Here is a 271,049-nt window from a genome sequence, read left to right as displayed (position 1 = left end):
TGCCCCAACTTGCAAGTTCATGTGCCAATCCTAGAAGGGTGTCATGGGACTCACTCAATGGAATGGCTATACTAGATCATTGGTGGTCGCAAGCTTCAATCCCCCTCTGGCTAATTTGGATTTTGCCACTACTAAGAGGTTAAACAAAAAGGCCCTTAAATGTTTTGGTAACTTATGGGATGGACCCTTACTAGGATGGATGGATGATGCCCAAGTTGGTTGTAAGTATTATATCTCTAACAAGGATTCGTGGGTGGTCAAGCAAGTATTGGCTAATTTGGATGGTATATGGGTGTCAAAAATACTTACAATCCTCTCACGTGGTTGAAGGATTGGCAATGGAAAAATGGGGTGGCATTAGACAAAGGCAATACTAGTTTCTTCTACAAGGAGCTAGTGGTCACAGACATTAACGCCCTGTACTATAATAGGGTATGGAGACTCAATTGGGGGCTTGCTAGCTAGAAGTTTAAATGGAGTCTTCTTTGGAAAGTGGACATCCTAATGAGGATGAAGATGCTTTTATTGGGAATAATTAGCCTCTAACCTTTCTTAGACAAGAGTTATCGTTGATTTTAAATGATCCTCCTACAAACTTCTTAAGTGCGTGCTTCTCATGGATGCTTACTAAGTTACTAATGCATACTCAGTAAAGTTTCTACATGCACGCATTCATTTTATTGTGATTGTCTTTGAGTTTGAATTAATTGTGAATAGATGAGTAGGCATTGAGTGTGCTTTCTTTGCTTGTCCATTGTGATAGCTTCTACTTCTACCTTGGCTTAATGTGTTTTTAATGGGTGCCTATATCTTTTTGCTCTACTTTGCAATCACAAATGGCCGTGCCGCCCTCTAAAATCCTTGTTGAATACCTAAATGAAGCTCAATTCAAAGCCCCAACTAGTTTTGTTGGATACAACATGGTGGCTTATGTGCATGAATTGGGGGAGGGTGACCCCTATCGCATAAGGTAGGAAACTCTTAAGAGTATGAACTGGGCATCTCGTAGCCTTAAAATGAGCATTCTTGAAAATTGGTATGATTCATCCTTGGATTTAAACTGGGTGGCCTTAGAGCATGAAAGATTAGGTTTTTAAAAGTCAAAATAGTAAGTATCCTTTCCATGGATCCCTTCCATGACATTAATTACTTTCTTGTAATTGAGACAATTCCTCCTTGGTAAAATGGGTGAACGATCATGTTTTTGAAAGTCAAAATGGCAAGTATCCCTTCCATAGTATTAATTTCTTCCTTGTGAGCGATCTCAAGTACTCATGGGCATGGAAGATGCCTTAAATGGATAACTTTGAATTGGATGAGTTTGATGCATCCTTGAATACCACATTGCTTATAGTTATTCACTCCATTTTGCCATGTTCATGTTGTAGAACCCTTTACCCTTGGTCACCTCTTCATCCTTGTTCCTTTGTCTACCTTTGTTGCTTGTAGTTGTACCACCCTTTTACTCCTATCTCCATTGAGATCACAACTTCCAATCTTCTACCCTTACCTTTGTAATGTAACTAGCTAGAACCAAGCTTGATGGGGTTTGGATCCAATTGTAAATTTTAGACATGGCAACAGTTCATTGTTCTCTACTTCTAACCTTGTCTCCTTAATGATTGATTCTCCTGCAAGTATGTGGCTTTGGGTAAAAGTTGTTGTGGGGCTAAATTTTGCAGCCTTCATTGTTTGTTGGCAACTCCACTTAAGTTTCATGAGCTTCAAAAATCACCTCCCTTTGCCTCATTTGCCTTTCCCTTAGCACCTCAATGTTCTTCACATTTGATGGATATTGGTGCGCTAGCCTGGACTCTTAACTTCATTGTGGCACTTTTTAGGCATCTTGGGAAAAAAATCTAACACCATCTCTTGGTATTAAAAAGCTATGCCACCATCTCTTGGTATTTGGGCTTCAAGCATGGCTTCAATACCCATTTTTTCATAATCTTTGGCTCCAAGGATGCCTCTTTCTTGAAGGATTGGCCTTGTCGTCTCCTAGGCAACTCCATGCTTGATCACTGTGACTGACTTCCTCCCAAGGCTCTTGCATTTTGAGCTCTATCTTTAGCTTGATTTGTGGTGCAATGGGAACTCCAAAATGATTTTGAGGAATTCTTATCACACTTTCCCATTTTCATGGTTTCTGACTGCGGAGGAACCTTGAGGAATACAAAGTCACTTTCTGCAAAGGTCACCTTTCTACGTCCTTTATCCGCATAAGTTTTAGCGCGATCCTGAGCGCTACGAATGCTCTCACGTGCGGCTCTGAGCATATCATTCATATCTTCAAGGAAATCCTTGACAGATTGAATCTTCTCCTTTTCTAGGCCTACAGCCATCAGAGATCTCGGCTGGAATCCATACATTAACATGAACGGCGTAAATCCAGTTGTTTGCTGAGTGTTTGGAGTTGTTATAGGCAAACTCCAATAAGGGCAAGTACTCTTCCCAATTAGATTGCTTCTTACTAACATAAGAACGCAACATATCCTCTAGAATTTGGTTAACTCTTTCAGTTTGACCATCAGACTCCGGATGATCTGTCGTACTCATACTCAGAGTAGTATCCAAATTTTTGAAGACTTCCCTCCAAAAATGACTGTTGAACTTTCTATCTCTATCTGACACTATATCTGCGGGCAGGCCATATAGCTTGTAGAGATGTTCAATAAAGAGTTTTCCCAACTCTGGCGTTTTAACAGTTTTCTTCGTGGCAATAAACTTTGCCATTTTAGTTAACATGTCCACTACCACCCACACCGAGTCATTCCCTCGACTCGTCTTGGGTAAAACACCATATTGGGGAATATGGGAATTTCCTATAAGTTTGGGACACGTGGTCAAAACTTTGGATTTGCCATAACTTGAACACCATTACTCCAAATTGTGCGCTTTAAAGCTTAATAGATCCCTCTTTTCAAGCGCTTTCCAATGATAGGTCACATGATAGGGTTTTGAGAAACTTATAGACATGTTAATTAGGTCCCACCTTTTTAGTATTACAAAAATGGGACTTGGGAGATTCCCAAACTCACGAATATGGTGTTGTAAACCGGTAATGAAATCCATGGAAATGCTTTCCCATTTTCCTTGAGGAATCTCCAGTGGCCGGATGGAGTAGTCCTCCAACCTTAAGACGTTCATGTTTATTGACCTGGCACTTATTGCATTTCAGCACATAAGTTTGGACATCCTTAAACAAACTAGGCCAATAAAATTGTCTTTTTACTAGTGCATAGGTCTTCTGAATCCCGGGATGACCCACACTTGGACTATCATGACTTTCTTTAAGAATTTGGGCCCGAAAGTCACCAATAGTTGGTACACATACTCTACCCTTGTAGAATAAGTACCCGTTGTCAATGGAGTAATTAGCATATTTCTCCCCCCGACAAAGTTTATCACCCCCCTTTGAAGCCGTTGCAGTCAAAGGTGATGAAGGGCCTACGTCAAAGCTCTCCGACCTCCAAACTATACCCAGAAGACACGGCTAGTCTCTCCGGACTAACTCTCGCTTCCCTTCCTGTTGCACCTTCGGCCAGTCTCTCCGGACTAGCAATCCGTGCCAACGAGGGAGGTGGTCGCGTCTGTGAAGAAGTGCGTACGCGTACAGCGCGCCCCAGACCTCTGTAAAAGATGGATCGTGTTCACATAAACCACGTAGTGACTCTAAGAAATCATTCTTAAAGACTGTGAAACTAAGTTCATTAATCTGTGGCATGCGACTAAGTGCATCTGCCACCATGTTATACTTACCTTTCTGGTAACGTATCTGAAGGTCAAACTCCTGTAAAATCTCCGCCCACCGAGCTTTTCTACCCTTCAGTTCACTTTGACTGGAAAGCCATTTCACACTTTCATGGTCCGTCCGGACCTCAAAAGAAGCACCATATAAATAGTGTCTCCACTTTTTCAGTGCATGAACTATCGCTCGTAAGCCGAGTAGTTACGCTGCGCACGATCTAACTTTTTACTCTCAAATGCAATTGGGCATCCCCTTTGCATAAGTACGGTCCCAATGGCCTCATTACTAGCGTCTGTTTCCAAGACAAACGGCTCATTTGGATAGACAATAGTCAAAATAGGTGTAGCTACTACGGTCACCTTGAGCTTATCAAAGCTCTTCTGTTGGGCCAACTAATGTTTTTAGTTTTTGACCGTAAATAACTGGTCAGTCAACGGGACTGCGATCTTGGCGTAGTCCTTCACATACTATCGGTAGAACCCCAACATGCCAAGAAAAATTTGCAGTTCCTCGAGATTCTTCGGCGCTAGCCATTTAAGAATAGCCTCTACTTTTTCTGGCTCCATCCGCGTACCATCGGCGGATATAATATGGCCAAGGTAGTGAATTTCTGTTTCAAAAAATTCACATTTGCTCTTCTTTGCAAATAGTTTGTGCTCTCGCAACAACTCGAACACTAGACGCAAATGCTCTATGTGTTCTTTCTGTGTCTTACTGTACACAAGAATATCATCTAGGAAAACTACTACAAATTTTCCTAGATATGGACGTAAAATGCTGTCCAACAACGTCATAAACGTCGCTGGAGCATTGGTTAGCCCAAATGGCATAACTAATAACTTAAAATGTCCGAAACGGGTCCTAAATGCTGTCTTCGCAACATCTTCTGCTTTAATTCTAACCTGATGATACCCTGATCTCAGGTCTACTTTTGTAAAGTATCTCGATCCATAGAGTTGATTACCTCCGGGATTATCCCTCCACTGCCGGGAGAGAGGTGTTGGTTTGATTTTTTTATTTTTTTATTTTTATTTTTTTATTTTTTTAAAAAAAATAAAAAATAAAAAATAAAAAATAAAAAACTGGCTGGCCGTCGACTGCGCTGGCCTGGCTGGCCGCTTGTGGGCTGGCCGCCGGCGCTGGCTTGACTGTGGCCGCCTGTGGGTTGGCCGCCGCCCGCGACTGTGGCCTAGCTGGCCGTCGGTTGTGCCGGCCTAGCTGGCCGCTTGTGGGCCGACCGCTGGCGCTGGCCTGGCTGGCGGACCACCTGTGGGCTGGCCGTCGCCGGCTGTGGTCTAGCTGGCCGCCGGTTGCGCTGGCCTGGCCGGCTGTGGCCTCAGCCTTCCACAGCTCCAGACAGCTCCAGACACATAGTCAACCCTCAGCTCCAAACACACAATCGACGCTCAACTCCCCACAGCTCCAAACAGCACCGCCTCTCTCTCTTCACAGTCGACTTCTCTCTCTACACCATACGAAAAGCTCCAGCCGCCGCCTCTCTCTCTTCACAACCGACTTCTCCTTTACACCAGACAAAAAACTCTTGTTTCGCATACAAGCTCCAAGGCCAAAAAAACAAAATTGCTTACCTGCAATGGAGCTCTTGGGTGTGTTCAATGGAGAGAGAGAGAGAGAGAGAGAGAGAGGGAGAGAGAGAGAGAGAGAGAGAGAGAGAGAGAGAGAGAGAGAGAGAGAGAGAAGAACCCTTCCTTCCAGCTATGGCCGCCTCCCTCCACACACTCGATTGTGGAGATAAGGATAAGATTTTATTCAATGGTTGAAAACCATTGAGTGGGCTCTGGTCCCCGGTCACGCACGGACCCTGACCCGTTGCTTTGATACCAATGTTAGATCACCGTAACACCACTACTACGGGCGTTACCACAGGAGAGGACGGCCTCTGGCTCACCACCCAGCCATAGAGGAAGAATGAGGATTGCCCCTCATCCCCCAGGCTATATAGTGTGTGGCTTGCTGTCCACACTAGCCTGGCCGCCTATGACTCCGCATGGGCGTCCTCTCTCACTGAACCCCGGATGGCCACGTCCTTGGCGCTCCGGCCAAGGCGTTGACACTAAAGCCCCGTCTGCCATTGGTCACAGGCGTTAGAGCCTACGTGACAGATTGCCTACCCCACTTAGTGTAAAGGGCTTCAGTAAACCCCTATCTAAGATTTTTGAAATGAGAGGGACTCTAGTGAAAGTATTGTGTTGGTGGTATCGCTTTCCACAATCTAAGATAGTTGGCAACACCCCCAATGGAGTGTTCATGCGGGTAAGTTAAATCAAAGAAAGTAGGGATGCTATGTTCTTATTTTCCCTCTTGGCATGGGGCTTATTGGGGTTGGTTTGAAATCACTAGGGATTGTATTGCCTTCTACCCGCTTACATGGAATTTCTTCCATCTTTGGAATTGGTCCTTTGGGTGGGGTTTTGATGTTCACTTCCTTCAAAATTTGATATTTTATTTTCAACATTTGGTTTTGGTTTTTGTGCTTAGGATCTCCTCAAATTGTTAAGGATGGCTTGGAGTTGGGCCTTGAGTGCTCTTCTAGCATGCCTTTTCTAGCATGTGCTACTACCTTCTCTTTGGATGAGGTTTGTGATTTGTCTTCATTGACCTGGTCCTCATCTTCTTCATGAGATTTATCTACACTTGACTCTTGAAGCTACACCTCAAGTACCACTAAGCTTCTTGATTGGGCTTTTGTTATTCTTCTTGGGATCTTACATCACTTTCAAGGCTTCCAAGTGGGCTCTTGCATCACTTCCAAGGGGTACTGGCAGTCTTGGTGTGCACTCCCAACAAGTTCAATAAGAAGGTAGAAGAGCTAGGCTTGCATGCATAGATGGTGTGACATTGCTAGCTACACTTGTCCTCAAGTGACTATCTTTGTATATGTGAGCAATCCAACAATCTTGGCATAAGGAGGGAAAATGGCCTTGTGTAATCTTGTCTGGACATTTTGTAACATGACGGTTGCCTCCACATCCAAAGAATTCTCCATAGGTTCCTAGGCACATATTAGGTTGCTGATGCTTGTATTGAGAAACATCCACCTCTTTCATCTTCCATGTTATACAAGATGTTAGACTATTGCTCCTACCCTTCATAGCCTTCTCCTTTTAGCACATTGGCTATTGGAGTTGCATTTGGTTGCTACGGGAAAATGGGGTTCTTTATGGAGCTTCTAACACTCCCCTTGGAAAGGCTTCACTAGTCCTTGGCAAGGGATCTTGGAAATGCACCCGAGGGTATTGTAACCCTTGTACTATTAGGGCTATGGGATACCTCCTTGTTTCATACCAACAATCTTGGGTATTGTGGATACCCACTTTATAATAGATTTAATAATAATACCTCATATTTTCGAATTGGGGAAACTCATTTGTGATACGGTTCTTTACTATAAAATGGCACACCAAAATAGCACCATGTTGTGGCTAAAATTAAAAGGGTTGGCACATGCATTTGCTCTTGCATCATGGTACCAGCTCCTACTACAAAATGGCACACCAAATAGCATCATGTTATGGTTGAAATTAGAAGGGTTGGCACATTCATTTGCTCTTACATCATGGTACCAGCTCCTTGTCATTTAAGACACTACATCTTGTGGCTCCTCTTTCTACTACTTGGAATCTTAAAATTTCAAGTCCCAATTTGAAATCTACGCATGATTTTACCATAATATAGGATTTTATAACACTCAAAAAAACGAACACCGGAATAAGCCTCTACGTATTAAATTATGGTAAACTTATGACCTTAATAAATGCCTGTTCATGTGTCTGATTAACGAATGGACTACACTCCTACAGCTAGGCAAACACCCTAGACAATTTTACCAAAAAACTTTTAGCCCGTTGGACGCATTGGCACGTATATCGAGACTGGTGTCCCAAAAAGGGATCCCTACCCCAAAAAGGGATCCCTACCCCAAAAGATGCCTCCTTGGGAAAAGTGCATCAAAGGACCTTACCTTGGACCGTACACATACCAAGGTGCCCACATAGGGACCAAAAACTAGTCGCCCTAGTGTATGGTCTCCACTGGCTGCCCCATGTGGACACCCATGTGACCACTGCCCTGGAAGGTACATGCGTACCCCACCTTTATCCTAGTTACAGACACCACTCTTTCTACAGGCCCATGCAACCACAACCCGGTGTACTTTCATGTATACCTTCCTTTCCACCCCTCTTGTTTCTCCTTACTTGTACCCATACCCGTACCATGCCCTATATAAACCCCCCTAGCCCTTATGTCCATGAGCCAACCCTTTGAGTGGAGACTCTCACCGATAGCCCTCTACAACCAACCTCCCAACAAGTCCTTCAGCTAAGCTCCCAGCATCCTCCCACCCATTGTGTTGTGGGGAGGGAGTGTGTGCGAATAGACTTAAGGGGAGAACCCTTGTCCTCCTCCTAGCCCTCAGGTTCTGTTTCTAGCCTTGCTCTCAACTTAAGGACACGACTTAAGCAAGAAGTCTTTTAGCTATGAGAGGTGGTTTCCCATGGGTCAGTCTTTTGCTCATAAAGTGAGTAAACGGACTAAGAATTGCAATCTGTTTGGAGCGTTGAGTTCATGATTACGCGAGCTAAGAGAGAGTGCACTGTATGGCTCCTCTTCGAAGACGCCAAAATGCTTCCTCGGGAAGTGTACACGATAATGACACAAGAGAGAATGCTCCGAACGTGGCCCTAACTCTTCCCTTGAGAGTCCCTCATGGAGGCAATGGCCAGATTGTTACCATATTATAGTAGTGATGTGTGTGAACACACTTAGGACCGCCGGGGCACTTTTTCCCTCACTAGGAGGTTTTTTCCCCCGTGCATTGTATATACGCCCATTATCTTTTAGGGTTGGTTATCTTTCATTTTTGGCACTCATAATACACTACAGTGTTGTGCTCAAGCTTCCTCATCTTCTTGAAGTTGTGTGTGCATTCCTGCAACCCTAATTCCAACAATTGGTATCAGAGCAGGCTTCCTCCTCCCGGGCAGCATCACCGGCACCTGCCGCTTCATCTCCTCCGATTGCAACGAGGTTTCACGAGCGTCTGCAGGTTAGTATATGCCGTGGGTTAGCCCGTAGGCCTTGTTCGTTTCAGAATTTTGATCTGAAGTCATTTCGTCCTCCGTTTTTGCATTCCAAGTACTGCGCAGGCAAAATCGTCCTACTGTGCAGATTTTCTGTCAAGATTAAAATCTGCAGGACAGGTGCCCATTCGTCTGTTTTGGGCTGTGCTACATAGCACAGGTCGATTTTATACAGGTTTACCTCTTACAGACAGCATTTACATCTAGTAGTACAGTCATTGGCCATGGCTGACAACAATGATGTATTCCGCATGTTGGCTGCTGAGGATAAGTTGGATGGCACCAACTATCCATTGTGGGCATATATGATGCGACATGTATTGGTAGCAAAGGGGTTATGGAACATTGTGCAGGGTATTGATGCACGTCCTATTGTGGCTGGGAATGCTGCAAACACATCAGAAACAGGTACTGTTGATGATGGTGCAGGCACAAGTGCTGTAGCAGCTGTTCGAGAACCACCACTTTCAGCAGAGCAAATTCGTTGGGATGGTAGAGATGCGCAGGCTCATGCCTTGATTGCGCTGTCTGTCAAATGTACCATTATCCCACATATTCGCTCCTGCAAGACTTCTAAGGATGCTTGGGATGTACTTGCCACATTGTATCAGGCAAGAAATGAGGCTCGTGTTGCTTATCTCCGAAAACAGTTGGAGAGTGAGCATATGAACGAAGGTGATTCTATGGATAGCTTTTTGACAAAGATCAAGGATTTCAAAGAGCAGCTCATTTCTGCAGATGAAATCCTGTCAGACAGTTCACTTGTGCAGACTGTTTTGAATGGTCTACCAGATTCTTATCAGGGTTTTGCTTCCACTCTTCGCTTGATGATGAAAGGCAATCCCAATGCCTTATCATTTGAGGAGTTAGTTTCTGTTTTGCTGCAAGAAGACCAGTCAAGGCAAAACAGGAATATTATGCGTGTCGCAGATCAAGCTTTCGTTGCTAGTCAGAGAAGCGGGAAAGGTAAAGCTGGCTTTTCTTCTAGTAAGCAGAAATCTGCAAATGCTGCGCAACCAAAGAAGGAAGACAAAGATGAGAAGAAGGGTGACAAACAGAAGACATTTTGCAAGTACTGTAAGGGAAATGATCATGTCATCAAAGCGTGTCCTAAGCTGGCTGCGAAAGAGGCTAAGAAGAAAGAGGCTGGTATGGCTGTTGCAGATGCCTCTCCTTCTAACAATGAATTTGCTAATGTTGTGCTAGATACAGAATGGGCATTCAATGCGCAGTGCAGTTATGACCCATCTTTGCATGACACATGTATGTCTGCAGTAGATTCAGATGTATGGTACTTTGATAGTGGTGCCACTAAGCATATCACCTCGCAGCGCAGTTTATTCACTTTCCTTGAGTCTGCTCCCACAGGGAATACTGTCACTTGTGCCAATAACTCCTCTTATCCCGTTGAAGGAGTTGGACAGATTGTGCTAAATGTTGCAAATGGCAACACCTTTACACTTTTTGATGCATTGTATGTGCCAGGGATCAAAAAGAATCTGCTGTTAGTCTCCGCATTTGCCAAAACAGGTTTGGTTGTAAAATTTGTGGATGACAGATGTACTGTTCATGATCTCTCTTGTGGTGACATCATTGTAGCATCTGGTTCACTATGTCGAGGGCTGTATAAGCTCAATATGGATGGCAAATGTGTAGAGGATTCAGCATGTGCTATTATGGATACGCAGGCTATTTCAGACGCAAAACTGTGGCATGCACGTTTTGGTCATCTGAATTTTGCAAGTTTGCTGCGCCTGCAGAAATCTGAAATGGTGTCTTCTTTGCCTAAGCTTGAGGCACCTGTCAAGCATGTTTGTGAGGGCTGCATATTGGGTAAAATGCAGCGTGCTTCCTTTCCCAAAGATGGATCAGTGAGAGCTGAACGCAGATTGCAGCTTGTTCACAGTGATGTTTGTGGTCCCATGCAAACTCCATCATTTGGAAACTACCTTTACTTCGTGACTTTCATTGATGATTTTACCAGGCATGCATGGGTATATCCTTTGAAGGCAAAGTCCGAAGTGTTTTTGTGCTTCAAACAGTTTTTGGTTATGGCTGAAAATGTGTCAGAAAGTAAGATGGGCACCCTCCGTTCAGATCGAGGGGGGGAGTATATGTCTTCAGAATTTAATGCATTTCTGGCTGAGCGTGGGATAAAACACCAATGTACAGTGCCGTATACACCACAGCAAAATGGTGTGGCTGAGAGAAAAAACAGGTCTCTCATGGAAATGGCAAGATGTATGGTTAAGAGTCAAAGTCTACCACATGGTTTTTGGCTTGAGGCTGTCATGTGTGCCACTTATGTACTAAACAGGTGTCCCACCAAAGCATTACAGGTTGTCACTCCATATGAGGCTTGGCATAGCCGCAAGCCATCTGTTGGCCATTTACGTGTTTTTGGTTGCCTGGCATATGCATTAGTGCCTGTGCAACATCGCAGAAAATTGGATGACAAAGCTGTCAAATGTATTTTTGTTGGATATAGTGCTGAGAGCAAAGGCTATCGTTTGTATCATCCACAGACAAAGCGCATTTTGGTTAGCCGTGATGTTGTATTTGTGGAAGATGCAGTTCAGCCCTTGGTTTCATGTACTAAGGAGACAGATATCAGCTCACGTGATGTCTATGATACATTGTTGCCTCTTTTCAGTGGTGCACAGTCAAGTGCAATACCTCATGAGGCAGTTTTTCAGCCTATGCAGGTTTTAAATGATGGCACAGATCAGCCTATATCTGATGCAGATGTGCATGATGCACTTGAGGATGAGAGACAAGAGATTGAGGGCTCTAGGAATATGCCTAGATGGCTGGTGCAGACTTTGCGTGACAGCAAGTTGGATGCCCCTTTGTCTAGTCGCACTCGTTCTGGCTCTCATGGTGCCTCTTATGCGTCAGATTGTTATGCATTGGCTGTTTCTAGTATGTGCGATGAAAGTGAGCCTGTTTCATTTGATGAGGCACAAAGTTCAGAAAATTGGATGGTTGCTATGCAAGCAGAATACGATGCTATTATGAAGAATGGTACATGGTCTTTATGTGACTTGCCCCCTGGCAAGAAGGCCATTGGCACTAAGTGGGTATACAAATTGAAGCGTAAGCCTGATGGCACAGTGGATCGCCATAAGGCTAGGCTTGTTGCAAAAGGTTATGCTCAAGAGAAGGGCATTGATTTTGATGAGACTTTTGCTCCCACATGTCGTATGACCACTGTTCGTAGCATCTGTGCATTAGCAGCTCATAATGGTTGGAATGTACATCAGCTGGACATAAAGACTGCGTTCTTAAATGGAGATTTGCATGAGGAGGTGTATGTATCGCAGCCTCGTGGTTTTGTTCAAAGAGGGCAGGAAAACAAAGTGTGCAGGTTAAAAAAGGCTTTATATGGTTTAAAGCAAGCTCCATGAGCTTGGTATGAAAAAATACATGCATATTTGACTGCACATGGGTTTCAGAATAGTCCAACAGAAAGCACTTTGTATGTTAAACGTGTGGATGGTGTACATCTAATCATTGCTCTCTATGTCGATGACATGCTGCTCACAGGACCAAATGAGAGTCATATTGCTGATTTTAAGGCTGATTTGAATGCCTCTTTTGAGATGTCAGATTTGGGGCATTTGCATCATTATTTGGGGATACAATTTAAGCAGTGTGATGGAGGTATTGCTTTGTGTCAGACAAAGTATATTGAAACATTGTTGCGGAGATTTGGCCTTGAAGACTGCAAGCCTATTGCTACTCCAATGGAGACAGGTTTGAAGTTGAGTCTTCATGATGCTGGAGATCACTTTGATGTCACACTCTATCAGACAGCTGTTGGTTGCCTCATTTATGTATGCATTACGAGGCCAGACATTCAGTTTGCAGTCTCACAGGTGAGCAGATTTATGCATAGCCCAGGCATTAAGCATTGGCAGGCAGTGAAGCGTATCTTTCGCTATTTGAGTGGTACTCGGCATCTTGGGTTGTTTTATCCCAAGGGGGGATCATTGCCGCCAGATTTACATGTTTTTTCAGATTCTGACTAGGCTGGTTGTTATGACACACGCGTGTCCACGAGTGGTTTTTGCTTCATGCTTGGAAGCTCATGCATATCATGGTTGAGCAAGAAGCAGCCTACTGTGGCCACTTCTAGTTGTGAAGCTGAGTACAGGGCAGCTTTCACAGCTACGGTTGAGTGTGTGTGGCTCAGACGCCTTATGGCTGATTTGGGTGTTGGGCAGCCATCTGCCACCACCATCTTCACTGACAGTCAGAGCGCATTGGCAGTTGCGCGGAACCCAGTGTTCCATGCTCGTACGAAGCACATTGAGGTGCACTACCATTATGTCAGGGAGAGACTCTCTGCAGGAGAGATCAGTTTGGCTTATGTGCCAACACAGGATAACCTTGCAGACCTTTTCACAAAGGCTCTGCCTCGTGAAAAGTTCGAAGCTTTTCGCAAAGCTTTGAGCTTACTCCCTTTTGTGGATTCGTCCACATAGCTAGACACTTCCATATACATGAGTGCTAGCTCTTGTTCACCGCATCACTCCAGGGGGGATTTGTTACCATATTATAGTAGTGATGTGTGTGAACACACTTAGGACCGTCGGGGCACTTTTTCCCTCACTAGGAGGTTTTTTCCCCCGTGCATTGTATATACGCCCATTATCTTTTAGGGTTGGTTATCTTTCATTTTTGGCACTCATAATACACTACAGTGTTGTGCTCAAGCTTCCTCATCTTCTTGAAGTTGTGTGTGCATTCCTGCAACCCTAATTCCAACACAGATTAGCTTGATAATCATCTAAAAAGAGGTTTTTGGATTAATCCGTCCATAATGTTAGCATGAATTAAGAAAGATAAGGAGTGCTACTTCTCTTTATTTTGAAAATATCAAATTTCTTGTAGAATTGTTACTTTCTTGAAAATATAATGCGGTTTCTTGTATCTTATGAGATTGGGTTAAATTATTGTGTTGCTATCTTGCTTGAATTAAAGGGTATGTACATATTCTCCCCGCCTTGATGCTAAACCTTTTCATGTGCTTGTGTAGCTGGGAGAGGTGATGTTATCGAGGCCTAGAGTCAGCCTAAGGTATCCCTCTTACCATTGGGAAGTTGGACCTTGTCGGTTTGGCGAGAGTAATGGATACTGCCTTGTTATGCGGGCCCATGCTAGTGCGGTGAATAAGCCTATCCTAACGCATAAACATCCCTCCGAGGAGGAGGATCAAGCGACGGAGCCTAAGAGGGAAACAGGATGGCTTGAGTGAACGGAGCCTAATCCTCCCCCGCTGAGGAGCAAGAGGATCAAGCGATAAAGCTTGAGAGGGAAACAGGCCGACTTGAAGGCCAAACTCTAGATTATTGGCAAAATAAAACATGGAATAAGAGAGCTTGGATCTGGCTATAGTTGGATTTGAACCTTTGTAATTTTATTAAGTCCTTTGTTTTCCAGTATTGTTGTATCATTGTTTTAAGTTGTGTATGTTTTAATGAACACCGTGTAAGATCCCTAATTAATGAACTTGTCCATATATGTCACAGAGTGTGGTAGGATTAATTAGAAAACAAAATGACGGGTAAGTTGGGTGGAAAGTGGGAGGGTGGATCGTCCTAATGGCACCATCCTATGGTGGACGGGTGGACCCGATTAGTCGGGTAGCTTTCCAACGAATCTAATCAATCACACTATGCTAGGTAAATAAGTCCTTGGGTAATCCTAGAGGACTAGGTCAATGTGGCCGTGCCTCGCATAAATGGGAAAAAAGACGTTGCTTCTATGAATCAAGAATAGAGGTTGCCCAAGATAGGTCGATCAATCACTCTATGGGTGATTCAATTTTTAGAACCATTTAGGAGACCACGCTCCCCTGCAAGATAGAGCAAGGTCTTTCCTGGTAGTTGTATCCTCGTATCTCTACATGGTTGGGGTGTCGATGACTAGGAAATTCTTTCAAAGACTTAGTAGACTATCTCAAGGATTCCCCTTTTTAGGCTAGGGACCTTACAATTGGTATCAAAGCAGAGTTAGTTCTTAGGATTTGTTATTTAGGGTTGTTTTGAAGTATATCTTTTACCTCAATTAGATGTTTCTTGATAAAATACCTTACTAGTATAACTTGATTTAGTGAATGAATGATTGTAGGAGGAGAAAGACGCTTACTCCTCCAGATTCCTAGTCTTCCAATGCATCTTCAAGACATCTCTCAAATTTCAAACTCCACGATACGATGATGCAAATTATCGAGAAGTTGTCCCTCCCTCATCCTTCTCATATCTAAAGAGGGTGGGGTAGAGACCACTTTTGGAATCGTGGGCCAAGGTACTTCATCATGCGAGTAGATCGAATTGGGAATCTCACCTTTGATTTGAAGTGGGTTCGTTGGATCGAGAAGTTGAAGATAATCCGCTTATTTTGGTTCATGGGTACCCCTAGACTAGATAGTTTTACGTGACCATAGAAGGGAACCACATACCAGGGAACGGTTGGGTGTACAACCAAGTAATGCAAGTCTTACCCGCCAAGTAGCTATTATGGAACGCAATACAATCCATAATCTACCTTCCCTATAGTTTTTTGTATCCTAGAAACCACGGCGGAACCCCCATATTTCACCTACATGAACCACTTGAGTCTTATGTCCTAGTTAAGCCTAGAAGTCTCTTTTTATGATGAATAAGACTAAATACATTAGTCTAAAATCCTTGTAAATATTTGAATTGAGAAATAAAATGATTTTAAGGTTTAACTTTATATCATGAGCGTAGTCTAAAGTATAAGTCTCGTAATCCTAAGTTTAATCTTGCAATGATGGCCAGGATGATCAGTCTTCTCCCAATGTGTTATACACAAAAATACATGAGAAGAAGCTCATACTTAAATAGATGCAACCTCCCTTCTTTAAAGGGGAAGGTTCAAAAATTGAGAAGGATGCCGAGGTATGGATTGAAGGAATGGATAATTACTTCTCAGTGCTGGTACTGGAGCTGCGAGCTAATCCATGATTGCACGGTTTCGCCTCACTCTAGGGACGCTAAGCTTTGGTGGAAGCAATGGTGCTGTGATAAGGAAGTTATCGAACACTCCTAAACCTAGGATGACATCAAACAAGTGGTGAGAAGGAGCGGTATTTGCCCCCATCTCATGAGTGTATCAAGGAGTTCTTTAGCCTCAAGCAGCTCAGCTTAACTCTGGAGGAGTACTACTCTAAGTTCATCACTCTCCAGAAATATGCCCCACCTATGACTACCTCCCAGCAGGTAGCCCTTCTTCCAAGGCTTGAATGAACCTTTGGATTCCTGCCTCAAAGCAATGAGACCAAGTACATTGTTGCAAGATGCTCTCATACAAGCCAAACCTCTTGTGAATAAGCTAAAGTATGGCAAAGCTAGGCCCTAGAAGAGATCTCACCCTGAATCAAACCCTAAGGAACAATCTTATAAGAAGCCCCAGTCAAATGCTCCCAAATACAATCGAGATCGGCCAACCAACCTCTTTGTTCCGTGTAAATATACTGTTTCTACTAGTAGACAGGCCCTTGTGTGTTTCCATTGCAATGAGCCTAGACACTTTAAAGCCAATTGTTCCAAGCTTTCAACATCCTTTCCTCAAAGTGGTCGAGTAAATCAGGGCCGTGGAGCCCCCATCCGCCAAGGTGCAAGAGGTGGTGGATGTGGCAGATGTCGTGAAGCAATTGCCCGCGCCTATGCTATAAATGAAGAACCAACTAGAAATCTCCGAAGAAGAGTGTGCCACCATCCATGAGGTGGTATAACATCAAGCCTAACGAGCAATTTGGTGTTATTCAAACCCAGCTCCTCATCATGGTAAGCCATTCCAGCTTTTGATTGATTGTTGCAGCAGTACCCATTAATTTCTTTCTCCAAGGTGTTTTTATGGAAATTAAACCTAGATCAAAAACCAACTAGGAAAATGGTTACAGAGCTAGTGGGAAGGAGGTAGTATCTCACCATTATGTAGGAAACCTTGATTTTGAATTGGGTTAGTGAACAAACTCATGGCCATTTTAGAGTCCTACCATTAGGCATTTACGATGGGATCCTTGGGATGGACTAGTTAGCCACAAAAACAATGCTAGTATTCACTGCAACCATGGGAGTATCATTTTTAAAAATAAGCACGGGCAAGTAGTATTAGTTCAGGGGAAGATATGCAAACCCAAGTCTAGGGTAGTCAAAGCAAAACATCTTCTCAAGGGAGCAGTAAGGGAGAACAAGTTTTCCTTGTCAAGCTCAACAAAGCTGCTAACCCAGTAAAGAATCATAACCCTCTTGGCTCCAAGATTTTTCTGACATCTTTCCTGATGAGCTTACAAGACTACCACCCCCTTGAGAAGTTGACCATGAGCTTACAGGACTACCAACCCCTCGAGAAGTCGACCATGAGATCGAACTAATTCATGGTGCTCAACCTATCTCCAAAAAGACCCTATAAGATGTCTCTCCTTGAAGCCATTGAGCTCAAGCAACTTTGCCAACTTATTGAGCAAGGATATATACGCCCCAGTAGCTCTCCTTGGGGAGCACCCATTCTTTTCCAAAAGAAGAAGGACGGCACTCTTCGTCTCTACATAGATTATCGGGGGCTAAATCAAGTCACTGTCAAGAACAAGTATCCTATCCCTTGCATCGAGATGAGCTTCTTGACAGGCTTCATGGGGCCAAGGTTTTCTCTAAGATAGATTTAAGGTCTTGCAACTATCAGATCAAAGTCAAGGAAGTAGATATACCCAAGACAACTTTCAAAACTTGTTATGGCCACTATGAGTTTACTGTGATGTCATTCGGGTTAACCAATGCTCCTGCAACTTTCAACCACGTAATGCAAGATATATTCCGTCCCTACTTAGATGAATTTATTCGTCTTTTTTGATGACATTTAGTCTACTCCAAGCAGGTGGAAGAGCATGAGGAGCATGTGCATAGAGTTCTGCAATTGCTGCGGAGACATAAACTCTATGCTAAGAAAAGTAAATGTACCTTCTTTCTTTACTCACCAAATTGAGTATCTTGGATTCATAGTCTACCAAGATGGTAACTCAGTAGATCCCACCAAGGTCAAAGATATATTGGAATGGCCACTCCCTAATTCAGTCTGTGAAGTTCGTGGATTTTTGGGAATCACAGGATAGTATAGGATTTTCATCAAAGAGTACTCCATGGTAGCTACACCCTTAACCGATCTTCTTAATAAGGATTGCAAAATAGTGTGGTTATTAATCCATCAAGTCAGCTTTGATCAGAAAGCCATCATCACCTCAGCACTAGTCTTAGAACTTCCCAATTTCACCAGGGAATTTGAGGTAGTTACTGATGCCAGTAGCACTTGGTGGTGTCTTAGCCCAAGAAGGAAGATCGGTAGCTTATACTTCTCGCAAGTTGAAGCAATATGAGGCCAACTATGCCACCCATGATTTGGAACTCTTGTCAGTTGTTCATTGGCTCAAGTTATGGAGACATTATCTCTTGGGACACAAGTTCTAGCTTTTAACACCGACCACCACAAGAGTCTAAAGTGGATCTTCACCCAGCCTAACCTCAATATGAGGAAGAGAAGATAGGTTGAAATCCCACAAGAATATGACTTTGACATCAAATTCTGACTTGGGAAGGATAATATGGTAGAGCAGATGCACTTAGCCACAAATCTTTCTTGAGTGCAATTTCTATGCCAAATGACTCCATATTGGTCAAGGTGAAGGAAGTCTCATTTCATGATCCTAACTATACCAAAGGATGGTGAGCTTAGTTGAAGAAGGGATAATCTCAGAGAATAAGAAAAATCTAATCAAGGGTTACTTCACCCATGATGGGTGCCTTTACTTCAATCACATGCTATGTATTCCTAAGGACCCTTCCCTAAGGAATACATAGCATGAAGCTCATGATAGCCTCGCCTGCAGGGCACCCATGCTATGCAAAGACCTTAAAGGCTCTAAGGAGGATCTATCATTGAGCATGCTTGAAAAATGATGTCCTTCGATACTTGAAGCAATGTCTCTCATGTCAATGAAAGAGTCAAGATGCTTAGAAAGCTTCAACCCTTGGATATTCGTCAAAGGAAGTGGGAATGTATTAGTATGGATTTTGTCATAAGTCCCCCCACTGTACAAGGAGGATATGATTCCATTTTTGTAGTGGTGCACTTGCTCACCAAAGTAGCTCATCTTATACCAGGGCAAAGAAAACCTTCAAAGCTTCTGATGCTACTCGATTATTCATCAAGGAGGTCTTCAAGCTTCATGGTTTACCGAAAATCAACGCGATCGGCACTCTAACTTCACTTTAAAGTTATGGAAGTCCTTACTTCAGGCATTGGGTACTCAACTTTGCTTCAATATAGCTTACAATCCATAAATTGACGGCCAGACTTAGAGAGTCAACCGAGCAAGGTGGACAGATCTTGCATTTTTTTCTCAGAAATTCTGCTGGTCGCTTGCCTCTTCCAGGCATTTCTTCTCAGCAGCCCGTGGTCTTTCTTCATCAGTTTGACCTCTGAGAACCCCTTTCACACCTATTTTTTGCACTGTTTTCAGGGTAGCAGCACCTAGTTTGCTGCGTTTTTCTACAGGTGGTTATCATCAACAGATTGCAGTAGTTCTTAATATTCATACCCCCCCTATAGTGCTGGCTGCCTAATTTGTACAGGCCACCAGTAGCATATTTGCTGTGTTTTTTTCTTCTACAAGTTTCTGATGCTGTTTGCTAATCTGAGGACTTGATGGTACCATATATCTCCTGCTTTTCCAAATTCAGCCTTATCTACTGCCCCTGAATACCTCTGCGTTTTCAAATTTGCAGCCATAGTTACTACGTGATCTTGCTGGTAGCTCTACCTTCAGTTGGGCTTCATTTGTTGGACTCGAAGGTACCTTCTCTTCAGTGTTTTTCCTCATAGGAGGTGTGGACACTAGTTGGCCTAAATTTTTAGGTTTATAGCCCTTGTTTGGCTGCGTTTTCTTCTCTGGACACAAATCACTTGTAGAGGGGGCTTCTTGTTTGGATTGTGGCTTTGGAGGCAGTTTGGTACTTGAGGAGGATATTGAATTTCTGATTTTAGTCAGCGTTTTACTGATTTTTGGAACATCTATACCTGTGTTTTGTTCCTGGCCTTCATAGTTACCCGGTTTCTTCATGTTCCTTGCCTTCTGTTGGCGGTGGAGTGTTGTTTTTTGTTGGACAACAATGTTTTGGCTGCTTTTTTCTTCCCAAAGGAGTTTTCTACACTCAGAGGGGGCCCATCTCCAGCTACTTCACTTAAGGATCAATTTCAGGAGTTGTTTTGTTTCTGTGGAGACTTTCTTCTGTGAGACAGGAGTTTATAGAGTTTGGAGGAGAGTAGTGATCTTTTTAGAGATCCTGAGCAGAGTTTATTTTTGTTCAAGCTTGTGTTCTTTGCAGTGTTTGCAGAACACGGAGCATGTTTTGCCCTTGAGGTGTGATCCTTTCACATTGATCATTTATTTGTTGGTGATTCTTGGGATCTGATTCTACTTATGGAATAGTCTTCTACTATCAGTGATGCTTTTGAGGACTTTGTTACCACTGTAGTTTATATTCTTGCTTCCCTTTCTCATTGTGAAAAGATCCACTCTTAAGAGATTACCTCGAAATCATGGATTCTTTAAGGGGAGAAGGATGTAACATGCCCATCTTCAATAATAATATATATCCATTTAATAGATGAAATTATGGTCCTTTTTATAGTGTAAAAATTAATATTTTAATAATTGAGCCATTTCTAATTGGAATCTTAAAATTTTGAGTCTAAATTTGAAATCTACACACGATTTTACCCTTATATAAGATTTTACAGCACTCAAAATAGACACTGGAATAAGCCTCTATGTAAATGTTTAGTTAAATTACGGTAAACTTCCAACAACACCTGTCTGGGTGTCTGATTGATGAACGGATTGCACCTTTGCCAACCAAGAAAACATCCCGGATAATTTCACCAAAAAAATTTGGTAGCCGTCGGACGTGTCGCCATGCATATTGACGCTGTCGCCTCAAAAAAGGGATCCCCGCCAAAAGATGCATCAAAGGACCTTACCCTAGACTAAACACATACCAGGGCACCCACACACGGAACAAAAATTGGCTGCCCTAGCGTATGGTCTCCACTAGCTACCATGTGGACACCCATGTGACCAATGCCCTGGAAGTTACATGTGTATCCCACCTTTAGCCCGCTTACAAACACCACTCTTTCAACAAGCCCATGCAACCATAGGCCGGCGTACTTTCATGTGCACCATCCTTTCCACCCCTCTTTTCTCTCTCCTTACCCATACGAGACCCTATATGAACCCCCAGCCGCCCCATCACCCCCCTTCTACGCCCAACAGCTAACCCTTTGAGTGGAAACTCTCACCGACAGCCCTTTATGACCAACCTCCCAACAAGCTCCCAGTAGCCTCCCACCCCTTGTGTTGTGGAGAGAGTGCCCTACACTGCTAAAACCCTGATTTCATTAGCAATTGGCATGATTTTGGAGCCCAAAAATAGACTTAAATTTCATTACATTGAGCCAAGAAATAACATAGTAATTGTGATTAAGAGTGGAATCCACTCCAAAAAACACAAGAATTAACATCCATTAGTGTGGATTAGAGTGGGATAGCTAATTTTGTTCATGCAATTCATAAATTTTTCATGCATTGTTGAATTTGTAGCTTAAAAGCATGGAAATCCAATAAATAATAATAAGAAACACTTAACAACCATTAACTAGGATTAGGATCCTTAATCACACACCATTAAGTCTAGAAAATCTCAAAAAACTTCAAAAACCATGCAAAACCGGCTCTATGGTTGGGGACATGAGTCCATAGTCCATGCAAAAAGATCTGAGCTTAGACACATGAGCCTATAGAAGTGACCCTAGACATGTGAGATGTAAGCCTACATATGTGAAAGATATGTAAACCTATAGACATGAGCATGGAGATGTGAGTCTAGAGGTAACATTGTACCAACCACTTATTATTGCTTTAAAGACTTGTAGGACATACCTACTCATATCCTTTGAGGATTTTACTGTCATACAATCCATACAATGATAAATTCTAAGGAATATTCTTATTCTTTGTAATTATTAGGAGAATTAACATACAATTCTAAGGAATATTCTTATTCTTTGTAATTATTAGGAGAATTAACATACAATTATCTAATAAGTGCACAATAAGCGTGTCATAGGCCAAGTCCATGCCCAAAGCAGACTTATTTCATAAAAGGGAAGTATATGAGCCTAGTTCATACAAAAAATATGTGAACTTGTAGACATGAGTCTCAACATGTGAATCTAGAGGAGTGAACCTACAAACGTAAACCTAGATACGTGAGCCCACATACACATGAATCTACAGAATTGAATCTAGAGGTATGAACCTAGACACATGAGCTTGTAGACGTGAACCTGGACACGTGAGCCTAGAAAAAAAATAAAGACACGTATGAAACTATTTTTAAACTTACTTCTAAAAGCACTAGAGACCTTTGATGCAAACCCTTGATCTAGATTAATTATTACAAATGACAATATATAGTTAACTGTAGTGCATCAAATCACACTTTCTTAAACCCACCAAGCCTTTGATCCTCCCAAACAATAAACAACCAACACACTCATCAAAGTACTTTCTTGTTAAGAAGGCTAGACTCCTTCGGATCCACCTTAAGGTGATGAGCTTTGGGAGGAAATGAGCCAACAAAATACAAATTTGAGTAGAGGAACAATGGAACACTTGGAAATAGGAGCTGCTTCTACCACCAGATTTACCACAATTGGCTTTGTACCCAAAACCATAAATTTTATAAAAAGGGTATTAAACTACCCTATCTTTGGGCAAAGCTCCAGTGAAGGAGTAGGACTTCATGATTCTCTCCCTCAAGAAGTGGTCAAACCTTTTAGGTACTCAAACTAGACTCAAGGGGCTACAAGCATCTCAAAGGAATTGAAGCGAATCAGCGCACAACGCCGACGGCAGTACGTTTTACAGGCGTCGTTTTTCATAAGGGGATTTGAGATTTCTTCCAGCTCAGTTGCAATGGCTCTAATTCCTCTTAGCCCAAGGTGTTTTCAAGCATGCTCTACAAGCTGGTGAAGACAGAATTCAATTTCATCAAGTCTACAGTGAGATCCAAGCTCTTCATTAAATCTGCAGGTGACTTTAGTAAAACAGAGATTAAGCTTTCAATATTTGGTCAAATCTTGTGTTTCTTGGCTTAATCCTCTACTAGACTCATTGCTATTGATGGCTTTGAAAGCATTTGAGCTCATTTGAAGTCTAAGGCACCAGATCTGGACTCCTCGCATACTCTGTTTTTTGCACACAAAACAATGGATTAATTTGCTAATCAGTGATTAATCAGTACTAATCACTATATTTTGGTACAATTGAGGGTTCAAATTAACCATTAGGTATCTGATACAAATCCCTATAACTTCATATTGCAATTTGGAGTTGGTTTGATACTACAACCATTCCGTACAAATTGGTTACCCTTGATTTAATGTAATTTCTGGTGATTTTATGCTGATAAATTTGTTGTAATCATCTCTTAAACACCAGATTGAGTTGTAAAAGGGTAGACACTGCCCTTGAATCTTGAAATTGGATCAAGAGGTAAGACCCCCTTCACATCACCATGAGTACAGCACAAGAAATAGCCAAGTTTAATGGGGAGCAGTTTTACACAGACAAAAACCATGTATTTGCTCATGAGGAAAAATCTGTGGGGGCTAGTTGAGGGAAGAGATGAATGCCCAGAGACGAGAGGGAAAAATGAGTGGAAGAGCAGGAATGAAAAAGCATTGGGACTTATTGCACTCAGTTTAAATGATGAAATCATTCATCACATCACGGGATACAATGGGCAAAAGATGCATGGGATGAACTCAATAAATTATTTGGCACACAAGCAAAAAATTCAAAGATAAATCTATTAATGCAATTCTACAAATTGGATATGAAGGAAAGTGAACCTTTAATCACACACTTAAACAAATATAAAAGCATTAAGCAGCTGGCAGCTATTGGCAAAAAGGTAGAAGATGATGACGCACTAGCAGTGCTTCTGAAGAGTGTGGACAAAGGTGAATATGAAAATATTGTAGCAACACTAAAGAATGTACCTGAATTGAAGCTACACGAGATAGAAGCAGCTCTACTAGAGCAAGAGAGCAGAGGCAAAGAGAAGAAATGGCTCGACTCAACAGTAGGAGAAGAAAAAGCATTCTTCACCCGAGGAGGATTCTCTCGAGGACGAGGACGAGGAAGAGGCAGAGTAGGAGGAAGGACCTTCACTTGCCACAACTGTAGAAAGCCACGACACATGGCAAGAGACTGCTACAGCAAACCCAGTGGAGAAGGAACGACATCGGCAAACTTCATGGAGGCTCCAAAGGAAGTGGAGTCGAATCATCTTTTCTGAGAGAGAGAGAGAGAGAGAGAGAGAGACCCCACAACCCAATGTAACCTGCCCCAACAAAGTAAAACCACCTCTGAGCCACCGATGATGTAGGCCACATGGTAGATAGATGTATGTGTGAGCACTTTAGTCAAGGTCGCGGGCACTTGTAGTAGCCTTGGACACATAGAGAGAGAGAGAGTGTCAAGGACTATGAGTTTAGGAACTTGAGGCACTGGTCGCGAGCTATCAAGTAAGAGGGAAACTTAGTATAGGGTCCAGGTGTGCTAGACAGTATTCACTTGAGGAGGGGAGGTGTTGAAATATACAAGTGAATAGGGTGTGAGCGGGAACAAGCCCTTGGTTAGAGGCTGTAAAAGAGAATGTGTAAATGTGAAAGAACTTGTGAAAAGGTGAGAAGAATCTACTAAGAGAGAATAAAGGGTAGCATGGGAAGATTTAGGAAGTGTGGAGATATTCTGGGAAAAGTGAAGAGCTGGAGAGAATCAAGCAAAAGAGGTGGAGATATTCTGGGAGAGGTGGAGTGAATCAAGGAGAAATCAGTGGGATTAGATGCTTGGATGTAAACTCTATAAATTGAGGCATTGGCCTAATGAGAATTTGCTAGTTTTTGATTATCCATGCCTACATTAAGCTATTTGCTAATTACTCACTAATTACGTCTTAATTTTTTGCTAATCACTTGTTAATGATGTTGATTCTAGTCTTTGATCCACCATAGCTCATCACATTGCTCTAATTTCAACAGTGAGGAAGGTAATGGTAGAGAAAAAGGTTGAGTATGAACCCAAGAGCTTGTAAGGAAGGTATAGACTAAGAACTAGAGCTGGTGATAGAGCAAGTGGTTGAGTATGAACCACTAACCCTACTTGAGCGTAACCCATACCCTATCCCAGAGCCAATTATAGCTCGAGTGAGGGAACCTCTGAGTTTTCCATAAGCCTCAGTAGACAAACTTAAAAGTATTCCTAAGTGGCCATAAAAAGAACCAATTCTGGGGCCCCTAATTTTGGAACCAATCTAACCAAGCCCCTCATAGCTTAATGGTGTACTGAGGAAGGAACTCAATGGGAGGTGAAAGTTGGCCTTCTTCGAGGTGATCGACAACAAATTTATCTTGTCCCCTTTTAGAGGCACCACCTCCTAGGGGAAGGATCATTGTAAAATTTTCTTTGAGGTGATTAGTGATAGATTTATCTCGTTCCCTTTTAGAGGCACCACCTCCTAGGGAAGGATTAGCATAAAATTTTCTTTGAGGTGGTCGGTGACATTTATCCTGTACCCTTTTAGAGGCACCACCTCCTAGGGAAGGATTAACGTAAAATTTTCTTCAAGGTGTTTGGTGACAAATTTATCTCGTACCCTTTTAGAGGCACCACCTTCTAGGGAAGGATCAATGCACATGGTCCTAGCCCATCACAGACTGACTATGAACCTTTAGAATAAGCTTCCACTACACATTTATGTTGATGAATTTTCAAAGAAGAAGAGGGCCATACATGCCTTGAGAGAAGCAAGGCTAGTTCATGATTGGAGAACCAACCACATTTATATATGCAAAGGCAACTAGTCCTTGAAGATAAACCTGAAGGCATGAAAGACTTATTCCTCCATGGGTTGAGGCATTATCGCTAATGAGTTTGACACATCTATCCAAACTGCTTTGGTTAATATGTGTAAATGTTATAAGTTGCTGGATAGTGTAGATGAGAACTAAGACTACGAGCCTCTTCTATTGACAATGGAAGACTTTGAGGATTAAGTCCATGTCTTGGAAAAACCATGTGTAAGTGTTATAACAAGTTGTTGGATAGTGAAGATGAGAACCAAGACTATGAGCCTCTCCCTACCATAGATAATGGATGACTTTGAGGATTGGGTTCATATCTTGGCAACCATGACACCCTTCCACAAAATCTTGGAACAAGGTTTGTAGCGACTTCAAGCCAAGAGTAGCTAGTAACTCATCTAGCAAAGACTCCATATAGAAGGCCCAACTTTTGCATTATCTGTAATGACCCAGCTAAGAAGGAGAGAACTATATAGAAAGCCTAAGAAGTATTTTCTCCCCATGGAGATGAATCTTCACTAGCGTTGCTATGTTGAGGCTATAGATTCATACAAAATTGACCTAAAAAAGGTCACCATTCAAATAAAGACAGTGACCTATATACTCTCACTTGGTTTAAATTTGAGTTTCATGATGTTTGTACACAAAGAAGATGGTAGTAGTCATCTTCAAATATTTTCTTAAAACATTTGGCCATTTAGCCAAATCTCAAGCATCCCATTGTGCTTTAGCTCATGTCAAAGGGTAGCCAAATTATTTTTTATTGGTTTTTGCAAAACTATATCTATAAAAAGGTGTCATGTATAGTGATCGAGGTAAAATATTCTACACTTTATACTTGATTTTACTCTTGGACACGCTTTTTTGACATTACAGACATGCGTTACAAGTTGAGAATTGTGTGATCTCACAAGTTAAGAACTATACGTTCCCATGTGGGTATGTGCATGAGTAAGTGATTTGGAAACATGCATATCTAGGTCCCAGATAGACTTATGAACATGTGTTCACATATGGAAACATGCATGGAGAGCAGTGAGAATATGTGTGGCTTGTAAAGATAGGAACGTGCATGGCTAGGTCTGATTTACAAACGTGCGTTCCAAGATGAGAACGTGCATAGCTAGTTCTTTGCGAAGTACATGGGCAGGTGTCTCTATGATTTAAGAATAGAATTCAAAAGTGAGAGCATGCATTCTCACTTTGGCACGCATGTATGTAATTTTGGTAGGTCTAGCACTTGTAGTGGTGGAAGTCTAGGCCACGTGATGGTCAATTTTCAATTGTTTTTATCATTATGGTTATTTATGGAAAAAAATAATAATGAGAATATTGTGTATATTTTCTTCATTAGTCTTAGGAGCGTGCATAGGCAAACCGGAGAGTAGTTTTCACAGTTTTGGTCAAAAAAATCCAGATTTTGCCCTCTAGTTCTTGCTTGATGGTGCATGTTTTGGGGTTTTTGATTTGAGAAGATGCTTTAGTTTTTCCTAGTCTATCTAATGATACACTCAATGCAACCTAATGGTATTTCTATAAGGATTATGAAAAGATTGGGGGAGAAGAGAGAGCTTGAGTCCTTGCAAGCACACACACACTTACAAAACAATGGATAAGACACACACAAATATAGAAGGAATGAAATCTTCTTCTTCTTGTTCTCAAAAGAGGTCTACAAAAGCAAAATGAAAACCAACATAAGTACTAGAGTACTATGTACAAGTAGTCCATAGTGTGAACATGCTAAGTAGGTGAGCTGGCAAGATAAGTATGCCATAACTCGGTTGGACTAGGTAGATGTAGTCTAACTATCATTGGCAAAGTTCCGTCATGTCAGTAGTAGCTACCAAACATGCCAGTGGTGTAAAGATGGAATGGTCACCGAGGTACGTCATAAGTGTCAGCTCGTGTTGAGCTTGATATCCCAACACTCCTCCTTAAGCTCAACTCCATCTCCAAGACTACAAGCATAGTGTAGAATATGCAAAGCTTCCTTGCTCCAAGGCATTAGTGAAAATGTCAACTACCTGCTCCTCTATGCTGACGTACACAAGATTAGCATCTCCTTCTCTCTGATAAAGTGATAATGGACCTCTTTGTGTTTGGTCCGTGCATGAAACACTGGGTTCCTTGCCAAATGAATGCTACTAAGATTGCCGTATGATAAATGACAACCTGCCTATCCACATGCAGCCCCAAATATCTAAGTAGCTTACATAACCAAGCTACCTCACATGCTACTATCGTAGCACCCCTATATTCTACCTCTTTGTCCTCGACAAGGCAACTGTCAAGTACATGTAACAGCACCACTCCTAAAGGAAAACATAAACCCGCTAGTAGATCTTCTATCTAAGATGCTACCAGCCCAATCTGCATCAATGTATCCATACACCTACAACTATATAGCAGCCTCATAGAAGAGGCCATAATCCACTGTGGACCTCACGTAACATAGTGTGCGTCTCACACTATCCAAAGGCGGCTTCTGAGGAACCTGCATAAATTAGATCCCCAACCCAATTGTGTAATTCATATCTAACCTGGTGATCATCATGTAAATCAAGGTATCCACTATCTTCCTGTACATAGTGGCATTCTTCAAAATCTCACCTGCATTTGCACTCGGCTTTTTGTTCTGATTCAACAATACAGAAATGGGCTTATAGATCCGCCTCCCTTGAGACTAGCCTCTTCCACCTATGTGTGTTTGCTTTGTTGTGCTACGAATCATTGGACTGCTGTTATCCATAATTTTTATTTCTAAAATGGCCACCATGGCTTCGACCGCTACCTTTACCTCTACCTGAATTTGAATAAAAGGCCTATTCTAAAGTGTTCTTAATTTGGGAGGAAGAGAACTTACCCAAATATTTCTCTTCTATGATTAACATAGACACTAAATTGTGAAAGTTGGGAACATTCTCTCTTACAATAATAGAGGTTTTGAATGGCTTGTATTCTTTACCAAGCCCACTCAAACAGATGTTCAGCAAGTTATCATCTTTCCATTGAGACATTAATAGATCTAAGGGATTCAACAAGTTTGTCTGGAACATCTTCTCCAGGTTTTGACATGCAACAACTGGAGTATTGGCATCTTGTAAATCCCCTAGCATAGTGTTTTGTCACACACTGACTGAAAGCTAATACATGGCTTTCCTTGCACCTTATCTCCAGTCTTTAAATGCCTTTATCTTTACTAGAGTAGCTTTCTTTTCAAGAAATTCCAAAGGTTCCTTATTGTCTCCTTCAACATAGTCCCAAAATCCTTTCTCATTAGGAAATTTGATATTCTAAACTTCCACACATGGAAGCTATTCTTTCAAGCTTCTCATTGACCATTCAGTTGATGATGTCATACATCTTTGTTTGCAACAATTTGAAATCTACAACATATTTTTTTTTTATGTAGCGTGCAACACAATAGTATCTGTTGTAACTCCTATAACGGTACTTCTACACAATTTATATGTCAAACACGTGACTAGAGTACATGTACATACACCCACAATCAAGAATACATGTGTATTCACTATTTAGATCCAAAATGCACTGCTGCACTACAATAACCAGAGTTCAAATATAAACAGTTCCAAACTGGAACTTCCCCAAAAGTGCCCGAAAACACCTTTTAATGGGCGAGCAAAGTGAGAGAGAGCTATGAAAATCTCAACCTTTACTTCAATTCCTCGGTGAGTGAGAGTATGAGGAAGAAGGGGAGAGAAAGGTGAAGGGGAAATGGAGAAGAGAACTTACATCAAGGCACCATCACTCACCTATACAATCCTTAAGCATGCATGCAACAAAGAAGAGAAAGCATATAAGCAAGAAGCCTAAACTCAATTGTGAGAATACGATTATGTGTTTTCTCATTAGTCAAATTGTCTTATATGCAAGACTCATATGTATAATACTTTGCTGCCCAAGTAATGTTCGAGAGTGTGAAAGCTAGTCTAGGTTAACTTCTTAGTCTAAGTATACATCACTCACATTATATAAGTCGTAAGCTCGATGATTTTCCATAATCATTTTATATGAAGCGCATTGCATGATTAAAAAAATATGGCTCGAAGGTGTGCATGTTCAGAGTAATGTTAGCCAATGTTGACATTTGACACTAGGGCTAGCCACAACATGTTGTCTTAGGAGACATGGACCTCATTAGGCCATCCACCCCTACCCCTTGCACCATCCGCCCGTAGGCAAACAATACCGTGGTAAATAATTCCTAATCCATGACCATCTCAATGTTTTAAAGCTGAATTTATATTAGAACCAATCACTAGGGCTAGCCACATGTTGTCTTAGGAGACATGGACCTCATTAGGCCATCCACCCCTACCCCTTGCACCATCCGCCCGTAGGCAAACAATACCGTGGTAAATAATTCCTAATCCATGACCATCTCAATGTTTTAAAGCTGAATTTATATTAGAACCAATCACGTTTGCATTCACATCAAGAGCTTACCTTAGCCTTGTGTCGAAGCATGTGTTGTTAGGAATTGCCTTGGAGTTGCAATTGTACCTTCCCGATGAGGATGCGCTAGCTCGTCCATCATTTCCTCATTATATTGTCACACACCGGAATTCTCCTTGCCGATGGTGTGAGAAGGGAGAGCTCTCTTTGTCTAAATGGAGGTTAATAGAGATAGTCCTTCATGATGGTTCTCTCTCACAAAATGTAGGGGAAGAAGAGGAAGCTAATGCAAGTAAAAAACTACAAACAATCCTACCTTAGTATCACATCTTGTGATGTGTTTATGAACACATTGATTTGTGCATGCTAAGTGTGGCATTATTCAAATTTGAACATAGTTGTGGACTGTGAAAAGTATTTGAAATCTTGTAAAAATGTCCATTTTTTAAAGTCAAGCTTACTACATTTTTGTGTGTGCATGTGTGATGAAACGGCCTTAATCAAATGGCTAATGAATTGGCAAGGATTAAATGACCAAAGGTTGGTATATGCAAGGAACCATGGAAGAGGGCCTAGAGATAAAGCAAAGTATTTGTGATGGTGTGAGGATACCTGTCACCATTTGTAAGCAAGGTGGTAGCAAGTCTAAAGCAAGTTGCCAAAGGAAGACTAGAACCAACAAGAAACCAAAGAGACATAAAAGTGTGTGGATAAAGCCAATTCATAATGGTAAACAAAGTAGTTGTGGATCATCAAATTTATTCAATGCTAGTGTAATTTCAGATTATCATTTTCCTTGACCCTCTCTTTCACATTTTTTGTGCATGGGTGTCAATTAGGCCCTAACATTGCATATCAAGGAAGGCTAATTCAGGCCAGTTGCTAACTACGGAGGTAATTATGTCACATTAAAGCAAGTCTAACATTGTGCATAAGCTTGCCAAAAGCGACGATTATGGTTTTGTTGCATCTAAGTTAGTAGAAGCAATATTTTACTTTTCTTGCTCTCTAGAAGCATTATGGATTTAGTTTGTATGGAGCGAAGATCTCTAGGAAAGCACTACTACAAACGTGGGCTATAGTATTGGACTCTCTTTGGTGCTAACACATGTCACGCTGTGGCTAAATCTTTGTGTTTGTGATTCACATTGAGTCGCCTCAAGACTTGATCTTTCCTGCTGATTGCTTGGAGTGGCAACTAGGTATCTTTGAAGGCTTGCATGGTTGTAATCAAGGCATTACAACATTCTTTCGTTTTTACTGATCTTTTTTTGCAAAACGCTTTGTTCTCTTACTTCACTATAGAAGGAAAGAAGCCCTTAAAAGTGAGGGAAACTTTTTCAAGATAAAAAATAGTGGAAAAACAGGTCTAATTGCAACTAGTCCATCACTTGTAGTTTATGGCAATCATAAAGAGATTGGTGCACAGATTGACAAAAATACAAGTATTTGCCAATCCATGTAGAGTGAGATCACATGATTGTGGCTAATCCAAAGTGTCCAAAATGCCCAAAAGCCTGTCCAAGCAAGGAAACATACATAATCAACCATTCTTTGGTGATACCTCCCAAAGATCCATAAATGCTTGGAGAAGGCAGTCTCATCGCACTTTGAGCATCTAAAACAAGAGGCAAAAGCTATCCTTCTTTTGGCCAGAGTTTCACCAATAGGCAACACTCCAACCAAGCATCAAAAAAGGAAAACTCTGCTGATCTTCACTTCATCCCTCCTAATCTTACTCAACATTTTGATTCTCCTACGACCACTTCACCTTTCAACTCACAATAAATTAACGAGCGTGGTGAAATATAACAAATTTTTAGTGTAATTTTTGATGGGCATTTTAAAATTTTGCAGGGATTTTACAATCAGAATGCTTAAAAACAGGCACGTGACACCTATCAAAAAACAACTATGGTGACACCTATCAAAAAGCAACTATGGTGATGGGCATTATAAGATTTCCCAATGCCCTCTCACCGTGCGGCCTTTCTACCAACACCACACATTATCCCCTCAAGGGCCTTCTTGAGGCTTGAACTCCTCACATTCGCTCATCCACCTACACATATAAACAGCACAATGGGCACTGATTCCTCGTTGCATTGCATAACGGTCTGTGCCTCTTCATATCACCATATAACATCAAGGTAAGGACATATATAGGTGGTAACATGTACGTTGCTTGTAGTGGCAATTTACCTCTTGCTATAAGAATAGTGTGAGAATGTTAAAGGTTCTTTTAAAACTAATATATGCTGGCATTTAGTTTACGTTTTTTTTTTCCAGGGAGGCACACTCTTTGACCCCTTTATGGAGTGAGGAGGAACGGGCCAGAATTGTACCTGAGTCTATATTGTTAATTGATTCTTTTTTGGGGGGAAAAACATTGCAAGCTGTTTGTTTGGGAGCACAACACCAATGGAGGAGAATTCATCAATAAAGATCCGCATATTAACATTCGTCTAAACCACTTGAGAATCTTTGTGAAGTAGACTATATTGTTACATGAATACCTTTCCTTATCATTGCAAAAACCTACACTGTATACACCACCATAAATGGTATACTGAAAGCACATACGTTTGGCACTGCACTAGAGCTGATAATTTGCCCTTCCCATATATGCAGCACACTTGTTTTTCAGAGGGATTCAGTAATCCGGGCAAATTCAACCATCCAAACTGTGTAAGAAGAATCAAAAACCTTGAAGCATGAGCTGCACCTCTTCATGTCACCATTTTGCCATGCTCACCCCTCCTTGAAACTCGTGCCTTTGACAATTGGGCGATTACGCGGAAAGGATCCAGCAAAGCGGCTACAAAGGATATAATTCTTCCTCATGATGCTGCCAAGGAGTTAACCAGTTTGGCACATGAAGCTCCACAGTGCTGGTACCATTAAGAATTTGAGTCATGACATTTGTAAGCATCTACATACATAGTAATAGAAGCAAGTGATTTCAAAACGTATAAGAGTAGCAATGTTCCGGTATTATGCACCAACATATCTCACAGAAGCATCAAAAAGGTGTACAGGACATTTTACCTGAAAGCTACGTCCTTCCACCCAGTAGTGCAATGGTGTAGCTGAGTTTGTGGAAATGAAAAAACCAATATTTTCTTCCCCACTGACTTCTCTACTATCCCTCTTACAGGAATTTTGAGCACGTGTCTCCAAGAAACCCATTGAAATCAAGGCGTGTCCAAAAGTAGCTCAAAGACAACTGGTTGTGGCTGTTGGATCTGATCTGATGAAGCTGTTGTATGGACGACTTGTAACAATTCCTTGCTTCAAGAATCTGCAAACAGATAAACATTAAAGCATTTCTAAAAGGAAGTGCCTGCGTTTGTGTAGGTATATGGGGTTTAGGACAGCACGTACAGCTGACTGGACTTTATCATTCTCTATATCGGGTTTCCCATCTTCCTCCCGTTTCCCAGAAAAATATAGGCAAGAGCTGAGATCGAGCAGACACTGCATGATGTCATCAACACAAGCTCTCACAGACTTCATCTCATCCGAAAGAAAACACCTGAAAACATGCACAAATAAATACTTCATCAGGTAGCCTTTTCACAATTTAGATGCATCTTATGTTACATCTAAGTTTGGCGAAGGTTAGAGATTCTTATAGGAAATCAAACTTCTGTACACCAACAGATGAGAAATCCTGATTTGAAATGGCAACCTGAGACTTACACATGTAAAGCATCCCCCAAATACACCTTATGGAGGATTTCGAGATCTTGTAGATCTTTTCCCTGCAAAAAGTTTCCATACAGAAAGATCAGCAATCAGTTCAAAAATGTTATTACAAAACCTTTGCATGTCTAAGTTCCTTGACCCCTAAACACATTCAAGGTTATGCACAACCTTCAGTTTGTAAACAATCAAAGCATGCCTCATCTACAACTTCTTTTTCTCTCCTCTGTCGGATCTACTTATCTCTCCCATGCTCAATATCCTGGAAGGGCTGCTCCCAATACCACAAGAGTGACTTATTCAATTGATGTTGAGAGAGGCTCATGGATATTGATAAATTGATGCTTTAGATCAGGATTGGATATACATCACAGTCTCCGGACATCACTGTATACATTTTATTGTTTGTTCTGTTTTTCTTTTTTTCCATGATGATGAGATTCCATGGACATCATTGTACACTTTTTGTTCTCATAGACCCTTTGGGTGTTTCGTAGACGATTAATACAACTATCTTTCTTTCTCTCTGTCTCTGCAGCATTATGACATGCTCCCATCACAGAGGCCTAACATTCCCTCTGACATCAGATCAGTTCTAGCCAAGGTGGGTATTGTCATTAGCTGATCGCAACATAGCTCACTCTATACAGGATCATCTACTGATTACACGTACATATACTAGTGTTAGATGTTTTCTTCTTTCAGTTTTCCATGGTATATCCATTGTATCACTTTTGATCTCATAAACCCTTGGGGTCTTTTGTAGACTTCATTGATAGATTTGAAGGGGTAGGAGTTGTGCTTCTTGATACTTTGGTGCTCATATTGTTAAATGCTGATGACATTGTGTTGATTTCAGAATCTAGGGAAGGCCTCTAGAGACACCTAGATGCACTACAGGCCTTTTGTGAGCAGCGGGATTTGACAGTTAACCTTGGAAAAACCAGGTCATGGTGTTTAACACTTCATCTGTGGGTATCAAAGGCACGAGTTTCCTATATGTTGGGGCCGAGGTGGAGATTGTGAGTTCCTATGTGTATCTTGGGGTCACCTTCACAGGGCCACTTTACAGCATGAGGCCAGCTGTAGATGCCAAACTAACCAAAGGGTATGCAACAACGGCTAGGTTGGAGAAAGTGTGTTTCCAGGTTCATTTCCAGGAACTCAACACGAAAAGCTCACTCTTTGACACTTTAGTGAATCCAGCAGCGATGTATGGTTTAGCCTTTTGAGGACCTGACCTAGGAGGGGATGACTAGAGGAGAGTAGAGAGGCTTTAGGTGATGATGCACTCACAAATGATTAGATGCAAACCATCAGTTCCCCGTTCCATTGTCTTGGCAGAGTTTGCAGCTACTCCCCTAGTGGTGGATGCCCTTTTTCAGACAGCTACATACATTCAGCAAGTGTACACATTGAGCAGAGACAGGCTCCCAAGGCTAGCACTTGAGTCCTCTTGACGATTAGCGGAGACCGTATTAAAGGCTATGGTGGCTTGAAGGTGAACACAGCCATGGCTATGGAGCATACAGAGATAGAGAGACAATTTAGAAACATGCACCTTTATGGGTTACAAAGGTTGCCCCAATGACATCACTGCTTATGTCAAGTGCACACATAATATCTAGATATTATTCTTACCCCTCTAAGAGTGGGTTCACACATAAACAAGACACTTACACACTGACACTTACACACTACCACTCTCTAGGAGGTGGTTCACATACACACACAAGCAATGCCTTGAGCCAACAAACCCTCCCTCAAAGGATTGCCTCATATTGTGTCAAGGATAAATCTAGGCTCATGGTTTCTCATGCCAGTTTTCCTGGTCAAGGATAAATTGCATGGCTCTAGTTTCACATACCACTTACGGGATCTTAAGGGTAAGGACATACAAGAGATCAGGTCACACAAAAGAAAACAACAAATAATGGACTTAAAGGCCCAATCATCAATACAATAGTTGGCGTTCTATGTGGAAAGCTCTTCAACAATATTAGCAATGTTTTTCTTTAGGATGATTGCTTTTCCCACAGATACCACAATGATTTAGGCTAAAACAATCCTTTTCTAAGTGATTGCTTTTCCCACATGATTTGCAAGCTTTACCTCTGGCTTGTCCTTTGAAAGATCCCTTGACCTTTTCCAACAAAGCCTTGTTTTGTGACAACTTCTGTTAACCATTGCTTCTTCTTTCTTTCTTCTTCATGTAAAGAACTAATGATTCACTCCAATGTAGGATTAGGAATGTTCTTCAAGGTGGTCACCAAGTTGTCATACTCCTCAAGCATGCTTTTGAGAAGCATTGCCATGGCATCATCTTCAATTATTGGAGACTAAACTGCACTCCTCATTTTGGTGACGTGCAGCAAGAGATTCTCAGCCAATGATTCTAGATTAGGATTTAGAAATGAGATGCAAATAGTTATCACCCAAGTCAAGAACAATGATGGCATATGCCCTCTCTACTCTAAATAGATCCTATTGTGTTTTGGAATCTTCTTCATTGGTTGCATCAACATCATAGAAATAGGTTGCCTCTTCTCCAAACCCCACAGATTTCCTTTCATTTGCCAGGTGTGGGAACTTTGGCCATTATTCTTGTCTATGAACATGTGAGAGCTCATGATTGCAAAGAAGATAAGATATTTTCATTTCATGCCTTGAAAAATTAGGGTTTCCCTAAAATTAGGGCTTTTTGGAAATGATGCTATAGGACGCTATAGCAGCACTCTAATGCTATAGGAGGCTATAGCAACACTCTAATGCTTGATTTATGCCCTCCATTTTGAAAAATGATGGGGGATTTAAGACTAATGCTCTAACAAAGTAGGATTTTCAGAAATTTATAAAAGCCTCAAATTGATCTTCGTCGTTCTGTTGATTTGTTGCGTCTCTCACGAGACTGGAGATACACACTACATGGGTGGCTCCTTAGCAGCTGGGTACCAAAATGCAGTTTTATTGGGATCATTTTCTCCATCTCATAGAGGATGCCTTCATCTAGAAACCCCAGTATGTGCTTAGACATGTCACATGCAATGAGGATTGCTATCGGCCAGATTGGATTTCCTCACATCGCTTGCGGGTGGAGACTGGGAGAGCTGTCGGGATTGATAGAGAAGAGAGGATTTGTCGGTTGTGCTCACTAGAGGTGGAGACAGGATCATTACATTTGCATATGCCCCGTATATTATGAGATCAAGGGGATATCTCATTGTCTTTTTAGAGATGGATTTGGGCCACTCACCCAGATAATGGGTTACCCAGATCAAAAATGCCCTGGACTAGACCTCATGGAGCTTTGCCGGCACAGAGAGCTAGATGCATGCATCACAGAGCAATGGACACGAAGCCCCCCAGATCTCTAACACGAGCTTCTTTGCCCCCTGTCAAGAGAGCAATCAAGGAGATCACAGAGAGGGCCTCATCCACCAGATAGGTCAGGCAATGTCTTCCATTAGCAACCCAGCCACCCACACTCGGGTTCCCAAGAGTATCCATCAAGAGAGCATTCCAAATGCCAAACGACCGAGATTGGCAAGATAGAGAGCACGCTACCATCATGAATCTCAAATCCGCAAGATACTCTAGAGACATCGCAATACTTTCCCATGAGAGGTGGATATTGAGGAGCTCTACATAGTTGTTGAGGAGGCTGGGTCTCCACTCTCCAGGATGCCACCACCCCATGTGCCTCAGTCTCTATAGTTGTACATGCCATACCTTAGTTAGCCACTACTTACTTGTATGCAGCTGATGCTGTTAGTTTTAGGTTCTTTTTCATTTATGTTATTTATGAGGATCATCGTAACCGTGGATATACTTTGTAACATATTTTTGGTCTCCTAGACCCTAGTTGGCTTTTTAAGATGACGAAGGGATCTCCGGCTTTGGCACACCTTCTCCCGGACTTCTCCATCCCGCCACCCCCCTTTGAAACTAACCATGCCTACCTCTCTTTCACTCTTACTTGCACACCACCCATCTCCCCGCCACCACCTTCCATCTCACATTCATAGTTTGAAAAGAAATGCGTTTCATTCATTTTTTATGATAAGAACCATTTCTTTCAAATGAAACGCGTTTCTTTCCCTCCCAACTATTATCAGTGAGATTTGTTTTCGAAAAAACGTCTACTTGCACCTGTGAAAACCAAGGAAGAAGCTACTGCATTGTAAAAATCAGCCCCTTCCAGCTCCTCCCGTAATTCTCAACTTCTATGCCTGCCATCTCTCGGGTTGGTTGTGTTGATTTGTGTCTTTTTTCTTCGATTTTGCTTTTTTTTTATTTTTAAGATTTTGAAATTTGGGGGTTTTCATGCCAGGGTGATAATCTTGCCCTGCCTTTGTCAAGATGCCTCGCACTAAGGATGCCACGTGGACCCATGTCACTCCTGTATCAAGATATGGTGGTTCAGGCACCCAAAAGTGGAAATGTAATTTTTGTGGGGTTTGCTCAAGAGGTACCATAATCTATGTTTGTTAAGGCCCATTTCTCAGGTTTAACTGGGGAAGACATTGATGCCTGCAAACAACAAAGTCGAGCCACAAGAATGGAAAAGACAACAATTGGCAAGACACAATTGAGAATATTGATGCTAGAGAACACGGTTGGGATCAGAGGAGAATGCACAAAGCCAAGCAGGATTTGGGGGTGCTGGTACTCCCACAGTAACATGAAGCCCTTTGCTTGCAGGACCTAGAGCCTCTCTAAAGAGAGCACGCATTCAAGCAAGCATGCAAAAGCAAACAATTAATGATGCAACTAGGGAGCTCACTAGGCTTTTCATCCAATGCGCTTTGTCTTTTCACATTGTGCGCAACCCATGATGGAAAAAGGCTATGAGAGCAATCAGCCACATTGGACGTGAGTGGGAGGGACCCTCCTATGAGACCTTGTGCACTAAAGAGCTCAAAAGAGAGCAACAACAAGTGGAGATGGAGATGGAGATGGAGATGGAGTCATTAAAAGCCACTTGGACCAAGTATAGTTGCACATTGTTATGTGATGGGTGGTCAGACGGACACATGGCACTCCTATGCACGCTCCCTGTATCATATCCCCCATCAGCCACCTCTACCCCCACCACCAGATCTCCGCCCCACCACCTCCACCTTCTTCACAAAGGGCATGGTTTTGTAGCTACGTAATGAGCGGGCCTAGGATCACGAGGGACTCACAGCCAAGTACATCTCACATGTCGATGATACCTTGGCACCCCTACTAGCCTACATGTTCAATAGAGCCCTTTGTGACCGATTTTCACCCTCTTGGTCCGGTAACACCATCGCCCCATTCTCAAAGGTGGAGATCCACTTGATCCTAATAATTACAGGATAGTCATGATTGGCCACACATTGGCCAAACTCTATGAATCGGTGCTAGAGGCGGAGCTCAGTTCATTTGCAGAGACACAGGGATGCAAAGCCGCAGGACTAGAAGGCTTTCGGAAGAGCTACTCTACCCTTGACCACATCTTCACCTTCCGTGCCATCATCGAGGAGGGTAGAGCATGACATTAGAGGATTTACTACTGCTTTGTGGATTTCCGCAAACCTTTTGATAGTGTACCCAAGGCCGCCTCCTAGAGCATCTACAAGAGATAAGAGTCCCATCTGACATGGTTCGGAGCATCATCGCCCACTATGAGTTTGTCACCGGACAAATGAGAAGCCACACGAGGTACATCACAGGAGATTTCCAGCACTATTGGGGTCAATCAGGGCTGCCCTCTATCACCCACTCTTTTTGGCCTCTACATTGATGAGATCTCCAGCTTCATTGTGACAGATTAGGCGGGGCTGGTCCCGCACTCACGCAGGCATATTGATCCCCCTGCTACTTTATGCAAATGACATCGTCCTCCTTTCAGATTCAGCCGAGGGGCTTCCAAGACATTTGGATGCCTTAAAGGACTTTTGCACTCAGCGGGGACCTCACTGTTAACCTTGGTAAAACCAAGGTAATGGTCTTCAATACCTCCTGTTCCTTCACGTCTAGATTGAGCTTCACATACAGGATCCTATGGATACCTTGGTGTCACTTTCAGTGGCCCACACTTCACCATGCCTCCTCCAGCACATGCCAAAGTGACACAGGGATATGCAGCCTCGAGCTTACATGCACATTTCTAGGAGCCCCGGATCACACTCAAACTGGGAATTGTGATCTGCTTGTATTGAGCATGCAAGAATGTAGCATGCTATGCATATCCATGACTAAGCTGAATATTTTGGGGGAACAATGATGCTCTGAAATTTATGCCTCAGCTGCAATGGAAACACAAGAACTACTATTTTTCTTCCCTGACTAGCCTTAGGCCCAAGATCCTCCCGTGGTTACCGTTTTTCACCGCCTGTAGGCGCTTTTTATTTGCCCGTAGGTGATGCCACGGAAGCATCTTGTGGGGTTTTGAATCGAGGACCTCCTAGTCCTAGGGCAAACACCCTCACCACTTGGGGCTATCACTAACACTTACAAAGAGGGAACTAATAACTCTATAGGCTGCCCCCTCCAACTCCTACATTTGAGGCTGAAAACAACGCTCAAATCTTAATTTGTAAACTTAAGTGTTTTGTGGCTGAAAATTGGCTGTCTATACCTACTTGGCCCCCTCTGATAACAATCTCAGACTGCACCATGTCAAAGCGTGGTTCTTAAACTACTTTAAAGCACAAAACTAAGAATACACAGGGAAAAGGAAGAAATATTGGAAGACTTAAAGAATCTCTCAACATTAACTACTATATATTGCAATTGAACAGAGCTTACAGACTTAAACAGAATTCTGCTATATCTTCTAACTACTGAGCTTCTTGTGCTCTCGGAGATCTAGCGCTGTGAACAGAGAAAATAAATCTGTGTAGCCCTCTCCTAATTGCTAGAATTTTCTGCAATAGGAAGCCTTGACTGTCAGTGTTGATTTTTGCTGTTTGGACTAATGCTCTTCAACACTCATCTTTTCTCTCCCTTGGTTGGCTTCTCCAAAGACTTGTAGAAGATTAGTCGAATGAGAAGAGGGTTCTAATTATAGAGACCTCAACAAGCCGGCCTGCTTGCGTTTGCATTTTTTTTTCCGAGAAAAGATCCTTTCATTAGTTATATAAAAATGCCCATAGGGCTACAAAAGAACCTCTCCTGCTCATAAGAAAAACAGAGCAGTGAACAAAGCAAGGCAGCCCGGGAGACTCTCCCTAGGTGCTGCAAAATACAAGCATCAGTACAAAGAACTGAAGGGCTAAATCATACAATAGGAGGGGGGAAAAGCCAAATAGGTGGCCTGTAGTGCCAACGGGGGCCGCGTGTAGGGTATAGAAGGGGCCGCTGCGCTAGGTGGTGTGAAAGGCCTAGCGCCGCAAGATCGCCTCATCCGAGTCGCCCCGGATGCGGTCATACTGTCCTCGCAGGGTGTGGATCAACTCCTACCAAATCCCCCGTACAGTCTCTGCTGGAGGCTCCAGTCTCCCCTCAAAGGCCCTGAAACACCGGACCCTCCAGGTGAACCAAATGGTGAGGCTGCTGAGGAGCTCCCATCGTAAATCCCTCTCCTGTGTCCAGCTGGCGGACGAGAAATCCGGTGACGGAACAAGGCGAGGCTGGCCCCTAATGAATCTGATGGCCTGACTGTCCTGCTCCATCTCATAACCCATAGCAGGCCCTGACGAAGTCGACCAAGCAGCGGCACCCCACGTAAACATACCCTCTGGAGAGAGGGGGGCCAGAATACGCAGCATCCGCAGCCAAATCTGATGCGCCTGAGGGCAATCCCATAGGCAATGTCTCTGTGTCTCCATAGGGTGGCCGCATCGGACGCAGGCCGCCGGAAGACCGCTGAAAACAAGCCAGGTGCCTGCTGAGCCCCTGTGGGCGACCAGCCACCACTGGAAAGTCGAGATCCTACGGGCCTGTCGACTAGCCCAGAGCCGGGCCCAAAAATCCTCCAGGAACTCCTGTGAGAGTCCCTGTAGCCGCCAGTGCCCTGCTGCAACTGGAGAGACCATCCTCCTCGCCGTCAAAATATGCCGCCCCAGCCGAACAGTATACTGGAAAAAGGTGATCTCTGTGGCCTCAAGGGATGCATAAGGATCATGCCACTCGTACTCCCCAGGGTCCCACTGTAGCCGGGCCAAGGGGCGCGCTGCATATGCCCATATGCGCCAATCTGGGAGCACATCTGTAGGGTCAGGGTCAATAAGCCACTTCCGAGAAGCGGCGGCCACTACCCGTATCCTCTGAAAGGTGCACTCTGCAACCAACGGCGACTCCACCTCCACTCTCTGAAGTCTGCCCTCGTCCTGAATCTCATAGTAGAGGCATTTGCCATCCTCAGTGCAAGCTCTGACAGCAATCAGGATCTCCAACTGTGTAAAGGCTCCCATCCACCGTGGGGCCACTGGCTCGATAGGCGTGAACCACTCCTCTGTGAGTGCCTCCTGAATATCATCCCTCATAATCAACCCCCCTCTGAAGTGACTCAGCCTCTCCACCTGGATCTCCTCTGGGAGACTGCAGAAGGCCTGCCAGTCTCCAAAGCTGCGTGCTGGGCCTGCCGCCAAAGGTCCCCAGGCTAGACGAGGCCGAGAACCCAGCATATGACCCTGCTCTGTGCGAACCGCTCGGCTCCAGATGAGCAGCTGTCTGGCCCACTCCTCCACACAAGGAGGAGGTCGCTGAGAGAGCCCCGGTCTCAGCAGCTCCCAAGCTCTCAGGATGCTCAAAGCAAATCTGTCCTCCCATCCTCTACTGAGGCCTGTCCTCCTCATCTCTATGAAGATCCATCGAATCTCTGGTGCCCAAGTGCCCCCTGCTGGGGGAGCCCGAGCCTGCAGCCGCTGCAAGAGAAGCTCTTTCCAAGGCTCAGCGCCTGGAAGCAGCCCCCGAACAATAAGCTTTCCCAATAAGGCTCTACTCTGATCGACTGGATCTATAATGCCCAAGCCTCCTTGAGCCAGCGGAAGTGTAATAACTGCCAAAGCAACCTTTGCCCGGGCTGGCTGACCGTCCCGTCCAGACCACAGAAAGTTCATGATCAACCTCTGTACCTGGCTGATACAAGAGCTTGAGAAGATCCAGCAAGACGTAATGGTCGCTGAAGGAACATGGAAGCTACTGCTAAGCTAGATTAGAAAGCAGGAAGAACTGAGCAAGGCTAAGCTAAGGCGGAAAGAACACAAAGACAAGCATGATGAAGAAGCTAACTACTCAGACATAGACTCAAGTTCAGTTAGGCCACAAGATTGAGACTTGTGTTCATAAAAAGACTTGAGAGCTTGCTGGATGATCTATTCATGATAGAGACCTCACTTATATAGAAGTGAAGTACAAGTGTTACAATGACACCCAACTATATGGGATAATAGAAAGAGTGCCACATGGCAACTCACACACAAAGACTAGTTCCTAGTACACACTAGGACACCTTGACTTCATGTTCCAACACCCCCCCATGAAGGAAAGGTGAGTGATATCATGAGTTTATAAAAGATGCAGTTCCTTGATATACCCAACAAATCCCCCCTCAAGGAAATGCCTCATACTGCAAGGATAAATCATAGGCTCATGGTCTCTCATGCCAGGGTCTCTGGTCAAGGATAAATCCACGGCTCTAGTCTCTCATGCAAGTTGGACATCCTTGGGTAGGTGCAGAATATGGGATATACCAGGACAAACACACAAAATATAATAGATACCTCTGAGAGGTTCAAACAGATAAGACAAGATACCCTTGCATACTCATAGCGGTTGCAACAGGTTTACAAAAATCCTTTTTGGAAACATGATCCAGGCAGGGAACCCTAGAAACAGAAATCTTTATCATCTACCATATATGCTTTTTCATCACTTGTGTCCTCCACCATATTTGCTGAATTTTTCTTTGAGAAACAGTTACTTTCAGAGTGGCCATTCTTGCCACAAATCCCACATGGCTTGATGCGAAAACAATCTTTCTCATCATGATTGTTTTTGCCACAATGTCTACAAGCTTTAAAAGAAATCCTTTTGAACTTGGTTGCCAAAGCTTGTTCTCCCTCCACTTGGTGATCCTTTCGCTTCTCCCGCTTCCTTTCTTCTTCCTGCAATGCACTTATGATCCCTTCAAATGAAGGATCGGGACCATATTTCAGTGTCGTGACCAAGTTGTCATAATCTTCAGGCATGCTTTTGAGAAGCACTGCCATAGCATCATCTTCTGTCACCGGAGAGTGAACGGAAGCCAATTGATTCATTAGGCTTCGCATTTTGTTGATATGAGCATCCAGAAGTGCTCCAGGTTTTAGATCTAACTCAAAGAATTCAATCTTGAGTGACAACTTTGAATGCTTGCTACTTGCACCAAATAAGTGGTCAAGCACATTCCAAGCGTCAGCAGGGTTTTCAAGATCAGAGATGTGATGCAGATAATTGTCTCCAAGACCCAATGCAATGATTGCGAATGCTTGCTCGAGACGTTGAGGTTCCTTTTCCTTCTCCTTCTCGTTTGATGAAGAAGTTCCCTTGACCAGATTCCACAGATTGTGCTTCATCAAGTGGAACTTGATCTTCATTTGCCAGGTGTGGAATCCTTGGCCATTGAACTTCTCAATGGCAGCGTGAGGATTCATCATGATGAATCAATCTGAGAGATATCTCAACTCGAAATGAAGATTAGCAATACGCAGCTCCCATACACGCAGACAGTGAACTGAAAATGGCGGGCTGATTCATGGGAAGATGCTGAGGCAGATGGCTGGAAATGTGGCGCAGATTTTGGGGCAGAAATAGAGGGCAGATCTCAGGCAATGTGGCACATATGTGGGGCAGACTTCTAGTGGAGAATGGCGCAGATCTGGAGAAGAAAATGGCGCAGATCTGGGGCAGCTTATGGCTGGTAGAATGCAGGCAATGGCGGGCAGATTTGAGGCAAAGATGACGAGGCTAATGACGAGGCAAGGAGAAGAGAATCAGGGCAGCATCAAGGCTAGAAGGAGGAAGACGAGGCAACGTGACGACGAGGGTAGCGTGGCTCTGATACCACATGAAGGAACATGGAAGCTACTGCTAAGCTAGATTAGAAAGCAGGAAGAACTGAGCAAGGCTAAGCTAAGGCGGAAAGAACACAAAGACAAGCATGATGAAGAAGCTAACTACTCAGACATAGACTCAAGTTCAGTTAGGCCACAAGATTGAGACTTGTGTTCATAAAAAGACTTGAGAGCTTGCTGGATGATCTATTCATGATAGAGACCTCACTTATATAGAAGTGAAGTACAAGTGTTACAATGACACCCAACTATATGGGATAATAGAAAGAGTGCCACATGGCAACTCACACACAAAGACTAGTTCCTAGTACACACTAGGACACCTTGACTTCATGTTCCAACAGTCGCTAACAGCACCTGATTTGCCACCACCACCCTCCCAGCCAAGGATAGTCGAGCTGTACTCCAATACAAAAGCTTCTTCCGAATGCTCAGAAGAAGCGGGGCAATCTGCTGCTCAGGTGACAAATCTAGTCCAATCTGGCATCCCAAATACCGCACTGTTGTGCCAGGAGGAATCCATCTAAAACCGGGGTCCGGGCTCCATGCCGGAGTGGGAGCGCTGCTGATCCAAAAGGCCACTGTCTTGCGCCAATTGATCAATGCTCCCGAAGCTGCACTAAAAACCTGGAGCGACTGCTCTGCCCGAAGAAGATTGGCCTCTTGGCCATGCAAAAATAAGCCCGTGTCATCAGCAAACTCAGCATCGAGCAGGTCCTCCCCCCGGACTGGGAGCTGGAGTCCTCTCAAACCAACCTCCTCTGCCGTCAAATACATGCTCATAGCCTCCGCAAAGAAGAGAAAAAGAAAAGGGGCGAGGGGACACCCCTGACGGACTGATCTGGTCAGCTCAAAACTCGGCCCCCGTCCTCCTGCAATCAACACCTGGCTACGAGCTGTGGAATACAGAGCCGCCACCCCTCTAATCCAACCTGGCTCAAAGCCCAGGCGAAGCATAGTGCCCTCTAAGAAACCCCAATCGACTCTATCGTATGCCTTCTCAAAATCGAGAAGCATCACAACCAAGTCCTCACCAAGAAATCTAGCTCGAGCCGTCGCCTCCCAGAAAGTGAAGATGTTGTCAAGGATACTGCGCTCCTTGACAAATCCTGTCTGGGTAGCATGAATCAACTCCCCTAGGAAGGGCTCGATCCTCAAACTCAAGGCCTTTGCTAAGACCTTGTAGACAGTATTGAGGATCGTAATAGGTCTCCAATGCCGAATATCATCTAATACTCCCTCCCCCTTGGGGATAAGAAAGATCAAGCCCTCTGAAAAGCTCTGTGGCATCACCCCAGTGTCCAAAACATACTGAAAGCCCCTGCGGAGGCCTGGCCCTAAAAGGTCCCAATAGCGCATAAAAAAGGCAGGCGTCAGTCCGTCCTCCCCTCGGCAACTATGTCGCGGCAGGACCCTCAAGGCCTCAGCAAGCTCAATCTCTGAAAGAGGCGCACCAAGAACTGTACGCATACGATCTGTGACCCTCCTCTGCACATGGGCCCACACAGTCTGTCTGCAAGCATCCCGATCCTCAGTGGCTGGCTCCGCTGAAAGCAGGTCTCTATAGAATCCAGTGGCAATGGCTCTGATCTCTCCAGGCTCAGTAGCTACCGATCCATCCGGCCTCCAAAGCTGACGGACTCCTGCTCGAGCATGGCGGGGTCCAGTAATCTCAAAGAACTCCCCAGTCACTCTATCACCAAGTTGCGTCCACTGAGAGGCCTAACGACGATAGTAAAACTCATGTCTCTGCTCCTCTGCCTCTCTAACCTCCTGGCGTGCCTGACTAAGCTGGGACGCCACCCACTCACATGCAGGCTGCTGCTCCTGAAGGCGCTGAAGCGAAGCAAGGCTGCATCTCAGCCGATGCTCCCGCTCGTGAATCTCTCCCAGCCGTGTCAAAGCTGCAGCGTGCAGAAAAGAGCTAAGCTCGATGAGTCCCTGGGCACACTGGCCTGCTGCATCCTGGTCAGAGCACTGACTATCATGCCAGATCCTCTCAATGTCCTTAGCGAGATTAGGATCTGTAAGTACCCTCTCCGGGATCCTCAACTGCAAGCTGGGCTCCCGTGTCCTCTCCTCCAATGTCAAGATAACTGGCGCATGATCTGAAAATGAGGTGCCAGCGAGAATGCCGACGGAGCCCCCTCGCTCCCCTAACTAGTCGCCCACATAAAAGCGATCAATCCGTGATAGATTAGTCCCTCCCTGTCGACGATCCGACCGAGAGAAACTAAGACTGTCTTGAGAGCGGGAGAAGGCCCCATGCTGCCATGCATCAGTGATCCTCAGTGACACGCAAAACCGGTCCCAAGCTGCAAGCTCCGTGCCGTGCACTGTAACATGACTGCCTCCCACCCTATCGGCCGGGTCTTCAAGCATGTTGAAGTCTCCCCCAACACACCAATGTGCGGCCTCTGGCAATGCATCCGTAACCTGGGTCCAGAACTCTGCTCTGGCACTAGCATGGTTGGGCGCATAGACGTTGAGCACGCCCAATAGCTCATCATGCATCCTCAGAATGACATACTGTGCTCTACCAGGCACAATGATCCCTCGATCCACAATGGCCTGCTGCCATACATCTGCAATGACCATGCATACTCCTCCCTGTCCACCCAAAGGACCAAACCCTGCAGACCAAAAGGTGTCCCATCTACCAGGCAACACCGAACCATATCTCCGGATCCTGCTCTCACCCAAGTGGTGCTCCTACATCAATGCTGCCACCAACCAGGCATCTCTGAAGCTCCTGCCTCAAGCAACCACGATAGCGTATAAAATGTGCTCTGCCAAGGCCCTGTACATTCCATGAGATGATCCTCATGGATGACCTGCTGAGGTGGATGTTGTCTCAGCCGTACGGCGGGCCTTCGCAAGCGGCTTGGATGGTGAGTAGTCCCCATCTGAGCGGCTGCGAATCTGCCCACCCGGTGTAGTGCAAGAATCACGGATCAGGCGCCAGTGGCTGTGACCCATGGCGACTGCCTCCTGCTCTGACAGAGGAACCTCGTGTGTACATACATATCCAGGGTCGCGTGCCAAGTCTGCCACTATGCGAACGACCAAATGACGAATCCCTGAGGCGTCCACACTCCCGGGATCCAAGAAAAAATGAGCCAACTCCCATAGTCGGCCTATCACATCAATCACCTCCAGATCGCTCACATGGTGAGAAAACTCAACTGCCTGAGTCTTCAAGGTGCTAAGAGCGAGCTCCAGAGTCCGCTCCCGGTCACATGGGCCACAGAGAGGGAACGAGAAGGCCACCGCTGAATCAAGTGCCTCCTCCCCGCGGGCCGGAGGTATCACTACATGAACTCGGATGGGTGCTCGCTCATGGGGGTCCTCTGCTCCAAAAAGCCGTGTGAAGGAGTAATCAAAAGCCTTCGAGCGCTGTCTAGTGCCGAGGCGACTCAGCCGACTGCGGATAGATGATATCCGTGAAGCCCGAATCGGCATGGTAAGTCTCCTCTGCGGTGCTCGATCAAGATCGGTGCTCAGAGCCCTCCTGACTGCCACGGCCCCCCGGGGAGCTGAGGCGGGCGGGGGGGGGGGGGGGAGGAGGAGGGGGCGAGGGAGGTGGAGAAGGAGCCGCTGCCGAAACCGGAGCGGGGACGGGAGGCGGCGAAGTGGAAGCGAGGTGGTATGGGGGGATGGGGTGGGGGGGGGGGGTGAAGGAGGGGGTGCTGGCATCTCCTGGTCCTCAGTCGTCGGAGTCTCCTCCTGGAGGGGAGCAAAGCTGTTCCTCACGGGAACCCAGTGATGCTGAGACTGTGGCTGCTGCTGCAACGGTCGCTGGGCGTGCTGCTGTGGCTGTCTCCCTCGACGGCGCCCCTATCCAGGCTGCCACTCCGAGGTCTCTGTGGCCTGAGCAGGTGTCCCGGAGGATGCCTGCCGAGTCGCATCTGTGGGCGGGCCATCAGGGGCCTGCTGCTACGGTGAAGGTCGGGGTCTCCTGCGAGGGCAAGCCTTGGCCAGATGACCGATCTGCCTGCAAAATAAAGCACTCGTTCGGGAGCCCCGAGAACTCCACTCTCTGATAAATCCATCCCCCCCCTATCCTAGGTAGCTGAATGACCTTCGGAAGGGAGGAGATGTCAGACACCAAAACTCTGACTGAAGGTAGCCCAGCTGCTCTGGCCACCACTGAAGCTGCTGTGGGGCCATTCTCTAGCACCGAACCCATCAATGCTCCTAGCCTAGGAAGGAGCGGAAGGTACTCCCGGCGGAGTCCAGGGAAACAGACTGTAACATGGAAGAGGCGCTCTCCCTGCTCGGCCGCTGCTGGGTCAAAGCCGTGCTGCCAAGGTCTAAAGAATGCCCGAGCTCCCCTGATGTCAAGGGGACTCATGGCGAGGACCTGGGCCACGCTCTGGGCTGTCTCGAACTCGATCTGGTAATGCCCACGGCCCAGTAGCTGAACGTCCAGGATCTTGTCCACATCTGCAAGAAGGCGGGGCCTGGAGAAGATCCCGGATCTCCCTCTGCTGGGGCGAGTGCCGACTATACGGCAGATGGTGGAATGAGCCTGGAGGCGTTCCACCTCTGCAGCGAGGCTCGCTTCCTCTTCTGGCGAAAGAGAAAGCCTGATGGGGGTATCCTCTGGGGCGGGCGAGGGGGCTGCAGAAGAGTCCCTCTGAGGTGGGGCGGGAGGAGCCTCCATCAGAGTTTGAAGCTATGGCGAAGGCGAGGCGAAAGCGGATATCCTGCAAGAACCGAGCTGCACACCGAGAGGCGGAAGACGAAGGCCAGAGAAAAAGGAAAAAATCCCCCTGGGGGCGGAAATCAGCAAGAAAGGGGGGGGGGGGGGGGGGGGGCGGCGAGGCGGCGAAGGAGTAGCCCTAGGGGGGGGGGGGGGGGCGGGAGCTGCGCACAAGAGGGTGGGGGGAGAAAACGCAGGCGGAGGGGGGGGGGGGGTCGGGGCGCTGCAGAGGTGAGGAAGGCGCGAAAAGAAGGGGGGGCACGAAGGAGAGGAGGGGCGGCGGGCAGAACAGCGAGGGAGGGGGGCGCAATGGCAGGCGGGGGCAGGGGGGGGGGGGGGGGGGCGCGAGGGGGCGAGCAGGCAGGTAGGCGGGGGGGCGCGAGGGGGCGAGCAGGCAGGTAGGCGGGGGGGCGCAGGTGTGCAGGTAGCGCGAGCAAGGAGGGGCGGGAGCTTCAGCCGCTTGCGTTTGCATTGATTTGCTTTAGTTTTTATTAATTGCATCCACACATGCATTGGTTTTGTAGGCAGCCTATTGTTGTCCATTCTCAAGCGCAAGAGCCCTAGCATGACACATGCATTTGAGTGTTGGAGCTGATTAATGTAACATTTTTTGTGACACATCAGAGCACAGAGAGAAGCTTGCCAGCTATGTTCTTTTGATCATGCTTGCTCTTCGTTATTCGGAAGGTTAAGTGTGCTAGATGAAAATGTGCTACTTTCCTCCTTGAGAATTCAGATTCTTGCCAGAGAAAGAAAGCAATCATAGTCAACTTATCATGTCAGGAAAGTATGGCCAAATTGTGGCTACTTCCCCTCCAGATGATCCCATTCTTGACATGAAAAGACAGCAGCAAAGATCAGTTTATCATGTGAGGCCACTATAACCAAATTAACAAGATTTTAAAAATGTCAAGTGCCTTCTCCCAGTTGGGAAAAGATCAATGTCATTTTCCCCAGTTGGGGGCCTGCAAAACACTCCCATCTCCAATGAGAAGGGGTGAGGCACCGTTTGTGACTGGCTGTCCTAGAGGAACCATGTGCGATCACATTGGGTGAATTGCAAACTTGTACTCCCAGGAGATAAACAAAAAGGAAGATTGAAAAGAAAATTCAACCACAAAGTAAGCCCTTCGAAGTTGACATAGCAACATCACCTCATCACGAAGTGCTTGCAGAAGTTTGCTCCATACATTATGTAGCAGTTGTGATTCTATGTAGCCTTGCAAAGTCATAATAAAATGAGCAATTTGTTGCCTGCCAAGATAAAACACCAAAAAACATTAGGATATCTCCTAATCATTGACAACATATAGTGAGCATATCTAGATATGGAAACACAACTAATTCTCCTAGCCTAACCTCTTGCTTGCCATTTTCATTTCATTTTTCTTATGTCTCTCTCCCTTCCTCTCAATTATCAACTCATGTATCTTCAACTTGTCTTCATTTATAGCTAATTCAATTGTGAAGAAGGGTGTTGGTGGGTTTGGATGGCTTATATTCGCATATATTCCATGCGTCAATTGAAGAGCATAAACATGGAAACAATTTAAAAAAAAAAATAGGCCCACGTACTACGTGGGTCCTACATATACAATGAATAGTGAGGCCAGTGATACCAATGGAGCACATCATGTGTCATCTTCCTCTACTACAGTTCGCTCTATGGCAATGGTGTATATGAGCTGACATAGGATGGCCTACATCTCGGAGAGCGAGGACGTCTCACTCCTTGGAAGGGACTGTGCCTGATCGATGATAACTCCACGTGTACAAGACACAAGCAGGGGGGGGGCACTCTCCTAGCCAGCTCAGGATCCCATCTGGTGTCAAAACTGGGATGCTATGCACCCGATTGCCCACATATGGCTGCTCCTCGTAAAAGAGGGGTCCTTACAAATTACACTGAATTTGGGACCCATGCACAATGATGACGAGGGCGGAGCATTGATTTCTAATAGGTACTATGTTCTAGAAACACAACAAATGGAAGGCAGTGGCTCCCATGGTTGTCTTTGCCCTCATCCATGCATTTAGCATCAGAAGAACTCCACCTTAGATTCCTAGTGGCATGTGAAGTGAAAGCTTTCTTATTGGAGTTTAGTTGTAACTTTACTGGTTAGCAACTTTGACAAGGCTTATAGCTTAAGCTGTCAGAATCACCTGCTGCCCCCAAAAATTGTGATGGATGTCTAAAGGGACTGCGTGCCATCCCTGATAACTCCACATGTATGGAACACTGGCAGGTCTCAAATCCCAGTCTCTATCCAACAGCAACGAGAGGCCAGTGACACCTTCACCTTACCAAAGGCAATGGAGATAGCTATGTTTCTAAATAAAACATTTCTTCCCGACTCTCAAGAAGTGCCTCGGTAAACTGGAGCTTCCTGAGAAGCTCTGTCAAAGAAACCCATGTCCGGCTCGTGTGGAGACCAGCCAAGTCTAGACCGCTTTGCATTTGATCTTTTGTTGAGAGAGATCCAAAAGAGGTGCATCAGGCAGAACTTGGAGGGAGTTGGGGGGCTTGTTACCACCCAATAATCAAAGCACTCAAAAGTGTTTCTGAAAAAAAAAAAGCACTCAAAAGTGTGGCTTAGCATATAAAGCATGAACGCTTTTCTGTACTGAAAAGGTTCTTAAGTGACAGTCATTATGCCTAGGGACTCAATGATGTGTATCATAGGGGAGTCGCAACCAGATGGACACAAGGGCACATGTGGTGTGGCTGATCAAGTGCACACTGGACAACCAGTGCCAATAGCATTTCTCTGTTCAAATCTAAGGGCGGCACTCTGAAGCTGTGTTAGACCCTGCTCAAAAAAACAAAAAAAAAACTGGATGCCTACAGGCCACTAGTATAAATATGGAAGCGTGATCAATCAATCTATGCCATGCTAGCCATTGCTAGGGTTTCATCTTTTGCAAACATTCATTATTTTTTTATTCTGCACATTTCTGAGGTCAAGTATCTAGGGTTAGGGTAGGCTGCTCATTTCAGGTCCTTACATTGGCGATCCATCTTGAGACCATGTGAATCAAACAGAAAACCTACATGTAATATGTCCCTTCTGTGCAAGCTGACTGGAAGACTCAGTGCCAACCGCAGAAGACGGTCTCTATCCAGTGTACACATGGTGTGACGTAAGTGATGGTCAGGAAAAGAGCATCAAGGACCGACCAACCTGCCCCAAACTCAACAAGCACAACCTCATGTGGCACAAACTCCTAATCATGCAAGAAAACATCATCACCTCTATCCACTTCCAATCTGCCTCTGACAAGTCTGGTCTCCAAATCAAGGCATCGTACATCACAGAAGGTGTCATCAATTTGTCAAACGACCAGCTCTTAATGCTCGGCGCTTGGAAGTAGGTTTGGAAGCACTGTTTTCTTTAATCGGGCCATGGTAGCATAACCTCTCGCAAGTGGACCTGGCTGGGCGGCTACATGGAGAAAACTGAATCCAAACAGTGTGGGAGATATGACGCAACCTTGTTTGATCTAAATTGTGCTATGGATCTTTCCAGATAATATATCCTGGTGCCCAAACCTAGTCAGTCACTGACTCAAACAATATTGCAGTTACATTGTGCAGGAAATTTTATATAAAGTTTAAATCCTTTTCATTATTGCCTTGCCAGCCTACGGGATCATTGTAAATGTGGTGAGCATGGACAAACAATGATAACAATAGCTTCAAGTAGATGTAGCGGGCTTGATTCACAACTTCCGTATACAAAATCATTTTTGCATTGCTTGTAGATAAACCAACCTGTAATCTCCCTTTTGTATACACTTCAGAAGAGACTGTGAGTTGGCTGAGGCATAAACCTTAGACTAGCAGATTGCAACGTCGCGCACACAAACACAAATAAACTCCCCAAATTACTTACGCGTGTCCAGCCCACCTAACACACCCAACAACAATAGAATAGGGGTGTTGATATGATTGGATACACTCATAAGAGCTCCCACACTAAACACAATCATCCGCGTGCATAAGTTCCAGTATTGACCATGCATGCGTTCGAAAGACTCTACTTTATGTCAAGCACAACTTTCTAGAGGACTCCAATGCATTTGATCTCAAGAAGGCCTTCGAAACATGCCATGAACATGTAATCAACACACAAACGACTTCCGAATTACGAGCTGTTGGAGTTGTGCCACTGCCACCAGGGAGCGCATTATTCAGTTCGAAAAATCAAGCTAGCAGTAAAATGAGAATGTTTAAAGCGTCCAGCCCCCCACACTGGCCTCGCCTCTACTTATTTTTCCTCTCACAACATCACACTTCACATCACCTCTAGCAGGAAATGGAGCTCCTGGAAGCAGCCCAAGAGCCATGATCAATGACTCAAATCAAGCCTTCCGGAAGTCCAGCCCCCCACACTGGCCTCGCCTCTACTTATTTTTCCTCTCACAACATCACACTCCACATCATCTCTAGCGGGAAATGGAGCTCCTGGAAGCAGCCCAAGAGCCATGATCACATGCCTGCAGCGACCTCATCCTGCTCACCATCGCCACCACTGTCCTCCTCGCATTCTCTTCTTGTGTGTGGCTCGAGCTTCTCTCAGCCTTGCCTTCTCCCAGCAGTGCCCCTTAAAAGAAATAGAGGCAAATGAATCATTGCTGCTGCAGCATCTGCAGACCTCAACTCTGCTGCTCACTCTGCCGCACTCGCGCTGCAGCCCACCGCTTCCCGACTGCCCAACTTTAAGTCTTAAAATAAGGCTTAACAAGGCTTCTTCATACAGCCCAACTGTAGTGCAAAGGAGGAACCCAACCAGATCGTGCACCTCTGCCCGACTGTTGCTACAGTTGCCGTCTCATCCCGTATAGCCCACAGCTGTTTACATGCTCCAAAGAGAACCCACACCTATATCAGAAGGGGGAAAACATCAAAGCTTAACCCTCAAGAAAGGTCGTTTCTCCATTTTTCAAAAATCAGAGAAAATTAGGGTTTTGGGCTGTTTTTTTCAAAATTGAAGTACATTTGTGACATTAGGCTCATGCTCTACCCTACTAAAGCTTTAAAATAAAAAAGGCCCTTAGTTGAAAACGCTACTTTTTTAGGGTTTCATAAGCTGTTTTTTTTGGGGGGGGATTTGGGGATTTAGCATCATCTTTGTTTTTTTTTGGTGAGTAAAACAGGGCTGATTATATTACCACAAAATCTCATACAAACACGTGCAAAGCGCCAAAAGATACAAGTGCAACCAACTGCACTCAAAGGCAAAATTTATGCCAAAAACAAAACCTATACAAAATCTCACGGAGGGAGATAATAGATGCAAGACATATATATATATATACCTTCATAAGGTCAAAAAGCTTTCAATTATAGTGATATTGGGAGAAACTTGAAAAAGCACAATAAATCAGCCATTCTTAGAACTGAATGTCCTTGTAGGAAGGTTTGTCTTCTCTTCGTTTGTGGAGGAATCTTAGGACATGCGGTCACTGCAGATTGCTCCATTCTTCCTTCTCATTCGCTCAAAGAGCTCTTTTCTAAAGGCACTAATTTAGACTTTCTTCAGTTGACTCTTGTCTTCTTAAAGCCATAGGAAAAGGGCATATCTAGTTTTGTAGTCAAGCTAGAAGAATCTTTAGGAGTTCAAGGCATTTTTTCTCATTGGAAAGCTACTATTTTGAGAAAGGCCTCTGAGAAACTCATGAAATTTTGTTCAAAGAGTACTCCCTCTGTTAGCAATTCTTTATCTTCTAGCGATTTAGTTGCTCTCAAGAAATTTCATCGAGATTTTGTTATTTCCTACGTAGACGAGCGTTCTAACAATTTTGTTTTTACTTGTAAAAAGTTTTACTTAGAATGTTTGTTAAGTGAAGTAAATTCTTCCTCTCAGACTTATTCTAGCTGTTCACTTTCTTCTCAAGACGTTATCTTGAACACCAAGATTTTGTAAATCGTTTGGTTTCAAGTGCAACCCTACTTTGTCTTTTTTGTATACAGTTTGGAAGTTTCATAAGAATCCTATAAAGCCCAGGTTCATAGCTGCTTCTTGCAATACATCTCTGACGGATGTTTCTAAATGGCTTAGTCATTGCTTTAAAGCCATTTTACCTAGTGTCCATGACCTTTGAAAAAATCTTCTTAAAGATGCTGATGTGCCTACAGACACGAGGTGGGTCTTAAAGACTCTGTAGGAGTAGTTCCCGTCTTGAAATTATGAAACTCCTCTCGGAGCCCTCGCTGAAAAGTCGTCTCCTTTAGCCTACAAACCTTCGACTTCACGACCTTATACACCAAACCTAGACTTAGCAGACTTACGTGTAAGGATTAGATCCCTTATGACGAAAGTTTTACCTATAGATTTAGAAAAGGATAGATGCAAGGCTTTATTAGTAGAAAAGTCAGCTTTGCATTTTGATTTTTCTTGGGTTAAAAAGTAAAAATCAAGATGTAGATAAGAGAAAGAAAAGATTCACCAAAATTGTAGACAAAGATGACATTTGTACTTGGTTAGATTTTCTCCTAGATAACCTTTATATATCCTTAGGCGGACTCTTTATTTAAGCAAGCAATTGGTATTCCCATGGGTACCAATTGTGCCGTCTTTCTTGCTAATTTTATCTTTTTACTTATGAGTTTGATTTTATGGAATGCCTTATTTCTGCTAATACTTGTCCTGTCTTTCTTTACAAACTTTGTAATGTGAGACGTTTTGTAGATGACCTCTTTGTTCCCGACATTCCTTCCTTTCAAGAGTTTTTGTATATCAGTCCAAATTCCTTCGGTGGAGGGATCTATCCCAAGGAATTTTGCGAACTTAACCGCACCTCGAATAGCGATAGCTGTGCTTTTTATCACTCAATCATCTTCAGGCTTCATAGTAGATATTTATGACAAACGCTTACAACCTGAATAGGCTAACTTAAAGATCATTCGGATGCCACACTTTTCTTCCAATATTTTTGATTCAGCTAAGTATGGTGTTATCTGCTCTCAACTTTTTAGATTCTCTCGTCTTTGCTCTACTAAATTTACCTTTATCTCTCAATCATGCCATCTTATTTTGCTGCTTATCGAAAAAGGTTATAGTTTCAATAAGATTTTGAAAAAGGTTCGTTCTTTCATGAATCGTAGTAAGTTTATCTTTGGTATTTCAGCTTTTGGAATGTCTAAAATGAAAAGGAGTAAGTTTTATAGAAGTGGGAAGCTGAAAGTCCACTTAATTCAGAATTCAATGCTCTTTTTTGTAAAAGTGGCTTGTTCTAGCTTAGAGTAGGGTTTGTTGTTTTAACTTAGAGTAGGCCTTGTTTAGTCTTTTCTTTCTCGCTCTAGCTAATATAGACTTAGTTTGTTCTTTCCTATGTTTTGTGATTGTTTGTTGTTATACCTTAGAGCAGACTTTGAGTGCTAGTCTCTATCACGGCTGAGTATAAACCACTGTGGAAGAATGTACTTCCACCACGGGGTACCACCTGCAAGTGAGAAAAACTGGTGATGACTCCAAGTCTCCAAGAAATGTTCTCTCCACAACCAAATATCTGCCAAAATCTGATGAGTCTCCTCCAACAGTGCGGCGATATTTGGCCCTCCAAATGCACCAGCCAATAATAGCGCCTATGATAGTGAAGGTCTCTAAACTATTCAATGATTCCTAAGAATGCAAAACATGACGAGGGATATCTGAAAACACATGCGAGCAGAGATTTCATGCTCGATCGACAATGTGGAAAACTAAATCATCCGAAGCAGTCTCTTATCCAGATGCTGGCCTTAGCATCATCTTTGTCAGGGTAGACATTGGCTCATCAAATAAGGGCTAAGACCCCCTATCTCCTATCATTGTGGGTTCACATTTGTTCATTGAAAAGTTTAACGGGGACAACTTTCACACCTGGCAGACCAAGCTGAAATTCAGCTTGATGTGTGAAGGCCTCTAGTCTTACATTGAGGTGGAAGAAAAGATGCTCAAAGAAGGCGAAGAAGCAGCATTAAAAGCCTAGACGCTCAAAAGCCTTTGGGTTAATAGCCCTAGGGTTTTCCAACAACTTCATACATCATGTAGCACATCTCCTAACTTCTAAGGAAGCTTATGAGATGTTGGGCAAGCTCTTCGGAGCTTAGGGGAAGAACTCCAAGGTTTCCTTGCAGATTGAGTTCTATGGACTCATGATGCAATCAGATGAGAGCTTCGATGCTCATGTGAATAAGATGAAGTCCCTGATGAACCAGCTTTGCAGCACTCAACACAAATGTGGAGGAAGATTTAACCATAGCTGTACTCATCAAGTCAATGCTTGAAGACTCCTACAGAAACCTCATAACCAAACCTCACGCTGAAGGAGTCATCAACTCCAAAAAAAGAAGAGAAGAGGGCCCCACAGACTTCGAACGCATGCTTCTCCTGACGGAGTAACAAAGGCGATGGGAACTTGCTAAGGAACGAAAGAACCTTACAGGCCAGTCTGATAGCGGATTAGAACAAAGTTCAAAGCCCCTAAGAGGGGTGCAACTAGTTGAGCTCCCAACCTTAGGTTCCATGCTTCGAACCACCCCCCAGCGAGGGGCTAAGGTCTAACTCCCAAAGATCCATGCAAGTCCTTCGGCAAGGTAATCCACGCTCTGCTACACACGTAGCTGGAGTTTTTGTCGAACTCTGACCAATAATGAGGTTATGACAACAATAATCCATGTTTCACTTATATAGTGCCCACTACCACTATAAATAACTAAGCTGTTATAATTAGCCAATACACATGGATTTATTAATTATAACCTTAGCCACCCATATTAGCTTGCTTCCTCCTAATCCTAGGACTCCCTTGACCTTGCCGAATTAGGCCACTAATCCCAAGGATTACGTACGTAACACCTCTCCTTAGTGCATCCCAGCCTACCGCCCTTTCCCTCATCGCACAGCCACGCCCCCCCCCCCCCCCCCCCCCCCCCCCCCTGTGAGTCCTCCTCGGCTTCTCTCTTTCCTCTTTCCACACCCTCCCACCCGTTTCTCCCTTCTCTAGCCGCCCCCTCTCTTATTGGCCTTCTTTCTCCTTTCCGTCCCTCCACCTTCCTATGCCATCCCTCCACCCCCCTACTTTTTGCGGCCTCTTCCTCCCACCTCTATCCTGTTCCCGGGACCCTCGTCATCTCATCATTCGATGTTGGATCGTTGTTTCTGGTTCCACGCCTTCGGAGGACTCCGTGGTAGCCGCTCCATCTTCCCTTACCGAGATTGCCTTCCATTGCTAGTTTCTGAAAGTAGGTCTCCAATTCTATTAACCAATGTTGCCTCTGTAACTCTACCAGTCGGCATGGAATGCTTGGTTGACACAATGCTAATCAACACACTTAAATACACCAAGATTTAATGGACAACAAGCACAAAACAAGATGTGATTTGCTGAATTGACAAGACACGCACAATGAGCCAAAACGGTCGGCCCCTCCCTCAAATAATGTTTATTGATCTTGAGAGAATCAAGTACATAGTGTCATGGGCATTTCTAACCAAATTTACATACCAATACATATGAATACAGCATTGCAAACAATATGGTTGTTAGTGAAGATTTGCAACTCACACTACCTCTAAAGTGTCCATGTTCCCTACCATCATTAGTGTGTGCGAACACAGGGCTGGTCATAATTTATAAGTGAGTTTTGGTACTTGGACAAGAATATCATAAATTGGTACAAATGTCCTTACATACACATGAATCCGGCCACACACTCAACCTCTAAGCTAGCCAATGGGTAGAAGCATGTCCATGTCACACCTCAAAAGAGTGTGCACGTGACATCCCCTCTTGCTTAACTTGGAGCACGGGTGCACATGATGTGCCTTTGCTCCAGACTGTTGATTTGACTGTGGGCTCAAGGTCCAACATGTTACCTACGAATATACCTTCATGCGAACTACAGCCCCTGAAACTCGGCCCTTAGCCTCTGGATGCTCTATTGGCAAGATAGACTCCACGAAAACCAGGTCAACATCTATCTCATGATGCTATATCAATGAAGAGAGAATCAAAATGTCATCCAAAGATATGAAGACACAATGACCAATTAGATCTCGAGAAATCCGGATCATCATTCGGTTGAACATGGCTAGAGCGTTGGTCAAACCAAAAAGCACGGCCACAAATTCGTAGTAAGCCAGCTCCATACGTAAAATTAGATCTCGAGAAATCCGGATCATCATTCGGTTGAACATGGCTAGAGCGTTGGTCAAACCAAAAAGCACGACCACAAATTCGTAGTAAGCCAGCTCCATACACGTAAAGTCGTCTTCAAAGTGTCCTCAGGCAATCTATACCTGATGGTACCCAATCTTAAGATCTATCTTGGAAAGTATCTTGGCCCCATTCAAACGCTTGAGAAGATACTCAATGTGCGGCAATGGAAAGCGACTCTTGATAGTTTGCTTGTTGAGTGCTGGATAGTCCATACCTGATGGTGCCCAATTTTAAGATCCATCTCTTGGCCCCATTAAAACGCTCGATAATATACTCAATGTGCAGCAACGGAAAGTGAATCTTGATAGTCTGCTTGTTGAGTGCCGGATAGTTTGACACAAAGTCGTGATGACCCATCCTTCTTCTTGACGAAAACGATCGGAGTTGCAAACGGTGAAACACTTGGTTGGATGAGGGAGCTCATCTAACATACGATCCAATTTCGCCTCCTTAGACTTAGCGCACTCAGCACCCTTCCTAACCTCTTGCTTCACTTAAATGTGGGAAATGAGAGGAAAGTTATGAATACCTGGCTCCCCTTTTAAAACGAAAGGATGGGAGATATTGCACTTGATTGAGAACTCATGAGTGGTATGGCCTGGTCTTGATCGGGACTTGTGGAACCATTTCATGCCTAAAATCACATCTGCACCTACCAGAGGGACGACCATGAATTCAAAAACAAACTCAACCTATTGTATGATGAGCTTCGGGGCCTTGAACTTGACTTGGGTACTCGTGCGTCCCCCAAACCCGACTACATGGCAGTCAATGGAAGTCAGTGGGAAACAGGCACGACGAACGGCTTCCTCTGTAATGACGTCCTCTTTTCTGCCATTCTCAAACAAGACAATAACACGCTCGCCCCCTACGAACCCACAACACTTAAAAAGCTCTCCACGTTCAAACTCGGATGCTGCCCCCTCCTGCTTAGCTTCCACCTGCTCCTGATGATCGTGCCGATGAGAGCCATTGTGATAGCCGTACGCTAAATCAAAGTCATCACAAAATCAGTGAAGCTAGTGATGATGGCGTACACAGCATACACCTTTCTTCATCTCCATACCTAAACAAGAACAAGATCTGGCGGAATTGTTTGTGTAGAGTCTACCGGATCCTAAATCGGACTCGACCTCACATCTATCCCAATACCCGTCTCCCACAACTCATAAGAATCCATAATGGACGTTATCTTGAACTTCCAAAGTGTAATTAGTTGGTTCCATCCAACTTCCCATCAGTGGCTACCCTTGTGGCTGCAGGCTGTGCCATTTCTCCAAATCTTCTCCCAAATAACCACTTGCCAACAAGCTTAGTCTAGAGTCTTAGCTCTGATATCATCATGTAAGAAATATAACCAGCAAAAGATCACAAGACAAAAGTACTTGATGCAAGAGAGACGCAAGAGAGAGAGAATAATGATGAATTATTGTTGCAAACCAAAGTTACAAACTGATGGCGTCTACCCACCCGTGCACTCCAGCCAATCTAGGTAGACTCTGGACGGAGGATATCATACACAACAAGGACGCATAATTGCACTGAAGATAGATCTAAGCTATTGATCTCAACATGACTAAGAAGACTGCCAAACAAATCTATATATAGTATCCACGGTTGGTCATATTGTAGGTCGACCTATGTCGCCCACCCTATGACTGGTCCAGATGGACCAAACCAGCCACATCGCCTGACTGGAACCATATTAGACTAAACAAAAGACCTACAGTTTTTGTGCAGCTTCCAGACCCATCCAAGGTCGTCATGGTGCCTGTTTGATCCCCGCCCGTCTTTCACGAGGACTAGCCCTTCAATAAATGCATATATTTTAGTGCAAAGACTATAAAACAAAGGCCAATCTGAAATCCATATGTTCCATCCTTGGGGGGCTTCTTTCAGCACGTGGGATTCTTTTTTGAGCCTGTGTACATTGCAAGCTTAATCAAAGACCGTGGAAGCTATCAACAAGATATACCTCCAGAGAGGAAAGCAAGCTTGAAGTCCATCTGATTACAATCCTCTTCTATTCAGCTGCCCAAGCCACAATCATGAGGATAGTAAACGATCTAGCTAGTGTCCTGAAAGTTGAATCCCTCAAATGATCTAGCTATTTGTATGGATAGTAAACAAAGAGAAGGGACTAACTGGTTTGGGCCTATTGGAATTGTGCTTGGAAGCATTGTCTCAAACAAGCATGCTAAAAATGTAAATCTTGACTTTGTTGGTTTTTTTTTGCAGGACCTTTACAACTCAAAACACCACCCAAATTTTAGGACCTTATATGTTTTGATAGTGGGGAAGCTATGCTTGTAAGCACCCAAAAAGCCACTATTTAAATGTTTGTAAATCTTGACTTTGTTGGTTTTATTTTGCAGGACCTTTACAACTCAAAACACCACCCAAATTTTAGGGCCTTATATGTTCTGATAGTGGGGAAGCTATGCTTGTAAGCACCCAAAAAAGCCACTATTTAAATGTTTGTCCTTGCAAGGAAGTATCAATCATGCATTTTGAGACATCCATTGCAAGGACTTGACTGAAAAATGGCTAACTCTTTTATGGTTGCCCCAAAATTCATTCTCTACAAAGTAAAAATGGAGACCAATAAGTCTTCTTTGACCTTGGTATAAGAGGTGTTAACTCTCAAACCAAAGCCTTAAACTTTTACATTGTCACAAAAGGAGTAATGAATCTCATTTGCAAGTATCGAAACATTCTTTCCTTTTTCCAAGACATGGCTGTTTCACTACCTTTCTTTCCCCTTCCCTATATCTACAACATATCCTTTTCCTTGGGAAAACTGCATTCAGTAAGACTTCAGTCAAGTGCGCTCCAGTAACCCCTTCTAGGACAGGCAACTCCTTGGAGTATAGAAACATTCTTTCTTTTCTCAAGACACGGCTGCTTCAATACCTTTCTTTCACCTTCCCTATCTCTACGACAAATCCTTTGCCTTGGGAAAAACTGTTATAAGCAACGCTTCACTCAAGTGTGCTCCAGTAACCCCTTTGACTGGCAACTCTTCTGAGGATATTAAGCTAAAACCCTGATGATTAAGGTGATTTGGAGGTTGACAGTAAAGAGGCAACCTGACCATTATGGAATCTCGATCACATCAATCAAAGGTGAAGAACTACAGGAAGACAGTCGTACACCAAAGGAAACCAACTGAATTAGCTTCATGTTCCACACTACAGATAGTTTATTTTTATAATAATCCCTTCTTCAATGACCCTTTTTAATCTGCAAAGCATTAAGAAACGTAAATAGTCATTTGTAAAACAAGGAATTTGACAGAATTGTCTCCTCTGAAGTTTATTATACCATGATACCAGAGGCAGAATCCACTGACCTGAACAGCATTAGCATGCGTATCCAATCTTGCTTGACTTGATTGTTTCCTTTTTTGGACACATGCGACAGATCCTGCTTGACATACAGATGTATAAGTACAGAAACAGGACGGTCACATCAGAGAAGAACATAGATCAAACTATAAATCTTCTTAGTTCATAAGAATAATGTGGCATAGTCCACAAACCCATGGATCCCCGTGAGCAAGAGAATCCACAAAACATAGGATCCTGTCTTCAATCACCACCATGGTCCATGGAGCACATGGTAATGTCGAGGAACAGGTAGCGGCCAAAATGTTGGAAATAAGTGCACACTAGGTGTACTATTTCTAGTCTAGTTTCACTTAAGTCTTTGTGTCTTGAGTCTAGTGCCATGTGGCACCTCTACATTTATCCCATAAGTCAGTCTACTCAATCTTGTACTTCTCACCTATATATTGTAGGTGTCACATCAATGAAAGCATCAATCTTGTGTCTTGTCTACACTCATCTCAAGGTAACTCTTTGTCTTTCATTTGTTTTTGTTTCATTTCTAGTTTTGCTCTTGCTTTCATATTTACAACATGGTATCAGAGCGGGCTGCTCCTGCCCTGTAATGCCAGCCATAGCTTCAAGCCACTATCTCCCTAGCTGCACTCCTCTTGTAGGACCAGCCTATTCACACTCTGCACAGGCTGCGCCGGCCTGAATCCTCTGTCCTGCGCCAGCCTGAACCCTCTGTCCTGCGCCAGCGTGAACCCTCTGCCCTGCGCCAACCTGTTTTCCCTGCGCCGACCTGTTTTTCAGTAGCAGCTACTGTTCTATTGCTTGGAGCTGCTGCTGCCCGCCATACTGTTGCAGTTTTCCTTTGCTTTCCTCAAGGTTGCGCATCATCTAAAAGGCTGCAGATCAACAAGAGGTTCTGCCACCGTCGCTTCCTCTTGAAGAGTCTACAAGGTAATTGTGCATTGTCTCCATCAGTTTGCTGATTAGTCCTTTTTTTATCTGCAAACTGCTAGTTCCTCATGCTTCGATAGGCTGTCAAATGCTATGGCCTTGACAAGTGGTGAGAGAGCCGGCTTCTAAAAACAGTTTGGATCTCTTCTTTCATTCATTTCTGCAATCTTGTAAGGGAATAGACACTGCCCTTGCATTTTAGCAAGAGGTAAGACCTTCCCACATGGCCTCTTCTACTCATTCTCTCATGTCTATCGACAAATTCAATGGCTCCAACTTTCATACTTGGCAAATCAAAATCAAGTGCCATCTTATGAAAGAAGGTCTCTGGGACATTGTTCACCATGCTGCTCCCGAAGATTCCGACATTGAGCAAGTTATCACTTATGCTCCCACTGCTAAGAATGACAAAGCCTATGCTATCATCCTGCTCGGTCTTGGAGATGATTACATTCATCACATCTCCGACATACAGTCTGCTTCTCGAGCATGGATCACTTTGGATACCCTCTTTGGACCTCGCTCTAAAAATTCTAAGATTGCACTTATGATCTCATTCTTTGATCTATATATGCAGGAGGGAGCTACTATAGCCTCTCATGTCAATTATTTTCGCAGTCTTATGGTTCAGCTTGCTTCAGTGAAGTCCCCCATCTCCGAAGATATTGCTATTGCTGTGCTTCTCAAAAGCTTACCTGATACCTATGCTACTCTTGTCACTACCTTCAAGTATCACAATAATCCTACTCTTGAAGGTATCATCAATGCTCTCCAAGAGGAGGAAAGAACAAAACAACAAAAGGTAACTGACACTGCATTTTTAGCAAAGAAAGGAGGATCTAAGGTAAGAAAGCCTTGCACCCATTGTGGAAAAACTAATCATTTGGAGAAGGACTGCTTCAAGGCTCATCCATGCACCATTTGTGGCCGTGATAATCACCGGGAAAAGGACTGCTACTCTAAAACCTCTACATCAGCCCCTGCATCTGCCTCAGCACATGTTGCTGCAGCATCTACAACAGCAGATCTTGCTGTTCATTCCTCACATGATGAGGACTGGGCTTTCTGATTACTTCACCTTTCTTGTCTACCACTTTGACCACCGATGATGTAGGTCAAGGGGTTCTAGTGTCTTACTCATTCTGCTTTTTGACCTCTCTCTTGTCCCTACCCAAGAGGCAGCGATTGCCCTTGAGGAGGGGTTGTCTTCAAGGTCCATCTGTTTGTCTACAGTCAGTCTTCTGTCTATCTAGTCTTGTCTGTCTATCTATCTGTTGTCTGTCTATCTATCTGTTGTCTGTCTATCTGTCTATCAATCTGACTGTGTCTTGTTTTAGATCCATCTTGTCCCTACCCTTGTGGACCCATATGAGGATATCACTTGAGGAGGGGTGTCTCAGGATCTTTTTGTCTCTCATGTCTTGTCTCTCAGTCTATCAGTCTTTATGTCTATCTTCTAGTCTTGTCTTTTTTGTCTTCCTCCTAGTGTCCACTTAAGGAGGGTGTTGGAAATAAGTGCACACTAGGTGTACTATTTCTAGTCTAGTTTCACTTAAGTCTTTGTGTCTTGAGTCTAGTGCCATGTGGCACCTCTACATTTATCCCATAAGTCAGTCTACTCAATCTTGTACTTCTCACCTATATATTGTAGGTGTCACATCAATGAAAGCATCAATCTTGTGTCTTGTCTACACTCATCTCAAGGTAACTCTTTGTCTTTCATTTGTTTTTGTTTCATTTCTAGTTTTGCTCTTGCTTTCATATTTACAACACAAAAGATAGGCAGCCAGGAACAATCTCCAAACTCCCACAAAGTTATGACGAGGCTCAGACGGTGGCCAAGCAATAGGGCTACCAAGAAGATAACCCAAACACCAAGAAAATTCGGGTATCAAAGATACAACCACTACAACAAGTATAATCAGCAGGGAGCAGCCATCAAGTATGGCCAGCAGGTACAGTACAGCAGGTTCAAGAATTACTCATGATATAGCCGGTACAAGAGGTGCTCATGGTACAAATCAGCTTCAACAGATATAACAGTGGTACGACAACAAGGCACAAAGATATGGAAGATAAAGCATGTACTAAGAATTCAGCAGTTACACAAGTATGGCAGGTACAGAACATACGACCAGCCGTACACGTGGGTACAGTTGAGGTTCAGCCAGTAGTAGGAACAGCCACCATTTCATCTGTATGGACATAAGTACAGCAGGAACAGCAGTAGATGTAGGACGGCTGCAGGGTACACTCCAACAGGTGTGGACAGGTGCTGCAGGTACGGGCAGCAGTACCATACATACAGTACAGCCAGCAACAAGAGAGCACCAAGTTGATGATGAGGGTCATAATCTCCTTGTGCACATCGACGAGCTTCGAAACATGTATGTTTGTGCTAAGCTTTTTGCGTTTTTTCTTTATGCTTTTTCTTCCCACATTTTTCCTTACATGCTTTTGTTTTTATTTGCTTCAAAAATACAAGGCTAAGGTCAAATCCATAATAAAGGTGCAATGTCCAAGATTTCCCAAGGTGCCCACAAAATAATGTGTGTGAAGGCTTTACAAAATGTGTAAATAATCTGTTTTAAGCATGTCTCCACACAAGGGGCCCTCCTATCATTCCAATGACCTATCAGACACACGCCAAACATGAGTTCTGTTCCCTCCGTGCCACACACAAAGATGTCCAAAGTGCTTGCAACCCAATCTTGCATAACCTCCCATTCTTAAAGCTTGTCCAAAAGTCAATAAATTCTCAAAAATATGTAGAGGGCTTCCAACCTGCAGTAGGAAGTGCCTCGTGAAGGACCAGCTCCATCCTGTTGTTACAGGTGAAACTATGGATGTGCTCTTGTTGCAGGAGCACAAATTGGATAGGCACCAGTGTGGTAAACTTGTTGTCATGCTTGGCACCACCAAGTCAGATCATTGCCCTTTTTTTTGTGCCTCAGAGAGCCAAGGACTCAAATGGAATCCCCCCATGTACGTATCCCTTATTCTCTATCTCAATGCAGAGATTTCACATGAGGTCATAGAGATTAGTAGGTCATGTGACAAACCTGACCCTCAACAAAGAGTTGCTTTGGCCCTGGAGAGGATCAGCCAGGATTATCACAGTGTTTCTTTGGCCTTGAAACATGAAGCCCTGGACAAGGAGAGAACTATCAGGTGAAAGATTGTTGCACTTCAGAGGGAACACGAGAAGCATCCACAGTCTCCTTGGATCCCGTATTTATTGTCCACAATCAGAGCAGAGCTGCAAATGGGCCATGGATAGACAGGCTGAGTTCTCGTTTCATGCTAACGAGCACAGATGGGTGGTAGATGCAACACACACTTCTTCTTCTTTTTTCCGGGAAAAAGATCCCTCTATTAGTTACCGAGGAAAACAACCAAAATGGCTAAGTACAAACTGGTCCTCAAATGGGAAACGAGAGTCAAGATGTACAAAAGGGGAGGATGCTCTTCTCCTCCAGCTGGCCGCTCTAGGAGGAGAAGGCTATCTCATACAATGGGGGGAGGGGGAAACAACCACACATGTGGTCTATAATGCCAAGTGGGCTCGCCACCACTATTTGTAAGAAAGGGATTGTGCTACCAAATCCTTAGTAAGGCCTCCCGGCACTTCTGCATGCAATCTGAGCCACCCTGAAGTTGCCCCCACTAACCACTAAGGGTATGAATGATATTCGAGCATGATGCTCCGGATAGACTCCGTTGGCAAGGTGAGGGTGCCTTCGACGGCTTTGCTGCATCGAGCTCTCCATATATGCCACACAGCTATACTGCTACAAATCTCCCTTTGGCTAGAACCTTGCGTCCAACAACCTGTAGGAGGAGCCAGAACTGGCACTGTAGAAATACTAAGGTGAGAGATTTGAAGGGCTAGTGGCCCAAGCAACTTTGCGGCATGCCCCACGTGACAATACGGATGGGGGCCCAATCCATAGTGAAAAATGCGTAGGATCCTCTACCAAACCTACCGTGCCTTCGGGCAATCCCAAAGACAATGACGTTGAGACTCTTGGGGATGGCCACACCTCTGACATAATGTTGGTCTACCCCCAATGGCCAACCAAGTGGCAACTGCCAACTGCCAAACTCCTATGTGCCAACTGCCATATGCAAAGAGTGATTTTCCGCAGCCAAAAAGTATCCCACAGCTGATTCCAGTAATCTAAGAGAAAGTGCGGCGAGAGACCTTGGGATTGCCAGTGTCCTGCTACTACTAGAGTGCCCTCCACCTATGACATCTGAATCAAGCGTCTCCTCGCTGTCCTCTGGATCTTGCCATGTCCACTCTCCCGGGTCCCACTGGAGACTCGTGGGAGGCCGGTGGAGGGTCAATGTGCCACTCATGTGCATGAAAACCAATCACCCTCACCCTCTGCAAGGTGCATCCCCTGAAGTCCTCTAAGGGGGTGTCTGCTCTCTCCAATCTGCCATGAAGCCAAATCGAGAAGGCGAGTAAGGCGGAGCTCTCATCCATGCCATGATGTCAGGGGTATATCGTGCCTCGTGAACACTCCTAGCCACTGTGGGGGAGGAGGGTCCGGTGTCGGGCGGGGTCAGCCACTCCAGAGGGATGGAGGAGTCGATGTCAAGGCTAAGTCTGTGCAACACACACTTCTTCTCAGCACATGGGCCGACCCATAGTACGGAATGTGTGAGTACTTACAGACTCAGAGGGAGAGATTCAAACTGAGCCAGATAAGGTGAGGAGTATTGCATCATATTTTTATCGAGTATTGCCTTCTACAAAGACTCCCTCTCCACAGAGAGATGTTGATCAGCTGAAAGTTTGGGAGTGCATGCCCAAACTTATCACAAATAATGTGTGTTTCTCATTGGATGCCCCCTTCTCAAAAGATGAGCTGAGACATACGTTGCATGCTCTTTCAAAAGGAAAATGCCTAGAGGATGATTGTCTCTCCCCATCCTTTGTTACACAGTTTTGGGCCTATATTGGGGATGAGATCATTGTTGATTTATAAGCCATGTAGTGTACAGAAACGATGCCCCCCTTTCTCACAGATGGTCTTATCCACCTTATCCCAAAAGGTGGGGATAAGACCAACATCAAGCAATGGAAGCCCATTACTTTACCTGGATATCTCCATTAAAATCTTAGCTAAGGCATTGAGTATGAGGTAACAGCCTGTTCTTCAAAGGTTTATTCATGACACACAGAATGGGTTCCTCCAAGGAAGGAGTATATTTCATAACATCTTCTCATGCCTGTACAGATAGGCCCATAGCACAGTTTTGGCATGCGGGGGACGTGGCAAGCGTTTTCAGAATTCCTGCTCGGTGTGACAGGGATGCCCCCTAGATCCCTTACTATACCTCATAGTAGCGGAGGCTATGAGCAGGTTCATTCGGGCTACCCCAGGAGTCTCACGCCTCCGTTTGCCTCTACCTACAGAGGAAGAGTTATTGAACTCAGAGCTAGCAGATGATACCGCGATGTTTCTGGAGGCTGGAGGCCTTACATGTATGTCTTTGTGCCTTGCGGACAGCCTTGTAGCTGTTTTGTTTGGCAGCAGGAGCCACCATTGATTGGCTAAAGTCTGTGGGATTTTGGATCAGTGATTCTCCGCAGACAGATTGGGGTTTAGATGTGGGGTTCACTTGGATTGAGAGAGGATGCATTGCCAGATACCTTGGCTGCCAGGTTGGCATTGACATCTCCCCATCACGACAATTTGCACCTGTGCTCATGAGAATTAAAAGCACGTGGTTCATCACTTCTTGTTGGGTTCTTCATGGGGGATACATTGGCCAGTTACATTACCTTATTTGGAATTTAACAGGGCCATCATGAGGGACGTCGAGGCATGTCAAGCTCTCCTCTACGAGAAGTGTGGTGATGGCACCCCACTTCAGGTTGCTCACTTCAAGATCGCTACCATCACACCATCTACGGCCTGGTGCCCCCCCTTGGACCCCTGACACCCACACCGACAAGAGGTGGGAGATCATTAGCAGCATCGCAGCCTGGCACATTTGGAAAGCGCACTGCAGAGGGTACCTTCACCCCTCCAACAGAGACTATCAGCTGCATTTGGATCAACATTATCCACACAGACTGCGTGGACAATGGGATCAATTCATAGGAGACTCAGATCAACAACCCCACACAGCCTTCCTGGCGGACTTTGAGTAGTGGACCTTTCCTCACTTCAAGGGATGGCGACATCAATTGGCACTGCACTACAGGCACCCAGTGTGGCTGTTCTCCCCCTCCCCCCAGGATGTAGGTGACAAAGGGTCATTTGTTGAATCTAGGAAATATAAAAACTTCAAGATATAATCTACTGAATAAGACCTTTGTATTGAGCGGTAGAACGCAGCAGAAGCTGAAGAAGATTAAATACTTGCAGCAAAAAGGGATGGAGAGAAGGAAGGGACACTTAAGATCACCTATTACATACAATCAGTGCTGCAACTTTTACCTACTAAACCAATGGTATGTGCAACAAATATTTTATATTTTCCATTACAAAAGCTTAAGACAAGCCTTGTTGCTAGGAGAAAAGATACTCCCACAGAAGGATGGGATATACACCTTCAAAAATCGCCAGATATCACCAAGAGCATGGACTGCTAGCTTTGCACGAACCAGAAAACTGAATATTGAATTGTACAGCATGAAAGATTCAGATGTAAGGATCAAACTGATAGGCCATTCCACATGGTACCCAAGCCTGATGAAGTTGAATGCAGATACGGCTGCCATACCAGGAGAGAATGTGAGTTAAATCAATTAACAAGCAAGTGAAAACCTGCATAAAACTCAATAGATTTTCAGACAAAACATTAGATAATAAAGCCACACCCTGATATCAGATCATCATGTTTCCATCGTATGTGCACCATAAACTGCCTAATCTTGCACAGGAGGATGGGCCTAAGGAATAAGGATGAAGTGGAAGTGATCAACACTTATCTAAAGGTAACCACATCTAAGGAAACTCACAAATGTGTGATGGGCTGTGACGCAATGCTCTTCAACAAGGAATAATTATGGTACATGCCACTGTCCTGTCAAAACAGATTAGCAAGAGAACACATGCATGGCTGGGGCAACAGTGCTGCCCACCTCTGCCCATAACCCTTGTGGCTCATCACGTGGAATCTGCGAGGCTTGAGAAGTGCTCTTTGCCCACAACCCCTTTACAACAAGGAGGATCCGTAGCTGCAGGTCAAACCTACCAGGCCAGAGTTTCACTTACACCTAGCTATAATTTTGACGTCCAGGCATTCAAAAACATGTTTGCATTTCGGTGCTTACCAGCACCCACCGGCAGATACAGGGGGCACAATCAACCTATGAGTAGCATGGCGCAGGCAAGGAGGGTATTCTAAACCTAAGTATGCCCAACCATAGCTCCAAAAGAGCTACATTGTCTTCAAGTTCACACAAGTTCCCTCAAGCTAGTTCTTCAAAGGTTTTCAGTAAAATGACTCCCCCATTCACCTCCCTTACACAGATGGGTACACTAGAGGAGCTACTTTTGGCAGTACAAGACCCTGGAGGTCCATCATTCCTCCCGCAATCTGAACTGGTCCTGCACAATGGCCACTCAGCCAACCATATCCTCTCTTGTAATGATTGCTCCAGGCGAGGTGACTAATCTATCTTTGCATGACACACACTGGACCCTGCATTGAATAGTAAATGTATGTGGACATTATATGTTCTATGTAGCTTTCTACAAGGACAGGTTCCACTTAACTTTCACCTCTTCAAGGTCCTATTTTTACATAGGCCGTGGCAATTTTTGCATAGATATTCTATTTAACTTTCTACAAAGACAGGCTCCACTTACGTTCAACTCTTCAAAGTCCCATTTTTGCATAGGCTGTGGCCATTTTAATCTCCTTAAAGCAACAGCACTTTAGAAAAAACACCAACAAGACCACTAACTTACAATTTTTGTTTATGTAGATGTGACCTAAGTCACCTGTATCTGACTGAGAATGCTCATCTTCTAGATGAGTTTCAATATAAACATGCAATCGCTCTGCATAGTTGTCATCTTCACAGGAGGAATTTTGTATAGCCGCTTCTAGTAAAGTTTGAACTTCTAGCTGTCTTTGCTGAGATCCTGTTGGATACCAAGCCTGAAATAAAAGAGCTAAGATTACAACAGAAACTCTAGTCTGAATAGAACAAAATTCACTTCACAAGAGCTTACATGATGGTACAGTGCTGCAGAAAACGTGTCCGCCCAATCTCCTCTTTCCATGAAAAAATATCGCCTTAAGGCAGCAAGATGGTCTTGCAAACCAAAAACCTCATGGAGCAGTCGTACACTGAAATGGCTTATGCATTGGTATCTACTGACCCATATAAGGAGAAACTAGCCTAAATAAAGAAGGTTAGAAAATTTCAATTTTGTACATTTGGACTATGGTATCGTTACATTGATTGATCTCATAATAAATGTGAAAGCACCATGAAGAACTAATAGCTGTTGTTTGCTCATATGTTTGAGAGAATTCAACAGCACTAATGCAAAACAGGATTTTCTTGAACTGCCTGGCCGGCCAGGAGAGTTCTCGAACAGGATCCCATGCCTGTTCACCTTAGACTGCCACAACAACCACTACATTACCTGGGGCACAGTCCCACCTATTCGCTACAAGGAGGATGGCACAGGACAAGTGCTTCATCTGTCACATCAGCAGATTTCAACAATGGCAGCACACCATGTTCCCACTAGCTCATGGCTCCCAATGGTCCCCCCCCCCCCCCCCCCCCCCCCCCCCCCCCCCGATTCTTGCTCATAACATTATTTCATTTGTACTGAGACAGAGGGACCTCATTTTTTGTTTTTTTGTTTTTATGCGGTGGTGGCAGTGTGGGCCCGGGGCCCGGGTGTGTGTGTGTGGGGGGGGGGGGGGGGGGGTGGTTCTTTTCTTCTTACGACCAACAGTAGTTATAAAATTCATGATATGAGTAAAAACAAAGTGATCCGGCCATATCTAGTAGTTTTGAAAGCTTATCAAAAGCCTGAACCCGAACAGACCCCCTTGAATAGGAGGCCTTAGTAGAGCATGCTTCATTCTCCTGGTGACAACCATGGAGCAACACCTGTACACAGTTTCAGCAGGAGGAGAGAGATGCATGGGGGCAAGTCATGGTGAACATCAAGGAGCTTAACAGCTGGTTGCAAGCGCAGTTCATAAGGAAGGCATAGAGTCTCACCTTCACTTAAAGGGACACAGAAAATCAGGCCACCACAAAACAAGATAATCCCAATTCTGCTATAACGAACTGGAGCTCCCTCCCGGGTCACCTGAGCCCACCCCAACACCCCCCCCCCCCCCCCCCCCCCCGCTGTTTGCATTTCTGTGCCCCGCCTCCTGCTCCCCGCCCCGTGTGCCTCCCTTCTTCCCGCCTCCTCCCCCCGCCTTCCTCCTTTCCACCTACTCCCCTTCGCCCGCCCCCAAACCTCCTCCTCCTCCTCCATCGCTACCCTCTTCTGGTACCTCCCCTTCTTCGTGAGCCCCTTCCACCCTACACCTTCTGAACACTGCCCCCTCCTCCTTCGCCTTCTTGTAGCCACCTACCGAGCGCACCCCCCCCCTTTCCCCTTTGTTTCATTTGTCGCCCCTCCTTTTCTTAGCCTCCCCCCTTCTTCTCCAGCCCTTTTGCCTCCAAGTTCCCCCGAGTTTTAATGTATTGGCATCGTTCCGCTTTCTCTGGTCTCCATCCTTCCAGGCGGACTCCACGGCAGCCGCTCCGTCATCCCCAACCGAGGCTGCCACCCTCTGCCTTTTCTTCAAAGAGGACCACCTCCTAGCATCAACAGTAGCCTCCCTCGAAGCCTGGCCACTTGTATGCAAGATTGTGGGTAGCCACCCAACATGCAGCCACCTTCCAGACTTGTTCCATGCCAACGTCCTTGGTGAGCCGAGCAAGATCATAGATATCCATACCCTTGGGCGCAGATACTACCAGGTGGAGTTTGACACCCTAGCAGCTTCAGATCGTGTGCTTCACCTGAGCCCTGTTGCGTTGCGTACGGCCCAGATGTTTTTTCAACACTGGCAGCATGGCTTTAATCCCGGCTCCGACCCTCTCACTGGTGTATCCAGATTCCCGGTCATAGTCTGTTTTCCTGGCCTTGGGAAGGAGTACCTTCCACTTCTCCCTGTCATTGGGAGGACCATAGGGCAAGTTTTGGAATCCCTGGCAACAGCCCCCTCAACGTTGGCGCGTTAGGCTGGGATCCCTTCACTTCACATCAGCGTTTCCTCACCGGAGAGAGTACCGGCATCATCTCCCTTCGATGCCTCCGGGGGGACCCCATCCTGTAGCGGGTGGAGTACTCAAGCCTTCCTGGCCAGTGCTTCATTTGCCGTCAAATGGGTCACCTCGACAGAGCTTGCCCTCATCTCGCCAATCTAGGCAAGCCCAGCCCACCCCCCCTTGAAAAAGTGTGGACAGAGCAGACCAATCCCCCCCACACCACCTCCGCCCTGTGGCGAGACAGAGCCCCAGAACCCTACCCCCCAAGGATGAGGATGGGATTAGGTGGAAGACAACCGACCGGACACAGCACCGACACCCTGCCAAAACAGCACGCAACCACTAGGCGAGACAGTCTGATGGGACCAAGTAGGAACGGTCGTGTCTGAGAACCGTTTCGAGCATTTATCACAGAATTACCCGTCTGAAGTGGAAGCCCCACCTGCCCCCCCAGAGGGTCTTAGCGTCAGGTTCAGTCTAGAGACCGGTCCCACGAAGTGATTCGGAACCAGTCTTCTCAATTTTCCAGAACCACTCCAGCAACAACCACCCCCCAACCCCCCAACCCCCCATCTGATCCCCCAGGAGCAGGTGCCCTCTGAAGGTCAGGAGAAGATGTCTTCCTTCTCTCCCCACAATCCTCTACCGCCTCCCCCACCCCGCACGCCGCACCAGGACAGACTATGATTACTTGCCGTCAAAATCCTCCCCTAAATCTCACTGGGTGGAGGGTAGCTCACACACATCTCACTCCAATAGACCCCCTTGCTGCAGAAGATATCTTGGAACATTCAAGGACTGGGTGGCCCACAGTGCGGCTCTAGGCGAGGAATCCTTCGTGAGGAGCTGCAGATAACCTTAGTAGGAGGCTCTATCGACATTCTCTTTCTTTAGGAGCTTGACTTGTTCGAGATTTTGGAGGGCAAGAGCCACACTTTTTGGTCACCTGCCTTCAGCCCGTGGCACAGTGGGTGTTATGATGTTATCATGCTTGGGAAGGACTGGGTGGACCGCCTCAACATTTACACCCCTAACTACATGTGGCAAGTCGAGTGGACTTCTAGAGCATGATTTGGCAGGGCCTCCCTCAGGCTGGTTTTTGGTGTATGGGGCAACTGGAGACCACGGAGGATAGAGTATGTGGTAGCCAGGATACCGTTTCTATTGTAGAGCTTGTAGCCTGGGAGGAGCTTGTCTTCAACATCAAGGGACATGACCCCTCACATCTCCCAGAGTTTGGGCGTAGCCCAGGGAGTTTGAGATTCTCCAGATCTGACAGGAGTAGCGCAGGCCCCAACCTCTCCCCATTTGGATCGTTTCTATGTTGATGAGTGGTCTTGTAGATGAGGCGGTTTGGTGGGTATTTTAGCCTGCACTTCCTTTTGAGAAGGCCATTCATGCGTCATCCTCTCTCTAGAAAACCCTTGGTGACAGGATAGTCAACAAAGCCTTTGCATACTCGAGAGATTGATCCAAGACCCATAGATCTGCAGGAGCATTGAGGAGCTATGGGAGCTTGGTATTTCATGAGGGCACAGCAGCGACACTCTGGATACTAGGCAGCGCCATGCTCCAGGAGGCAGCTCACACCAGACTATCAGAGTTTAGAGAGCAGGAGAGGAGTCTCCACCGGAGCCTAGCCTCCCTTCAGCAACTGGTCCCCAAGCCCACAATGGAGCTTCGCAGAGATGACCACCCACGGCCATAGCCCACCCTTCGAGGACTGATTCACAGCCAGCATCTTCCAAGCCTGGGACCACATTTGTTATGCTCGTCACCAGTGTCCCCAAGTCCTAGATGAGGAGAGACTTCGACAGCAGTAGCTAGATTGGAACCCCTTGATTATGCTTCCTAGTGGCCACATGCTTGGCTCCCATCCTCACATCTCATGGGACGCATTGAGCAAGGGACCGGCCCATGCTCTTGGAGGAAGAGTGGCTCACCTTCAGACAGCTCCCGTCAGAGGCTCAAGAGAGGAGCCTAGATAGGATCCAATGCAAAGATACACTCACCCTAGACATTGACGACTCAGTGGCTCGTACTAGCCGCCTCCCCCTAAGTGGATAGGGGTTTTTACCAGACATGATATCCCAAAGACAGTCCATGCAGATGGAGGCACCCTCATGACTTTCTCTATAGGACCGCGAGGCAAATTGAGCCCATCCCCCCCCTTGACAGAGGACCACAGCAGCTTGACAGAGGACCACAGCAGCTGCCTTTGGATATACGAAAGGCTGAACGAAGAGATCTATGCCCAATTGAAGGGAGAAATGCAAGCCCAAGTACGGGTTGAGATGGAATTAGCCCAAGCCCTGATGCACACGGAAATGAAAAAAGAGATGCAGAAATGGAAGGATGACATGGTCCGGGAGATTGGCACAACGGTTGCATCGTATGAAGGCACCTTGAAGACATGTATGGCTGACCGCGAAAAAGATATCACAGAAATGCAAAACACTTTGGAATCATGTAAGGCAAAAGTGGCTACGGGTGAGAAGGCAATGCATTCATGGGCTGAAATTGCCAATGCCACAAAGAAACAAATTGAGGAAGTCAGCCCATGGATTGAAGTAGTAAAAAAGCAGAAGTATACACCAGTCAATAAAGTAGAGGTGATGAATGCTACATTGGAAGAGGAAGCCCAGAGACGAGCACGTGCCTTGCATGTACGCATAGTTGGTTGGGAAGATAAGGGAAATCCCCAAGAGGATGCAAAAGCTCTTGCAACAAAAATTGGAGCCACTAATGTACCCATTACTGGAGCATGGCGACTAGGCAGAGATGAAACCAGGGAGAAGGTATTTACTATTGATCATCAGGTTTGGTGACTTGGAGAAGAAGAAGGCCTTCCTCTCCAAAAGGATGGCCCATAAGGGGGAAAAGATTTATTTGCATAAGGACTTTACACCAGCACAGATAGCACACTGGAAGGAACACATGCCGCGTGTGCTTGAGGCAAGGAAAGAGGGGAAATGGGTGGTATATAGAGATGGCCGAGTCATCATTACGGAGAGGAGGCCTGCCTCACGGTACGCGGCCTATGAGACCTTGCAATTCACGGTGTGGAATTACAATGGAGCCCTTAGAACAGATGTAGGATACTCTAAGGATACTTTCAGACACAGTGATATTGCTATGTATATGGACACCCATCAGTGCACAAACAAGAGGCTTCCTGACGTGCGGGGTTATAGATGGGAATCAGTGTTCCGCTCTCAGCCACGCACAGTGGTAGGCAACAGAGAATCTGGAGGAGTGGCAATACTTTTCAGGGAGGAGCTTCGTGACAAAATACATGTGGTACATAGAGATGCAGATGCAAGGTACATGTGCGTCCGAATATGCAGAGAGGGGCTCCGTGAGCTATATGTGGCAATATGCTACTTTCCCCCAGCCCACTCTAGGTTTGCACCATCAGGAGAGTCGGCCTATATGCCACTATATGATGATATCATGAGGTTTGCTAGCATGGGAGACATATTACTATAGGGAGACTTTAATGCATGTACAGGCACAGAGCAGACAGAGCTGTATGATACTCAGGAGGCTATGTACCGGGAGATCACGGCAGAGGATGTAGGGTTGCAGAATTCAGCACAAGATGAGGGGGAGATTACAGATTATGACAAGCATTTTCTCACACTCGGGAGTGCACATGAGTTGGTCATATACAATGGCCTATCGAGATGGCAAGGATCAAATGCTCTCACACACTGGAACTCTAAAGGGGGAGGAGCACAATGGACTACTTGATGGGATCTCCTTCATTGATACCTGATGTAGTACGAGGTTTCACGATTTCCAGTTGGCCCATTGGCATAGCAGCCGATCATGCATACCTGAGTTTCACACTAGTAGGTAGATCCCCATGAGATGGGCCAACCACTACCCGAGATATCAGTTTACAATGCAGTATCTAATGGCTTGTTTGCTTTAGACCCGCATAGCCCTCTGGACGAGATTACAAGAGGATTGGCAGGTGTACTACATGCATCCGCCTCATATGCGTTTCCCTACACTATGATCCCTTCCACCCCCCCCCCCCCCCCAGCACTGTTGGTATGATGATGAGTGTCGTGAGACACGGGCACAGCTACAGCGTGAGATTGCCATTGGGACTCACACACATAGACAGGCCAGGATGATCTTCTGGCGCCTTGTGCAGAGGAAGAATCGAGCCTACCTGGCTAAGTTACAAGAGGAGATCTACCAACTCTTCCTGGGGAAGGACAGGAAGAGGGCATCGAAGATGTTTCAGGAGAGATAGCTTGGTACTCCGATTACTGCACCTGAGGCATGGCATGCTTTTGCTAGAGAGCTATATGATGCACCAAGACAACCCCCCACCCCTCCTCCACTGGGAGCTAGACCGGCTACAAGCACCTTTTTTACTATGCAGATGGTGCTAGATGCGATAGACAAGTTACAGAATGGAAAGGCACACGATCATGATAGGCTAGTTGGAGACCACTTCTCATATGCACGCGACACTTTGGCTCCACTGATCGCACATGTGTTTAATCGTGCCATTTGTAAGGGTTTTTCGGCAACCTGGACAAAGCATATCATTGTACCACTCCTTAAGAGTGGGGACCCCATGGTACCAGGAAACTATGGGACGATCATGATTGCTCATTACTTGGCCAAACTATATGGCTCTTTATTGGAGTCGGAGTTGAGCCGCTGGGCAGAGAGGCATGGTCATCGAGCATAGGGACGGGCCGGCTTCTGGAGAGGATTTACTACCTTGGATCACATACTGGCACTTTGGGCACTTATTGAAGAGGGCAGGGCACAGAAGAGAAGGATATACTGTTGCTTTGTGCACTTCCGCAAAGCCTTCGATACCGTACCACGTGCCAGGCTTATGCACAGATTGCATGACATTGAGGTACCTGAGGATATGCAGTGGGGGATATATGCTTTGTATGAGTCTGTGACAGGCAAAGTCAGAGCTCCATGCGGACTATCCAATATGGTGACCAGCACGATAGGGGCGAAGCAAGGATGCCCGCTATCGCCCACCCTCTTTGGACTGTACATTGATGTGGTCTCCGATTATGTAGACAGATTGGGAGGCCCAGGGGCATGCTTGACAGGGGTGTTGATACCCATCTTGTTATATGCTGATGATATTGTTCTAATCTCAGACTCTCCGGAGGGATTACAGAGACATCTGGATGCATTACAGGCATTCTGTGCGGATAGTGATCTGATAGTGCACCTTGTGAAAACCAAGGTTATGGTGTTTAACACCACACACGCATGGGTGACGAGATTAGAGCCTCAGTTCACTTTCTGAGGGGAGCTGGTTGAGTACGTCAGGTCATATGTCTACTTGGGAGTTACTTTCATAGGACCACGTTTCTCCCTGAAGGAGGCAGCAGCAGCTAGATTAGCTCGAGGGCATGCAGCCTTGGGGGCACTGGAGAGGCAGTGTCCACACATATAGTTTCAGGAGCCGCGCACCAAATTGTGGCTATTTGATACACTTGTCACACCGACCCTCCTGTACGGAGCTCCAATTTGGGGGCCCAGCATACATCGCAGATATGAGAGAGGGACGGCTGAGGGATGGAGGCAAATGGAGAGACCACTGGTTATGATGATTGCCCGCATGATTCGGAGCAAATCATCGGTACCACATGAGATTGTTCGGGCTGAGCTGGGTGCCGCAACAGTTGTGACGGAGGTCCTATTTCAGGCAGTTACCTTTTTACAACGGCTATGGGAGCTCCCTCAGCCAAGGTACTCCTGATTGGCATTGACGTCATCCATACAGTTGGCAGAGGATGGAGATACTCATTGCTGGTTTGCTCATATGAGATCATGGTTTGACCTACATGGTTTGCGGATAGAGGCACTGCCACCCTTTCAGTATAGCCTGGATTGTCCATTTTTGGATCTCACCCGCTTAGAGCAAAACCGTGTGATTAGGATGGATATCGTCAAAGTGGACACAGGGAGGACATGGACTAGTCCCCTTGAGCCCTTAGGCACGAAAATGGCTCAAGAGCCATTTTCTGCACCTCTCACCAAATGATTTTATCACCCGCCCGGCGTACATGGATGTACACCTCTGACATGGGATACGTTGGGCCATTGGACAGATCCGGACCTCATCACACCAGCTGTGGATTGAGACAGGGCGATATGTGCATCAGATCTCAGATGACCACATTTGTCAACTATGCTACCAGGAGGCAGAGACAGAGGAGCACTACATTTTGTGATGTACAGTCTATTATGAGATCCGAGGGAGAGATCACTGCCTCTTCCGAGAGGGTTCTGGGCCATTACGCAGGGTCAGAGAGTTTGAGGATCAGAGATGCCTGGGATTGTTCCTACTTGAGCTCAGGAGACACAAAGAGACCTTCTTGGAAGACAGGAAACCGAGCCATGATGTACCTAGACAGAGGATCCTGACATATTTCTTCGGCACCAGCACCAGCACGAGCAACCCAGCCCACACACCTCCCGATACCTCCTCCATCAGGCCATCAGGGCACCGGCCATAATCCCAGGGAGTCACCACTAATAGAGCAGTCATCTTATGTCGTGCTCGTCGGCCACGCCCACCAGAATCCCGACCACGGCATCCTCAATATCGCCAGATCAGAGCCATTATTGCTCGGCATCGGAGGTGCCTACCTCGCTTTTATGACCTCTGCATTCTAGACAGTCCCATGGGGGAGATATTTGATCTGAGGAGAGGGCAGCACTTCAATTGATCAACATACATGGATCTACTTGATATACTTCAGTCGAGGATCAGCATTATCAGCATAGACCCACAGGCCCATTTTATGTGGGTGAGATTTCAGCTAACAGAGGCCAGGACTACGTACATTGCTGTGTGTTACTTTCCACCAGACACCTCACATTATGCCACGAATACACAGGAGATAGAGGATGGAGAGGAGATAGAGGAGGTGGAGGAGAGGGAGGAGACCGGAGGAGCTACATCACCATACAGTGCACTCAGATGAGATTACACATTACATCAGACTGGGAGAGGTCTTACTAGTGGGAGACTTCAATGCCAGGACGAGGAGCAGACAGTGCACTGCATATGATTTTGAGGGAGATCCCATACAGCTACCTACTCTAGAGGACGAGGATTCTGGATCACGAAGGGTGTCTGCAGATACTAAGCCAGTCAAATACTATGGACAGGAGCTTCTGGAGCTAGGATGACGCCACCATCTCCTCATCTATAACGGGATGGCAAGATGGCCACAGTCAGGAGGACTTACATGCTTTCCACATGGAGGTGGAAATAGCACAATGGATTACATCCTAGGCTCCCGGGAGACAGCTCAGCTCATACATGATTTCTCAGTACCCCCCTTACCCATTGGAGCTGATCGCACATACTTATCTTTCACCATGATAGCCACCCCACCTCCCCCCGCCTCAGCACCCACGTCCACCCATTACACCACTGTCCACTTCACTCATGACTGTGATCACATATATCACGATACCCTTTACCATGGTCTACTTGACATGGATCAAGCGGCACCTCTGGAGATACTCACATCACAGTTGACTGATCTACTCCACTCCTTTGTCATTGCCAGCTTCCCTCATACCACCCATACCCCCTCTAAAGCTAAAGTAGGGATGATGCCCCATAATGGTTGGTACAACGACAAGTGTCGTGAGATTCGTGCCCGCCTCAAACGACAGAAAGAACTAGGGGAGATCTGTAAGCATGAAGCTCAAAGATTAAACCGAGCTCTGACTCGTCAGATGAGGAGGAAACACGAAATCAAACAATACTCGGAGTAACTCGAAAGAGGCTTGGAGGCGGTTTCGTGAGCCACGACCACCCACACCCATCACTGATCCAACCACCTGGCATGATTATACAAAGTCCCTCTACCATGTACCAGATCAGCCGCCGTTACCCTCTCCACCTGATCCTCGACCCACCACCTCTACTTTTTTCACTTCGAGTATGGTAGAGAAAGCTCTTAAGAGGCTACAACATAGGAGATCTGCAGATCATACAAGGATACGAGGTGAGCACTTCTCTTATGCCTCTACCACCATAGCTCCTTTCCTTGCACATCTCTTAAACAGGGCACTTGTAGAGGGCTTCCCACACACATGGAGCATGAATATCATTACCCCCATTCACAAATCAGGTGACCCGATGGACCCCAAGAACTACAGGAACCTCATGGTTGGCCATATTATGGCCAAGATAAATGGATTGGTGCTTGAGACAACGCTCCGTTCTCTAGCCTTGAGGGAGGGTCTTCGTGCTCCAGGACAGGCTGGGTTCCACAGTAACTTCTGCACATTGGATCATATCTTCAGCTTGAGGAGCCTGATTGAGCAACCCAAGTCACGAGAGCAGAGACTCTATTGTTGCTTTGTGGATTTCCGCAAAGCATTCGATATAGTGCCACAGGACCGGCTCCTACAGAGATTGCAGACATAGTTCATAACATACGTTTAGCAAACGCATACGCATTCGGGTATGCAAGAATGTTTCGAGTATGTTTCAGTCCCGGGCCGAGTAACATACGTGACCAATATAACACGTCATAGAAAGGACGAGATTTAGACAAATAGATACAAATATACATTGTAAACTCAAGCTCTCCAAGTTCCATTATAAAAACTTACAAAGTTACAACTTACAAGTTACATAAATGCTCATTGCGTGGACCGATTTTCGATTAAAAAAACGTAGCAACTTTCAAAAAATGTAAAACCCTAGAAAAGCATTTAAAAAAAAAAAGCAAGTATGAAAGACGAGTTTCAAACGCGTATGTTTCAAACGTTTGCTTCATGAAGCAAACGCGAATGTTATGAACTATGATTGCAGACTCTTCGGGTGCGTTCAGATATGATCTGGGGGATCATTGCTTTATATGAGAGGGTGACAAGACGAGCCGGATGCCTAGGTGGTCTATCAGAGGAGATACATAGCACTATGGGGGTGAAGCAGGGGTGCCCACTCTCCCCAACACTGGCCTACACATAGATGAGGTCACGGACTTCATAGACAAAGGAGGAGGGAGTGGTGCATCACTCTCAGGGGTTTTGGTCACTTTATTACTCTATGCAGATGACATCATTCTAATATTTGACTCGCAAGAGGGACTGCAGCGCGCCACATGGACACTTTAGATGATTTTTGTACACAAAGAGGCCTTTCAGTGAACCTTGGGAAAACCAAGAGTTATGATCTTTCACACTTCCAAGCAAGTTATGAAAGATACAATGATCACATATAGAGGCAGCCAGGTGGAGGTGACAGAATCATATGTATACTTGGGTATTACCTTCACTAGTAATGGGAGCCGTTTCTCACAAGCATCACAAGACAGGCACACCCGAGGTTATGCTGCCCTTGCATTGATGGAGCGACAGTGTCATCAGGCTCACTTCCAGGAGCCTCACACCAAAGGATGGCTATTTGACACCTTAGTCACCCCAGCTATGATGTATGCAGCACCGGTATGGGCCCCTAACCTCTCCACATATGATTGGCATCGGATGGAGAGACCACAAATCCTCATGATCTCTAGGATGATTCGCAACAAACCATCAGTACCACATGAGATCGTCATAGCAGCGCTTGCAGTGCCCCCCCATGATGGTAGAGGCTTTATTTTAGACCATAGCCTACATCAAACGCATCAGAGGCATGGGTCCAGAGAGACTACCCCGCTTGGCCATGGAGTCCTCACACAGTATTGCCACAAAGGGCCATCAACCATCATGGTATGCTGCAGCAGATGAGTGGTTCTCAGCACATGGGCTCGACATGGATAGATTACCCCCTTCCAGTATGATGATGACTCCCCATACTCTACACTCTCCCGAGAGGAGAGGAATAGAGTTCTGAGACAGGATTTGATCCAGATGCACACGAGGGAGACTTGGTCGGGTCCCCTTCCCACCAAGATGCAGTACTACAGAGATCATTTCCTTAGATTCACAAAGGATGGATTTGTCAGACGCCTAGGCTATATGGATGTACACATGTCTCACACTATGAGGGTGACTATTGGTCAAATCAGAGTTTCTTCTCACACTCTGGAGAGAGAGGCAGGGAGAGTAGCACGGACCCCTAGAGAGGACAGAGTATGCAGATTATGCCACAGAGAGGTAGAGACAGAGGAGCATTACATATGCAGATGCCCTGTATATTATGAGATCAGAGGGAGATACCACTGCTTGTTCAGAGAGGGTTTTGGCCCACTTAGCCGGGTGATGGAGTATCCTGATGAGAGATGCTTAGGCCTTTTCCTCCTTGAGCTACACCGACATTGAGAGAGGCTTCTACACGTGCAGAGCCAGAGATCCCAGCTTTTTCGGGCCTATCAACAAGCCACTTCCCCCTCCCCCTGTATCATCTACCTCCCGACGAGGGCTCACACTACAGAGAGCCTCAGAGATCAGAGCTGCCAGGAGACTGCGACTACCCGGACGTAGACCACCACTACTCCATCAGGCACAGTTTGCCCAAATCCAAGCACGATACCACAGAGCTATGAAGGAGAGAGTCCAGAGGCTACACCACGGCACAACAGATGTGAGAGTCCTCCTCACACCATGCCCCATGTGTGATGTACTACACCCCACCATAAAAACTGGGTGGAATTAGTAGTATACCACCTATCATGATTGTACATCTATAGCATGCTAGACAGTGATTGCATAGTGAGCGGCATATGACTAGGGTTAGCTTTTCATTTCAGTTTTTCTTTCCATGATACTCAAGACATGGACTTGTTGTATACAGATTTGTCTCATAGGCCAATCTGGCCTCCGTAGACGTTAATATATATTTTCTTTCATTCTTTTTCTCTCATCATAGTATCATGATAGCCACGTTATCAGCAGAGGAGGCCCACAAGCCCCTATCAACGGTGGGACATCAACAGCAGTGTTGTAGCATGGCACATTTGGCGTGCTCGCCTGCAGCGAGGTCATAGAAACCACTACCACGCCACTTGTTGAGTCCATCACAAAAGCATATGGACGGACGTCATACACACCTTCCATGGTCAGTGGGAGAAGCTTTGAGGTGGCTTTGAGCGTATGCAGAAGCGCCGAGAGGCTTTTCCTCGGATTTGGAGCAAGGGTCTTTTCCTCAAGGTGAGAGACAACGAGGTTATTGGCACGCCACTTGTTTGGTTGTTCCCCCATCGTATAGAGATAGCCATCCTCCCAGAGCGGCCAACCAACGAGATACACCATAACAGCATTCATTTTCTTGCATCATTTAGCCCACCCCCTTGATTAGGGACATGGAGGGGGGGGGGGGTGCGCACCCATGGAGAGGCTACATGAACTATATGTGAATGAGTGAGCCATGAATTTGACAGTTTTGTTTTGGTCACATATGGGTGGCAGATGCAACAAACCATTTTTCTTAGCACATGGACCTATGCACAATAAGGACACTTTGAGATGCTTGCAGGATTCTCAGGGAGAATTTCATACTGAACCAAATACGGTGAGGAGTATTGCCTCAGATTTTATCCGACCTTAGTCTCTACATAGGCCCACTCTTTGGACAGAGATGCTACACAACAACTAGTATTACAAATGATATGCCTGCCTCTTTGGAGGCCCCCTTTTCAAAGGATGAGCTGAGACATACTTTGCACGCCCTCTTGAAAGGCAAATGCTCAGGGGATGATGGCCTCTCATTCCTTCTTCTTGCAGCTTCAGGTTTACATTGGTGATGATGTTACTACTACTCCGCAGGAGATGTGGTGTTCTGGTATGATGCTCCCTTTTAACATGGAGGGTCTTATCCACCTTGTCCGGAAAGGTGGGGATAAGACCAATTTTAGACAGTGGAGGCCCATTACTTTGCTTGGTTCTGCTTACAAAGTCTTAGTGAAGGCAGTTAGCATGAGGCTTCAGCATGTGCTTCAGAGAGTTATTCATGATACACAGAATGGTTTCTTCCAAGGAAGAATGATTTCCTCCAAGGAAGGAGTATTTTTGATAACATCTTTTCATTCTAGGAAGCTATGGAGTGGGCTAAATCTAGCCAACAACCCCTTGCCATTCCTTTGATAGACTTTGAAAAAGCCTGACATAGTGGATTGGGACTTGGAAGCCACGATGGCACGGATGGGTTTCTCCCAGGAGTGGATCAAAGGGGTCTCTTGTATGTATAGGGAGGCCCATAGCACAATTTTAGCCTGCGGGGAGCGTGGTGAGCACTTTCAGATCTCCTGCTCCATGAGGCAGGGATGCCCCTTAGCTCCACTACTCTAGCTTTTAGTAGCGGAGGCTATGAGTAGGTTTCTCAGAGTTACCCCAGGGGTCTCATGCCTCAAGCTGCCTCTTCGCATAGAGGAGTTACTGGACTCTGAATTAGCAGATGATACTGCTATGTTTTTGGAGGCTTCGGAGACTTGCCTCAATGCTTTCCACATTGCTTTGGAGTTGTTTTGTTTGGCAGCAAGTGCCTCCATTAATTGGCACAAATCAACGGGATTTTGGATTAGTGATTCTCTGCAGACAGATTGGGGTTTGGATGTGGGGTTTACCTGGATTGAGAGAGGATGCACTACCAGATATCTTGGCTATCAGGCTGGCATTGACATCTCGCCTGCATAACACTTCGCCCTTGTGCTCATGAGCATTAAAAACAAACTTCAGCATTGGAGTAGCAGGAAGCTTGATTTAGCCTCTAGAGCCTTGGTAGCTAACCAAGTGCTGCTGGTGACTGCTTGGTTTGTCACGTCGTGCAAGGTGTTTCATAAGGAATGCATTGGTCAGCTTCGTTGGCTTATTCGGAACCTCCTTTGGTCAAGATGTACACATCATGGCAAGAGTGGCTTGGAATACCATTATTATGCCTAAGCACGAGGGAGGATTGAACATCATTGACCCGAAGCTGTAGTGTAAGGCTTTACTTTGTAAGCTGGTAGTCAAAGGATTTCTTCCCGTCACTGAGCCTTGGAAGGACTTTCTTATGTAGCAAATTACGAGGTGCATTCCGATTAGGGGAGGTGATTGGATTTACAGCCCACGTTTTATCTTCTCGGATGCAGAGCACCGACCACCTTCTTCACCCTTGGTGAGATCTCTTTGCGAGCCTGGGATTGCATGAGGAGCTTCTTGGTTCATGTTCCTCCATGGTCAGTTGAGGAGGCTAACAAGCAGCCCATTGTGTGGAATGACTTGATCTTCCATGAATTTGCTAGACCTCTTGAAACAGCCACGCCTATCCAATGGGCTGCATGGACGACTCTTCTCCCCTTAGTGTTGGATTGGAAAAGGCTCACGAGTCTCACGGAGGATGAAAGAATGCTTCGCACCCAACACTTGAGAAATGAAATGATATATTAACATCTCTAAGAGGCCACAACGGCCCATAGTTGTCACGGTACGAAAATACGATACCGTACGGTACGATACCGTACGGGAATATTCGGTACGATATGAAATTTTGGGATACGGTACGATAAAATACGGTTTTTTAAATTAAAGAACACCTACAAACATAGACATTTTCAATTTGGAAGGGTAGAGTCTAGAGAAGTTGTTTCAAACCAAAATATCATTAAAAACAACTAAACAAGTTTGAAGTGACAAACAAAAGTACATAAGTATAGAGGTGCGATGCGATCATGCGCGCTAGGCGCGAGTACAAAAAGAGAGGCTAGAGCCAAGGCCCAAGGAGAGACTAGTCACTAGACAAAGGCATCACTATCAGAGCTCTCGCTGAAATCATCCTCATGAGAAGAGGACACATCAGTGGCCTCGCCGAAGTCGCCATCGCTAAGAAGGTTGCCCTCATCATCGAACTCGGGCTCTCTAAGCTCATGTGAGAAGCCAAAGGGAGCATCCTCATCTGCAAGAGCGAGTGTGGAGCTACCCGATCCACGCCGCACATAGGTATGCACTATGTCCCTGGGAGCACCACGAACCGTGCATCCACGGCTTCCTACTTGCACTCCTCTGCCACTACCTCCACGCCCACGACGAGTGCGAGTAGGTCGTCGATCAAATGACTCGAGCTCTCGATAGATCTCTGCATAGATCCTCTCCTCCTCCTCATCCTGCACTTTGTTTACACTCTGAAGAGTGTCCCCTGTGAGCTTGAATGCATCCACATTCACCTACATTGTACAATGATCAAGTGACAAGCAATGTATTAGAATTTGGTTCCAAATTTCAATAAACATTGAAGTTTGAAATTTGAATGCTTATAACTTATAACTTATAAGTTGTAACTTATACCTGTCTCGCTGATTCCATCTTTTGCATTGCGCGCAGCATGCGCAAGTTAGCGCGGCAATACACTAGCCGCTCTAACTGTTGCGTGCTCAAGCGATTACGTAACTTCGTGTGTACAAGTGAGTAGGAACTCCAGTTCCTCTCACATGCACCCGAAGAGCAATCCTGAGCTAGGATTCTCAAAGCCACCTTTTGGAGGCTTGAGAGCGCATACCCAAATGTCTCCCACCAAAAGAGGGGCTTCACAAGGGATTCCCTCTTCCAACAGGTAGTAGATGCAAACGCGGCTCCTCCCCTTTGGTCATTGTAGCTTATGAGCTCCTCAAGGAACTTCCCATGGCGATCCTCCGGCAATGCTTTGGGCAAGTAAGCATCTCGGGCTTCAAGTAGCTCCACGTTGGTGAAGAGGGCGGGTGATTTGTAAGCCGGATGCAATAAAGCGGCAAGACCATGGATAGGTCTTCGCATCCACTTCCATCTCTTCTCCACAATGGCCAACATACCATCGCGCTTCTCCTCGTCGATGGAAGGAGAAACGCGTAACTCTGCTATGGCCTCTCCCATGAAGTGAACAAGAAGGCCCATGGTGGCTCCCTCCATGTCGGTCATCCGCAATACCCTATAGAAGGGCGTGACCGCAATGACAATAGTGCGGACCGACTGCCAAAACTCCTCCTTTAGGCAAAGCCGTTGCATGGCTTTGGCCTCCGCCGATTCTCGCTCATCCCACTCATTCCACATTGTGGAGACCACTGTTTGGCGAAGGGAGGATTTCACATCGTGGAGGCGCTCCAAGACGAGCCACATGTAGGCGAAGCGTGTAGATGAAGGCTTCTTCAATTCCAACTTGCTATGTTCGCGGAACATGGCAAGCACCTTCACCTTTGTGGTGAAGAAGGTAACAATAGAGATAGCTTCGGTCATTACTTCCTTCATCCACACTAACTTGCCCATATCCTCCATGAGCAAGTCAATGCAATGGGAGGCACAAGGCGTCCATACTATGGAGGGATAGTCCTTCTCGAGCAACTTCCCCATCTGACGGCAATTTGAAGCGTTGTCGGTGATGACTTGCACCACGTTCTTCGATCCAACCTACATGTCACAATGCACATGAATGGATGCAATGAGCGTATGCCGTATGAGACTTGAGTCATGACTCATGATATAGCCACATATGATCATATGATTCATATCACATATACCAAAGCCTAAACTTTAAAGACTTTAGTGCAATTTGAAAGTTGGAACTTACCTCCATGATGGCTTGCTTGATATGGCGATATATGAATGCACCCGATGTTTTCCTCCCCGCCTTTCCGGAATCCACGCCCCGCACAAAGTATGTGCCAAGAGGGCAAGAGACAAGTATATTGATGATGCCTCTCTTCTTCCGGTCACTCCATCCGTCGGAGAGGATGCTACACCCATACTTGGACCATGCCGCCCGCACCGGATTGAGAGATCTATCGATTCTTTCCCTCTCGTCCACAAGCCTCTTCGTGCGCATGTCATGATAGGAGACGCCGGTCCATCCTTCACATGGGCCCACATTTGCAATGGCTTTCACCATTGACTTCCATTGATCTACCTTGAGCACATGGAATGAGAGATTGCACTCAATAATGGTGCGTGCAATCTCTATATCCGCTAGCCGTTGCCGTTCTCGGAGATGTGATAGAGAAGAAGAGAACCCCCCGGTGGCTTGGGCTAGAGTGGCTTGCCTCATGGGAGACTCAAGCCTTTGTCTCTTTGAGGAGGCGGAGGCGGAGGTGGCACCGATGGAGGTGGCACCGATGGAGGCGGCGGGGGAGGATGTATCACAAGGCGAGGAAATGACCTCATCATCCGCCCTTGAGCTTCTACCACTATCATAGTGAGCACCCAATCTACCCTTGATCTTGTTGAAGATCTCATCGGATATAGCAAGGGGGACTTCCTTGCATGGCGCAACTTGCCCCCCCACCTTTCCAACATGTTGGAGAAGCCTAGTAACTCCACTTGTGTATTGTTTGCCACAATACTTACAAGTCCACCTATATGACTTGGACTTTCCATCGGCTTTCTCTACATGGATAGCATGCACATTGAAGGCTTCATTCTTCTCCCTTGTCATTGTAATAGAGAGAGAGAAGTTAGAAGATTCAAGAGATGGATAGGCTTCATTCTTCTCCCTTGTCATTGTAATAGAGAGAGAGAGAGAGAGAGAGAGAGAGAGAGAGAGAGAGAGAGAGGCTTGAGAAAATGAGAGTGAGGCTTGAGTCTTGACTCTTGAGAGAGAGAAAGCCTAAAGGCTTGAGAGAGAGAGAGAGGCTTGAGAGAGGGCCTATGGGGGAGAGAGTGGCTTGAAAGTTGAGAGTTGAGAGAGAGAGAGAGAGAGAGGGGGGGGCTTGATGGTCACTTGAGCAAGACTCAAGAGAGGGGGGGGCTTGATGGCTTGAGTAATGAGCATTGAGAGGCTAGAGCTTTGAGAGAGGCTTAGGGGGTGGGCATTTTATAAGGGCCAAGGCCATGTAGCATGGGCCATGGCCAATGGGCACATGGGCCACAAAGCATGTGCCATGCCCAAAACGGCCAGCAAACGGCTACAAAACAGCCACGAAAACGCGCAGTCGGCGGCGGCGCAACGGACAGAAACGGCCACGAAAATGCGCAGTCGGCGGCGGCGCAACGGACAGAAACGGGCAAATCTGGCATATCGTACCGTACGATATCGTACGGTATCGTACCGTACAAATCGAGTCGTACGCGTACGAGAAACAACCCTGCAACGGCCTATGAGACCAAAACTGAGAGTACATCTGAAGTTGGTGTTTCATCAAAGAGAACAACCAAATGAAACTGAAAAGTACAATAAACTGACTATCTTATAGTTATAAGAACTGTAAGTAAGACTCCTAGATGATACTCAGTAGAAAATACTGGAAAATGTATATGAAGTAGATCCATGTATGCTGATCAATTGAAGTGCTGCCCTCTCCTCAGATCAAGTATCTCCGCCATGGGGCTCTCTAGAATGAAGAGGTCGTAGAAGTGAGGTAGGCACCTCCGATGCTGAGCAATAATGGCTCTGCTCTGGCGATGGTGAGGATGCCGTGGTCGGGATCCTGGTGGGCGTGGCCAACGAGCACGACATAACACGACTGCTCTATCAGTGGTGACTCCCTGGGAGCGTGGCTGGTGCCCTGATGGCCCGATGGAGGAGGTATCAGGAGGTATCTGGGCTAGGCTGTTGGTGCTGGTGTCGAAGAAATCTGTCAGGATCCTCTATCTAGGTACATCATGGCTCGGTCTCCTGTCTTCCAAGAGGGTCTCTTTGTGTCTCCTGAGCTCAAGTAGGAACAATCCCAGGCATCTCTCATCCTCAAACTCCATGACCCTGCGTAACGACCCAAAACCCTCTCGGAAGAGGCAGTAATCTCTCCCTCGGATCTCATAATAGACTGTACATCGGCAAATGTAGTGCTCCTCTATCTCTGCCTCCTAATAGCATAGCTGACAAATGTGGTCATCTGAGAACTGATGCACATATCGCCCTGTCTCAATCCACAGTTGGTGTGATGAGGTCCGGATTTGTCCAATTGCACAACGTATCCCATGTCAGAGGTGTACATCCATGTACGCCGGGCGGGTGATAAAATCATCTGGTGAGAGGTGCAAAAAAAGGCTCTTGTAATGAGCCATTTTCGTGCCTAAGGGCTCAAGGGGACTAGTCCATGTCCTCCCTGTGTCCACTTTGACGATATCCATCCTAATCACACGGTTTTGCTCTAAGCGGGTGAGATCCAAAAATGGACAATCCAGGCTATACTGAAAGGGTGGCAGTGCCTCTATCCGCAAACCATGTAGGTCAAACCATGATCTCATATGAGCAAACCAGCAATGAGTATCTCCATCCTCTACCAACTGTATGAATGAGGTCAATGCCAATCAAGAGTACCTTGGCTGAGCGAGCTCCCATAGCCGTTGTAAAAAGGTAACTGCCTGGAATAGGACCTCCGTCACAACTGGTGCGGCACCCAGCTCAGCCCGAACAATCTCATGTGGTACCGATGATTTGCTCCGAATCATGCGGGCAATCATCATAATCAGTGGTCTCTCCATTTGCCTCCATCCCTCATCCGTCCCTCTTTGATATCTGTGATGTATGCTGGCCCCCAAATTGGAGCTCCGTACAGGAGGGTCGGTGTGACAAGTGTATCAAATAGCCACAATTTGGTGCGTGGCTCCTGAAACTATATGTGTGGGCACTGCCTCTCCAGTGCCCCCAAGGCTGCATGCCCTCGAGCTAATCTAGCTGCTGCTGCCTCATTCAGGGAGAAACGTGGTCCTATGAAAGTAACTCCCAAGTAGACATATGACCTGAAGTACTCAACCGGCTCCCCTCAGAAAGTGAACTGAGGCTCTAATCTCGTCACCCATGCGTGTGTGGTGTTAAACACCATAACCTTGGTTTTCACAAGGTGCACTATCAGATCACTATCCGCACAGAATGCCTGTAATGCATCCAGATGTCTCTGTAATCCCTCCGGAGAGTCTGAGATTAGAACAATATCATCAGCATATAACAAGATGGGTATCAACACCCCTGTCAAGCATGCCCCTGGGCCTCCCAATCTGTCTACATAATCGGAGACCACATCAATGTACAGTCCAAAGAGGGTGGGCGATAGCGGGCATCCTTGCTTCACCCCTATCGTGCTGGTCACCATATCGGATAGTCCGCATGGAGCTCGGACTTTGCCTGTCACAGACTCATACAAAGCATATATCCCCCACTGCATATCCTCAGGTACCTCAATGTCATGCAATCTGTGCATAAGCCTGGCACGTGGTACGGTATCGAAGGCTTTGCGGAAGTCCACAAAGCAGCAGTATATCCTTCTCTTCTGTGCCCTGCCCTCTTCAATAAGTGCCCAAAGTGCCAGTCTGTGATCCAAGGTAGTAAATCCTCTCCAAAAGCCGGCTTGTCCCTCTGCTCGATGACCATGCCTCTTTGCCCAGCGGCTCAACTCCGACTCCAATAAAGAGGCATATAGTTTGGCCAAGTAATGACCAGTCATGATCGTTCCATAGTTTGCTGGTACCATGGGATCCCCACTCTTAAAGAGTGGTACAATGATATGCTCTGTCCAGCTTGCCAGGAAACCCTCACAAATGGCAGGATTAAAAACATGTACAATGAGCGGAGCCAAAGTATCGCGTGCATATGAGAAGTGCTCTCCAACTAGCCCATCATGATCCTATGCCTTTCCATTCTGTAACCTGTCTATCGCATCTAGCACCATCCGCATACTAAAAAAGGTGCTGCTAGCCGGTCTAGCTCCCATTGGAGGGGGGGTGGGGGGCTGTCCTGGTGCATCATATAGCTCTCTAGCATAAGCATGCCATGCCTCAGGTGCAATAATCGGAGTACGAGGCTGTCTCTCCTGAAACATCTTCCATGCCCTCTTGCTGTCCTTCCCCAAGAAGAGTTGGTAGAACTTGTAAGGTCTCTCCCAAGCCATGTATGTATGTGTCTCTTTTAATATAGAATTCAATAAGGAAAGAGAGTGTAATTAGAGAAGAGTGAGACAACAAGGCTAGAAACATTAGAAAAGTGTTAGAATAAAAATATTAGCTCCAAAAATTCAAAAGAAATAAGAACATAAGAATAGTTCTATTAAGAGATAAGTATCCCCAAAAATAGAATTTCGAATTTAGGTGATAAGAGTCATATTTAGAGTACTTTTACACATTTAGAGTCCATGCATACTAAAAATGTGGAAAAACAACGCGTTTCTAAAGATGGCGCGTTTGTGGCTATATACAGACGTTTTTGCCTATTCTGCCCGCGATGGCTTGTAGACCAGATGCCTTCCCGTTCTTTTGACTGGTTATACGACCATATTCTGAGTTTTTATCAGAGAGTTATGGCCGAAACAATTTGCTGTTTCTGTCAGGGTCTCTACACAAAGAAAACTGTGAGAAGGCAGCAAGTAGCCTCAAGGTAATCCTAGAGTTTGAGATGTATATATCCCTTCATTCTTATCTAATATCTTAGAAAAGAAGCTTAGATTGCTATGGTCTTTCGGAGAAAGAGACCAAAACTCCATAGCTTTTCTTTTAGAGAAAGAATAGTATACCGTAGCCCTGTTAGAGAAGGCTATTTTGCCATAGACCTTAGAAAGAGAGAAGAGTCAGTACGAGTAAGAGGAGATAAAGCTTGGGGATTATTGGATGATTTCAATCGTAAGAGAAGGTATTAGAAGACTCTATTCTCATATGTCAAGTTCTAAAGCTCTTGTTAATGAGCAAAGGCAACGATAAACGACATATTTCTATAAGGTATATACATATTTTATTTTTCAATTATATATCATTCTTAGGGGTTGAGGTATGGCCCCGACTTCTCTATTAATTGTTAATAGTGATCTATTTGATTGATTTACTATTTAAAGTTTGTATTCTTTTAAGCAATAGCATATGTCTTAATAAAGAATGTCTTATCGCAATCTCAAGTTGAAATGCTAAAATCTTTGTGAAAAGGATTGTTTTCTTAAAGAAGGTGACACGGATCCTAGTCCTATGGTTTAGTGAGTAAATGGATTGTTATCTTGGCTAAATTAAGGTACAGGTACAACTTCTCCCTGCCTTGACGCTGCCCCGTTCTTGTGCTTGTGTAGCCCGACGGCGGAGACGTTAGTAAGGCTCGGAGTTGACCCATGGTATCCCTCATACCATTGGGAGAAGGTTTGCCGATTGAGGCGAGTGATTGTGATGCTGCCTAGTTCTGAGGGCCCAGGCTAGTGCGGTGAATTAGCCCACCCTAGTGCGCAGACATCCCTCTGAGGGACGGGAGGATCGAGCGATGGAGCCTGAGAGGGCGGCAGGCCGGCTTGAGTCCTCGCCAGCGACCGACGATGAGGTGTATGGTCCCATAGGGTTTTGCCCAGAATGTAGAGACTGGAAGGCCAAATTCTAGATCATCGGCGGTATAAAGGAAAAGAATAAGAGATCCGGTTTGGCTTGTATGAAACTGATTCATGTATAAACTTTTTTGTTATAAATCTTATCTTGGTATTATTGTATTGTATAAAAAGACAATTTTAATAAACCTTGTGAAAAGGGCCTTAATTAAGGAACATATTTATTTATGTCAAACAGTGTGGTAGGATTAATTAGAAAACAAATTGACGCGTGAGTAGGGTGGAAAGTGGGAGGATGGAATGCCCCGACGGCACCATCCTACGGACGGGTGAACCCGATTAGTCGGGTAGCTTTCCAACATAGTAAGTGAAAGCCCTACGTTAGATAAATATGTTCTCGGGCAATTCTATTCTAGAAGACTAGGCCAGCGGCGGCTGTGCCTTGCATGGATGAGGAAAAAAGCGTTGCCTCTAGAAATCAAGTCTTGTAGTTGCCCAATTTATGATCAATTACCCTATGGGTGATTTGATTTTTAGAAGACCACGCTCCCCCTGCGGGATAGAATTAGGTCTTACCTATGAATCGTATCCTTGAATCTCTGCATGGTCAAGGTATCGATGAGTAGGAAATTTTCTCCAGATTTAAGACTTAGTGGACTATCTTAAGTGTTTCCCCTATTTTGGAGGGGGGGAACCTTACAAGTGGTATCAGAGCCGATCTTAGTTCCTAGGATTTGTTTTTTAAAGGTTAACTGTCAAGGGATTAAAACGAGTGATTGTTTATCATATGAGGACAAATCAATCATCTCTACTGGCCATAGAAGTAATTTGAATATCCTCACATGTTGAGGCAATCATCCTATAAAATTGTGCTTGTATCTTGGGGGTGCACACGCAAGATATTTGTACAATAAATTTGAGAAATAAGATTGGGGAGAGAACCTTTTGTGAGGAAAAACATAGGGTGATCAAATGAAGAATCTAGTGAGAGACTGAATAGAAGGATAGACCAAAACTTTGTTTAGAGAAATCTTCAAGATATATCTCATTAGTTCGCATATTATAAATTATTAAGATTATAACTCCATTAAGGTTTGAATAGTTGACGTGTGAATGTCATCCATTGGATGCTTTACACTAGGACAATCATCCAAGATCTTGAACCCATCTTAGACAAACTAACCTCGGATGTGTAATTCCTAGAGGATCATGCTCTTAGATGTGTTAATCCCAAGATACTAGATGTGTAATTTTCACAAAATTAATAATCTCAAATGTGTCAATCCTGATAATCTTTGGATGTGTCAATCCCAAGGCACCAGATGTGTAATTCTCAAAAAATGAAGATCTCACATATATTAATCCAGAGTGCCTTTAGATGTGGCGCTATGATAAGTATTTGATAGTTTTGAACTTTTAATGGATACAATAAAAGAAGCAAGCTCATCCTTGCTCGCGTCTAAAAATCGTAAGAAATGCCAAATTAGTTGGAAGCATTGTTGTCAATCTAACCACTGGAGCTAGAAAGTTAGAAGCATTGTTGTCAATCTAACCCCACTGGAGCTAGAATCAGTTATGAGATGCCATGAAAGTACACCTTTGTGAAAGGTTTTGTCCTCTAGGATTTTGAGAGGATAAAATGAATGAATTTTTGGAGAGCTAACCCAAGAAAGGAAGACCCTAAAAGAATACCACCAAACTTTTGTTAAATTTCTCCAATTTACTCTAGAGATGGATGAGGTAACTCTTCTCCATCGATTCATTTGGAAGCTTAATCTACCTTTGAATAACCTCATCAAGAATGTGAAACCATCCTCTATTTCAGAAGCTATAATTATAACCAGAGACTATGATAAAGTTTTTTTAAATATAGAAAGTGTCGAGAAGGACATGAGTCCTTCCATGTTAATCAAGAAGAGGTCTCCTAATTCAAGAGGAATGTCAAGCCCACCCCTGGCTACAAGGAATCATGAGCTAGAGCAAAAATTAGGTCAAGAAATAGGGATAGCTGGGTTAAAGATAACCGAATTCAACAAGTATTTCTATGAGTAAATAGAAGAGGATTGGTGCAAGATTCATGTGAAGTAATGTGCATGATGAATAGAGGTATTCTACAAGACGATACTAAGATTATGAAATTGCTATCATAGGTTAGATTGCGTAAAGAATTGATTTCCTTACGTTTCTCCATGACAATTTGTTAAGTACCATATTACATGGGGGTATAGAATAAGGAATTTGAACGTTCATAGCATTTGAGAGGTATATGGATGCATGGACTTAGGATAATAAGGCCAATTAACTTTAGAATAATAAAGACCTTTTAGAGGCACAACAAAACGAGCCAAGCACATGAAATAAAGGACTCTTTAAGAACAAAGTTTAGATAAAAGAAGATTTCTACCTAGTGGGGACACCACTTTGAAAGAGACAGGAGGATTTACTTAGATACTACCCAGCTCGCGAGATGAGGACATCTCGAATCTTTTAAGTGGGAGAGATTGTAAGGTCCCTCCCAAGCCATGTATGTATGTGTCTCTTTTAATATAGAATTCAATAAGGAAAGAGAGTGTAATTAGAGAAGAGTGAGACAACAAGGCTAGAAACATTAGAAAAGTGTTAGAATAAAAATATTAGCTCCAAAAATTCAAAAGAAATAAGAACATAAGAATAGTTCTATTAAGAGATAAGTATCCCCAAAAATAGAATTTCGAATTTAGGTGATAAGAGTCATATTTAGAGTACTTTTACACATTTAGAGTCCATGCATACTAAAAATGTGGAAAAACAACGCGTTTCTAAAGATGGCGCGTTTGTGGCTATATACAGACGTTTTTGCCTATTCTGCCCGCGATGGCTTGTAGACCAGATGCCTTCCCGTTCTTTTGACTGGTTATACGACCATATTCTGAGTTTTTATCAGAGAGTTATGGCCGAAACAATTTGCCGTTTCTGTCAGGGTCTCTACACAAAGAAAACTGTGAGAAGGCAGCAAGTAGCCTCAAGGTAATCCTAGAGTTTGAGATGTATATATCCCTTCATTCTTATCTAATATCTTAGAAAAGAAGCTTAGATTGCTATGGTCTTTCGGAGAAAGAGACCAAAACTCCATAGCTTTTCTTTTAGAGAAAGAATAGTATACCGTAGCCCTGTTAGAGAAGGCTATTTTGCCATAGACCTTAGAAAGAGAGAAGAGTCAGTACGAGTAAGAGGAGATAAAGCTTGGGGATTATTGGATGATTTCAATCGTAAGAGAAGGTATTAGAAGACTCTATTCTCATATGTCAAGTTCTAAAGCTCTTGTTAATGAGCAAAGGCAACGATAAACGACATATTTCTATAAGGTATATACATATTTTATTTTTCAATTATATATCATTCTTAGGGGTTGAGGTATGGCCCCGACTTCTCTATTAATTGTTAATAGTGATCTATTTGATTGATTTACTATTTAAAGTTTGTATTCTTTTAAGCAATAGCATATGTCTTAATAAAGAATGTCTTATCGCAATCTCAAGTTGAAATGCTAAAATCTTTGTGAAAAGGATTGTTTTCTTAAAGAAGGTGACATGGATCCTAGTCCTATGGTTTAGTGAGTAAATGGATTGTTATCTTGGCTAAATTAAGGTACAGGTACAACTTCTCCCTGCCTTGACGCTGCCCCGTTCTTGTGCTTGTGTAGCCGGACGGCGGAGACGTTAGTAAGGCCCGGAGTTGACCCATGGTATCCCTCATACCATTGGGAGAATGAGGTTTGCCGATTGAGGCGAGTGATTGTGATGCTGCCTAGTTCTGAGGACCCAAGCTAGTGCGGTGAATTAGCCCACCCTAGTGCGCAGACATCCCTCTGAGGGGCGGGAGGATCGAGCGATGGAGCCTGAGAGGGCGACAGGCCGGCTTGAGTCCTCGCCAGCGACCGACGATGAGGTGTATAATCCCATAGGGTTTTGCCCAGAATGTAGAGGCTGGAAGGCCAAATTCTAGATCATCGGCGGTATAAAGGAAAAGAATAAGAGATCCGGTTTGGCTTGTATAAAACTGATTCATGTATAAACTTTTTTGTTATAAATCTTATCTTGGTATTATTGTATTGTATAAAAAGACTGTTTTAATAAACCTTGTGAAAAGGGCCTTAATTAAGGAACATGTTTATTTATGTCAAGCAATGTGGTAGGTTAATTAGAAAACAAATTGACGCGTGAGTAGGGTGAAAAGTGGGAGGATGGAATGCCCCGAAGATCACCAAGGAGCTGCCTTGATGCCCGGCCCGACTTCAGTGCCCATATTCTCTACCATTGGCTCTATGTTCTACCAAGCAAGGTAGCAACATCTTCAAGAGCACATAGGACAAGAGAAATACTACACAGGGCGGCTAAACAAGGAGTCCTGCCCTTCTACTGAGTAAGTAATGACAACACATTGTCCAATTAGCTTACCAATCTTCATAGAAGTTGTTGCAAGCGGAAGCCTTCGCGTTGGAAGCTTTAGAAGTGTTGATATCTTCGATTTGCCGCCCCTGGAAAAGCTTCCCCTATGGTTCAACTTGAGAAAGGAAGGCTGAAATTAGGGTTTTCAGCAAAAAGAGCAGAAATTACAGCAAAAATGAGAGCTGTTTTGCTGAATTTCAGTCATTGGGAGTGAATAGGAGAGTGATTAGCACTTGGAAACACTCTTGGAAGCTTGGAAAACACCCTAGCAAGTTGGGTATGGCTATGGAGAGCTTGGAAATGGAGAGAAATGGTGGAAAAACAGAGTTTTCAGCCTCCAAAAATCCTCATGAAGAGAAAACACGAATTTCTCTTAATAAGTAAGTGAATTGGGGTCCAATCAGGTGAAGGGACATGGGAAGATGCCCATTTATGAGTAAAAGGAGAGGATCAGGTCCTGGACATTGAGTCTTGTCCGCCTCGGGACTTCAGTGAGTGTGAACTTGGAAGCGGTCATAATTTATAAGTGACTTTTGGGCGCCCAAACTTTAATGAAATGGGAACGCACTCACTTATAAATATTGGCTAAGTCCTAAGGGCTATTTGAGCCTAGATTGGGAAATACTTACCACCTGTTCACATGCCACATAACCATGTCAGCAGACAGTTTCACACGCACGGTTCACGGGCGGGCGTCCCCTAGCCCGGAACTACACATAGGTCATGCTGCATGCAGGCATGAAAACAGCATGCAGTTTCATTTACAGGCAAGCACATAAAGATGCTATGCAATGCAGCATTGGCATGAGCAATTTCCGTTCATGAAACCATATAAGACCAGGCATTTCCAGGCAAGTATATGCAATACCAGACCCAGTGGAAAGCCAATCCTCCAGGCGTTTCCGGGCATGTACACAAAGGCACAAGTCCCAGCGGAAAGCCAAGTCCTCCAGGCGTTTCCGGGCATGTACACAAAGGCACAAGTCCCAGCGGAAAGCCAAGTCCTCCAGATATTCCGAGCATGATAACATCAAGTCCCAGCGGAATATCATATCCAACTATACAGCATGACACGTGTCAATCACATGCATAGGCACATTCCATAAGCCATGGACACCAATCCAATATGTACATAGTGTGAAAGCAAGAGTGAACCATTCGGGTGGCCAAATGGTGACATTCCCCCCTGCTTCTAAACAGTTGTCCGCAACTGAAATGCATCCAAATATGTTTGAAGCACATGCGGACAATCTTTGAAGAACTCTTCATCTACCCATTTAGCATCAATGGGAAGATAGTTCTTAAACTTCACAAGGTAACGCCTCACAACTTTGCCTGCAGCAAGCTTGCGTTCCTTGTGATACACAATCTGCTCTGGCTGCAAGATCTCCTCAAGCTCATCCACTTCTGGTGGATCCTCAATGTTCATTTCACTGGGCTCCGGCCCTACATACTTGCGAAGGAGACTCACATGAAAAGCATTGTGTATGTGCCAATGACTAGGTAATGCCAATCTGAAAGCCACTTCATTGATCTTCTCGATCAGTCGAAAAGGCCCATAGTACCTGGTTGCAAGCTTAGGATATGCATTCTCTTTGCCAGGCCTCTTTGCAAGTCTTGCTTTCTCAAATTTCAGCAATACCCAATCATTCTCTTTAACATCCAATTGCCTTCTATGCTTGTCGGCAGCCTTTTTATGCTTGTCTTGTGACCTTGCAATGGCTGTCCGCACCTGAGCAAAAGCAATATCCAAGTCTCTTACATACTCATCAGCTGCAAATATCTCATCCTTTGTGCGAAGGATGAGTGGCAAAACCACCTTACCATAAACAATCTCAAACGGGGCCTTTCTCGTAGATGCATGCACCGTGTTGTTGTATACAAATTCCACAAGCGGTAGGTACTTCTCCCAAGAAGACTTCTGATCCGACACACAACATTTCAAGAGATCCAACACGGCTGAATTTGCAACCTCACTTTGCCCATCCGTTTGAGGGTGGTAAGCTGATGAGAAGTCCAATTTGGTGTCCATATTATCAAATAAGGCCCGCCAAAAGAGACTTGTAGTCCTGGGATCTCTATCCCCCACAATGGACTTCGGCATTCCATGATGTTTGAACACTTATGCAAGATATATTTTAACCATATGCTCAGCTTTGATGGTCTTTTTGACCGGCAAGAAATGAGCTTGCTTGCTAAACCTGTCCACAATTGTCCAAATTGCATCATTACCTTGTTGGGCACGTGGCAAGTCCATAATGAAATCCATTGTAATACTTTTCCATGGCTGCGTGGGAATAGGCAATGGCTGAAGCAAACCTGGTGCCTTTTGCCTATCAAATTTGACCTTTTGACAGGTGATACATGCATGTACATGTGCCTCTATGTCCTTCCACATACCTGGCCAAAAGAAATACCGCTCAATCATGTGCATAGTAGGCATTATGCCTCTATGACCAGCATATGGAGGAGCATGGCACTCATCCAAAACCTTTTGCCTCATGTCAGACACCACACATAGGCAATTATCTTTCATGAGATAACCCTCTTTGATCACATATGAGGCATGTGCATGACCAGCCATCAAATCAGCCCAAATAGTGGCAAAATCAGCATCCGTATGATACAAATCACGCATGGTAGACAAGTCCCCATGAGAGGCAACCGAGATAGCTGCTACATACGGCTTTCGTGACAATGCATCGGCCACTACATTCTTCTTTCCTCGGGTGTGCAAGATCTGAAAATGAAACATAGAGAGGAAATTGGCCATCCTCATATGCTTCTCTGACAACTTAGTTTGAGTAAGAAAATACCTCAAACTCTAGTGATCTGTCTTCACAGTGAAATCAGCCCCAAGAAGGTAATGTTTCCATATAGTAAGTGCATGAATTACAGCCAAGAGCTCTTTTTCATAAATGCCAAGAGATAGCTCTGCATCATGCAATCTACGACTCTCATAAGCCATGGCATGTCCCTCTTGATTAAGGACAGCCCCTATGCAATTTCCAGATGCATCACATTCCACACAAAAAGGCTTCTGCAAATCCGGAACGATCAACACTGGACCATGAGTAGTCAATTTGAGGAATACATCTCTCTCTACATTAGTTCATTTGAACACGGCCTTCTTCTTTGTCAAATCATGCAAAGGAGAAGCAATCCATGCAAAGTGCCGAATGAACCTGCGGTAGTAAGAGCATAATCCAAGAAAACTACGGATCTCATGCACCGAACTCAATTCGGACCAATTCCGAATTGCATCAATTTTTGCAGGATCCATCCGCACTCCATCTTTGGACACAATATGCCCAAGATAATGTATCTCTGACAGGAAGAACTCACTCTTCTTTGCATTTATGAAGAGTTTATGCTTATGGAGCTCTTCAAAAACAATAGCCAAATGAGCTTTATGCTCTTCTTCGGTCTTCGAGAAGACTAGGATGTCATCAAAGAAGACACCTGTAAATTTCCTGTACCCACGGAATATACGATCCATCATTCTATTGAATGTAGCCGGGGCATTTGTAAGACCAAAAGGCATAACAAGATACTCATAAAGCCCAAATGCTGTCCTGAAAGCAGTTTTGTGTACATCCTCAAGCACTACACGCACTTGATGATATCCACTCTTGAGATCAATTCGGCTAAAGCATGCCGATCCATCCAACTTGTCAAGAATGTCGTCTATGCGTGGAATCGGAAACCGATTCTTGATGGTAAGCTTATTCAAAGCTCTATAATCCACACATACGAAAGGATCCATCCTTCTTTTGAACCAAGAGGACCGGTGAACAATATGGGGAAGAGCTTGGCTGAACCAAACCCTTCTCAAGAAGCTCATTTACTTGCTTCATGATCTCCTCTTTTTGGGATGCACTTACACGATAGGCTGGCCTATTAGGTGGTGAGCTACCCGGCACAAGATCAATGCGATGATCTTCCGGTCGTACAGGTGGTAACTCATTTGGTAACTCATCAGCAAAAGAATCATTGTGCTCTTGCAAAAATTTCAGCCTATCATTACAAAGAGTGTTTACATGTACATTATTTTCCTCAACAGGATCTCGTACAAAAATCAAGTACGCAAAAATACTCTTTTTCATTACTTTCTTAATTTGTACATGAGATACAAGGGGAATAGTATCACCCTCTTCACCAGCATCAATTACATGTTCTCGGCCTTTATGCATGAAGGTGATCCTGTTAGCATAGTTTCCACGAGTTTCGGAAACGGGGGTGCGGAGCACGGCGGGAAACGGAGTTTCGGAGTTTCGGCCTTCGGGAAGAAACGGGGAAACAGAGTTTCGGTTTTAGGGTTTAATACATACATATATAATTAATAAAAACATTACAAAAGCTTGAAAAATACATCTTTGCTCAAGTTCAATGTCAAAGACTCAAATGATAGATCAAAATTCAGAAATGACAACTGTAGGCTCAAGGCTCAAGCCTCAAAAGAGTCAATACAAAACAAGATCCATCATCCATCATCCATAATCCATATGTATAGACTATAGTAAATACAAAACATGATCCATCATCCATCATCCATAATCCATATGTATAGACTATAGTAAATACAAAACATGATCAAAAAATATCCATGTGGCTGGCAGGCTGGCAGCAGCTGTTGGCATGACAAAATCCTAGAGCTAAGTGCTCCAAAAATCACTCATCAAGATCATCCATGGAGGAGTCATCCTCCGACTCATGAGAGTCAGGCTCAGATGAAGAAATGGTAGGATCGTGGTCCTCTGCCTCTACTGAAGTGGAAGCGATGGATCCCCCCCTCTGCCTCTGAGAATGGGTGGTGCAGCGGGTGTTGTGGCTCGGCGCTGTCAGCTCCTCATAAAGCAAGGTGTACATATCACGCTCATTCCGTGGGATCTCTGGGATGAACCTCTCCCTCCTGATGTCGATGTTATCCACATTCACCTGCGAAGGCTCCGGATGTTGGGCATTCCTCTCAAGGAGCTGGAGGTTGCAATGACAAAACACCAACCGCTCTAGCTGAGCGGTACTCAGCCTATTCCTCTTCTTTGTATGGAAGAGGGCCCAAGTGCTCCAATTCCTCTCACATGGACCCGAACTGCAATCCTGTGAGAGCACTCGAATGGCGATGCGTTTCTGTTATTGAAATGCACATACAATTAGAAATTAGAACTAAGTGGAAACAAGAAAGATGCACATTGTACAGTGTACTATGTAAACTGTAGTTAAGGGTAGTGAATTACCAGCGTGGGAGCACAATTTCCATACTTCTCCCACCATGAGACAGGCTATAGCTGAGTCTCTCGAAGCTTTGCAGTCTCTCGACCAAAGCTCCCTGTCTGGTTGCGAAAGGCCAAGAGATCATCCTCTATACATTTCAGCATGTGCACATTACCAGATGTCAAGTTCCTCATGTATGTCATGAAGCCTTCTTCTAGCTCCTCGTTCTCGTATTGCTCCTCATCTTGCCACAAAGGATGCAATACATGTGCTACTGCATGAATTGGCCTGTGAAACCAATCCCATCGCCCATTCCACACAGCCTTGATTTCATCAACCCTTTAGAGATCAAACCATAAGATAAAAAAGGACAAAAAACAAGAGTCAAGAGTCGAGACCAATGTAAAGACTCAAGAGTAAAATAAAGATAAGAAGTAAAGCAAGGGTAGCCATGGCCCATGACTGAGGAGACTTACTGCTCTGCTCTCAAGTAGTCTTGCTTGTTGAGAGCCTCCCCAATCTTGTCCATGTACTCGTATAAAAGGCCTAGAGTACTGCCCTCCATGTCTGTAATGCGTAACACTGTGTAGATGGGGTTGAGAGTTTTGATCAACCCCTCAACCTCTACCCACCACTCCTCTCTCATGACATCACGCACAAAAGCTCTTGCCTTGGGGCTCTCTCTCTCATCCCACTCTAGCCATTCATTTGAGTAGACAGTGCGTACCAACTCTCTACGGACTCGCAGGAGTCTCTCAAGCACAATGAACATGTATGCAAATCTGGTGGCTGCAGGCTGCAATAGCTCAAGAGTGCTGTAGGCCCGATACATGCTCAAGACTTTTGGCCTCTTCTTCACAAACTTCACCATGCTTCGTGCGGTGCAAAAGATGGCTTCAACCCATTGTATTTGACCTATGTCCTCAATCAATAAGTCGAGGCTATGTGATGCACAAGGGGTCCACACAATGGCTGGAAATTCATCCTCTAGCATAGAGCCCATAGACTTACAATTACTTCCATTATCTGTCACCACCTGCACAACATTCTCAGGCCCAACTTGCACTATAGCCTCCCTTATATGTGTCCAAATAAATGCACCTGTAACTGTGAGACCTGGGAGGGAGGCATCAATGGCTTTCAAAAACATAGTGCCTTTGCAGCATGACACCAAAACATTGTATACATTTCTCCCGCGTACATCTGACCACCCATCACACAATACAGTGCAGCCATACTTTTTCCATGTTTCCTTCAAGGGCTCTAGCTGCACTTCTATGCACGATTTTTCCCGCTTTAGCTCTCGTGTCCGCAGAGCCTCAGATGTAGGGCCATCCCACTCGCATCCAATGCGGCTGATGGCCCTCATGGTCTTCCTCCATTGATTTGTCTTGGCCACATGAAAGGGAATGGCACACCGTATGAACATCCGGGTGAGCTCCCTAGTTGCCTCTGCAATTGCTTGCTTTTGAAATCCTGCTTGGATGCTAGCCCTTTGTACAGTATTTATTGGAGGGGTGTCTTGTGAATGTGATACATCACCTGGCAAAGGAGTCCTCCTTGCATGCACACCCGACACTGAGGTAGAGGAGAAATCTGATCCTGTGTCTCTGCCTCTGGCCCTCTTTGCTGCTGCTGCTTGACTTGAACCAGCTTCATGCTCTTGACCACCCATTGCTGTAGATACTTCCTCTTCGGGAATGGCCAAACGCTTTCGCCTCCACATTTCAAGGCTTTTCCGAACATCTAGAGGAACAGAGGGGCATGGCCCTACATCTTTGTTTGGAACATGAGCAAGATGGTCCTTCACACGGGTGACACTCCCCGTTTTGACCAACCCACAATATTTACATCTCCATTTCCTGGAGCCACCAGATCCTGCATAACCCCCCACTTGCTCCACATGCTGCCAAAAAGGATCCGGAGTCCGAGCCATGTTACTTAACTTACTTGTGCGGTTCGAGGTCGGAAGACTCGGAGAGATTCGAGAAGTGGAGGCTGTTTTTCTGGTCCTGCAGGCTGCGAGCAAGGTGCGACTCCTTCTTGCTTGGTAGAGCTTAGATGGCAAAGGTGGAGGCCCCAAGTAGAGAGGTAGAGGGCGTGGTAGAGGGCTGATGTGGAGGTAGAGGAGTAGAGGGCAAGGTAGATGGGTAGAGCAGCTCCAAACAGGCGGCGGAAACAAGGCGCAAAATGCCGGCGAAAGAGAGCACGCGGGTTTCTAAACCCTGGAAAAAATAACACCTTGGAAACGCCATTTCCGTTTCTGGAAACGTTTCCGAAACGTTTCCACGTTTCGGTGGGCCAGAAACGGCGTTTCTGGAAACTATGCCTGTTAGTCCTGTAAGCCTTGCACGGATCAATACGTGTATGCCAAGGCTTTTCAAGCGATACATCACAGCCATTCAAAGGCGCCACAAGAAAATCCTCATGATCCACATAGCCTTGAATGTGTATGCACAACTTGCCAAAAATAGGCATGACCTGCACTTCTCTACCAACAAAGGCAGCCCCTGCTTCAATTTGAGGACCCATGTCCTCCACTTCAATACCCAAAGCAGCTGCCATATGAGTGGATATGAAATTCTCCAATGCACAATCATCAAACATGAACAAAGCGGGCTGATCTTTGAGCTGTCCCCAAGCTTTACATACAACCCTATCTTTGCTATCATGTGAAGTGTTGCCCTGCACATCCGGAACCATATGCACATTAGGCTTCGGTACATTAGCATTTTCAGCTTTGTTCTTCTTATTTGGGCATGCTCTTGCCATGTGCTCAGTACTGCCACAAGTAAAGCATTTGCCTTCACGCATATATTACTCTTTCTTCTCAGCACTAAGACCAAAGTTTGCCGGCTTATAAGGGGGCTTTTTAGCAAACTTATTTTCAGCTTTTGGACCTAATTTGGCTTGGTTTTGGTCCCTTTTAGGTGGCTGTCCATCATTTTGCAGGTTTTGGACAACCCTCTCTTTGCCTTGAAATGAGGGTTTAGCCTTATTGGATCGACTCAATTTGAGTTCCAATTGCTCGGTGGCGGTGGCGGCTGCGATTAATTGGTGTAAGGTATGACCAGGATACATTTGTAATTCCGCTTTGTCCACGGGTTGCAATCCCGATTGAAACCTTCTCTTCCTTTCTGTCTCGGTGACATGCATAAATGGAGACACCTCCAAGAGCACTTTCCAAAACTTCTGTACATATGCATTTACCTATTCCCCCTCATTTTGCTTTACCCAATCCCACTTCATTATTATCTCATTCAATGCATTGGGAGGCAAGAATTGAGCATAGAACCTCTCCTTGAACTCTTCCCATGATCTAACAGGATTCGGTGAGAGCTTCTCTGTGAGCCACCAATGGGCAGCAATGCCTTTCATGAACATGCTTACATGCCGGATCATGGATTTCTGAGTGAAATCCTCATCACTGAAAGCAATATCAAACTGGGCAATAAAAGCAAGTGCTTTTGATGCATCATATTCTCCATGATATGTGTCAAACTTCACAGATTTGTCTCCGGCTTTGAAGTCACGAGACTTTGATGCATGTGTGTGCATCTCAACATGTTTTCCCCCATGTTTGTCCATTGGTACAGCTCCTGTGTCTGGCATCATTTTTGGACCAAAAGGTGATGCATAAGGCATAGATACATGTGCCCTGTAAGCATGAGGCATGGCTGGGCCCTCAACATGCATTTATACATTTTCAGCCATAACTTCTCCCTCTCACGAGCACACTCGAAGGCATGAGTGGCATGAGAGATACGTGGAATACCTGCACCAACAGAAAATTGCAGCCCATGTTGCCTGTGTTGTGCATGCACATTTTCAGCCGGCAATGGCATTTGACATACATTTTGACCACTGCCATAAACATTGTATCCTTCACAGGCTACATGAGGTATTCCTGCATGGCGTGAAGTCACTGATTGTTCCTCTCCCATCGCATGGAGGTTCATCCTCTTAGACACAAGTTCTTGTTCGGGCACTTGTGGGGATTCCAAGACATGTGGGATGGTTACCTTTTCTGCATAGGCATCCTCGGTACGAGCCAAGTATGCACGTGCTGCATCCCTCGGTTGCATGTGCAACTCTTGAGCAATCATTGCCATTGCATGATCCATATAAGATTCAGCTTTCTTGGCCTTCAAACGATCATGTACCAATGGATCCTTGCGGCGATAGAGATTCAACTCTTCTTGTTGTGCTTGGAGAAGAGCCTGCATACGAGTAAGTTCAGCCCTCAAAACTATGGACTCTTCTTCTTGCATCTTCTCTTTGCCACGGGACGGCTGTCCCACATATTCATGTTCCCTATTGTGCACCACATGAGTTTGCTCATCCTGTAAAGCATTGGAGGCATGCATTTCATTGTCCCTGCCTCTTGTATTAGCATCTCCAACATTCATTGTATGGCTGTCCATAATGTTCTAAGTGTAGAGATAGCTAGTGTTCACGGTGATCGTCTCTCACGATAGAAGTGAAAGAGAACCGTATGCTCTGATACCAATGTAACTTGGTTGAACACAATGCTAATCAATACACTTAAATACACTAAGATTTGAAGGACACTTGCTCATATACAAGAAGTAAATTGCTGAATTGACAAGACACACAATGAGCCGGAACGGCCGACCCCTCCCTTGAGTAAATTGTATTACTATTGGAGAAATTCAATACATAGCTTCACGGGCATCCATTGCCAAATCCTCCATGCCAATGCATATGAAATTCAGCATTTAGAAAACAATGGTATGTCGATGTAGATCACCAAGGAGCTGCCTTGATGCCCGGCCCGACTTCAGTGCCCATATTCTCTACCATTGGCTCTATGTTCTACCAAGCAAGGTAGCAACATCTTCAAGAGCACATAGGACAAGAGAAATACTACACAGGGCGGCTAAACAAGGAGTCCTGCCCTTCTACTGAGTAAGTAATGACAACACATTGTCCAATTAGCTTACCAATCTTCATAGAAGTTGTTGCAAGCGGAAGCCTTCGCGTTGGAAGCTTTAGAAGTGTTGATATCTTCGATTTGCCGCCCCTGGGAAAGCTTCCCCTATGGTTCAACTTGAGAAAGAAAGGCTGAAATTAGAGTTTTCAGCAAAAAGAGCAGAAATTACAGCAAAAATGAGAGCTGTTTTGCTGAATTTCAGTCATTGGGAGTGAATAGGAGAGTGATTAGCACTTGGAAACACTCTTGGAAGCTTGGAAAACACCCTAGCAAGTTGGGTATGGCTATGGAGAGCTTGGAAATGAAGAGAAATGGTGGAAAAACAGAGTTTTCAGCCTCCAAAAATCCTCATGAAGAGAAAACACGAATTTCTCTTAATAAGTAAGTGAATTGGAGTCCAATCAGGTGAAGGGACATGGGAAGATGCCCATTTATGAGTAAAAGGAGAGGATCAAGTCCTGGACATTGAGTCTTGTCCGCCTCGGGACTTCAGTGAGTGTGAACTTGGAAGCGGTCATAATTTATAAGTGACTTTTGGGCGCCCAAACTTTAATGAAATGGGAACGCACTCACTTATAAATATTGGCTAAGTCCTAAGGGCTATTTGAGCCTAGATTGGGAAATACTTACCACCTGTTCACATGCCACATAACCATGTCAGCAGACAGTTTCACACGCACGGTTCACGGGCGGGCGTCCCCTAGCCCGGAACTACACATAGGTCATGCAGGCATGAAAACAGCATGCAATTTCATTTGCAGGCAAGCACATAAAGATGCTATGCAATGCAGCATTGGCATGAGCAATTTCCGTTCATAAAACCATATAAGACCAGGCATTTCCAGGCAAGTATATGTAATACCAGACCCAGTGGAAAGCCAATCCTCCAGGCGTTTCCGGGCATGTACACAAAGGCACAAGTCCCAGCGGAAAGCCAAGTCCTCCAGGCGTTTCCGGGCATGTACACAAAGGCACAAGTCCCAGCGGAAAGCCGAGTCCTCCAGATATTCCAGGCATGATAACATCAAGTCCCAGCGGAATATCATATCCAACTATACAGCATGACACGTGTCAATCACATGCATAGGCACATTCCATAAGCCATGGACACCAATCCAATATGTACATAGTGTGAAAGCAAGAGTGAACCATTCGGGTGGCCAAATGGTGACACTCCTCTTCTGCCAAACATCCTCTTCTGCTGCTTGTCCCACTGCCCGCCCTTTCCTTCTTGGAGATGGCACAAACGCACCTCGCAGGCGACATGGCCAGCATTCCACCCAAGAGTGGTGAGTTCTCTCATGGCTGCCCTCCTGGAGAGAATGTTGGGACACAAGATCATGCATCACCCACAGACAATGTATTGCGCATCACGCACAGACAAGGTATTGCAGAATGATGATGTATTGGGTCAGAGTGATGAGGTTGCTTAGTCATCTTCGCAAACGGATGATGCATCAGGCCAGAAGGACTTTGTTGAGTCCTCCCTATTTACACCAGGACATGTCGCCCTCTCATGAAGCTTAGCAGGATATTCAGCATGACGTATCTCGTCGCCATGCCTTGCAAGGCGCTCATGTGTTGTGCACGTATGCAGAGATTGTGCAGAGTGATTACCCCCTCCTCCAGCATTATGAGGCAGGCACACACACCAACTAAGCATTTTCTTAAATCTGTACCATGAGGATTGTCTCGTGGAAGGTGCAAGGCCTCATGGGGGCTCCTGCATAAGGGGGTTGGTGTAATTCTTCCATCACAAATTGCCGATGAGGTTTTGTGATGCATAACCTCTTCTGAAAGAAAAGATAACCATCATGATAAGAATAATCTGCATGAGGAATCCAACCACTATCTCTCATTCTATTCCAAGTAGAAGAGAAATCTGAATCTTGGTCATAACTCATAAGTATCTACAAATGCAAAACACACCTCTTTACACATTTTCTCTCTCTATAATAATTACGTAATTTGATAAATTTTGCATTAATCAAGTATAGGATAAGAGGGATCTTACATTCTCCTCCACTTAAAGAATCAAGATATTTTGCAAATTGGGGATAGTCTCGTACTAAGTCTTCCATGTGGTAGAAAGAATTTCCACTTGATTAAGTATTCCCGTAATATCCTATTCCTTAGAGGTTTTTCTCTAACGTCTACGACTTTCTTAGGTTCCAACTCTGTTTGACCTTGAACTAGCATAGTTATCTAATCATCCTCCAAGATATGAGTAGGATCTGGGATATACTTCTTTAATAAGCTGACATGAAAGACATTGTGGATGTGAACATATGGAGGGAGAAGAAGTTTGTAAGCTTGTTCTCCAATCCTCCAAGTAGTAACATATGGTCCATAATACCTTGGTGATAACTTTGCAGAGAGAGAACTTCTCTTGGGTCGTACGTGAAGAAAAGCCATATCACCTTCTTTGAATTCTTGACTAGACTTCTTAGGATCATCGTATTGCTTCTGCCTATCATGTGTAATCTTGATGTCTTTCTTTATAGATTGCATCTATTGATCCATCTCATCCAGTATCTGCTTCGAGACTTCCACCCTGATCAATGGATCTAACTACAACATGAGTTTGTTGACGTGCCGAAGACCATTTTGCTTTGATTCTGTGGGGGTTGGTGTTGATTATGATGCTGTTATGAGGGGTAGCAGAAGTATGCTGCTATGCGGCTACTGGTCAGCGCTGGTTGTGACTTATGTGCCCCTCGTTGCTGCTCATGGTAGATGGAAGCTAAGCTAAGCACTGGAAGCTAAGCTAAGTGCTTAGCTTAGCATAGGCTAAGCTTATAGGTGGCAAGGACAGGTGCACACATCGGCACATGATTCGCGCAGCAAAGGCAAATGTCGGATGTGTGCAGAGTGGCGAATCAGAGTCGGCAAGTATCAGATATTGATTCAACACAACATTGAAGGGGAAACAAGAAAGATTACTTGGGGCTTTCATCATTCTCTCAAAATCTATCTTAATCAAAGCATTAATCTCAAATCTTTCATCATTTCTTAAAATTGAGGATACATACATGACATTAACAAGTTGCTATAGCCACCTATAGCATCATTTTCGAAAACCCCCAAAATTTGGAAACTAATTTCAAAAACCCTAATTTCTAGAAAACCCTGATTTATCTGTAAAAAGGGTAAACACTGGCTCAAACATTATAAGAGCTAAGACCCTCTTCTCATATCATGGCCTCTCATCTATTCATTGAAAAATTTGATGGAGATAACTTTCACATATGGCAGACTAAACTAAAATTTAGTCTAATGAGAGAAGACCTATGGCCTTTCATCGAGGGGAGGAGAAAATGTCTAAAACAGAAGGAGAAGCCCAGAGAGGCTAGAAGCTCCAGGATCAGTGAGCCTTTGGGCTCATAGCCTTAGGCCTATCTGACAACTTTATACATCATGTCGCAAATCTCCCAACTTCCAAAGAGGCATACGAAAAGCTGAACAAGCTCTTCAGAGCTCAAGGGAAGAACTCAAAAGTTTCCTTGCAAATTGAGTTCTATGGTTTACTGATGCAGTCACATGACAGCTTCGACGCTTGTGTCAATAAAATGAAGTCCTTGATGAACCAGCTAGCAACGCTTACAGCTAATTTGGAGGAAGATGTTTGACGTGGCAGTCTTGATCAAGTCCATGCCAGAAGATCCCTACGGCAACTTCATCACCACACTGAAGAATCTCCCAAGTCCCACCTCGGAAGGAGTCATCAACTCCTTCAAGGAGGAAGAAAAGATGTAAAAATCAAGGCCAACAGGAGGAGACATCTCCTCTTACACCAAAAAGAACTTTAAAGGTAAAAGATGCTCAATCTGTGGTAGAAATAATCACACAGATAAATATTGTTATGCTAAAATCTTTGTAAGCATTGTGGTAAAAATAACCACAATGAGAAAGACTACTTTCACAAGAAAGCACAAGCCAATATCACAAAGGAAGAAGAAGAAATCTCCAAAGAAGATGCAAACTTTGCAGAGTATGAAGACTCATGGGCCTTTTAAAGGTCTACTACAAGAAGATGGCTTGACTAACATCTACTCTACCCCAAGGACAGAACCAAACACAACTTCTAAGTGAAAATATTTCATAGGCATAGATTTATCCAAATGAAATGTGTACTAAGATAATGGTTGAGAGGGAGTGTTGGAGAACAAGCCTTATCCAAGTACAAAAGCATAAATGCGCCATGTGCACACACTCTTGTAAAAAGAGAAGCACATAAAACCATAAACTAAGCCACAAGGAAAAGTCAAAGGAGCATCTACCTTAGCATCAATCAAGGAGCTAATTTACGAGAAAAGGTGGAGAGATTCATGAAGGAATCTACTCACACCTAATCTAACACCTAATCAGCATCGCACACGCTGCATTAGCATCTTGTACTTGCCTATTTAATGGCACACTTCTCAATGATAATAAAGCAAGCATTTCAAACATTTTTGACTACTGTTTTGATTCGTGTTTAATCTCTTTCTCACTACTCTTTGACGTGTTAATGTCATTGCCTAGCTATGTTTCCTTTTAAGCCACCATAGCTCTCATGCTTCGCTATGTAAGGCCTGATAGCCAACAACACCAGTCTTTTTCTTTGTCTAGGATGGATGGTATTTGGAGAGAGGTGACATGCAGGGTATCGTTGAGGGCCCGTTGGTTTGGCTTCGTAGCAATAACACTTCAACATATCCAGGATGGTGAGATTTGCTATCTCACTCTGTCCATCTATCTGGAGATGATAAGAAGAAGAAAAAGTCAGCTTTGTACCCATGTTATCAAAGACAGCCCTCCAGAAAAGACTGGTAGTTCTCAGATCTCTGTCTCCCACAATGGATTGTGGCAATCCATGATGCTTAAAGATTTGTTGGATGAACAGCTTAGCCATATGCTTGCCTTGATAGTTTTCTTCATTGGAATAAAATGGGCCTGCTTGTTGAACCTGTCAATGATGGTCCATATTCCATCATTTCCATTGGCTGACTTTGGCAAATCAAAAATGAAATCCATAGCAATAATTTTCCAAGGCTGGTTGAGAATTGCCAGTGGCCACAAAAGTCCAACTGGTTTCCGTCGATCAAACTTGACCCTTAGCATTCCCTAATATACTACTCAAGGTCTCTTCTCATACGTGGCCCAAAGGAATACATCTCCAAGACCCAAGCTGTGGCTAAAATACCACGATGAGCCATGTAAAGAGAAGCTTGAAATTCCTCCATCACTTTAGACGTGAAATCCTTTGTCACACATAACCTGTCTTGCATTATCAGCAATCCATTCTTGATGGCATAAGAAGTCACTATATCACCGTGCTCCAATTTGTCCACATGAGCTGAAAATCTTCATAAAAACCATACATATCCCTCATAACAGTGAAATTTATATGATAGATTATGGAGACAGCATGTATCTGGGGTCTTCTTGACAAGGCATCAATTGCCTTTTTTCTTTTCTAGGTGTGTGCATAATTTGAAAATGAAATTGTGCCAAATAGTGAATATTCAATGGGCTCTAAAGATTCTATCCATCATCCTATTAAATGTGGCAGGAGCATTAGTGAGACCAAAGGATAACACAAGAAATTCGTATAGCCCAAAAGTAGTCCCAACACGTCCTCTCTAGCAATCCACTCATATAGCCCAAAAGTAGTCCCAACACGTCCTCTCTAGCAATCCTTATTTGATGATAGCCACTCTTCAAGTCACACACCTCCACTCATGTCAGTTTCCCTGCAGGTAGGCTATGAAAGGAATAGTCAAATCAAATTAATCCCTCACCCATTCCCTAGAAGAGAAGGTAAATCCTTGAACCATGTGAAGGTCTCTGACCTAGTGAGAAAGTCCACCAGCGAATCTCCCTTCGGATCTGCTCTAACTATGCTCTAAAGTAATCATCTCATATCAGCTAACCATAGCAAAAGCATCTAAGAGCCCAAAGGGTATTACAAAACTGGTACACTATTCCACATGTACCAAGGTCAACCTTCAAAATAGGTAGCACTCTACAACCTATCTCTAAAAATAATTCGTATGGGAAGGGATATATAGTTGCCTTCAACAATCTTGTGCTTCAAGAAGCACCCCCGTCCATCAGAAGATTTATTATTACCCACCTTGAGATATTCCGATGCATCAAAGCTAATTGAATCCTTCCAATTAGCATCAGATAAAATAGAACAACATACTTTATAATTATCTTATTACAAAGTTTAACAAAGTTCACTAAATCATGGATGGAATAACAAAATCACCTCCTCTGGACACTATCTAGACAAAAGAAAACTATAATAATACTGATACATGCCAAATATACATAATCATTCAACCGTGTCCTCACTCATAGCTTCCATTAGCTCGATCAAATGGGCTCCCTTCGACTTTAAATTGCCCTAAGCCTGTGGTGGGCAGTTCGTCCTCATGGGCCCTTGCTGACCACACATGAAGCACCGACCCTCCTTAATGTAGTGGAGTGTCTACTCCGCTTTCTTCGCCTTCTTTGAATTAGGGTCTCCTGAAGTTTGGGGTTGACTCTGAGTTTCTGCTGGAGTCTGAGAATCCTTCCCATTCTTAAACTTTCGTTTACGTTGGGATCCTGATTGGTCTGTCGAAGATGACTGTTGGGGTTTTTTTGGATGTTTCTTAGCCACAATCTCATCATAAATCTTAGCATATCAAATAGCATCATCCAATGTCTCGCTTAGATTATTCCTGATTTGGAGCTGATATTCAAAAAGCAATCCATCCACAACAAATCCAAGAATAGTAATAGCATCCATGTGAGTTGCCCGAGCTTGCAACTCTGTAAACTTCTACAAGTAGGTGTCAAAAGGCATATTCTTCATCTCCAAGTTTTTAAACTTGGGTACTATGTCATACTCGTCCTCCTCGGCCTGCAGGAACTCTTCCCAAAAAACACTCTTAAAATCCACCCACATCGTGGTTTTCATGCATAACTCTTTCCACCTGGTAAGGGCCTTTCTTGTTAGGAACCCCTGTACCATCTGTATCCTTTTATCCTCAGGGAAAGGGTGAATTCAAAATGTGTACCCCACCTATGGAGCCAGGAGTCAACTGTCTCCAGAATCCTTTGCTTTTTTCCCCCATGTAGGGCTCTAGAATAAAAGAGGGTACAACCAAAGATGTCCCATCTCCCCCCGCTATCACCAGACCCGCCAAAGTTGCTTGTATAACAACCATAGTGTTAGTCAAGTGCGTAATTTGCTGCTCTAACAAGATCATCCTTGCCTCGAAGTCAACGTTAGTGACCAAGTCATCGATTGTCACATCGTCATCCTCATGGCCGTCGTCAGATTGGACATTCTCATCCATCCCACGATCATTCTACTCTTCATCAGCCACGACAAATCCTAGGCGATTTGCTGTCGCTCAAGGAAAACTCCGTGTCGAGATGAAGTGTCGCCCAGAATCCCGATCGTCCACAATCCAATCAACCTCTTGGAAGCTGGCCATGTACTCTCAGCCCTCCTGGTAGTATCCATGCCCCAAAGGATGAATAACAGTGATGTTGCCCGGCTCACCAATGAGGCTAGCTTGCAAAAGATCCCTGAGCTGTCCGCTCGCCAGGCAGCTACCCACAATCTTCAAACCAAGGTGGAGGCCTCCAAGGAGGTGACTATCGAAGCAAGGAGCAGGAGGTCCGCTTTAGAAAAGGAAACGCAAGGGATGGGGGCCTCAATCAGGGATGACGCAGCGGCTGCCATGGAGTCCTAGAGGTGAGAGGGGAGGGGGCAGGGCAGTGTGGGGCGAGGCAGGGCGAAGTAAGAAGGCAGAGTAGCACGAAGGCAGGTTACGTACATGAAAAGGGAGGTGAGGAGCGGGAGAAGGCGAAGGCGGGAGGTTGGAGGGAGCAGAAGGCGGGGCAAGGAGGTGTTGAGGGTGCACAAGAGGCAAAAAGGGGGCGGGGGAGACGGGCGCAGGTAGGAGGGCTGGAGCCAGGGCGCACAACAGCAAAGGTAGGCGACAAAGACCTCAGAAAGGCGCAAGATGGGAGAAGAGGATGACGGCTGGCGGAAACAGAGGAGAAGGGAGGCAGGGCAGCACGAAGGAGGAAGGGGGGGAAGATTCAGATGCACAGATGGGGAGAGCTCCAGCTCCAGCTCGCACGATAGAATGTCATTTCTTGAACCCAATGCAATATTGGGGATGAAGACTCCACCAACAAAGGCCAGTATGTTACAAGGGATCTTTCATTAGACCATAATTGCATGAAACGAAAACGGAAACAGTTGATGTCTATACAAATGGAAACGGCCTCAAACTAGTTAACATGAACAGCCAAAAATGGCAAGTCTTTAACATTATAAAGTAAAGTTGAAAGATAAAATTGTAAAATCAAATAAAAATAAGGGGAAAAAAAAGTTGAAAGAATAGAGGAGAACATGAGGTGGATCATAATTTGGAGAAGATGGCAAGGAAATATGGGAAAAATCAAAACTTAGAAGGAAAATTTGGGTCAATCTTTAGAGGAGATTAGGATATGGATAGTGGAAACGGAAATGGCGACTCAAGAGCAACAGCATTTCCACATCTTTGGCTAGGTCACTATGCATAAGGCTGGTTCTCCAAAGCCAAAGAAAGACGGCATCAAGACTCCACCTGGGAACGCTGTCAATGCAACCTGAATAGACCAGGACTCAATTCAAAAATTAAGGGGGATATAAACAATTTTCAAGGTTTGTGAGCAATGAAATGTAGATGGAGAGTTGCGACACACACATCCAGCCCTATATACGGACAGATGGATGCAGTTTTTGGCACAGACAATAACGTCTTAAAAACACAATCGTCTTCCACTCAAAAGTGCTGCAAACCCATGATACACAAGCAAAGGATACTGCGAAAGAACTTCTTGAATGATACACTTATTGACAATAACCTCCAGAGGAATTTCAGATGACTCCAATGCATCCCCTGCAATGCCATGCGACTCTGTAGCTTCTTGGTCATTGGTTCCAATCAGATATGATTCCCAAGTTGCTCCTCCAAAAGAACTCCCTTCCTTTTTCTGTAAGTTCATTGCGTCTACATCCAGTGTATTATTCTCTACAATACCATCCATTGGCAAATCATCTACAGTCTTTAGTCCTGGAGAGCAATCATTGTGAAACACAGACGTTGCAGATGTATTTGATGACCCTTTGCTCTTGTAATTTTGATACAGCTTCCCTTCTGTACTCTTTTTTCTTAGGTCCATTCTGTCTTCTGCACATGCTAATTCAACATTGCTGTTGTACAGGTCCAATGTCTCTGCCGCACTCAAAGTATTTGTAGATGCAAAAACTGGTAAAAGTTTCATTTCAAAGCTCCCATTAGACACACAAGCTTCAAAACTCCAAAAGTCTTGAGAAACTGCATCAAAATTTAATACGCTTTTCTTGTAGCCACCATTACGAGGCATGCTAGAATTCCTGTACTTCTGAGCTAATTTGCGGATGTAAGAGCGACCAAAAAACTTTTCAGGGCCAATCTCTTCAAGGCAGATATCTGAAAAGAAAAAAGAAAAGCTGTTACTACAAGGGCTTCTAGCTATCGTAGATGATTGCAGCCCTCCATCTTGAGCCTTCAATATGAGTTCCGACCAGGAATTCACTTCTGAAAAGGGAGGAAAATTGTAATCATGATGTGCAACATTGTTTGAAACATAAGAATCTAGAAAATCATTCTCAGAAAGCCTACTGCACAGTGTGTCTGTTTCAGCCTCATATTCAGAAATGTAAGGCACACATTGGCAGAGGTCTACTCCTTTTTCCTCAGCAACCTGACGTACTGCACTAACATCTTCTTCTGATTGTCCATGCACAATAACAACCTCAAGAGGCTCTCTCCACCTTCTTCTTTGCTTGCTAACTGAGCCGACTACACTGCATTCAGAAGTGGGCGGCATTGTGCTACAGCACAAAATTGGGTGATCTTTCTCTAATGCAATGTCTAGAAAAGGTTCTCCTTTTGTCCAATCTTTTTTTTCTAACGTGTCTGGCTCATAACCATGTATCCCACCATCTCCCACATGATGGCCAGAAGCTTCCTTATCTACAGCTGAAATCGGCAGGCTTGCTGATACCTCTTCAGGCAGCATGAGAGCATTCTTGGGGTCTTGGAAATCTTCATCTTCCTTCAAGTCCCTACATAAAAAACACGTTGCTTAAGAACACATGTAAAGATTCTAAGAGTATAGCAAGGCCACCTCAAAACGCAACTCTAAAAGTATGTGTCCATGTTACTTACCATGTCGCAACGGGATGCCTTACTTCTCTAATTTTCCTCTGGACACCGCCAGGCTCCTCTCGACCTGTACAATCCATGTCACTAGCTGCCTTTCGAGCATTCACTTGTCCCAACTGCATACATCATGAAGGAGAGAGAAAACCCTCAATGAAAGGGAAGATGCATAACCACCTAACATTTCCAGGTAAAGCTGCAGTAGCACTGCTTAGAGATACCAAAAAAAACATGACAAAACTCTTCAAAAAACCAAACATATTGTGTCAGAAAACTCAAAAGACCTAATGCTTGTGTCTATGACCATCCAATCAGTCTTCAAAAAAACATATCAGCAGTATGTTAACTCCAGCTTTAGATGTGTAATCATTGTAAAGTGGCTGTGATAATATATATACATGCCTTTTGAGATGTTTTGCCATGGAATGTAAAGGAAGTGCTTCAAAAAGCATTGTACTTAGGATGTGCTGACAACATGCAGAATAAAGATGAACAATCAGATCTAACAACCTGTGTGGCACACCTCATTCAAGTACATTTGTAGGTTTTCAGTCTTGCATGACTGGACGGCTTCTGCCAGAGATGGGCAGGTTTGCAAGTTTTCAGTCCTGTATGATGGGCAGCCTCTGTCAGGGACAAGAAGCCCAGAGCAGCTTCTTTTCACACGAGTACAACAAGAACCAAGGCCTGTCTCAGTGTACGGTCGGGTACTTGGATGAGTTGTATGGCAAGAAGGCTGCATTGGGTGCAGGCCAAGCTTGATGTGGGCCTAAAATACACCCAACTACTTGTCGTGAGCACGTCACCCAATTGTAGGGTCCCTCGGGCCCCTAAGTCCCTTGTTCCTCATTCTTGCACAGTGAGCCCTCAGCCTCAGCATTGTTGTCCCTCCCCTCTTGCTTGAGCACTCTGGAGGTGCAGCAATCAGCACGAGAACGACAGCAAGTTTCTGTAACTTGGTTGAACCATAGTTGCCAGGCGTTTCAGAAACGGCAGGTATGAAACGGGTTTCATACGTTTTGAAACGTTTCATAAAAGGTAAGAAACGGGTACAAAAAGGTTTCATACAAAATAGAAAAAACATGTATATTTTTAACTTGAAATATAGAAAAGAAAAAACTGTTGACATAACTTATAAGAGACCACATTGAATTCATTTCAATAAAAACAAAATACATGTAAGATATGATGATATCACAAATCACGTGGGTGATCACTGATGACTAAGCAGAAATCAAAAGGATCACCACGTGGGTGATGAGTCATGACTCAAAATCCAAGATCAAAATAAATAGCATGTCCAAAGTTCAAACTAAATAACATGTCCAAATAAAATGATACTGGCAGCAGCTGCTAGCTACTATCTGCATCCTCATGCTCATCCTCATCTGCATCTTTTGCCTTTGCAGCCTCACTCTCAAGGTCACTGCCGGTAGCCGAGTCCTCAAATGCCTCATCCTCTAGAGGTGCAGGTGCACCACTAGTACTAGCCTCTCGAGAAGATCGTGTAGTGCGAGCCGGAGCCATGATCTCCTCATAGAGCATAGAATAGATGTCTCTCTCCTCCTGAGGAATGTCGGGAATCTCCTTGCACTTCATGATATCAATCTTATCTGGATTCACTTGGCGAGGCTCAATGGGATGACCCTTTTGTTCTAGCAATCAGAGATTGCAATGACAAAAGACATGCCTCTCCAATTGTGCTGAGGAGAGTCTATTTCTCTTTTTCGTGTGAAAAAGAGCCCATGTACTCCAGTTTCTCTCACAAGGCCCTGAACTGCAATCCTGGGAGAGAACTCTCAATGCAATCCGTCTCTACATTGTACACCAAAAAAAAATAAAAAATAAAAAAATAAAAAAATAAAAAAATAAAAAAAATAAAAAATAAAAAAATTGGATGATGAAAAAAACGCGTTTCATACAGGACGAAACGTTTCGAAACGTTTCGTACGTTTCGAACCTGTATGAAACGCGTTTCTATGCAACTGTGGATTGAACACAATGCTAATCAATACACTTAAATACACTAAGATTTGATGGACACTTGCTCAAATACAAGAAGTAAATTGCTGAATTGACAAGAGAGACACAATGAGCCGGAACGGCCGACCCCTCCCTCAAATAAAGTATATTGAATCAGTACATAGTGTCATGGGCATTTCTGACCAGATTTCCATACCAATGCATATGAATACAGCATTGCAAACAAGTGGTTGCCGATGTAGACTTGCAATCTACGCTACCCTCTCAAGTGCCCATGTTCCCTACCATCTGTTCTCTATTGTTCCACCAACACATGGTAGCAACAATCTGCAAGAGAGCACGTAGGACAAGAGAACACTACACACGGTATGTGATCTTGTAATCTAGTTCCTCCCTCTTGCTACTTGCTCCCATATTTAAGCATAAAAGCTTACCAATAGCAAGTAGAGTCGATGACAGCGGAAGTCTTCGCGATGGAAGTCCTTGGAGTGTTGAGATCTTCGATTTGTCGCATTTCTTCACGACAAAAGTCTTCAAGAGGATGAAGGGAACCTTGGGAAAGCTTCCCTTGTGGTTCAACTTGAGAAAGGAGGGCTAAAATTAGGGTTTTCAGCAAAAAGACCAAAAATTATAGCAATAAATAAAGAGAGCTGTTTTGCTGAATTTCAATCATTGGGTGTGTGTAGGAGAGTGATTAGCATCCGGAAACACTCTTGGAAGCTTGAAAAACACCTTAGCAAGCTTGGAAATGGAGTTGGGAAGGAGAATGTGCAAAAAATGCAGCTCAACAACCCTCATGAAGGAGGCACCAATCTGTAGAAAGAGGGGGAGGAGTGAGGTGGTGAGTTGTCCAGCATAGGTGGCAGGCAAGTGCTTTGTGGAGCAAGCTAAAGTGGACACATGGCTGGTTACTCCCTTTGTACAAAGGAGATAAGGTCTGGGCAGTGGACATTGGGTTATGTCCACCTCGGGACATCAATGTGTGTGAACCATAGTTACCAAGGGACGGGGACGGGGACGGGGACGGCTAAAGGTAGGGAATGGGGACGGGGGGGTGGGGACGGTGTAGTGAGTAGGAGAGGGTGGAGAGGAAGGTGATGGACCGTGGAGTAGGAGAGGGAGATAGTGGAGAGGAAAGCTTGAGTAGGAGAGGGAGATCGTGGAGAGGAACTCAAGTCTTGGAAGGCTTGAGTAGAAGAGGAGTGGCTCCAAGCCCATTATATAGTTGTGTTGCTCTCTCTCTTTCTCTCTCTCTCTCTCTCAAATGGCCAGTGTTAACGGCTAGTAGCCGTTTATTTGAAAAAAAATGCCAGAAGATTTAGCTGTTGCAGCCGTCCCCGTCCCCTGCAGACAACGTCCCCCCGTTCGCACAAGGGGGGGGGAACGCCCGTCCCCTGGTCACGTCCCCTCCGTCCCGTCCCCCTGGCCGTCCCCAACCCGGTGTGCAGGTCTCTCTGCTTGGGACGGCGTTCCCACGTCCCACGTGGGCGTCCCTCCGTCCCCCTGTCACTATGGTGTGAACACCGGGTTGGTCATAATTTATAAGTGAGTTTTGGTCGCCCAAAACTTAATGAAGTGTGTACATACTCTGTAACATGCGGAAGCTTCGGAGAAGAATTGGTAACTTCAATGCTCAGAAATCAGCACTCTTTTCGCGACGAATTTAACGCACAAACTGAATGAAGATGTGCAGAAAATAGAGAGAGAGAGAGAGAGAGAGAGAGAGAGAGATGAAGAGGACACAGTATTGGGTCCCAAATACCCTCTGTAAGACCCCCACCACGGATGGTGTATTTGCTTTATTAGAATGATGTACATCTGAAAGAAAATACAGAAATCCTTGACCTTTCTTGGCTGGAAAATCCCTGCCCTTGACCTGCAGTCCTTCACTCCTTTGCTTAGCACCTTCTTGGCTTGTCTAGCCTCTTTATGCTTGAGCTCTTGGTGAGAAATGAGATGAATGAATGGGATTGTGGGCTCATCTATTTATACTACTCCATATTGAGCAGTCGGCCAGCTATACTGCAGTCCAGTTTCCTTTCTGCCCACGACTGAGATCACAGCATTAAATGCTGGAAAAAATACATAAACTGCTGTGCATCACTTTAATCCATGGCTGGGCACTTATGCGCATGGGAAAAAGGCCTGAGCACTTAGGCGCCTGCTGCCTGGGAGGCTGGGCACTGAATACACCCTGTTCTGGAGGCTGGGCAGCCTGTATGGGCTGCCCCATACTTGCCCTACACCTCTCCTAGGGCTGGATAACCAGTCGGCTACCCCTGGCCTGCCCCTAGGGCTGTCCTACAGCCCTCCATGGCCTACCCATGGCTGGTGGGTACAACCAGGGCCTTCCTGGCCCTCATGGGGGTGGTTTCACACCATCCCCATGCCCACACTACGACTTGGGGTAGCCCTATGGGCTGGCCCCTTGTTCTAAAAGAAAGCCCTAACTAACTACTCAGTGACCTGGCATCCGGTACCATACCAAATACACAGAATCACTGACATCATTCCAGAGGGAGACTTACAGCGCGGTGACATCCCCTTCTGCTTAACTTAACGGAAGCTGCATAGTCTCCAAATAATCCGTCAATAACGCCGGATAATCTTCGAAAAACTCTTTGTCGAGCCATACCGCTTCGTGGGTCCCTTGGTCCTGAAACTTCGTCTTAGTCTTTGACCTGAGCCATGCTTGAAACGGTACAGAAGGATCTGTTCTGGAACCATAACTTCTGCTTCATCAACAATATCTGGTTCCACTTCGTCTTTGACTTCTGAAGGGATAGGACCTACATATGGCTTTAACCAACTGATGTGAAACACATCGTGCATAGTCCAACTCGGAGGTAGCTTTAACTACATAGACACCTCATTAATCTTTTTCCTGATGGAAAAAGGTCTGAAGCTCCTGAAAGACAACTTTGGGCATCGCTTGCCCACTTGCTTTAACCTTTGCTTCATAATCCGAAGATAAACCCAATCCCCTTCCGAAAACTTCATATCCCTTCGGTCTTTATTGGCTTGTCAAGTGTAGGCCTCCTGCGCTTTAGCCAATCTCTCTTTTACTGACTCTAAAATCTCCTGGTAAGACTCCATTACTCTGTTCGCTTCAGGTACTGAAGACGAGGTCCTGGTCAACAATGACTGGAAAGGTCTTCCAAATGCTGCCTCATATGGAGTCCTGCCAATAGCTGAAGAAAAAGAATCATTCAAAACAGCTTGAACTAAAGGCAAATATGATTCCCACTTACCTTGCTGATCGTGGACATAACACTTCAGCACATCAAAGGCCAACTGGTTGTATATCTCTGTCTGGCCGTCCGTCTGTGGATGGAATGCACTGGAAAAATTCAACTTAGTACCAAAGTTATCAAACAATGCCCTCCAAAAATGACTGGTAAACTTGGCATCTCGGTCTGACACTATGGTCCTAGGAATCCCGCCAATCGGGTACCAATGCCGAATGAGCAACTGGGCAACATCCTCGGCGGTCACATTGGCCCTGCAAGGAATAAGCATAACAAATTTGCAAAATCTATCAACAATAGTTAAGCACTGCGTATTACGCTTACTCGGACTGGGAGGCAAATTCGTGACAAAGTCCATGGAAATGTCTTGGAAAGGACCCTCAGGAATTGGCAAGGGCTGTAACAACCCTATCTTCTTTCCACGAGGAGCTTTCACCTTTTGACAAATATCACAGCGTTGTACATATGTAAACACATCACACCTCATCTTTGGCCAATAGTATTGCCGTTCCAATTTCTCCAAAGTCGAATTCATGCCCCTATGACCACCTGTAATGGCGTCATGACATCATGGAGAAGAGCTGCCGTGAATGACTTCATGACACACAGTCGGCTTTTGTAGAAAAGCCAACCATCGCGTATCAGAAAGTGGCATGGTACTATGGCATCCAATGCTTATTCCCACTGTGTACCGAATTCCTCAGAATCTGCGTACGTGTGCTTCATGTCATCTAGTCCTATACCAAAAAGATCAAGTCGAGTGGTCTGAATCGTACTCACTTGTCCCTTCCTGCCCAAAGCATCGGCCACTGGATTGGCCTTTCCTGGAAGGTACTCAATCATACCACCGAATTGCTGGAATATCTGACTCCAGCGGTGTTGTCGATCACTCCACTGTGCACTTGGCATTGTCTGAATCTAGCGTAATGCCTGATGGTCAGTGCGAACCTCAAAGTCACGGCCATACAGAAAATGTTTCCAATGTTTCAAGGCATGTATAACTGCTAGGAGTTCACGATCATAGACTAGTTTCTCTCTGCGGGCAGTACCTTACGAGACATGTAAGCTACTGGATGACCATTCTGTTGCAATACACCTCCAATTGCGATGTTACTCGCATCAGTGATCACCTAAAATGGTTCGTCCCACGAGGCAAGTGCTAAACAAGGCGCTTCTGATAAAGCCACCTTGAGGTTCTAGAATGCCTCCAACGCTCGTGGAGTCATTCGAATCTTTTGCCTTCTTGTCTTCACTCCCTTTAGCACATCGGTGAGATTTGCCGAGAGGTCAGAAAACTTGTCGATGTGGGTAGAGTATGCCTGGCATATACCCACAAAGGATCTAATGTCATAGGCTGTCTGAGGCACTTCCCAGTTGACAATCTCGGCCACTTTAGCCGGATCCAGTCGAATGTCTTCAGCACTAATTATGTATCCCAAGTAATGCACCTGGAACAGATAAAATTCCGCCTTCTTTTCATTGACGTAGAGCTCATTGCTTTCCAGCAACCTAAGGACTTTCTCCACATCAACGTCATGCTGCTCAACCGTAGTAGCTAAAAAAACCAGTATGTCGTCCAACAATATGAACACACACTTTCCAATCAAATCCCGGAAAACACGCATCATCATGTGGTTAAATGTAGCTGGGGTGTTCGTCAAGCCAAATGGCATGACCACGAATTCATAGTGGGCCCGTTCCGTATAAGCTGTGGAGGCGGCGGCGGCGGGCTTTAGAGGCTTCTTCGGACAATCCCAAGAAGTATGTCCTTTTGTATGACAAAAGAAACATCTACCCTCCTTCTTGTACTGAGAAAGCTCCTTAGCACTCAACTTGCCACCTGTCTTGCCTGCCTCCGCTTTCTGGTCTGGAGTAAGCTTAGACGCATTGTTCGAGTTCTTGGAGCCAGAGGCTCCCGGGCTCTGTCTTGGCGAAGACCCCGTCTGGTTCTGGCCTTTGCTCCCCGAGGCGGTAGCCCTGAGAGAAGCCGGCTAGGAAGTCTTGGGCTTGCCACCCTTATGTTTCATTTCTGCACTCTGCGCAAGCAAGAGTGCGTCTTCAAAGGTGGCTGGCCTAAACATACGCACCTCCCATTGGATTTGCTTGTCAAGGCCATACAAAAACTGCCCTTTCTTGTCCGTATCAGATAAGCCTAATTGCAGACATAAAGTCGAAATTCTATTGGAAAACTGAAGGACTGGTTGCGCGTTCTGACGCGCTCCCCTCAACTCGTCTTTGAGTCGCTCAAGGTAGTGGGGCGGTAGAAACCGCTGCTTCAGGTCGCGGACAAACTCGTCCCACACATAAGCTGCCATACCTAATCTGGTGTGGGCATGAGCCCACTGAGTCCACCAAGGAATGGCCTCACCTTCCAAGTACCAACCGACTAAGATCACTCTGTCAGTATCTGTTTTTCTAACTGTGGCAAAGTAAGCTTCAAACTGATGCAACCATGAATAAAGAGTTGTGGGGTCGAGTTTACCATTATACTTACTGAAGTTCATTTTCTCGGAAAAATGATTCGAGGGCACCGCCGGTGTCAGTCTGGCGTCGAAAGCTTTGAGGTAACGCTCGTGTTCCACGCGTCGCATGGCTTCGTCTTCTCGTTGTCGGATCTCCAATGCACGCATCTGCAACTCGAGCAAAGAGCTCGGTTGTGGTTGAGACCCCGCAAAAGGGTCCCTGTGTCGAGGATCTGGAATCTGGGGTACAAAAGGAGAGGGAGGAGATGGAAAACGCGACGCTGGAGAATGGGTACGCTCTTCCAGAGCCAAGATCTGCGCCTTCTGCTTGTCCAACTTGGTTGTCTGTTCTGCGATTGCTCGCATCATCTGCTCGAACATGTCTGTAACACTCAAGCCTGGTGCCCTAGCTGGGCTGCCTGGTGCACTCTGGTCCCATGGTTCTTGGACTCTCTCGTCGTCAAAGCTCGCCATAGCCGGAAAATGCACTTCCTTTCCGGAACACAATCTGACCATCCACTATCTGTGTGGGAGACGTCCGGAGGCTTCCAGAGGCTGAAAACCAACCGTCCTTCGAGGGACAGGAGTCACTCCCAAAGGGGTAGTCCACCGGCGTCTGAAAACCAACCACACGAGCGAGAAAAAATTCTGGTTTCTTTGCTGAATCTTTGCACTTGAAGTAGGCTCTGATACCACTGTAACATGTGGAAGCTTCGGAGAAGAATCGGTAACTTCAATGCTCAGAAATCAGCACTCTTTTCGCAACAGAATTAACGCACAAACTGAATGAAGATGTGCAGAAAATATATATATATATATATATATATATATATATATATATATATATATATATATTTTTATATTTATATATATATATATATATATATATATATATATAGAGAGAGAGAGAGAGAGAGAGAGAGAGGACACAGTATCGGGTCCCAAATACCCTCTGTAGCGCCCCCACCACGGATGGTGTATTTGCTTTATTAGAATGATGTAAATCTGAAAGAAAATACAGAAATCCTTGACCTTTCTTGGCTGGAAAATCCCTGCCCTTGACCTGCAGTCCTTCACCCCTTTGCTTAGTACCTTCTTGGCTTGTCTAGCCTCTTTATGCTTGAGCTCTTGGTGAGAAATGAGATGAATGAATGGGATTGTGGGCTCATCTATTTATACTACTCCATATTGAGCAATCGGCCAGTTCCCTTTCTGCCCACGACTGAGATCACAACATTAAATGCTGGAAAAAATACATAAACTGCTGCGCATCACTTTAATCCATGGCTGGGCACGTATGCACATGGGAAAAAGGCCTGGGCACTTAGGCGCCTGCTGCCTGGGAGGCTGGGCACTGAATACACCCTGTTCTGGAGGCTGAGCAGCCTGTATGGGCTGCCCCATACTTGCCCTACACCTCTCCTAGGGCTGGATAACCAGTCGGCTACCCCTGGCCTGCCCCTAGGGCTGTCCTACAGCCCTCCATGGCCTACCCATGGCTGGTGGGTACAGCCAGGGCCCTCCTGGCCCTCATGGGGGTGGTTTCACACCATCCCCATGCCCACACTACAACTTGGGGTAGCCCTATGGGCTGGCTCCTTGTTCTAAAAGAAAACCCTAACTAACTACTCAGTGATCTGGCATCCGGTACCATACCAGATACACAGAATCACTGACATCGTTCCAGAGGGAGCGCAGACTGGCACTATTTCATGTGCAGGACATTGCACACCTAACCTTGGACTCCTGTGCAGGACAATGCACACCTGACTTCGGACAACTGAGATGGATCCCTGGCTGACTCGTCCCGGACTGGGCTCACATGGGACCAATTCACCATCCCAGGTCCTACACCTTCTGTACAGAAATGTCTACGTGGCATCCAAGTGCAGGATGCACGTGACACACTCACTTATAAATTAATGCTAACTCCTAAGGCTAGGTTTATGACCAATACTTACCACCTATCACATGCCACATAACCATGTAAGCAGACAGTTTCACACGCACGGTTCGCGGGCGAGCGTCCCCTTACCCGGAACTACACATTGGTCTAGCAAGCATGAAAACAGCATGCGATTTCAATTGCAAGCAAGCACATAAAGATGCTATGCAATGCAATGCAGCATTGGTATGGACAATCCCCGTTCATGAGATTATACCAAAATAGACCTGCTCGAGGCAAGTACACGAGATACCAAACCCAATGGAACACCAATCCACCAAGCATTTCCGGGCATGTACACGGAGGCACAAGTCCCAACGGAAAGCCAAGTCCAGTATCACATGAGTGGCATTAATCACCGGCATATACAACTGCCATGGACACCACTCCAATGTACATACATGATAAAAAAGCATGGATGGACCAATTGGGTGGCCAAATGGTGACAGTTTCTAATGTTTAACCTGTATACAGAGGTTTTGATAATAACTTGGGTTATCCTAGAAGCAGCTCTATAATAATTTTCTTTATTTCTTTCTGATTTTAACCTTTGGCCACTATTGGCAAGCTTGTACTATTGCTTCTAATGAGATACAATAGTGGTGTGAAACAAAGTTGGGATTTCACTTTGGTCACTTCTTGGAATTGCATGATGAAACCTCACAGCCTCCTCACCTCTTTCTCTCCCTAAGTTAAGATAAAGATATAAGCATCAAATGTAAGGTCATAGTTCATGGAAGGAAAGATGAAAGACTCGGGGAAAGCAAGGATTTTTGCTAATCTTGCCACTCCAAATAAGAGGGTTATCCTTTGTTGGAAGAAAATCTTCCGACTCAAGATTGTATAAAACGGAAACATATGGAGAGTGTTGGTATGGCTCATCCGTGCGAACTAGGTGACTGAGATAGAACATTTTAAAATAAAACAAGGTCATAAGAACTCGTAGATAGATGATGCATGGGGTTTTAAATTTTATAAAGAGATTAAGAAAAATTATCATGTCTGGTGGAGATCGTATTCACTCTGGGACTGTAGTAGACAAACTAGAGGGAGAATGACAAGTCACTGAGGGCTTTGTCGATTTGCACTAAAGGAAATAATGGCCAAAAATGCAAAAAACACAGAGCATGATAATTTAACAAACATATGATTGTACTAAAATTGAACTACGTAGTTGCATAGAGATTCGCGCCTATATAAAAACTTTTCAAAACGGATAACCGAACAAAAAGTTATAAGCCTTTTATTTACAGGATATAAAACTAGTCAAAACTGCATAAATCTTCCAACTTAAGATGGAAAGGAGTGTTGGTACAACTCATCCATATGAATTAGGCAATGAGGACGAAACATTTTAGAGTAAAGCAAGGTAGTAAGGACTCATAGATGGATAAGATGCATGGGCTTTGCGATTTTATAAAGAGATTATGAGAAATTAATTATCATTTAAAAAAAATACCAAAAATGCCAAAAACACAAAGTATAGAGTATGATAATTTATTATACATATGACTACATAAAATTGAACTGTGTAGCTGCGTAGAGCTTGAAGAGAGATTCGCACTATATAAACCTTTTTAAAATGGATAACCAAGCAAAAAATTGTAAGCATTTATTACAGGGATATAAAACTGACCAAAATTGCAAAAAAACAGAGATAAACAAAGCATTGCTGTTTTTTATACCTATGATTGCACTGAAAATAAAGTACATATATGTGTAGAGCTTGAAGAGAGCTTTGCGTCTATATAAAAATGAACAACCGAGCGAAAAGTTATGAGCATTTTACTATAAGACAAGAGCTACCTTGAGAAGTCATAGGCCCACCAAGATAATAATTCATTATTTCCCTTTCTTTGAATCATCAAGAGATCTAAGATTTGGTCAACCATGAGGAGTTTACACTAAATGATCCATTGCATGTAAAGAGAGTTCTAAAATAAGAGATTATAAGAGAGTGGCAATGACCTAAGAATACTCTATTGTGGAAGCTTCACGCATTGATTTGAAAGGAAGAGAGATCCTTTTATAGATAGAGAATCACCCTCACCTTGTTACAAATTACAAATCTCCATCGCTACGAAACATAAGGCCGAATGTCATTATCAATTATCCTTCTTAGCTACTTTTTTTATATGTCTCCTCGAATTATTTAATTAAAGAATCCCTAACTCGGGGATAAGATCTAACCCCACTTTGAGCCCACATAAAGGCTTCTCATGTAAACACGTTGAAAGTCTCTTAGCCCACATAGGACTTCTAGAAGGATTCTTCTCTATTATGCATCCCTGTGTCAAAAGTGCGTAGAGAGAAAGAAAACGAATCTGCATAATGATGAAGAAGCAATGATACAAACAGCCCTGTGCAAGGGGTGGTTCCCGTAAGTGAGGGCATGATGAGCAACTCCCCTGAGGGAGGACCCGGACCTGGAAGCCCCTGTCAAGATGTCTACAAGTGAATAAGAGCCTGGCCTTATATAGCCCCTATTGGAGCTAGCCGACTGGCTCTAGAAAAAAGACCCACGATTGGACAAAATAAACATGTGAAAAATGGGTGGCCAACCCTATAACCAAGGGCCCTGAACAGAGGGAAAAATAAGGTGTTGCCTGAGATAAATCTGGGCACCCCTGATACACAACTTGGGCACACTACCAAGAGATGAATAATGCTAACACCCCTCTCAGATGCTGGGAGAGAAACCAGTCCAAGGAGCTGGAAAAGGAACCTCCAAAGCAAGTCGAGAAGTCGACCTGTGCCCACCTCTGCCACGTACTCCAAGAAACTGCTCCCAATCCAGAAGTCCAGCAAAATCCAAAAAATGAACCACTAGATGTCCATATCTCCAACCCAATCTGTATCACACCAGTCCACACAATGTGCTCCCTCTTCAGCCCAAGAAAGGATGTCATCTGACTCTCTACCTCCAAGAAAAAATCTGCTCCTTAGAGAACACCGCCAAACTGTCTCCCTGTTGGCACCCCCTCTAGACACCCTAGAGGCCCACAATGTCTACATCAGCCCTGGTACTCAAGCCTCCAACTCTGAGCTTGTTGAGCACCAATCTCCAGATACAAGGTTTCAGGATCTCCATGTATCCCTTGGTCCAAGAATGCCTCTCTGTCCCGCCAACACTCCAAGTGGAAGAAACATACCTCCATCCTGCAACTGAGCAAGTACCTGTGAACCTCGACAACAGCTCTCATCACCAAATGACCTAGCCTGCCTATGCATGAATGCCGATATCAACCTGCACACCAAGCTCCTATATCAATGCTCATCCTAGGGATGAAGACTCTTGTGCCTGTACCCTATAATCCAAAAGGCCATCTGCCTGGGAAATAGGAGTGGCTCACCTTTAAAACCTGTATCCATATTACATAACTCGCCGTCGCGTGATGGGACTACTACTCACACACCCCTATGAGTCACCCAATCACATGGCAACACCCCCTGAGCTCTTTGGTGTTAACTATGAGCACTGAGCTCAAGAAAGCTCTCCTGCCAAAACCTAACACCCCCAACTGGCAAGCTCCCAACCAGCTAGTCACATGTCCATGTGGAACCAAACATCCACAACTCATCATCCCAAAGCACAATCTGATGTCAATCATCTGCTCCAAATTGCTGCTCCACTGGTACCTACCTGTACCCAATGAACCTGTACACCTGCCATGCATCCTGTTCCCATCCTACAACTGAGATAATGCAAAAAAATGCTGCTGTAACCAGCCGGCAGCACGTGTACCAAGAAGAAGAGAGGGAAGAGGAAAACACAGCACCTTTAGCACCTCCTCTGGGGAAAACGCAACCATGCTGCCCAGCACCCCCTCTAGAGAAAAACGTTGCCATGCTCCCCAGCATCTCCTCTGGAGAAAGAACGCAGCCAAGCTGCTCAGCACCTCCTCCTCTGGAAGAAAACGCAGCCATGCTGCCCAGCATCTCCTCAGGAGAAAAACGCAGCCATGCTGCCCACCTTCAGAGAAAAAACCGCAGCCATGCTGGCTGCCCTTCACCTGCTCACAAGGGCAGAAAACGCAGCCAAAAGAGGACCAACTTTGGCCGCCCCAGTCCTACAGAAAACGCAGCCAGAAGGGGCTGCCCTGTACCTCCTCCAACCGCCCCTTCTCTCTCAGAAAAAACGCAGAAATCCTTCTCTCCCCGAAAAAACGCCAGAACACCTTCTGTAGAAGAGCCTCAACCCGGTGCTCTGATACCATGTCAAAAGTGCGCAGAGAGAAAGAAAACGAGTCTGCATAATGATGAAGAAGCAATGATACAAACAGCCCTGTGCAAGGGGTGGTCCCCGTAAGTGAGGGCATGATGAGCAACTCCCCTGAGGGAGGACCAGGGCCTGGAAGCCCCTGTCAAGATGTCTACAAGTGAATAAGAGCCTGGCCTTATATAGCCCCTATTGGAGCTGGCCGACTGGCTCTAGAAAAAAGACCCACGACTGGACAAAATAAACATGTGAAAATGGGTGGCCAACCCTGCAACCAAGGGCCCTGAACAGAGGAAAAAATAAGGTGTTGCCCGCGATAAATTTGGGCACCACTGATACACAACTTGGGCTCACTACCAGGAGATGAATAATGCTAACACCCTCCTCACTCGTCCACACGCCAATCACAAGCTTGGCATGTGTTTGCTATCTTGTTTTAATAGAGTTACCAAGACAAGTAGGCATAAGATCCCCTTTTATTTCCACATCACTAGAATAAACAATCATACCAAAGTATTTATAGACCATACTTGTGGCATTTACAATATGCACGTTGGTCCATGAAATAAAACCTTAGGACATACAAAATATTAAAAGGCAAAAGCCGTTGTTGGGATAGCCGCCAAAAGTTGTCGCTCCGTCATTCCATTGTGGGTGCTGTAATCGTCTTACATAAGCTTTCACTTTATTATCATTGCAAAACCGCCAAAATCTTACACTATTACTCTCACTATTTTGCCCTTGCCACAGCATTCACCCAAGTATCACTCTGTGGCCATCTCATTTTACCATATGTAAGAGTGAAAGACGAGCTTAATTCCCATTTTAAATTCAAATTTTAGTTTAAAGAGGAGGCAATGTTGTAGGAAGATCACTTATATGATGAAAACGTATCGCTCTTTCTCTCTATCATCATTATTTAAAAATAGAACACCCCATCATTATATATAAGGTGCATCTATTTGAGGATATAATGAGTGAGCACACCTCACCACACATCTCCACCAATGAAAAAAAAAAGTAAAAGCAATAACCATTTCTATTATTTAAAAATATATTTTCTTAACAAAAATTTACATATATACACACATACACATACACACACGCAAACACATATGCATACACTCTCACATGCATTTATACATACACACACACAACTACGCGTGTACACAAAGTCACACACACTCACATACATGCACACGGAATCGACTCACACCCAATCACCTACATGCACGTGCGTGCACACACACCCACACATGAGCACATGACGCATATATACACACACTCGATCTAGCATGCACACACATACTTACATACACACGCACAACACAAATACACGTGCGTGCACAAACTCGAGTATACGCACACGCTTTTGTATGCACATGCATACAAAAGCGAACGTGCACGCGTACACATACATGCATACATCCACACACACAGGCACATAAATGCGCACACTCTCTCTTGCGTACGTGCACACATACACTCTCTTGCGTACGTGCACACAGAGACACATACACGTGCACATACATAGGCATACGTACATACAAGCACACACACGATGCACGCGCACATGTGATTGTCCGCACACACAATCATACGTGTGCACACAGTCAATTACACAGTCTCAACATGAGGGTAACGTGAGCCGCCTTCATTCAGGCTTTAATAGATGAGGGGCACTCACACAGACATGTGCGCGCACACACTATTGACACATAAAGGCACACACACTCGCACGTGTGTGTGTGCACACACAGAGTTAGCATGCACACACTCTACACACACATGCATGCATATACAAAGCACACTTCCACTCGTGTGCACACACAAACACACTTGTACGTGCACATAGAATCAACACATACAAGCATCTGTGTGCACACACCCACACGTGCGCGCACATATCTGCAATAGCGCGAGAGAGTGTGTGTGTGAGAGAGAGAGGGTGCACGTGTGAGCGCATACGCCTGTGTTGTGTGTGTGTGGGTGGAGACCTGCTCGCCTGCTCCCTCGACTTGCTCGCCTACTCCCTAGACGATCCGCTCGCCCCCTCTGGGTGAGCACGTGTGGTGAGGCGCCTGTTCCTGGACTGTGTCGGGCTCCTTTCTGGACTGTGTCGGCCCTGCAGCTCTCTTCGCTCCCTTCTCTTGTTCCCAGTTGCGCTGTCTTCTCATCGTCAATCTGCTCTTCTTCCTGTCTTCTGCGACCTGTGTACGTGTATAGGACTGTGTGTGTGTGTGTGTGCGCGTGTGTGTGTGTGTGTGTGTGTGCGCAGCTCCAACAGGTCACTGTTTTTTTCCTTCTGTGTAAGATAGTTTTCCATAGAGCTGTCCCCTTTTTTCTGATCTGTGTCCTTCTGCTGAATCGAATAGTCTCGATGGCAGAATCAAGCAAGTTTTATGTCAAGAGAGCTCTTTCCCCTGAACCTAAAAGACAATTAAGGGAAACTCTGCCCCCCACAGCTCCTTCATCTGAAGATGCTTCTTATGTGTTTGATATGTTGAATGAGGATTTTCAACAAAGTAGAAGAGAATGGATACTACCTGCTCCGGAACTCACCTACAAGATGAAGTTGCCTTCTCTTGTGCATCCTCTGAAAAAGCTCTCTCAAACTGCAGTCATCATCTTTTTTCCAGGTAAAATACCCTCGGCTAATGATGTGGGACAATGGGTGAATTCTCTCCTAGGTGGATGCTATGTAGAAGGAGTCTATTTTGCCTCCAGAGGATTTTATGAAGTTCATCTCTTGGATGCATTGACAAAACAAAAGATGCTGGAAATGTCCCCTTTATTTTTTGGTCGTCAAATGGTGCACATCATGCCTTGGTCTCCTAATAAGGATTATCAAAATCTCATCAAACATCACTGCCCTGTATGGGTTGAAGTCGTTGATTTCCCAGATTACATGAGAACAGAGCTTCCAGGCTTAGCGATGACATTGGGACAAGTGATCTGTCCCCCTCGTCCCACAGGTAACAAAACTCGTTTTTGCATCTTATGGGATACTGGTAGACCAACCCCCTCTTCTATTGCAGTTGAGATTGAGGGTGTTAATTTGGGAAAGAAATATTTCACTTTGAAATGGGGCATTTTTGCTAGAGCTTGTTTCTCTTGTCACAAGTTCGGGCATCTAGCTTCTAAGTGTCCCTCAATCCTTCATCCGCCTCCTCCAGCTGCCATTCCTCCGCCTTCTAATAAAGGAGGTCAAAAGACTTATGTGGAAAAGACTGAAGCTAAAGGAGCAAAGCCTTCAGTTCATACAGGGAACCAAGCCAATTTAGCTCAAAACAAGGATAAAGGAAAAAGCAAGCTAGTGGAAAATAATTCATCTTCTCACGAGGGTTGGCACAATGCAAAGAAGACGGTGCCTCTCAAACAAAGACCTCTCCAATCTCGCAATTGGGATGCTTCTGCTCCATCTCCTGGTCAACCTTCTACCTCTTCGGATAGCCCCATCTCAAAGGCATGGGTCAATGCAGTTAAGAAGGGTATTCCACTTTGTGAAGAAGATGATTTAGTCAGGGAATTGGATTCTGAGGGTCAGCAAGACCCTGTGGCAATGGCAGAGGCTTGATGCCTCCCTTTCTCTTTGAGGACTGCTCATCTCTTGTACATATTTTCATGCGTACTTCTCTTAAATGTTTTTCTTATAATATACAGGGCCTCTACAATCAGCATAAATGGAGGCTCCTATGGCATTATATAAATAATACTCATCCAGATGTTGTGTGTCTGCAAGAGCATAATCAGCATTCTTTTGCTGGCCAGCATGGATTCTTTTCAGGCTATGATATATTTTATGCAGGATCTGGACAATTCTCTGGGCTGTGCATTTTAGCCAGACATGATCTGCAGCCCTGTGTAGCATATAATGATCTTTGTGGCCGATGGATGATTATCCATGGATGATCAATGGAGAGATTTTTGAAATAGGCTCCTTGTATGCCTCTCAAATTTCAGCTTCCAGAGCTCAAATGTGGGACTCCATAAACCAATATCCTTGGTCTTCAAATGCTCTACTTTGTGGTGATTTTAATAATTCTCCTCACTGGAAGGACAATACCACACATAAATCCCATATGCTTCCCTCTGAAATCTAGCGATGGGAACATATGACTTCATCTCTTCATACTGCGACAGCAACTCACCCTTCGGTTTTGGGATTCACATATCATCATAATGCTTTTACAGAATATTGGGCCAGGCTTGATAGATGGTATCTTATTCATGCTCAGCAATATGATGATTATACATGTCAAATGTGGACTGATTATTCTCAACAACTATCTGATCATACTCCACTCTGGCTCAACCTTTCTTTTGGTATGCCTCTGGATGATATTCAGCTCTCTTTAGTCGACATTTGCAGGTTAATCAATTATATCTTTCTCATGAAAAATTCCAGCAAATGATCAGATTGGCTTGTAAGCCATTGTTATCTCATGCTCAGGAGGATCTGGATTTTGCTTGGAACTCTTTTGTACATCGTATTCAAAATGTCATTAAGGAATATGGAAGATGGTACATGGCAGAAACCAGACAGCATATCCAGTGGGCAAAATCATACAAGCAGTCCTTGGTACAGATTAGCCATCAAAGGTCTCTTTCTGCTTCTGAACAGAATTCATTGTCTTGTGCTTCTTCCATAATCGATGCTAATGATAAACGCAAGCTTTCCAAATGGCAGACAAGGGCTAGAGTTAAACCTATGCTAGATAAGGGCTGCTCCTCGAAATCTTTCTTTCGAAACTTACACACGTACAAACAAAGTCAATCTATCATGAGAGTCAGAAAACCGGATGGTCTTTGGACCCAGACTTTATCGCAGCTAGAAAAACAATGTCTGGATCATTTTCGGCTTCTTTTTTCTCTACCATCTTCTTCTACATCTCAGGCTGCATTGGCTTGGAGCAGATTTATTGAGCTTGTTTCTCCTATTGTTTCTTTACAAAAAGCTTTAATGCTGGAAATGTCTTTTTCAGATACTGAATTGGATGAAGCCCTCAAGCATTTGGGTAAACATAAATCCCCAGGTTGGGATGGTTTGACGGTTGAATTTTTTGTAGCCTTCTGGGCTGAATTGAAGGGTCCAATCTTGAAGCTCATTAATGTAGCCTGGCAGCATCAACATCTTCCCTCAGCTTGGAAGCATGGTCTGGTTAAGCTTCTGCCCAAAAAACCTCTGTGTGAGACAATGGATGATTGGAGGCCTATCACTTTGATGCCTGTTATATATAAACTTATTGCTAAAATGTTGGTACACCGGATAAAGGATATCCTTCATGATGGACTTCATCCCAGGCAATATGGTTTTGTTCCAAGAAGGCATATACATGATAATATCTCCAATACTCTCATTGCAATGGAATATGCAAAATACTCTGCTCAAGATGTCTTGGTCATGCAGGTGGATGTGGCAAAGGCATTTGATACGGTGCAGTGGGATTATGTTTCTCAAATCATGTCTAAACTTGGTTTTGGGCCAAAGCTAGTTAATGTCATATATTGGCTTTACTCAGATTCCACTGCTCAATGCTTTATAGGGAAACATTTGTCTGAGTCTTGGACTCTAGAACGATCAGTTCGACAGGGATGCCCTCTCAGTGCTCTGTTCTATGCTATTGCTTCGCATCCTTTGCTTCTTTACATGGATCATCTGGTTGATACTAGACAGTTAGAGGGGCTTCAGATTTCTGGTTCACGGCCTTTCATTGCACAGGCTTATGCAGATGATTCATTCTTCATGCCAAAGAACAGTCCTTTGGAGCTTCGTCTATTGATGGATACTCTTTCAGATTTTGGGTTGGCAGCTGGTTTAAAAATTAATTTTCAGAAATCAAAACTCTTACCTCTCAAGCATTGTGACTGGCATGCTATCCTGTGGCCCGGCCAGATTATTTATCCGGAAAGCATAGTGAGACACTTGGGCTATCCCATTGGCTGGAAAATCAGAAATAAGCAACAAATATCTTGGGTGCTAAACAAAATTAAGGACAAATTAGAATATTGGAAGATCTCCACTTGGCCATTACATGTACGGCTTCGAATTGTTCAGTCCAATGTTCTGGCTTATGTCCAATTCTACCTTCCTCTCTTACATTGGTCATCTCGAGATCTTTCTTCTTTTATGTCTCAAGCCATGGAGATTTTTTGGAAAACTAAGCTTCATAACAAAGCTTTAAGGTTGCTCAAAATGGACCTGCTTTGCTCGCCAAAAATGCATGGTGGTTTGAATATTATAAACATCAAATTTCATGTGCTGGCAAGAAAGATCACTATGCTCAAAACCTTTTTTCAACAAGAGCAGCCTTGGTCTATCATGTTGGCAATTTTGTGTGGTCGGATGCGCACAAATGCTTATGGTCGTTGGTTGGTTGATCCATCGGAAGTAGTACTTGGCAAATTTCAAGGTAAAATCCCTGGTTGTCCATTTTCCACTTCCTTGATTCAGGATTGGAAGAAAGTGCTCTCTCGCATCAAATGGTCTCCCCATCCTGCTTCTATAGCTTCCTCGCTTCGAATGGAAAGCATACATTGGAGTGCTGTTTTTTACTCTCCCCTTGCTGTACAACAACCAATCAAAGCTTACAATCTTATGAAATTGGGCATCCGGTTCATTGACGACGTAGTGGATACTAGAGGGCAAATTCTTTCTTTTCCGGCAGCATGCCAACAATACAATCTTGGGATGCATCATAGATCTATATGGAAAGCTATTGCAGATCTCTTACTCCCTTTCATTCCGATTCCAACATTGGATGTAAGAGACAGGCTTCAAGATTGGCATCTTCAGTCTTCAAGTTCAAGATTATCCTCTCAACCTTTGCATCTATTGACTTCTATACAGGCTTATCGATTGATATTACCTCCTCCATGGATTGCTCAGCATGCTAATTCTCTTTGGCATCTGGATAAGTCTTTAGCTTGGTGGAAAGCAAAACTGACATTGATATGGAAATTGAAAATGCCATTGAAACAGAGACTCTTTCTCTGGAGATGCATTGTCGGTATTTTTCCAGTGGGAGTGAAATTGGCTCAAAGAAGGATTGCCTCTCCTCTTTGTCCAAGATGTCATCATACTACTGAGAGTGTTCCACATTTATTGTGGTCTTGTTCATATTCCAAAGACCTTCTGGACAAGATCTCCTATTTTTTATCTCTCAGATTTCCTGCACACAGGTTCTACAAGTTTTTCTAGATGTTTGGCACGTTATCAGCTTCTTTGTCACAGTATTCTCTTTTCTTCCATTGGATCAGATTCTGGGCCTTATGGACCCTCTGGCTACAGCGAAATCATGCATATCTGAATTCACCCCTTCAGCACCCTTATGAGTTCTTCCGAGCCTCGTTGCGGCAGTCCTTATATGATGCCATGCATGAGGAGGATTTGGATGTTTCTTGTGTTCAGCTTTTCTTTTACTGTTTCTAATGGATAGGGCATAGGCTCTTTTCTTGAGCACTGCCCTGATCTTGCATAGAACTTTTTTATTGCTGTTTTTAAGTTGTAGGGTTCAGACATCCTCTTGATGTCAAACCCTTTTGTACATTTATGATATAATGCAATTTCAACTGGTTTTACAAAAAAAAAAAGTGTGTGTGTGTAAGAGAGAGAGAGAGAGAGAAAAGAAAGAAAGATATATGAAGCGTCTACTAAAGACCCAATGGGCCTATGAGACCAAAGTGGTACAATAATGTCCATGGCATATCTTATCATGGAATGGAAAATAAAACAGAATGAAAACATAAATATTGCTCTCACTGGGGTGAGAACCATGCGTGTGTGCATGTGTGTGTGTGTGTGAGGAAGTCAAAGTTGCTACTTAAGTAGCGGGTCTTTTTTTGGCAATGCATTACGGGCGCGCTACCAGTTGGCACTCTACTGGCTCAAAGGCGTATTGCTCCAGCTTTATGTCGGTGCTGCCGCCTTGTGCCCGAGACCACACCTCACTTGTTGTGGAGTTGCTTGCATTCCCACGATTTTCTTCAACACTTGACAGCACTGCTGCAGTATAGATTCCCTCAACAACGCTTTGGGCAACTTTTTTGGATTTTTGGCAGATTGTCCCCGGCTTTACCGGGGTATGATAATTTCTTCGCATTGGTGCGCTTCTGGGCTCTTTGGACCATTTATTCCACCAGAAATCATCTGCACTTTTCTAGTGATGTTGTTCATCCCTTCCCCTATTTTCGCACTGCCCTATTCCGGTCTCTTCGAGATTGCTATGATTTTGACAAGCTTCTCCAGCAGTTTGAAAAATTTTCCCAGTTTTTCTAGTTTGTTCTCATAGTTCCACCCGCTTTGCTTGACTATGACTGCACAGTTTACTATTTAATGTAAACAGTGGTTTCACAAAAAAAAAAATGTGTGTGTGTGTGTGTGAGAGAGAGAGAGAGAGGTGTGAACCCACACACATACACATACATATTTATAGTAGTGTTCATCCCAACAAAACATATGCACGTCTCACACTATGAGTATATTCACACATATAGTCACTCATATTCGAATCTAAGCTCACAAGTTGGTACATAGGGCAATTGAAATATTATTTCAAGGTGATTGCTGAGTTCTGTTTCTACACATGGGCCCATGACTTGCATGCTCTCTCCTGCCACACGCTCTCTACGTGGCAGGTCTGAGCAGTGAGCTCCTCTCTAGCCACATGCCACATGGCAGCAGTGTAATACCAAGAGTGCAGGTCAAGTACTAATATATACAAAAGTTAAAAATTAGAAATTTTGTTGTCGCTCTGGGATAAAAGATCATCTTTTTTTTAGACTCTTTCTCTACTTTTATGGCCAACACATCTCACTTTAACTATCTTGAAAGTATTTGTTACAAGTTCTCTACTAATGACAATATTTAGTAGCCAGCAAGGCCCCTGCTTCGATGTGACAAAGCTCATTTCTGTAGGCAAGGTCTAACCATTTCAAACTATCCTATTGGACAAAGAATCAGTGTTACGACAGTGGCCAAGGTGGGCATGCACATGAGAAGGGGCATGGAACACCCAACTCTGTACACACACATGCAAGTCAGACTGCGGCAGCAAGCTGCCTGGTAGACAAGTCCAGGGAGGCCAACCCCACTATCATATAATGACCCTTCTTCCTCACTTGTATGAAAACAGAGCAGCCTTCGTAGCAGTAAGGCGGAAAAAGAGAATTTCCTCTTCAAACAATTCCTGCATTAAGTTGACAAGTCAACAAGGCCAACCTAATGTCCTCCCCACAGGAAGTGTGGTCAAGAGATCGAATACCATCCAGGTGATATAGAAAAAAAAAACAGCTTGCTTTGCCAAGTAGGCTGAAATAGGCAGTAAAAATAATAATGCATTTCTACTCAAGCACTGCTAACCCATACCTTCCAAGTGGGCAACCCCGTGCTGGCTCATATCATGGGTAGCAAGACACAAGAAAACCACAGATAGACAAAACACGAGAAACCCATTGATACTACCATGCTTTTGAAGTCTGGGTGAATGATTGCCAGAAATAATGTTACAAAAGTCAAGAGAAGAAGGTGATCACCTTTAACAGATTGGACTGCTCCAATAAATCAGACCCCTGGCTCTGCAAGTGGAGGCTTGAAAATAGTGAATCGAAATTGTGCATCAATTCATGGCGTTTATGTCTACGTTCCTCAATCAGCTCTTCAAGCTTTTCTTTACTGAAGACTAGAATGGGGGAGAACACAGACTTTTCACTTGCAAATTCAGTCCAGCACTTCAATGCACCTGCCAACATTCCAAAATCATTTGAGCTGCTGCTGGTAAAACTATGGGTGACTTCCGCAACACCGGTTTCAGCAAGCCTCAGTAAAACTTGCAGCTGCTGGCCTGCCCGTAAAAGAGGGGTACATATATCCTCCAAAAAGCAGGGTGCAGACACTGAAGTTTGCACCTGCAGCAGCATAAGAGCCAACATTTTGTTATACTGATACTAAGCACAGCAATTGCAAATTCACAAAGCAATAATGACCAGAAACACAAGAACAGAGCCATTCACCTTCAGGTCAGTCAGAGGATGCTCCTTCCTAGGCTCATGAGAGATTGCACCTGTCATGACAACAGCTTCATCCACAATGAACTCTTTGTAGGGATCTTTAACAGTGGCACAGTAGAGCCAAGACTGAATAAATACCAGATATGGCTGGCAAGCACAAGAAAACAAATATCGTAGAAGCTCAATGTGAACACTATCAGCTTCCTGTCAACAAAGAAGATACCAAGAATGGAAATAATCTTATCAGACAAGATCCTCTTTTTAACAAGCGTTTCAGCCTATTTGAACACGATTCCATCTAGTGGATGTTACTGGCTGTTAAGGCAGACAATCTTGATAACTCAGTTTTAATATCAACATAGATAATTTGCAAAGTATAAGAAATCTACATAGAACAAAAAGGCTGACAAGAAGAGAAGAGATCGACTGAAGGAAGTCAGAATAGGCCGATATAAACTGAAATAGACAAACATGGCATTACTAGTAGAGACCTTACAATCAGTGTTCGAAAAAAACCCAAGTTTAGTGTAGTTTGCACTTGCATATTTTGAAAAATACCTTCAAATTTAAAACTTGAAGGTACAAATACCTCCATATTTTGAGAAGTTATAAAATAAAAACCATGAAGGTTTTCCACTTTTGGGAAAATACTTTTTTTTGAACACTGCTTACAATGTGTGCATAAAAGAACCATTTTGAATATAACACCTCAAGAGACCAAAATGAGTAAGGTGCAGTGTCAGCCAAGCAAGACACCTGAAGAGGTCCCTGGCCTTACTTCACGCTGTCACAAAACTGCAAACGTTGTGAATTATCCATTCTGATACTCCATGTAGTCTTGTCTGCCCACTAAGACTGTGTCACACTGTCAGCAAACTTTGACCTGCCTATCGCAATTCTCATGTCATGAGATGTGTGTCTTCTCATGTGCTATGATCACATTATGAAACCATCAGTAGAAATGCAATCACTCACTCCAAAAGTTGTGCTAAAAAGGGGGCTAAATTGTCCATCTGCATTTTTCTAGGAATAAGAGCCATCCCATGGTTCCAGTGGTTCTAGCTGCATGGAAGATGTAAGTAGCCATCTACAAAAGGCAATCTGCCATCAAGGACTGTGAGGAAGTTGAACTGTGGAGCTTCAAGTACTTGTTCCAATCTGTATCCTCACTATACTGGCCCAATCGTCACCACTCACTGTGGAGCTCTGAAAACTCCAAATCTGCAATTCACGCCAGCCATTCCTGCCAATCCTGGCATTTCAAGCAACCCCGGTCTTGCACATCATCATCAATTCTCAGAATGTATGAACCTTAAAAAATTTGTGTTGCAATCTTGCGCTTCAGATCACATCCAGTAATCCCCTCCCTGCCCCAGCCTTCATGAATGGGAACGGCTTTCTGGCAACCAGTCTGTAAATCATCTACAACCCCTTGTTATCCTGAACTCTGAATTCATGGAGTCTTTCATGATGGCATTCCTCTACTTTGACATGACAATTGCTATGTAGTGTTGTCGTGCATTCATTACATGGCCACTGATCCCACACACATTATTCGATTTGTATTGATTGCATGTACAGCAGAACAGAAGATTGCATCAATGGAACAGGGTAATTACCCAAGGTATCTTACTTGACGTTAAGAGCGTCTTCTGCTCCCTTGTGTGATGTACTCTTCACTCTACATAGCATCTCCATCTCAATTGCATACCCTTAAGTTCTTTTATGGTGAATTATTTACTAATATCTAAAAATCTATGTGATATTTTAGATCTTGTGTGGCACTGCCCTCACATTTTCCTCTTTTTTTTCATGTTTGTGTGTGTATGAGAGAGAGAAAGAGAGGGTATGTGATCTTGTAATCCGGTTCCTCCCTCCTACTACTTGCTTCCATATTTAAGCATTAAAGCTTACCAATTGCAAGTAGAGTTGATGACAGCGGAAGTCTTCGCGATGGAAGTCCTTGGAGTGAAGAGATCTTCGATTTGTCGCATTTCTTCGTGACAAAAGTCTTCAAGAGGATGAAGGGAACCTTGGGAAAGCTTCCCCTATGATTCAACTTGAGAAAGGAGGGCTGAAATTAGGGTTTTCAGCAAAAAGACCAGAAATTACAGCAATAAAGAGAGCTGTTTTGCTGAATTCAGTCATTGGGAGTAAGTAGGAGAGTAATTAGCATCCGGAAACACTCTTGGAAGCTTGAGAAACACCTTAGCAAGCTTGGAAATGGAGTTGCGAAGGAGAAAGTGCAGAAAATGCAGCCCAACAGCCCTCATGAAGGAGGCGCCCATCTCTAGAGAGAGGAGGAAGAGTGAGGTGGTGAGTTGTCCAGTGTAGGTAGCAGGCAGGTGCTTTGTGGAGCGAGCTAGAGTGGACACAGTTACTCCCTTTGTACAAAGGGGATAAGGTCTGGGCGGTGGACATTGGGTTATGTCCACCTCGGGACATCAGTGTGTGTGAACACCGGGCTGGTCATAATTTATAAGTGAGTTTTGGTCGCCCAAAACTTAATGAAGTGTGTACACACTCACTTATAAATAAGTGCTAACTCCTAAGGCTAGGTTTATGACCAATACTTACCACCTGTCCACATGCCACATAACCATGTCAGCAGACAGTTTAACACGCACGGTTCGCGGGCGGCGGGCGTCCCCTTACCCGAAACTACACATTGGTCAAGCAAGCATGAAAACAGCATGTAATTTCAATTGCAAGCAAGCACATAAAGATGCTATGCAATGCAGCATTGGTATGGACAATCCCCGTTCATGAGACTATACCAAAATAGACGTGCTCTAGGCAAGTACACGAGGTACCAGACCCAATGGAACACCAATCCACCAAGCATTTCCGAGAATGTACACGAAGACACAGGTCCCAACGGAAAGCCAAGTCCACAGTATCACATGAGTGGCATCAATCCCCGGCATATACAACTGCCATGGACACCAGTCCAATGTACATACATGATAAGAAAGCACGGGTGGACCAATTGGGTGGCCAAATGGTGACAACAAGCATAACAAATTTGCTAAATCTATCAACTATAGTCAAGCACTGAGTATTACGCTTACCCGGACTGGGAGGCAGATTCGTGACAAAATCCATCGATATATCTTGGAAAGGTCCCTCAGGAATTGGTAAGGGCTATAACAACCCTATCTTCTTCCCACGAGGAGCTTTCACCTTTTGACAAAGGTCACATTGTTGCACATGTGCAAACACATCTCGCCTCATCTTTGGCCAATAATATTGCCGTTCTAACTTCTCCAAAGTCAAATTCATGCCCCGATGACCACCAGTAATGGCGTCATGGAGAAGAGCTGCCCTGAACGACTTCATGACACACAGTCGGCCTTTGTAGAAAAGCCAACCATGGCGTATCAAAAAGTGGCATGGTCTTGTGGCATCCACTGCATGTTCCCACTGTGTACCGAATTCCTTGGAATCCGCGTACGTGTGCTTCATGTCGTCTAGTCCCGTACCAACAAGGTCAAGTCTAGTGATCTAAATCAAAGTCACCTGTCTCTCCGGCTCAAAGCATCGACCACTGGATTGGAGAAGGTACTCAATCATACCACCAAATTGCTGGAATATCTGGCTCCAGCGGTGCTATCGGTCACTCCACTGTGCACTTGGCATTATCTGAATCCAACGTAATGCTTGATGGTCGCTGCGAACCTCAAAGTCACGGCCATAAAGGAAATGTTTCCAATGTTTCAAGGCTTGAATAACTGCGAGGAGTTCCCAATTGTAGACCAAGTAATTCTTTTCCGCGAGCAGTGACTTACGAGACATGTAAGCTACTGGATGGCCATTCTGTTGTAACACACCTCCAATTGCGATGTTACTCGCATCGGTGATCACTTGAAACGGCTCGTCCCACGAGGCAAGCGCTTCTAACAAAGCCACCTTGAGGTTCTTGAATGCCTCCAACGCTCATGGAGTCATTTGAATCCGCTGCCTTTTAGTCTTGACACCCTTTAGCAGATCGGTGAGGTCCACCAAGAGGTCAGAAAACTTGTCTATGTGGGTGGAGTATACTTGGCATATACCCACAAAGGATCTAATGTCATAAGCAGTCCGTGGTACTTCCCAATTGACAATCTCGGCCACCTTGGCCGGATCAAGTCGAATGCCTTTTGCACTAATTATATATCCAAGGTAATGAACCTCGAACAAATAAAATTCTGACTTCTTCTCATTGACGTAGAGTTTGTTGCTTTCCAGCAACTTCAAGACTTTCTCCACATCAATGTCATGTTACTCAACAATAGCTGAAAATACCAGTATGTCCTCCAGAAATATGAACACACACTTTCCAATCAATTCCCGGAACACCCGCATCATCATGCGGTTGAATGTGGCTGGGGCGTTCGTCAAGCCAAAAGGCATGACCAGAAATTCATAGTGGGCCGTTCCTACGAAAGGCTGTCTTGGGGATGTCCCCCTCAACAATCCTCACCTGGTGGTACCCACTCTTCAAATCGAGTTTTGAGAACATCTTAGCCCCATTCAGCCTCTCGAGAATATAGTCTATTCGAGGCATTGGGAATCTACTCTTGATAGTCAGCTTATTGAGTGCACGATAATCGACACAATCGAGAAGACCTATCCTTCTTCTTGACAAACAAGATCAATGCTGCAAATGGCGACACACTCACTGGGACGGATGAAGCCAGATCGCAATAATTCTTGGAGTTGGCGGTCCAACTCCGATTCCACTGCCTTGGAAAGGCGATATGGAAACTTGCTCGGAGGTTCCAAGCTTAGGAGGAGGTCGATCTTGTGGTCCTCCAGTCTCGACGAGGGAGCTGGGGAGGAAGATTGTCCCGAAGAAAAATCTTCTCGAACTTTTCATGGAGAGCCAAATACTTCTTGGAAGCATTGGCCACCGTCTGGGCAATCTAGATGTAAATCATCGCACAATGTGCGCTGTTCCTGATTGCTCGTTTAGCCTGCAAGGGACTTATGACCGGAAAGATCGGGATTCCTGGCTCATACTTAATGGTCACTGGAGAGTTGGACACATTCCGGCTAATCTGGAAAGTGTGCTTGTCCCACTTGACATCAGGAAGGAACTTGTGAAACCATTGAATGCCCAAGATTATGTCTGCTCCTACAAGAGGGGCAACCATAAAATCACGCACAAACTCTATCCCTGAATGACTAATTTAGCACCTAGAGCTTCAAACTTGACGCTCGTCAACATGCCTGTGCTAAAACCCTCAACTTGCTTGTCCACCGAAGTCGAGACAAAACGGGCACGCCGAGCGGCCTATTCCGTGGCCACATCCTCCGTGCTACCGCTGTCAAACAAGACAATGACTCTCTAGCCACCTATGTAGCCAAAGTTTTTGAGCAATTCGTTACGCTCATACTCTTGGTCATGGGTGCCCTTCTGCTTATCTTCGAGCTCCCGGCTAATGATTGCTCCAACCGAAGCATTGGGATTCGAAGAACTAGGGACAGCCGCCGCTAGGGTCTGTGTGGGAGCTGGACTCACCACTGAAGCCATGGAGGGTGGGGTGATGGTCGGTGGAGTGGTAGTCTTCTTAGAACACTCCCGAGAAGTGTGCCCTTTTGTATGACAAAAGAAACACCTACCCTCCTCCTTGTACCGATTGATCTCCTCAGCACTCAACTTGCCACCGGTCTTGCCTGCCTGGCTTTCTGGCTGGAGTAAGCTTGGGCGCATTGGTCGAGTTCTTGGAGCCAGAGGCTCCCGTGCTCTGTCCTCGGAAAGACCCCCTCTGGTTCTGGCCTTTTCCCCCCGAGGTATTAGCCTTGGGAGTAGCCGGCTGGGAAGTCTTGGGCTTTCCGCCATTGTGCTTCATTTCAGTACTCTGCGCAAGTGAGAGTGCGTCTTCGAAGGTGGCTGGCCTAAACATACGCACCTCCCACTAGATTTGCATGTCAAGGCCATAAAGGAATTGCCCTTTCTTGTCCATATAACAGATAAGCCCAACTGCAAACGTAAGTTTGAAATTTTATTGGCAAACTGAAGGACTGGTTGCGCATTTTGTCGCGCTCCCCTAAACTCGTCTTCGAGTCGCTCAAGGTAATGGAGCGGTTAAGGTCGAGGACAAACTCATCCCAAACATAAGCTGCCATACCTAATCTGGTGTGGACATGAACCCACTGGGTCCACAAAGAAATGGCCTCACCTTCCAAGTACCAACTAGCGAAAATCACCCTATTAGTATCACTTCTTCGAACTGCGGCAAAGTAAGCTTCAAATTGATGCAACCATGAATAAAGACTTGTGGAGTCGAGTTTACCATTATACTTACTGAAGTTCAAGAAAATGACTTGAGGAAGCCGCTGATGTCAGTCTTGCGTCCAAAGCCGCAAGGTATCGTTCATGTGCTGGAGAACGAGTGCACTCTTCCAGAGCCAGTACCTGCGCCTTCTGCTCTTCCAATTTAGTACCCTGTTCTGCGATTGCTCGCATCATCTTTGGAACATCTCTGGTACACTCATGCCTGATGCCGTAGATGGACTACCTGGTGCACTTCGGTCCCAAGGTTCTTGTTCTCTCCCGTCGTCGTAGTTCGCCATAGCAGAAAAATGCACTACCTTTCCGGAGTGCAATCTGACCATCCACTATGTGTGTGGGAGACTTCCGGAGACTGAAAACCAACTGTCCTTCGAGGGACAGGAGTCACTCCGAAAGGGGTGGTCCACCAGAGTCTAGAGACCAACCACACAAGCGAGAAAAAATTTATGGGCTTCTTTTCTTCTTTTTCTTGCTAAATCTTTACACTCGAAGTAGGCTCTGATACCACTATGACAAGCGGAAGCTTCGGGGTAGATCGGTAACTTCAAAGCTCAGAAATCAACAATCGTTCACGACAAGAATAACGCACAAAACTAAACGTAGATGTGCAGAAAATAGAGAGGGAGAGAGAGGGAGAAGAGAACATAGTATTGGGTCCCGAATACCCTCTATAAGGCCCCCACCACGAATGGTGTATTTGCTTCTATTAGAATGATGCAAATCAGAAAATAAAAGCCTGAAAACTTGACCTTCTTAGCTGAGGATAATCCTCTTCCCTTGACCTTCAGAATCCACCCTTGTGTTAACTCCTCCTTGGCTGTCCTAGCCCCTTGCTTCAGCATTGGGTATTTATACCCCCTCATATATCTAGCCTGTCACGTGCATCCCGCACTTGGATGCCACATAGACATTTCTGTACAGAAGGTGCAGGACCTGGGATGGTGAACTGGTCCCATGTGAGCCCAGTCCGGGACGAGTCAGCCAGGGATCCATCTCAGTCGTCCGAGGTCAGGTGTGCATCGTCCTGCACATGAGTCCAAGGTCAGGTGTGCATTGTCCTGCACATGAAGCAGTGCCAGTCCGCGCTGTGAGTCTCCCTCTGGAATGATGTCAGATGTGCTGAGTATCTGGTTTGCAACTGGATGCCAGGCCTCTGTAGGCATGTAGTTTGCATGTAGAGATGGGGCCAGCCCATAGGGCTACCCCAGGGCAAGGATTTGCATTTGCATAATTAGCATGGGCATGGGGGAGGTATAGAACCACCCCCAAGGGGCCAGGAGGGCCCAAGATATTGCCCACCAGCCAAGGCAAGGGCTGGAGGGGCTGTCGGCCAGCTCCAGAGCTTCTGGACAGGCAGCCGACAGAGATTAAAGCCCTAAACAGCAGGCGGCCAGGTGTGGGGGGCAGTCCCACACCCATGCGCAGCATGCCCAGCAGCCAGGGTGCTGTCCAGAAGCATGCGACAACGAGAAGACGAAGCCATGCGACGAGTGGAACACGAGCGTTACCTCCGAGCTTTGGACGCCAGATTGACACCGGCGGCGCCCTCGAATCATTTTCCCGAGAAAATGAATTTCAGTAAGTATAATGGTAAACTCGATCCCACTACTCTGTATTCATGGTTACATCAATTTGAAGCTTACTTTGCCGCAGTTAGGAAATCAGATATTGACAAAGTGATCTTAGCCAGTTGGTATTTGGAAGGTGAGGCCATTCCTTGGTGGACTCAGTGGGCTCATGCCCACACCAGATCAGGTATGGCAGCTTATGGGTGGGACGAGTTCGTCCGTGACCTTAAGCAACGGTTTTTACCGCCCCACTACCTTGAGCGACTCGAAGACGAGTTCAGGGGTGCGCGTCAGAATGCGCAACCAGTCCTTCAGTTTGCCAATAGAATTTCGACCTTGTGTCTGCAATTAGGCTTATCTGATACGGACAAGAAAGGGCAGTTTTTGTATGGCCTGGACACGCACATCCAATGGGAGGTGCGTATGTTTAGACCAGCCACCTTTGAGGACGCACTCTCGCTTGCGCAGAGTGCAGAAATGAAACACAATGGTGGCAAGCCCAAGACTTCCCAGCCGGCTTCTCCCAAGGCTAACGCTTCGGGGGGCAAAAGCCAAAACCAGACGGGGTCTTCCCCAGGACAGAGCCCGGGAGCCTCTGGCTCCAAGAACTCGAACAATGCGTCTAAGCTTACTCCAGACCAGAAAGCGGAGGCAGGCAAGACAGGTGGCAAGTTGAGTGCTGAGGAGCTTGCTCAGTACAGGAAGGAGGGTAGATGTTACTTTTGTCACACAAAAGGACATACTTCTCGGGATTGTCCGAAGAAGCCTCCAAAGGCCGCCGCCGCCTCCACAGCTTCCGTGGTGAGCACAGCTCCCCCACAGACCCCAGTGGCTACCCCTAGTTCTTCAACCCCCGGTGCTTCAGTTGGAGCAATTATTAGCCGGGAGCTCGAAGATAAGCAGAAGGGCGCCCATGACCAGGAGTATGAGCGCAACGAATTGCTCAAGTCCTTTGGCTACATAGGTGGCCAGAGAGTCGTTGTCTTGTTTGACAGCGGCAGTACGGAGGATGTGATCACGGAAGAGGCCGCTAGGCGTGCCCGTTTCGAGCTAACTCCGGTGGACAAACAAGTTGAGGGTTTTAGCACAGGTATGACAACGAGCGTCAAGTATGAAGCTCTAGGTGCTAAATTAGTGATTCAGGGCATAGAGTTTGTGCGTGACTTTATGGTTGCCCCTCTTGTAGGAGCAGACATAATTTTGGGTATCGAGTGGTTTCACAAGTTTCTTCCTGATGTCAAGTGGGACAAGCACACGTTCCAGATTGATCGGAATGTGTCAAACACCCCGGTGACCATTAAGTGTGAGCCAGGTATTCCAAACTTTCCGCTCATAAGCCACTTGCAGGCTAAGCGAGCAGTCAGGAAAGGCGCACAATGTGCGATGATTTACGTCCAGACAGCCCAAACGGTGGCCAGTGCTTCCGAGAAGTACTCGGTTCTCCATGAACAGTTCCAGAAGATTTTTCTTCGGGACAGTCTCCCTCCCCAGCTTCCCCCGTCCAGACCGGAGGATCACAAGATTGACCTCCTCCCAGGCTCGGAACCCCCGAGCAAGTTTTCGTATCGCCTTTCTAAGGCCATGGAATCGGAGTTGGACCGCCAACTCCAAGAATTGTTGCAAGCTGGCTTCATCCGCCCCAGCGTGTCGCCGTTTGCAGCACCGATCTTATTTGTCAAGAAGAAAGATGGGTCTTCTCGGTTGTGTGTCGATTATCGTGCACTCAACAAGCTGACTATCAAGAGCAGATTCCCGATGCCTCGAATTGACTATATTCTCGAGAGGCTGAATGGAGCTAAGGTGTTCTCTAAATTGGATTTAAAGAGTGGGTACCACCAGGTTCGGATTGTTGAGGGGGACATCCCCAAGACAGCTTTCCGTACAGAATGGGCCCACTATGAATTTGTGGTCATGCCATTTGGTTTGACGAACGCCCCAGCTACATTTAACCGCACGATGATGCGTATTTTCCGGGAGTTGATTGGAGTGTGTGTGTTCATATTTTTGGGCGACATACTCATATTTTCAGCTACAGTTGAGCAGCATGACATTGATGTGGAGAAAGTCCTTAAGTTGCTGGAAAGCAACGAGCTCTATATCAATGAAAAGAAGTCAGAATTTTATCTGTTCCAGGTACATTACTTGGGATATATAATCAGTGCCGAAGGCATTCGACTTGATCCGGCCTTGATCCGGCTAAAGTAGCCGAGATTGTTAACTGGGAAGTACCTCAGACTGCTTATGACATTAGATCATTTGTGGGTATATGCCAGGCATATTCCACCCACATTGACAAGTTTTCTGATCTCTCGGCAGACCTCACCGATCTGCTAAAGGGAGTGAAAACAAGGAGGCAAAAGATTCGAATGACTCCACGAGCGTTGGAGGCATTCCAGAACCTCAAGGTGGCTTTGTCTGAAGCGCCTTGTTTAGCCCTTGCCTCGTGGGACGAACCATTTCAGGTGATCACCGATGCAAGTAACATCGCAATTGGAGGTGTATTGCAACAGAATGGTCATCCGGTAGCTTACATGTCTCGTAAGTTACTGCCCGCCGAAAAGAATTACTCAGTCTATGATCGTGAACTCCTAGCAGTCATTCAGGCCTTGAAACATTGGAAACATTTCCTGTATGGCCATGAATTCGAGGTTCGCACTGACCATCAGGCATTGCGCTGGATTCAGACGATGCCAAGTGCACAGTGGAGTGATCGACAACACCGCTGGAGTCAGATATTCCAGCAGTTTGGTGGCATGATTGAGTACCTTCCAGGAAAGGCCAATCCAGTGGCCGATGCTTTGAGCAGGAAGGGACAAGTATCTACGATTCAGACCACTAGACTAGACCTTGTTGGTACAGGACTAGAAGACATGAAGCACACGTACGCGGATTCCGAGGAATTCGGTACACAGTGGGAACAGGCATTGGATGCCACAGGACCATGCCATTTTCTGATACGCGATGGTTGGCTTTACTACAAAGGCCGACTATGTGTCATGAAATCATTCCGAGCAGCTCTTCTCCATGATGCCCATGACGCCATTACAGGTGGTCATAGGGACATGAATTCGACTTTGGAGAAATTAGAACGGCAATACTATTGGCCAAAGATGAGGCGTGATGTGTTTACATATGTACAACGCTGTGACATTTGTCAAAAGGTGAAAGCTCCTCGTGGAAAGAAGATAGGGTTGTTACAGCCTTTGCCAATTCCTGAGGGTCCTTTCCAAGACATTTCGATGGACTTTGTCACAAATCTGCCTCCCAGTCCGAGTAAGCGTAATACACAGTGTTTGACTATTATTGACAGGTTCAGCAAATTTGTGATGCTTATTCCTTGCAGGGCCAATGTGACCGCCGAGGATGTTGCCCAGCTATTCATTCAGCATTGGTACCCGATTGGTGGGATTCCTAGGACCATAGTGTCAGACCGAGATGCCAAGTTTACCAGTCATTTTTGGAGGGCATTGTTTGATAATTTTGGTACTAAGTTGAATTTTTCCAGTGCATTCCACCCAGAGACAGATGGCCAGACAGAGATATACAACCAGTTGGCCTTTGATGTGCTGAAGTGTTATGTCCACGATCAGCAAGGTAAGTGGGAATCGTTTTTGCCTTTAGTTCAAGCTGTTTTGAATGACTCTTTTTCTTCAGCTATTGGCAGGACTCCATATGAGGCAGCGTTTGGAAGGCCTTTCCAGTCGTTGTTAACCAGGACTTCGTCTTCAGTACCGGAGGCGAACAGAGTGACGGAGTCTTACCAGGAGATACTAGAGTCCGTCAAAGACAGATTGGCTAAAGCGCAAGAGGCCTACACTCGACAGGCCAATAAAGACCGAAGGGACATGAAGTTTTCGGAAGGAGATTGGGTATATCTTCGGATTATGAAGCAAAGATTAAAGCAGGTGGGCAAGCGATGCCCAAAGTTGTCTTTCAGGAGCTTCGGACCATTCCCCATCCGGAAAAAGATTAATGAGGTGTCTATGCAGTTAAAGCTACCTCCGAGTTGGACTATGCACGATGTATTTCATGTCAGTTGGTTGAAGCCATATGTAGGTCCACCCCCTTCAGAGGTCAAAGACGAAGCGGAACCAGACATCATTGATGAAGCAGAAGTAATGGTTCCAGAACAGATCCTTCTGCACCGTTTCAAGCATGGCTCAAGCCGAAGACTACGACAGTTTCTCACGAAGTTTCAGGACCGAGGAACTCATGAAGCGGTATGGCTCGACAAAGAATTTTTCGAAGACTATCCGGCTTTATTGACGGATTATTTGGAGGCTATGCAGCTTCCGTCAAGTTAAGCAGAAGGGGATGTCACGTGCATCCCGCACTTGGATGCCACGTAGACATTTCTGTACAGAAGGTGCAGGACCTGGGATGGTGAACTGGTCCCATGTGAGCCCAGTCCGGGACGAGTCAGCCAGGGATCCATCTCAGTCGTCCGAGGTCAGGTGTGCATCGTCCTGCACATGAGTCCAAGGTCAGGTGTGCATTGTCCTGCACATGAAGCAGTGCCAGTCCGCGCTGTGAGTCTCCCTCTGGAATGATGTCAGATGTGCTGAGTATCTGGTTTGCAACTGGATGCCAGGCCTCTGTAGGCATGTAGTTTGCATGTAGAGATGGGGCCAGCCCATAGGGCTACCCCAGGGCAAGGATTTGCATTTGCATAATTAGCATGGGCATGGGGGAGGTATAGAACCACCCCCAAGGGGCCAGGAGGGCCCAAGATATTGCCCACCAGCCAAGGCAAGGGCTGGAGGGGCTGTCGGCCAGCTCTAGAGCTTCTGGACAGGCAGCCGACAGAGATTAAAGCCCTAAACAGCAGGCGGCCAGGTGTGGGGGGCAGTCCCACACCCATGCGCAGCATGCCCAGCAGCCAGGGTGCTGTCCAGAAGCATGCGCAGGCTGGACAGCAGGGATTACAAGTGTGAAAACACTTTATTAAGGTGTGTGAGTATTTTATTAAAAATACTCAGTCGTGGGCTGTCCTGAAGCCAGCCGACTGCATGAAGGGAGTAGTATAAAAGCCCAGCCCATAATTCATGGTAGTCATCTCATAATTCACCAAGAGCTCCAAGCAACCAAGGGCCAGGACAGCCAAGAACATTGCTAAAGCAAAGGGGTGAAGGACTGAAGGTCAAGGGCAGGTTTTCCAGCCAAGAAAAGGTCAAGTACTTTGTATTTGTTTCAGATTTACATCATTCTAATAAAGCAAATACACCATCCGTGGTGGGGGCCCTACAGAGGGTAATTGGGACCCAATACTGTGTCCTTCTCCATCTCCCCCTTCTCTCTCTATTTTTCTGCACATCGTCTTTCAGTTGTGCGTTAATTCCGTCGCGAAAAGAGTGCTGTTTTCTGAGTTTTGAAGTACCGATCCTTCTCCGAAGCTTCCGCATATTACATAGCCGGCCACTACAAAAGGAGTCGGCCAGCATAATAATGCTCACAACTAGATAAAATGACCAAAAATGCTGAATATATTGACGTGTTCACACTATAAAAGACTTGGCCAATCATGTGCATGACTGGACAGTGCCCAGGCTGCTGGGCAGCCCTGCGCATAGGTGTGGGACTACCCCCCACACCTGGCCGACCTGCTAAGTAGGGCTTATAGCCCTGTCGGCTGCCTAGTCAAGCTCCATAGAGCTGGTCAACAGCCTGCCCAGCCCACACTAGGGCTGGTGGGCTTAGCATGGGGCCAACCTGGCCCCTTGGGGTGGCTCTAAGCTGCCCCCTGCCCACTGCTACAGCTTTACACATTTGATCTAGGGTAGCCCCTATGGGCTGGCCCCCTTCTTTACATGCAACCTACATGCCTACACAGATGTCCGGCACCTGGTCACCGACCAGATACTCAGATCAACTAACATCGTTCCAGAGGGAGACTCACAGTGCGGACTAGCACTGCTTCATGTGCAGGACAATGCACACCTGACCTCCGACGCATGGAGTGGAACCCTGGCTGACTCATCCCGTACTGGGCTCACATGGGACCAGTTTTCCACTCCAAGTCCTGCACCTTCTTGTCCAGATATGTCCACATGGCATCCAAGTGCGAGATGCACATGAAAAGTACTTGGTCATGCCTTTCGGTCTTACCAATGCTCAATAGAATGATGGACCGAATTTTTTGAAAACATCGAAAATTTACAGGTGTCTTTTTCGATGACATCTTAGTGTTCTCCAAGAATGAGGAAGAACATCGAGCTCATTTAGCCATTGTTTTTGATGAGCTACAAAAGCACAAACTCTTCATTAATGCCAAGAGGAGTGAATTCTTTCTTTCAGAGATACACTATTTGGGTCATTGTCTCAAAAGATGGTGTTCGTATGGACCCAGCAAAGATTGATATAATTCGAAGTTGGCCGGCGTTATCTAATGTACACTAAGTTTGAAGTTTTCTTGGTCTATGTTCATATTACAGGCGATTCATAAGACACTTTGCTCTTATTGCCTCACCGTTACATGAGCTCGCTAAGAAAAAACATCATTCAAATGGAATTACAATGAGAAGGATGCCTTTCATCATCTCAAGGATGCAATCATACATGGGCCGGTGTTGATCATTCCAGACTTGCATAAACCATTCAGTGTAGAATGTGATGCATGTGGGGATTGCATTGGAGCTGTCCGAAATCAAGAAGGCCATGCTGTAGCTTATGAGAGCCGACAATTGCATGATGCCGAGGTTTACTTGGATGTCTATGAGAAAGAAATATTGGCTGTAATTCATGCCTTGAAGATTTGGAAACATTATCTCCTTGGCGTTGATTTTATAGTCAAGACAGACCACCAAAGTTTGCGGTACTTTCTCACGCAAACAAAGCTTTCTGAGAAACAAATGAGGATGGCAAATTTTCTCTTGATGTTTCATTTTTAGATTGTACACACTCCGGGAAAGAAGAATCTAGTGGCAAATGCACTATCCAAGAGACCATATGTGGCTGCAGTTTCCATTGTCTCACATGCGGACTTGTCTGCCATGCGTGATTTGTACCCTCAAGATGCTGATTTTCGACATTTATGGACTGATTTGATGGCTGGTCATGCACATGCATCTTATGTGATAAAAGAAGGATATTTCATGAAACATAATTGCCTCTACGTTGTATTTGACATGAGGCAAAAGGTTATGGACGAATGCCATGCTCCTCCTTATACAAGTCATAGAGGTATATCCCCTACTTGAATACATCCCTAGTCGTAATGGCACGATGCAAACATTGTAGGAGTCCACTATGCTAGAAATTCAAGGAAAAGACTTGAAAAGCATGAAGGCATAGTATCCAAAGTCAAAAGAATTCGAAACTCCGTATTAGTTGGCTCTCAGTTCAGAAACAGGCCACTACAGTCTACAGGATGGCCGGTTGTTTTTCAAGAACCGCCTATGTGTACTCAAAGAAAAGCGCCAAGTCCTTCTCCATGATGCTCATGATTCTCAATATGGTGATCGGCCAGCCCGCATAATGCCCACGATTGATGCAATGTTGTCAACCTTCTGTAGGGGGCTAGAACCACCCAAAGGATGGCCAAAACTGAGAACACGTTGTCGTGACGTGGGAGGTGTCGCTGGGAAAGCGCGAGGCTTCTGGCTGTGAGAGTAAGTGGTTGAACTTCAAGGGGCATCACCAGCAAAAGCTAGTACCATCAAAGATCGAGTACCCAACTATACATGTGCATCCTCAAAGCCAATATTGGACACATGATACATATAATAAACTGACATTAACATGGCTTGTTTCATCTCATATGGCTTTGCATTCCAGAAAGTCACCTCATGGTATTCACATGAAGATATACATGGCCATCATGGAGCATCAGAGGCTCAACATCAAACAAACTATAAAATCAAAGCAAACATAGACACCTCATAGACATGACCAAACCAACCTTCTTATGGTTCCAAAACCCAAGAAAAACCATAACATTGTGACCTCATGATCAGCACAGCAGCTACATAATCATTCTTTTCCTCAGTCCATTCTGCTTGTTTCTGAATGATCTCTTGCACTTTAGCTTGAGACCTACTGTCTACAGCATATGTTCTCTCTGCTAAGGCTTTTGCTTCATCAAATATATGCAGATCTGCAAGCATCTCCACTGCCTTCATAAGTAGGTCTTCGCCGCCTCTAGCAGCTTCACTCTTTGCCTTTTGAGCCGCAACATACTCCTGGACTGCCTTGTCCGCAGATTGCTGACCTCCTTGATGAGGTTAATCACAGACTCTTTATTTTCCTTAGCTTCTTGAACAATTCCCTCAAGTGAGGCAACAGATGGTTGGATGTTGCAGATCACGACGCTTCCCCCCCCCACCTTTCACTACGTCAGAGAGCTCCCACGTCTGCGCCAGCCAGCTCTTCACGTCGGCAACTCCAGTCGCCAGCACCTGCTCTAGCTGCTCCCGTCTTCGCCAGCTCCTTTCTTTTTCCCCGGCGACTTCACGTACCAAGCTTCAGCAGCCTCCCCTCTTGCGCCTTGTGCCTGCAGCCTCTCTGTCGCTGGTTGGAGGGTCACCCAGGATGCCTTTAGATCTACCAGACCGTCTTCCTTGTCTTTGCCCTCACCTGTACAAATACCCAGCCCCCTTCACACGGCGAACTTTCTCATGCCCAGCGGCTTCACACGCCCAGAGCTTCTTTCCTCTAAGCGGCTCCCCTCCTCTACCTGGCTGCAGCCCTCTGACTCTTCCACAACTCCTCTCTGCCAACCTGCAGAATCACCAGCAGGGCCTTCCTCTACCCGTCGGTCCACTGACCTTGCCAGCTGCGCTCCCTTCAGTTCCAGACGGCTGCAGCTGCATATCACCAGCTCGGCCTCCACTGCAGAATTACCTGCTTCTCTGCGCCTGCAGCCCGACCTGCTCTCACACCTTTTATTCTCTGCAGTCGCTGTAGCCTCCGTCCGTAGAACCCCCTTCTGTGTATATCTGCTGCTGCACACCCCACCCCTACCTTGTGTACTTGCCTTCTACCCCTCGCCTTCCAGTCCCTTTTTTGTTTTTTGCAGCTGCCTACCTCCACGATCACCAGCTTCTCGATGAACCTCGTTGGCGGCAGCTCAAACCTCCACGCCACCTTTCCAGAAGAAGGCCATGTAAATTCTTATTTTATTTTATTTATTTGGAAGAAAAAAAACACCATGTTATTTCCTTTTCACACCAATCTCATGGCACATGGCCCCCTTTATCTTTTATTGCCCTTGCTTCCACATACCTTCAAACACAACCTTCAGTGCCCACTCCATTTGGACACGCACACAATTCAAGTGGCCGAACAGTTGAGACCATCTCCAGCAACCCTCGTTCTTGACAAACCTGTGCTTCCAGGATTTGATCATTTTCTTTGCACATACACTTCCATCAAAGCCAAAAGCCTGACTGCCGCGTCCACGACGCCCTCAAAAGCAAAACCCTCCACACGCCATACATCCCATATGTACCCAGGCACGTAATCCCATGCATCTGGATTTGCATTTAATGGCCTCACATGCATGGTTTCACACCATAGACGTGCCGTGGCACGACATCCACCCCCTCTAAACCTGCACATGCTCCGGTATGTGCCACACAGGTCCTGGAATTCAGTGCCCATGCATTATTTGCACACCAACATTGGTATATGTACAAACATCAAACCTGACCCAGTTGGTATCACCCTAGTAAACATGAAACAGTAGAAGAATATACATAGTGCCACTCACAAGGGGTTATCCTTTGTTGAAACATAGCATGACATCTTAGCCTACCCCCTTAGCCTGCAAGATATTTATATCTTAGCAATCACATCTGAATGGTTCTGCTTTCCCACCTGGATCAAATACCAACCGCTTTTAGCATATGTGCCATATCCTTTGCTCATATGAAGCCCTATCCTCACTTAGATTCCCTGCATATGCATAATTACCCTCATCATTCAAAGTGGGATACTCTTCAAAATGATTTGCTTCAAAATTTTCCTCAGGCCATGTTTGAAGCCTTTGCACCACATATTGTATGGCCACACCAAGTAGCAGCTGCATTAACAGCATGGAACACACACTTGGTAACATCCCATCCAAATCTACCTTGCCTGGATCCAGCTCACCCACTGACAAACATTCATTCTTCTCATCCAATGACGGAAAAGCATCAACACATACAAAGTCCAACAAGGCATCATCGAGAATAGCCTCCAGATCTGAATCCATCTCATCACAATCATTTGGCTTACATAACACCTGCACATCCTCACTTGCAACCAACAGTTGACTAGCATCAAGCATAGAAGAGCCCAAAGCTGATGGGGATCTATTATATACCATGAAATCATCCAATGCATCATCTAAGATAGCATCCAATCCAGGATCAATCGCATTGAAGCCATTATCATCTTGCAATCCCACATGTTGATTATCATGAACATTCATACCCCCATAGCTATATCCATTTGGTTGCTCATATGCAGCCTCTTGAGGCTCTGTGACCACACTTTGCGTATCATGCATGTTATCTCCCAGTATTTCTTGATACCTGTCTGCAGATGGGCTTAGAATTATGGGTCCCTCACCCAAGTACCCTTGAATCTGTATATCATTGAACCCTGTATGATCCAAAAAGATAGATTCAATTTCCCTCTCCAAATCATCATCATAAACAGGCTTCCAAGCTCGAGATTGTTGCTCACAAATGTGGTTGCAAGGTAACCCTGACACTGATGACATAGCATCACCCTGTTTATTGTTGGAACACCCTGTTAGCATTCCAGAATAACCCAAATCCAAAGAACCTTGGCAACCAGCTTCAGAAGCAACATCACTGTTGGAATCACCCATATCACTCACCCCCTCTAAATCAATCACACATACTTGTGGCCCATCTGCATATTCATGTACATCATCCTGCTTATAAGCATCATAACCAGATAAGAATGCAGTAATGATAGCATCTTCTTCTTGTCTTAGATCTTCAAACTCTGCAATCATGCTTTCAGCGAGAAGCATTGGTTCCTGCTGTTCTTCACACATATGATACGACACCTGAGGAATACCCTTCAAATGAGCACTTTCATCATGAGAATCCTCAAGTTTACACAGCTTACATGCTTCACAACCCAAGAGGAAACTATTAGCGATGTCCTCTTCCTCGTGTACTGGGTCTCGATCACCTGTCTTGAAGCTCTCTGAATCAAGTGTCTCCACAAGCATAGGCATACACACATCATTTGGTATGATCATAGGACCCTGTATGTCTGCACCCTCAAACAAGGAAGACAGATTATACTTGCAGAGTTCACCCATTGCATCTTTATGAGGCTGTAGCAAAGCATCCCTTTTTGCACTGTGAAGGCCTTGTTGCTCACTAATGGCTTTTTGCAGTCCCAATTTAGCATAAACAGCCTCCACAATCTCTGTATCAGCCTTGAATAGCAATTGATTGTCCTCCATAAGACATGCATCGACAACCGCTTCTAAATTGGCTCGGATTGTTGCTGGAACATTATCACAGCTCACATTATACCTGGAACTCGCATAAATAAGTGCATCTGCAAAATCATTCCATCGTTTGGAGTGATACTCTGCTAGTTCCAGCACTTCATCCTTTAAATCAGGACTTATAAGGTATGCAAAAGATGCAATCATCATATTTTCTGGAACCCCTTGATTCTTCATCTCTGTCTCGTAACACCTTAGATAGCTTTCTGGATCGTAACCATCAAATATATTGACCTTGTCATACACCAATTGCACTGCAATTTCCACCGCTTCCTGAATTCGCTTTTCTTCTTCAATCTTCCTGAACCGCTCTTCAAGCTCTTTCATCTCTGCATATAAATGCTCCATTTTGCTAGCCATCTCTACGTACTCTCACCCCAGCGGTTTCACGTCGGGTTCACCAAAGATGTCGTGACGTGGGAGGTGTCGCTGGGAAAGCGCGAGGCTTCTGGCTGTGAGAGTAAGTGGTTGAACTTCAAGGGGCATCACCAGCAAAAGCTAGTACCATCAAAGATCGAGTACCCAACTATACATGTGCATCCTCAAAGCCAATATTGGACACATGATACATATAATAAACTGACATTAACATGGCTTGTTTCATCTCATATGGCTTTGCATTCCAGAAAGTCACCTCATGGTATTCACATGAAGATATACATGGCCATCATGGAGCATCAGAGGCTCAACATCAAACAAACTATAAAATCAAAGCAAACATAGACACCTCATAGACATGACCAAACCAACCTTCTTATGGTTCCAAAACCCAAGAAAAACCATAACATTGTGACCTCATGATCAGCACAGCAGCTACATAATCATTCTTTTCCTCAGTCCATTCTGCTTGTTTCTGAATGATCTCTTGCACTTTAGCTTGAGACCTACTGTCTACAGCATATGTTCTCTCTGCTAAGGCTTTTGCTTCATCAAATATATGCAGATCTGCAAGCATCTCCACTGCCTTCATAAGTAGGTCTTCGCCGCCTCTAGCAGCTTCACTCTTTGCCTTTTGAGCCGCAACATACTCCTGGACTGCCTTGTCCGCAGATTGCTGACCTCCTTGATGAGGTTAATCACAGACTCTTTATTTTCCTTAGCTTCTTGAACAATTCCCTCAAGTGAGGCAACAGATGGTTGGATGTTGCAGATCACGACGCTTCCCCCCCCCACCTTTCACTACGTCAGAGAGCTCCCACGTCTGCGCCAGCCAGCTCTTCACGTCGGCAACTCCAGTCGCCAGCACCTGCTCTAGCTGCTCCCGTCTTCGCCAGCTCCTTTCTTTTTCCCCGGCGACTTCACGTACCAAGCTTCAGCAGCCTCCCCTCTTGCGCCTTGTGCAAGCAGCCTCTCTGTCGCTGGTTGGAGGGTCACCCAGGATGCCTTTAGATCTACCAGACCGTCTTCCTCGTCTTTGCCCTCACCTGTACAAATACCCAGCCCCCTTCACACGGCGAACTTTCTCATGCCCAGCGGCTTCACACGCCCAGAGCTTCTTTCCTCTAAGCGGCTCCCCTCCTCTACCTGGCTGCAGCCCTCTGACTCTTCCACAACTCCTCTCTGCCAACCTGCAGAATCACCAGCAGGGCCTTCCTCTACCCGTCGGTCCACTGACCTTGCCAGCTGCGCTCCCTTCAGTTCCAGACGGCTGCAGCTGCATATCACCAGCTCGGCCTCCACTGCAGAATTACCTGCTTCTCTGCGCCTGCAGCCCGACCTGCTCTCACACCTTTTATTCTCTGCAGTCGCTGTAGCCTCCGTCCGTAGAACCCCCTTCTGTGTATATCTGCTGCTGCACACCCCACCCCTACCTTGTGTACTTGCCTTCTACCCCTCGCCTTCCAGTCCCTTTTTTGTTTTTTGCAGCTGCCTACCTCCACGATCACCAGCTTCTCGATGAACCTCGTTGGCGGCAGCTCAAACCTCCACGCCACCTTTCCAGAAGAAGGCCATGTAAATTCTTATTTTATTTTATTTATTTGGAAGAAAAAAAACACCATGTTATTTCCTTTTCACACCAATCTCATGGCACATGGCCCCCTTTATCTTTTATTGCCCTTGCTTCCACATACCTTCAAACACAACCTTCAGTGCCCACTCCATTTGGACACGCACACAATTCAAGTGGCCGAACAGTTGAGACCATCTCCAGCAACCCTCGTTCTTGACAAACCTGTGCTTCCAGGATTTGATCATTTTCTTTGCACATACACTTCCATCAAAGCCAAAAGCCTGACTGCCGCGTCCACGACGCCCTCAAAAGCAAAACCCTCCACACGCCATACATCCCATATGTACCCAGGCACGTAATCCCATGCATCTGGATTTGCATTTAATGGCCTCACATGCATGGTTTCACACCATAGACGTGCCGTGGCACGACAACGTGGAGCTGAGCCCCTGGGTATATTTGTGGAGCTTCTGCTTAAAGTATATGAGCCTGCTAGTGCCCTACTAGACTACCCTAAAATGATGCCTAAATCAGGGATTAACTATAAGGATTAGACATGGCCACATGTGCACGTAACATTAGGCTTCCATCGGATGCACGGGCACCAAGGTAGGTCAAGAAATGGACTATGTAGGAGTCTGTCTTAGGGGCAACAGTGGAAGGGTTGTCCAAGAGCCACCTAGGCCTTAGGCCAGCCCATTAAGCACTTGGGACCTTAGGCCAGCCCATTAAACACTTGGGATAGCTTGTGTCAAGCCCACAAGCCCAGTCGGCCAGCTAATACCCTGTCGGCCAGCACAAATGCTCACACGTGTGAAAGGCACCACATTGAATGCTGAATATGCAAGCCATGGGCTGATAAAACAGGCCGACAGCCTTATGAATGAGCCGACCCTTGCAGAAGAGGGACTATATAAGCGATGGGCAGCCATAAGCCTAAATCATCTCATAAATCTGCAAGTGCTAAAGTCCAAGGGGTATAGACAAGCCAAGAAGGGGGCAAGAAAAAGGTGGAAAAGTGTAGGTCAAGGGATTTTTCTTCAAAGTAAAAGATCTCAGCCAAGGAAACCTTGGCTGAAAGATCTCAGCCAAGGTGGAAAAGTGTATATATATATACCTTCATAAGGTCAGAAAAATCTGAACTTACAAATTGAGAGATTTGAGAAAGAAATAATAGTGAAGAAAGACAAAGACAAAAACAAAGCATTTGAAAGATCAAAAATAAATAAACTAACAAACCTAGCTACTAAGGAGAGGAAATCAAAAGATAACATCAAACGAAGACTTTTAATTAAGACATTAACAAAAAAAACAAAAAACAAGAAAACAAGAAAACAAAATAAAACAATTACATGAATGAAAGAAACTTTAAAAAATAAAAAATAAAAAACACACACACAAAAGCATACACACACTTCTTCTTAATAAGAACTTAAACCTTTTGAGTTGAGATACTGGAAAAGTGTAGATCAAGGGATTTGTCTTCAAGCTACAAGATCTCAGCCAAGGAAAGCTGTCCAAAGTCAGTTCCATCCAGGCTATTTACAACCAGAATTCTGTCATTTCTACTCATTCAATAAAGCAAATACACCACACATGGTTGGGGGCCTATTCGGGACCCAATACTGTGTATTTCTCTCTCTCTCTCTCTCTCTCTCTCTCTCTCTCTCTCTCTCTCTCTCGATTAGGATGGATATCATCAGAGTGGACACAGAGAGGACATGGACTAGCCCCCTTGAGCCCTTGGGCACAAAAATGGCTCATTACAAGAGCCATTTTCTACACCTCTCACCGGATGATTTTATCACCCGCCCAGGCGTACATGGATGTACACCTATCACATGGGATACGTTGTGCCATTGGACAGATCCGGACCTCATCACACCAGCTGCAGATTGCGACAGGGTGATATGTGCATCAGATCTTGGATAACCGAATTTGTTAGCAATGCTACCATGAGGTAGAGATAGAGGAACACTACATTTGTCGATGTCCAGTCTATTATGAGATCCGAGGGAGATATCACTGCCTCTTCCAAAAAGGGTTTTGGGCCGTTCCGCAGGGCCATGGAGTTTGAGGATCAAAGATGCCTGGGATTGTTTCTACTTGAGCTCAGGAGACACAGAGAGACCCTCTTGGCAGATAGGAGGCCGAGCCATGATGCACCTAGACAGAGGACCCTGACAAATTTCTTCGGCACCAGCACCAACAACCCAGCCCACACACCTCCTGATACCTCCTCCATTGAGCCATCAGGGCACCGAGCACGCTCCCAGGGAGTCACCACTCATAGAGCAGTTATCTTATGTCGTGCTCGTCGGCCACGCCCACCAAGATCCCGACCACGGCATCCTCACCATCGCCAAATCAGAGCCATTATTGCTCGGCATCGGAGGCGCCTACCTCGCTTCTACGACCTCTCCATTCTAGACAGCCCCATGGCGGAGATACTTGATCTAAGGAGAGGGCAACACTTCAACTGATCAGCATACATGGATCTACCTGATATACATTTTTCAGTGTTTTCTAGTATTTTCTACTCAGTATCATCTCGGAGTCTTACAGTTCTGTTCTTATAACTGTAGGACAATCAATTTATTGTACTTTTTATTGTACTGTAGGACAATCAGTTTATTGTACTTTTTAGTCTCATTTAGTTGTTCTCTTTGATGAGACACCAACTTCAGATGTACTCTCAATTTTGGTCTCATAGGCCAGTATGGCCTCTTAGAGACGTTAATATATCATTTCATTTCATTTCATTTCTCTCTCTACATTGTGCTATTCATCATCAAGAACCAAGGGTAGAAAGTATTTATCAAAGTATAATCCTTGTCAGTAAGCTTCTGCATGTTACAATGGATCTCTATGCTCTTATGAGAGAAAAATAATAATGCAGCCCTCTTCCGTCAAAGCCTCACGCTTTGATACCAATGTAACAAGGATGCTTTGAGGAAGCAGTTTAGGATTAGTAAATGCATATAAATTTGAAGATTAACATCTAATCAGACTCCAGAGTCTTGAACCCATGCACATACTTCTTTTTCATGCAAAATACACAGAAGATAAAGAGATGACCTAACCTATTGATGTATTCATATGCATGACTTGTTTACCATGGGATAGGGCTACTCAATGGTAGCACAATTCCTGAACCCTCAATGACTCAATGATGAATGACGAATGAATGATGATATGACCTCAGCGATAGCCCGCTATTTATAGTGACTTTTGGGCTATTTTGTTGGCTGACTCTAGTCTAGATGTTCACAGCATAATAATAATGTTGTCCAAACTTGGTTGCTCATGGGCTCATGGGCCGCCTCGACAAGAATACAATGAACTGGCACAAATGCCCTTACATACACATGAATCCGCCCTCGCACTTTACCTCTAAGGTGGCCAATGGGTAGAAGCATGTCCACATCACACCTCATAAGAGTGTGCACGTGAAAAGTATTTGCAAATGTTGACAGCCCTGCTCATTAGAGAGAGTAGGAACAGCCAAAGCTGCTCTTTCTATGTGACACACTTCTCTACTACCAACCAATTCAGACTGCCTGAAAGAGCAGAGAATTCGTTTACAAACAAAGACAGATGGCTGCAACGAAAGTGGCGACAAAAGCAAGGCTTTGTCACACTTGCAGAGGGCTGGTAGGATAGTCAAAGGAACTGTTACAGCTTCATACTTGTGCCATCAATAGCTTATCTAGACTGGGGTTCAAAGCTAGGGAAGAATCAATTTGAACAGTATCAACCCACATGCTGCAGCCTAAGCTTCGTGAACATTAGAGAAACCCCATCCCCTTCTTTCACATTTCACAACTGTGCAGTGCTTGTTTGCATGTCTTACGCACTGGGCTGAGGTATGCTAATCCAGGCTTTAACCGACTCCAGACTTCCTCCTCAGAATCTCTAGCTTCCTGCACCTCATCCTACAAGAGACTTGACCTGCTTTTTTTGCGAGCAGCCTAAGTTACAAGTACGCCTGGACAAGTGGTAGGAACTGTTGTCTCTGCTTCGACAAGTGGTTCCACCCTATGCTTAGACAAGGCAGGAACTGTTGCCACTCTGCTAATGTAGTCCTCAACTGGTTATCTTTTCAATATGACAATTGTGTATGTACTTTTCCAGAAAGGGGTCATAGGTGGTCAGTGTGGGTTCTCAACAGGTTATCTTTTCAATGTGACAATCTTGTACTTTTCCAGAGAGGGGTCATAAGTGGTTGGTGTTGGTTCTTCTTTGAAAGAAATCTATTGTAAACAGAATGACCCCACTCAAACCCATGATAATTGATAAATTCAACTCAACATGAGCCTTAAGGAAGAAGAAGATACTTTCCTAGATTGAGCTGTTTCCTACAAAACACTCATTTGAGCTAAAAAGGAGAAAGTAAAGGGAAGGACAACCTCACTTGTAATCGCTTGTATAGAAAGGTCAGCAAATCTGCTCCTTTTGGAAACTTGCTAAAATCGAGAACCGCACTCCTGAAAGAAATATCTATGATAGCAAGGTCTCCTTCTACTGGCCAGTCTCCACATTCCTCCAACTCTTGCATTCCAGGATTTTCTGCACTGGAATCATACAAACATACCGAGGCTAATGCTTGAAGTTGTATCCTCAAAGTGCTTGTGTGTAAATGCAGCTCCAGCAGTGTCATTTCACAGGAAGAAGAACCAATGACTGTGCCTGCATGCTCTTCTGAAAATGCAAAGTTGACAGAAATTGAGGAGTCTGTTGATCTTCTGTGTAACACTGAAGCAGTTAGTGTATTAAGGGCAGCCAGGTGCCCTTGCAGAATACTCTTCACAGCTCTAGCAAAGGCCTGATTAACAAGGCTATACGGGGGTGACAAGTTAAGTTCTTCTTCCTTTGAAGCTACAGCATTCTGCAGATGTTTGGTCTTCACTTTGCCTCTTCTTTTCTGTGTTGGATCTTGTAGTGGTGGTCGCATTCCGTGATCAGTAAGAAAGCATTCAAGTGCAACGCCTTGTCTTTGAGGTTTCAGAAAAAAGTCCACAAATTCTTCAAGCTGACAACGTACCCGGCCTGCTTGAGCCATGATAGTGAGAAGTTTTCCTATAGCTTTTGTGCTGGCTGATCTTTGCCACAAAGTTGATAACCTGTGTAAGCTTCTGTCGGCTACTTGATGAGAAAATAATTTGGCCAGCAGCTGCAACTCAGTGACCGCCACTGGTACGCCTTGAAGTGCATACAAGCAACGGCTGACAAGCTCAGCTTCCTGCAACGACAACAAATTATATCAAGACAAAACGATGGATACGTACATATTAAGGTATATCATATGCTGCGTAATCAGTAATCTTTACGCTCACCACACTTATGGTCTTAAGCTGAACATTTGCCCTAGTCACTGAGTCTTTCTTTACACTTGCTAAAGGCTATTTCATGTAGTGCCCTAGCTTGCTCCACGCAAACAGTAAGCATGAGGAGATTTTTAGTCAGACTAACATGTCAAGAGCAAGAGCCCAGAATCGAGTGCAAGCAACAGGCAAGCAAAATGCCAATAGAGATAGCAAAAAGTTGCAGATTGAATCATACATATATTCTGCACCCTGTGTAGGTGTTGTCCCTATAAAGTGAACAAAGTGTATATGGCATACACATACATACATTACTGATTACATGCATACAGATACACAGCAGTTTGTTCAAGGACAAGATTTTCTTGCGAGAATTGGCGTGTCAGGTAAGGGAGCTACCCGGATTGCGGTGAGCTGAAAAGCCGGCTCATGAATCTGAGAGGAGCGTGAGAAGCCAGGGCGATCAGAAGGCAGATGCTGGAGCTCGGAGTCGTTGATGCTGCTGCTGCTGTTGCTGTTTCTGTTGCCTGCATTAAGGCCATCTCTAAGGGCAAGTTCATCGCGATGGCGCTGCTCCCAGGGAGCGGATGGGAAGGAAGTGACTGCGGGAAGGTGAGCTACCGAGAGCCAGAGGCTCTTATGGTGATGGTACATCGCCATGTCCAATTCTCGCACTTCCGCCCTTAGTTTACACAACTCAACATTTGCTCGACGCGGGAATACCAGATCTGGTGCAAGTTCATTTTACCGGCTTTACACGTCAGCTCGTTCACCGACTTTTTGAGTAAACCTTTTTTCTTTTTCTTTTTTTGAATTGGCTGGAATTCGAAATTGCAACACAACACACACACACACACCACCCATTCGTGCCAGGGCTTGAACCCATGACCTTAGGACTCTTAAGTAAATTCACTGCACTAACTGGCGGTCGGCAAACCTATTTTTTTCGATGATTTACTCACTCACTCTTGTTGTTCACATTTTTAAATTTTTTTAAAAACGTGGATTTACAAACTTCCTTACCCTTGCTTTCTTTGCAAAAACTGAAATGCTTGAAAATTATAGTGCTAGAGTAGGAAAATCACATGTCCTAGCTAGCCTAGACAATGCAGTTACTTGTAATTTGCATTGTATAAGTCTTTATGATAGTGCTCATCTTTTTAACTTATAAGAGAAAGAGGAGATGCAGGGTATGTTAATCGTATACGAATTCAAGGAGTGTTAAGATCCTTTGAGAATATGCAGTTTGTGGGTAGTCTCTTGGATATAGTCAAGTTTTCTTATATCCTAAAACTTGTGCTAGCCTGGGAGCCATGGACAAGGGCAAAAAAATGCCCATGGAAATTACCCAAAAGGGTCTCAAACGAGATAGCACACTAAGATCTCAGATGTCTTGAACGGATGCAACTTGAGGGCGTCTCTTTAACCTATTCAATTGTAAGTTGAAAGATGGGAGCCATAAACAAGGGTCAATATTTTTTGTATAGAGAGAGACTATGGGTTTAAGAGCTATCTTATTGGCAACACTTTGATTCACATGTATGTTAAGTGTGACTTAGTTTGTGGAGGCACATGAAGTGTTTGATAAGCTATTGGAGATCCCATACCCCATCTGGAAATGTTCAACCAGATTTGTGAGGCATTCGGCCATGTGGACGATCAAGTAAAGGTAAGTGTCTTTGGCCTCACCCTGGATGGAAAAGTAGGACAGTGGTTTCAAGATCACTGAAGGTGGAAGACAAGGCTACCTTTGACGCCTTGAAGGAGGCTTTCAAAGTAGGATATTCAAGACAAGGAACTCGATGGAGCCCAATCCAATAGTTACATAATGTAAGACAGAAGGATGGATAATCCATCTAGGATTATATTAATCGAGTGAGATATCTCCATTCTTGTTGTAAAACGATAGAGACAAGCTCTCTAACAAAGACTGATCAGGCGATTCCTAAAGGGCCTTGAAAATGTAGCCTTGCACAACTCCATGTACGCTCTAGCCCACACTTCCTTTGAGCAATGATGCAGGAGTGCCATGGATTTCAAGGACAATTTCAAGGGAACTTGTTCCCGAGAATTGCACAAGGCCACTTCAGAAGCTTCCTTCAAAACTAACAGCACAAAATCTAAAGGAAAAGGAAAAGAGTCCTCTTCAAGACAACGAGTGAAGCAGTTAGCAGCTACACTAATGCATCAACAAATGACCCAACACTGGAGAACAAGCCAAGGCCATACCAAGTTGGACAACCCTATCTCTATCCTGAGAGAGAACTAGTATGGTGTCCGATTTGTCAAGCTAACCACACCAATATGGAGTGTGCACATTTGAGACCCCGACCCACTCTCTACTATGCTTACTACCAAAGGTGGGGTAATCACGAGACCTCCCATTGTTACCACCAAAGAGCCACTCAAGCATGAGCTCTACCCCAGGCCTTGCCTCCAAACCCTAGACAACCACCCACTGGCCTTGCCAACCCCAACGCAACACAATGCACCTCAACCAGGCCATGAAGTGGCCCCAAGAGGAATCCTTAGGGTGCCCAAGGTATCGTTACCACCCCTAGTCCTACCACCTCAACCTCCATTACCTCGAATTACCCATGTTCACCATTTCACTTTGACAGACATCTTTGAAGAAGGTGAGGAGGGAGAAGCCATTAGCAATACCACCTTTGAACCCATTGAGTTGGGTAGTCCACCCTCGTATATCCTAAGTCACTATGTGATGGAGGGTGAACACACGTGTACCCTGTGTACCTAGAACCCCGTAGGGACGAGACTTGAATAACATGACCAAATGACCACCTATGCAATGCTATCATTGTGCAGGACCTCATCGAATAGTTGAGTGTCCGATCAAGAAAGGAATGGCTAGTACTCTTGTGAGTACGTCTGCCTTAACTCCTTTATGCACAAGGATTGTCCAGTGAGAATGGGTACAATTGGGAAGGGAAATGAAGCTAAACCTAGCACCAGCCATAACTTGCCGAGTGTACAAGACTTCATTCACACTATGCCTCTAAATGTGGTTACCAGAATACAAAGTAGAAGGAGAGCCGTAGCTCATGCTCGCTAAGGCATCTACATCGCAAAATCAGGAAACCCCAAGACATACAAGAATTTTATCCCCTAATGAAGTCCCTAAATAAGTATGTGCAACTAGTTGCTCACGGAAGAAAAAGGCCATAATGATCGACAAAGGGGATAGCCATGTGGTCATAAAGAGTGGGTCAGGGGACAACCACCAATGTGTCATCTTCCTCATCTGCTGATGAGGAGAAGATGCTACCATCGGTCCCTTAAGCAAGAGGGCAAATAGATCCCAATCGGGTATCCCGAAAGTTAGCCAAATACCCAAACCTCGTCGAAGAGAAGGACAAGCTAAAGGCTGCTTAGGAGTTGGTTAAGGAGTATCAAGCTCAATTGGAGGAGGAACCTCAAGCGGTACATGTTGTGGAAGGTCCCCCTATGCTAAGCTTTCAACCCACTCAAGAGCTTAATAGAGATCCCAACAACCAAGCACTCCCTAAGACACTTCCTCGAAAGATAGAACCGAAAGCCATGGCAGCCCCGCACCAAGTAGACCCTATTGTGGAGTATCTCAAAAACTAGAGGGACGATCACCCAAAAAGAACAGACATGGAAGCTCATATTCTGATACCCTACACTCAGAAAAGCTTAATCCTCTCACGAATAGGGATAATCCAACTCAGGAACCTGCACCCATTCCGAGAGACATTACAAGTCTTTCCTCCTTCCTTTCTTCACAAAAATCCAAATTCTCATTGGTACCTCACTTCAAGGCAGTCTGAGTTCCCGAGTTTATGGAAAGATTTAAAAGATTGGATGGAAGGATGGCTTGGAGCAAGAATGGAAGAACCAGCAGAACTAGGGAGTTCCGATGAAACTAATGAGGATAGATTCATAGAACCAAATGGAATCGTTGGTGTTCCCACAGTCTGAGTAAACAAGTTAGGGCAATACTTTGAACGAGATGAACTTAACGTAGCACTTCCCTTAACTTTTGATGACCTTCAAGTCACCACCATACTAGATGGCAAGGTAGGAGTGAGCATTGTTACCAAACAATGCTGGGAGAACCTCACATGGATGACATAGCTTTACTTGGGAAACTTGCTGATAGAGCCACCACAAAGCCCATAGGTCTTCTGCTACGGTATTTGAAGATAAATATTCTCGAAACCAACTTCTGACACACCTTCGTGGTGATGAGCTTTGGCTAGCAACCCATTTCTTATGATTGCATCCTAGGATGTCCCTTCACGAGGGAAAACAAAATGATCCATGACTGGGACACTGACCATATCTACATTTGAAAGAAAGACCAAATGCTAAAGGTCAACTTATGCACTTGGAAGATCCATCTTATGAGTGGGAGATCCTTCGCAGAGGATTTGATAATGAGACGGCTAGATCCATGATAGTCCACTTATGTCAAACATGCCATAAAACGCTAGATGAGGAACGGGATAGTGTGGAATTTTCACCCCTCCCAAAGCCAGAAAACACTGAGAACTGGATGCATGTCCTTGCTACTCTAGACATACTTCCAAAACGCACTGGCACCAGATTTGCCATGGGGCTGACAAGCAAGAAATCACATCCCTCTACATGCTTAGCGCCGTGCATGCCTGGTGCTACAAGCCGTGAACTTGTAAGCGTGAAAGAGGAAAGACCGTTTGGGGGAAACCATCCCTTGACAACACATAAATCAATGGCTTTCCAAGAAAAGAGGCATACGTCTTCCCGATAGAGTCAGAAGAACATTGGGATGAGATACGTCGAAGCTGTTAACACGCATTCCTACTTTTGCCAAGTGTTGCAAAAGGAGCTCGATGAGTTCCCTATTCCAGTTACCACTATAGCCACAAAACTAGAAGAAACAACCAATTCCCAACCCAAACCCCAAAAGCTTTGCCGCTCTGTGCACAAAGCGTGAAACCCAAAAAAGGTGCTAACTGAAAAAGAAGCCAAAAAGCTAATGGAGGAAGAAAGTGCTAAAGCTGAGGTGACTAAACAAGTCTCCAAACACGTTAGAGCCTACAAGATTGGAGACCGTTTTGTACAATATGACAACGCCGAAAGAACCCACGATGGGAAGCCACGAACATCTTGCCAAAGTCAACCTGGTAGGCTTGCGGGAAGCTTCGAGACCCATCTATGTAGGGAAAGACCTCTCTGTAGAAGAAGAAAAAGACCTTATCACTCTTCTCACATAATTTCAAGATTTCTTGGCATGGAATATACGGATATGAAGGGTGTGCCCCGCGAAGTGGTCAAACACACCATTCCCATGGTAGAGGTTGCAAGACCAATAAAGCAAAGAGCCTATCCTATAAACCCCAAATACTCCAAGATGGTCCGAGAAGAAATCGAATGACTCATAGATGCTGGATTCGTCTATGAGATAGAGCACACAAAATGTCTCACCAATAGTGATAGTGTCCAAAAAGAATGACAAAGTGAGAGTATGTGTAGAACTTAAAACGCTAAATGCCACGATACAGGACCACTATCCATTGCCCTTCACAGAACATGTGCTCGAGCGAGTCACAGGAAAGGAAGCCTATAGTTTCATTGATGGATTTTTCAGTTATAACCAAGTTTAATTGACCCAAAGAATCAACATAAAATGGATTTTGCCATGGAATGAGGCACGTATGTGTATTAAGTCATGCCATTTGGGTTGGCCAATGCCCCAGGCACCTTGTGCACAAACCTAAGAATATCTACGGAAATTCCTTGAAGTCTTCATGGATGACCTTCATGTCAACTCTACTTGGAAAGGGCATTTGTGGTGTTTAAGGAAAGTGCTAAAGAGATGCTAGCTTTACAGGATCTCTCTCAACCTTCTAAAATGCCAATTCTGGGTCAGGCATGGAGTAATCTTGGGACACATTGTCTCAGAACGTGGAATCTCAACAGATGACAGCAAGGTGCGACTTATTCTTAAGCTGCCAGCTCATTACCGGAGCTTCATCTTCATGTATGCTAACATTGCTCGTCCCCTTTATGGACTCTTAGCCATTTTTGAATGAACATAGGAGTGCCAATAAGCATATGTTACCCTATAAAAGGCATTGGCAAGCGCTCCCATCTTGAGATCCTCAAATTGGGAAATCATATTCCATGTCCAGATTGATACCTCTGCCTTTGCAATTGGATGCGTATTGGCTCAACCTAGAGAATACAATAGAGATTTCTCTGTTAGTTTTGCCAGTCACCAATTAAATGAGGTAGAACAAAACTATACCACCACGGAAAGGGAAGGGTTGGGTCTACACTATTAAAAGTTTTGTTGTCATGAGCTTTTAGGGACCAAGTTCATTTTCTTTATCAACCATCAGGCTCTTCTTTACCTTGTACCACTAGTAGAATCACCAAATGGCTCCTAATTCTGCTAGAATTTGACTTTACTATCACGATACGAAAAGGCTCGCAACATGTATTGGCCGACCATGTGTCGCACATCCCTAATGAAGAGCCACCGATGGATGTTGATGATGATCTGCCAGATGCCCCTATTCCAGCTATGTTTGATTCATGAATGGAGAGAAGAACCTGCACACTTATTAGGTAATGGCCTACCCACTGAAGCACCAATTAATAAGGACAGAGCAAGACGCCTCATCAAAAAAGTTACCCCCTATCACTTGATCGCCACAGGGTAACTCTATAGGAAAAGAAAAGAAGGAATCATGAGGTGATGTGTCCATAAGGATGAATACGTCTCTATTTTGGACAAGCTCACTCTGGAATTGCACAGGAGGACACTTTGCACCAGATATCACTGCTCAAAAAATCCTACTTACAGGACTATGGTGGACCACCTTGTTTGGAGATGCTACAGAATATGTTAAACGATGTGATGAATGCCAAATGAGTAGAAATTCCATATAATAAAGACAGAATGCTCCTAAACCATGTCGTGTCCTTACAACCATTTGAGAAATGGGACATCCATTTTGTGGGACCAATTAGTCTAGTTGCCTGCCGACACACCCAGGCATGGTACATCATAGTGGCCATAGACTATTAAACAAAGTGTGTCAAAGCTAGGGCCACCAGAAAAGCGATGCAAGGTCCATATAAAATTTCCTTTACGAGTGTGTAATCACTCGCTTGGGATTCCCTCTTAAGCTAGTGAGTGACAATGGTGCACACTTCATTAATGAAGTTATACAATTCTTGTTACAAGAATTCTTTGTCACACAGAGAAAATCCTCTCCCTACTATCCCCAAGCCAATGGCCAAACCAAAAGCACAAATAAGATCCTATGCACTATCTTGACCAAAATTATAAAGGCAAACCACAACGATTGGGAACAAAAGTTGTTGGCATCACTCTAGGCCTATCACACTGCATATAAAGTGGCTATAAACACGACACCCTTCAGCTTAGCCTATGGCACTGAAGTTGTTATGCCTATGGAATTCTTGGTACCTAGCTTAAGAGTGGTTGTACAAGAAAAACTCACTGGCAATGTCCAGAGTGACCGGCTCTTTGAGCTCGAGGAGCTCAACAAACGCATCTAAGAGCTGTGTATGGAATGTTTATAGAAAAATTAAGGCGCAAGAAATGGCTCAAGGACAAGGAGATGAACGAGGGGGATATGGTCCTCCTCTACATCACTAAAACTCACAAAAAGAAACTCAAATATAGAGGACTAGAACCTTTCATAGTGACTGAAATAACCCCACAAGACGGAGTGTGCATCGAAACGCTCGACGACGTTAAGATGACTAGTTATTTCAATGGTAGCAAACTAAGATGCTACTAAAGCCCACTCGTGCAAAACACCTTAAGGACCATTCACATCAAGAAGCAAAAAAACAACACAACGTGAAGCCCGGGAATGGCAAGCAAAGCTTAGGGGCAGACAAATCATAGTAAACATGGCCCAGGTAGTTGACCTAGAAGAAGAGGATTAGGAAGTGAAAGAAGAACCACTTCGATAAGTTTCACACAAAAAATAGCACTTGTTGATATAGGTGCTAACCATAATTTAATGTCCTATGACACATGGCACTCTCTCGGGAGGCCAACCTTATTAAACACCCCAGCCACTATCACTAATGTTGCTTCACATTCGGTCTAATTTTTAAGTGTTAGTACAATTTTGTTTCACATTGGGAATAACCCCTTGGAAGGCAAGTTCTATGTTATGCTTGTAGGAATAATGCACGAAGAGATCCTCCTGGGACGAGGATGGATGGGACACATCTGGTGTCCAATCGATTGGGATGCAAGGACGACAACACTACAATTGGCCTCAAGGCAAGTTACAATCCTTATGACAGACGAAGAGCTCGACCCACTCGATTCCCCTTCCTAAGGTGACTACTCCCTTTCACTCGCCACAATCACCCTGCTTCCCAACCAACATAGAACTATGCCACCCTAAAAGAGGCCTCTACTTTGCCAGCATACCCCATCTACTCCGAGAACCTTAATCGCACCAAGCTCTGTAGCAACTCAAACCTTGCCAACTAAGCCCACTAACACTGCTAACTCTACTAACACCACTAACTACCAGTAGGCACCCACTCACCCCCGTTGCACCCAACCCATTGATTCTCATTGTCGGGTACCCTAGAAGATCCTCATTGCTCGGGGTTATTATGAGGATGTTAAAACTCTATGGATTCCCCGAAGATCTAATCTCCCCCCTCAAACCTTGGCAAAACCCAAAGTTTTGGCAAACCCAAATGCTCCTATTCCCCATCATATGGGTCAACTCTCACACTGGCCTCCAATAAGACAGCCACCACAAACCGACAAAAATAGGGAGAAGATCCGGCAAATACCCCCTTTGTCGCAAAGAGGTTGTCACCACCCACCTCATCCTCAATCCGCAACTACAGGTGGGTACCTAAACCTCTTCTCACTGCCTAAAAGTTCTATGAGGGCAATTGGCAAATTTGGTTACTGCGAGTGGCCGAGTACACCCCCTCTTCCCGAGCTACTTGCATCGCAACAATTTCAATGGAGGTCAAAGCAAGCCCCAACTGTTGCCACCACTACCACTCCGTGGGATAAAGGGAAAGCAAAAATCCAAGATGCCAAGGCTACGCAACCCTCGCTCATTGTCTCCACTAGTGATATCCCATCAACCTCAGCTACCCCACCTGCCAACTCCCTCGCTGCACCCCTACTTAACCTCTTGCCTTTCCAACCCCTTATCATACAGCGGCTCCCTCCTGTCAAGCACCAGAGCTTCAGAAAGAGCTACCAACCTTGCCCAAACCTCATTGGATCTGTCTTCTCGCTATCGCTAATCAGGCAAGGAGTCAGTACAAAACCCATAATGGGGTGCTGCTCATGTAGTCATAGGGTACAAAACCCGTTCACATGCTGTCCAAAAAAAATTACGACCGTTCACTTCAAAAAAGCCATGACTGTTCACTTTAAAAAGCCACGGCCGTTCATTCATCGAAGCCACGACCGTTCCTCCACAAGAGAATGCGCATTCCTTCATTAGAGCCACGACCGTTCATTCATAAAAGCCACAACCATTCCTCCACAAGGGAATGCCCATTCATTCATCAGAGCCATGTCCATTTCCTCATAAAGCCACGGTCGTTCACTCTGACTTTGCAAAGCCATTGTCATTCCCTGGTCAAGCCACTTCCGTTCACTTATCCATCCACACTTGTTATTTCTTAACCCACGATCGTACCTTTTTGTTGAAATCCATGGATCAAGCTCTCCTACTAGCAAAACATCTACCTAGTCAAGCCTAATCCTACACTAATTAAACACGATTAAAGGATTAAACTAAGGTGGATGTAATCTGAGTTTACTCATGATGATGACAGTGTGCAATAGACTCAAGCACAATTAGGTTACAAGATTGAGACTTGTACTCATAGAGAGGCTTGAGATATGTGCAAGTGATATGATTTCGGTGCTTGAAATAGCCCCCTTTTATATAAGGACTTACACTCTTGGGCTTGTACATCAATGTGGGATATATCCCTTTGCTAATGTGGCTACATGCTATGCTTTGCACTTTCTTAGCTTACTCAACTCACTCCCTACCTCTTTCTTGTGCTCTTTGGCACCACATTTCTCAACACCTTTATGTAGCCACAGTCGTACCCTTATGAAGCCACGCCCATACGTATGTGAAGCCATGGGCATACCTGCCTTGAAATCTATAAAAGGCCCCACCCCCACCCTCATTCATTTCACTCACTTTTCGTTTTGCCATTTTTTCCCTTGATTTTTCTTAGCTTCTTGCCTACTTTTTTCACCCCCAGCTCTCATGGTCGCCCCTGAACATTGAGACTTATCTTATGAGGTCCTTACTCATATCCCATAGAAGAAGAGGAGGCATGCCAGTCACCACTTCGAGAGGAATATGGGAAGCATCCCACTCAGCTTTTCCCACTTCGCTCATGAAGCAAGTCGAGGGCCACATCATCCACTTTCATGAAGAATACTCACAAGGTTGAGCTACTATACAGAACCTTGTTATCGAGCCATAGCAGACCTTGCCATAGTCACTCACTTGGAGTAAATAAGGCTCAGCAGCTTGCCCACACTGCAACCCTGGGGGCCCAACCGCCTTAATTACTTATATATCCTCAAAACTTATGATGCCGACCAATCCGCGGGGAAAGTGCTAGACAATGAGGGCAATCTATAGACAGTACATCTTAGCCTTGATCTAGTTCACGACAAACTTCATCTCCCACGAGTTGAGCAACCTTACATCAGGTAAAACAATGTCATGTGCCATGTGCACAATGATTTCTAGGGGCGGACCACTAAAGATAGAGTTGAGTGGCAAAATATCACTCGCCCTAAACTCATCATGCATGCCCAGGCCCTCACATTCCTCCTCACCACCCGCTGGTTGGATAGATTTAACCGATGCAACCTTTCCACCTTAACCCACATCCACCAAGGCATACAGGTCAATTGGGCGGAATATTTACATAAAGAGCTCCATGCAATATTATTGAGCCCCCTCGTGGGGCATCATCCCTCCTCACCAAAGTCATCTATCGCATTGTGGGCTAGGAGGAACTATTGCAACTAGTCTGCATATAGGGCACCACCTCCATTTCACCCCCTTATCCCCGACCCCAAACCCTCCCCAACCTCTCCGCCGCCGTCGTCCAAACGCCACCATGCGGATACTTAAAGCCCGTTGTAAAGCTAAAACATAGGAGGAAGCCTGACGCAAAGAGAAAGCTCGATGCAAAGCGGAAGAGGAAGAGAAAGCTCGATGCAAAGCGGAAGAGGAGGAAGACCTTCACCACACAACCCAATTTTTTGAAGAGAATCTCATCCAAACCCCTAGCCCCAAAAGCCAACACTTGCCTTCTCAACCCCCAGATTTTCCTAAAGAAGGTCCATCATTATTACCCTCTTTATCACAAAAACACATCGTGGACACCTTGTGATGGGTCGGATCCACTACCACCTCAAGTAGCCTCAGCTCCCAACAAGCTTACACTTAGAGGGCATTTGGTCCACCCACGGTGCCATTCCCAATTTTGTGGAAGGCTTTTCAAACCTCACCAAGGAACAAGTCACTTCAATGACCGATTATATGTAGCAACAACATGAACAAGTGACAAACCACACACCATGCCATGCTCCTGGCCAAAGTTGATCAGTAGCAAACACATGAAAATCTATAGGAAGCCACCCTCACCAATGCACGCCTACCACAGTAACCCAGCTACTTGGAAGATCGTGATGCAACCCTTGCCACTACCCTCACAATAGTAACCTAGCCCCAACACCAACTCTAAGAAACCCAAGAAGTCCACATAGCCACCCATGCCTTCTCCATCGTCCACAACGAAGCCCAGGAGTTCTACTGTAGAGCTCAAACTATTGAAGATGGCTATAACTGCCTCCGCATAGCCTTTTATAATTACAAACAGATGGCTGAGGACACATTATTTTAGAAGGATACCTAGCTGGTAAGCAAAAGCACAGGTCTCCAAACCCCCACCAACACCCTTAGGGATGATACCCAGCGCCATGGAGTGAAAGGTGGACATTGATGTGTTGGGGGAGTCTTGCCTCTATAGCTCGTCTAACATGCCACCATAGGGAGGGCTCTATAGACTAACACTACAACACCAGCACAACACAATTCCAGAGCACCAATGAGCTTTGTTGCCATCCTCAGTTCTTCAGCGGACATAATCGGACACCTTACAACCCCTTAAGGTGATTCAAGTGATTCAGGCAACTCCTTCAGCTGTCCTCCAAGGTCCGTCCTGACCTCCAATAGCTTTCAATCTTCACTCCTAGCTCCTCAGCTGACCCTAATTGACACCCACCTGATCAAATGCTAACTGTAACCCGAATCGGATAGCTACTATTGACCCCAAACAAATAAATGTCCACCAAGCTTCCAAACAAGACCTCTAGCATTAGCTACCTTCAAATACTTGCCTCATAACTTCACTAAACCTATCAGCTCCCCCTACTGACTTCTGACTTCTGCTGGCTGAGATCTAACTTAGCTACCTTAGCTAACTTAGCCTTGAGTCAGATCTCACCACCCCAGTGTTAGTTGACACCTCCAATTCCTTAAAAACCTCAAATCCCATCATGATTCAACTCCATAAACTTAAGGCTAACAATAGCTGACTTTCTATTGACTTTGGAACACTTTTCCCTTCAATTCTGCAACTCTGACTGCTGCTGATTGACTAAAAACCTGACAGTCAAACATAAACCCTAATCTTCTTCCTTTTAACACAAAAAGACCAGATATACCCATGTATATCCTCAACTGACTCCTTTTGGTACTCAGTTGACCCTAAGTGACACCTTGCTGACCTGAATTAACCATCAGCTGACCTAGATCACCATCTAGCCCACAACCTATCCAACTGACATCAGACTATTCTCTGATTGTCAGCTTAGACTTCTCAGGCTTCAAACCAAAAAAATCATACTCTTTCACAACATCAGATGACTACCCCAAATACACAACTGACTCAACCAGAAACTGCACTCACAATTAGAGCTTTCTAACTCAGACCTAATTCTGCAAACCCCAGATCTTCACTCATAGATGACCTAGATCACCATCTAGCCCACAACCTATCCAACTGACATCAGACTATTCTCTGATTGTCAGCTTAGACTTCTCAGGCTTCAAACAAAAAAAAATCCTACTCTTTCACAACATCAGATGACTACCCCAAATACACAATTGACTCAACCAGAAACTACACTCACAATTAGAGCTTTCTAACTCAGACCTAATTCTGCAAACCCCAGATCTTCACTCATAGATGAAATTTCTCAACAATCTCAAACCAAACAACATAAACAAGAGTATCAAAAACTCATCACTCAAAACCATAAAAAACCCTTCTGCATATAGATGATAGTTGAGCCTGTCTCAACAACCCTGAGACATGGGGTTCAAACAAAAAGAGAAAACACCAAGAACAAGAGGGATTCTCCACAAGATTGTCTCAACAAAGCACTTCAAACTTGTATCTTCAATCCTGAGGTACCAGAGTAACAAAATGAACGTTATAGCCACACTTTGCAGGTCTTCACCTTCAAACACATCAGAGAATTGTTGAGCAAAACATTGGATCTACCCAAGTTCCAACAGAGTTGCAAGACCCAGAGGTCCTAGGGCACCACAACTTCCTACAAGTCCCTTTATCTCTTACACCTTCTACTTTGGACAGATCCAAGCTTCCTTAATCAATTCACGTGTCGTCTTCTTCCCAAACAAAACACAATTCAATAACAAGCTACCACAGAGCTTCTACACAAAATCCCCTTGGCTCTCTCACAACTCTCTTCTCCTTGGCTCTCCTTCTTCTTTCAACCTCGCTATCTCCCAGGATGTTTTGATTCTCGATAACCGCTCTCCTCGTCCACTCACACATGGAAGAGCTCTTTCTTCATTTAGCTGGGGCTGACAATAGCTAGCTCTATTTAGAAGGTGGCCATGCAAAGACCACTTATTTCCTAAGGTTATAACTATAGTCTACGGGCTTATTCTTATTCTTAGGGTTTGGGTAGACACATTTATTGGGTTGTTAACCCATTCCTAGGGTTAACAAGAGCTACTATCATTATCTTATATCAAGGAGTCGAGGTATATACACTAAAAGGTTATACATTTAAGATATGAAGCAATGGTGTTTAAATCTACAACTTGGACGGGCACCCATAATGGTCTGATGACGGAATACTTATGGCAATTCCCATTTCAAGAGCATGTGGTAGTGAGTTAGGACGAAGTCCCAAGTTATGTACTTCATGGATATATTATGAGATGAGTCATTGTAATAGCATTAGGTCTCTTATGAGCCTAAAGTGCCCGGCCAGCCATAGTTTAAGTGAGTGTGAACACTTATGGCCATGTATATAAGTGAATATCTCTCATAATACAAAGAACTCTCCCATTGTGCAATAAGGTCTTGCTCTTGCTAATCATCTCGCTAATCTCTCTCTCACTCTAATGCATGCTAGTGAGTGTGTGTGTGAGTGAAGTGAGGTGAGAGGAGGGCGAGTACACGTACTGCTACGTGGCGATGTGACAATGCTCACGAGAGGTGTGGTTGAATTGTTTCTCAAGGAGTTGTAGAGCTTGGACACCTCAAGGGTTACGAGCTTGGCCATTGGAAAGATCCTCACGATAGTTGCAGTTCACTAGGTAATCTCTTGTTGGACGTGTTTCAAGGGTGGTTTGGGTGAGCCATAACAATTTTGGCACCGCTGTAGGGAAATCATCCCTTGGCTTTTTCCATCGTTTTCCTCTAATCTACGCATTACCCATTGCCCATTGTCTTGATTAATGGTTTTCTATGAAAAAGATGTGGTTTTGATGGTGATTTGTGTGTGATCTTGTGAGAAATAGCTTTCTTTTTTGTTTTATAAAGAATGCTTTTTTGCTTAATTTTTAGCTTAAACCGTTATTTTTGTTGTTGTTAATTTAGTTTTTAATATTCTTAGGGCTTGCACATAGAGTGTATTAGGCTTTGTTTGCTTCCATTGCATTAAATAATATAATAGAATGCAGATTTTAGAGGTTTTTAGCTTTCTTTAGAGTTAAACAAAGAACTAGAATCCTTAATGTTTGCTTGATTTGTGTGTTTTTTATTTGAATTGTATACATTAGAGTGTTAACAAGCATTAGGAGTAGTTTAATCCTTAGAAAAGTTTCTCTAAATCATCAAAAAATCCTTGAAATCGACTAATCTTCCTTAATTGATTGGTTTTTGTCATTAAGTGTGATTGGTTTTTGTCATTAAGTGTGATTAATTCAGTTCCAGAGACAAAAAGATTAGAAAATGTATTTTTTGGGATCAAATTTGATCATATAAGAGGTCGAAATTAGTGTTTTTGAGCATTTTGAGAGCATCTAGATGCATCAAAACACCTAGTTACATCAAATTCTTCCTTGGTTGGATGGATTTCCTTCACTTTTGCTTAATTTTACATAAAGAGACGAGACTTAAATTAAGAGTTTAATTAATCTCTAGTTATAGATTAATTTATACATTAGTTGGTGCACATAGCTTAGTAGTTTCATGCTCTATCCAATGATGTGCTTAATGGTGTGAATTAATTAATGATTAGTGGTTAATTAGACCCTTGATTAGTCTAAAAAGGAGAAATATTAGTGAAAAGATTAATCTTTGATTAATTCCTAAGCACTTTTTTCACATACTTCATTAAGGAGTAATAAGCATTGAATGAAAAGATACAAATGAGTTGTCAAATTGTCCATTTTGGGGGTCATTTATGAAGGATGTATGGGGGTGTCATAAAAGGGTTTTTTCTCATTTCTACTCGCCTTTTTGGAAAAATGCCATATCTCCCCAATTTAAAATTTAAAAAATATTTTTTTCAAACAAGGAAATTCAGAATTCCCTCTAGACTCAAAAATAAATAAATCTGTGAACAATCCAGTTCACATTGTGAACCGTACCTACTGTTTCACGTCGTGAAACAACTCCTGTGGTGGCGGCAGTTAAAAAATAAAGTAAAAATCCTTGAACCACCCAGTTTACACCGTGAACATTACTTGCTATTTTACGACGTGAAACAGCCCTCCGCGATCAAAATAAAAAAATTTGGATGTTTCACGCATTAAGGTCTCACACCTTCAGTGGTTCATGACTTGAGCAGTTCACGCAAAAAAAAAAAATTTAAAAAAAGAAATAGACATTTCACACGTTAAGGTCTCACACCTTAAGCGGTTCACCCCTTAAGCAATTCACCAAAAAAAGACGTTTCACGCGTTAAGTTTTCACGCCTTAAGCAATTCACATCTATTTTTTTTTCAAATTGAATAAAATCCGTGAAGTCCACTTCACGTCATGAAGCGCACCCTACTGGTTCACGTCATGAAAGGAGGTTCGTCGGTTTTTTTTTTTTTAAAAGAGAGTCTAGAAAATAGCCGTGTTTGGAGGCTCATCTCATGAATTCGATGACGTGCACTAGTGCTCATCGAAAAGCTGACATCAAGCTCTTCGAAATCGGTCTTAAGCGTCCGAGGACAAAATCCATAATTTTGGCTTCCGACCAGCAGTCTCAAAATTCAACTCGGAAATCGAGGTAAAAATGGCCCTTAAAGCTAAGAATCGCCCAAAATAGCCCAAAAATGAGTGCAAACGATATTCGGGCTACTTTTTGAGTGTATGAATGACGAAATCACTAAACACTTAGAGAGACAAAGTTGTAGTACTCCAAAAATACTACAACTCTCTCATACAGAGTTTTTCCAAATTCCTTTTAGAACACATTCAAAAACAGGTTACGAACATGAAAAATCTTTTCAACATTTTTTTCATCTTGAGACAGTGATGGAAAATAGGTTTTGAGACCTTCTCTTCCATCTAGGCTGCTAATGGCATACACTTTTTCTGGAAAAATATCTCTAAGAAGTCATTCACGTGCGTGTAACGCCTAAGCTAATTAGGGCAAACGGACACTTATTTGACCCAACGAAGAGTATGCCAGGCCTCCTGAGGTTGTAACGGGCTATAAGAAAACCTAAAAAGCAAAAAAAGAATCATGTGCTTCCTCATCATTAAGGAGATTTTGACAACGTCAAGATACAGTAACGATAGAGGGATTACGTGGGCTCACACGCAGATTGAACCCAATGGCTAATATCTTCAAGCCATTAAGGTCCATGCCCCAAATGCATCTCCCCATTCTTTTTGCTATGCCTACAACAAGCGTGTCATCGGGTTTTACACCCCATGTCACATCAATCCCTCCATATTTTGGCCCCTTGCCTTGCACTATGATAAGTCCTAAGTCTTTAGACATGCTAGGTACTAACCCTTTGCAACCCCTAGATACCCACACCTTGGATGTATTGACTAATTTAGTAAGGGGGGTTGCCTAAGGAGTAAGCGAGTCCCTACCCACATTAGCACCCACACAACACAGCCCAAGTGACTAATACAAAAACACGGCCGTATAGATTTCCAAAATCATGGGCAAATATGATGGAACAATTGATCCTGTTCAATTTATACAAATGTTTGAACAACGATGTGAAGCCTTTGTAAATCCAAACTGCTCCACCAAGATACATGCATTGAACCTTTGCTTAGTGGGAAAGGCTGTCAATGGTTCATCACATTGATGCCGGCAATCAAGACAAACTTTAGAACCTCGAAAATAGTCTTTATCCACGACCTCTCAAGACAAGGTGATCGGTGAAGTGCACCAAAAGAACTCTATTCACATTGAGCGAAAACAAAACGAAACCATTAGAGATTTTATCCTTCGAATAAAAATCTTGGACTCACAATGTGAGCCATGGGAGAAACTAAATGATGCTGAATTGAAGAGATATTTCATGATGGGCATTAGATGACAACATGATGGAGGATCATCATGATATAAAATGTCCCTCATCTAAACCAAGTGAAGTAATGGCTAAAGAAAAATTGATTTCAGAATTGTTATTCCCTGAATTCTACACAGCCTTGCTTAAACGTTTTGAACCAGAATCTCCAAGAGAGGATGAGCCCCCTCGAAACCAATCATCCTAAATGCCTCTCCAAGTGATGGGCGAGATGCCTTGTGTTTAGTGCAATCACTACATCCATCCCAATCCCCATTGTACGTACAAAGCACCTATCTTTCTGTACTACATATATTGCAAAACCTTTGGTTAAGATATATAGCAATGTCCCTATTCTATTGTAATTGGGTTCTTCTATTTCCATGAGGGGAGGATTGTTAGCATGTATATATCTTGTATAGTGATGTTACTGCCCATGCGTCATTGCAAGGTATTCAAAGTCAGAAGTGTGTTACTCAAAGACAATATTATACATGTAGGTCAGACTTGATACCGATGCTTCCCTTGTACATGGGGACAAAATACAACAATACATTATTGATGTATATAGTAGCATGGAGGAATCAAGGCTAGTGTGGATATACAATAACCAAAAAACTCTGTGTGCAAAAGTGTATCAAGGATTGTCGTACATGGTGGTTAATGGTAGCTGATGGTGTAATAAGCAATACTACAAGGCATAGAGTTGTGTTGCTATCTTCTTTTATAGGAGGGCCACGATATATGCATCAGCTATACTAGAATGCAATTGCAATTATAAGGAAGTCTGGGTAAGCCAGATATGCTCCTTACATTTACTTAAAAGGAAGACTGGGTAAGCTAGATATGCTCCTTACATTCACTTGTAATAAAAAATGGCTTGAAATATTTAAAACATTACTGCCTAGGCAAAGTGTGCACTGGGTCTGACAACCTTTGTATTTTATTAAAAGCTTAAGGATATGATGAAGTCAAATAATTTTTTTAAAGAAAAGTGGTTGGGTACGTTTGTGCGATTAAGTTTTAAAGAAGAGAGGTCTACCACACTGAAGCCCATGATAGTCTGATAGCTGGACATCTAAAAGCCTATATGTCTGTGAAGAAAAGATTCGTCTCTAGCCAGGACTCAAAAAGGATGTACTTGATCATGTGCGGAAATGCTTAATGTGTCAGAGAGTCAAAGCAGAGAGAGTCAAGATGCCAGGAGAACTGCAACCTCCAGACATTCCACAGATGAAGTGGGAATGTATCAGTATGGACTTTGTCACTCGATTACCTTCAGTGCAATCAGGTTACAACTCCATTTTTGTGGTAGTTGATAGACTAACCAAAGTTGCACATTTGATTCTAGTGAAAAAAACATACATTGCAATGGATGCTACCAGAGTTTTCCTTAAAGAGATCTTCAGATTGCATGGCTTACCACAAGGAGGATAGTAAGTGACAGAGATTCCAATTTCACATCGAAATTTTGGATTGCATTCTTTAAAGCAGTAGGAACTTTCTTGGATCTCAATATAGCCTATCACCCCGAAACAGATGGCCAGACTGAAAGAGTGAATCAGGTAATAGAAGATATTCTTCAGTCATGCTATGCAGGGAACCCAAGAAGTGGTTAAGCCATCTGCATCTGGTTGAATTTGCTTACAATGCTTCTTATCATCGAAGCATTGGGATAAGCCCTTTCAAAGCTCTCTATGGAAAAGATTGCCTTACACCATTGACTTGGTCCGACCCATTGTCTCTCTCTTCAACAACTCTTGGTGCTCTCTTCTCCACTTGCTAAACCAATCGATTGGTTGGGGGATTCACTTCTAGAAAAAGAAGCAAGCTAATCTTTCAGGTAAGAATGAATTTTATAGTTTTTTGTTAATTTTCTCAAATGACTTCTCTTCTCAACCCCTTTCAATCTTGAGAAGTTTCTAATTGGTTGTTTTAAATTCAAATCAAGCTTTCCCTAATAATTTTAATGTGTAATCAAGAAAAAGTTAATCGTTATGCTTATTTAGAATGCTTTCTTATGTATATCTCTCTCTCCAAAAAAGAACAGTCATTCCTATGGTGAATTCTTTTGCAAAAGAATGCTTCTCATTGATTGCCAAGATCCATTACTCCATGACCGCTTGAGAAACAAGAAAGCTGAATCGTTTATGGATCATGCCATAGGAGTCATAGCTCGAGAGTTGCATATGCAATCGAGGGATACAACACGTGCATCCTTGGCTCGTACTGAGGATGCCTATGAAGAAAATGTAGATATCCCAAATGTCGAGGTACATCCACTAATGGTTGATCAAGAGCACATGCCTAAGAGGATGACATCACATGCAAATAGAGAGGAACCATCAGTGACTTCAAGCTGTCTACGTTGATTCGGTCCTCGGCCTGGTACTCTCACATCAAGAAGGTTATGGCGTTGGGGTGTAATTCCCACAATTTGTTTCATTAAGCCTGTGCCATATCATCGAAAGTAAGAGCGGCATAGCCAACAAATGTGTGAAGCTTCCCCTAATACGAGTCGTGCACACTCTTGATAATGTGGAAATTGATGATGCTGTTGATAGAAAAAAGTGACAAAGTGATGCCCACAGCAAATTTCACCTAAGGGAGCATAAAAGTACCTAGAATGAGTTTAAAAAGGAGGAGCACTATAACCCCCGCGATGTTCAGGTTGAATACTATCAGGGTCAATGCATGGTGGACATGTATCTCGCCAAGTATCCATCAGGAGGTATCTGGGCGTACAACAATGAAATTTACAAACTTCAAACTTTATACACTCATATCCATCATTACAATCCCTATCAAAAACAATGTAGTTAAGATCATCTAAAAAAGAACACAATCCTGTAAAGGCAGAAGGAACCACATTAGTAAAAGTGATACTATTCAAACACTGATCTACCAAAGAGCTTCAATTGTAGTGTTAATGCCTTACCTTTGGTGTGTATTAAGAAGATCTTGCATACGAGTAAGTTCAACCCATAATGTTGTGGATTTCCCTTCCTGCACTTTTTCTTCTTTCCTTGCTATGCACAACATGAGTACACTCTTCCTGTTAGGCATTGGAAGCATGCATACCATTGTCCCTACCCCTTGTGTTGGCATCTGCAACATTAATTGTATGGCTATCCATAATGTTCCAAGTGTAAAGATAGCTTTTTTTCGCAGTGATCATCTTTCATGACGGAAGTGAAAGAGAACCGTATGCTCTGATACCATGTAATTCTACCGGTTGGTGAATGTGATGTGAATCGGGATAGATATGAATAAATGAGATAAGAGGCAAAATGGATGTGATGTGATATGATGGGATGTGAATCGGGATAGATGTGAATGAATGAGATGTGAGGTGAAATGGATGTGATGTGGATCGGGGTAGATATGAATGGATGAGATGTGAATGAATGTGATGTGATGAGATGTGGATATGGGGGTAGATGCGAGTGGATGAGATGTGATGAGATGAGGATAAATAAGGAAAGATTTGATGAGCTGAAAAATGATGTGAGAATGGGAATACATATGAATTGGATGTGGATTAAGTTATGTGGATTGATGTGGAACAATGTGGAAAGACGCGAGTTCATTATAGAAACTATATTTATGACCTATTTTTAAATTATTATTGAACTTGGAAGATAAATTCAAGCCAACTATGATTGGTCATTAGTATGATTTAAGCCAACAATGATTACACATACTATTAGTTTTGGAAGATGAATTTAAGCCAACTATGATTTATTAATAGGGCAATGTTTCTTGATTTGAATTGGGGATAGACAAGTCAGTATGAGTATGCCCATTTTCTGACCTATGATGCAATCCGAGATGCATTCTTGCAGAGGTTTTGGGAGGATAAAAATATGTACATGTGGTGGATAAGCTATGTCGGATGAAGCAGAAAGTGTTGATGGTGGAGGATTATACAACAAAGTTTTGCAAACTCTGAAGGTTGGATGTGGCCAATCGGTCGGCGGGTGAGATTCTTCATTCCTATTTCATAAGGGATTAAGTAAACACTTAAAGAGGGTAGTAGGGCTAGCACAATTAGATGACTTTGACCCTAGAGCTATTGGTGGAATCAACAGTACCGGGGCTGAAAAAGTATTGATGAAGTTTGCAAAGGAAAAAAGTAAGAGCAAGAGCAAATTGAAGAAACAAGTGTCTAACTCTTTGGATGAGGATTCTGATGGGTCAAATTCAAGTGAGGCATTGGAGGATGAGGAGAAAAAATGCAAGGCATGGTCAAAGAGCAAGAAATTCAGAAAAGAAGCCAAGGAAATGGTGATGGCTATGGCTCAGTTGTCCAGTGAAGGAGCAAGGTCCCCTCAGAAGGTCCGATCAAGCACATGATGTACGAGATGTTGTAATCATGGTCATGTAGCCAAGGAATGTGTCTTGAATGTGCTCTAGTGTGCCATTTTCAGAATTGCAACCCAAAATATAGATGCATGGAGATATAATGGAAGGAGAGCCCCTCAACCAACAACTATACCACCTGTCCCAGTTGTGGTAGAAGTCCAACAAGCAGCAACCATTGCTCTACAGGAACCATATAGACGACCTCCGTTCTATCCAAGAGAAACTTTTGCTCCCAGGGATGTTCCAATTGCATAGTGCATAGCTCTGAATTCTCTATGTGCTTTTATTGCCATTGGGACATCAAAAGCCTGATTATGAGATCTAGAAGAAGCATAGAGCCAAAGTGGAAGGCAACCGAGCAAAAGGTGCTGCTTCAACTTTTGGCCCATCGACAATAAATGCCATGGAGATTATAGCTCTAGAAGAGTAGGGAATAAGTAAGCTAACCATATAGGAGGCAGAGTCTTCGACCATGGTGGTGATAAGATCCATGCAACCTAGATCTCCAAAGGTCATGGAACAACCAACCTTGGATAAAAAGGGGAAGCATAAGGATGTCACCTAGTAGGAATTGCACAAGGGTTGAACTCAAGTGTCCGACTGGGTGTAGAAGCAACAAGTTTGGGAGGTTCCCTAGAAGAAGGAGCAAGAGCCAGTAAGTATTACTCTGCTCTGTCTCAGTAGAAAGTTGAGGTTGTAGCCTTGCTAAAGAATTTGATTAGATATTTGCTTTTTCTCTTACCTTGCCCCCTAATTGCCCATACAATGAGATAAATTCCCCTTGCTTAAGAGCCCCAATTTGAGTGATTAAAGAGCTCCCTAATCAGCCCAAAAAACTTGTAGAAAGCCACTTCTTTAATTCCCCTTGCTTAAGAGCTCCCCAATTTGAGTGATTAAAGAGCTCCCTAATCATCCCAAAAACCTATAGAAAGCCACTTCTTTAATTGCCTTGGTCAGATCATCTAGAGTGTTCCCTATTAATGGAATTTGAAGAGATCATTAAGTGGACATAGAGAGCTATCAACACAAATTGGGGAGAATTTGAAGTATTAAGCTTCATTGGTTGACTTTTGAAGTGGTGAATAGCTCTCCTCAAGATCTCAAGGCAAGGACAAATTCCATCACCAACTCTATTTCCACAAGAAATTTTTATTAAGGTTCTCTCCTACAACTCTATCTCTTGATTCTATCATGGTTTTGAAAGCTTAAATTGCAATAGATTTAAGTGTTTTTGTTTGTTTTAATAAGAATTAGATTTTCTTTTAAATTCATGCATGTATTTAACAAGAATATGTTATATGTAACCATCCATCAAGTGGTATCAATTGTGATGATGAGGGATTGTTATGGGATTCTATTCGTTCATATGTAGAAGGTGATTTGATATTATTATAGTCAAAATTAATGATTGAAAGGGAAACGGATGGTCTTTCTTTAGGGATTGATTTTTTAATCATGTTGTCTATATGGTTACATTGAATTTCTTGTTATCTATATGGTTGCATTGAATTGCTAATCACATTGTTTGTATGGTCACATTGAATTTTTAATCACATTGTCTATACGATTACATTGAATCTCTAATCACGTTGTCTATACGGTTCAAGTGGTTACATTCTTAATGAAGGATCTAGGTTAGATCTTTCTTGATTAGAAGATTAAGTAGTGGCTATGGATAGACGTAGGTTAGCTAGGTTTATCAGTCTAAAAATATTCTTGAACTCTTATTCATTATGCTGTTGTAAGAGGTGTGGGAAAGATGGTCTATGATGTTTTCGAATGTCTTTGATTGTGAATGTGAGAGATAGCTATGCAAGCATGGTCATGTAAACTTGTACAAGGGCATGTAGATTCAATCACTCCATGATTTTCCCTTTTTTTACTTGTAATATGTAAGGAGAGAGATGAGATCAAGGTCTAATCTAGGTTGTTATGTGTGGTAAATCTTGTCATGCTTCATGTAGATTTGTCCTTTAATTAAGCAAGAGCTTTATTCTTTTATAATTACTTGTCTAGTAGTCATAGTTCACAAGTTTTGATGGTAAAAACCATAGGTAATCTTGTTTTTTCCTATTTTGTTATGCGGTAGGTTATGCATGCAATGTTTGGAATACCTATACATGTGATTCTTGGAATGACTATGCATGTAAGCTCTTGGGATGCCTATACATATACTTTTTGGGATCCCAAAAACTATGGATGATGATTTTAATGATCAGGAAAAAGTAAATTTTGTTTATTATCTCTTTTAAAGTGGGAATTTAGTCTTTTAATGTTAAGAATTGTGGCCTAACTTATTTATCATAGTGTGTGGTAAACTAGGATGCATTGTATATGAATGGTTTTTTATTATTCAAGCTAAGGGCTAACCGGGTCAGGGATACAATATATCCACAAAATGAGCCAACAAGGGAAAGGGAAGTGGATGTACCTACTCCTATTCCAGAAGTAACAGAAGAGGGATCTCAAGAAAACACGATGACAAGAATGTTTGAGGAAATTGCGTTGGGTGAGTCCATCCATTCCTTCCCTATGGATGAATACGAGACACACACCTGGGAAGAACCCTCAGTCACTAGAGAACCCAGAGATATCATAAGTCTCGTGGTTGTACTGTCCACACTTGTACAAATGCCATTGGGGCAACTGTTATGCAGTTCACCAACCATATGGACATTGGCTGACGGAACATCTTCAAGGCCCATTGGACTTCTAGAGAATGTGAAACTCAAACTCTTTATGTTTCATTACCATGATACATTCATGATAATGGACTTCCTGCTCAAGCCTCTGACTCATATGACATAATATTGGGGAGACCCTTCATGAGGGAATCCCAATTGGTGCAGGATTAGGCATTAGATCATGTGTATGTGCATAGGGATTCACAAATTTTAAAGATAGATCTGAGAACATGGAAAGCACATCCCATGGATAATGATTCGGTCCCAATGGAGCGGACCGCATCTATACAAATATGCCAAACCACAGTGGAAAATTCCAAGGAAGAAGAGGAAACGGATATGTATGCATCACTTCCTCCTCCAGACTTCAATGAAAACTGGATGCATGTGCTAGCTACCATAGATGTGATGCAACCCAGGGGGACCCAATATGTGGAATCTGAAAATGTCCCTATGACCTTTGTGTGTATGCTTAAGTGGCAAACCATTGATGAAGAATCAAAAGAGGAAGCCTCTAGCATAGAAGGGACCGTAACACAAGGCCGTACCAATGCTCAACGCCTTAGAAGATGGCAAAAACAGAAATGATATATTGCCCGACGAAATGCCCTATTATGAAGAAAACCCAGGGATGCCCAGTGGGGCTGAGATACCTCGAAGCCACTAAGGTACACGATGAGTTTTCTAAGGATTGGGATGAGGAATTGAGTAAGATATCACTGGAAGGAAGACACAAGGAGACAGTTACCCTTCAAGAGCCAAAAACATCTAAGCTTACAAAAGCTGAGCATCGAAAACGGAATAAAGCTTTGGCACAAGTTGAACGTGAGGCTAGAAAAGTCATGGGGCTAAAACAAAAAGTGAGAATGAGAATCAACCGGACTTGCTCTCAGTGTGCCAACCACTTCAAAACCTACACTGTTGACTTGCAAAAAGTGGTCCGACTAATGGCAATAAGGGTTAAGAAGGATGGGCTATCCACATCATACGATGGCCTAGCGAAAGTCAAGGAAGTTGATATTGCGGGACCAGGGGAGGAAGCTAGACTCGTATACATTGCTAAGAACTTGACTTCGGCTGAAGAAGATGAGCTCGTTGCCCTGCTTATTAAGGAATTTAAGGACTGTTTTGCTTGGACTTACAAGGAGATGAAGGGTGTACCACCTGAGGTAGTGTAACATACGATTTCCATCATGGAAGGATCAAGACCAACTAGGCAGAAACCATACGAGATGAATCCTAAGTATGCAACAATTGTAAAAGAGGAAATAGACAAGCTCATTGTTGTGTTGCGGATTTCATCTATGAGATAGAACATACGGATTGACATATGGATTGGTTGTCGCCAATCGTAATAGTGCCAAAAAAGAATGGAAAACTTAGGGTACGTGTCGATCTTAAAAAGGACAACGCAGTAACTAGGAAAGACCATTATCCATTACCCTCTATACAGAACATGTTTTAGAGAGAGTGGCGGGTGAAGAAGGTTATAGCTTCTTGGACGGATTTCCAGGCTACAATTAGGTGTCAATATAGCACCAGAAGACTAGAATAAGACAATTTCAATACAATGTGGGGGATATTTTCATATAAAGTTATGCCCTTTAGTCTCACCAATGCTCCAGCAACATTCTAATAATTGATGTGCACATCTTTCAAAGACTACTTGAAGAAGTGGTTGGAGGTATTCATTGATGATCTGTGTGCATACTCTCGATGGGCGGACCATCTGGATTGCTTAAGGAAGGTGTTCGAGTGATGTTGATTATATCGTATATCCTTTAACCCTTTAAAGTGTCAATTTTGGGTTAAACATGGTGTGATATTGGGACTACGGATGATAGCAAGGTCAAGTTGATATTGGAGCTGCCACCGCCCACTAATTACAAAGGTGTGCAAAGATTTATGGACCACGTGGGCTATTACTGCCGCTTCATAATTTTCTATGCTGAAATCGCCAAGCCATTATACAAGCTACTCATTGTCTTTGAATGGATTGAGGAATGCCATGAAGCATATGATCGACTGAAGTAGGCATTGGCTAGCACACCAATTCTACGACCCCCCAATTGGGACCTCATATTTCATGTGCATATTGATGCATCAAACTTTGCTATTGGATGCAGCCCACCAGTCCGGTGAGTTCAAATTGGACTATCGAGTCTGGTTCGCTAGTCGTCGTCAATTAAATGATGCAGAGGTGAACTACACCACCACAAAGAGAGATGGATTGGCCATGGTTTATGCTATCAAGAAGTATCGACATTACCTATTGGCCAACAAATTCGTATTCTTGGTGGACCATCAAGCCTTATTGTACTTAGTGAATAAGCCTTGCACCACGGGAAGAATCACACGATCTCAACTTTACAGTTACGATGGTAAGAAAAGGGACACATCATGTGTTAGCCGATCATATGTCAAGAATTCCAAATGGGGAACCAGCACAACTGGTGTCAAAGATGATCTCCCTGATGCTTGTTTGTTCAAACTGGACATGGTACCCGAATGGATCAAGGAGATATCTGATTATCTAGCTCATGGTTTTTCGCAGTAGGAAATACCCTTGAACAAAGATAAAATACGATGGCTTATCAAGCTTGCTGCACCTTATCAATTGTTTACGAGAGAACTATATAAGCTAGGTAAAGATAATGTGCTAAGAAGATGTGTGAGAGAAGATAAGTTCGTCGTCTTACGATATTAGATGAAACTCATTCAGGGATGGCAGGCGGGCATTTTGCTGGAGAGATCACGACTGGCAAGGTAATTCAAGCAGGATTATGGTGGCCTACGTTATTCGGAGACGCCATAGAATTTATCAAAAGGTGTGAAGAATGTCAACGTTTCACTATCCCACAACAAGGGACAAGATGCCGCTCACCCCTATTATTGTAAGTACATAAGCAATTGTAATATTGCATGACAGGCTATTTTGCTTACAAAGTTCATGTGCGTGTAAACCCTATAAGTCGTATGACCCCTGGGGAATGAGTGGAGCATTTCTAGGATTTAATAAGGTTTTACATGGTAATAGTGAGTAGTATCTCACTCTAGACGAGCCTGGTTGTTGTTAGTATCGGATCCGACATATGTAGTGTACATAAGGGCTGAGTTAGGATAGGAGGCTAAGCCGGAGAGCTTAGTGGTAAATCCTACTGTATCTAGTGAGTTTTGACTTAACCCGAGTGTTAAGAAGTAAACTCAAAGTCTGGGGCTGAACTGGAGTGTTCGGAGGCAGACATATCTTTTGTTAAATCGGAGAATTTAGTAACAGATGAGCTTGGGGTGAACCATGGTACCCAGGAAAAAAGCTCTTCACACTAAAATAGTGCACAATAATTTTAGGGTGATAAAAATCCATCGCAGGAATGTTTTACAACTTTCCATAGATGATAGATGAAGACCATGTACTTTACGGAGTTAAAGTACATAGGTGGTGACTTCGGCGCCACATTTTTTGTAGGAAGTCACCAGTGGTGTGGTTAGGTCAGCCGAGACTCCACAAGACCTATGCACTAGTTTTTAAGTTGACCTCTATGATAAGGACGTCCAAAAATTTGTGTTGTAATACCAGAGATTGTACTACAATGTGCAATGGAGGGGTCAATTTGTGGTCACTCTCAAGTGACTTAAGCATCTTGTTATAGATGGTTGTATATGTACCTGTACTCCCACTCGGGGGAGGTATGCCATTGGGTACGGAGTTACTCACAGACTAGTATGGAGCTACTAGTGTGATGATAGTGGGTACGTAGTTACTCACTACTAATACATAGCTGCTAATAAAATTAAGATCCTCGAGTGAAAGATACTCTAGATCAACATTTTAAATTACCGAACCACAATCCATGAGTATCGAGGTACTCATAAATATGTTGACGTTGCTCAAATCGAGGGACCGATTTGTTCGATGGTATGGAATAAGCAAGGAGAGTGGAGTAACTTAAAAGTTACACATCACTAGTCGTAGTGAGTTGTCAAGGTCATCCGTAGTTTGATGATCCCCTCTACCTATCAGACAACATTCAATTTTGCAAGCCCTGGCATTTAATCCGTAGTGATTATGAGTTTGGTGTGAGATATGGTTATGAAGTTCTTACAAGAGTACTCGTTTATTTGCTTGTCATCAGTTATAGCTTGGTAGAGATTGCCACCTGTGATGACTAGGTAGCTTTGCCGCTATAATGAGGAGGCAGCAAACAATGTTCTCATAGTTATACTTCATACCAACACCAAACAGGGATAGGATGAAATTCCTAAGTTCATCATCACGAAGTACTGTGATGTTTGCATTTATATTGAATGTATGATGTAATGAGACATTGGGCTTGTGTAATTACCATCAATTATCTAGCAACCTATGGCTTCGCAGCAAGCTCAGTCATTATCTGTGGATTGATAATGTGGTTATTAGTAGTTTGGAATTTTTCTTGATAGATGGTACAACCATGCCATGTATGAACGAGTTGTTTGATCAACTCTATGGGTCGAAATATTTCTCTAAGATAGACCTGAGATCTGGGTATCATCAGGCTAGAATTAAGGTCGAGGATGTTGCAAAGACAGCATTCAGGACACGATTCGGTCACTTTGAGTTTTTGGTTATGCCGTTTGGGCTAACCAATGCTCCAGCGACTTTTATGACGCTGACAGTGTTTTACGTCCATATTTAGGAAAATTCGTAGTAGTTTTCCTAGATGATATTCTTGTGTACAGCAAAAAGCGTAAAGAACACTTGGCACATTTGCGATTAGTGTTCCAGTTATTGCGACAACACAAGCTATTTGCGAAGGAGAGCAAATGTGAATTTTTTGAAAGAGAAATTCACTATTTGGGCCACATTATATCCGCCCATGGTACGCGGATGGAACCTGAGAAAGTGGAAGCTATTCTCAAGTGGCTAGCTATTCTCAAGTGGCTAGCCCCGAAAAATCTCGAGAACTACAGATTTTTCTTGGCATGTCGGGGTTTTACCAACAGTATGTAAAGGACTACGCGAAGATCGCAGTCCCATTGATGGATCAATTGCGCACAAAAACAAAGAATATATGTTGGAAGAAGACTAACAAAAGAAGCTTCATAAAACTTATGGTAGCCATAGCAGCTGCACCTGTTTTGACTATAGTTGACCCTGCTGAGCCATTTGTCTTGGACAGACGCTAGTGGTGAGGCCATTGGAGCCGTGCTTTTGTAAAGGGGACGCCTTGTTGCATTTGAGAGCAAGAAATTAGATAGGGCTCAGCGTAACTACTCGGCTTACGAGCGGGAGTTACTGGCCATCGTACATGCACTTAAAAAGTGGAGACACTATTTATATGGTGCCACTTTTGAAGTACGTATGGATCACGAAAGCCTGACATGGCTTTCGAGTCAAAACGAGTTGAAAGGTCGGAAAGCTCGGTGGGCGAAGCTCCTACAGGAGTTTGACCTTCAGATTCGCTACCAAAGGGGTAAATATAATGTTGTGGCGGATGCGCTTAGCCGCATGCCACAAATTAATGAGTTAAGCTTTACGGTTTTCAAGAATGAGTTCTTGGTATCACTACGTGGTTTATGTGAGCACGATCCATCTTTTACAGAGGTCTGGTACGCTGTACGCGTACGCACTTCTTCACAGATGCGACCACCTCCCTCGTCGGCACGTAATGCTAGTCCGGAGAGACTGGCCGTAGGTGCGGCGGGTAGCGAGCCGAGAGTTAGTCCAGAGAGGCTAGCCGAGTCTTTGGGGTATAGTTTTGAGCCGGAGAGCTCAAACGTAGGCCCTTCATCACCTTTGTTTTCCGACACGGTTTCAAAGGATGATGCTAAACTTCGTCGGGGGGAGAAGTATGCTAACTACTCCATTGACGACGACAGGTACTTACTCTACAAGGGTAGGGTGTGTGTACCAACTATTGGAGTGACTTTCGAGCATGCATTCTTAGAGAAAGTCACGATAGTCCAAGTGCTGGTCATCCCGGGATACAAAAGACCTATGCACTAGTCAAACGACAATTTTATTGGCCTAGTTTGTTCAAGGACGTCCAGACTTATGTGCTGCAATGCAATAAGTGTCAGGTCAATAAGCATTCCTCAAGGGAAATGGAAAAGCATTTCCATGGATTTCATCATCGGTTTACCCACGACAAGTCGAGGGAATGACTCGGTCTAGGTGGTGGTGGATAGGTTAACCAAGATGGCAAAATTTATTGCCACCAAGAAAAGGTAAAAACGCCAGAGTTGGCAAAACTCTTTATTGAACATCTCTACAAGCTATATGGCTTGCCCGCAGATATAGTGTCGGATAGAGATAGAAAGTTCAACAGTCATTTTTGGAGGGAAGTCTTCAAAAAGTTGGATACTACTCTGAGTATGAGTACGGCAGATCATCCGGAGTCCGATGGTCAAACAGAAAGGGTTAACCAAATACTCGAGGATATGTTGCGTTCTTATGTAAGTAATAAGAAGCAATCAAATTGGGAAGAATATTTGCCCATATTGGAGTTTGCTTATAACAGCTCCAAGCATTCAGCGACTGGATTTACACCATTCATGTTAATGTATGGATTCCAGCCGAGATCTCCAATGGCTGTAGGCCTGAAAAGGAGAAGACTCAATCTATCAAGGATTTCCTTGAAGATATGAATGATATGCTCAGAGCCACCATGACGGCATTCGTAGCGCTCAGGATCGCGCTAAAACTTATGCGGATAAAGGACGTAGAAAGGTGACCTTTGCAGAAGGTGACTTTGTATTCCTCAAGGTTCCTGCGCAGTCAGAAACCATGAAAACGGGAAAGTGTGATAAACTTTCTCCGAGATATTGTGGTCCTTTTAAAATCCTTGAGAGATTGGGGACGTAGCATATAAACTTGAGTTACCGAAAGGTTCTCAAGTCCATCCTGTCTTCCATGTCAGTAAACTGAAGAAATCAGTTCACGGGTTAGAGAACGCAGTTTCTCCAAATATTTTGGTGGACTTGATAGAGCCACCAAAGATACCACATGAACCTGAAAAGATTCTACAGTATCGTGACAGACAAACCCGACATAAAGTGTACCAGGAGGTACTTGTTAAATGGACAGATAGGGATGAGAAGGTAGCTACCTGGGAACGCCGTAGTGCAATTTCCAAAAGGTTTCCCCAGAATGTTTTCGAGGTCAAAAACTCTTCTTAAGGGGGGGTAATGTCATGTAGGCTGTAATGCCTGTGAGACCGACGGCGGGGGCAGACCCGGATGGCCATGTCCGGGGTTCAGTGGGAGAGGACGCCCATGTGGAGTCATGGGCGGCCAGGCTAGTGTGGACGACAGGCCACACACTATATAGCCTGGGGGATGAGGGGCAATCATCATTCTTCCTCTATGGCTGGGTGGTGAGCCAGAGGCCATCCCCTCTTGTGGTAACGCCCGTAGCGGCGTTACGGATATCTAACAAGATCATTCGCATGCATATACCGCCTAAGCTGATTAGGGCGAACGGACACCCGTTTGACCTAACGAAGAGAATGCCAAGTTTCTTAAGGCTGTAAACGAGGGCTATGGGAGAATTTGAAAAAAAAAAAACCTGTGTTTGCTCATTAAAGGAGCATTTAGGCACTCCCACAAGGCCACGATAGAGGGATTGCCAGGGATCACACAAGGACTGAAACCAATGGCTGGCATCTTTGAGCCATTGAGATCTATGCCACAAATGCACCTCCCGATACCATTAGCTATTCCTATAACAAGCGTGTCATCGGGTTTTACACCCCTTATCACTTCGATCCCACCGGGCTTTGGTCCCTTACCTAACATTTCTACAAATCCTATAAGTACCAACCCTTCCCTGGATGCCCACACCCTGGACATACTGACTAGTCTAGGAAGGGGGGTAGCCCAAGGACTCAGTGAGTCTCTCCCAACAAGAGTACTCACATACGGCCTTAGTGACTCATACAAAAATACGGTCATACAAATTTCTAAAATTATGGGCAAATACAACGGAACAACATACCCTGTTCAATTCATTCAAATGTTTAAACAGAGATGTGAAGCCTTTGGAAATCCCAACTATCCCACCAAGGTATGTGTGTTAAACCTATGCTTAGAGGGAAAAGCTAGTTGATGGTTCATCACATTGATGCATGCGATCAAGACCAACTTCAAAACCTTGAAATTGGCCTTTACACATGGCTTTTCCAGACAAGGTGATTGGTCGAGTGCAGCAACAAAACTCTATTCAATTGAGCATCAACCAAATGAATCCATTAGAGATTTTATCCTTCGGATAAAACTCTTGGACTCACGTTGTGAGTCATGGGAAAAATTAAACGATATTCAATTGAAGAGATGTTTCATGATGGGCTTGAAGAATAACAGCTTACACAACTTAATCATTGTATCCAATTCGGAAGCATTCAATGTTGTAAAGAAGCAATACATTCAGATGACAACATGTTGGAGGATGATCATGCTACAAGGTGTTCCTCATCTAAACCAAGTGAAGCAATGGCAAAAGAAAGATCGATCTCGGAATTGACATTCCCCGAACTCTATGCAGCCTTGCTTAAAACCTTCCAATTGCCATCTATAAGAGAGAATGAGAACCTTCAAAACCAGACATCCTTAATGCCTCTACAAGTGAGGAACAAAATGCCTTGTGTTTAGTGTGCAATCACTATGACCATCCCAATCCCCATTGTGCATACAAGGCACCTGTTCTTCTATATTGCATATATTGTAAAACCTTTGACCATGATACTAAAAAGTGTTCGGCTTCATCTACAATTGACTCAAAACCTCCATCTCCTGTGCACCAAACAGAAACAATCCAAAGGGTAGAAACTACTCAGGAAGTAGTTAATCAATGTTTATATTGTCGTGGACCTCACAAGGTGGCAGACTACACACAGCTTGGAATACTTCTATGCCCATAGTCAATGACACCTTGTGACCCATGTGTGAACAATGTGGCATTGAACACATGTTCCAAGATTGCCCAAGACGAGTTGCGTCAATGCAACTTGTCTCACAAAATATAACTCTTAACATCTTAAGTGTACAAAACGGGTAATTATCCACGGTGTCCTTGAATGTGCTTGCACGTTTACAAGCCAAGGCACAAGAAACAGTAAAAAAGAATGCAAAAGACAATACCTCAACATGGGTAGAAGAACATGCTTTAAAGCAGAACCTAAAAGAAAAAGCAAAACCTTCTAAACCTAGGAAAAAAAGGGACTACAAACTATCGAAACCAAGGTCGAATTAAAAGACATGGAAAAGGAGCCTATAAGGGACATAAACCCAAAAAGGGACATAAACACAAAAGAGCCAAAAGATACACGGGATGCAGAAGCATCCACATCAAAAGCCACCACACAAACCACAAAACCCATATGTGCGACATGTTACAAAAGCCCAAAAGAAAATTCGATCTCGTCGCATTGGCAAACATGATGAAAAATTGACAATCCAAAGAAAGTCAGAAAATGAAACAAGTTCTAGTGCATCACTAAGTGAGGATGAAATAAGTTCTGACTCTTCAATCAGTGCACCACATAGACCAATCAAGAAACTAAAACCCACCCAAATACCCCAAATTGATAATAATGATCATATGATATATACGGATCACAAAAAGCAAGCTCAAGAGAACATGCTTAGCTTGGTTGAATGTCTTACAGGATCACCGATTGTGATTGAGCCTCATAATGCCATCCTAAAAAAGCAACCAAAAACAAAGCCCTCAAGAGGAAGACATACTCTCTACAGAAGAGTCATTGGAGATAGAATGCACAAACTATACGCTTGTGAAAGCACGCGAGGAATTCAATAATTCCCTTATAAGATTAAAATAGTCTCTCAAAACCTCATTTGGAGGAATGCTCTTTTCTCATGGTGAAGCCAACATAACATCTGCACTTGCACCTTTAAGGCTCAACCTGAGTTATACCAAGACATAAAGAACTCCATACAACAGGATTGTGAGGATTCACAAGTTTCCAAATAGACCTCATGAAGAATTGTCACAAGACCAAGTGTGCTAGTGTATGCATTGGGTACTCTTGAAAAAGTTGAGAGCCGAATAGAGGATGAAAGTGAATGGGAATATGAAACAGAAACAGGATTTAAAGCTAAAACAAAAACTAAAACATCCATGTTCCTTTGGAAGATTCTATCATTGTATGGTTGGATTTCCCTACAGGCAATGATGTTAAGCGTAAACGCGCATTGATGATTAGCCCTTGAGCTAATCATAACATCATGAGACAATAGACACTTGGGTATCATTGGGACAACCTAAACTCATCCCTGCAGACAATAGTCTTGCAAGAGGAGCCAATGGACAAAACATTGAAGTTCCAGGTGGATTACCTTTACACAAGACTTGAACATGCCATGTTTGGGGTACTTTGAACATACAATGTATATTGAAACTAACCCCCTCACTTGCAAGTTTTTGGTGGTTGAGTATGTGTTAGAAGTAGATTTGATCTTGGGGCATAAATGGACTATTGCTGCCCAAGCACCATTGTGCTTTGCTAGCGATAGAGTCATCATGGCGGTCAACAACAAAAAGTTGACAATACCATACTCCAAGGAAGAGGATCCAACTTTAATGGATTACTATGATGCTAAACGCAAAAGGTGACGAGCCTCTTCCACAAAAGCCCCTCTACACAATAACCTACCATCTACGTCTACGATCGAAGAGCATCTACTCCTTCAACCCCATCCTCACCTACGAAGTTCAATGCCAAAACCTCGCAATCAACAGCTATTCCTAAAGAAGTTCCCATAGCTCAACCATCTATCTCTAACAAGGAACTCAAAGGAAAAGCCCTGGAGTCTATGCATCTTCATCGACAAACCTCACCAAAGGAGACAACCGCATGCTCGAAAGCCTCGTCATCAACAGCCACTCCACAAAAGATTCTAGCCTCATCATCATCGTCAATAATTCCAATGAGTCTCAAACCTACAGCCTCAATGCCAACCAAAGTCCAAGAGGGCCCCAAACCTCCCACATCAACCCAAAAGAAAACTCCACCAAGACATCCACAATCAAGGTATCTGAATAGTATCTGGATGTGGGTGGCAAAGTAGCTACGTGTAGCTTATCAAGATGTGGGTGGCAAAGTAGCTACGTGTAGCTCAAGGCTACTATGAAGGTGCTAATAAAATTTGAGTGCCTTGACAATCAATGCCTCTTCCTCAACGCAGCACTCAGAGGCCAAGAGAAAAGAAAAGTACTCCACAACACCATCCACAAAAGCCTGCGAGTTCTTCAAAGAGCTCCACCAAGTCAACAAGTGTGGGTACCAAAAAGATTACTGCAAGCACAAGGGTACTACCGAAATACCAAAGCTTGGGTCCCCAAGCACAACAAAAAATCCCTTAAGCTTGCACAAAGAAGGAAGCCTTAGCACCAAGCACATCGGCCACCAGTTTATAATGTTCATCAAAGATGGGTGCCTATGCATGTGCTTCAACAACATGGATACTATGATGATAACCCCATCATATGGTTGCCAAAATCGAACAATGTGAAGAAATCCTCACCACCGACATCAACCAAAACAACTTCACCTAATGTTCGACAAGAATGGAGGCCCAAGCAACAACAAGCAAATCACTCAACCACTCTCATGCATTCAACACATACATAAGATCTTGTGTGTTCAAGCAAACAACTTGTTGTCTTACCTACTGCCATGGCAACAATTGAGCAACAAATTCAAGAATCAATATCCAAGTCTGCAACAACGGAGACTTATGAGCGCCTCAAGAACAAACTAACAATGCCCTTGTCACCCCTCTAGATGTGAGAAATAAGTGCACAAGAACCTATTGCTCGCAAGCCACCATGACCTAGCTGACCCATAAAATCATTTAAAATCATAAAACTATTGAGGTCAAAACCTGTAACTTTACAGGGTCAAAACTTGCAATCTCACAGAATTCCGTCTCACGGAACTACCCTTCATGGAATTCCATCTCATGAAACTACACTTCACGGAATTCCATCTCACGGAATTACACTTCACGGAATTCCATCTGGAATTACACTTCACGGAATTCCCTCTCACAGAATTACACTTCACGGAACTCCAGTTCACGGCCTGCACTTTCACGGAAACACCATTTCACGGCCAAAAAACCTGTAATCTCACGAGTTCAAGTTTCTCATGAATTACAGTCTCACGGCTTAAGAACCTGCACTTTCATGATTTAAGCCTCATCACGGATTAAGCCATCTCATGCATTAACACTATCCCAATGATCTTCAATAGCCATTATATATTTATTAAGCTTATTGCTTACTATTCTTTTGGCTGAATTAATGTAGCTGTTGCTCCATGAGTACATATCCATACTCATGCATCAAAGAACATTTGCACCAAAGCCTCACCATCGATAACTTCTAGGTACATCTCTGGATGGGGGGCCATGGTGGACAAAAGCCTAGTCAATGGTACAACCCATCGCCTAGAATTTTTCTTCAAATTACAAACCTCTCCAAACGACGCCACCATTTTCACAAATCAATGATCTTCAATCCTTAGTGAAGATATCTATATTAGCCTCGCAAGTCGACATAATTCTTTCAATCCTCACCAATAAGTGGCTACTTCAACATAGAGCAGTTCAATAAGAGTCTCGATGACTCAAGTCTTGTACTCCATGTATCTTTGCTTCATAAGAGCACTTAAATATACATGAAAACATAAAAAGTACATGGGCAGAAGAAGACAGGAATAGGTCCTACTTTTTAACAACATTTAATAAGAATCCTACCACAAAAAGGGACATCATCGAAGGCCAATTTCTTCAAATGATGAATGTCACTTCAATGAATCAAAAGAGGAATTGAGAATCACCATCTCATTTTGATGATTAAGTCTACGTTCCTCTAGGTCCCTCTCTTCTCTCCCATTATTAACATCTCTTAGCATCCCCACTAACACAAATGCCATGTAACATTGCTTATGATAGCCAAAAACAAAGTGAGCAAACACCCAAAAAAAACATGCTCACAAAAATATAAAATGTAATCATTTGCAAAAAACCCCACCCCCCACCCCGTTAGGAATTCCCAATAAACCACTAACCTCTTCATTCACTAACTAGCTTTTCTTATTCCTTCCAGAGGGAGAAAGACCATTGAGCGTCAACCAACATCAAAGCCATCGACAACGCTTGTCCATTCTCCCCACACAAAGGTCTTTAAAAACGTGATCACGCGGATGCGATCGCCATCAAGAAGGGGGGGATGTTAACCCAATTCTAGGGTTAACAAGAGCTATCGCCATTATCTTACATCAAGGAGCCACGATAGATACACCAAAGGGTCATACATTTAAGATGTTTCAAGGAGGGTTAGGGTGAGCCTTAACACTCAATCTCTCTCAAGACACAAAGAAGAGCTCTCTATAGCACAAAGGGGGATTGTGTCTTTTCATTATGAGAAAATGCCTTATATACATTTGGCCCCCTTATTCACACTTGGGCACTCAAAACTTACTTAACTAGGCCTTGGGTGGCCAATATCTCATAATGTACAACTTTTATAGTGTTGTTTCATGACACTTATTAATGTCCTCAATTGTAGGAGCATACTTGTCATTGTTCAGTTGGGTGGAAGGAAGAATCAAAAACTCCCACACAGAGCTAAAACACTTGCAGCAACACTTACCCAGAAGTGCCAAGGTGTCACCTTGGTTTTCATGGCAATAAAAGATGAAGGTACCCATTTATTGCCTAATGGATACAAGGTAAACTGGGTATCATTCACTCATTTACTGCATGTTTGAATGACTGAGCATGAAGGAAAAAAATAGAAGGTATCAATCTTGCACATTCATAATCCAAAAAAGTTCACGCTGTGAACTGATCAAAAAATGGTCACGCTGTGAACTGGTTCAAAACAGTTCACACGGGCCAATCAAAAGATGCCATGTGGCTTTTAAGGCCCTTGTCCGACAGCTCCGCTATAAATTCAAAAATTCTTTCCTTTCTCATCATTTTGCATCATGTGTCCGTCACTACGCACTTTGAGCTCCCATTTCCAATCATCGTGCATCGTCTCCCTGGATTTTCCAACCATAATTGATGGTCATCGATTAAGGTGGGATCTTGGTTCATTTCTCATTTCCTTTTCGTATACTTTTTTCCTTTTTATGTTGATTTTGATTTTTATGTTCAATTAATATCTTCTCGTTAACAATCTTGTACATTAGTATCACCCGAATTCGGTGGTTATTCTAAATAATTCCTTGCGGTATCATCACTTGCACCCATCACATCTTTTGTTAACAAAAATATAAAAAATGATACAATAACAAAAATCTACACCTTCACGCTTCACTGAAGTTTCACGGGACTACAAAAACTTGCAACTTCATGCTTCACTATAGTCTCACAGAACCTCATTTCACGTAACCACCTTTCATGAAACCACTTTAGTCTCACGGAACCTCATTTCACGAAACTAACTCTTACGGGATTTTGTCTCGTGGAAATCCCTTTCACGTAACCACCTTTCACGGAACCACCTTTCATGGAACCTCATTTCACGAAACTACATCTCATGGGATTCCGTCTCATGGAACTCCCTTTCACGGAACCACTATAATCTCACGGAACCTCATTTCATGAAACTAACTCTCACGGGATTCCGTCTCACGGAACTCCCTTTCATGTAACCACCTTTCATGGAACCTCCTTTCATGTAACCACCTTTCATGGAACCCCATTTCACGAAATCACATCTCACAGAACTCCCTTTCATGTAACCACCTTTCATGGAACTCCCTTTCATGTAACCACCTTTCATGGAACCACCTTTCATGTAACCACCTTTCATGGAACCCCATTTCACGAAATCACATCTCACAGGATTCCATCTCACGGAACTCCCTTTCATGTAACCACCTCTCACGGAACTCCCTTTCATGTAACCACTTTTCATGGAACCACCTTTCATGGAACTCCCTTTCATGTAACCACCTTTCATGGAACTCCCTTTTATGTAACCACCTTTCATGGAACCCCATTTCATGTAACCACCTTTCATGGAACCCCATCTCACGAAATCACATCTCACGGGATTCCGTCTCACGGAACTCCCTTTCATGTAACCACCTTTCATTGGAACCCATTTCATGAAATCACATCTCACAGGATTCCATCTCACGGGATTCCATCTCATGGAACCCCGTTTCATGAAATCACATCTCACAGGATTCCATCTCACGGAACTCCCTTCATGTAACCACCTTTCATGGAACCCCATTTCACGAAATCACATCTCACAAGATTCCATCTCATGGAACTCCCTTTCACAAAACCACTATAGTCTCATGGAACTCCCTTTCACAAAACCACTGTAGTCTCACGGAACCTTATTTCACGAAACTAACTCTCACGGGATTCCGTCTCACGAAACTCCCTTTCACGTAACCTCATTTCACGAAACCACATCTCACGGGATTCCGTCTTATGGAACTCCCTTTCACGTAACTACCTTTCACGGGACAACTTCTCACGACCTATAGGTTCACGAGACTACTAAGATCCTGCACCTTCACGCCACAACATTTGCTTGTCAATTAACACACCTTGTTATTGCTCCTACACTAACACACTTCTCATCTCAACTAATCGGTTTACCATTAACACCAAAAAAAAAAGGAATGGTACCTACCCCACCAGTTTGGAGACTGATGTACTTTTCATGTACAGATGTCGGCCTCGGAAACAAAAGCCATACAGACCCCCACAATCACCCAAGCTAGCGCTATAGGCTCCCTAACAAGTTAGAAAGTTAGAAGAAGAAACCAGTGCGGGTACCAAAATGAATTACTTGGGCCCATATGCCCAAGCCTTCCATGGGGTCATCATAGCAAGGAAATCCTTACGGCCCATGGAAAGTTCACACTGCATTACCACAACCTAGAGTGCCTCCAAATCCTGGAAGAGGCAGAGGTCAAGGAGAAGCTGGAGAAAGTGGGCCTAGGGAGAATGGCGTAGATACTCCCAAAAAGGAACATCGACATAGAGCTCTGTGCCGAATATATCAAGACTTATGACAAAGGCACCAAGCGTGGCACCATCACGAAGGCCGACGGCACAACATAGAAACTTTTAATCACATAAGAACTAGTTAAGTGGTCCTTTAAGGTCCGCACTTGTGTGTTTGACTCGTTAACATGCTTCCAAAAGGGAAACATTATGATCATGCAGCATGTGTGTTGTGAGGAGGTGGCAACGCCAAACTATTTATTCTTGCTCCCATGGTGCACTTGTGCTTGCGCCTTCTTATGGTTGGTTCAACAACAAATCCAAGCCTTCCATAGTGTCTTGCATGAATTGTACATAATTGACATTCTGCGGGAAGGAAAGCTGGGGTAGTCTTTCTTCATCATTTGGACACCGTCATTTGCTCGGGCTTGATGGCTCTACACTTCTTGGTCTTTTGCTTGTATCAGTATGGGCTGCTGGTTCATGCACTTGAGCCATTGTTGCCTCAATGCCTTGTGTTTCCTCAACTTGTACTTGAGCTGAATATTTTGGACTAGTGGGCCTTTTGATAGTTCTCCATCTCTCTATGAATGTAATATTCCCAATCCTCCTCCTTTTCTTCATGCACTTTAGCGATCCGGTTCAACAGGACCCTGTTGTAATAACGATCCACTGCCTTCACCTGCATTATCAGTGACATAGCTCTCTGCAGGCTTTTTCTGTAACCTCATCCCCAATATTCTCGTACTCTGTCCCATTGGAGTTATAAGAACTCTTCTTCAGCATAGCATCCAAAGGCATTTTGTCGAATGTGTGAGCGTGGACTTTGACTACTGGTGGGAGCTACAGAGCGTCGTGGATGAGTTCTTCTATGATTAAAAGTTGCTTTGTTGTGCTGTCGGCCTTTGTGATGGTGCCACGCTTGGTGCCTTTGTCATAAGTCTTGATATATTCGGCACAGAGCTTCGTGTCGATGTTCCTTGTGTGTCTTAAGGTTCTTTCTGCCATAGGTGACATAACCTTTTCTATCGTATCGGCTAGATTTAGTCCACCTTCTACCCATTCCTTTATTTCTATCCATAGGGGTGGTGACCTGCGTAATAGTTGCCCCAATGGCATTTGTATAGGCGTGGACAGTATAGCCATGAGACTTCTGATATCTATGGGTTCTCTGGTGATTGAAAGTTCCTCCCAGGTGTGTGTCTTGTATTCATCCATAAGGAAGGAATGGATGGACTCACCTAGCGCATTTTCCTCAAACATTCTAGACATCGTGTTTGCTTGAGATCCCTCTTCTGTTACTTCTAAAATAGGAGTAGGTACGTCCAATTCCCTTTCCCTTGTTGGCTCGTTTTTCATGGATACATTGTATCGCTGACCCGGTTAGCCCTTAGCTTGGCTTCATGAAGCCGTTGACATTCTTCTACTAAGGCCTTGGCGTCTTCGAGCTTTCTTATCTCCTCATTGGCATTAGGATACTCACCGACTCCTTTCAAAGTTGAGGGTCGCTCCCTTTGCTCCTCTAGGTCTGCCGGCTCTTTGTGGTTGATCCTTTGATCCCCTTCTTCTCTCGAATGGGTGGATCCGATGTCGATCGTATCTTTTTCGGACCCATCTTGGATTGTGACCCTTGTGTCACCTACCCACTTATTTCACTCTTCTCCTCCAGCCAGTTCTGGAAATGGTCATATCTGCTCGGTTCTTTCCCTTGTCTCCCAATTGGGCTTGGGCTCGTGTTAGGACATTGAGCGGTGTGATATTTCTAGGCTGCACACTAATGGTTCAGATGGTGGCTTGATTAGCAGTGGAAGTCAAACCACTTGCGCGATATGGATAATCCTTGATCAAATGATCAATACCGCATTTAGTACAAGTGAGTACTGGCATGTCATTGGGCGAGGCAGTCACTTGTTGGAGTTGGTACGTATGAATCATATTCTTGTTTGGACACTCATCATCAACGATTCCATTAGGGAAAATTTGGACTATGAAATGGGCCCTATAAGAAATCTTAATTTTTAGTAATCTTTTGATTAAAAATGCTAATTTGACCCTATATAGTGGGAGACAAAGCAAATGATTCCCCTATTTTTATAAACTTTTTAGGTCCTACAACCATCTACATTTTATCCACTCTCTCACTAGCTATTCGTACTTTTATACTCTATAGTTTTGGAATATTTTAACCCACTACTTTTAGATGCAAGTTACATCACCATTCCCAAGGTTTCACTTTTCACCCATAAGGGGGCCCAATATTTAAACCACTACTTTTAGATGCAAGTTGCGTCACCATTCCCAAGGTTTCACCCATAAGGGGGGCCCAAAATTGACTTTTTCAAAAAAAAAATTTTGAGTTTTTCCATTAAAAAAAACTTTCCTTATACATATATAAACCCAAAAAGTGATTTTTTAATATCATTTCTTAGTCATTACTACCTCATATAACAATCTTGTCATATCCCAAGAGTTTAATTCTTAGCCATAAGGGTGCCCAAAATTTTATTTTTTTAAATTTTTTAAATTTTTATTTTTTTATTAAAAAACTCTCCTTTTATATATATATATATATATATATATATATATATATATATATATATATATATATATATATATCCAAAAAGTGAATTTCTTATGTCATTTCTTAGTTATTACTTCCTCAAAATATTCACTCTTGTCATATCTTCCTAACTTCTATGCTATATAATGATTACAAGATGCATTCTAATATTTTATATCCCAAAATAGAAGGGCATTTTTTGAGGCCACTAAAATAATGACTTTTTGATACTTTTCACATTTTAGTGTATTTTCATGTAAAACTTTCCTCCCAAATATATATATATATATATATATATATATATATATATATATATATATATATATATATATATATATATATATATATATATATATATATATATTGAAAAGTTTATTTTTTAATGTCATTTTCAAACGAGTACTCATTTTAAAGCAAGAAATCTAATCATTGTAAGGTTGCACTATTCTCCATCTATTTTTTAATACCAAAATAAGAAGGTTATTTTTAAAGGCTATTAAAAAATTCACTTTTAGATATTTTTCATATTTTGATGTATTCTCGTGTAAAACTTTTTCCTAAAAAATATATAAGCTCAAAATTGAATTTTACTTATCATTTTGAGATAAAAAACCACCCCACTCCTTTCATTCTTATCATATCTCCTTATCATGACTAGAATCTTTATTTTTGGAGTGTCAAAAATGGCTTTTTTAGAGAGATATATTCTTAATATATATTTCTTTAGGATCATTCCAAATGTTATAATATTATTATTTAATTTAAATCTCTTTTTTAATTCTCTATTAATCTTATTTTTTTAATTCTCTATTAATCTTTTGAATTAGACATGCCTTTAGATGATATTACGAATGGTAGAAAGCTTAAAGTAGACATTCACATTCATATATAGATGAAGATTATGCACTAGCAAAACATCCATATATGTTAGGCAACCATTACCTAATTCAACCATGTCCACACTAAGAAATGAGGGGAAGAAGAATGTTGATCTTTGGGTGGATGGGAATCTCTTCCCCTATGATCCTTTGACCTTGTATAGTCCACCATTTCGTGACTTGACTAGGTTTTTTTGATATATAGGTGATGGGGGAAATGGGATTTTAGGTTATTGTAAAAGACTTTCTATTAGTGGTGGTCTTCATAACTAGTACTTACACTCAATTAATTCAAGTCCTCAATCAAGTATTGAAGATTTGAAAAAGCATTCACATGACCTAAACATGAAAAATAAGGAACAAGAAACACTCATAAATAATCAAAGAGATAAATTATATAGGTTTTGTAAAGAAAAATAAGGAGGTTGATGCACACACCAATTGGTGCAGGTGAGCGTAAACGAAAGCCTTCTAATATTGATGCAAGGAAACGGAGGGTCATGGCAACAAGGTATGTTTCCATGGAATTTTTTATTTGTATTTTTTTATGTATGTGTTAATTTAAAGGTTTTTCCTGATAGATCTAATGGTGGTTTTGTTATGTCCCAGGAATTTCTTAGTTGATGCATCTGGTGTGGGAGGTACTATGTACGTTTTCAAAGCTTGCATGAAGAACAAAGAGATAACATCAATAATCCGTAATCCAAATTACAAGAGAGTCCGTGAGGTGGTTATTTACAAAGGACATTATGCAAGACATCAAGGGGCTTATTAGTGCAAGGGATGTACAAGATGCATGTGATAAAGCCAGCATCAGTCATCACAAGGGTTACGAGGGAATTTATGGAGTCATCAAAGGAGCTCTTTGTGCCCGAGGGATTCAAGGGCACTTTCTTCCTCCTTATAAAGTATCATTAGAAAAGAAGGCAAGCAATGCAGATGTTAAATTAATCCTTGGTGAGTATATTCATGTAGAAGGAACAATGGTTTTAGATCCAAAGTCCAAGGAGCTCTTTGTGCCCAAGGGATTCAAGGGCACTTTCTTCCTCCTTCTTATAAAGTATCATTAGAAAAGAAGGCAAGCAATGCAGATGTTAAATCAATCCTTGGTGAGTATATTCATGTAGAAGGAACAATGGTTTTAGATCCTAAGTCCAAGGATAGGCTTGAAGTATAGTACAACACATACAACAACCACTTTGTGGACCTAGTGTCAATGAGCGGTGCAAAGGCGAGGCGATTCTTGCATCCTATGCACGATCGAGGGAAGAGCCTGCGATGGGATCATTGGAAGGATATTTGCAAGTGTACCATAGATCTCGACAAGGATCAAACTCTACGAAACAAGCGAAAGAAAGTGTGGGCTTACTTTGACAAGGTTGTGACAACTATGTTAAAGAGCAAAATAACTCAAGAAGAAGAAAGTGTGTTCAAAATAGATGTGACAGAATTCATCAAGCTTGATAGTAAGAGTTGGGGAGATACCTCCATTACATATTACATGGTAAGATATTCTCATCTTAATTATCGCAGTTCATTAATTACCATTGCAATTGCTTACTAAAATTCCATAAATTAAACATTTGTCTTCATAATTTCTTACTTGGACATTTTTTCCTAGCACATTGTATATGCACATAGACCGTATTTTCTACAAAAATACGAGTCCTTGGATATGTTTAGCACCCAAGCATGGAAACATCACATTACACACAAAGGAGTGTACTTCAAGAATACTCGACATGGTGGAGGGAAGACACGTAGCAATTATCTTGTGGAGATGTTTATTTGGTTCTATCGTAACAATCTTGCAAGAAATGTTACTAGGGAAAAGGCTCAAATGTCAGCAATTGCTAAAGCCGCACGACTCAAAAGGAAGGAGGCAAACATAGAGAAGTGAAATGGAAGTTCAAGAGCAGGCCATGTCGCATGGCGTGCCACAATGGCAAGACATGGCAGATGTTGGGTTAAACGTGTCTAATTTGGTGGTTTTGTAATTTTTGGCTGGTTTCAGACTATCTGAACACATTATAAATGACTTTATATAAAGGTGTAATAGTCTCATTCATTCTCATTTCTATATTTTTACTTCACTTTTTGCCATGGCTCGCTCGAAAAACACTACACATAAGCATCGAAGCAGCAGAGCAGCCACCAGAAGATAAAGTAAACCTAGTCCAAGATGACTGGGATTTCTAGCCTCATTATCACTATCGGGGGGAATGCTAAATATTAATAGTGATTAATGTGGGAATAAACAAGTGGTAGGTGGTTGAGTAAACTAGCACTAAATGTAAGCCTTAAATTGTTGAGGCACCCTCATGTAGGTGACCTCCTCTTGAGACTAGGGCTGAGAGCTCCTTCTTCTCCACCCAACCATGTAAAACGCAAACCTCGGTTCCTATATCAAGACCTAAGCTCTTTTAATAGCATAGTGTCCTTCACATGTGCCCATACACTCTTATTAGTGCCCGGTCACCCTAGAGTCTGTAACCAACCTCTTGGCTCCCCTGAACCCCGCCTGTGCCTTGCGCCTGGACGGTCGAGCTCTCTAGGCTTCCGTTCCATTGTCATGACATTACTCCCCCCTTAAGAAGAGTTTTCGTCCTCAAAAATGAAATTCAAAAACCTTTTTCTGAGTGTGCTTACCTTTTCCTAGGTAGAACCTTCTTCTGGTCTATCCTTCCACTTGACTAAACACTCCTGTCGTACAGAGTGTCGAGTTCTTTTCTCTTGGAAATCCAAGACTTTTTCTGGTTCATATGGTAAGGATGGGGGTTCGATAAGTTCTACTAGGATCTCTTGACTGACGAGAATATCGTCACATCACCTAACTTCTTTTTCAGTCTACTGACGTTAAAAACTGGATGAACTTTAGAGCTTTCTGGTAAAGCTAACTTATAAGCAACACTACCTACTTTTTTAAGTATTGTAAATCGACCACAATACCTTGGAGATAGCTTTGGACTTCTCCCCGTTTTTTAAGATTCGAAATGTGCGGGAACCTTTAAAAACACTTTATCACCTTCCTCAAAGATGATTTGCTTGCGATCTTTGTCAGCATAATTTTTAGCATGGTCTTGTGCTCTCTTAACATTATCTTTTATGATTTTCGTCATCTCTTGGAGATCTTGAAGAAAATCTTTAACCTTTTGTATCTTTTCTTTCGAGTCCAACGGGCACTGGAGCTTGTGGTTGAAAACATTACATCAACATAAATGGACTAAGTCCCATGGTTGAATGTTTGGCATTATTATAAGCAAATTCCAATATGGGCAAATATTCTTCCCAATTGGTTTGTTTTTTGCTTACATATGCTCATAGCATGTCTTCCAAGACTTGGTTGACCATCACGTTGAGGATGATCAGCCGTACTCATACTTGTCATGGTGTCCAATCTCTTGAACACAGCACACCAAAAGTGACTGTTAAACTTTGTATCTCTATCACTAACTATATCGACTGGTAAGCCATATAGTCGATAGATATTTTCAAGAGTAACCTTGCTAACTCAGGTTGTTGTTTTTGTCAGAATAAACCGACACATTTTAGTCAACCTATCTGCGACCACCCAAATCGAATTGTGGCCTCTATTTGTTTTAGGTAATCCAACTATAAAGTCCATTGAGATACTCTCCCACTTGCCATTTGGGGTCTCTAGTGGACTTAGTAAACCACCTACCTTTAGGCATTCTACTTTATTAACCTGGCACTTTTGGCAATTTAAGACATAGACTTGGACGTCCTTACTTAAGCCATACCAATAAAATTATATTTTAACTAGTGCATACGTCTTCTGTATTCCAACATGACCATCACTCAGACTATCATGACATTCATATAAAATTTGGTGCCTAATGTGTCTGAGCCCAAGGTATACATACTCTACCTTTGTAAAGTAGGTAGCCATTATCAATGGAAAAATTCTTCCAAACGGTTTCTTTCATCACTCGTAAGTGACATGTCTCCTTGAGACATCTCTCGAGACTCACCACCACTGGTGGAAGTGTATCTCTCAAGAGATGTCTCCTTGAGACATCTCTCGAGACTCACCACTGGTGGAAGTGTATGTCTCGTTAACAGGGTATCTTTATTTATAGTCAAGGGATCCCTCTTCTCTATGACATTCCACACGTGAACATAATGCAGATCATCAATGCACTTCCCCTTAAGTGATTCCAAAAAATCACTCTTAATTTGAGTAAAACTCAACTCGTTAACCATGGGCATGCGACTCAATAAATCGGCTACCATATTGTAACGTCCTTTTCTATATCTTAGTTGAAACTCAAACTCTTGGAGAAACTCTGCCCATCGAGCTTTGCGTCCTTTCAACTCTTTTTGACTAGATAGCCATTTGATACTCTCATGATCAAAGACTATCTCAAATCTGGCACCATGCAAATAATGCCTCCACTTCTTTAAGGCATAAATTATAGCATATAACGCCCTTTCATAAGCAAAATAATTTTGTTGAGCTCTGTCCAACTTTTTACTTTCGAATGCAATAGGTTTCCGCCCTACTACATCATTACTAGCATCCGTCTCTACCACAAAGGGTTGATTCAGATCAACAACTTAGAGAATGGGAGCTGTAGCTATAGCTACCTTAAGTTTTTTCAAAACTTCTTTACTGGGAATCCCCTCAAAAAAAGGTATTTCCATTTCCTTTGAGCTGATTTGTCATCGGAATAGCTATCTTAGCATAATCTCAGACATACTTTCTATAGAATCCAGATAAACCAAGAAAAATTTGTAATTCTTCTAAGTTTATGGAATGTGGCCATTTCAATATGGCTTCAACTTTTGTTGGATCCATACGAATGCTATCTTTCGAGATTATGTGGCCTAAGTATTGAATTTTTACGAAGAAATAACATTTACTCTCTTTGGCATAAAGTGAATGCTTCCTAAGTAACTCAAATACTTGTCGTTAAGTGTTCGAGATGCTCTTTCTTAGTGCAACTATAGATTAGGATATCATCTAGGAAAACCATGACAAATTTTTCTAAATAGGGTTTCAAGACATTATCCATGAGTGTCATGAATGTGGCCAAAGAATTAGTCAAACCAAAGGGCATGAGTAAAAATTCATAGTGGCCAAACTTAGTTCGAAAAGCAGTCTTTTGGACATCTGCTTCTCGAATTCTCACTTGATGATATCTAGATCGTAAATCAATTTTCGTAAAGTACTTTTTCCCTTGGAGTTGATCAAATAACTCATCTATTCGTGGCAAAGGGTACTTATTCTTAATCATGATTTGATTCAAACCATGATAGTCTACACACAACCACATAGACCCATCTTTTTTCTTCACCAATAGAATTGGTGAAGCCCAAGGCAAAGCGCTTGGTCAAATGAATCCACTTTTAAAGTATTATTTTAACTATCATTCGACTTCTCGTACTTCCTTAAAACTAAGCCGATAAGGAGGCCTACTTACTGGCTTTGAGCCATATATTACTTCAATTGGATGCTCAACATCGCGGACAGGAGGTAATCCTTCTGGTAGTTTATTGGGAAACACATCTTTAAATTGTTGTAATAATTGCGTTAAGGATTCATTAACTTTTTTATTGTTAACATGCTTTGATTGAAAAGAAGTCATGTAAACACTATGCTCACTCAAACCACTTATGTTTTCACATGCGAAAAAAGAAATGACATCATCAAGACTCATGTAGCACAAAAAGATGTTTTCTACTTCATTAGCTTGCATAAGGCGATTGAGTTCCATAGAGCATATAAGAGGTGTGAGGAGGTTACATCATGTTCACCTTGCAAGCGCACTTTCTTACCATCTACTTCAAACTTAAAAGAATTATGCAAATAACTTCCAGACAAAGATGGACCAATGTTATATAACCACTCTTGACCTAGAATAACATCCACTTAAGTGATATGCATAACTTGATAATCCAAATGCATCTCATGACCTTGAATGACTAATGGGACATCACGAACTACTGTATCCCAGACATCTTTATCATAGCCGTTAATTAAAGAAACCACATACTTATGATCACTTGGACTTTGTAGCAACTTTAATTTCTTGACTAAAGTATAGTTCAAGAAATTGTGCATGGCACTATCATCAATCATAACTCATACCTTGTGATCATGCATTCAAACCAACTCATATGGTCCAAATGTTGGCACCCACATTGATGATGTGACACAACATGCATGAGTAGAATTAGCATGATAAACTTGAACCTCTTTAAACTTATGAGAAGTCTCTGGAGGGAGCACTTGAATAGTGTGCACTTGCTTTTCTTTACTTTGATCACGTTGATTTTTTAAATTTTCTTTTAACTTGGGACATTGTAGTTTACTATGACCCTTTTCCATGCAGTAAAAACATAAATTTTCTTTTTTAGCTCTTTCAAAATCCTCATGCTTCAAAATTTTTTGTGGTTCTTTAGTCTTCTTGGATTGGTATTTTGGTTAGGTCCCTTTTTTTATTTTGACCTTGATGCTTGGAACCCTCGGGGATACACTAGATGTCCGTTGCGCATTCTGCGTACACTTTTTTCTTTCCAACAGTGTCATCAAAAATCTAAGCAAACTTAATTGCTTCTTCTAAAGTTTTGGGCTCATTTTGTTTAACTTGATTCTTATAATCCGAGTCTAATCCGCAAATTGAAAATTATCCATACCTTTTAACTTGAGAACAATTTCTCAATAATTGGAGATATACTAAGTCAATGTGAGATTTCTCATCTCACAATTGTCCCATGCTTTCCCGATTACGATCCATCTCATTCTCTGGAAGAAATTCTTTCATGAATGCACTTTCAAATTCAGCCCATGTGGTAGGCCAATTTCTGGACTTCAAGCTCATCCACCACTTGTATGCTTTACCTCCTAGAGTTAAGCTCGCTTCAAGCATGTGTATCTCCTCTGGAGTGTGACACAATCGATGCAAATCCTGTCACTTTAATAAAAAAGTGTTGATCGCATCCTTATTGCGTTCCTTCTCCTCCCCATTAAAGGTCGGAGGTTTCAAATCTTTTAGAATAGCAGCAGCATCTCTAGAGAGAGACATACTGACATTCATGTTGCTCCCTTGGGCGGGAGCCACTGGCATCCCTCCCACTAAAGCACTTACAGTGGTAGAAGCTTGCATATTATCCTTTAACTCCCGAAGAAAGAGGAATATCTTATTGTACTTGGCCTCAATGTCCAAAGTACGAGACTCTAGAGCCTTAAACTATTTAGTGCTGACCAAATTATCATCCAGTAGATCATTGTCGGTCATCGTGACATCAGGATCAGCCACTGCCTTCTCCGTGTCCGATAATCGATTGGGATCGCCACTTACGGATTCATCAAGGTTATTAGAATCCATTTGGACTCTTTAGATGCGATGCAAAAGAATAAACACAAGCACCAACCTCAAGTCCAAGCTCTAGGAAAGCAACCGGATTGCTAGCTCAAAGTAAAATCACCGATGCGGTATAAAAAGTTGAGAGTTGTCGTGGCGAAACACCTCCCAAGCTTCGTAAAAACAACCTGAAACTGCTCGTAGAAAAGGCTAAAGGTTGTCGTGGTAAAACACCTCCAAACTTCGTGAAAACAACCTCCCGATGATCTCTGTGTGGAAACAAGTTTTTGAACACACCATGGGAACGTCTTATCTCCAAAGGTTTAAAACCATTGAAAATAAAAACCTTTGTGGAAACTCTTTTTTAAAAGATTTTTTTGATCTTCTACAACGCGGGGGCTCCAAACTCGTAGGCGGCTTCTTCTGATTTTTTTTTGGTGGTTGGTGGCTAGCGACTGTCGGTGAGGGATGGAGATAACTCGGTCATCCGGTTGGCCTCAAAGCCACTGGATTGTTGTGATGCCAGCGTATGACTAGCTGTGCTGGCTGGCTGGAGGCTATCCAATTAAATTTGGCTATGCTTGGCGGGTTGGGCCACACAGCGCATGTAGGAGTCAATGCTGTGGGAGTCGATGCTGTGGGAGTCGATGCTGTGTAACGTTGCCCCTCTTACACGTAGGCAGAGCGCGCCTCCTCCTTTACATGTAGAAGGTGCGCCTTCACAACGGCTAACCAAAAGCGGGTGGTTTGAACAGCGCTCAACACTATGTTGTGCGATGGCTATGGGAATCAATAGACTCAATGATTTGCAACTTTCAACGCTTGAGGATTTAGGCTCTGATACCAGTGTTGAGGCACCCTCATGTAGGCAACCTCCTCTTGAGACTAGGGCTGAGAGCTGCTTCTTCTCCACCCAACCATGCCAAAAGCAAACCTAGGTTCCTATATCAAGACCCAATCTCTTTTAATAGCATAGTGCCTTTCACACGTGCTCGGACCCTCTTATTAGTGCCCGGTCACCCTAGAGTCTGTAAACTGGCCTCTTGGCTCCCCTGAACCCTACCCATGCCTTGCCCGGACAGTCGAGCTCTCTAGGCTTCTGTTTTGTTGTCATGACATAAATAAAGTGATTCCAGTGTGTGTGAACAACCGCTAGTATGTATAAGTCTCTTGTGTAGGAGCAACCTCTTAAAAGGCATATGTGCTGGCATAAATACTTGGTGGCATCATACTTAGAATATGTGGTGGAATCTTATTTAGCATATGTGGTGGCATCACATCTAGCATATGCTTAGAATATGTAATGAGGTCCCTCCTATAAAAAGGACCTACTTGTATAATGAATTCATGCTTTCCACTACATCTTGTACTCCCATAATCCCCTTAATGTTGTGTTAATCTTATTGATTATCATCTCTCCCTCTTCTCCTCACTATTGTGTGGCTGCACTATTAACATTAGCCATCACAATGTATGTGAATTCTTGGTACCATCTCTTGGTTTACCTCTTGCTTTGAGTGGGGATGGAAGAGCTACTATGAACTCTATTTTAAAAAAGGTTGGATCTACTAAGGACAAATGAGGACTTCCTTCACTATCACATTGGGTCATTACATAGAGTATGACTATGTGGGTCTTTATGCACACATTGTGGGTGTCGAAGTGGACGAAAGTGATTCTCCAAATCCATGGTTAAGAGTTTGTTATCATTGCCCATGAGATATATATATATATATATATAAACTCTCTCTCTCTCTCTCTCTCTCTCTCTCTCTCTCTCTCTCTCTCTCTCTCTCTCTCTCTATATATATATATATATATATATATATATATATATATATATATATATATATATATAGAGAGAGAGAGAGAGAGAGAGAGAGAGAGAGAGAGAGAGTATTCTTAGAGTTTTGGGAGTCTTAGAGTTTCAGAGTTTTTAACCTTTGAAAATTTTTAATGTAATCTCAAAGCCTCTCATAAATTCGTAGCTTCTAATTTCATATTAGTAGTGAAAATTCAAATTAATAGTCGGCCATATAATTTTTGGGTCCCTTAGAACATGCAACTAAACAAAATCTTGATACAGCAAATTCATAAAGATTTTGAATAAATTTTATCCTATAAAGTTATATAAGGGATTGAGATCATTGTTCGTGCAAAAGCTTAGCTCAATTTGGGGAACATATATACATAGTACTAGCTATACAAACAAGTGTGGTTGTGTAAAAATTCACGTGAGTGTTTTATCGTATTGCTTTGTATAATTGAATTCTTGCTAATTTAGAAGTTTTTCATAAATAAAGATTGTAGATAGGTTGTAATACAATAATTCACATAAGTTTTTGGTTATATATGCAAACTTTGTTTGTGAATGTTTGGAAATTTTGAGATCCTTCCCTAATGACCCTAAATTGGTATGACCAAATCTCTTCATTTACTAAGCCAAAATCTAGAGAGAGAAAATGAGTATAGAGAGATAAAATTATGCATGGGTAAATTTGTCTAAATGAAAATTATCTATTTAGTCTCAGGGACTCCCTATGCGAAACCGAGCTAAGTTCCAACTTTGTAAACAAGTTGGTATAACGTAAAGTAAACCTCGATGGTGGAAATCTGGAAATTGGTCATTCGATATCAGAATTGGGTCATGTAACTTATAAAATTTTGTTTCTATAATATTTCAAGAATATTGGAAAATACAATTTTAACAATGAATCATCAAACTTGTCCATCTAGTAATAGGTTAAAAATTGCACTTTTCAAACTAAACAGATAACCATGGTTCCTATGCACTAACTAGGAGTAATTGACATGGGGAATGATAAAATATTGACGAAAAACAAATTGATTATGTGCATCTTAAAATGGGATAGATTTGTGACCTTAGATTATAAAAATAATGGCATATGCTAAGGTAGGCCAAAGTGGACTTATTGGAAGCTTTAATCCTTGGAAGTTAATGAGGCTTTGAGAACTCACACACTTGAAAAAATTATTTTTCACACGTGGAGGGTGAGGGGGCCATCTAAAGAGAGTAACGAGGCGAGGAAAGAAAGGCTAGCCTATAAATATGAGAGTATACATTCGGTATCATCCTTCGAAATAACTAGGTTGGCTTTCACAAAGTTTTCCTCTTGGTTCCATATAAAGAAATTCAAAGTAAGACATGTTAGATATTAAGAGATAACTCAGTGCTCTCTTAGAATGTTTATGGGAATGATGAGAGTCTTATACAAGACCCAAGTCGTGAAAACAAAACTCGAGCAAGATAACATAAGTGTGACAATGACTATAATGGGGGAGGATCCCAAGGAATGGGAAGAATTCCGAGAAAAACTATGTGACCGACCCGAGAAGAAAAGACCCTTGGAAAGTTGGGAAGAAATTGAGAAATGATGCCAAGAAGGAAAAGGTCTTTGAGAATTAGGAAGATACCGAAGAAAGCTAGGAGCCCTGATGAGTGGATCTCTAAGAACTTAGGAAGGAAACCATGAGTTCATCATGAAGAAATTAGATTTTTTGAGAGAGGATACCTAAGTGATTTTGGGATTGAAAATCTCAAAGGAAATTATGAGATTCATTGGCAATGAGAAGATGAAAAAGTAATGAATCCTTGAGGGATTGGAAAGAGATGGTCCCGCTAAGAAAAGTCCTTGAAGGGATTGATCATGTCTATGTTTATTGGCATAATTATATGTCATGATTATTGCCAATTATTAATAGCTTATATACAATGAATGATGTTAAATATCTTGTAAAGGATTGTTTTCCAATGTTTGATGAAAGAAATGATTAATGCAATAACTTGGAAGGCATTGCAGATCGTATGCGCTCATATCTTAGATGTTGCATTAAGGACCCCAGCATGAGAAATCACGAGTTGAAACAGCTACGGTGGTCGTCGGTATTCAACTCGACAAGGTTGGCTCTATAACCCCTCTATGTGTTTGCACAAGTGCTCGAAACGGGCTATATGAATTGTGATGTTGTGTACATAATAATTGTGCCTTATTCTAATCTCACATGGGTAATTCTCAAGAATTTGGATGGGCAATTCTCAAGTAACCTAGATGTTGTTCCTAGGTTCTATGAGAATATTGAACTCGAACAGGCAATTCCCACACTACAATGGTTTATATTTATGATGTTGTGATAAAAGTGGACCAAGTTAACAAGTAAATATGAATTGTAATACTCATTGAAATTTTTTTCTGGGGAGGATATGCCCATTATAATTTCGAGTTTGGACACAACTAACATCAAGAAGCTAGTAACACCAGCCACCATGAGTTTGAGGTCTAAAGTAATTGATCTAGATAAGGGGACCTAAAGGCATTGGTCAAGACTATTTTGGGACCTAAAGGAATTGGTCCATAGTATATTGGGACCTAAAGGAACTGGTCCATAGTATATTGGTACCTAAAGGATTTGGCCTAGGCAATATTGTTTGTGCAGAAGACGTCGATGTGATGATAACTATGTTGACATATGATCATGGCTATGATGATGAGGAAGACAAAGATAAAGAGTGTTTTTTTTAAAGAAATGTTGCGATGTGCCTGTATTTAACAAATCCATGAGTCCTAATACCCAATGTTGGCTAGGGGCTTGTGGGTGAACTCCCTTTTACATGGGCACAACCCAATAACCGAATAATCGAAACATCGGATCCAATGTTTGAGTTGTTGGGTGGGTGGCTAGACCCATGGTAATTGGACTTAACCAATGGATCTGGAAACAATTAGGAAAATATAAACATGGGCAACACATTCGGGTTAGAAATCGTTCGTTCCCAAAAAGGAGGAATTGCTTGCATTTCTCAAAGAAAGGACTTTTCCAGTTGGGCCTCGGGGAGCCGTTAAGATAGCCATTCGAAGAGGGAGGCCCCAAGTAAGTCACTCTACCTCTTAGAATAAGACTTGCGCTATACATTTAGATTACAACGATGGGGTAGGGGTCTTACAAAAACATTGTTATCATAAATTGCACATTACCTCCTTTGAGCTCTAAAAATACATGATATAGTCTTGTGAATCAAATTTTTTTTTGGAGTAAGACAAAGCCTGCATTGTTGCAATTAACAAGCAAGTGCTGGATAAAAGTTGCTGTAGTTATAAAAAAGGAAGAGGCCAAGGCATATCAATAGCAAGCAGCTTGTCTATATCAATTTCGAAGTGCCTCATAGTAGATTACAACAAAAGAAGAAGTTTATTCAACAATTTTGTGGTGAGGTGTCCCTTGAGGTCTAATGCAACAATGGCTCCAAGTTTCCTATCTTCATGCATTACACAATGTGAATGGTTTTATGGAAACATAGTTGAAGATGCATTTGAGTTTTAAGCTTACAACAATCAGAAAATTGCAAGAGTTAGGTATGTATGTGGTATGCAAGCCATAGATGATGATGGTGATGATTATGCAGATGCACTTTTTGATTTGCATGACAGTGATAAGAATTTGTATGTATGTGCTAAAAATGATATCCCTAGTGAAGAATCTTTTGATGATTGTGATGGTTCAATTGATGCCCACAACAACCTAAAAAATGTTTATAGCTCACAAGTTTGCATGATTGAGAAATTAATGTGTTGACATTTAATGAAGTAATTGGATATGATGCAAAGATAGAAAAATATATAGACATACTTAATATTCTTGACTAATTAAATGGTTTCAAAGAATGGTATACAATTGCGAAAAACTATATGAGATTATCAAATCAACTATCAGCTGATGACTTTTGTGAATGCTGAACATGATAATGCATTGATGAATATTTTGGGAGAGAAATGCCACAATTTCAAAGATGACTACATTGGCAAACCAAAATAGTTTGACAAGCTCATGGAGATAACGAGGACGAAGACAAAGCACATGATGCTTGTGCTGAGTTGCTTATCTCTTTGTCAACATATGGATATACATCGGAAACATTATCATCACTTGAAACTTCACGTACACCTCAACGTCGAGAGCCGCTCCTTATCTTGTACTCAACTTTGTTTTACATTTTTAGACTTTAAAGAATTGATACTTTATATATCATTGTAAGCTTTGAGTGGACACGTGCTTAGTGTCCTCATAGAGGAGCCGTTTCACCAAGTACCCTAACTTTATCCCTGGGTCTAATGCTAAACCCCAATGGGCTTAGTGTTCCCATAGAGCAACCATTGCACCAAGTACCCCAACTCCATCTAGTGCCAAACCCCCGTTATAATGGGGAAGCATAGACTAACATTCATAGAATGGTTTGTATTAACCATAGTTTATGATCGACTAAGTAGAAGGTATCAGTCAGAGTCAATCAAGGTGATGATTAAGTAGAGGTAGAAAGAATCATGGGAAAGATCGTATGAAAATGTATATTAGAAGAGGAGTGGTGGATCAACATTTGTCCCTCAAAATAAAAATCCAGGCTACGCTTCAAACTTGAAGTGTCCTCTTGTCGATCCCAGAACTTATTATCCATCTCCTCAAGTTAGCCCTCTCCTAGTAGATAATTTTTGTTGCTAAGGGGCAAGCTATCTAAATCTTAGAACACATCACATGATAAGGTGGGACCATCATCCCTTAAACTTCATTTAATAATTAAAAATCCATGCAATCTTATTATGAAGGGTAAAACCCCCCCCTTAAAAAGGTACATTAGCCTTCAAATTGGAGAGTTGTTGTGTGAACAAGACAAGTTGATGTTTGTGAGCCAACCCTTAGATGTGAAACTTGAGGAGGATAGAGATGAGAGAGGGGAAGAAGGAATATTTGGGTAGAATATTCGCTCAATGAGTGAAAAAGATGAAAACCTCTCTCACTAAAGGGATTTCTCTTTAGGATAAAAAGTAACCCCCCCCCTCTCTCTCTCTCTCTCTCTCTCTCTCTCTCTCTCTCTCTCCGATAGCCCTTCAAGGGTTCTTGGGATAGTTTCCTACGACGTAAAAACAATTCTTCTTCTTTTTCTTATCTCTCTCTCTCTCCTAGCATCTCTTTTCTCATGAGTGAAAAAGATGAAAACCCTTATCTGACTAAAGGGATAGTTTCCTATGACATAAAGACAATTATTCTTCTTTTTCTTATGTCTCTCTCTCTCTCTCTCTCTCTCTTCTGGGATCTCTTTCTCTCATGAGTGAAAAAGATGAAAACCCTTCTCTCACAAAAGGGATAATTTCCTACGACTTAAAAACAATTATTCTTTTTTTTCTTATGTCTCTCTCTCTCTCTCTCTCTCTCTCTCTCTCTCTCTCTCTCGTGGCATCTCTTCTCTCATGAGTGAAAAAGATGAAAACCCTTCTCTCACTAAAGGGATAGTTTCCTATGACGTAAAACAATTCTTCGTCTTTTTCTTCTCTCTCTCTCTCTCTCTCTCTCTCTCTCTCTCTCTCTCTCTCTCCCTCTCTCTCTCTATGTCTCGTTGCATCTCTTTCTCTCATAGATGAAAACCTTTCTCTCACTAAAGGGATAGTTTCCTACCATGCAAAAACAATTCTTCCTCTTTTTCTTATGTCTCTCTGTCTCTCTCTCTCTCTCTTATGGCATCTCTTTCTCTCATGAGTAAAAAAGATGAAAACCCTTCTCCCACTAAAGGGATAAATCCTTCTCTCTTGGGTGAAAAGTAAAGCCCCTCTCTCTGGGGTGAAAAGTATAGCTCTCTCTGTCTGTCTGTCTGTCTCTCTCTCTCTCTCTCTCTATCTCTCTCACACACACACACACACACACACACACACAATTCAACTTGCTTAACATCCCACAGGTTATGCCCTTTTCTGGTGTATTTATTTCTTAAGAAGGTCAGGAAGGGTCATTCAAAAAGCAGCCCGAGTGTGTGTGTGTGTGTGTGTGTGAGAGAGAGAGAGAGAGAGAGAGAGAGATTGGTCTGCACCAAAAATGGCATAGTTTGTGGCCCTGTGTTCGTCTTCTTCTCATCATCATGACCCCTTCACTGTTTTAAAACTATTGTTTTTACCAGACATCTGATTTCTTTTTTGTTAAAAACCCTAGAGAAAAGCAACGCACTTCCCCTTCTCTGCTTCTTGTTGGAGGCGGCGCTTCCAGCCTCCCTTGGCCACACATACATTCATGCTTCACCTCGCTGCAGACCCTTTGCCCTAATCAGCTACGGCTCTCGCCTCTTGTAAGTCTCCTCACCCGTCTTTGTGGTTTTTTCTGTCTGTAGTTCAAGCTTGTCGCTGCATTTTGCATGCCATCACCATAGCCTGCAAGCTTCTCGCATATTCAGGCCTTTATGTGACCATATCTCTCCCCTTGCGGTTAAATTCGCAATATCTGACTTGCAGATGGTCCTCACGATTTCTCTTCAATCCTAGAGGGAATCGTAAGACTTTAGGGTTTCTGCTCTTAGCTCAGCCTGATATGCTGGATTGCAATGAGCCCTGATCTTCTGTAAATTGAAATGGGTTTAAATTTTGGGTTTCTCAGCGTATTTTGAAAACCCTAGGGTATGTGGATAGGGTTCTTATTTTGATGCACTATGGTGAGCAAAACTTTTCTTTCTTCTGCTGCAGAGAGTAGCTCCGGTTCTTTGCCTGCTCTCGATGGTTTCTCAGACGGAGGCCACAACGTCCAGTCTACGGAAGGAGTATGGCAGCCAAGCTCGTACAGAAGAGGATGTGGTCTCGCATGGCAACGTAGCCTTCTGCCAGCGATCTCCTCTGTATGTTAATGGTGAGGAATCTGCGGCCTCCACCCTGGCTACACTTGCTGGAGAGGCGAAGCTCGCAACGGCTGATGTCAAGGCGCCTGGAAGCAATGTCGTGGCTGTCTGCAAGTCGCTGATAGCAGGAGGCGTGGCTGGTGGAGTGTAAGTATTGAAAAAACTCCCATATGCTTGACTCTCTGTAGTCACACACACACACCAGACACACACACCCACACCCACACCCACACGCACGCACGCGTGCACAGAGAGAGAGAGAGAGAGAGAGAGAGAGAGAGAGAGAGAGAGAGAGAGAGAGAGAGAGAAGCTTTCATGGTGTGGCACCATATTTTTTTGCCTGTGTGTTAAAAAGTCTCAAGATTTTTTCTCTTTTATCCCGGAGGAGAAAGAGCATTCTATTTTTAAATAGTGATATATAGGGACAAAATGGAGTCATAATCCTCTGCAAAGCCAGAGGTTGGAATGAAGGGGGGACTCCCTCCATTTCAGGCCTTACTATGTGAGAGACTGAGGGCGGGAGGTTGCAACACAACTTAATTGTATCCGAGGCTGGGATCAAGAAGGGATCTCAGCTCCAAATGTGGAAAAACTGTTCTTTGGTTCTGCTTGCCTGAGGGTGCTCATAGTGAGTGGTTGAGAACTGTCCAAGTAGTGTTGGTGCTATATCCTGCATACCACATGATGCAGTCCAACTCAATGACCGAGTTACCTACCCCATGTAATGAAGCTTGTTACCCTTTGCCCTACATGCTGTGCTTGAGACTTGCTCGATGCCCTACACATCTGTGGCAAATAGCGGTTTTAATTATAATGGCCATCTAAGAGTAGCTCTGGTGTGGGATCCATCAGAGAAATAATGTGATCCTCTAGGGGATGGAAGCTGCATGAAGGGCCTTCAGAACCAGCAAAGATTCTGAACTATCATGTTGACTGAAAGGAGGATGGATGCACTGCTGAATGCGAACTTATGCCTCAGCATTGCAGAATAAGCAATGAAGGGGTACCGGAAGTGAGAAGGGCATTTTGAATGGTTATATCTGCAACGGAGCCCAAGATGTCTAGTTTTGGTATTTTTTTATAGAGCATGCACATACAGGCGTACATGCATGCATTTGTACCAAGAAAAGCATGATTAAGCCAGCTGGAGAGCAGAGTAAGTGTGTATCAGAACAATGAGATTTTGATTGCAATCAAACATTCTAACTCCTTGGCAACATGTTTTGGTGCGTGCAAATAGTTTTTTGTAAGTCCTTGAAATTTACTAGCCTTTGTAGTTTTAATTTTAGTATACAAGTTCTCAGATTTTTGAAACAGACCATATTTAGATTCTGTTTGATTATATGATACGTTGAGGGTTGCAAGCTTGGGACAGCTTGCTTGCTGTTTCTGGCTTGATGCCGGTGTTTTTTTATTTTATTTTTGGTTTGTTGGGGGGGAGGGGGGGGGATTTTGATGCATAGATGATCACTCATCACATGATTTCTGACCTTTACACTTCTGGCTATTCCCAGGTCTCGTTCTGCTGTTGCCCCGCTTGAGCGTTTGAAGATCCTTCTTCAAGTAATTGTTCCCCTCCAAAACCTTATAATATCGTGCCTCGTGGATTCTACTCTTTTTTTTTGGGGGGTGTGTGTGACTCGGGATTGTTGTGTTGTTTTGCTCCAAAATTTCTAAATGCATGTGTTTTGCTGCCTCGGTGAAAAAGTTTGTGATAAAAGGAAACCTTCTAGCTGCACTAACTAAATAAACAGCTCGTCTCCCAAGTGGATGCATCAAATAAGGGCCATCTTGAGGTGGACTTCTAACTATGCATGGTCAGGAATTTGACATCCATTTGCACTCGTGGCAAGCTCTTGGCAGCAAACAAAACCTTCAGTTTTCTAAGTCGAGCTCTTCGTATTGTGTGAATCAATAACATGTTGGAGTAACTCCACTTTGAGAGTAATTCGGAGATCCATTATGCCATCGCTTGGTACCTCAATGGTATTCTTAACCAGAAATGCAGAAACACTGTTTCTCAAGAGTCAATGTTTACACTTCCATTTACCAGTTCCAAACCTCCTCTTAAGATACCCCCAACTGTTTTTTCCCCATATTTCCTCACTCCTCCACATCATGATCTACCCCAAGTTTATCCTCCGTTCTCTCAAAATTCTCCTTTATTTTTTGTTTTTTTCCAGTTTGTACCACATAATGGTAAAGACGTGCTGTTCGTACTTTAAGGCTTCCATTGCGCTGACATCAACCATTCGTGTTCCTTTTCTGCCCCATGTGACTATGATGGTGCGATGGTTGCTTGAAAATAGATGGATTGGGAGGGTTTTTGGGTTATGGCTTGAATGAGTTGTATGAGGGACTTGGAGTTATGCTTATGGAAGGCATCATTATTTTGCATCAGATCTCTTGGAGTTTTGATTAGGCAAGGTGTCATATGCGCTTTTTGTGGAGTGTATGTTCTTGTATGTTTGACTATCATATTGGGGTTTTTGTGTGCTATTTGTTGCTGTTTGTCTTTGTAGCCTCTTAGTTAAGTTCACTCATGTATTTCAATTTTGTTCCTCAGGTTGAAGGTTTTTGAACTGTGATTTCAGGTTCAAAATCCTTTGAAACCGAAATACAATGGAATGGTCCAAGGATTGAAATACATTTGGGCTACTGAAGGCATAGCTGGATTTTTCAAAGGGAACGGGACAAACTGTGCTCGCATCATTCCCAATTCTGCTGTTAAGTTTTACAGCTATGAACAAGCTTCAAGGTTGGTTTGCATGCTTCACATGATCAAGCATTTAACCGTAGTGATTATTTTGCATTCAGCTCACTATCTGAAGCTCCACCCCATAACTAGATTTGTTATTTCAAGCCTCATGTCTTAAGCTCTGGCTGCTTGCTTTAAGCTTTGTGTATTATGGCTTAACATGCAGTTCATCTCTATTGTCCTAATGATATAGCCATTTGGAGGTCTTTTGATGGAATGTAGAGATTGTCAGGCTGCACAGTGGAGATGGTCCAGTATTTGTATTGAGTGAGGAGATGGGTTCTGGCATCAAGGTCTGGTTGGGTTGCAGGGATTGAGATTGTTGGGCTGCAGAGTGAGGAGATGGGCTTTGGCATCGATGTTCAGTGTATGTTGTGGTACCAGCCTCACTAGGCATATAAGGAAGACAGAGCAGTTCTAGTAATGTGAAAGACAGATAGGATTGTCGGTGTCCCTCTCAGGCATATTTGGAGTTAATGATGTGAAGCTTTGTGAGTAGATGCGCATAGAGTCAAGAATGCACTCTGGTTTTTGTTAAGTATGGGAATTACCTCTCTATTTGTATATATTGTCCCTCTCCAGGCGTATGTGAGAAGTTCCGGATCTGGGTTATGAAAGCAAGGGGTTTGATGAGATAGTCAACCACAGTTTGCTCACAACTACATGCCTGGCAAGTTTGGCAAGTAGACTGAGGCCGTAAAAGTGCATGCCATAGAAAAGAAGTAAGCTAGTAGCTGTTACCCTCTCACGTACTTATAGAAAGGCTTTTCTGCCTGTCATGGGTCCTCTTGTGCATCTTTGGGCACCTTGTATTTCCATCTGTCTTTCGAGATTTTGGCAATAAAGATACATCAATGCAGTCTCTCTCTTTGATTGGAAAACAGTGCCGAGGTCTATGTTTAGTTTCTTGATTGGTGTTTGGTAGAAAGACAGTTTTGGTGGAATGGAAAGCCACTCACTTTGTCCCTTCTTGGGCTGCAGTGCAATCTTATGGTTCTATAGGAGGCAAAGCGGACAAGGTATGCCTCATCTGCTCTGATGTTTGGATTACAACAGCTGTTTTATGCACTTTTGTGGTTAGATTCTGCTCAATGCACTTGCTTAATGCGACTGTGAGAGGAGCCTTTTCAGCAACTCTTTAGACAGAGATGATCTCACCCTAAATGGATTTAAAGTAGATAGATATCAAATCAAGCAAGTTTTTAAAGGTATCCTTTATTCATTATCTGCATAACAGAGGATGCTGAACTTACTCCGTTACTCCGACTTGGAGCTGGTGCATGTGCTGGAATAATTGCCATGTCTGCTACCTACCCAATGGACATGGTGCGGGGAAGGCTTACTGTTCAGGTAAGATCGAACTTCAACTAAGGCTGTTTGGACCAAAACATCCCTTTTTCCAAAAGAATGTACAGCTGACATAGTCTTTGATAACAGACAGAGGATTCACCCATGCGCTATAGAGGCATGTTCCACGCAGCATCAACAATCATCAAAGAAGAGGGTCCCAGAGCAGTGTATAAAGGCTGGCTGCCTTCTGTCATTGGAGTAGTGAGTGCGAATTATGATTTTGCAGTTTGCTTGTGCAGTTAAGCTTACCGTATGGCACTTGGCTGCAATGATGACTTTGGTTGTGTTGAATTGTATTATTGTAAAAGGTGGGATTGTGTTTCCATGTGTGCAGGTTCCATATGTTGGTCTAAATTTTGCTGTATATGAGTCTCTTAAAGACTGGATTGTGAAGAAAAAATTGATCACCAGGCCAGGGGAGAACTCTGACTTGAGTGTGCTGACAAAGCTTGGATGTGGAGCAGCAGCAGGTACTATAGGTCAGACTGTGGCATATCCTTTAGATGTGGTACGCAGAAGGATGCAGATGGTAGGATGGAAAGACGCTTCTCCTGTCATAACAGCTGATGGTCAGCTGAAAGCACCAGTGCAATATACTGGAATGATAGATGCCTTCAGGCAAACAGTCAAGAATGAAGGCTTTGGTGCCTTGTACAAAGGCTTGCTTCCCAATTCTGTCAAGGTGGGTCTTTTTTTTTGTTTGAACCTGTGTATATCCGCCCTTTTTTTTGGTTTCTATTTTTTAATCCAAATGTTAAACCTTAGTCTAAAATGTCTGTGTCCATAGCTGTGGCTGTAATTTAAAGTGAGTGATCTGTTCTGCAGGTGGTTCCTTCAATTGCTTTGGCGTTTGTGACATATGAAATGATGAAGGATCTCCTAGGGGTTGAGTTTCGAATTTCAGATTGATGTTTTTTTTCCCCAAAAAACTTACATGGTAGATTTTTCTTTGAAAAAGTTGATATTGTAGACCTCAAATGCAGGCAGGAAGGGGGATCTTAGGGGCTTTTTTTAGGAAATTCCTCTGGGGTTACTCAGCTTTGGATTCAATCCTGTTTACCTTTCGCTAATCTATGAGAGCATCGGTCACATGAGATGGCTTTCCGATCATCATACTATGGTCTTCAAGGGTGTTTTAGCTACAGTGCCTAGCAGGCCTAGACATGGTTTCTGGAGCGGTTGATAGTGGCGCTTCCGTGGAAGTTTGGCACTTTGTGTCACGTTTTTGCATGGATTAGCTGAACTGGCAGATTTTTTCTCAGGTTTTTTCTGCCTTGCACAGTGAAATAAAAAATGTGCCACCTACCCTCATGGAAGAAGGTCCATTTCTTGAAGGTTTTTATTCTTTTTCCCTTGAGAGAAGAAAATCTGCAATAAAGTTTGGACATGGTTCAAAGCACTTTTTGAAGTGCTCTCATGAATACAGTAAGCTTTGCATCTGTAGGATGCAACAGCAAGCATTTACACTCTCATCCTTCTCATCGATACTTTTTGAAACCTCTGAAAGCATGTGGATTGAAACGTGTGTGTGTGTGTGAGTTTTAGAGAGAGAGAGAGAGAGAGAGAGAGGATTGTTCTCCTTTAGTTGTGACTTTTCTTTTGTGACTTGGCTTTTGTGTGAGAGAGAGCGAGCAAGAGAGGATTGTCTACTCCTTCAGTTGCCTTGGCTTTTGTGACATCTGAAATGATGATTGATCTTCCCGGGGTCAAGTTTCAAATTTCAGATAATCCCCCCCTCCCCCCCCCCCCCCAAAAAAAAGAAAACAAAAAAAAAGAGCTTTTCATGGTAGAATTGTAGGAATTTTTTCTTGGGTTCCCTTGCTTTGGAATAAGCTTTGGACTTATTCTTGTGTAAATTTCACTAATCTATGGAGGCTCGGGTCTCTTGATATGGCCTTGTGTAATCTCTCGAGGTCTTCTAGCTACAGCGATAGCAAGCTCAAACCTAGTGGTTTGGAGGGATCCCGCTCTTGCCATGGATTTGCTGAACTGCATATTTTTTAGTCAGGTTTTACTTACTTTGCAAAACAGAATTACAAAATGTGCCACCTTCTCTGGAAACCCTCATGGAGGAAGGCTCTTGCTTCTTGGATTTGAAACGCATTGCTTTCAAAGGTTTTGTTCTTCCCCTTCTCCCTTGAGAGAGGAAATCCTGCAGTAAAGGTTCGGAATTGGTTCAAATTGCTTTTTGAAGTGCTCTGACCATTACAGTAAGATTTTAGCCAGCATTTAGACTTATATCCCGCTTATTGATCCTTTTTGAAATCTCCGAAAGCATGTGGAACGGGGAGCGAGGGGGGAATTTGTTGACCTGTTCGATTTTCTCTCAAGGGCTCTCTCTCTCTCTCTCTCTCTCTCTCTCTCTACCCCCACACCATGCTTTGATTAAGTGGGTGGTGCCCTATGCGTGTCCCACCCTTTTAACCACAAGTTGTACTACTTTTGGTCTGATAGGTGCTTTGTCAAGGCGAATGCCAGTTTAACCCACCACCCCCTCTCCAAGCCACCACAAGACACATCCCTCCCCCCCCCCCCCCCCCTCTCTCTCTCTCTCTCTCTCTCTCTCCATCTCCACATCATGCTTTGATTAAGTCGGTGTGCCCTATGCACCCCCCACTCTTTTGACCCCAAGTTGATAGGTGCTTTGGCATGGCGAATACCAGTTTAACCTTGCCCCCCTCCCTAAGCCACGACAATACACATCCATGTGTCTGTGTGGGAGGAGTTTCTATACAAGAAAAAAAGAGAGTGGAGTTTAAGCCCTGCCTCACCTTTTGCAAATCATTGAGACCTTCATTTTTGGGTACCATGCAGTTTGAGATATGACGAAGTACATGTTGAGAACTACTGATATGTTGTCTTTGACCCGTCTTTGCTATGTGAATGTAGGAGGCATCACAGCTAGCCACACTAATTTAAGGTGATTGCGAGAACATGGAGGGTTAGTCAAGAATAGCCATGCTTGTTGAAGATGCATAAGAGACTTTATCATTACTCTCTATCCACAAAGGATAGATGTGTAGCTAGAAAGTAAATCACTTAACACACATAGGAAGAGTGGAAATAGTACTCTTAGTAACATTCAAGAAATGGAGGACTGCAATGAAGTATGGATGCGACCACACACTACGCCCTCTAGTTCTTGAGGTCAAAAGGTGGATGAACGTATAGCATTAACCTTAATCCAAGGGATTTCCATTAAGGTTGTGTGAAAAGTGTGTGGATGTCTAGATAGAGATTGAGAGGAAGACATTGTGGATGATCATTGAGCACAAGTGGCTATCCATCTTGATAAAATTATTAGAGAAAAACAATGTGGTCAATCATTTAAAGTACAAGGGCACAAATTGCTATCAAATGTGCAACACTAATATGATGAAAGAATTATCTATGTGAACAATTTATTTATCAAAGGAATGAAATCCTTAACACTTGGTCATAGCTTTGGTAGAGTTCACGAGTATGGGCCATATAGAATACAATAATCAACAAGCAAGGTAAGCAATAGCCTAACCCTTGCATTTCATGGGTGGGGAAGTGTGTGTCAACTTGAGTGGAATTGTGATCAGTGAAAAAGAGTGAGTTGGACTTTCTTCTCTCGTTTGCTAATTATGGTGTTTACAAGAGAGAAGAAAGTCATGCATTAGCGTGTAGATATGCTTCTTTGTTACGTATCTCTTTCACCACCATAATTGGTAGACGAGACCCAGACAACGTCTTTCTCTCGTCTCTCTTCACCTTACTCTAGTTACATAGGAAAAAGAGGCTATCCTTTATGCCATGTGTTGCTCTCATTGATCATGACCAATAAGATGTGGACACGCCCAACACCCCAATTCCTTGAGGTATAAACCAGATAAAATGTGCACCATAAATAATCGCAAAGAAGATGCAAGTGTGCACATGTACCCTAAATACATAATAAATCCATGGTTTCCAAAGGGTTAATCCAAGGGCTTCACAGAGGTGGCAAAAAAATAGCCCTCTTGTAGGTTGGTTCATGCTTTCGATTGAAAGAAAGCATCAAAAGTGTGAGGTGATCACACTTATACATAGATCAAAGAAATGCAATGAGAACGCGTGCATAAGCACACCAAGAGCACGACGGGACACATTTTAAAAGATAGAGCTATGATTCTTACCAAATGAAACATTAGTGTAAGATTAAGGTTAGCCTAGTTGAGAGTTCCTTAATCTTGAACAAAGGAAAGATGAGGTGGTGTTCAAAGAGTAGGTGGTGTGTGTGTGAGTGAGTGAGTGAGAGAAAAGAGAGAGAGAGATCCACCCCTTACCTTAAGGATAGGAATATCACATGGTGGGGCGGTAGGCCACCATGAAGTCCCCCACACCTTCCACTAAGAAGTGAAAGAAAGAAAAAAGTTCAATAATATGTCTTGTATTACTAAGCTAAGTAAAAAACAAAGCTTAAATTTAAGTGCAAAAATATGTTTTGTTTTAGTCTTTCCTTAAATCCATTCACCTAACCAAGAGCACTACGACTATGAATCTGGAACTAGACCATTACAAAATAAGGATTAGTAAAAGTAATGAGAGTACAAGGAAGAGTCTATTTCTAAGCTATCCTTAGAACCATTGCTATCAAGAGCACCAAGATTGAGTAACCATAAATATGCTCTAGAGTGAAAGAAAGCAGGGGCATCTAACCTCCACCAAGTAAACATTAAGACTCAAGGCTAGAATAGGAACATTCTAATATATTTATGTTACCAAAAAGCTAGTAGGGAACTTGAATGTATGTGTGTGTGTTACAATTACCAACCTCAACAGTCTTGAACCAAGATTGGTAACAAATTACATACTTAGAGCAATATTGCATTGGCTCTAGCGATTGTCATATTGAATAGCTATATACAATAACTTGATGCTGGACACAATTAAATCCATTACAAATTTGCAATATAAATAGACAATGTTAACCATCAGAACATCTAGAATTACTTTATCGTGCCTCTATTTTAGAGATCTGCAACTTAGGATACAATAAACATGATAAAATTGCAATTTATGTGCACAATGCATTTATCAAAGAAATGAAATCTTGGACACTTGGTGATGGCTCTGGCTATGGCTCATGGGTATGGGCCATATAGAATACCAACCAAAAAGCACATGGCTAGTGGTGTTTACAAGAGAGATAAGGGGGTGTTTACAAGGGAGAACATGGTCATGGGGTGGTGTTTACAAGAGAGATTAGTGGTGTTTACAAGGGAGAACATGGTCATCTGGTACTAGAGAATAGGGAGGTTTGCACTAAAGTGTGCATTGTGTGGTGAAAGCAAGCTCACGAGGTCATTATATTAGTGTACGCAAAGCCCTCTCTTAGATGACCGTAGGTTGGTCAATGCTTTTAACTCAAAGAAAGCATCAAAAGTGTGTATGGTGATCAAACTTATACATAGACAAGAGATACCCAATGCATGGTAATAACAATTGTTAGTGTAAGTGAAGGAGGTTATCCCACTTTAAAGTGAGTCTTAGTATTCTAAGGTCGAATGTGCCCTTGTGACCAAAAATAAGAAGTGATTTCAAAGTAAATAATCAAAGGCAACATGACAACTCTCATGGGAGGTGTAGAGTCACAACCCTCCACCACCAATTCTTTTAGCCACCTTGTGGAAGCAATCCACCTCTCTCTAGGCATGCTTGTAGGGGTTACATAAAACTTGCATGCCATGGGTTGAGTTCCAATATAGAATTTCATTTCAAATTACCAACACTCATGGTTTGCCGATTGTTAACTATAGTGATAGTTGGAGTTTAGGCATTAAAATGGGATGACTTCGAGAGGCCCATGTTTTGCATGACAATTCCAATTTCAACTAGAGTCTTGTCACATTGCTACAAGCAATCAAAAATTATTTCTATGTACGGTGTGTGTGTGTGTGTGCGTGCATGCGTGCGTGCGTGCGTGGAGAGAGAGAGAGAGAGAGAGAGAGAGAGAGAGAGAGAGAGAGAGAGAGAGAGAGAGAGATTTAGTCGTGCCTCGCCCTTTGCAAATCAATGTGAGCCCTACATTTTTTTGGGTACCATGCAATTGAGTGTTTAAATAAAAACATTCAAAAATAGCCATGTTTGTTAAGGATGAATAAGAGACTTTGTCACAACTTTTTATGTGCAAAGGCATCATGATTGACGTAAATTACTTTTGCACTAACGGAAGTACTAATAACAATCTAGAAATGGAGAATCCACCATGTGAGGGTATATTTGAGAAGAATGGACAAGAGTTGTTTAGTTAGGGGGCAATTAAGTGTCAAATAAGCACTCAAGCAAAGATACTTGCACTTCACTTTAACAATAGTACTTTTTACAATCTCCAAACTTAATTAGCCTTAGATGAAATAGACCACACAAAACTATATTTCCTTTGGGAATGCATTCCTAAACTCCCTAAACTCTTAGATCTTACACCTTAGACTCAGCTCAGTTAATGTGTTTGGGTATGGAGTCATGGGCACCATCCAAACCCTTGCTAGAATGATGTTGTAGCCATGAGTGATGTTACACTAGAGACAAAAGCCACACATTACACCTCAAACTTGGTGTCCATGAAAATGAAGCTCCTCTTGATGTTGATGTAGACTCCCATTGTGACTAAAAAACCGATAGAGTTGGTGAAACTTTCAAGTTTCAACAATGGAGCATTAAAATTGACCCATCAACTCAAAGATGTACATGAAACCAATAGAGTTGGTGAAACTTTCAAGTTCTAACAATGGAGCATTGAAATAGACCCATCAACCCAAAGGTCTACATGCTTTTTACTAACATCCCTTTCTGTGGGATGATCTACATGCTTTTTATTAGCATCCCTTTCTTGTTGCATTATCTCTGGGCTCTGCACCAAACCTACTGATGCTGTGTTGTAGAGTGGTGCATACTGTCCCTACATCCTATTTGCCACCACAAAATTTTTTCTAACCCTAGGAGTGTTTTAGGGTTTCTAAACAAAGAGAAATGGGGAAGCACTGTAATGATGGGACACAAAAAAAATAGGGATAGTCTTAGAGGGAAATTGGGTCTGATTGATGGCTAGGAGTTGGGGCCTTGGAGCTCTGACTTAGGTCACACTTACTTTAGTTTGCAATACATGGGATCTTCCTCTAAGTGTATTGCAGACTGAAGTAAGTGTGACCCAAGATGCTTGCTGATTAAAGAATTGGGAGACTTAAAAAATACTACTTGCTACTTCAGGTGGGTGGAATTCTTGGGCACTACTCTGAGTCTCAAAGAAGATACCTCTATAGAGAGGTTTCAAGTAGAGTCCCAACTACTCAACTTGGTCAAAACTAGCATCCAACCAGATAGAGCCTGATGGTTTGATTGGGACATTGAGATGTATGAATGCTGGGAGAGGCATTAAAGAAATTGGGTGAGGAGAAGTCCCTAGTGGGATGGGCTATCTGTAGAATTCTTTCTTGCATTATGGGATTCTTTGAAAGACTGGGTGTGGGTAACCTATAAGAAGGCCTCCTCTACAGGATAGCTTGACAAACAATGACTTAAGAGAAGGATTAATTAAGCTAATTCCAAAACAACCCGCCTGCACTCAAACAACTGAATCATTGGAGGCCTATCACTTTGCTCACAGTGGTATACAAAATTTTGAAAACACTCCACAAATGGTACCATGGAAGATGGTGGAGTGGGTTGGTGGAAGGGGCAATTTGATGTTGCATATGAGAGTGGAGATACGTTTCTTTGCCAATTGTCTGCACAAGCCACATAAGATCATCCTCAAAAATGTCAAATTCCACATTTCAGAAGTGCTAAACTTTTGAAGGCTTTGCCAATCAGCCATGAGAGAACTTTTTTTTCCACCTTTGCATTTGTGAAAAATTCTGAAACAAACTTCTCTCTAAAAGCCTCTTGCCAAAGCTGGGGTTTGCTCCTCCTGATCTAAACGTATGCTTGCTTTGCAACCCTATTGATTGGATGTACATATCCAATCTAAGAGATCTAGAATGCATGTTGCTTGTTTATGCCATGCCCTAGCGCGAGACCATAACATGTAATTTTTGGGGGTGGGTTTAGAGAAAGCTTTTTTCGTCATTCATTCTCTCTCTCTCTCTCTCTCTCTCTCTCTCTCTCTCTCTCTCTCTCTCTCTCTCTCTCTCTCTCTCTCTCTCTCTACCCTATATTACTCTTGTCCTCTCTCTCTTCTCCTCTCATCCTCCCTCCTCCTAGTGCTGCAGGCTAGCCTAGCCCTTGCTCCTCTCTCTCTCTCTCTCTCTCTCTCTCTCTCTCTCTCTCTCTCTCTCTCTCTCTCTCTCTCTCTCTCTCTCTCTCTCTCTCATCAACCTCTCTATTCAAATTGGCTATCATTACTCCAAATGCGCGACAATTCTTTTTGAGCCATACTTTTTATACCGCACAAAACATTTCATGTAAATGATTATGGTGAATCTCCAAGCTTTTGATTTGTCTAATGTTGAAAAATAGTCAAAATCGAGCTTATTATGTATAATGCCAGTATTATATACTTAGACTAGGAAATTAGCCTAGACTAGCTTTTGGACCCTCGGACATTACTTGGGTGGCCGTGCATTATAAATATAAGACATTTTGACTAGTGAGAAAATACATAATCCCATTCTCACAAATGCGTTTACAATTTTTTCTTGCTCTTGTGATTGATGTTTGCTTGTATGCTTTCTTCTCTTTAATGCATGCTTGCTTGAGGATTGTGTGGGTGAGTGATGGTGTGATGATGCTAATTCTCCTCTTGCTCTCTCCTTCTCTTTCCTTCTTCCCATTCTCTCACTCACCAAGGCATTGAGGTAGAGGTTGAGCTTTCCACAACTATCTCCCTCTTTGCTCTCCCCAACCATTTGTTGTAAGGCTTCCTTGTAGTGATATCGGGGAAGGCAGGGTTGAGGACCTAGTTCTCCACACGAGAGGATAACTACACTAAGCTTGGCTACAGGTGCAAGCAAGTAAGACCCTTCTTCTTCTCTCTATCGTGCAAGGCTGAAGTGTTCCTAAATCCATGACATCTTTGGCGCTGCTACTGTGAGGAAGCACCCTAACTTAGGACTACCTTGCTATACTTTGTAATTGGAGTATTGACATAGCTTGGTTGGAATGTAAATCGACAGGTCAGTATTATTTAACTCATATTTTATTGTTTATTTTATGCTTGATTGATTACCTTGGTGCAATGGAGCATGGAGAAATCCCTTTCAAGCTCAAGTTGCATGTTTACAAGTAACTAATCTCTTCCATTCCTATGATTCAAGATCTTTCTTCTTGTATTTGTTAATTTTTTGAGTTTTGTTTCATTTTAGGCATAAATCTCACCATTAAACCTTGTAGAAACACTATTAAGTTGCATTGAGCATGTCATTAGGTAGATTAAAGGTGTATTAATCATCCTATCAAATAAAAAACCCATAAAAACACATCATTAAGCATGAATTAGAGGGAAAAAAAACCTAGATTTTTGGCCAAATTTATGAAAACTACTCTCTAGTTTGCCTCTCTACGTGTTCGACAGCTTGTGAAACGGATGCTCGTAAGTAAGAATGCACGTACCTAACGACTGATAGGGAAAATTTGGAGAATATCCTCATTAAGAAAAGGTTAGAAAATCTGGAGAATATCCTCATTAAGGAAAGGTCAAAAAATATTTCCTCCATAAATGACCATAACGGATAAAAATGGCTAAAAATTAAACTATCACGTGGCCCAAAATTTCACCACTACAATTGGTAGAGCTGTCAGACTGATGTACGGATGTACCCATGGAAATACTCGTTCTCATCTTGCGAACGCACATTCGGAGTCAAACAGAGATCAGCCATGCACGTTTCCATCTCACCTAGCCACGTATGTCTGCACAATGCCACGCACGTTCCCACATTTGTGAAAGTTACATGACCTTATATGTATCCAAGTGGGAATGCATGTTCTCACCTTATGAATGCATGATTATAAGTCACACAAAGACTAAAAAGCTAAAAAAAATCCACCAAAATCTAGAATTTCTAGGGCCACCTCAGGACTTGTGTCTGAGTAGGGTGTGCTCTAAGCTAATCACCCTTACATGTATATAAGATCGTGAAGGATTTTTGGACTCAATTCCTATAAGCTGACAGAGATGCACACGGATGCCTGACTGTAGGCCAATTCTCCCCCTTTCTCTAATCCCATAAACCCACCATAAAGGTGGAGAGATATAGGGGGCCTAGGGCTGTTTCTAGCCCTTATACTAAGGTCTTAGACCTTATTACTTTTGCTTATTGGATATACCCATTACACATGGCAAATCGAGGAGGATCAACTACCAACACCTCCCCATCGATTGAATTAGTTGTATGCTCATCCTACGACAATAGTGTACCTTCAACGAGATGTCTTGGCTCAGAGGATTGCAGATGCTTGGGCTCAGAGGTGATGAATGCTTGGCTTGGCTCCATAACTTGGCTCAGCGGCACATGGTAGGCTCAAAGGTGCATGGGCTTGGCTTGGCCACCCTACACAGTTTGATGACTAGGCAAGAGCTTGACGGTGATGATGATGATAGAGAGCGAGGAAAAACTTACTCTGATATACCATGTAAGTTGACGGAGATGCGTACGGACGACCGAGCAGGCCAAGCCCCCCCCCCTTCCCTCTAATCCCATAAACCCACCATAAAGGTGGAGGGATAGAGGGGTCCTAGGGCTATTTCTAGCCTTTATACTAAGGTCTTAGACCTTATTACTTTTGCGTATACCCATTACATGTGGTAGCTAGAGGAGGATTGATTACCAACATTCCCCACTAGGGGAGAGACTCAAAAGATGCAAAATCAAGAGCACCATCTCAAGAGGAATCACTACATGATTCACAGTCCATGCTGGGACCTCATAAGAGCCAAGCCATCCTAGTGATAGAGTATTCGAGCGATAGAGCAAAGACACTAGCTTGAGTGAGGCCTATTACCAGGAGCCTATCACTACAGGAGGACCTCATATGTACCAAGAAGTCAAAGTACCTCGCTCCCCTATAATCACTTAGAGGATTTTTGTGGATGTAATTAGAGACATTATCACGGGAGGACCAATTGATGAGTGGGAGTAGAGAATCACCAAACCGCCCAGCAAGTAAGAGACTGCTAGCTAGAAAGACCAACCACGGAGCCATCTATTCCCTATATGGACCCTAATAACGAGTCTAGTCCAAGAGCCTAGTTCAAGAACGGGAAGTGCCAACCTTGTACGGGGGAGGGAGTAATCCTTCATAGAACCACAACTAGCGCAGCTGTAGTGACAATGGTTACATCGGCAATTTTTGCCTCTCAGCTAGCTCTCAAAATACGAATTATGGATTGTTGGAATCACATCTTTAGGCTTTGCAACATTAGACTCCAATATAAGTAGTGCAGGGGGATTTTAGGTTAAATTTTGCAGCAACAACCCAGGCTACTAGGCCAAAGAGACACCCCAAGCTATTGGTTACACTATAATAGGAACATTACATCAAGGAGCAAGAGGCCCCAGAATAGGTCTAGAAGTGGGAAGAGTCTAAACCCCACAATATGACCCAGCCTTATATGGCTACCCTCTACAATACCCCCAACTTACCTCAAGATCAAGTACAAAATTCTACATACGCCATATCGCCACCCACCTACCAGTATCCATACTATCCCTCGTAGCCCCATTACCTCAACCTTCACCTACACCACCACCCAGTACCTATATTATCCCTTGAATCCATTACCTCAACCTCCATCTACACCACCATCCACTGCACTAAACCACGAAATAAATTTTTAGAATAGTAGCACAAATAAGGAGGGGGTAGCAATAGGACTCATAGTAACCAACTCCATAGAAGATATTTTGAGAATAGTAGCATAAATAGGGAGGGGGTAGTAATAGGACTCTAGTAAGCAACTCCACCACAAGCTACACGGTGGTACCACCAGCAAACCCTAGACAACAAAATATGATCAAAGCAATGCAAATTGCAAAGTTACTACCAAAGTTCAATGGGACTACAAATCCCATTGCACACTTAGAAGTGTCAGATCAAATGTGCGATACATGTGGTCGACTCAATGACCTAGTAAGGGTGAATGCCTTCAGCCTCATCATGGAAGGGAAGGTGGGATAGTGGTTTTGACACTGAAACTAGAAGACAAGGTTGGTTTTGACACCTTGAATGTATTCATAATTGCGTATTCTTATTAGGGAACCCTTGATGGAACCCAGTCCACCAAGCAACTCGAGAAAGAATCAATTAGAGACTACATCACAATAGAGTGAGATATCTCCCCTCTTGATGTGCTGACACTGACAAATTCTTGATGTGCTGCTAACATTGACAAATTCTCTTGATGAATAGCTAACTAGAAGGTTCCTAGAAGGAATCCTTGACTCAAACCTACAAAATGACTTGTACTCTAAAAAACATAAAAACTTTGAGCCACAACACTTTGTGGACATCATCTAGAGTGAGGGAAAGGGTTAGGTGAATAGCTATGGCATCTTGGATGGTACATGTGTAGAGATGGGTGTCATATGAAGAAATGAACCTGAAACAAGCGTTGAGGTCCGGCCCCCATGTGGAAGAGCACCCAGCCTGTCGAGACCTAGTCTCTCTCTCTTCATGTTCTCCATAACCTCAGGCCTCTTACTACCTGGTACCACTCTGGGAGTGGTAGGTTGAGCTTGTGCTCTACCTTTTTCTCTCTAACTAGATCCGGTTGTGTATTATATGCCCATCGACTCCTCTAAAGTAAGAGGTGATTAGCAACTACTTGGCACTTCAAGAGCTTGTGGACCTTGGTGTCCTTCCTCTTCTCTAAACTAAGAGGTGATTGGCAGCCATGTGGTACTCCAAGAGCTTATGGACCTTGGTGGTCATCCTCTTCTTGGTGGGTGTGAGCATAATAGTGATGAGGTTTCTGATGCACCTACTATTTTTGTGCTACCATGATGGTGATTGGTGAGAGGAATTGATGCGATGCTGAAGGAGGCTATAAAGGTGTGGGTGATTTTTGGATAAAATTGGCAAGAGTTTGGCTAGTAGGAGAGTGAATAGTGAAAAATGATAGGAGGGCCCCATCTTATATAGCTTTTGAATGGGAATGTACATATGAAGGTTGAAACATATGTACACATACCAATTTGGGAATGCGCATACACACAGAGTAGCGTATGTGCATGCATAACTCTAATTATGCATCTAGAACTGTGTATGCATAACTCTAACTATGCATCTAGAACCTGGAACATACATGTATATTTGGAAACATGCATGCACAGATTAAACATGAATGCATGCATGCACAGATTAAACATGAATGCACAGGATTAAGCACATAACTTTTTGATATTTGCATGCATCCCAAACATAGTGATGTAGGTGTCTCTAAGGGTATGTGCTCAACCAAAGGTTTTCATCTAGCATAGCCTCCCATCCTGAGATGTACCTAGAAAGCTAACGATTAGAAAACCATTTACATGATTCATATCAACTTCTAGGGAGACTCTCCCTTCACAATTCTCCCCATCACTCTTGCTTCCTTCTATTTTTTATTTTCTCCTTGCTCCATCTTCACTGCTTTCTTTGACTCTGTACTGCTTTCTTCGACATTTTTTATTGGTTTTGGGATGGGTACCTTGCTTCTCTGACAAGGGTGAGGTACTTGTGTTTGGCACATCTAGCTAGGCTTGAGAGTGATGCCGACTGTGCTAGGGGAATTGGTGGTTTTTAGATTTCTATTGTAGCATAAACTTTTGAGGTGAATGCAAAAGGAATCTCCTATTCATAGTGTGTCTGGATATGGTTTTAGGATTCCATGAATTTTTCAATCTTTCCTTACCATTTGCTAAGGGAGTGTGAGGTTCGAGTAGCGTTGGTAGCTTTTTGTTGAGCGTGAGGTTCCAATAGCGTTGTAGCATGAGGTTCGAGTAGCATTGGTAGCTTTATGTTGAGCATGAGGTTCCAATAGTGTTGGTAGCTTTCGGTTGAGCGTGAGGTTCCAATAGCGTTGGTGGCTATGGTTTGTGAATTCCATGAATTCTTTAATTTTTTCTTACCCTTTGCTAAGGTTGATCATGAGGTTCCAATAACGTTGGTAGCTTTTTCCATTGTCACTTTTCCTTGGTACTTTCCTTGGTGGCTAAAGAAGTTGAGGGTATTATTGTATGAGTTTAGGTACCCAAATGCTTATGTTACCTTTGTTATACCCTTGGGCCACTAGAAGGGTAGCACCCACCATCTTTGGGTAGCACTCCTCTAAGGGGATGGTTTTGACTGCAGTGCTTCATGTGGTCAAAGTTGTGTTTGACCTCATAGTATCCTTGGGCTTCTAGCAACTCCTTCCTAACAAACTATGTTTTTGGTTTAAGGTTAGTTTTCACTGCCTTTCCATTGTGGTCTCCATGCGGTGGTGTGGCTATTGCTGGACCGGTATCCAGATTTGTTTGTTCCCTTCATAGTATCCTTGTGTACAGAGTATTTCCTTTGGCAACCACCATCTGTCACCTTCGTTATGGGAACTTTAGTGGTGCTGGGGGGACTAGTGAGCTTGAGCACCTCCGACTCAGATTTTGCAAGCTTAGGATAGTAGCACGGGTGTTAATGGGATTAGTCCTTGGAGAGGCCAATTTTGTTAAGGGGATACATGACGATGACAGTGAGGGTTAATTTGGCGTGGTTGAGGCTTTTATAGGAACTTGGTTACTTACCCAATGAAGCAAGTAAAGGAATGGTCTCTTTTTCAATGGATGGTTGAAGGTTTCCCTTTGGTGGCTCGATTAGCTTTAGCACTTCTTTACTAGGAGAATGGGTATTTGGTATTGAGACATTGCTAGATATGGGCTCATCAGAACGATTACCTGTCCCGAGGCTAAGGTAGTAGTTCTTGAGTCCCAGTCGATTTGGCATCAATTATGCCTCATCCAAAGTGCCTTTTTGCACATGGCATGACATAAAATTTCCCTTCCAAGGGATTATTCCCAATATGAAACACGATAGCAAAAGCTCCTATGCATGTGGTTCACTCCTTCCACCTGTGCTTTCATAGGGGTAACATAATGACTAAGGATCTGACTCAGCAGACACCGAGCCTCTAGGGAATCTAGTAGGTAGATAGTGTCCTCTCTTATTCCCTCTTCATCTCCTTTAGGTATTTCTATCAAGGTCAGTTGGTTTATAGGGGTGGGTTGCTAACATTGGATGCAGTAGAGATAACTTTGGAACCCTTAGCACCCCTCTTTGAGGCACATATTTCCCCAAGTGAGATGCATTAGCAAGCATGGGCCTTGCCAATGGTGCAGGCAAAGCCAGGTGATGAATGGGTGGAGCTAGTGTAACTAGCAATTTGCTACCTCTGGGGTTGATTCTTGTAGTAATGGGGGTAGTATCATGGTTTCTAACCTCATGTAGTATTTGCACCAGATTCCTCCTTGTTTGGGTCTTAAGAGGGAGCATTCCATGCTTGTGTGATTAGCATTGCATATTAAACACCATACAACCTCACGTTCAGGATATACATGTGGTTATCCTATGTTGTCTTTTCTTAACGTAACTTTCCATTTCTCGATCATTTGATGCATGAGTATGATTGTTAGGTCTTATACTATTGGTGCAGCCTATGGTTCTTTCCCTTTGTTTTTGGCAACTTTTGAAGGCACTATGCTAAATTATGATTTAAATGGGGTCCCTTCAAGGAGATTCCTCAAAGTAGTTCCCATAAAGTTATTGCCGAAATCTATGGCACTCCTATATCTGCCAAGAGCAACAAAACCATACCAGAAGCTTAGTGGTGCACAAGGGATATTATTAGAGGACCTACCAACAACAAGGATGAGGTGAAATGGGAAGACATCTCTCGCCCAGATTTGGTTATACATGCCACCATTGTTCTCACTATGCTCATAACTCTCTAGTGAATAGATAGATTCAGCCAATGCAACCACTCTCTCCTCGCCCATGTGAAGCAAGGAATGCTAGTTAATTGGGCTGATCACTTCCACCATGAGCTACACAGTATTTGCACCAGCCCCACCACAAGCAAATTTAGAGTTGCAAAATGATCCTCACGAAAGTCATCTACTACATTGTAGGTTGGGAAGAGCTCCCCGAACCATACAGTTACCAAGGTGCTGGTGGCATCTTGAGCAAGCCCTACCATAAGACACTCCCCAAGCTCCCTCACCTGCTGCTAGATCTCCTCAACCCAAAAAGGCAAAGCTATATCATGGGATGATGGCCACTGACTCTTTTGCTGAATTCATAGAGACCAATCTAATGGACACACCCACAAGCATGTGATAGCCAAAGCCAAGTGGTAGCACAACCAGGCCCATGAGGAGCCCGCCCCATCATAGGAGGAACCCCAACTTGGCCATTTACCATTTTTAAGGAGGTGTTTGAAGGTGTCTGATGCACATTCCATTTTTCAAGCACCGGATTCTCGAGTTCTTATGAGGCCACCCAAAACATCACAGAAACACACAGGTGGATTCAGGAAGGCCACTTCACCTCAGTAGGAAATTTCTCACAAGCAATCCTTAACTCTCGGGGTTACCTCTCATATTTCCCAATAGCTTTCTATTCTATGTCTTTTTCTAGACCATCCTCTCTAAAGCACTCCACCCCACCATTGCCATGTTGTCTTTTTAAAACCCAATCTCACTCACTAAGCCCTCCACCATCTTTTGCCTCCCCCATCATGTCCTCTGTCTTAACATCTAATCATGGTGTCATGTCCTCACATTCTTTGATCGCTTGGAGGAGGGAAAATTCTTTGAGTTGTTCATCCTCGAGACAACCTCTACTCCTACCCTACATCGACAACCCACATCACCAATGCTATCATCCAATGAATGCACACTAAAATGGTTGCTAGCACATGGTAGATGACACCACCTACATACATTTAACATTTGAGGGTAATGAATTTATAGACCCATTGGAATCATGGTGCTATATCATAGGATATTGAAGTAACTTCAATTCATAAAGACTACCCACCATCTTGTTCGACACCATCCATGTAGCCTACCCCAGGATGACTTAGATGATGAATACATGGAGGCCCATGAGTTCTATAAGTCGATGAGACTAACTATGAAGGAAGAGAACGAAGAGAATAGTTACACTACCATGGACAAGGACAGATACGATAGTGATGCATCACATGAAACAAGGAGCAAACATCAAAGGAGCACCTTGTAGTTTTAGAAGATGATGGCCCGAGCGACGTACCATAGGACCATTCCCTCTATCAAGCCCGTATCTTGATATACCAACTCGTGAAGCTTCTACCTAAGGTAAAACCTAAGAACTTAATGCTCAACTATCAACCTCAGTTCCCTCTCCTGTTGCTTCCACTTCGACACCCGCCACTCTGCTCATGGCTACACTCCTTGCATCCCCCCCAAGAACTTAACACCCAACCATAAACCTTAGTTCCCTCTCATGTTTCTTCTACTTCAACACCCGCCACTCCTTCCATGGTTACACCCCCTGCATCTCCAACACCACCATTTCCCCCTTTGTCTTCTAAACCAACCTCCTTAGGGGAGGTCCTAAATAGACTAACAACGGCCTCCACTTGCAAGATGACCTTTTACCCCACAAGCAACGACCTTATCTATGTGAGCATTGGAAGAAGGAAGTGAGAACATATGTTTCCCCATGACTATGGGATTATTGGAAGAAGGATAAATCCTAGCACCTCCTATTCACAACAACAGGGAGCGAGAACAAATGTTTCCCCCCGACCTACTGGACGAAGGATAAATCCTAGCATCTCCTATCACAGGGAGCGAGAACATATGTTCCCCCCGACCTACTAGATGGAATCGATAGCCATTTGGAGCCTAGAACATAGGTAGAACCCCACACCAGATCTTAGAAAGATCACATGAGAAAAAGTCAACCAATGGTCGAAGGTATAAGAATATAGCACAACGGAAAGGTTGATAGCAAAACAAAGTGCAATAGATAGAGAATGAAGAGAATTTAAAATCAGAGATACGTATAATGTGATGGTGCTGTCCACCCGTGCACTATCAAGTAAATCTTAGATGGTGACTTAGATAGACTCTAGATAAAGGAAGCACTACGTGTAGAGGGTGTGGATACTCACAAGCATTGGTGCCTTAGCTTATTGATAACTATGTCCATATATAGTATTGCAAACAGGTGGTGTGGCAGTAGAGACACATATACAAAGTGGGTGATTACGTAAAATAGAGAACACAATCCCACCCTTAAAACACAGCCAACCGACCATTTCCCACTAATGATAAATCCATACCATTAGTCTGGGGGCTCTTTCCCCCCAGATACCCATGGTTATTGGTTGAAAAGGCCCTTGAAAAGCTAATTTTTGGGGTCACACATGATTGGGGGATCTTCTTTGAGCATAATCTTTTTTTAAAAAAAACTTAATTTTAGGGTCTCTTATATTTTCATTTTTCAAATTTGAGAAAGAGAGAATATGGAAAAATGCCCCAAGAGATTTTATGATGTGATGAAAAAAGATGTGGGGCTTTTGACTGAAAATGATGTTGAAAAGCTACTTTTGAGAGTTATGTAATTGGGGGGGGGGGGGGGTCTTTTTTAATATAAAATGTTGAAAATTAAAATAAAAAAAACTAATTTTAGAGTCCCTTATTCCTGTGTTTTTCAAATTTAGGGGAAGAGAGTTGTGGAACCACATATGTATGAGAGATGTGATGGAAAAAGATGTGGGGCTTCAATGAGGTAGTTATAAACTGAAAATGACCTTGAAAAGTTACTTTTAGAGGTTACATATGATTGGGAGACTTTTTTTGAATATAAAATGTTGAAATTAAAATATTAAAAAATAAAATTTCAAAGTCCCTTATACTCGCATTTTTTAAATTTGGGGGAGAGAGAAAGTTGTGGGACTTCATATATGTGAGAGAGAAAGGTAATTACTAAAAAGGCAAGTGGCCTAAGGAATCCCACATATAAAAATTTCAAAAAGACAAGTGGGCTCTTGAAATAGTAGTAGCTTTTTCAAAAATGTAACTGGGGGAGATCTAGGAGAGGAGAGTATCTATTAGCCTTAAAGGGACCCAAAAGTAGGGTAACAATTAGCCTTATCTCCCACTATGGAGCCAATTTTTGCATTCTAAGCCCAAAAAATAGCAACTTAAGCTAATCCTTATAGGGCTCTTTTTGTAGTCCATATTTTCCCTAATGCTTTAAACATTAATAATTATATATATAGTTTTGGGTCTTAGTACTATATAAATATTAGTTTAGACCTTACAAGCGGTTTACACACACACACACACACACACACACACACACACACACACACACACACACACATTTAACTTTCTAAACCTTATAGTTTTGTAAAATAAATTATATGCATAGTGCTTTCAAAGCTTCGTGCATACTATTTAGAATTAACCTTAGTAATGGGAGAAATATAAGTGTATATATATATATATATATATATATATATATATATATATATATAGAGATCGTACAATACACATATATTTAGGTCAATGTTGAAAAAAATTAAATCGATGAAACTTAGGGTTTCAAGTTAAAATTTTAAAATTATCTATGATATATAACCGTAATTTAATGCTAGAGGTCTATAAATATAAAATTTTAACCTTAACTTCTTAGACTCATATATATATATATATATGTGTGTGTGTGTGTGTGTGTAAACCTTGCATATATGTATATGAAAGTGTGCAATGCCTCATGTAGAAATTATGAAATTGAGCCTATGTATTGGTAAATTTTAGAAGGCCATTAAGCGATCTATGTCAAAGGGATCTAGTCTGGGAACCGGGAACCCACTAACCGTCGCTGTGGGGATGACCACAATCTATCATTTGATAGGGGTCGAGAGATATTATGGTTATTTAAGCCTAGTGCCACAATGTGGTGACTACTAAGTAGTGGGACCGGGGTTTGGTAGATTTAAGCCAACTATATATAAGAACATACTTACAATGTGGTGACTACTAAGTAGTGGGACCGGGGTTTGGTAGATTTAAGCAAACCATATATAAGAACATACTTACATAGCAAAACCGGGGTCTGGTAGATTTAAGCCAACTATATATAGGAACATACTTACATACCCCATGTATATGTATGTGCACCGTAGAGGTTAGGGTTAATCGTTGAATTTTAGACAAGGTATATGTGTATAATTTACACAAACCTTGTGCTATATATGCACACATGTGTGAAATTATCCTAGAATAAATAAAAATTATTAGAAATTGATAAATAGAATTCCTTTAAGAGCTAGTGCAAGTTGAACTAAAGAATTCTAGAGAGAGAAAACCTTAGAAGGAGAATTCTTGAAATTGAGAGAAGAAGTCATAGGATATGTGTGTATACCGTGTATTAAGGTTTAGCCCTTGGAATTGAGCAAGAGTGGTTTGACTAGAGAAAATATTTTCAAGCTACATGAGATGCCTTAGCAAATTTACCACTTATCACCCTCAAACCGTAGATGGGCACACAAAGATGTCGAGATGTCAAGCTCAACACAAGTTGACACTCATAACATGCTTAGGTGTGACCGTTCCACCTTTACACCACTAGCATGTTTTTTACTGACCGATGAATATTTACCAATGATTCTACAACTGGACTAGACCTACCTAGTCCAACCGAGTTATGGCACCACTTCACCTACTTAGGGTGTTCACATTATGGACCACTTATACATAGTACTCTACTACTTATGTTAGTTTTCACTTACCTTTTATAGACCTCTTTTGAGAGCAAGAAGAAGAAGAAGATTTCAGCCTTCCATCTTTATGTGTATCAATTATTGTGTGAGTGTGTGTATGCTTGCAAGAACTCAAGCTCTATCTCCTCCCCCAATCTTTTCATGGTATCAGAGCATGGTTTAGGCTAAGGAGCTGAGCAGTATAAGCAAAGGAGGCTACGAAAGGCAAAGGAAGCAATACACAAGTAAGAGTATCCCCTTCTTGTTTTGGTACGACACCCCCCTTGGGTAGCTCTAGGAGCTACATATCTCCAATTGAGGAGTTGTCTTCCTAGGTGTAAAGGTGCACAATTTTTTGGCCAGATTTGCATTTCAGACACATTTCAACCTCCATTCAGCCAATTACAAGGTGTTTTTACGAACTTCTAGTTTGGAACTGTTTCTATTCGAACTCTGGTTATTATAGTGCATAAGTTTATTTTGGGTATTTAGACAATGATTACGCATGTATTCTTGAGTGTGGGTGTATGTACATGTACTATCGTCACGTGTTGTGAAATATAAATTGTGTAGAAGTACAACTAGAAGAGTTATAGGAGATACTGCTGTGTTGCAGGTTGCATATAAAAATTATGTGTTGTAGAATTCTGGTTGTTACAAACAAAGATGTTTGATAATATCAACCAAATTGTCAATGAGAATCTTGACAAGAACAACTTTCATGCGTGGAAGTTTAGAATGACAAATTTCCTAATGGGAAAAGAATTTTGGGACCATGTTGAAGGAGACAATGAGGAGCCTCCACAATTTTCTGAAAAGAATGCTACTCTAGTAGAGATAAAGGCATTCAAAGACTAGAACCAAGATGCAAGGAAAGTCATGTATTGGCTTTCAGTCATTGTGACAGACACTTGATAGGGCATATATACAGGATGCCAAGACTCTAGCAGAGCAGTTGCATGACAAAGCATGGTGAAGATGTTCCAGACAAACACAAATTCAAGGAAGTTGGAGCTAAAATAGGAGCTGTATACACTAGAGAAGAAGAACATATCTATCAATGAGAGTATGCATTGAAGATAAAGGGTATTATTGAATTCCTTGGATCTATTAATGTCTCAGTGGAAGACGCGATGACTTGGCGATAAGAATCTGTGAATGGGCTTAGTAAAGAATACAAGCCATTCAAGACGTCTATTGCTGTAAGAGAGAATGTTTCCAACTTTCGGGATTTGGTGTCTATGTTAATCATAGAAGAGAATTCTTTAGGTGAAGATTATTTCTCCCAAATCAAGAACACTTCAGAACAAGCCTTCTACTCAAATTCATGTAGAGGTAGAGGTCATGGCGTCAAGGCCAAGGTGGTGGCCATTTTGGAAATCAAAATTATAGATAGCACAGTGGTCCAATGATTCGCAGAGTAGCAGTAAACACATACAGATGGAAGAGGCCAGTCTCAAGAGAAGGGTAGCCATGGAGGCCAAGGTAATTGGAAAAGACAACAATTGGGATCAAGTTGCTTTTATTGCGGCAAACCAAGTCACTTTACAGCCAACAACAAACAAAATGTCATAAGAAGTAGAGTGACATAAAAAGTGGTAGGTTACAAACAAAATAATTATGCATCTTCAAGCAAGCAGGGTAAATATAGATATGAGCACTTGTTTGTTATGCAACACATGTTGAATTTATACATGTATCTACAAATGGTGATGATATATGGTATGTGGATTCGGGAGCCTATAACCACATGACTTGTCAAGGTGAGTGGTTTAGAAATGTCAAAAATTTGGAAAAACCGGGTTATGTAAAGAGAGGGATGACATAGCTCATCTATTTCTCACATTGAAAATGTGTCATTGGCTATGCAGGTTGGCAAGATGAGGGACTTGGATGATGTACTTCATGTGCCTAATATAACAAAGAATTTTGGTTTCTATTTGGGGTAGATGGTTGAGTGGGGTTTACATATATGCTTTAACCCTAAGGGCTGCTATGTTGAGGACTTTAACAACAAATGCCGTTTAGTTGCAAAGGGTAAAAGAGTGGGCAGATTGTTTACTTTGGATGTAAGCATGTCTAAGGTGAAAGCTGTTATGTTTGTATAAGGTGCAGGTGTTGTGAGATCGAAGTCTATGCAGAATTTAGAAATTATTACAAGTTTCCAAAGTTTCAGATAGATAGAATACATAAAATATGTGAAGCATGTCAATGTGGAAAGCAAACAAAGAATGTATTTCTACGTAATAGGAATGTAAGTAAGAGAGATGTGGTGCACTCAGATGTATGGGGGCTAATAAAGATGATATTAATGTTTCATTGATTACCACACAAGGAAGGTGTGGGTCTATTTTATGAAAGAGAAAAGTGAAGTGTTTACTTACTTTCAAAATTTCAAAATGTTGGTTGAAAAGCAAAAAAAGTTTGCAGGTTAAGTGACTAAGGTTGGATGGAGGGAGAGAGTACTTCTCCAATGAGTTTAGTGAGTACTTAAGAAAGCATGGAATTTAAAGGCAATTCACATGTAGATACACTTCGTTAAAAAATGGTATTGTTGAGAGGAAGAATAGGCACGTGGCTCGTGCATTGATAGTTGAGAAGAGTATGCCTCACCAGTATTGGGTTAAAGTAGTTTTGTGACTACAGTTTACATTATGAATAGGACCCCCACAGGCAGTAGTGCATGGTGTGACTCTAAAAGAGAAGTATACTGGTAGAAAACTAGATTTGTCACACTTGAAGGTGTTTGGATGCATAGCATATATACACATTCTTGATGAGCTACGTAGTAAGTTGGATCCAAAGGCTAAAAAATGTGTGTTCATTGGTTACTCCCTTGAGCAAAAGGGATATAGATGTTATAACCCTATCACATGTGAGATGAAGGTAAGAAAGGATGTTGTCTTTGAGATGAGTAGTTGGTATGATGCTGTAAAAGACTCAATTGTTGGTGGGAGGAGGAGATGCATGCGGACGGAGAGAGAGAGAGAGAGAGAGAGAGAGAGAGAGAGAGAGAGAGGATTAGCAAAGATTAAGACAATCAAAATGAGATTAGCACACACTCGTAAACTAAGGACATGAGGAGCTTTAAGGGCTACATCTTTGCTTAAGTTATTTTTTGTTAATATACAAGAAAGAGGCTTTTAAATACCCTTTACGTTATAACATAGATATGCATGCACATGACAAGTGTCACATGCTAGGCTACCATGTGTCTACTACGAGTGAGGTGTCTCATAGGTGGATGGTTCTACAACCATTATTTGAGTTATGTTCACACTCTTACAAGTGTGAACATAACTCATTATGTCCTCATAGGTGGCTAGTTCTACAACCATTATTTGAGTTATGTCCACCCTCTCTATACAAGAGGTGTTCACACGCACCCACACTTACACACTTTCCCTTTCCTATTTCTCTTACAAATCCCTCCCTCAAAGGGAAAAGGGCAGAAAGGAAGTGAACAAGAAGGCTCGAAAAAGAAGCTTGTATCCCCAAAGTTTGAAGCTATTGCTGAAATTTCAAGAAAGCCCTAAATTTTTGAAAAACAAGAATTAATGGAATTTCTAGAAACCCCAAATATATATTTTGAGACTTGAACTTTGCAAAAGATGTATTAATGGTGTCTCTCTATAGATGGGCTGACGAGGAGAGCACCAGATGGATGGACACACTCAGAAGTGAGCTAATGCACATAGAACCTCCTGGCACCAAACACAATCTACCTGGCTGGTGGGTGTTGTGTACGAAGGATGGGAAGCACATGGCATTCTAAGCCCTTGATCGCCTACAATCTTGAGCATGGTGAAGACTGGCATGGGCTAGAGAGAGAGAGAGAGAGAGAGAGAGAGAGAGAGAGAGGAGATTAGCAACAAGATTAAGACAATCAAAATGAGATTAGCACACACTCCCTAGACTAAGAACTTTGAGGGCTCTTTTTGATTAATATACAAGAGGCTTTTAAATAGCCTTTACACTATAACATAGATATGCATCTACATGACAATTGTCACATGCTAGGCTTCCATGTATCCACTAAGGTGTCATAAGTGGTTGGTTCTACAACCATTATTTGAGTTATGTTCACACTCTTACAAGTGTCTACCCTCTATACAAGAGGCGTTCACACACACAGCCACACTTACACACTTTTCCTTTGCTATTTCTCTTACATCAATTGGGGCTTATACACAGGAGCAGGTGGTTACATAGAATACAAGTTAGAAATCACAATCATTGAGTGAATCGAGAGTCCTCTAACAGTGGCCTATTGATAGACCATGGAATGGCAAGTTCCATCAGAAAAGCAATCCTACACATTTAGCAAGTGCATCACATAAAGTTAAGGAGAAGGTGGATGAGTCTCTTGGTATGCCTGAAATTTAAGCAAGGCATTCATATGTTGATGGAGAGTCTAGTGGTTTAGAACAGAGCCTTGATGATGAGGAGTTTGGGATTCTAGCTATTCGGACATCTGCTGGTGCAAAGAAGACTAAGCTAGCCTCAAGGACACCAAGGACATATCCAAGACCATGCATGTCGAATAGGGTCAAAAACCTTCTTTAGATATTGATGTATAGTGGTTATATTGCTCAGCATTATGCACATCAATCCACATTACTTAATCCACATCCAATTCATATGTATTCCCATTCTCATCCAATCACATCATTTTCCCATTCTCATCCAATCACATCATTTTCCATCTCATCACATCTTTCCTCATTTATCCTCATCACATCTCATCCACTCGCATCTACCCATATCCACATCTCATCACATCACATTCATTCACCTCACATCTCATCCATTCATATCTACCTCGATCCACATCACATCACATCTATTTATATCTACCTCGATCCACATTCATTCACCTCATTCACATCTCATCCATTCATATCTACCTCGATATTCACCTCTTTCACATCTCATCTATTCATATCTACCTCTCGATCCACATCACATCACATCCATTTCACCTCACATCTCATTCATTCACATCTATCCCGATTCACATCCCATCAGATCTCATCCATTCACATCACATCTCATTCATTCACATCTTACCCATTTCACATCACATATCATCCATTCACATCTATCCCAATTTACATCACATCTCATCACATCCATTTCTTCACATCACATCTCATTTGTTCACATCACATCACATCTCATCCATTCACATCCCATATCATTCATTCACATCCCAATTCACATGACATCACATCACATCTCATCCATTCACATCCTATATCATTCATTCACATCTCGATTCACATGACATCACATCACATCTCATTCATTCACATTTATCCGATTCACATCACATCTTATTCATTCTCATCACATCCATTCACATCCATCACATCACTTTACATCCATTCACGTCCATCTCATTCATTTACATCACATCCATTTACATCCATCACATCACATTCATTCATATCCATCACATTCATTCTCATCACCATCCCATCACATACACATTCATATCCATCACATTCATTCTCATCACCATCCCATCACATACATTCTGTCCACATTACATCACATCACATCTATCCACATCATATCTCATTCATCCCATCCACATTACATCATGGCTCATTCATACACATTTCATCTCATTCATCCATATCCATCCAATCGTTCACATGTATGACTACCCACATCTATCCATACATTCATATCTATCACTTCACATCCACATATCTATCACTTCACATCCACATATATTCATGTCACATCACTTCTCTTTACATCACATCACATTCTTTCACATACACATCCACATCCATTCTTTCACATACACATCCACATCCATTCTTTCACATACACATCCACATCCATTTTCATCACATTCTTTCACATACACATCCACATCCATTCTTTCACATACACATCCACATTCATTTACATCACATTCTTTCACATACACATCCACATCCATTTACTTCCCATCTCACCCTTTCACATCCTCTCATCTCATCATTCACATCCACATTCATTTTTTCATTACACCACATCCTATCACATCCCATTTACATCTTATCACATCCATTCACATCCTATCGCATCCCGTTTACATCTTATCACATCCATTCCACATCCTATTCCCATTTAGTAGCTTTTTCTTCTTCGATACCGATAATGGGACTTTTTCTAAATTTTTGCCAATTGCTTGGCCTAGATAAAGGTTCTTTTTCTCGACGACTATTTCCATATTCTTTCTCAATTCCTCAAATGAATTATATTCGATATTCCTCTTTTGAATAAAAGAATTCATGGGATTTACAAAAATCAATTCTACCCATATTTTCACTTTTGATAAATAATCATAAATTGAATTATACTAAAACTTTCTCTTTTTCTCATTTAATTTCTTGGACCTCAAATATCATGGGAATTCCTCTTTTTTCATTTGATTATTTGCATTCAAATGTCATGGGAAATTCTCTTTTATCATCAAATATTTCTCATAAAATAAATTCATCTAAAATAAAATATCCATTAATTCAATATGCTAGGAATTTCTCTTTTTCCATTTAAATGATTGAATTCCAAATGTCACAGGAATTCCTCTTTTATCATTTAAATATTTCTCATACATAAAATAAATTTATCTAAAATTTATCTTTGAATTTAAATAAAATATACATTAATTTCAATATGCTAGGAATTTCTCTTTTCCTATTTCAATTATTGAATTCTAAATGTCAAAGAAATTTTTCTTTTATCATTTAAATATTTCTCATACATAAAATAAATTTATCTAAAATTCATCTTTGAATTTAAATAAAATATCCATTAATTCCAATATGCTAGGAATTTCTCTTTTCCTATTTAAATTATTGAATTCCAAATGTCATAGGAATTCCTCTTTTATCATTTAAATATAATTACCATAATTTTTTCTTTTCTTAATTATTTAATTACACATAAACTTAAAAATTAGTTTTTCATTGAATGTGACAAAAACCATTCTTTTAGCCTAGGATATTCAATCCTAGAATATGGTAGGAAACCCTCTTTTCACATTATGCATAAGAATGAATTATGTATCAATTTCTTAAAAATTTTACCATAGCTCCGCTGCTATTATTGGTAATTTTTAATTTTTAGAAAAAGAATAAGACATAGTAATGTAATTATGATAGTATAACTATCTTTTAGCCTTAAATTCAATTTATGGATTTATCTCATAATATTACCATAATTTTTAAGCATATAAGTATAAAAAACCATTTTCTTAACCTCTAGCTTCACAAGCCTAGAGTTTGATTTGTGAATAGAGAATTTCTCTATGAGAAGCACTAATTGAATAGAGAATTGGTCATGTTTAAGCATAAATGTAAAATTTATGTGATTAATCACTAAAATTCATTAGAGAGCTTCATTTGCATTGAACAACCATTCAATTGAATACTTCTCAAGCTTGAGAGGGGTTGAGAAGTGAAAAACATTTAGAAGATTAAGAAAAAGACCATAAAGTCACACTTTACCTCTTGTTTTGCTTGATTCTTTAGTCATTGGAGAGGCCCCCAACCAATCAATTGGTTAGTATGTTGAGGAAGGCTCCAAAGAAGGTTGAAGAGAGAGAGAGAAGCTCCAATCTCTCCAAACTATAGAGGATTTTTAGAGGATAATAGAAAATATCATTATTTTAGTATAATACTGGTATGGTATAGTTAACAGATTTTTTTTACAAAGGACTAAGGATATATTTATAGGTGAGGGAGGCCTCTAACCAAGTCCAACTAGGTTCTAGAATTTTCCAGGTTTAGTTTGGCTGAATTTGGACAAGATTTGATTTGGTTTGATCCAGAAGAGAGGAGAGATAAAAATACCACAATTTTTTTTTGAGTTAAAAACTCCACCACATGTGTGAAATAGGTGCCTCCTTGAAGTGCCCCCTTCTCCTTACCAAGGTGTCAAAAATGTATCATTATACCCAAAATATCTCATTTTTTGAAAGTAATATCTCATAGTTTTTTACTAATAAACCTTGTACTCAGTCAACTCTTCATCTTATGTGGGCATTTACTCATTTTTGGGTATTTTTCTTTTATAAATTGGATTTATCTCCTCCCCACACTTGGATTGATCCTATTGGCCTCCCATAGGAACCTTAATTGGACCATAATCCAAAAATCTAGACCCTTAGCTAAGGTCCTTTATACCTATTTTCAATTAATTCCAATTGCACATTGGAAAGTTCTTTTTGAACTTGTGTTTCAGGAGAAACCATTTTAGACACTAGGAGGATTTTTATATCCAAAAATATCTCAATTTCGGATTACCTCCCTCTAGACATTTTCTCTCTCCAGGCCAAAACAAGGTAAAACATGATCTTTCTTTTATTTTAGAGAGGAGAATAATTATAAGATCAGAAGGGGAGGTTCTCACACCTGTACACCTCAAAAGCTGGAGGGAGGATTCTTACATCCTACCCTACTTAAAAAACGCGAGATGTCCTCATCTCGCGCAGCTGGAGGTCAAACTCTTTGCCTTAAGATCCAACTGATTATGTGGTTCCTTATATTCTGGTCAACCCAACAGAATCCTGGGATAAAGATCCCTTCATATAGAACTCATTATCAGATAACAATTCATTCATATCATATCATTCATATCCTTAACACAATAATGGTCCATTAGACCGAAAATTTTATCTGAACATTCCTCCACGGGAATTTCAGTCATGCAAGTTCTCAATTTGTCATCCTTTGACTTGATCCACTGGGTCAAGTGTTAACAGTAGCAATCTATTGGCACAATCCACTAATCTCATAGGGATTTGCTGAAGTCATAATCGTCATTCCAGTATTATCATCAACACTGCGACTTGTCCCATTCATCCTCATTGTGGCTTTGTTAAACTTATCTTCTTTCAACTAGAATTCAGGAATCATCATTTTTCAATCAGAATCCAAATCAACTCATCAATTCTTAACCAAAATTTTAAAATCATATCAACCACATTCAAATCTTTTAATGAAACCATAGTATCACTGATCATAATCCTCCAAAATATCTGGTCGAATTCTAATTTCCAATCATTCCTTCATCATCGGTGTACCTATGGCATCATTGGCAACCAGAACGCTCACCACCTATCCACTCAGGGGCCTTTTTGATAGTTCTTAGCTCATAGTACCCGGCAATATATTCACTTATAAAAATCCAAATGGAATCTCCGTTGTTTGCAGCAAGATCAACCAATAGATCCATATAAAAGATCAACCAATAGATCCATATAAAAGAGCCATGGACTCATCCGTTGAGGACCAGCAAGGTCAATCAACCAGATCCATGCTCGAATTTAGAAAACAACTCTTACTCCTTGTTTCAATATCTTCCCCCGACGCACGTGTGCTTCGGTGACCCAGAGCCCGAGCACCGTATGGTCAGCACCCTCTAGGATCCTTCTCGGTCACCTAGCGCTTCACTCATAGGCCGCTTCCTTGGTCCCTCATCCACCGTACCGGAAGCTCACCATTTAAATCAAACCGAGGCTGGTCAAGACCTCGGTTGACCTTGCTATGCAAGACGTCCTCCGTTGGCTCTCCGTCAGCTATCGCAACTTTATCGGTTAGGTCTCCACGACCTCATTCACAAGACGGTCAAAATGCTTCCCCAGTATTCTTGACATAAAACAGTCATTTAAAAACAGGTCATAAATAGAGTTTCTATAACGAACTCTCATCTTTCCACATTGTTCCACATCAATCCACATTACTTAATCCACATCCAATTCATATGTATTTTCATTCTCATCCAATCACATCATTTTCCATCTCATCACATCTTTCCTCATTTATCCTCATCACATCTCATCCACTCGCATCTACCCATATCCACATCTCATCACATCACAATCATTCACATCTCATCCATTCATATCTATCCCGATCCACATCACATCACATCCATTTCACCTCACATCTCATTCATTCACATCCACCCCGATCCACATCACATCACATCCATTTCACCTCACATCTCATTCATTCACATCCATCCCAATTCACATCCCATCACATCTCATCCATTCACATCACATTTCATTCATTCACATCTATCTCATTTCACATCACATTCATTCACATCACATATCATCCATTCACATCTATCCCAATTTACATCACATCCATTTCACGTCACATCTCATTCGTTCACATCCTGATTCACATCACATCTCACATCACATCCATTCACATCCCGATTCACACGACATCACATCACATCTCATCCATTCACATCCCATATCATTCATTCACATCCTGATTCACGTGACATCACATCACATCTCATTCATTCACATTTATCGGATTCACATCACATCTTATTCATTCGCATCACATCACATCACCTCACATCCATTTACGTCCATCTCATTCATTTACATCACATCCATTTACATCCATCACATCACATTTATTCATATCCATCATATTCATTCTCATCACCATCCCATCACATACATTCTATCCACATTACATCACATCACATCTATCCACATCATGTCTCATTCATTCCATCCACATTAAATCACATCCACATCATGTCTCGTTCATACACATTTCATCTCATTCATCCATATCCATCCAATCGTTCACATGTCGGACTACCCACATCTATCCATACATTCATATCTATCACTTCACATCCATATATATTCATGTCACATCACTTCTCTTTACATCACATCACATTCTTTCACATACACATCCACATCCATTCTTTCACATACACATCCACATTCATTTACATTACATTCTTTCACATACACATCCACATCTATTTACTTCCCATCTCACCCTTCACATATCCTCTCATCTCATCATTCACATCCACATCCATTTACTTCACATCTCATCCACATTCATTTTCATTACACCACATCCTATCATATCCCATTTACATCTTATCACATCCCATTTACACCTTATCACATCCATTCACATCCTATTGCATCCCGTTTACATCTTATCACATCCCACATCTTATCACATCCATTCCACATCCTATTCCCATTTAGTAGCTTTTTCTACTTCGATACCGATAATGGGACTTTTTCTAAATTTCTGCCAATTGCTTGGCCTAGATAAAGGTTCTTTTTCTCGACGACTATTTCCATATTCTTTCTCAATTCCTCAAATGAATTATATTCGATATTCCTCTTTTGAATAAAAGAATTCATGGGATTTACAAAAATCAATTCTACCCATATTTTCACTTTTGATAAATAATCATAAATTAAATTATACTAAAAATTTCTCTTTTTCTCATTTAATTTCTTGGACCTCAAATATCATGGGAATTCCTCTGTTTACGTTTGATTATTTGCATTCAAATGTCATGGGAAATCCTCTTTTATCATCAAATATTTCTCATAAAATAAATTCATCTAAAATAAAAAATCCATTAATTCAATATGCTAGGAATTTCTCTTTTTCCATTTAAATGATTGAATTCCAAATGTCATAAGAATTTCTCTTTTATCATTTAAATATTTCTCATACATAAAATAAATTTATCTAAAATTTATCTTTGAATTTAAATAAAATATACATTAATTCCAATATGCTAGGAATTTCTCTTTTTCTATTTAAATGATTGAATTCTAAATGTCATAGGAATTTCTCTTTTATCATTTAAATATTTCTCATACATAAAATAAATTTATCTAAAATTTATCTTTGAATTTAAATAAAATATCCATTAATTCCAATATGCTAGGAATTTCTCTTTTCTTATTTAAATGATTGAATTCCAAATGTCATAGGAATTCCTCTTTTATCATTTAAATATAATTACCATAGTTTTCTCTTTTCTTAATTATTTAATTATACATAAACTTAAAAATTAGTTTTTCATTGAATGTGACAAAAACCATTCTTTCAGCCTAGGATATTCAATCCTAGAATATGGTAGGAAACCCTCTTTTCACATTATGCATAAGAATAAATTATGTATCAATTTCTTAAAAATTTTACCATAGCTCTGCTGCTATTATTGGCAATTTTTATTTTTTAGAAAAAGAATAAGACATAGTAATGTAATTATGATAGTATAACTATCTTTTAACCTTAAATCCAATTTATAGATTTATCTCATAATATTACCATAATTTTTAAGCATATAAGTATAAAAAACCATTTTCTTAACCTCTAGCTTCACAAGCCTAGAGTTTGATTTATGAATAGAGAATTTCTCCATGAGAAGCACTAATTGAATAGAGAATTGGTCATAGGAATGACCATTCTTTGGGGGGGAGAGAGATAAACATAAAAGCATTCTAATTTAAGCATAAATGTAAAATTTATGTGATTAATCACTAAAATTCATCAGAGAGCTTCATTTGCATTGAAGAACCATTCAATTGAATACTTCTCAAGCTTGAGAGGGGTTGAGAAGTGAAAAACACTTAGAAGATTAAGAAAAAGACCATAAAGTCACACTTTACCTCTTGTTTTGCTTGATTCTTTAGTCATTGGAGAGGCCCCCAACCAATGAATTGGTAAGTATATTGAGGAAGGATCCAAAGAAGGTTGAAGAGAGAGAAAAGCTCCAATCTCTCCAAATTGTAGAGGATTTTTAGAGGATAATAAAAAATATCATTATTTTAGTATAATACCACTGGCATGGTATAGTTCACAGATTTTTTTACAAAGGACTAAGGATCTATTTATAGATGAGGGAGGTCTCTAACCAATTCCAACTAGGTTGTAGAATTTTCCAGGTTCAGTTTATTTGAATTTGGACAAGATTTGGACCTAGTTTGGCTTCCTTTTGATTCGGTTTGATCCAGGAGAGAGGAGAGATAAAAATATCACAATTTTTTTGAGTTAAAAACTCCACCACATGTGTGAAATAGGCACCTCCTTGAAGTGCCCCCTTCTCCTTACCAAGATGTCAAAAATGTATCATTATACCCAAAATATCTCATTTTTTTAGTAATATCTCATAGTTTTTTACTAATAAACCTTGTACTCAGTCAACTCTTTATCTTATGTGGGCATTTACTCATTTTTGGGTATTTTTTTTTATAAATTGGATTTATCTCCTCCCCACACTTGGATTGATCCTATTGGCCCATAGGAACCTTAATTGGACCATAATCCAAAAATTTCAAAAAATCTAGACCCTTAGGCTAAGGTCCTTTATACTATTTTTCAATTAATTTCAATTACACATTGGAAAGTTCTTTTTGAATTTCTATTTTAGAGGAAACCATTTTAGACACTAGGAGGATTTTTATATCCAAAAATATCTCAATTTTGGATTACTTCCCTCTAGACATTTTCTCTCTCCAGACCAAAACAGGGTAAAACAGGATCTTTCTTTTATTTCAGAGAGGGTAATAATTATAAGATCAGAAGGGGAGGTTCTTACATCTATACACCTCAAAAGCTGGAGGGAGGAATCTTACATCCTACTCCACTTAAAAAACACGAGATGTTCTCATCTCGCAGTTGGAGGTCAAACTCTTTGCCTTAAGATCAAACTGATTATGGGGTTCCTTATAGTCTGGTCAACCCAAAAGAATCCTGGGATAAAGATCCCTTCATATAGAACTCATTATCAGATAACAATTCATTCAGATCATACCATTCATTTCCTTAACACAATAATGGTCCATTAGACCGAAAATTTTATCTGAACATTCCTCCACGGGAATTTCAGTCATGCAAGTTCTCATTTTGTCATCCTTTAACTTGATCCACTGGGTCAAGTGTTAATAGTAGCAATCTGTTGGCACAATCCACTAATCTCATAGGGATTTGCTAAAGTCATAATCATCATTCCAGTTATTATCATCAACACTGGGACTCGTCCCATTCATCCTCATTGTGGCTTTGTTAAACTTATCTGCTTTCAACTAGAATTCAGGAATCATCATTTTTCAATCAGAATCCAAATCAACTCATCAATTCTCAACCAAAATTTCAAAATCATATCAACCACATTCAAGTTCATCATCTCGATAGCATTTTTGCTTATAATTTCAAGGTCTTAGATTTACTCGTATATACTGCAGTTATACCCTCGGTATATACGGGTAGTCACGGTCCTTGGAATTATAAGGTAAATACCATCATATCTAGGCCTCAACCAAGTCAGGGATTCCACATAATTGCGGTACTTCCATCTGAAGACCCAATTACCAATTTATGAATTTCATTCTAAATATCGATTTCTATGAAGTTCATCACACAATTCCAACCTTTTACTGCTACTTCATAAATTTTTGACATTTTTGGCTTCTGGGTTGATCCGCTTTAGCCAGTTCACTCTGATACACCAACTGAAAGATCCCCGCCCCCTCCGAACAATGAATTGGGGGGGAGTGCTAGCAGCGGAACTATCACTTCTTACGCGCAGCACGATCCCTTACTCAGGGTCTTGTCCATGGATAGCCGGACAAGAGACTGATCCCTCGGTTCTTCCAAAACCGAACCCGGAAAAACTTCCCCCGCCGGAAAGCACGGGCGATTCCTCCAGGATATTTTTACTCTAACGTAGTCAAGAGCCTTAACTAACTGAACTGATCCAATCGAACCCGTAAGTCCAGAGGTCAAATCAAGGAAAAGACTTGCACTTGGATCATAGAGACCAACGCTTTTTTCCTCATTGAGAGGCACAGTCGTTGATTCTTTTCCATAATTTCTATCTGGGATTCACTTCATCTATCATACTATAACAGAATTGAGTCTCATTTTAGGGATCCATCAGTCCAGCCTAACCCCATCTAGTCCCATGGGTTAGCCAACCGCCCAACCACTGTAGTGATGGGATCCAATTAGGATTTTGGTTAAGTTTTGTCCTAGGTACCAAGGAAAAGAGTTCCCATGCCCCTAGAGCCGGCGCTTCATGCAAAGTTCAAGATAGTCACACCACTTACACACCCAATATGAAATTGCTTGTTTCACAGATTCAGCTGACTTTAAAACAATCTTTTAATGAAACCATAGTATCACTGATCATAAT

General features: G+C 43.2%; 4 protein-coding genes across 11 annotated transcripts; 1 reads left to right on the top strand and 3 right to left on the bottom strand.

The window, feature by feature from the left end:
- Positions 1 to 32,622: 32,622 nt before the first annotated feature.
- Positions 32,623 to 171,639, bottom strand: LOC147607456 (Spc97 / Spc98 family of spindle pole body (SBP) component). 7 transcript variants are annotated; one of them, XM_086790844.1, is made up of 15 exons: positions 171,330 to 171,639; positions 170,021 to 170,848; positions 144,338 to 144,538; positions 143,861 to 144,232; positions 120,476 to 120,588; positions 119,086 to 120,372; positions 72,431 to 72,572; positions 72,164 to 72,356; positions 70,798 to 70,961; positions 63,287 to 63,360; positions 50,883 to 50,982; positions 33,994 to 34,055; positions 33,676 to 33,826; positions 33,340 to 33,592; positions 32,623 to 33,223 (listed from the first exon to the last, which is right to left on the bottom strand). In XM_086790844.1, exons 1-14 carry the CDS (start codon positions 171,588 to 171,590, stop codon positions 33,443 to 33,445), a joined length of 4,098 nt encoding a protein of 1,365 aa, XP_086646970.1. In that variant the 5' UTR covers positions 171,591 to 171,639; the 3' UTR covers positions 32,623 to 33,223; positions 33,340 to 33,442. The 7 variants fall into 7 exon arrangements, with proteins under 7 accessions (XP_086646970.1, XP_086646971.1, XP_086646967.1 ...); XM_086790845.1 differs by having other exon boundaries at positions 32,714 to 33,182; XM_086790841.1 differs by having other exon boundaries at positions 32,714 to 33,223; positions 72,431 to 72,575; positions 171,330 to 171,637.
- LOC147607458 (uncharacterized) lies at positions 88,575 to 89,797 on the bottom strand. The gene has a single exon (XM_086790850.1). The coding sequence runs from the start codon at positions 89,758 to 89,760 to the stop codon at positions 88,720 to 88,722; it is 1,041 nt and encodes a 346-aa protein (XP_086646976.1). The 5' UTR covers positions 89,761 to 89,797; the 3' UTR covers positions 88,575 to 88,719.
- On the bottom strand, positions 89,776 to 90,878 carry LOC147607457 (uncharacterized). Its single transcript, XM_086790849.1, has one exon. It carries the CDS (start codon positions 90,836 to 90,838, stop codon positions 89,918 to 89,920), a length of 921 nt encoding a protein of 306 aa, XP_086646975.1. The 5' UTR covers positions 90,839 to 90,878; the 3' UTR covers positions 89,776 to 89,917.
- A 58,682-nt stretch (positions 171,640 to 230,321) lies between the features above and the next one.
- Positions 230,322 to 236,806, top strand: LOC147607455 (mitochondrial adenine nucleotide transporter ADNT1-like). Of its 2 annotated transcripts, XM_086790840.1 has the most exons (10): positions 230,358 to 230,688; positions 230,852 to 230,957; positions 231,080 to 231,375; positions 232,743 to 232,791; positions 233,823 to 233,986; positions 234,968 to 235,005; positions 235,224 to 235,336; positions 235,424 to 235,537; positions 235,671 to 236,018; positions 236,162 to 236,806. In XM_086790840.1, the coding sequence occupies exons 3-10, from the start codon at positions 231,110 to 231,112 to the stop codon at positions 236,243 to 236,245; spliced, it is 1,176 nt and encodes a 391-aa protein (XP_086646966.1). In that variant the 5' UTR covers positions 230,358 to 230,688; positions 230,852 to 230,957; positions 231,080 to 231,109; the 3' UTR covers positions 236,246 to 236,806. The 2 variants fall into 2 exon arrangements, with proteins under 2 accessions (XP_086646965.1, XP_086646966.1); XM_086790839.1 differs by lacking the exon at positions 230,852 to 230,957 and having other exon boundaries at positions 230,322 to 230,688.
- The last annotated feature ends 34,243 nt before the right edge of the window (positions 236,807 to 271,049 follow it).

This window comes from Cibotium barometz, chromosome 55, assembly GCF_041138505.1.
Source record: "Cibotium barometz isolate CiBa-2024 chromosome 55, ASM4113850v1, whole genome shotgun sequence".
In the NCBI taxonomy this organism is placed as follows: domain Eukaryota; kingdom Viridiplantae; phylum Streptophyta; class Polypodiopsida; order Cyatheales; family Cibotiaceae; genus Cibotium; species Cibotium barometz.
This window is presented reverse-complemented; position numbering and strand designations above follow the sequence as displayed.

What these genes read in the sequence shown, in the direction of transcription:
- LOC147607458 (XM_086790850.1), bottom strand. Translation starts at nt 89,760, where the DNA reads ATGGGGAAGTTGCTCGAGAAGGACTATCCCTCCATAGTATGGACGCCT.
- LOC147607457 (XM_086790849.1), bottom strand. Translation starts at nt 90,838, where the DNA reads ATGACAAGGGAGAAGAATGAAGCCTTCAATGTGCATGCTATCCATGTA.
- LOC147607456 (XM_086790841.1), bottom strand. Translation starts at nt 171,590, where the DNA reads ATGGCGATGTACCATCACCATAAGAGCCTCTGGCTCTCGGTAGCTCAC. An exon ending in TTCTATACAAGCGATTACAA is followed by an intron (nt 144,539 to 170,020) that starts GTGAGGTTGTCC and finishes CTTTGTTGACAG; the next exon opens with GAAGCTGATAGTGTTCACAT. An exon ending in CGCATGCTAATGCTGTTCAG is followed by an intron (nt 50,983 to 63,286) that starts GTCAGTGGATTC and finishes TTATCTTGGCAG; the next exon opens with GCAACAAATTGCTCATTTTA.
- LOC147607455 (XM_086790839.1), top strand. Translation starts at nt 231,110, where the DNA reads ATGGTTTCTCAGACGGAGGCCACAACGTCCAGTCTACGGAAGGAGTAT. An exon ending in GGAGGCGTGGCTGGTGGAGT is followed by an intron (nt 231,376 to 232,742) that starts GTAAGTATTGAA and finishes GGCTATTCCCAG; the next exon opens with GTCTCGTTCTGCTGTTGCCC. An exon ending in GGGGAAGGCTTACTGTTCAG is followed by an intron (nt 235,337 to 235,423) that starts GTAAGATCGAAC and finishes CTTTGATAACAG; the next exon opens with ACAGAGGATTCACCCATGCG.